The 243,793-nt window shown below is 42.2% G+C and overlaps 2 protein-coding genes across 2 annotated transcripts; one reads left to right on the plus strand and one right to left on the minus strand.

The window, feature by feature from the left end:
- Positions 1–18,170: 18,170 nt before the first annotated feature.
- Positions 18,171–32,449, minus strand: PERP (p53 apoptosis effector related to PMP22; the record flags this gene model as incomplete). Its single annotated transcript, XM_080699881.1, has 3 exons — positions 18,171–18,397; positions 21,322–21,462; positions 32,236–32,449. The coding sequence occupies 3 exons, from the start codon at positions 32,447–32,449 to the stop codon at positions 18,171–18,173; spliced, it is 582 nt and encodes a 193-aa protein (XP_080556007.1).
- A 41,360-nt stretch (positions 32,450–73,809) lies between these two features.
- ARFGEF3 (ARFGEF family member 3) lies at positions 73,810–233,605 on the plus strand (the record flags this gene model as incomplete). Its single annotated transcript, XM_080700543.1, has 34 exons — positions 73,810–73,894; positions 79,531–79,582; positions 114,602–114,683; positions 117,642–117,773; positions 134,516–134,584; positions 141,501–141,623; positions 146,117–146,159; positions 149,271–149,349; positions 157,393–157,497; positions 158,332–158,665; positions 169,611–169,723; positions 170,486–171,396; positions 179,166–179,332; positions 180,566–180,731; positions 184,925–185,032; positions 185,371–185,586; positions 185,736–185,846; positions 188,443–188,593; positions 190,423–190,743; positions 192,819–192,952; positions 193,280–193,425; positions 195,802–195,981; positions 199,099–199,243; positions 202,026–202,148; positions 205,984–206,087; positions 210,677–210,821; positions 212,927–213,055; positions 216,121–216,297; positions 218,193–218,307; positions 219,109–219,211; positions 219,431–219,562; positions 221,784–221,905; positions 230,406–231,624; positions 233,414–233,605. The coding sequence occupies 34 exons, from the start codon at positions 73,810–73,812 to the stop codon at positions 233,603–233,605; spliced, it is 6,534 nt and encodes a 2,177-aa protein (XP_080556669.1).
- Positions 233,606–243,793: the final 10,188 nt, after the last annotated feature.

Here is a 243,793-nt window from a genome sequence, read left to right on the forward strand (position 1 = left end):
GTTGGCCCCAGCACCGGCCTAACCCCTCGGCAGGTTCCGTTCCCGGCCTAGGAGGCCCCAGCACTGGCCATGTCTCACGGCAGGCTCCAATGCTGGCCTCACCTCACGGTAGGCTCCGATGCCGGCCTCGCTGGCCCCAGCACTGGTCTAGCCCTTCGGCAGGTTGTTATCCTGGCCTCGGAGGCCTCAGCACCGGCCTTGCCTCATGGCAGGTTCCAATGCCGGCCTCGCTGGCCCCAGCATCGGCCTCACCCCTCGGCAGGCTCCAATCCCGGCCTCGGAGGCCCCAGTACCGGTCCTGCCTCATGGCAGGCTCCATGCCAGCCTCGCTGACCCCAGCACCGGCCTAAACCCTCAGCAGGCTCCCATCCTGGACTCAAAGGCCCCAGCACCGGCCATGCCTCACGGCAGGCTCCGATGCCTGCCTCTCTGGTCCCAGCATCGGCCTCACCCCTCGGCAGGCTCCAACCCCGGCCTCGGAGGCCCCAGTACTGGCCCTGCCTCATGGCAGGCTCCGATGCCGGCCTTGCTGGCCCCAGCACCGGCCTAACCCCTCGTCCGTCTCTGATACCGGCCTCAGAGGTCCCAGCACCTGCCATGCCTCACGGCAGGCTGCGATGCCGACCTCACTGGCTCCAGCACCGGCCTAACCCCTCAGCAGGCTCTTATCCTGGCCTCGAAGGCCCCAGTATCGGCCTTGCCTCATGGCAGGCTCCAATGCCGGCCTCGCTGGCCCCAGCACCGGCCTAACCCCTCGGCAGGCTCCGATCCCGGCCTTGGAGGCCCCAGCACCGGCCTTGCCTCACGGCAGGATCCGATGACGGCCTCGCTAGCCCCAGCACCAGCCTAACCCTTGGCAGGCTCTTATCCCGGCCTCGGAAGCCCCAGTACCGGCCTTGCCTCACGGCAGGCTCCGATGCCGACCTCACTGGCCCCAGCACCGGCCTAACCCCTCGTCAGGCTCTTATCCTGGCCTCGGAAGCTCCAGCACTGGCCATGCCTCACGGCAGGCTCCGATGCCGGCCTCGCTGGCCCCAGCACCGGCCTAACCCCTCGGCAGGCTCTTATCCTGGCCTCGGAGGCCCCAGTACCGGCCTTGCCTCAAGGCAGGCTCCAATCCCGGCCTTGGAGGCCTCAGCACCGGCCTTGCCTCATGGCAGGCTCTGATGCCGGTCTCACTGGCCCCAGCACCGGCCTAAACCCTCGGCAGGCTCTTATCCTGGCCTCGGAGGCCCCAGTACCGGCCTTGCCTCAAGGCAGGCTCCAATCCTGGCCTCAGAGGCCCCAGTACTAGCCTTGCCTCATGGCAGGCTCCGATGCCGGCCTCGCTGGCCCCAGCACCAGCCTAACCCCTCGGCAGGCTCTTATCCCGGCCTTGGAGGCCCCAGCACCGGCCTTGCCTCACGGCAGGCTCCGATGCCGGCCTTGCTTGCCCCAGCACCAGTCTAACCCTCGGCAGGCTCTTATCCCGGCCTCGGAAGCCCCAGTATCGGCCTTGCCTCATGGCAGGCTCCGATGCTGGCCTCACTGGCCCCAGCACCGGCCTAACCCCTCAGCAGGCTCTTATCCTGACCTCGGAGGCCCCAGTACCGGCCTTGCCTCATGGCAGGCTCTGATGCTGGCCTCGCTGGCCCCAGCACCGGCCTAACCACTCAGCAGGCTCCGGTCCCATCCTCGCTGGCCCCAGCACCGGCCTAACCCCTCAGCAGGTTCTGGACCCGACCTCGGAGGCCCCAGCACAAGCCTTGCCTCATGGCAGGCTCCAATGCCGGCCTCGCTGGCCCCAACATCGGTCAAACCCCTCGGCAGGTTCCAATCCCGGCCATGGAGGCCTCAGTAGTGGCCTTGCCTCACAGCAGCTCCGATGTCGGCCACTGGCCCCGGCGCCCGCCTAACCCCTCAGCAGGTTCCGATCACTGTCTCTGTGGTTATTATTTCAAAGGTTCCAGGTGTAATGTATCAGATCTCTGCCTCCCCCGAATATTGGCCACTGGCATTGCCACTGCCTCCACCGTTTCAAATCCTTCCCAGGCTCTTTTTCCACTCTGAATGTTGTCCAGTGTTCCTAAGTATACGTGATGGTAGCATTCGACATTTGGTGTAATTTCTCCAAAAAAATAAAGTTGGTAGGATCCGGTTTCTGCTTCTCCTGAATACAAGTCTCCACCACCATCGCGGAGAACTCTTTCAACACCGCCTTTCTCCTTGGTCTCTGCTAAACTCTCTCCTTACAGGTAATGTCCGAGATTCTTAACAATATAGAGAAATAGCAGTCCTCTTTCACGGCGAATTTTTCCATAAGTTCCAATGCATTTAGATAAGTTTTATCTGCATCTCCAGTGTCCTGGCATCCATAACGGCTTTCTTACCTCCTCTCCGATATTTTTCTTTATCTTTTTCTGTTCTGGGCCCGGTTTCTCCAGGGGTCTGGCGTGCTACTCGCAGTTTGGCCCGGGGCCTAGAGTCCCGCGACCTGGGCCCCATCTGGCGTGCCCCGCGCGCGACCCCCGCCCAGAACCCAGCGTCTTACTGGGCCTGGTTTCTCTAGGGGTCTGGCGTGCTACACGCAGTTCGGCCCGGGGCCCAGGGTCCCGCGACCTGGGCCCCAGCTGGCGTGCCCCGCCCGCAACCCCTGCCCAGAACCCCAGCACTTGTATTCTATTGGGAATTTATTCATTGAAAGTTTTGCTTTCGGGTTTATCATATATTTATTTCACTGACATTTAAGCATATTGTTTTGTAAATGGTGAGATTCCAGGGTGAGGATTGGGTGCTTTTTTTTTAGGTTTTTATTAAAAATATATATATGGCAGTTATAAAACAGTCCAATGTGGCTTAGTGAACTTGTTCTGTAGAGAAACGAGTTTAACTTGGTATTTTAAAATCTATTTCTCTAAGCTTACATGTGATGTTCAAATGTTATTTTTACGTGTATTTTGCTTTTGGTACAGCCCAAATCTTGGGCTTGTTTTTCATAGTTCCTGATATTTTCAGAAAAAACAAAATAAACTTGTTCCCCCAAAAAAGAAAGAAAGAAACCAAATGATGTAAAATTTGCAGAGAAATTTTAAAATTTAGAGTTTTAAAAAAATATTTCTGTACTACATGGTAAACAAAACACTACCTTCTTAATCCAGCCTCCTTTTAATTTTTATTTTGAAACAAGGACCTGTTAAGTTGCCAAGGCTGGCCTTGAACTTGCAATCTTCAACCTCTCAAGTTGCTGGGATTAAAGGCATGTGCCACCGTGCCCGGCCAATAAAATATTTAAAATTAATGTGTATATATTGTCTTAGACATAATGCTATTGTATACTTAATAGAGTATATAATAGTATAAACATAATTTTTATATGCACCAGGAAACCAAAACATTGGTGTGACTTGCTTAATTGCAATACTCACTTTATTGTAGTAGTCTGGAAGTAAGCTCACAACATATCCGAGGTACGCCTGTAAACCACCCACTTGGAGGCATGTTGGTTGCGTTACGCCCTTCCCTCCCAGAGGGTGCAGGGATTCACCTTGTCCGGATTGAAATCACCTCAGTTTCCCCTCACTGCTTATAGTGCCTCTTGAAGATTGGTGGAATCTGCCACCCCATAATATGCCACTTTGGTGTAAAGTATTTGTAAGGTATTATTTTTAGTTAAAGGTACTTGAAAAACAGCAGGTGTCAGAGGAAATCCCAATCTCCCCTTTTCTTCCTGAAAACAAGAGATTGAAATCTGCCCTGAAAGATGTTCTCCCTGTACCAGAAGAAAAGAAACATTCCACAGTAGGAAGCCAGCGCTGAGAAAATTCAGTGCTGACACTATGGAAACCATTCTGATCTTGCAGTAGCCCCCAACATGGTCCAGCAACTTTTCCATCATTGCCCTTTTTTCTTCAGTCTAGTTCAAGTTTACTTAGGTGTGGTCAGCTCTTTGTATCTTTATTTTCTTAAAAGGCCTCCTGTGTCACACAAATTTACATTAAATTTGTATGGTTCCCATATAATTTTCTCTTATTATTTTAAGTCAATTTCATTCTCTGGCTACATGGGGCCCCTAACTGGGTAGTGGTAAGGTTTGCCTCTTCCATATCCACAAGCCCCATTATCTAAGGACTCAAAGAGTCTTGAGTTATTGACATGAGGTTCTGTGTATTTCCTTACACTGAAGGAGCCAGGGTGCAACAGTGTACAGATGGCCACAGGATCCACTGTCCTTTAAAAACTACACTGCATCTCCCAGAAGCCATCACACTGATAAAACACTAAACAACTTCTTCAGTTCAACTAAGAAACCAGCTCACAGGAAACACCTTTCAAAGCAGGTTCCAGCTCATCTATCATCACTCCTAGCATCTTCTGTGGGGAAAATTGCACTTCCTAGTATAAAGTTTGAGTTCTGAAGAACTAGAGGGCTAGTTCCCCAAGAATGTCAGAAATGCTCCCACCAGAAGATACAGGATTTTCATTGACCCTCTAACCATAGTCCCTCGTCATTTTGGGTTCCTTACTAACAGAAGACCAACAATCAAAGTCAATATACTTGTGGGATTAATTATCACAAAGGAAAATAGTTGGTGATATGAAAGGTTGATTGAAAGCTCATCGACAGCTGCAGCCATGGAGACTATAACTGGTTTCACTGAACTCTCCATTTTTTGTTTTGTTTGGTACTGAAGATTGAACCTGGGAGCATTCTACTTCCAGGCTACACTCCCATCCCTTCCTATTTTTTATTTTAAATTTAGAGACAGAGTCTCATTCATTTGCTGAGGGTCTCACTAAGTTGCTGAGGCTGTCTTCAAATCTGAGATCCTCTTGTCTCAGCCTCCCAAGTACTGGGATTTCAAATGTATGCCACCATGCTGGCTCCCTCTCATTTTTTAAATTCTACTTTAGAGACAATGTCCCACAATTTCACTGAAACATCAATATTAGAGCCTATTCCATGTGGGGCAGAGATGATCTAAGCAAAGCCAGGAGTTGTTGGTGATAGCTGATCATGTTTAAGTCACCCATGTCTCCTGGCCCATGTCTGATTTTGCCTGTAGCTAAGGCAAACAGTTCCTATGCACCCTGAAAAGCTTCTTACCCCAAGAGTCTGTCTTTGCACTTCTTGGCCTGGGAGCTTTACCTGGCATCATGGGAGTTTTCTCAGTCTGCACACAGGACAACCCAGATGAGCTGGATTTAAACTCACATGAGCAAACCTCAACAATGATGCACAGCGGTCATCGGATAAATAACGTTCCCTCTGTTATTCAGCAAGACTGTTTTGCTTCTCCTCAGAAAACCCCCAGCAACACAGCCCCTGTTGCCGACAGCAGAGATCTGACCCGCCTTTTCTCCTATTCTGCTCTACTGATTTCCTTCGTTTGTGTGTCCTGGGGTCACCTCCCAAATAAAATATCTTCCGTAAGTCCTACGGGAACACTTCCTAAACCATTAAAATGGTGTTCTGATGATAACACTTAGGTTAGCGTATTACTAGCCCTGAAATGTGTATAGTAATTTTTAAAGATTCTTGTTTGCCTCTGTATTTCCCAAATGTACTAGTGTGGTGGTTAAGACAATGGACTCTAGAATAAAAGCATCTTGGCTTTATCACAAGGGCATATATATTTACAAGAGATCAATTAAAAGCTTAGCAACAGCTGCAACTATTGAAACTTTAGTTTCACAGACCCTTGTTTTTTAACTGTACTTTAGAGAATGTGGCTCACAAATACGTTGAAATATTAGTGTCCCTCCTCAGTTTGGGGCAGAGGTAATCTAAGCAAAGCAGGAGTGGTTGACTGAAGTAGACAGTCATTCCGATGGCTCAGTTATTTCTTTTCAAAGTCACTAGCTTCTGCAGGCTTCAGGATCCCTAACTTTAAAATGAAAATAATAATGTATTTACCCAATGGATTGGTTAAAGTCAAGCTAAATAAGCCTGGCACATAGCAAGAGAGTCATAAATGGTAGGTATTATTGATATTTTTTATTTGACCATAGAATCCTTTTGAGTAACATTAACATTTGAAGCATGAATAGTATCGGTATATTTTGTTGTTGTTGTTGTTGGTACTGGAGATTGAACCCAGGCATTCTACTTCCAAGCTACACCTCCAGTTCTATTTATTCTTTATTTTGAAACAGGGTCTCACTAAGTAGCTGAGGCTGTGAACTGTGATCCTCCTGTTTAAATCTCCAAGTACTAGGATTACAAGTGTGTGCCACCACGCCAGGCTGGTATTGGTGTCTTTTGGTACACATCCTCCAGGGAAAATTTGATCTTTCATCTTGTACTGAAAATACTAGATCATAATTCTATATGGTGGCTTTTCTTTTTATAGAAATCTTATAGGCATTTGAAGACTTTAAAAGAAGATGGTTCCTATCAGTTAACTCCTGTGAATGGGAAATCTACATTGACGTGCCAGCTTGACACTGACCATAAACCTGTGAAGCTGCTTCAAGGATTACCTTTTGGCCATTTGGGGAACTTCTTTTTTCAGTGTCAGATGGTGTTTCAGGAGAAAGTTGTGTTTTAGAATGTAGATTTTGTCCACCCTGGCCTGCCAGGCCTAACTCAGCCTGTGATGATTCACCCCACAGGTTGAGAGGAAATACTGTACTGCTCTACTACCAAAATAAACCTGGTACTTCAACAGATCCTCTCCCACCCACCACCTGCCAACAGAATGCAGAGCCAAACTACCTTGGCGAGTCACTGGAGGGCTGCCTGTGTTGGATATGCTCTGTTTCCCTATTATTTCCAGAAGAACCCCTGGATTACACAGCTTGATATTCTGAAAATGTCTAAACTTTTCTTAGAACAAAAGACTGTTGAGTAAAAATATGTGAACAAGGCCTGTTGTTTTTGTTTGTTTGTTTGTTTTTGTTTTGGTGGTGGTACTGGGGTTCCAGGAAGCTCTTCTCCCTCCGGGCCACACTCCCAGGCCTTTTTTTATTTATTTGGAAACAGGGTTTCTTAAGCCAGTGCGGCTGGCTTCGAACTTGCGCCATCCTCCTGTCTCCACCTCCCAAGCGCGGGGATTACAAGCGTGTGCCACCACGCCTGGCTTTAAGGCCTGTTTTATACCTAGCTCTTCAGTCCCATGCAGGGTGACTGAGATGACAGGTGGAAGGCTGGACGCAAACTGTCTTCTTGAAGTGGCTTTCCTTTGGCAACTCAGCTTCATCAGGAGGCAAAGTTAGCACCATTACGCAGGAGTGCAAGAGACCACACCCAGGGAGTTTCAGAGAACCCCACCAGGATCACTCAACTAGCCAGGTACAGTTGGAAGCCTTTGGTAGTCTGTGCAGCTGAATTCTGAAGCAGCATTCTAAGTTGAGCAACTTCAGCATAACATTTTTTAAAAAAACATGGCATGGTTTAGCTGGGTGTGTTTGTGCACGCTTGTAATCCCCGCACTTGGGAGGCTGAGACAGGAGGATCGCACAGGTTTGAAGCCAGCCTCAGCTACTTAGTTAGGCTCTCAGCAACTTAATGAGACCCTGTTTCCAAATAAAGTATAATATAGGTTAGGGAGTATAGCCCGGAGGTAGAAAAGCCCCTGGGTTCCATCCCCAGTACCACACACAAAAAGTGGCATGGTTTAATGTAAATTTCTGTGTATTTACAGCATGTATGAATAGAAAAAGGTAAATATCATTTGACTCAGCTTAGAATTTACTTTGGGATGTTTCTGAATGTTGACTTTACCCATCAGAGACATAAATTGGAGAGGGGGAGTGCTCACCCGTGTACTAAGTCCCTGACAGCAAAGATATGAGATGCCTTTCTACCCTCATAGAAGAGACTTTGAGGGAACCAAGTACAGGGTACATGGAGGAGGAGGAGAAGAAGGCTTGTCTGACTTCTCACAACAATCCTTTTTATTCTTGATTCTCACAACAATCATTTTTATTCTTGATTCTCACAACAATCCTTTTTATTCTTGATTCTCACAACAATCATTTTTATTCTTGCCAAAGTTTGTCTTTGAACTGAGGACAGTTCCACTCTGGTGTCTGGGCACCCTATCCCACAGCCAGGGTCTCCTGGTGGGGCAGTGTTCTGTGCATGGGAAACCAGTGCCCTTCCCAGGGTGCTCCTGTGGGAAGCTGCATCAGCCCAAAGGAGGGGTTTCTTTTTCCTAAGTCACAGCACTCAGCAGGAAGATGGTTTCAGAGTGAGGGCCAGGCAGTGCCAGTCCCATTTGGCTAAAACACAGTTCTGAGATTTAAAAAAAAAAAAAAATTGGGGGTCTACCAGGGATTCATTTTTTCATGTTAACGTCTCCAGTCTTATAGCCAAACTTTGATAACCTAAATATCTTCAAAAGAGATTATTACTGCCCTGTGACAAATGCCAGCTTCCTAAATCTACTGCAGTTATCATAAATCATCTACAACTACACTGAAACCACCCATCCCCCCCGTGTGTGTGTGTGTGTGTGTGTGTGTGTGTGTGTGTGTGTGTGTCTTGAGAAAGGTTTAACCCTTTACACTGTTACTTGATTTTAGAAACCAGGTAGGATACCATTATACAAATTTTCACTGGAGTATTTCCATTTAAGAATATCTACTGGGCAAAGCATGGTGGTGCACACTTGTAATCCCAGCATTAGAGACGCAGAAACAGGAAGATGATGGTTCATGGACAGTCTCTGCTACTTAGTGAGGCCCTTTGCAACTCAGTAAGACCATGTTTCAAAATAAATTTAGAAAATAGGGCTGGGGGTATAGCTCAGAGATAGAATGCCCATGCCCATGGTTTCCACCCCCAGTACCGCAAATACATTAAATAAATAAATAAATAAATAAATAAATAAATAGAAAAAAGAATATCCACTGAGTAACCAGAAGAGAAACAGAAAAGCAGAACAGAAAAGCAGGCCGTGCATATGGAACTCGCTTTCAGAGTCTCACTCAGCCATTTACTTTTAGTAATTAAATTCAGGGCTTTCATTTCAAACCTAAGTGTTCATTCTAAAAAGTAACTTAATCAAAAAACAGTTTCTAATGTTTCTAATGGCTGGCTAATTTTCCCATCTTGGAACTGGAAAAACTGGCTGGGCAAGCTATTATACAACCATCTATTATGATTGTTTCATGACTCATTATTGCTAAGATAATCTTACCCCATTTAAATCAACAAGATTCCATTTCTTCACTGGAGAACTATCTTTAAACACACACACGCGCACACACACACACACACACACACACACACACACACACACACACACTTCTGAGTTTCCCTATTTATTTCTTATAATACCAATAAGGGGAGTCAGTTCTTAAGGACAACAGCGAAGCACAGGACACTAGCTGCGGCGCGCCGTCAACATGACTGAACGCGGTCCTCCTGTCTCTTTCCAGCTGTCTTTTCCCACACTTGTGGTATATTATACGCATCTCTGCCAACACCCAGAGTACACACCCAGATACTTACCAGAATTGCAAAATTCACGAACAATGTGCTATACACTGGAACAAGGCTTGCCAAGTCACCCAGGAGTCATCTCAAAAAGCAAAGGCTCGGGCTCAGGCGTGAGTCCCAAGCCCAGCCAGTCTACAGGGATTTTAAAATCTGAACCTCCTTCTACAGAGATCAGATAAAGAAACCTTGTGACCCCTTTTAAAACCCCACAGCAAAAATAATTGTTGTACAAAGAGTAAGGACACGGAAAGATGAAATTGGAACTGAATGTATTCATTCAACCTCACTCCTCCATCTGTTCTTGCCACTAGCTGAGGGTTTGGAAACAGCTCCAGGACAAATTTTCCTGCATATTTATGTGAAATATTCTTGTTTAGAGCTATTACTTTTTGTAGAAATTCAAAGTACTCCAAAAATTTCCAAATCGATTCCTGCTATGGTGTTGCTGACAATACTTTGAATTTCTCTCTCTAGAAAAGAATGAACTACTAGAGGACTATTAAAAATATTTGCTAGCTGGGCATGGTGGTACACACATGTAATCCCAGCGCTTGGGAGGCTGAGACAGGAGGATTGCACAGGTTTGAAGCCAGCCTCAGCTATTGAGTGAGGCTCTTAGCAACTTAGTGAGACCCTGTTTCAAATAAAGTATAAAATAGGTTTAGGAGTATAGCCCAGAGGTAGAAAAGCCCCTGAGTTCCACCCCTAATACTACACACACACACACACACACACACACACAAAAAAAAAAAAAAAATGTTTGCTTGTGGTCAGGCATGGTAGTGCGTGCCTGTAATCCCAGTACTTGGAAGACAGAGACAGGAGGATCTCAGGTTAGAGGTCAGCCTCAGCAATTTAGTGGGCCATCAGCAACTTAGAAAGACCCTTTTTCAAAATAAATAACAAAAAGGGCTGGGGATGTATCTTGGAGGTAGAACACCCCAGTGTGTGCATACGTACACACACACACGCACACACACGCACACACACACACACACATAGATTGCTTGTATACTCCACCTAAAGTCTAGATGTCAGGGGGAGTTCAGTTGAATCTAGAGAGACAGAATCCTTTCCAAATATGATAAGCTCTTCTCATATCTGCTCTAAATTATAATTTGAAGATTGGTAGGGCTGGTTGAAGATTAAATAATAAATTTTTCATTTAAAATATGCTCATAAAGCCAGGCGTGGTGGCGCACGCTTGTAATCCCTGCACTTGGGAGGTGGAGACAGGAGGATCACGCAGGTTCAAAGCCAGCCGCGCTGGCTTAAGAGACCCTGTTTCCAAATAAAAAGTATAAAATAGGTCTGGGAGTGTAGCCTGGAAGTAGAAGGGTTTCTAGGAACCCCAGTACCACCACCAAAAAAAAAAAAAAAAAATGCTCATATTAATAGAAGCATGACTTAGATTTCAGATTAAGCATTTGCATAAAAAATTTAACATGGGGGTTATGCATTCACTTTCTTCTGCTGAGAGTGCTTGGATGAAAAAGTTTAGACCCAATGATGCAAGGAAGTGGAAGGACCCTCCCCCTGTGTCTGCTTCTGAGAAGGAGCCTCCCACAGTATAACCGAAGCCAAAGGATTGTCCATGGTGTAGCTATATCTATGTACTGGATTTTACCTATGTAGTATCCTGTGGTTGGAGTGTGGGTTTTTAGGTAACACATTTCAAAATATTGTATGAATAATAACTAAGACTCAACATTCTACACAGTGCATGGAGGCTATCAATGAAACTATCCTTTAGTTAGGATCATATAATATGCCACTTAAGAAAAGCCAAAAATAAGCCGGGCGTGGTGGCGCACGCTTGTCATTCCAGCATTTGGGAGGCTGAGACCGGAGAATCACGGTTCGTGGACAGTCTCAGGTACTTAGTGAGACCCTATTTCAAAATGAAGGATAAAAAAATAGGGCAGGGGGTGTAGCTCGGAGGTCAAATGCCCCTGGGTTCCATCCCCAGACCCTCAAAAAAAAAAAAAAAAAAAGAAAGAAAGAAGGCCGGGCGTGGTGGAGCACGCTTGTAATCCCCGCGCTTGGGAGGCGGAAGACAGGAGGATCGCGCTGGTTCGAAGTCAGCCGGGCTGGCTTAAGAGACCCTGTCTCAAAAAATATATAAAATAGGTCTGGGAGTATAGCCCAGAGGTAGAAGGGCTTCCAGGAACCCCAGTACCACAAAAAAAAAAAAAACAAGAAAGAAAGAAAGAAGAAAAGAAAAGCTAAAAATAAATATTTCAGAAAGGGGTACTGAGATTTCACTTAAGAAGCACTTTCCAAAAATTCTCCAAATCAAGACTGGACCCTTTAATTTTAACATAGCTCTGATTGGAAAATAGCTTGTGTGTGTAATGTTTACAAAGTAATGACTCACATGGTCCAATCACAGAGAAGTGTTCTGAAAGCAGACATCCAACAATGAAAACTTACTCTAAAACAATGTGAACCGTCTTACTCAAACTCAGTGCAGTGAGGCGCGTAGGTCCTGGAGGTAGTAGATCTTTTAAGTCTCTCTTTTTTCTTTTTCTCATCCATCACCTTCAAACATCCTCCCGACCTCTCCCGGAGAACCATCCCCCAACGTGGCTTGAGCCTTTACGCTTTGGGCCCTTTACCTTCTCCATTTTCTCCGTTACATGATGCCCCAAGCACACCGGCTAGGCAGACTGCTTCTTGGAGAGTGAAGAGACTGGAGAGCCCACACCCACAGGAGGGAGCGTTGCCATGGTGATGATGCTTTGCCACATTCTACTGTGTCAAACTGCCCCAACACCTACTCAATATCACTGCCACTGCTGTCCAACCTTGGGAAAGTTACTCCACCTTCCTGTGTTTCCATTTCTTCTCTCTGAGCAAGGAGAATAACTGAATCCACCTGAGAGGGTCAGGCAAGGTTTCCATGGGTGAATGTATGGGAAGCCCTTACAACAGAGCACGCCGATGAGTCAGCCTGGCCATCAGCTCGGGGTTGTACCTATGGAAAAGCACCTTAGGCCTGTTGTCCCACTCAGTAATTTTGGAGTGGGAGTCAGGCCCGCCCAACTGGTAAATGCCTCACGAAACAGACCTCTAATTTGCGCCCCGGATTTCCACCCTCCTCCTTCCCCTTCCTACACTCTCTCCTGCCAACTCCAAGTGTGGTGCTTTGGAACATTTACCAAGGAGCACAGTTGTGTTGCTTCCCAGCAAACCTGGGTCCGTAGAGGGTCAGGTCAGCTTCCCTGGGCTGTTACCATTGTTACTTTTCTTCATCAATCAGAAATTTGACAAAATCTCTGGTCAACTCATGGGTCCCTCTCCTGGTAATGGATTTATTTCCTCTGATACTTGTTTTCTATTCTGTTGTTTTCTACACTGGTCAGAAGAGCTGTATTTAATAAGTCCCCTCCCCCAGATTGAATCACCCCTGGAGTACAAATAAAGTTGTCCTTGTTTTTCTCAGCTCTAGGGTTACTTATGCTCTTGATAGAGCTGATAGTTGTTTATTTAGTTCTTCAGCCTTAAGAAATATTCTTTGAGCCGGGCGTGGTGGCACACGTTTGTAATCCCAGCATTCAGGAGGCTGAGAGAGGAGGATAGAGGTTCACAGACAGCCTCAGCTACTACTTAATGAGGCCCTTTGCAACTCAGTGAGACACTGTTTCAAAATAAAGAATAAAAAATAGGGCTGGGGGTATAGCTCAGAGGTATAATTAACCTGGGTTCCATCGCTGGTATGCAAAAAAGAAATATTCTTTGATTTTCATTAAAGAAAAAAATTCCATAGTAGTATTAAGATGATTTAAATCATTGTTCTAGTTACAATTTGAAAAGGTACACACGTGTGTGCATGCACACACACAAACACATAAAATAGCTTCACTTAGCCCCTTTTCCTTTCCAAAGGTTTTTTGAGTACATTTTTTGTATGTTTGTTTTTCGTTTTGGTGGTACTGGGGGTGGAACCCAGGGGCTTTCTACCTCCGGGCTATAACCCCAGACCTATTTTTATATTTTATTTGGAAACAGGGTCTCACTAAGTTGCTGAGAGCCTCACTAAGTAGCTGAGGCTGGCTTTGAGCCTGTGCAATCCTCCTGTCTCAGCCTCCCAAGTGGGGGGATTACAAGCATGCACCACCATGCCTGGCTTTTCTAGTACAATTAACAAATAAAAAAGTAAGTATTCTAACTCAGAGAATTTTGAATGAAAAAGGATCATTTGCAATCATATTACAGCTAAGAAGACCAGCAGGGAAATGATCTTCCCAAGCCTGTACAGCTAGCAATAACCAAAGCTGGGATAAGGCTCAAATACATTCTTACAGATCAGCCTAAAAAAAAAACAAGACAAGCTGATTCAGCACTCAAGTTTATTATATTACTTAGCGGGACTTTGTAGCAAAACTCACCTTGCATTATGAAGGCTGTATTGTCCTGTTGCATCTATTCTCTTATAAAAGGGAAAACTGCTAGAGTTTATGGTCAGTCCTGTATTATATAATTTTGGAGCTATAAGTAATTACACTCTGCAACCACCTGTGTGACAACTGAAAGATCTTGACATATTGCTTTTTTGTTACACTCAACAGTAAGTGGCACTTAGCATAGTAATAGTGTCCCTGTGAGGTAATTGTCAGGGAATCAGAATTGCTCATTAAAGGGCAGAGAACCAAAACAACAAGCCAGGCGTGGCGGTGCAGGCTTGTAATCTCAGCATTCGGGAGGCTGAGATGGGAGGATTGAGGTTCGTGGACAGCCTCAGCTACTTAGTGAGGTCCTCTGCAGCTCAGTGAGACCCGGTTTCAAAATCAAGAATAAAAAATAGGGCAGGAGGTGTAGCTTGGAGGTCGAATGCCCCTGTATTCCACCCCCAGACCCGCCAAAAAAACAAAAACAAAAACAAAAACAACCTCAGCTTCACCATGGGAAACCTCATACAACACACTGCTAGTCTTTAAGTGGTTTCTCAAGATTTTTTATTACTTTCTAGAATTCCCTGGAATTTTTCTTCTGTTCATGTCATCAAAGTGTCTGTCCTGGTGGATCTGATCCAACAAAGATCTCTGCACTTGAACAAGGATAAATAAAAATAATTAATAATGATGATGATGATGATAATAATAATAATAATAATAATAATAATAATAATAATGGGACCTTGCAGCAAAGTAATGCCAGGTAGTGTCTTTGTCACAAATGTTTCAGGTTGAAAGGGCTCCATTCTTTCAGCTCATGGATCCCAGGAAGTTGTATTTTTCCTAAGTGTACTCCATTAAGAAAACAGTATGTTATTGACTGAGGAAGGGAAGAAGAAATTTGAATGGAAAAAAAAAAATCAAAGACAAAAAGATAGTAGTGTATTTCAAGAGAAGTTTATGATCTGAGTCATTTTCATGTATAACAGGAAACCAAGTTTCTTAATATCTAAATTCCCATTATCCTCTTGAATTAGTGAGTTAACTGTGCTATTATTTTAGCAGATTGTAGTTTTGTGGAGGGGTGTGTGTGTGTGTGTGTGTGTGTGTGATGCTGATGATCAAATCTAGTTGTCCTACCTCTGACCTACACCTCAGCCCAATTTTTTGTTTTTCTATTTTGAAACAGGGTCTTGCTAAGGTATTGAATGCTGCTGGCTTCAAACCTGTGATCTTCCTGTCTCAGACTCCCAAATACTGGGATTACAAGTGTGGGCCACCACCCCTAGTCAGATGGAAGTTATAACATTGTTAATTACCACCTCAAATTCTCTACAGGTCACAGGATAGTTTTTTTTTTTTTTATGTTTGGTAGAAATAATCGCCCAGATTACATTTCTTTAAATTTATAATGGAACATGCTTGTAATCTCAGTACTTGGGAGGCTGGAAAAGGAGGACCACAAGTCCAAAGCCAGCCTCAGCAACCTAGTGAGACCCTGTTTCCAAATAAGAAATAAAACCAGGCTCAGGTTATAGCCTGGAGGTCAATGCCTCTGGGTTCAATCCCCAGTACCAAAAATAAATAAATAAATAAATAAATAAATAATAAAAATATAATTTATCTCATGTTTTCTGAATGGCATAAAAAGAAAAATTCACTGCCAAGGACCAACTAGCAAAAAACAAAAACAAATAAACAAAAAGCAGTGAGAACTGGGCATGGTGGCTCATGTTTGTAATCCCAGCATTTGGGAGGCTGCCTCAACTACTTGTGAGGCCCTTTGCAACTCAGTGAGACTTTGTTTGCTACTTAGTGAGGCCCTTTTCAACTCAGCGAGATACAGTTTCAAAAAATAAGAATAAGCTGGGTGTAGTGGCACATGCTGTAATCCCTGCAATTGGGAGGCTGAGGCAGGAGGATCACGCAGGTTCAAAGCCAGCCTCGCCTGGTTTAAGAGACCTTGTTTCCAAATAAAATATAATATAGGTCTGGGAGTATAGCCCAGAGGTAGAAGGCCCTTGGGTTTCCATCCCCAGTACCATTAATAATAATAATAATAATAATAATAATAATAATAATAATAATGAATAAAAATAGGGCTGGGGTGTAGTTCAGAGGTAGAATGCCCCTGAGTTCCATCCCCAGGACTGCAAAAAAAAAAAAAAAAGACTAAAAAAGAGGGCTGGGGGTGTAGCTGGGAGGTTGAATGCCCCTCTGCACAGTTACATACAACACAGAAATAAATTAGCAACTGTGGTGGAAAAAGCTCTTGAGTAGAAAGGTGGGAGGAGAAACGAAGTAGAACGACCAATTCCTCCAGTCCCTAAATGGAAGAGGACCCGCCACAAGCAGGAAGCTGTGGACAGAGGAGGAGAGGGATGAGTCTTCAGCTACTCCACACAGATGTTTCCTGGGTGTCAGAACCTACCAGAAGTCTCTTAATCTCTTAATCCCTCTGCTGGGGGACTGCAGAGATACTGATTGATAACTGTGCAGTGGGATATTGTTCATTAAGAAAAAGCTCAGAAGCCAGGTGTGGTGATGCATGCATGCTTGCAATCCCAGTACTTGGGAGGCTGAGACAGGAAGATCGCAGGTTTGAAGCCAGCCTCAACAATTTAGGAAGGGCCTCCACAACTTAGTGAGACTCTGTTTCCAAATAAGAAATAAAATCCATCTGAATCCATCTGAAGGTTTAGCTCAGAGGAAGAATGTCTCTGGGTTCAATCTCCAGTGCCACAAAAAAAAAAAAAAAAGAAAAGAAAGAAAGAAAGAAAAGAAAAAGAAAAAGAAAAAAGAAAGGAAAAAAGAAAGGAAAAGAAAATTGGGGTAGAGGTTGGAGGTAGAATGCCTCTGGGTTCAATCCTCAATAACACACACACACACACACACACACACACACACACACACACACACATCTCAGAGAGTAAAGTATTAGAATTCCACTTATAGTCATTCAAACATGGTCACTGAACCCAAAAAAGGAGCAAGATCCTTAAAACTGAGAAAAACACAACTTTTATCTAATTTCTTACCCACTCAAAAGCATTTTTAAAAATGCCCTTCCCCAGAACAGAAAATTAGCAACAACAACAAAAAGCTCAAAACTAGATACAACATTTGAATACCTGGTTTATTGGGAAAAGTTCAAAATGAGAACTGCCAGTGCTTATACTGCCACTTATAAAATAATAATTTGATATATAAAATGATTTGGTTTTCATTATGTCAGTATAAATGATTAAAAAAATAATGCATCCAATATATATATGTATATATATATATATATGTTCAGAGAAACTGGCATCCCTGAATTCTCATGTTACACATTTTACATTAGGCACTTTAAAGTCTGTTTATCAAGGAAGACCAGGTTCTTAACTATATTTAGGCTTGTGTTACAGTTAAAAATCTATCATTGCTGTGTCTACATGGTTAGAGCCCAGTTAAACCTGACATGATATAGTCACTTCTTCTCCTTCGGTTGTTTTAATGGCACTTTTGAGACATCAGAGATTTCCCCCCCTCATCACACCTATTAATCAGGATGAATTAGACTCAGTCCACCTTTCAATTCCATTTATACTGGTCCTCAACTATGGACACAAAACAATACAGACTTATTAATATAGCATTTTCCCACACCCTAACCCTATAGACTAAAAGAGAAAATTTCATGTTGGCATTTCACTACTTAAAGAGGCTTTTCTACTAAAACCTGCTTCGGCTATGGAAAAAAAATTTTCTATGTGACTCTTCAAGTCAACTTGAAGCTTAACAACAAAAGCAGTTATACAGGGTATTAACCTGAAGTTCTTACAAATTATATGCATTTAGAAAACTGTTTTTCTTCTCTAAATGGCTGAAGACTTGTAAAAAAAATTTTTTTTTGACTTTTATTTCAGAATGTTTGGTCACTGATAATTTCAATCAATAGCTTCCTCCTCTCCTTAGTCCTTAATGGAAGCTGTCAATTTTTTTTTCTACAGGGTAGGGGGACTGGATTGGATTGTTAAATCTTGAAAGACTTTTCAAACTTTTTATCTTAAGTTTTGTGTTCATATTCTTTTACAAACGCAATATAAATTCTACAGATAGAAAGCGATATTGGTGTATCCTAAGTAACTAGCAAAAAGAAACAAGTCTCTTAACTCCACAAAACACATACAAAAGATGAATATCAAATTATAACACTATTTAAGAAACATTATTTTAGCCAAATTATCTTAGCCTTTCCCACTCGTTTAATCATATGAACACTGCCAAAACATGGGTTCCAAGCAGGGACAAGAACATGTCCTCTGGGTCCTTGTAGTGCAGGGCTTCTCTCCGCTCGCCTCCCCACTTCAGGCAGACGTGTAGAAGTACCTGGGCTTGGCTCTGCCCAGCAGGTCGTCTTCGTAGTTGGGGAGGCAGCAGAAGAAGAAGGCACAGCCGATCAGGATGATCGTGGCCGCCCATCCGAAGCCGTAGGCCCAGTTATAGATGTAAGTGACAGCGGGGTTGGCATGAAGATTGAAGGTCTGGGTGTATTTCACAGGGTAGATTACCAGGGAGATTATCTGGAACACAGCTGGAGAGGAGAAATAAATTCCAGGATAAGAATGCAGGAGTGAACGAATACACAGGAACAACAGGTTAACTCCTCTCCCACAAATACCTTCTTTTTTTTTTTTTTTTTTTTTTTTTTTGCAGTACTGGGGATGGAACCCAGGGGCATTCGACTTCTGAGCTACACCCCCAGCCCTATTGTTTATTCTTTATTTTGAAACAGGTTCTCACTGACTTGCAGAGGGCCTCACTATGTAGCTGATCATCCTCAAAGGATGATCCTCCTGTCTTAGCCTCCCAAATGCTGGGATTACAAGCAGCGCCACCACACCCGGCTAATGCCTACCTTTAAATAAGTATTAGGCCAGGCGTGGTGGCGCACCCTTGTAATCCCCACGCTTGGGAGGGGAAGACAGGAGGATAGCACAGGTTCAAAGCCAGTCTCCCTGGCTTAAGAGACCCTGTTTCCAAATAAAAATATAAAAATAGGTCTGGGAGTATAGCCTGGAGGTAGAAGGACTTCCAGGAACCCCAGTACCACCAAAAATATAAATAAATAAATAAATAAATAAATAGTCACATAAATATACTAACAACATGAAATACAGATAGAAAACATAGAATAAAGCTACTGGTACCTTTAAGTAAATAACTCTGAACTACAGTAAAAAGTGCCAAATTGTTTTGTATAATAAAAAGCAAGAGAGTCTCCTGTTTAATCTACGTATTTTCTGTGTACCAAGTACAGTTAATATATCCATTATTAGCAAAAAACACATTTATACATACATATATACATACACACAAATATGCATACACACATGTGCCTCAATATTGATATTCACTTATATACCATTGGGATGTTTATCAGCATTCCAATGACTAAATGAACCCAAGGTAGGATGATTAAAATGGAGGATCACCAGAAAAGCCAGAGAGGGGGTAAAGACTAAACAGAATGGAGAGACAGAGGGTGGGGAAGGACTCCCCAGCCTGAGAAATAGGAAGAATGAAAGAAGGGAGTGATAGAGCTCTTTAGGAACTTATAAAAGAGTGTGGGGGAAACACACACACACACACACACACACACATACACACACACACACACACACACACACACACACACACACACACAAGCCAAGAAGATTTCTAGGCTCTGGTGTAAGAGTCCCATTGTTACAGTTATGATGAATCATATTGACATTTTGAGGGCTTTAAAATAAACTATTGAGTCTACTTTTGTAGTCTTTTCAATAACAGTGCCTACTTTTATAAAGCCACTTTTAATATCACTTATGTACACTGCCATATCAAGCTCATTAAAGCACTATTCTCCAAAGGAGAGAGGGACCAACTGGCTGTGCCTTTGAAATGTATCGGGGAAGGTCTAGTCATCACAACCAACTTCTCTATTATCTTATTATTATTATTATTTTCTTTTTTGGTACTAGAGATGAAACCTAGGGGCATTCTACCTCTGAGCTATACTCCCAGGCCTCAAAACTTGCTGAGGCTGGCCGCAAACCTGTGATCCTCCTGTCTCAGCCTCCCAAGTACTAGGATTACAAGTGTACACCACCAAGCCTGATTGTTAATTTTTCTACCAGCTGTACAGATGTGTCTTCAGAAATTAGTTTCTTTATTCTCTTTTCTTTCTCTCTCTTTTTTTTTTTATTGGTGGGGTTACTGGGACATTCTATCTCCAAGCTATACATACCACCAGCACTATCTTATTTATTTTGAAACAGGGTTTAAGTTGCTAAGGGTCTCACTAAGTTGCTGAGGCTGGCCTCCAAGGGATGATCCTACCATCTCAGTCTCCCAAGTACTGGAATTAAGTGAGTGCCACCGTTCCTGGCTCCTTTTTTTCTCCTCCTCCTCCTCCTCCTCCTCCTCCTCCTCCTCCTCCTCCTCCTCTTCCTCCTCCTCCTCTTCTTCCTTTCTTTCTCTCTCTCTTGAACACTCTCTTTTCCCCTCCTCAGAAAATTCAGTTTTGTATCTGAGTCCAGCTCTGTAGCTGGGTCTTCTTCTTTCGTCAGGTATCTGGCCTAAATTCTTAGTTCTTTTTTTGTGTGTGTGGTACTGAGGGTGAAACCCAGGGGCTTTTCTACCTCCAGGCTATATTCCCAGACCTATTCTATACTTTTATTTGGAAACAGGGCCTCACTAAATTGCTGAGAGCCTCCCTCAATAGCTGAGGCTGGCTTTGAACCTGTGCAATCCTCCTGGCTCAGCCTCCCAAGCGCTGGGATTACAAGCATGCACCTCCACGCCCGACTCAACTTCTTAGCTCTTGTATTCCGCTAATAAAGGTTCACTCTGAGCCCCACTCACCTGCTCAACTAGATTTCTTCACATCACCTGTGTCTGAATCACTGTCCCCTGGCACAGCTCTATGCTCTGGATTCCAGCCCCAGCCCTTTTCTTTCCCACTGCAGAAAACCCTTTCATGAACCACCACAGCACAAGGCCACAAAATTCTTTCAGCATCAGAGACATTCAGGTCCCCTTAGCACAGGGGCCCCAGGAGGCCAAGACTGGGGATCCTTCTAGAGACCAGTGATTTCCAGATCTAATACAGTTCTGCTGCCTTCTGTGTTTGTCAGTGGATGGAGCCACCTAAAGAGAGACAAGGGCATGCAGAGGACAGCCTTGATCCAGGAATGGGGAGCACAGAACACTGTTCAAGGCGCAGGAGGTAAAGAATCCAGATTGGAAAACACCTCTCCCATCACTGCTGCAGAAGTAACACACTCAGAACGTGGGGCCCATTTCTGAGCAACACTCACAATGTTGGGGGGCCTGTTTCTGAGTAACACAATGTGGGGGCCCATTTCTGAGAACAGATCAGCAACTGTAATTTTCAAGCATCTTTCTGGTGGGAGGAATATGAGTCCACTAAAGCCTCTTGAATATAGTAATAAAGAATTGCTGCGCCCATCTTACCAGCCAGGGCCAGGAGGCCCCCGATCACTCGCAGGAACACAAGCATCTGGGGTCCACAGAGGGCGAAGAAGGAGAGGATGAAACAGATGACCAGGATGATGAAGCCACAGAAGAGCATGGCAGCAGCCGCTCTCCCCCATGCTATAAGAAAAAGGAACGACATTCATAAGTCACGCCTGTCAATTAAGTACTGCTTATCAAATATCACTAGGGATTTTTTTCCCCACTAGCTAAATGTGGTTTTTTCTTTGACAATACTTAAGCATCTCCACACTTCAAGATAAGACAAGGCAATCATATGTCAGACATTAATATACTGAGAACCAAGAGTGTTTTTCTCCGCTCAGCTTTTGGGCAGATGTTTTATCTCTCAAATAAAAATTTAGCTTCTTTGAACTATTTCTCATGCAATAAATTTGCCATGTAATTTTTTGTGTGGTACTGAGGATAGAACCCAGGGGCATTCTACCTCCCAGCTATACCCCCAGCTCTATTTTTAATTCTTTATTTTGAAACAAGGTCTCAGAAAGTTGCGAAGAGCCCCACTAAGTAGCTCAGGCTGTTGGAGAACCTGTGATCCTGCTGTCTCAGCCTCCCAAGTACTGGAATTTCAAGACTGGGGCACCATGACCAGCTAAATATAAATTTAAAAAGCTTACCCAAGTTATAAGACAATGTAACCATAGTAAACAGTCTTGATACTGAATAATTTAAATGATAAACCTTTAGAAAATGTTTCAAATATCTTTAGAAGATCTTTGTTTTGTATTAATGTCTGGTTTAAACCAAATATAACCACTGAACATATGTATTTACAACTAGACAGAAATGCTAAATAAAATAATTTAATTATAAAGAAAAAGATACAATTCCATAGCAAGTTTGGTAGCGAATAACCTTTCTAAATTTCTGCCTAAAACTTCATTTCTGAAGTACCCAGAATTTATTGCACAAGAGTTCTTAATTACTAACCATGCCCTCCCACCCCCAAAAAGAAACAAGAGGGCCCTATAGCTCTGTGTCCTGCTCTCCACCAAGGGAGGTCCATGACATACATGCATAATTCCAGCCAACAATTCCTCTCATTTCACCAAAGCGCTGATCTCTAAAATCTTTTCACTTACAACCTCATCTCTAGTGACAAAAAACTAACTTTTCGGGATGTGCATTAGCTCATTGGCCCGTCACAACAGCTTCATAAGGCTCATACTATTCTCATTTCTGGTTTAGAAATGAGAAGATACTCAGGCTTGAGAGTTCAATCAACCTGCCCATAGCTAGTAAGTCATCATTTCCAACCTGTATGGATCCAAAACATAAATTTGTAAAAGATGTAATTTATATACCATAAACATACCCCTTTTAAGTGTTTAATTCCATAGTTTTTGCTATCTTCACAGGGTTGTGCAACTAACATCATCAATAATGAAAGAACTATTCTTATTATCCCCAAATGAAACCTTGTATCCATGAGCAATCACACCTCACTCCCTCTTCCGCCGCTCCTGCAATTGCAGGAAAAATCTTGAGAAAAATCTTTTTCTCTAAAAGGGCTTATTCTGGATGTTTTCCATAAAGGGAACCATAAACTATGTGACCTTTTTGTGACTGGCTTCTTTTACTAAACATGGTCGTTTCTTTTAAACCTTATCTGTGTTATTGCCTGAATCAGTGTTTAATCTTTTAAAATAATATTATATTATGGAAGTATCCCATGTTATGTTAATTATTTTTTTTTAATTTGAAACAGGGTCTGGCTAAGTTGCTAAGGGTATTGCTATGTAGCTAAGGCTGGCCTTGAATCTGCAATCCTTGGCCTCCGAAGTACTGGAATTACAGGTACACACCCCACACCCGCCCCGCGCTATGTTTATACAGTCATTTGTTCTTGGAAGGACTTGTACTCATAACCTACTACTCTTTATTGTATTTGAAAAGGAGACTCTTACTGCCTGTCTCTCTGCTCTGACTTCTACACTCTAACACAGAACAGCTGACAATACCCTCTTAATTCTAGGCCACTTCAGTGGTCAGGGTAAAACAAAGATACAGGCTGGCAGGAAGAGGGAGGACTTTGGAGTCTGCTGCCTGTCATGTACACCCCGCCTCTGCCACCCGTAGCCACCCACCGGCCGCCTCCTGTTAACACAGGCTAATCTGCTTCATTGCAACATTTTTGTGACATGAGTGTGTCTGTGTGAAAATCATCCATTTTCATCCCCCTGACTCACTGCCCAAAAAAGTTCCTCCTCTATTCTTGTAGCTTTTCTCCAGCCCCTCAAGTTTTTGTTTTACTGTATTCGGAAGCTTCTGTGCCTTCCCATAATGATCATCCGCCAGTGATCCAGAACACGTTTATACGGTCACCTCTTCCATATCTCATGACTTAACATGAAACAAACCAGAGCTGAGTTCTCCTGTTCCCTCCCCCAATTTCCACACTGCCTCCAGGGCTTCCTCTAAACATGAACGACGGACACAAAACAGATTATTAGGGGGAAGAAACGCTCTTCCAGGCCTCAGAAATACTGCATTTGGCCACATTCACTCCCTAGTAGAACTGGTCAGAGGGGCTGAAACACTGCATGATTCAGTCCAGTTTTATATTTACAGGCTTTATTAATTCCCTCCAAATCTTCTTGCTTTTTTCATCTGATCAATGAGAGTTGGGGGATAAGATTAACATAGGAATGTTTAAATTTATCATAGAGTAGAGCCCAAATGTGAGCTTTCTAAGTCTCTCACTTTTGCCTTAAGAACATTAAGAAAACTTGGTTTTTTGTTTTTGTTTGTTTTTGTTTTGTTTTTGGTAGTCCTGGAGCTTGAACCCAGGAACATTTTACCTCCGAGCAACACCCCCAGCCCTATTTTTAATTCTTTATTTTGAAACAGGGTCTCACTAAGGTGAGGAAGGCTTCACTAAGTAGCCGAGGCTGGCTGTGATCCTGTGATTCTTTTCTCAATCTCCCAAGTACTGTGATTACAGCCTGTGCCACCACACCAGGCCTAAGAAAACTTCTAGGAGGGAAAGGATTATTTATTCACCAGACCTTCCCAAAGAATAACCCATAGACCATAATGTTACATCAAGCAGTAGTGCTTATTAAAAATAGAGATTACTCTACTTCCCTCCAGCTTTGAGAGATGGAATCTGCATTTTAGTAGTACTGTGATTTGTACACCCATACTAAAGTTCTAGAACAGCTGAAATGAATGATTAAATTTCTTATAGCCGGGCGTGGTGGTGCATGCTTGTAATCCCCGCGCTTGGAAGGCAGAGACAGGATCGCACTGGTTCAGAGCCAGCCTCACTGGCTTAAAAGACCCTGTTTCCTAATAAAAAAAATATATAAAATAGGTCTGGGAGTGTAGCCCAGAGGTAGAAGGGCTTCCAGAAACCCCAGTACCACACACACACACACACAAAATTCTTATAAAATAAATATAGCCTTACCAAAAGGAGCATATAATTTCACTATGTGCCCTCTGTCCATTGCAGTCTCATTTCTATATTTTTGTGATTACTGCCACTATTAACATTAATTAAATAAATCATTAAATTCAAATAAGCAAAAATTAATTTTTTTTCTCTTATGAGTTCACAGGTTTGAGTTATGCAACAAAGGCAACATACCTCTATGTGTCTGCAGAGGAATGCAAACATAAAGAAAACATACTGCATAGCAAATGTGAATTTACAAGAAAAATCATCTAACAAGGAACATACTTTAATAACCAAACTTTTACAATTATAGATTCAGGTTTGAAGAGCCTAGCTAAATAAGTTATGTATAATATTGCTATAAAGAGTAATACGAATTTTGCCTGTTTACTTGAGGAAAATTAAAACAGATTATTGCTATTTTTACTTTCTCCAACATTTTAACTGAAGTATAATTTATGCTTAGTTACAGGTTCTCGGAAGAAATAATAATAATAATAATAATAATAATAATAATAATAATACAGTAAGCAAATTCACCTAACCTTACACGAACAAGCAAACCTATACACAAATGAATCATTTAAAGAATTTTTTCTATTAAATCTGTTCAGTTAACATCTTGCTTATTTAAAATGCTGAGTCTAAAGAAAATCAAGGGGAAAAATGAAGCAACATTTTGTCTTGAGAAAGGCTGCCTTGGTCACGGAACATGTAAAACCTGCTCCTTACTGCACAGAAACACCCACGTTGAATCATTTAACAATCATTTAGACAGAAACCTTGGCATGAGTTTAAAGGTTCTAAAGGATGAATGTCAGACCTCCCCATACAACTCAGGGTGCCTTCCCATGTCAGTGAGTGTTTTGTTCTTAAAATGATGAGATGGAACATCTCGGGTCTGAGCAGGGAACTGGAGCCCCAGTCTGCTAAGAGAACTATGAGTCTCACAAACTCAGAGCCCAGCCATTCTCCATGACATCCATGTTATGAAGCCTTTATCCCAAGTAGATTTGGTCTCACTTAATTACCTAGAAGATGCCTAATACCTATAAATTTATCCAACCCTTGGAAACTATTTATATTTTCTATTATACCGTGATCTAAATTATAGCATATTACCAACCCCAATGGAAAACAATCATTTTTTAAAACTTGTCCTAAGGCTACTTCTTTTGTGTTTAACAGATGGACCCAAGTTCATCAAAGGCAGACTTCATCTTTATTCTGTACACAGGTCTGTCCTTCATTGCTATTTTACACACCAAATTTTACTGCCTTTCCTAATTGTATCCACGTGTGTCCGTGTGTACACGGGGTTGGGGGAGTGAGTCTGCTCATCCTTGTTATTCTCTGAGTTAAGACCACAAGAAGTAAGCAGTACTCTAGGTGAATGGATGACGTTTATTTGTGGGTATTTTTGCTTGTTTTATTTCCTTAAGGAAAGACCAACTTGATATTTCATGTATGTACTCTACATGTGTCTCAAGTTTACTTTGTACGTACTTGAAGAACATTATGTTAAAAAGAAGCCAGCAGCTTTTTAAGTCTATTTTCAAATAAGAGTCATCAAAGGTCCATTTAGATACAACAAGATACCAAATTTTGCTATCTCTTGCAAAGATTCAATATTAAATAAAGAACATAGAAACTATTTAATAGCCCTGATGAAAGTGAGATTTTCCTGAGAAATTTTTTTTTTTTTTTTTTTTTTTTTTTTTTTGCTGGTACTGGGGACACACTCCCAGACCTATTTTATATTTTTATTTGGAAACAGGATCTCTTAAGTCAGCACGGCTGACTTGGAACCTGCGCGATCCTCCTGTCTCTGCCTCCCAAGCGTGAGGATTACAAACGTGTGCCACCACACCTGGCCAAGAAGTTTTTTAAGGTTTTGGTTTTTTTTTTGTTTTTTTTTTTGTTTTTTGCCTGTATTAGGAAATATATCCTGTATCTTTTCCCCAGAAATTACATAGGAAAACATGAGGTTACAAAGCAAATATGGGTAGAAGGAGACTAATAAAAATAACTGATGAGAGAGAGAAAATAAAATAAATAGATACTTTGAGGGTCAAACTAGAAATGATAAACTGAATCCTGGGTGGGAGGAAAGCAATTTAATTGTAAGACAAGAATACTACAATATTTTTAACACTGTTGGTACTATTTTAGAGACTATTTACTAATATATCCCTCAAAGTTACTGTTTCTTGCAAAATTTGCTGCATTCTTCAGGAGTCTTACATGCAGACACAAAACATATACCAAAATGATCTTACCTAGAGATAAATGTAAGCATAGATGCATGCTAGATTCAAAACACTATTTTGCATAATCAGTGAGGAGGTCCTCTACAGTGACTTGGCCAATGCTACCAAAACTCAAAAGTGCCAGGGAGCCCTGCATGGTGGTGCATGCTTGTACTCCCAGCATTTGGGAGGCTGGGACTGGAGGATCACATGGACAGCCTCCACTACTTAGTGAACCCCTTTGCAACTCAATGAGACACTGTTTCAAAAAATATAGAATAAAAATAGGGCTGGGGGTGTAGCTTGGAGGTAGAATGCCCCTAGGCTCCATCCCCAGTACCTCAAAAAAATAAATAGTAATAATAATAGTGCTTGGGGACCTGTTAAAAAATAGATTTTGATTGGTCTGGGACAATGAATGTCCAGTAACCTCCAAATCCTGCTGATGCGGCTGATATGCAACATTTGGAGAAGCAAAAATCCAAAAGGTAACTAAGAGCGTGCCTGCCAAATAAGCCACCATTCTGCAGGAGTTCTGGAAGGCAGTGAAGAAAGGCTCAGCAGAGGAATAGGAGGAGAGCGGTGGGGGTGGAAAGTGAGCAGGGCAGAGCTGGTGTGAGATTCTTCACATACTCCACATTTTCTCCTACAGCTGGAGAAACTGTTGGAGATGACTACTGACCCCCTCGTGTGCTTTACACAACTATCATACTTTACCACTTGACGTCTTCTTTTATGTAATCAATGAATATAGAAGAACCATCCTCTATAAGAAGAGGTGAAACAGGACATTTTACCCCAAGACACGATTATCTAGCAGAGAATCTGGGATCTACCCAAGTAGTTGAGATCTGTCAAGTAGAAGGAAGCTGGAAAGTAGAATTACAGGGAAGCGCATTTCAGCTCAGTTGGTCTAAGACAAATGCTTGTAAACAAAGAGCATCATTTGGAAACGGCATTAAGTTGCCAAACAGAAATGGCTCTCATGTTAATGGCGGAGGGGACTCTGGGGACCACTCGAACCGGGTGTACTTCCATTCCCTCCAGAGTCTAAGAGTCCAGGAGTCTGTGGCTTTACAGGGTGGACACAAGTTGGCTCACTAAAGGGACCGAGGCTCTTCGGGGGTGGTTACTGCTGAGCACAACTAATGTGCAGAAAGCTAGCCTACATCACTGGTTACTTTTAGATTTAAATTATTAAATCAACAAAATGGTCAACCTTTTAATTTGCTGTGTAAGGATGTGAAGAACCACTAAGAGTAATGCATCTACTGGTGCCTGATTTTTTTCTATTATTTATTTACTTATTTATTTATTTATGCTAGGAATTGAACCCTGGAGCATTCTACCTCTGAGCCTCACCTCCAGCCCTGTTTTTTTTTTTTTTTTTTTTTTGGTGGTACTGGGGTTCCTGGAAGCCCTTGTACACCAGGGCTACACTCCCAGACATACATATATATATATATATATATATTTTTTTTTTTTAATTTGGAAACAGTCTCATAAGCCTGCAAGGCTGGCTGCGAACCAGCGCGATCCTCCTGTCTCCGCCTCCCAAGCTTGGGGATCACAAGCGTGCGCCACCACGCCTGGCCCCCTGGTTTGTTTCTTACTCGGAAACAGTCTCTCCGGCTAAGTTGCTGCGGTTACTGTTGAACCTGAGATTCTCCTGTAGCAGCCTCTCAAGCACTGGGGTAACAGCCATGGACCACCACACCCAACTAATGCCTGACTTCAAAAATCCAGAGCAGCGCACGACTTTATCCCAGCACCCTCTCCCCGGAACCACAAGAGCGTAATCTCAAAATGAAGTCAAGTTGAATTTGGCTAATGTCAACTGTTGACTCTGTACTTATTTTTCTCGTTTTCTATGCTTTTAAGAACCAGAGGGTTTGCTGATCTAAAACTATGTCACCTACTAACAAAGGATATTTAGGGACTAGAAAAAAATAAAATTAAAATATTCCATAGAATACTCTGATTCTTTGACTTGTCGAAGAGTGATTTCTGTCAAAACACACTCGATGTTTTCCATGGCACTCAAAGGGTATCTGTGATTAAACGCACGCACACACACACACACACACACGCACACGCGCATGCACACAAACAAGGCTCTGCATTTTTTAGCTCAGCATTCAAGACATTAACTTCTCCATTTTTCTTTCTGGTGCATAAACTCATCTCCACTATTTCTCAACCTGAGAAGCTGGAGCTGGCCCAGGATTTGAAACCCACCTAACGGATGCGTAAAATATTTTCGGATAGATTTGTCCTTCGAACTTGAATGTGCAAGTTTAACTCTGCACACTTTATTGACAGGTGAAACCTGATCATTTCCATCATAAATCTAGATTTTCTTTTCCTCCCTGAGCAATATAAACCAAGACATGCAAACGGGTATCTGTTAAGCTAGGTTTTAGTTTAGTTGACGCTGTCACATAAAAGAAGAGATTCAGAGTATAATTTGGCTCACTCGAAAGAAAAAATGAGATCGGTTCTTCACAAAAACCAATGACGGTGAAGAATAGAATATTTTGCTTTTTACCTTTCTAAGAAATTATTTGCCTTTATAAAAAAAATCTATATTCTTTCATTTTATTGACAGTACTCGTCAGGGATAACCCGTGTCTTTACCACCAACATAAACATATTAACATTATGAATATCACCCAATAAACGAGATGGACAAACACCATAATGAAAAGGCCTGCTTTCTTAATAATTACAATAGCAAATAAAAGGATTTATGTCGGGGCTGGGATGTAGCTCAGTGGCAAAGCACCGGCTTTGTAGGTGTGGCGCTCTGGGTTCGATACCCGGTTCCAAAAAGACAAAAAAAAAAAAAAAAAAAAAAAAAAAGAACCCCTTTAAAAAGATTTATGTCCTAGTACGCATCAAGTTTTGTGCACATTTAATTGTCAATATTGAGATAATTTTAATCAGAGCCATTCATCCGATACCGTGTGATTTATACCTATGTGGGTGTGTGTAAACTGTTTACTGCATTTGAGATAAAGTATGAGCTCATGTAAATATTGTTTTCAGCAGGCTTTACTGAGCTATCTGAAAACTGATAGAGTTCAGAGATGCCTAGATAATGCGTTGAGCTCATAGGAGTGCTCAATTTCTACACCTGGTGGCAAAATTAGCCACCGGGGCATGCAGGGGAGGGCAGCAAGAAGCTTTAGCTCACCTTGGTCTACAGCGGCAGGACCTCTCCGGTGCCTTCCTATCTACCATCTTCTTCCCATAGCCACCCCAGGACGGCCACATCTGCGATTTGATTCTAAGCCTTGAGTAAGAGCCCTGTCTCTCACCTTCTGGCACTCCATTACTTTGCAAGGCCAACAGGAGTAACCCAGTTAAGATGCTAACTCCATGCCGGATGAATGAAAACCTGGTGTGCAGCCTCCCAGAGTTACTAACAGATTTTTCAAGATGCACCTGGAAAACTGAGCTTCCCCGAAAGCCAATTTCTATAGCCAATCAAAACGAACTATACACTGGACAGGTGTTTTCTTAACAGTGAAAAAGTTCATGCTTCAGATTTCTCTTTAATTAAAAAGAAAGACTAGAAACACACCTGATTATTCCCTTCCAAATACAAAGTACTCTGGAGGCTGCAACAGTCACCAGTCACGCCCTAAAAGGTGAGCTCACCTTGCAAGGCAGAGAAACATAAACAGGGCCTTGTGCCTGTTTCCCAAGAAGGCTGTGGCTGCAGCCAGGGCCCTCCAGGCCAGATCATGTCCCAGCAAGAGCTGATCATGGTTCTGCCAGCTTACTTCATATGCAAAGGATTTCTGAGTATTCTCTGGATCTGTATGAGTCTTTGGGGGTGAGGTGTAATTACCAAAGTCTGTTTTAAAAGCTCACAAGCGACCTGTTAAGTCCTCTACGAGAGACTGAGTTTCAATGCATTTTACCTAGAAGACAGAGTTGTATTTTTTCCAAGTAATTAATTCCCTTAAAAAAAAAACTCAGAAGAAACTTGGGATAATATTACAATGCTTGGCAGGCAGAACGTTTGCGTGTGTGGTTCAGAGAAGAAAAATACAAGCTTTAAGGAAGGCGGGAATTCCCTTCTTGATATTTTTATAACCTGCCTACTAGTGACAAGGCTCCTTTTAAGAGACAGTTCATCGTGGGAACTTCCAACTGATTCTACAACAGATAAGCTGTCCCAAGCCACTGGTACACAATGGTTGGAAGCCCGGGGCTGTTTTAGGGAAGGGGTCAACTCAATGGCAATGGCGGATGAAAGAAAAGAAAAAAAAAAAAAACAGTAGTTTTCTGTGTCCATTAAAATTATAAAGCTCAGCTGGTGAGGCCTCATTTGTCACTAAGCTTTTTATTATCTTTACCTATCTCCCCTCCCCCACATTGTTCATCAAGACGGACCCCAGCCATTATTCATATCTACCTTAAGGGAGAGGGGATTTCTCTGGAAAGAAAATGCCCCTTCCTATAAGAAACGACTTCTGTCTGTCAACCAGTCAAGTACTGAGGCTTCCTCCAGGCTGGAAAAGTCCACCCCTCCATCTGCGGGGTCTCCAGTTGGTCAACTCTGCTTCACTTTGCTGGGATAGAAGATGGATTTGCTCTTCAGATATTAAGTCACATTAAAATAAATGAATTTTCAAAGCACAATGCCGTGCCAAAAGGACACTCCCTGGAACAAGAGCTAACAAGAACTCGCTCAACTGGCGAAATACTGCAGGTTCTACTGAAATCAGAACTGGTAAACTTCGAAAAGGCTTTCTTCATTTAAAAAGAAAAGTTTCCTTCACTAAGATCAAGTTAAAAGAATCCACTTATATTAGAGGAGGAATGTTAGATGAAAACTTACATTTTAAACATAAGAATAGAAGAGGAAGAAAAGTGGAGAAAAGTTGGGTACGTCTCCAAGGAAATATACTTTATTATATTTACTCATCTAAACCTTTCCAATGGCTGAAATCTCCTTATGCAGGTAACCAACAAACCCTAGTGAAACCACACGGTTTAAACGAAGGCCATTTTCTTTCGGTTTTGAGCCTGGTTTTGGCTACACAAAGCTGCCTGCATCTGACTCGGGTCAAATGCGAGATTCCTGCGTCCTAAACCTTTCCCGGCCTTTTAAAGCAGCCGGGATCCCAGAAGGCCTAGGGAGGGCCCTTTTAGGCGGGCTGTCCTGGACCGCAGCCCCGAGGGCTTCCTGGAGGCGGCAGCGGCACTCACCGTAGTCCATGAGGCTCTGGCAGCCCTCGTCGTAGGACCCGCTGCCGCCCCCCTCGGAAAAGCATCTCCACCAGAGCGAGGAGGTCTGGGCGTGGGTGCTCGACTGCAGCCAGCCGCGGCCGGCCAGGGCGATGATGTCGAAGGCGATGGCGCTGAGCAGCAGCAGGGGCAGAATCCACCTGCAGCGCTCGCAGGCCAGGCCGCAGCGCAGCATGTCGACGGTCGGTGGCGGCGGAGCGGGGAGCGGCGCGGGGGCTCGGGAGCGGCGGAGAGTGGCCCGCGAGCCCGGGCGCAGCCACAAAAGGGAAGAGGACGCGGCCCCGGGCGGCCCCACCTCGACTCGGTGACTCAGAGCGCCGCCCACACCTGCCGCCGCCCAGGGCGCTGGGCTCGGGCGGGCGCGGCCAGGCGGGCGAGGCGGGGGCCCGGGGTCCGGGCTGGGGGCCCACCCTCCTGCGCCTCCGTCCGCACGCCCCAGCTGCAGAACCCTAAGGCCCGCCCGCGGCGCTCGAGGGTCCGCAGGGTCCCCTATCAGGTCAAGCAGCTGAGAGTTCCGCGGTGCAGAAGCCCCCCTCCCCCCAGGGCTGGACCTGTGCGCCCCCATCCGGGAAGGTGTCCCCGACCCCGCGCGGACACGGCCACCTCCTCCCAGGCTCCGCCTCTGCACCCTCGACCCTTGGCCTCACCCATTCGCAGGGCTGGCCTCCCCCTGGGCAAGTGGCCAGACCCTGCGGAGACCTGGCTTCCCATCCCTGCGGCCACTCGGTCCCCGGGGAGCTCAGCGCCCTGGGTGGTCTGACAGTTATGTGAGTCCTGGATGCGCTGCGTCGGGCCCCCCTCGGTAACGTTGTCGCCCCTGCTCCACCCCATTCGCTTGCACAGATCTCTAGCTATGGAAACACTGCTTTATCTGACCTTTGCAATTTTTGACTCTCAAAGAAAACAAATTGTGTGTGTGTGTGTGTGTGTGTGTGTGTGTGTGTGTGTGTGTGTGTGTGTGCGCGCGCGCGCACATCTAAAATCCCGCCAGTCAGCGTCCCTGCCAGCTTCTCCACAAGTGACGGGAGGATGGGTGGCGCTCGGCGGCCTGGTGCCCGGCAGAGGAGAAACTAGTTTCCCGTGTCTGGCACCACCGTGGCTCTGGGCAAATCGCTTTAAGTCGAGAGGGTCACATCTTACCCAGTATCTCAAACAGTCCCGCATCCCTTATGTTTCCTGTTAATTTACTATTTAAAATGGGATAAGTACTTAGGCCATGGGTGGTGGTGCACGCTTGTAATCCCTGCACTTGGGAGGCTGAGACAGGAGGATCACACAGGTTCAAAGCCAGCCTCAGCTACTCAGTGTGGCTCTCAGCAACTTAGTGAGACCCTGTTTCCAAATAAAATAGAAAATAGGTCTGGGAGTCTAGCCCAGAGGTAGAAAGCCTCTGGGTTTCACCCCCAGGACCAACAATAAAAGAGGGGGGGGAGAAGTACTTAACAGTGTTTAACCTTTGGTCCTCTGTATTTCAATGTGATGTTCTCAAAAGAAACAGAATACCATCATCTTTTGTGGTTGTCTGGCAATGTTTGAGGATAAATAAAACAAACGTAGTGAGAAAGTGTCTGAAAACCATCTATCCTCATAGCCCTTGACTTCAATGCATAAATCAAATTTTACATAAATAAATCCAAGTTCATGTCTTTTCATCAGGGGCTAATATTTTCACTTTTTAAAAATACTATTTTTTTCCCCCCTGCAGCACTGAGGATGGAACCCAGGGGCATTCTATCTCTGAGTTACACCCCAGCCCTATTTTTTACTCTTTATTTTGAAACAGGGTCTTACTGAGTTGCAAAGGGCCTTACCAAATAGCCAAGGTTGTCTGCAAACCAGGATCCTCCTGTCTCACCCTCCCAAATGCTGGGATTACAAGCAGGTGCCGCCACACTTGGCTCAAATACTAAGTATTTTTACCGGATCGGTGGCACCTGCCTGTAATCTCAGTACTTGGGAGCCTGAGACAGGAGGATCACAGGTTCAAGGACAGCCTCGGCAACTTAGACTGTTTCAAAAACAAAACAAAAAACTGAGCATTTTCTCATTTCTTAAATATTTCAGCATGATATAAATGGATGCAATTTTCATCTTTGCCTTTTAGGTAGTTGTCACCCTGATACGGAAATAGTTCCAGAGAATTCCATGACCCTGTATATAAGCCAGCAAACAGGCCTCAGCCACCTGTGTCCTGAGCACAGTCAGAGTGTGGATGAGACCACTACTGGTAAAATTGGTTTGTTTTTTTTTTTTTTTTTTTTTACTTTCAAAGAATAGCACACTGAGATGTGCCAAAGTTAACCTGTTCATGTTGTAGGCTGTGTGGAGAAAATTGTGATATTTATGTTCTGAGGGTTTTCAAAAGTAACAAAAATATTTGCTTACAATGTTTATACATATTTATGAAGAAAAGATGATATTCTTTACTATTTTTTTTCATATTTTGGTACTGGGGATGGAACCCAGGCACGTTCAACCTTTGAGTTACATCCCTAGTCCTTTTTAACATTTTATTTTGAAACAGGATCTTACTAACTCGCTGAGAGACTCACTAAGTTGCTGAGGCTGGTCTTGAACCTGTGATGCTCCTGTCTCTGCCTCCCAAATACTGGGATTACAAGCATGCACCACCATGCCCAGCTAAAAGATCATATTCTTACAAATCAAATAGAATACTGGTTATAAGCAAAGTGGTTTCAGATATGATGAGAGTTTCACTAATGTCCTAATAGCTCGGAATAATTTTAACCTAAATAGAACTACTTTTTCTTATCTTATTATTATCGATTTTTTAAAATTTTCAATGGACTTGGGGAAGAGAAATTATTAATACTGAGTTCAAGGAAAGAAAGCGGCTGTTCAGAGTGTCTGGAAGAGACCACGCTGACTCTGGTTGGATCCCAACAGTAACACTCTTAACATGACCTGGACTGTGGAACCAGGCAGGCCAGGTGAAGGTGCCTTTGCGAGTTAGCTGTGTGGCACTGGGCAAGCCACTTAACTTCTTTGTGCTTTAACTTCCTCATCTGTAAAGTGGATTACATTTGCCCAACAACGTTGCAATGACTATCAAAAATAGCTAATATATTCAAAGTGTTCAGGAGAGTGTGTGCACATAACTTAAAGATTGTTGATGATGCGATGATGGTTTCCACATGTTTCTTGCCTTAAGACTGAAAACGTTGTAATTTTCATGTTCACAAGGAGTAAATTGTATATGTGAATACCAACCGTGAGTCACTCAGGAAGCATAGACAGTCATCTTTCATCATAGCCATATTCATGAAATGATGGATTATAGTGAATGGCAGACAGCTGGCTAGCTCCCCCTGCTGGAAGACATAGGGATTGCAGAGCACTACACAGAAAGGTAAATTAACCCTGAAGACAAAAGTTATTTTCATTAAAAAAATAAAGATGTGTCGGGCCTGGTGGCGCATGCTTGTAATCCCTGCACTTGGGAGGCTGAGACAGGAGGATTGCACAGGTTCAAAGCCAGCCTCAGCTACTTAGTGAGGCTCTCAGCAACTTAGTGAGACCCTGTTTCCAAATAAAATATAAAAAAAATAGGTCTGGGAGTGTAGCCCGGAGGTAGAAAGCCCCTGGGTTCCACCCTCAGTACCACACACAAAAAATAAAGAAAGAAAGAAAGAAAAAGAAGTGATCAAAATGTTCAGAAATCAGTATATATATTTAATATATACATTTTTATGAGTTTGAATGTAGATAATGCACATCTAACTATCATTACAAATATATAGATATAGATATAGATGATATAGATACATATACAGATACAGATATAGATATAGATATATTTTTTGATATTGGGAATTGAACCCATGGGCATTCTATTTCTGAGCTATACTCCCAATCCCCATTTTATTTTTATTTTGAAACAGGCTCTCCCTAAGTTGCAGAGGGCCTCACTAAGTAGCTGAGGCTGTCTGCAAACCTTCAAGCCTCCTGTCTCAGCCTCCCAAGTACTGGGATTACAAGTGTGCACCACCATGCCCGGCTAAAGAAAAATATTTTCTATTTGTAATTTGAAGTTATTATGGTTATAAAAGAAAAGACTATTACAAACAAGCATATATAACTCAAGAAACTTGCGTAGGTTTTTAACCATGCAATATATAGAAAATAATGGTAATAATAATGATGACAGTAACAGCCCACTTTTATTCCCTGGAAGCTTACAGGAGCCAGTGTTTTCCGTCGGCTTATGAGGTGTGTACCACCATCTCCTTCACAAGAATGAGACACAAAGAAGACAGTAACTGGCTCCAGACCACGCGGTCACTCAGGGGCAAAGCCACACTTCAGCCCAGGCGGTTCAACAGCAGAGACAGTGCCTCTGACCTCCATCCCACGCGCAGGAGGTAGGGGAATGATTCAGCCATTTCCTTTCTTCCCTTCTTTTGCCCTCATAAACATCTGACCTAGTACCATTTCTCCCCCAGCCTATGATGAAATGATTCCTACTAATGTTCCTGGTGTATCAGGTAGGAAGGATCTGTAGGCTTTGGCGAGGGCTCCATCACGGCTGTCATGGATAAGGTCCCCTCCACGAGACACGAAGACATTGAGACTGTGGCGAGCACTCCTAGTACCAACCATATGGAAAAGACATAGGTTGTCATTTTTCATATTTAATTTTAGCATCAGGCATGGTGGCGCACGCTTATAATCCCCACCCTTGAAGCCAGCCTCCCTGGCTTAAGAGACACTGTTTCCAAATAAAAATATAAAAATAGGTCTGGGAGTATAGCCCAGAGATACAAAGGCTTCCAGGAACCCCAGTACCACCAAAAAAAAAAAAAAAAAAAAAAAAAAAATTAGCAATACAGCTTGACAGCTACGGACCATTGGGAATCAAGTAATAATAATGTAAACCTGAGTTAGATCCAGCTGATGAAATCCAAGCAATCGAGTGTGCCCTCTATAAATTAACAACGATGGTGGGAAACACCACAGATATCAGCTCGGCTTCCCTGCCCCCATCCGCTCCTTTGACCTAGCAACCCCCAGATCTCAGTAAAGCACTTTCTCAGGGAGCTGTTTCTGCCACCCCCCGCCCCCCCAACTTGGAGAGGACTCCATTATATGTCTGTAAGGCCCTTTGTACCTTCCTTCAAAATGTTTCCCACAAAATGTTAATTACACATTTTCTTTGCTTAATTTTTATCCACTCCACTGTACCTTTAACTCAATGTGGGTGAGGAGGTTCTAAGTTTCCTCTCACACCATTGTGTCCTGGCACATATCAGGGTTTTAGTAAACACTTGCTGAATCAACTTGAGAATGTAGCCTAAAAATAACTCGGCATCTCCGAGCTCTCTTCCTTTAGAAGGTCCAGCTGTTACCTCACCATCCTTCCTCCATCTCGGCAGTTTCCCGGGACTCGCCCCAGAGATGGTCAGGATGCACACTGAGTCTCTCTTTTTTTTTTTGGTGGTGGTACTGGGGTTCCTGGAAGAACCTTCTACCTCCGGGCTACACTCCCAGACCTATTTTATATATTTTTTAAAATTTGGAAACAGGGTCTCCTAAGCCAGCGCGCCTGGCTTCAAACCTGCACCATCCTCCTGTCTCCGCCTCTCATGTGCGGGGATTACAAGGGTGCACCACCACGCCCGACTACACATTGAGTCTCTTGACACCCGATGGAGACTGTTCTTCCTGTCTCCAGGGCTTTCTCCTGCATTTCTTCTTTGGTCAGCTGAGAATCTTCTGCCTTTCGATTTTATGTTTGTCAACTTTTGGCTCTTCTCTGAACAATTTCTAGATTTTAATATTACTCATTGGAAATGGTGCTCAGAAGTAGACCTCGGCTTAGAATGAGGTTTCAGCAGCGAGGGAGAGAGAGGTTTTCCTTTGTCTCTCTTTGATCAGAGGTGACACCTGTAGGACTAGCCAGGTTTTTGTCGATTTCACATGGATAAACATGTGCTTACTAAACCCCCCGAGTTCACCTGTGCTCTTCCTATCGTTCATTGGTGTTTTTCTTTTGATACAGTTGTAATTATCTCTGTTACAGGTCGACATTAGAATCACCATTACATTGGCCTGTAGCTTATCCTCAGCCTTGGCTCTTCTCATTAATACATCAGCTTTTCATTTCAGAGTCTTGCTTTGTGGCAGAAATTTTATACATTGATCAATTCGCAGGCATGGATACCATTATGATTTGCATGGCTCAGCACTCTGCACTTTGGCTCCAGGTAGACAACACTTGATATTAGACAACACCCCCACTGGGGGAACAAAGATTAATATCTGTGAAGCAAAAGTAAGCACAGAAGGTCCTAGAGGGCCTGAGGAGGAGGGAGTTCAGGACTGCAGTGCTGCACGAGCAGAAAGGAGAAGGAGGACTTTCAGGGGTAGAGAGCATCTTGGGTGAAGATCTGGATGTAAGAATAGCTCTAAGCATTTTAAGGTGTTTTGTTTATCTTTTAAGGGAGTGACTTTCCCAGCTCACTTACCATCCCATAGCACAACCCTCTAGATTGTGGAGACTTCGATGTACAGATCTAAGGAAGATAATGCCTTTACCAAGTTACAAAATGTTGGCCAATCAGTTCAGCAACCCGCAATGTAATAAAATTGTGTTTGTGTTGGTATCATCTATGACTTCAATAATAATTTTCACTGCAAAAGTATCACTTGAGTACAAAATAAAAACAAACAGTTTTATGGCAACACCACGTATTTTCTCCAAATTAACATGACTTTAAAATTATACCATTTCCTTCTTTTAGAGAGTTTTTACAGACTTCCAGAGCATTTTGCTTCATGGCAACTATGTACATGTGAAAGGCAACTGCTTCCCTCTGAGGAGTCACGTAGAGAAAAATATGAGAAATTCTACCTTAAAGCAGGTTAAGCCATATACAGTGGTACATGCCTGTAATCCTCAGGCATGGTGGGGGGGGATGAGACAATTATAGGTCCAAGGCCAGCCTTAGCAATTTATTGAGGCCTTGTTTCAAAATATAAAGCAGTAATACAATAAAATAAGGCTGGGATATAGCTTGGCAGTGGAATGACCCTGAGTTCAATACCCAGTACAAAAAAAAAAATTTCAAAATGCCAATGTCAGTATTTTTACGTCTTCATTTTGGGAATATCAATGTAATCAGCATTAATTCCAGTTGACCATTTATATCTGAAAGCCTCACATTCATTTCTACTTCTTAATTAATTAATTAATTTTGTGGTACTGGGGATGGAACCCAGGGGTATTCTACCTCCAAGCTACACCCCAACCCTATTTTTCATTCTTTATTTTGAAACAGAATCTCACTGAATTGTGGAAGGCCTCACTAAGTAGCTGAGGCTGGCTGCAAACCTGTGATCTTTCTGTCTCAGCCTCCTAAATGCTCGAATTTCAAGCATGTGCCACCATGCCTGGCTGCTCTGTTCCTTCTTTTAAAAATATGTATTTTAAATAACAAATACTCGTACATGTTTGCCATCTCTGAGAGGTTGAACCTGATGTCTCAGTCCAACTTTCACTGTCATCTTTCTGGGAATGCTGTTACCAGTGCCTGACACTTTTCCTTGCTGAGATGGTCAGTTGTTTACTCTATCTAATTTGCATGCCACCCCTTCTTTTGTCCTCACCAGCTACTGAAGACAGGGTTCTTGCCATTAGTCTTCCTGGTAGCTAGAAGCTGACCCCTCTCCTATGATTACACCTTCTTGAGCCAAAACAGTGTTTTCTGGATTCTGAGAGCATGATCTAAAAAATTTGTAGAAAAATCTCTCATCTCCTGAAAGCATACTTGAAAATGAAATATTAGTATTTAAATTCCGCAGTTGTTTCTTCAGGATCTGCCACATTTGCTTCAGTTCTTGTTTCACTAGTGAGTGACTTCACCGTGGGACGTGCGCTGAGCAGCCCAGGCCTGTGCAGGGCTCCAATGGGGTCTGTCTCTTCCTTACACCAACTTCAACACTCTTGTGTGTTGGGATTTGGGTATCTTTGCATTTGCAGTTATTGTCACCATTTCCAGTGAATGGATGAAATTCTTGATCTGAAGTCCAGAATTTCCTGGTATCTCACCACCTGTTTAATGGCTTTTAAGAGCAAGAGGTAGAGAAATAATACCTGCCGAGCCCACCCTCTACCCAATCAATTAGCACCACCACCTCCCAACACCCCCACATAAAGGTCCAAGCTCTCACTCAGCATGTGGACCCTCGGGGGACAAGCGACCCCCAAACCATAGCAGTGCTATAGGGTGTTACATCCCAGAGACCGTCAGGACACACCAGCAGTCTAAGTTAGGTTTACTGACATACTGTGCACCATGGGTAACTCCAGAGGTGAGTCAGGGAGGGGGTCCTAGGGGGTTGGCAATAGGCTCAGTGGGGTGATTTGGGTAAGGTTGAAGGAAGTAGGTCTTGTATTCTGCATTACATAATGTCAGAAAGAGCGTCTTTGGTGTATCCATTGTGGTTTGGTTTTTCCTGTGTTCAAATATGACTATGGAGCCATCTTGGTCTTGCCTTATCCTAGCTCAGTTACAGAGTGATTTTGTCTGATGCTGATATTCTGTGAAACTATGACCAGCATTGGATCATCATGGCCCAGCTCCTCTCTCTCTCTCTCTCTCTCTCTCTCTCTCTCTCTCTCTTTCTTCTTCTTCTTCTTCTCTTCTTCTTCTTCTTCTTCTTCTTCTTCTTCTTCTTCTTTCTTTTTTCTTTTTCACTGGCTCTTTATCCATCCTTGACCTTTCTCCTTAATATGCTAATTCTTCTCCACTCCCTTTTCCCTGACCTTGCCCAGTGTTAGAGACTTTGCCTTTATACTCTTCTTCTTCTTTTCTATCCATCTCCCATGTTACATCATTCCCATTCATGATTCCAGCCCCTACTTCCATACTTGCAACTTGCAAATATATATCTTCAATTCACTCCTTTCCTCTCTTCTTCACAATTTTATGTCCAACTCACAGCAAGATGGCAGCACCTGGGTTGTCCCTCAAACACTGGTGCGCCAAACCTCAAGAGCATCCTTGACTCTATCTCACACTCGATGTCACAAAGTTTAACTTGTTTTTAATTGTGGGTCAATTAAAAACTTTGCCACCCATTTTACCTCCCAAATAGTTCTCTTTACTCCATCCCCATCACTCCTACCCTTTACTGCTGTAGCATTCTCTTAAGGGAACAGTCCCCTCCACAAAAGGTTTGGATGAGTGTGAATCAGCCTGACACTCTCCTTTATGCACCCCTCACTGGTTCTCCATGACAGCTAACGTCAAGCCTGAGCATCCTAAACGTGATACACAAATTCCCCATGGTGTGTCTGGTCCTGTCTGTCTTTCCAGCCTCCCTGTCACCCCCTCTTGTCCTATACTCTCCAGTGCTTTGTGTGCCTCACATACGCTGTGCTCATCTTCCATCCTACATCCTTCCTTCCCTGGTGTGCTTTCTTGGCTGGCAAGCTGGAGATTAGAGGCTTTGACCTTGTGGGTCCCCTACCCTCGTCCTTGAATCCTGCAACCTGGGCAGCTGGGCTTATGGATCTTCATTCTATTTCCAATCCTACCTTACTTCTATATCTTAACTCTATGTTTTAATACCTTATTTCTAATCCTAATATGGAAGAAGACTTCTCTAGTTAACTTCTCATACTGGGGGGAAAGTGCTTCTTCCAGCCTACTTTCCAGGACCCCTACAACATGTGCATATGCAACTGTGTGATGCTTCTCAACTTTTAATATGCAACTGATTCACCTGAAAATCTTACAAAAGGCAGATTTTGATCAGGTCTTTATTGATCATGAAATACAGCCTCTCTAACAACCTACCTGAGGATGCTGATGGTGCTGGTCCAGGGACCACATGGGCCAGTAAGGAGGACATAGGCACTGAAGTTAGACAGAGCTTCTCACCTACTGGCTGCAGACAATGCTCGATTCACTAAATGCTGGGGAGGTGCAGTAAGCACACATGTGAAGCACACAGTTCTCTTCTTGCCTTTGTTTCTGCTGTTATTTCTGGTCTGCTTTCTTCCTGCTCCCCTTCCTAGTCACATAGTTACTTCCTACTGATCACTTAAGATCTTCAGACCATATGTCCCTGGAGAAACCTGACCTGGATCCTGGCACAGTCTCCGAGTTCCCACCTCCAATCTCAGGTAACCTTGTGCTCTTCTCCATGGCTCCTAACAGTGCAAGCATGTGCACATATCACTTATCAGATGGTTTTAGAATGCTCCCCACCCCCCAGCAGGGCTTTGCTAAATTGTGGAGGTTGTCTTTGAAACTTCGATCCTCCTGTCTCACCCTCCCAAGTACTGGGATCACTAGCATGCACCACCATACCTGCTGGAAAGTTAATTTTTGTTTTGTTTTTTGTAGTACTGGCAATTGAACCCAGGGGCATTTACCTCTGAGCTACACCCCCAGCTCTTTTTATTTTTTGTTTTCAGACACCACCTTACTGTGTTATAGAGTCTCCCTAAATTGCTGAGGCTGGCCTTAAACCTATAATCCTCCTACGTCAGCCTTCCAAGTACTAGGATTACAGGCTTGCACCACCTGCCCAGATTGTAATGATCTCTTTTATGTCTCCCTTGAACTGTGAGATCTTTGGAGGAAGTAGGCATATCTTACTCATTTCTATATTTTCAGTACTTTTCTAATACTGGTGTCAATTAATTGTTTGATTGAGTATATGAATAGAGAAATGGCTTTGTCCATAGCTGCCTATGAGACTTGGTTTCTCTGGGTTCACTGTATTCAACTGTTTGCTGAGGTGGTTGAAAAATGAACTGTAAAAAAAACAAGCCGGGCGTGGTGGCGCAGGCTTGTAATCCCAGCATTTGTGAGGCTGAGACAAAAGTGGTTCAAGGACAGTCTCAGCTACTACTTAGTGAGGCCCTTTGCAACTCAGTGAGACCCTGTTTTGAAATAAAAAATACAAAACAGGGCTGGGGGTGTAGCTCGGAGGTAGAATGCCCCTGAGTTCCACCCCCAGTACTGAAAAAACAAAACAAGAAAAAGAAAAGAAACTTATGGCTCCAAAATGCTATGAAAGTAATATAAGTGAAAAAAATCTTAGAAATTAAAAAATTATTAAAAACAGTAGATGGCAGTAGAATATTGTATTTTTAGGCATAACCTTAACAAGACATGAAACTAACCCAATACCCACAGAAAACTTAATGGTTACATGGTGTGTGTCTTTAAATGACTCTTTGCTTTAATTAATAATGATTTATCAGTATTAACTGCAATATATTATATTAAACAATTGTAACAAATACAATGTTTCATGTTAATATAAGTTGCTAATAATGAGAACCAAAGCCAAGATTTATGAGCTCTTTCTAGAATCTCTGAAAGTTTTCTAAAAAACTGAACCTTTCCTAAAAAAGCAGTGTATTTTTAAATGCCTCTATATTGCTTGAAAGATTGTTTTTCTCATAGAAAAAAATAAATCATGAAGCTGGCTATCAATCATTTTCCTCATATAAAATTAAATCTGAAAACCCCAATATCAACAATTAATCTTCAAATTTTAAAGCTGCTTTAGGTATTCAAAATTGAAACTATTCTTAACATAAAAATAAGTTCAATTAAATATTTTATTCCACTGTGATTATAAATATATTACCTATTCATTTTAGGGAATGAGGAGATGGTTGAAAGTATCATGAAAAGAAAAACCAGTCACCTAGAAATAATTTATTTTACTTTTAGGAAAAGTGTGTGTGTGTGTGTGTGTGTGTGTGTGTGTGTGTGTGTGTTTCTGGGGACTGAACCCTGAGGCATTCTACCTCTGAGCTAAAACCTTAGACCAATTTTATTTTTTGTTTGGAAACAGGGTCTCTCTAAGTTGGTGGGAGCCTTACTAAGTTGCTGAGACTGGCTTTAAACTCTCAAACCTCCTGTTTCGGCCTCCCAAGTACTGGGATTAGGTTTGTTCCACCATATCCCGCTTTACTTTTACATTTATTTATTTGTTTGTTTATTTATTTATTTATTTATTTATTTATTTATTTATTTTGGTGGTACTAGGGATGGAACCCAGGGGCCTTCTACCTCCGGGCTACACTACCAGACCTATTTTATATTTTATTTGGAAACAGGGTCTCTTAAACCAGCTGGGGCTGGCTTCGAATGTGCACGATCCTCCTGTCTCAGCCTCCCAAGCGGGGATTACAAGTGTGCACCACCACGCCCGGCTTACTTTTACTTTTAAATCAGAGAAAATTGCTGCCCATAATTGCACTGGTCTGTTGCTGTTGTTGTTTTAGATATTTGTCCTCTCTTGGCTTCTGGTAACCTCCCTTACTCCAGTTTCTTCCTCCTTTTGGCAGGTTCCCTAGCATCTGAACTCTAATTGGTGGGGTTCATCAGGGCTTGATCTTAATGTTCTTTTTTCCCCTCCACATTGCTTTAAATACCTTCAACTATTCCCAGTCCTGTAGATACTATCTAAAAGCTTACAAGTTTATTTCCGGTCCAGACATCCCTTCTAAGCTTCAAAGTTGAATGCGTCACATGCATTTCAAATTTAAAACCCCAACTGCACTCTTTCACCCCCAAGTCTATTCTCCTACTCGTTTTTGTCTTCTCCATATTAATAAATGATATTAGAATCCAACAGCATTTTAGGGGCTATCCTCAACCCACTCATCCCACATCCAACCTATCAGGAAACTAGCCTCCACCTACAAAGCTGACCTCTAACCCAGGAAGCTTTGCCAAGTTCCTCGATACCATTCTGCTGTAGCCATGACCCTTCATCCTCCTGAACTAATGTTAGAGCTTCTGATTTTCCACTTCCCGTTCTATAACACCAGAGACATTTAAATATGCAAATCAACTCCCTGCTTCAAAGCCTTCAACAAGGTCTGCAACCCCTGCAGGAGCTGGCAGGCCTAGCCACCCTGCTAGAAGAATTGCTGTGGCTTTTGTCTCCTGCTAACACTCTGACTGTTGTTGTCTTTTTGTTGTTTTTGTTGTGGCTTTCTGTATTTATTTATCTATTTTGGTATTGGGGATTTTCTGTATTTATTTATTATTTATTTATTTATTTTGGTACTGTGGATTGAACTCAGAGCATTCTATCTCCAAGTTATACTCTGGTCCTTTTTCATTTTTTAAATTTTGCAACAGGGTCTCCCTAAGCTGATATTGTTTCTAATGACTGAGAAGCATAAGAAAGAATTAAGAGTGTGTATAATCTCATCATGTACCCAGAGATAAACACAGTTAATATTTTGATACATTTCTTTCTAGTCTTTTATTCTATATGAGTACATACATGTGCATGCACACACATACACAAACATGTATCTGTATTGTATATACTTTTGTTTTTTAAGATTAGGATCAAAATCTAAATATAACTTTGTATTTTACTTTTATCACTTGTTAGGTAGGAATATTTTAAAGTCATTGATACCTATCAATTTCTATTTGCTATCAATAGTATTTAGTTCCTGACTTGTCCTACCCTTTGGTTATTTTCCCTGTTTTGATCTTTATATTTCTGTGTAGTAATATAATAATGCTTATTTACTCACTCACTCACTTACTTACTCACATATTTATTTATTTTGTGGTATTGGGGATTGAATCCAGGGGCATTCTACTTCCAGGCTACACCACCAGTCCCGTTTTATTATTTTTATTTTCTTTTTCTTTTCTTTTTTTTTTTTCTTTTTTTTTTTTTTTTGGTAGTACTGGGGGTGGAACCCAGAGGTTTCTGTCTCTGGGCTATACTCCAGCCCTATTTTATATTTTATTTGGAAACAGGGTCTCACTAAGTTGCTGAAAGCCTCACTAAGTAGCTGAGGCTGGCTTAGAACCTGCGTGATCCTCCTATCTCAGCCTCCCAAGCACAGGGATTACAAATATACACCACCTCACCCAGCTATTATTTTTATTTTCAAATAGGGTCTACTAAATTGCTGAGGGCCTCACTAAGCTGCTGAGGCTGGCTTTGAACCTACAATCCTTCTGTCTCAGCTTCCCAAGTACTGGAATTATAGGTGTGTACCACCATGCCTGGCTAAGAATGCTTATAACATTCATTTCTCCAGGAAACATATATAGAGTTCTCATACACACAAGAACTGTGCCAAGGAATAGTCTAGCACCACAGAACACAAGGCCCTGTAAACCCTGCAGCCACCCAATGCTCAGGGTGTTGGGGAGATGCTGCCGCCAAATGCCGCCAGCGTCGGTGTTGTGTGGTCCTGTTGTAGGGATGTGCCTGCAGTGAGGGGCGGGGGGGGGGGGCGCTTCACTTGTCCCTGGAACTATCAGCAGGATTATCAAAAATGGGAGACAGGGCTGGCTTCAGGCACTTTTGTTCTCTGTGATCCAATTTCAACTAAATTCTGTTTCTCAAACTCCTCCTTGGGACCAGGGTGGCAGCATTATAAAGGGACTCCTTGTCAGCCTTTCAGTGGCTGTGAGCAGCTAACATTTGTTTAAAATTACTGTGTCCCAAAGGAGTCTGCTAATCTACTTCACAAATAATATATCTTTTAAAATTCTCTCTTTAAAATTTTTGGTGCATTTTTAATCATACATCATAATAAAGTGCAGAATGATAGAGCCATACATGCACACGGCACTGGGCCAGCTTCCCCGGTACTCTCCTCTTCCCTTGATCTTTTTAAAGTCTCACATCTAACTACAGGTTAGCCACTGTTAGGCCCATTTTGCTGAAACTGAGCAATTATGTAAATGACCTTAGTCAGTAGGGGGATTCAAATCTCACTCTGCCGGACACAGTGTCCCTGCCACATCCACTCGTCTACACCGATGCTGCAACTGAGTTAAAAGTTGTTCCTCAGGTACACAGAGCATTTGGGACAAACAAGCAAACAGACTTAATGAAGAGTTCCTGTAGACACAAACTGTCTGCACATAATGGTTAAACAGCAACATCACTTCCAACCTTTGGAAGTCATTAGGTCAATAGGGAATGAAACAGTGAGCTCAGACAAGAAACCCAAAAGTCTAATTAGACGCTATCAATGCTAACATTAGCATGTGAGGCTCTAATGCACATATTTTACAATAAAAGTATAAAAATAAAATAACATGATAAAAACAAACGCTGACATGAATTAGTGCCTCAAGGAATATAGCACTATTCTAAGTACATGTTATGTACTGGTTTCTTTCATCTCTGACTCACCCTGTGAGGTAGATATAATTATTATATTTACTTCACAGAGGGGGATATGGGGACACAGATAACTTTAAATAACTTTTTTGATTCTCTCAGCAGTTTGGTGTTAGTGTTGGGATCGGAACCCAGACCAAATTCCTGGCTCAAAGGCCTCAGCATAGACCCACTATTAAAGTTACTAATCATAATAATAACAACAATTAACTCTTAGACAGTAGATCCCATTTATCCCAGGAGGAGATGTTCCAGTGCCTCCGCCGCACACCTCAAACTGCAGATAGCACTGAATCCTATATATACCACGTTTTATCTTACACATACATCCCTATGATAAAGTTTAATGTATAAATTAGATACAGTGAGAGATTGACAATGACCACTAATAAATAGAACAATTAAGACAATATGCTATTATAAAATTGCCAGCATTTCTACTCTTGCATTTGGGGCCCTTATAAAAGACGATCAAGTTTACCCGAACACAAGCACTGAGGTATGGTAACAGTGGATCTAATGACCGTGGGTAGTGTATATAGTAGGACCGCCAGGGACAGAGGGAGGATTGGCATCCTGGGCAGGATGCAGCTCAGCAGAGCAGGATTTCATCTCCCTACGCAGGTGCTTCATGATTGGAAACTCGTGAGCCATTTGTTCCTGGAATCTTGCACTTACTATTTTTAGACCGTGCTTGACTGTGGGTGACAGAAGTCAAGGAAAAGGAAAACGAGGAAAAGAAAAGAGACCACCAAAGGACTCTAGTTTAATCACGCCTTCACTTTTCTTACTCTTTCAACATCTCTGTACAGAAATGAAGAAACTGAGGCAGAGGGAAACTAAGGGACTTTTCCTAGATAATACAACTAGTAGGTGGCAGAACTGGGCCTCGAGCCGAGACATTTAGAGTCTGCATAATGAACTCCTGAAACCTCTAATTTTAGCGTGTGTATTTTAAATTTATTCAAACACATTTTAAATTTGTAGAACATACCCAGTTGTCAGTATATATTTTGAGACTCAGCTTATCTCTCCAAACCAGTTCTACACTCTTGCATTCATTCTCCTCTCTCTCTCTCTCTCTCTCTCTCTCTCTCTCTCTCTCTTTCCATTACAGTATAAAGATGATTATGTGCCACTGAAACTACCACAAAAATGCTGATTATATACCCCAGAGTTATATAGAAAAGCCTCAAAAATTTCCAATAAATATTCAGCTGAGCTCTAAGAGTGTAATTCATGTCCTTAGCACAGGCCGAGGTGGAGCTGCGCTGGACTGAAATAGAACAGATTGTTTCTTGAATAAATTGAAGGCGCCATCAAGGTTTGGGGGGGGGCTTTTTGTATTTAAAATTCACACCTTGCAGTCTGTTTCTGATCATGACATTTTGTCATATTTGGAACATTAGAAATGTGGCGGCGCCTCTCGGTGAGTCTCCTGCCTGCGCAGACGCCCTGTGTGAGGCCGCCTGGGCCCAGCCCTCAGGGACCTCTCAGAGCCAGCTCGGCTTGTCTCTTGCCGCTACCCAGGTCTCCATCATCTTTTTGAAAGGCACCCCCAGCCCCCATGGCAAGGTTTGCACCTCTCTGTATTACTGCAGGACCCCCTTCATCTGCCACACTCTCTATCTCTTGATTTCAGGAAGCAAAACTGCCAAAGAATAAGTTGGTTTGCCATGTTAGTAGAGATGGGGAAGAGAGAAGTAATTTAAAAGATATTAATGTCATGTCATATCTATCACCTCTATTAAAGGAAAAGATGGTGGGCTCCTAAACTTACACAGGAAGCCTGTGCTTGTCCGTGAATTAGACTCATCCTGTCCTCATAGTCTGGGGCAGCTGCCCATGTGGCCCAGAGACCAGTCAGAGCTGAAGTCTGGAGGCTTATTACTTTATTACTGTGCAGGTAGGGCTGGGCATGGTGGCACATGCTCGTAATCCCAGTACTTGGGAGGCTAAGACAGAATTTTTGCACGTTTGAGGCCAGCCTCAGAAACTTACCAAGACTCTGTTTCAAAATAAAAGGGGCTGGGGGTATAGCTTGGAGATAGATAGAGCATCCCTGAGTTCGATCCCCAGTACCAAAAAAAAAAAAAAAAAAAAATAGCTAGGGAATGTAGAAAGAGCTAGGTTGGCTGTTAGAAGTCACAGAGAATGTCAAAAGGAATGCTAAGATATCTTCAAATCCAGATTCATTTTGCTGGAGAGGAACTTGGCAAAATGTGGTCTTATATTGCTGTGACTGTTTTCATTCTTTGGGCTCAAAGGAGGATCTCTTTTATCTAAGTGAGGCGAAAGCTCTGATTCTTCCTCATTCCACTGTGCTGTGCACACTTTTGAGTACACATACACACACAATGTGTGGAATATATCAAAATGCCTTTGCTTTAGGAAACCAATGATAAGTTTCCAATTTGAGAAATGCCCTAGATTTATGAATATGTCGTTTATTGCATTTATAGAAACATTCATTAGTTAGAAACACCCCTGGAGCTAAGGAAAAAAAAATTAAACCATTGAAATTTCAAATGGCAAAACACACAAATTAAGTTTGGTTATTTATTGTGGGAGGATCTGATTTTTACATTTTCAAAGATTTAAATCAATGTTTCTAGCCATGCATGGTGGCACACGCTTACAATCCCAGGATTTGGGAGGCTGAGACAGGACAATCACCGTTCCCAGCCAGCCTCGGCTACTTAGTGAGGCCCTTGCAACTCAGTGAGACACTGTTTCAAAATAAAGAATAAAAAATAGGGCTGGGAGTGTTAGAGGTAGAATGCCCCTGGGTTCCATCCCCAGTACTGCAAAAACAAATAAATAAATAAAATAAATCAGTGTTTCTTTATTTTTTGTTTTATTTTGTTTTGTTTTTGTGGTACTGGAGATGGAGCCCAGGGGCTTTCTACCTCCAGGTTATACTCCCAGCCCTATTTCTTATATTTTATTTGAAAACAGGGTCTCACTAAGTTGCTGAGAGCCTAAGTAGCTAAGGCCAACTTCAACCTGTACAATTCTCCTGTCTCAGCCTCCCAAGTACTGGGACTACAAGTGTGTGCCACCACACCAGGCTCAAATCATTGTGTGTGTGTGTGTGTGTGTGTGTGTGTGTGTGTGTGTGTATAAGTCTATGCATTAGTCAATCTCCTCATTAGCTGGCTTTGTAGCAATTAGAGAGGAATATATATTCCATCTCTGTTTCTTTTGAGTCTAATTTGGGGGCTAGTTCATGAAGAAATATACATAAAAATAAATAGCGTTGCAAACTATTTATGATTGCATGCCCAGTGGAGATACGTTGAGTGGACATTCAGAGAGAATTAGAAAAAAACTTATGTGGTAGGCAGGTGTTATGAACTGGATATTCTCTCCCCATCTTATCTTGAAGCCTAATCCTCAATGTAATGCTAGCAGGAGGTGGGGCCTTTGGACATAACTGGATCATAAGGTGGAGACTTCATGAATGGGATCAGTGTCTTGATAAGAATCATGAGAATCAATTTCTCTCTCTCTCTCTCTCTCTCTCTCTCTCTCTTTCTTTCTCTCTCTCTTTCTTTCTCTCTCTCTCTTTCTCTCTCTTTCTCTCTCTACCTCCCTCCCTCCTATTTGAGAATACAATGAAAAGATGGGCATTAGCAAACCAGAAACATAGACCTGCCGGCATCCAGATCTGTGAGAATAAATGTTGGTTGTTTTGCTTAGTCCCCCATCTATGACACTTCTCTTATAGCAGCCCAAGCTAAGCTAACAGGTGTATTTTTTCCATTGCTGTGAAACAAATTACTACAAACTCAGTGACTTAAAATATCACCCACTTATTGGTCCACAGGTCTATAGGTCGGGGGCGTGTATGGGCGTGGGTGCTCTACTTAGGGAGCTCAGGCTCCCATCTAGAGCCTCGGGCCAGAGCCTGTTTCCAGGCTCATTCAGGTTTTGGCAAATTCCACTTGAGGTTCCTAAGTTCTTGCTGTCTGTGGAGCGGAGCCCTCTCTACTCCTTGACCACATCCATCTTCAAAGCAGCTGCACCATACTGAGTCTCTGTTATACTGAGTCTCTCTGACTTCCTCCTCTGCTGCCAGCTGTAGTGAATATGCTTCTTTTAATGGGCTCATGGAACTTGATTGTGCCCATTCAGATAATCTACCTTTTGCAACATAAGGTAACAAAATCACAGGAGTGATATCTTATCATGTCCAGAGGTCCCACCCACACTTGGAAGGAGGGTTACACAGGGGTAAGGGCTAGCATTCTGCCAGCAAAGCAGTGACCAGTTCATAGAGAAGGAACAAGAGCACATCTTATAGGAAGGGACAGAAGCTAGGCCAACACACGGACTGACAGGTTGGTTCCAGAGAGAGCCGTTTATTCACCCAATAGATGTGCGTGCAGATGTACTGATATCTGGATATTGGGACTCAATAATGAGCAATTGAGACACAGCCCTGGCTTCAGGAAGCTTGGTGAAGAACGTGGCCACAGGCTGAGCTGAGGGAGCTTGCAGCCAGGACACAGCGAGTAGTGTGGAGGACGGAAATAGCTCCTCTAAAGAAGCGACGGTGGACTGTGGAGTAATGTGGTTGAGTTTATAAGACAATGTGTAATATGTAAATCTTGAAGATTTTAGCTACAGATAAAAAGGCCTCTTAGACTGTCAGGATCCAGCAACTTGTACTGGCTGATAATGATGCTTCTTCAGATTCAAAAGAAAAAGAGTGTAAGCAAATGTGCTTAGTATTTGTCATATAATTTCCTTAGGGCACTACAAAAAAAGAGGTCTAGGGTGATTGCCTAATGAAAGCTACCATTTAACAGGCAAATCTACATCTGGTCAGGAGTTGTAGCAAGGAAATCCCTTAGGTTCTCTACACTCCTTCCCAAAACTCTAAGAGACAGATAGTATACCTTTTATATGTCAGATAAGGAAATTGAGGCTTGAAGAGGTTAACAACTTGATCTCACAGAGAGGAATTTGTAGATGGGACTGTGCTCAGGATCTGCTGGGCAAAACCTATGCTCTTTAAATTAAATACCACTGCCTTTTAAGATGATACTCTTAAAAGGATGACATAGGCTTCTTATTCTAATTTTTCAGAATATCTAAAAGTTTGCAAAAAAAAAGGATATGACCTATGTTAGATGCTTTGATGGCATGGTTTATAATTAATTTACTAATCAGAGCATAATGTAAATAACCTTGGGTAAAAAGAACAATTACAATTGAAGAGAATACTAGAGAAAATGTCACTCAAGAAATCTGAGACTTACCATTTTCAAACACCAGAACTAAAGCATTAAAGTGCTTATATATATTAATGGTCATTGAACATTCCCAATAGACTATCTGGAATATTCTGGACCCAAACAAGAGCCACCCTACGATGCATCAGTGCTGGATGGACCCAGGCCAGGCATCTCCTGGGAAAACTGTCATGTACTCAGCTTGCTCTGGTCACCACTGACATTCAAGGGCATTTCTCTGGATGGAGAAGAACTGGAAACCTAGGGGTGAGAGAGAGAGAGAGAAGAAAATGAGAAAGAACAGAGAGTATAGACCAGCCAAAAGGAGAAAGGGGGAGGGGAACAGGTTTCTCACGGTACCGATTAGTAAATGGATGGAAGTGCTTCTCTAAGGTCCAGATGATACCAGCTTCTTCACATGCTGATCACAGACCAAATCTGGCCCTGTCCTGAAGTCTCGACATGATCTCCCAGTATTCCAGATCTCCTTTACCTCTGAGTAATTTTATGAAAACAGAACCAGACTGGGAAGGAGCTGGATTTTTAGTCTTAACTTTGCAACCAATTACACGAATGAGATAAAAAAAATACTGTATCTGTAATTTATTTATCTTGTCTGTAAAATGCAGACACTGAGCTAGCTAACAGTTATAAAAGTGAAAAATGAAGCAAACAGCGAAATCAATTATTTAAGTAATCTTAGCCTGAAACGCACTTTCCCTCCGGACAGCCGGAAGCCATGGCAAACATGTTAGAGGCAATTCCTGGACCTTTTCCAGATAAATGTGGGCATTTACCTCTTTTCCATACATGAATACAGTCAATACAGGACAGAAATTTTGTTGATGAAAAAATTAATTTGATACTTGAAAGTCCTACTCCTGCAGATGGGTAGAGCTGGGATGAGAATGGCCAACGAGGCCAAATACCTGATGTCTCAATATGTAAAGTCAACAAACTAAAAAAAATGTTCTATCCTCCCATCCTGACAAACAACCTGGAGGGCAGGTGTGGATTGGGAAATCCTGGGAATTGGACTCCTAGCCCATCTTCTTCCCTCTGCCTCCTGCTGCCACCTGTCTATACGTCCAGGATCTTGTGCGCACCCGTGTGTCCAGGTGCTAAGTCCTGTCCAAATCCCTGCATCAGCCTCCCCTTGGTCGCCACATGGCCCTTGGGGTGCATAATGGCAGGGCATTTGGACCTTGGAGATTTGCATCAGGCTGGGGCTGATTAGGCAGGGAATTTATGGGACATGGGTACCTAGTGGTTTTGAGAGGACCCATGAAGGTGCTGAATGGCCACATCCCCTTGGTGCCAAGGTTGCCTTGCTTTGTGAGGAGGGCGCAGTTAGCAGCTGGCCAGGTCAGAGAAGAGCCTGAGTCTGTGAAGCTTTGCAACACACACCTAACAGTCCCTTCCCTGAAGATGGGAAATCTTCAACAAGTGCTCTCTGTTTATTTGTGCATCTGAACACCCTTTACACTGGAGACACGGTGTGTCCATGCCCTCTGGCGCCCCACTCACTCAAGATGAATGTCATCTGACAGGGTCAAGACCCACACGCCTGCCGGTGTCCTGCACACCCCGCTCCCCTGCATGAGGGGCAGGGATAATGTTCCTACCTTCCTTCATCTCAAGACGTCTGTTCTGCCACCATCCCTGGATTGTCACTAAATTCTGTCCTGGAAACTTTCCAGGTTTTATTTTATTAATTCAAAACAATATATTTATGTGCCTGAAAAGAGACTGGAAGGATAAATGATATATGTTAAGGGTGGTTGTTTATGAGTAGTAAATTATAGGTTAAATTTCTACTTTTTAACTCATCGATATTTTCTAGATACTCTACAATGAATGAATGAGTGAATGATTATTATTGTTGTTGTTGTTTTACTATACTAGGATTGAATTCAGAGCCTCACACATGCTAGACAAGCACTGATCTATAGTCCCAGCCCTTTAAATTATTTGTTTTCTTTTGAGATGGGGTTGCCCAGGCTGGCCTCAAACTTTTGACCTTCTTGCCTCAGCCTTCCAACTATCTGGGACTACAGGCATAATGCCATCATGCCCAGTAAAATATTGATTTTTTTAAAAAAATTATATAATGTAAGTCATATGATTTCTTCAGAAGATTATTTAGGCATATATAAGAACTAAAGCTCTTCTTTGGTGACAATACTTTTTTTCAAAATTAGTAGACACGTTTCTACCTCATTTTCTTTTATCATGCACCAGAATTCTATAAGTTAACCACAGTTAACCGTTCTCCTATTGATGGATACTTAGGCCGTTATCAGAATTTTGCTATTACAGACAATGCCACAGTAAAGATCTTCTGTTTACTTTTGCAAGTATTTCCTTGGGATAAATCTCCACCAGGGAGATCTTGGGTCAAAGATGGTTATGTGTTTATAACTAATTGACAGCTAGGCTAAGAATATAGCTCAGTGCCTAACTTCCAGGAAGCCCTGGATTCAATCCCCAGTACTTCAAGAAAAAAAGAGGGAGGAAGGAAGGAAGGAAGGAAGGAAGGAAGGAAGGAACGGAGGGAGGGAGGGAGGAGAGAGTGAGAGAAAGGAAGGAAAGAAGAAAGAAAGGGAGAGGAAAAAAAACATCTGATTAACAGAAACAAATTTTTGTAATCCCAGTAGTTGGAGGCTAAGACAGAAGGATTGCAGGTTTGCAGGCAGCCTCAGCTACTTAGTGAGGCCCTCTTCAAGTTAGTGAGAACCTGTTTCAAAATAAAGAATAAAAAAATAGGGCTCCATGCTCAGAGGTAGAATTTCCCTGAGTTCCATTCCCAGTTCTGCAAAAAAATAATAAAAAATAAAAAATTGATTTCCAAAAAAGTGACATCCATTTTCATTCTCACTAATTATGTATATATATTTGTTCTAACAAATATTTGTCAACATTATGTTTTATGATTGTTTTATTTTTGTTCACCTGATAAGTGAAAAATATGATATCTCCTCAATTTGATTTTTGAGTGAGGTAGCACATGTATGTGTGTTGGACATATATTTATATTTCTTAATAATTTTAAACCAAGACCCCCCCTTACAGCACTGAATTCAGGGTTACTGGTGCTCAGAGAGAAAACACAGCAAACAACCTATCATTTTGGAATTTGGTGCCTGAGCACGACCACGTGTGTAGTGCTACCACCAAAAAAAAAAAAAAAATTTCATCCCCCTGCACCTTTGTACAAATGATTTAATATGTCTCAAATGTATGGAGGTAGCAAATGAATAAATAAAGAAACATCTGGCTAGAACCCTAAACAAGCAAGACTCACTTGTGCATAATAAAATCCAAATTCTTTGTCAAAGCCTTGGAGTCTGATGACATGGCCTGGTCGCCTGGCCATTGGTGCTACAGTTCCCCTCCCTCACTGGGCCTCCGTGCTTTCCTCCAGCACATGGGGCACGTCCCTGTCCCAAAGCCTTTGTGCTTGCTGTCCCCCTGGGCTCTGCACTCTTACCCCTTAGGTTTTCATTCATTCCCCATCAAAGCCAGTGGCCCCATCCCTGCTCCCTCCCCACACACTTCCCCCGGTTTACTTCATTGAACACAAGGCTTGCTCTCCAGTGCCCGCTAATGGTCAAAGTGTTACAGCATGGCCCTTGGCATGGGCATTCAAAACACTGTTATCAGGCAGGTTATTGAAAGAGTTCACAGGTTAATCTCCCCAGAGCTGGTCAAGAGCCAGTCCTCCTGAAAATAAGCCTCTCTGTGGAATGTGGGAGGTTTGAAGCTAAGCTGCCAAGTTAACCCTTTACTGTGCAGGAGAAATTACTTTTCTTGTTCATTGCTTCTTGTCAGTCTCAGGCCTTGGAAGATGACCCCATGAAGGTCGAAGACCTTGTCGGTGTTCTCCAGTGATACACACCCAGAAATTGTCCCAGTGCTTGACACATGTGGACACTCAATACATATTTAAGTGAATAAATAAGTGGAACTTTGAATCCTTAAATTAAGTTCCTCTTGCCTCAGCTTCTTATAGGAATTTCATCATGCAAACACAGGTTGGGAGCTTAGAAGAAAGTTTTAGGACGTAACATTTTAATAGAAAAATATTAAATTTTTTCCTCTAAAATTAAATCCCAATTAGCATAGACTTCCAAGCACTGCTTCAAGCAATTTTTAAATTTCATAATTATTTGACTTGGCATAAAAACTCTATCTAAATATGTCAGAAGTTTAAAAAATGATCTTAGCATCAGAATGAATCTCACTTTATTGCAGAGCCTGCCTTTCTCAAATTATCATAATAATTCTACTGTAATATTTCCTGAAATATTTATGAATTCCTTTAACTTCATTTTGATAGCATCTTAATCTTTTGACCTTCTTAATGTGAAAATATATTTTTTTCTAGTATCATAATTTCTTGCAACATATTCCAATGAGTTAAAAAAATCTTTTGATGAATGAAATAAGTCTCTAGTGTAGGGCAATTTTTCTTTTTTGGGAGTGTAGGGGGTGTTTTATGATATCACCTAATGTTTAGTTTGTGCCATCTGCTCTGGCCACTAATTATAAGCGACAGGCAAATAGCTCACAAATATTTTACAGATAAAAATGATTTAAAGCCCTATAGATGCTTCTTTCATTTAAAAATGCTCTTAAGGAGACATTATTATTCATGATTCAGGCACAAGTTATGAAGTGAACTGCTTATACACAATAGAACAATTTGTTTCTGGGCTAAAAATGTCCTAAAGCTAATATGATTCCAGGTTATAGCTCCATTGAAAAGTTGGGAGCATCTTCCACATTAAACAGAATGGAAAGGGAATAATTTAAGGAATGATGCTTACAGCAGGGTTGATAACACAGCAGTAAATAGTTTCAAATGCATTCACTTTGAGCAAATCCCTGCTTCGAGATGAAAGGGATTGTTAGAGACTGTGAGGATATATATGAGCTCTGTAAATTTGCATAAGCAGAAAAATAAAAAATCTGGCTGTCAGAGAAGGAATCCTAATGTGGCCAATTAGTTTAAGCTTTGGCTAAGCCATAGTCTTATAATCACTCTATACTTGTTTAGGCAAGGGACTGCCCCCTACTTTTGGACAAATCACCGCATTGCCCTAGGAAATAAAATACTGATATAGCGGATTCTGTGTTAACCCTATCCTTTGCTAATAATACGAATCACTCTGGTTCTAAATAAAATTATAACTCTCTAAACTTCATGCCTGTATGTTTCTGAGGTGAGTAGTGGGAGAAAGGTTTAAATTATGAATGGTATTCTGGGACAACAGGAAATATCTTGGGGCAAAGCTGGAGATATATATATATATATATATTTTTTTTTTTTTCAAGAACTCCAGTTGATTCTTGCAGTGAGTGAGGGAATTATCTTCTTCGTGTCCTATAGAACTTTGAGGAAGTGTTTTTTACTTGGAGGTGGCTATCTGGTAGGTGTCAGGAAGAGCTTTTCAGGTATAGGGAACAAATGTCCTAGTCACCTGAAACTGGAAGGATTCCCCGAACATAGGATTTTCAATGCTGAAGTGGGGGATGAGTTAGTCACCCTTTCAGAAGAGTTGGGCAAGGTGGCTTTTCTAAGACTTTTAGGAAAGGAAGGGGACAGGAAGAAAAGTCAGAGAAAGAACTAGAAACTATCATAGGAGTGGATTATTATTCCTCCCCCTAGGCATGAAGCTATGTGGGAATTAGCTCCTGGGCTTCATCTTAGAAGGACGTAATTCCTATGTTTACTAAAGCGTAAGGGCTAGGCATGGTCGCGCTCGCCTGTAACCTCAGTACTTGGGAGGCTGAGATTGGAGGACCACAGGTTCTCCTTCAGCCTCAGCAATTTAGCTAGACTCTCAGCAGCCTAGCAAGACCCAGTTTCCAAACAAAAAAATTAAAAAGTTCTGGGGCTGTAGCTCAGAAGTAGAATGCCCCTGGGTTCAATCCTCAGTAGCCCCCACCTCCCAAACAACAAAAACATAGGAATCGAGGCATTTGATGGTCTTGCTTCCCTGACTGGCAACGAAGTTGCCTTCCACTCATTGTCAAACCATCATATTCTTAGCACGAGTCTCAGTGGGTCTGTTGATCACCAGGAGGAGTCTTTAAACAAGGCCCAGTGCTCAGTGGACACCAACTTTCCTTGTCAGCCTCAGCCAGTTGGACATAAACTATAATAGAAGGTCTCTCTCACACAGGTTGTTTCCAAAGCCCTTGCTATCTAGGACAAGCAGCAGAGAAAAGAAGCTTACAGCTTTCTCACTATGGAACCCCCGGGAGTCAGATGCGGGGGTCTGCTGGGCATGCCCGGGCCACTGATAGCCATTCGGCCATTCAGACCCAAGTTGGAGGTACAGTCTGCAATCAGAGAGGTGAGAAGATAAGGGATAGGTATAAAGGGCCAAGATGGTAGAGGTCCCTGGCGAACACCGAGAAGGAAGAGCAGGACTAACTCAGGGCAACTGCAAAGAGTCTTGGGCGCAGGTGCTCACTGCACGCATGCGCCTGAGAAAGATGCTGTTTCCACAGCTCAGGAGGGAGGAGCCGCGCAGCTCCTGCTGGTGCCTGGGTGTTAGCCCGGGAGCACTGCTCTGCGGGGGAGGCTTCTGCTGGGGTGGCAGCCGCTAGGATTGCAGAGGCTGAGGCTTCCACCCAGGCTGGCTGTCAGGTGTCCCTATCTGAAATAGTAAAGGAAGGGTCTCCCAGCACTGAGACTTTACAGCATGTTTATTAGAGATAGAATTTGTTCTGCAAAAAGAAAAGCCTTACAGTTTGAGTTGCCCTATTTCCAAGTGAATCCTTTACCAAAGAAGTAGGACTTCTTAGTATACATAAACACTATATTCCTATTTGCCAAGGATACGTGTGCTTTATTTTGGATTGGAAGGCAGGTTATCTTTGAGTTTTATTTCTAAATACAGTTCTACAGAGTTATACAGTACAAAAATATTTAATATAGACTTGATAATGAGAAAAATACACTTTGAAATAGCATTTTATATTGAAATTAATGTATTTTCAGATAACAAATGTGAAACATGCACATTATATTTTAGATAATTATGATGAAAAATAATTCATAATATCACCACCCAGAAATGGCTATCAGTAACATTTTATTATTTTCCTTCCAGATTTTTTTCTACACATCTCTATACCATAAAGGGACACATGCATATGTTTACTAAAATATCATTGTACTATTTCCATTTCTACATGGCTTTCTGACTTGAGACATATTACGGAGACTGCTATGTTAACAGAGAGACTGACATTACTTAAATTGGATAGCATTGTGCTGTGTGGAGTCACCGCAGGTAGTTGTTTAATCAGTTTTCTGATTAAACATTTGGATCATTGAACATTTTTTGATGTTCTCTGATGATCTGCTTTGACAACATTGCTAAAAATGGAAGTGTGTGTGTGTGTGTGTATGTGTGTGTGTGTGTGTGTGATCCAAGCTGCCTTTCAGAAAGGAAGACTGTTATCAGTTTTATTGATCTTTGACAGTTTGAAAGGGAAAAGGTTCTGTTCTACTTTGTATTTCTTGGATTCTAATGATTTCATTCATTATTATTTATTTATCTGAAAATATTTCTCATGTAATGGCAAGTAAAACACTTTTAGTCCTTACTTCATGGGATTTACATTCTAGTGGACAGCCATTAATCAAAAGATCACAGAGAAATGTAAATTCACCACTGTGATAAGTGCTATCTATGATGGTGAATCATGCATGAGTATATAAACAGAGAATGACATGATTTAGTTGGGATCTTAACTTCCCTGAAAGGATAACGAATGATGTAGGATCTGTATAATCAAGGAAGCAGAGATGAGGGTTAGGTCAGGAGTAAAGAGCATTCTAGGAAGAAGAAACAGCACATGCAAAGGCACTGTGCATGCTCCAGGAGCAGAGAGAATGCTGACATGGATGGTACGCAGCAAGCCAGGGGGAGCCGTAATGGTGCACACACTGTGTCCCTGTGTGCAAGGGACCGGGGTCCCCACACCCAGAGTAGTGCTGTCAGCCAAGGAGCAGCTCACGGAGTGACTCAGCATGGCCCAAGGTCCCTCAGGTGGTGTGGGGTTCATTGCAGCTCTCGCCCTGGGTCCTCTGCCTTCTCACCTGGCTGCAGGTCTGAGGCCTTTGAGATGAGAGACAGGAAGTCCGTTCAGCTTGGTTCTAGATGCCATCACTCCAGAGAGTAAAGGGCTTTTCTCCCAAACACTAAATTATTGAGTCTGTTTCTTAGTTTGCCAACAAAATATGATTCTGTGTTGAAAAGTATACCTGCCTTCAAAAATATTATAAGCGGCTTATTTTTCTCATCATAAATAAAAAAATCCAGGATTCAATACAAAAGGGTAAAATTTATAAGAACATGAAGATAAATGTTCCCAGACATCTGTAGTAGCATAATTGCTCACTGGTCCATTTTTATACATTTTAATAGAAGAACCATTATTTGCCAAGCACCCCGCTAGGTGTTGGACACGTGCCAGAAGAGACATGGGTCCTACCTCTTTAGCTCTTAAGCCCGTTTCACCTGGACATGATGGCTGAGCTGGACAGAAGGCAGCATAGTATGAGCCTCCAAGGCTCTGAGAGTGGGTGTGGTCATCTCTAGGAGGCAAGACAGGGAGGAAGAAGGGCAGGGAGATGGGGTGGGAAAGGAGGGACAGAAGGAGGAAGAGAGAGAAGAGAATAAGGGGAGAGAGAAAGAGGAGAGCTAGAGAGGGCTGGGGTTGAGGAGTGAGATTACTCCAAGGTTTCAAGTTTGGGCAGAGAAGGGCGAGAACCAGAAAAAGAAGACTAATAAAGTATAGTTAGGAAAATAGGAAGGGGCTGGGGGTATAGCTCATGGTAGAGCGCTTGCCTAGTATGCATGAGGTCCTGGCTTCAAAGAAAAAGGGAGAGAGAGAGAGAGAGAGAGAGAGAGAGAGAGAGAGAGAGAGAGAGGAAACAGGTACAACATGTGGTGCACACCTGTAACCCCAGTACTCGGGAGGCTGAGACAAGAGGAATAAAAAAATAAATAAATACAAAGGGTTGGGGGTGTAGCTCAGAGGTCCTGGGAGAGAGAGGGGGGCGTTTACAGAGTGTTAAAATGTAATAGAATGCTTGTCTAACATGTTTAAAGATGAAAGGTCTGGCAAGAAATACGGGCTTGGACGTGTTGGTAGACAGAACCACAGAACAGAGACATCATGAGAAGCCTCCCTTCCCACCGCCTGCCCTCTTTCCATCAAAGCTTGACTATCACCACGTTTAAGAAGCTGATGCACACCAAGTCTTGGTTGGGCATCCTTCTAGAAGCCTCTGTAGGAATCATCCTGTTACTTCACAGCAAAGACTGTATTTCTTTTTATTGTAAATACCAGCTACCAACCCTTGAACAGAAAAGACATTTTTTTGGGGGGGTGGTACTGGGGTTCCTGGAAACGCTTCTACCTCCAGGCTACACTCCCAGATCTATTTTTATATTTTTTTTTTAGTTGGAAACAGAGTCTCTTATGTCAGCAAGGCTGGCTGTGAACCAGCATGATCCTCCTGTCTCGGCCTCCCAAGCACGGGGATTACAAGTGTGCGCCACCACGCCCAGCCAAGAAAAGACATTTTTTTTTTAAAGGTACTTGGTAGCTCCCAGAATTTAAATAGAAAGACTTAGAAAAGCAGGTCAAATTCAAAGGTGGCACTCCCATCGCTAATGAGGGCTACGGAGACCTGCCATTGCATCACAGTGGAATTAATTCTGAACTGTCCCCTGCTCCTTCACTTTATTAATGTCTGCCCCCCAAAATCATACATATAAAAGAGGAGGCATGGCATTTATGTATGGCTCAAAGAATAATAAAGTTAACAACTCTGTAGCAGTCATTTGGAAGCTCTTGAACACTTTTCTGCACACTTCCCTCTGGTTGCCCCTATCTTAGAGGTAATTAAGGTCTCAGGATGGCTTTTTCTTGCTTGTGTCTACAGGCTACCTACAGAATTGTTAGTTTTTCCTAGTTTTGAAGTTTATATAAATGGGCTTGCACTGTGTTCCTCTGTTACATACTTTTGTTGACTATTTCTACATGTTGATGTGAAATCATTGTAGTGTATTCACTTTCACTGATTTATTGTATTGATATGCAGGAACTAATTCATCCTTATTACTGTTAATGAGCTAAAGATTTTCTTTTCCTTCAGTCAACAGTGCTGCTAGTTATATGTATATACACATATTAAAGAATTCATCGAAGGTCTCTATTGAAAGCAGATTTTTTTTATTGGTGCATTGTAGTCATACATCTTAATGCTTAATGGTGTACAAGATAGTAGAGGCATACATGCACACATCACTCACTTAGCCTTTCCCAATTTTCCCCCATCCTCCCTCCTATTCTACCTCCCCATCCTTCTCATGTTTGGCTTAGTAATTGACTTTGATATATTTGTGAATGTACTTTCATGTATATTAGGGCATTCCCTCTTCCCCCACCCGCATCCCTCTCAGTTAGTTAGGTCACTTTATTTACTCATCTATGGTTTTTCCTTCATCTAGAATTCCGCCTATGAACCCTTTTCACCTTGGCTTCCACATATTAGGGAGAACATCTGATTTTTTACCCCTTTTATTTGTGGTATGGGGGATGGAACCCAGGGGGCATTGTACCTATAAGCTACACCCCCAGCCCTATTTCTTATTCTTTATTTTGAAACAGGGTCTCACTGAGTTGTGAAGAACCTCACTAATTAGCTGAGGCTGTCTGCGAACTTCAATCCTCCTATCTCAGCCTCCCGAATGCTGGGATCACAAGCGTGCACCACCACACCCAGCTCTGATTTTTTTTTTACTTTTTGTGACTGACTAATCTCACTTAGCATAATGTGCTCCAGTTTCATCCATTTTCCTGAAAATGACATAACTTTGTTCTTCTACATGGCTGTGTGAAATTCCATTGTGTACATATCCCATAGTTTTGTAATCCATTCATTTGTTGATAGACATCTTGGCTGGATCCATAGTTTGGCAACTGTGAATTGTGGGGCTATGAACATAGATACACATTCATTAGTTTGGTAGTTTGGTTTTCATTCTTTGGGGCAGATACCCAGAAATGGTATTGCTAGATCCGATGATAAATTCCTTCCCATTCTTCTGAGGATCCTTTATACTGTTTTCCAAAGTGGTTGCACTAATTTGCAAGCCCACCAACAATGTTCTAGAGTTCCCACTTCTCCACACCCTCATCAGCATTTGTTGTTGTTTGAGTTTTTAATGATTGCCATTCTAATTGGACTTAGGAGAAGTCTCTAGGTAGTTTTGATTTGCAACTTTCTGATTGCTAATGATGTTGAACATTTTCCCATACATGTATTAGCCATTTGAATTCCTTCATTTGTGAAGTGTCTATTTAGTTCACTTGCCCTTTTTTTTTTTTGTGGTACTGGGGTTCCTGGAAGCCCTTCTACCTCCAGGCTCCACTCCCAGACCTATTTTACATTTTTTTATTTGGAAACAGGGTCTCCTAAGCCAGCGCACACAGCTGGCTCCAAACCAGCGTGATCCTCCTGTCTCCGCCTCCCAAGTGCGGGGATTACAAGCGTGTGCCACCACGCCCGGCTCACTTGCCCATTTTTTTTATTGGGTTATTTGTTTTCTTAGCTGAGTTTCTTGAATCTTCTTTATATTCTAGATATTAGTTCTTTATCAGAAGAGTAGTTGGCAAAAATTTTCTCCAAATTTTGTTGGCTCTCTGTTGATGTTCCCGATGGATTCCTTTGCTATACAGAAGCTCTTCAGTTTAATGCAATCCCATGTGTTGACCTTCCTTTTAATTTATTGTGCCTTTGGGGTCTTGTTGAAAAAGTTTTTACCTGTGCCTATGTGTTGAAGTGTTGGACCTATGCCCTCTTCAAGGAGCTGCAAGGTCTCTAGTCTGATTTCCAAGTCTTTGATCCATCTTGAATGGACTCTTGTGAAGGATGAGAAAGTGGGGTTTATTTTCATTTTTCTGCATGTGGTTAACCAGTTTTGCCAACACCCTTTGTTAAAGAGGCTATCTTTTTTCCAATGTATGTTTTTGGTCCCTTTGTCAAAAATCAATTGGCTGTAAGCATATGAATTAGTTTCTGCGTCTTCTATTTGCTACATTGGTCTATGTTTCTGTTTTTGTACCAATACCATGAAAGCAGAATTTATATGCAATAGAGAATGAGCATGTTTAACCTTATTAGGTAATGGGTAATTCCCCCCCCCAAAAGTGATTGTATTCATTTATACGCTCCCCAGCAGGGATGAGCTTTCCTGTGGCTCCATGGCTACATCAATGCTGAGCGGCATCCAGCTTTATCATTTGTGTCAAGCTGGGAGGTGCAACCAAGCAGCTCTGTGGGATCTGAGTGTTCACATAGCTGTACCAGTGCTCCTCTGTGAGACAACCATCCATGTCTTATATTTTTCCATGGGACTGTCAATCTTTTCTACTTGATTTGAATAGGTTTTTTTTTTTTTTTTCTACACATTGGATAGGAGCCCTTTATCAGCCATATTTTCCAAATATGCTCTCCTGGGTTGGATTATCCTTTGACTTCTTCATGGTGAACTGAATTTCTTTATGTTAATACAGTAAGTAACCATTGTGTTTTCTGATTTTTGTATCTTGTTTAGGAAATCCTTCCTCTGAACTCATAGACTTTTTAAATTTTCATCGAAAGGCTTTAATTTTTTTTTTAACTTTTATAAAGCCTTTATGTACCTGAGGATTTTTTTTGAAGGTGTGAAGTAGGGATCCATCATCTTTATTTTTTATCTCTATATACCTGGCTGCCATAGCATCATTGATTAAATGATGAACCAGTACCCTTCTCCATGGGTCCACAGAGCCCACTCTGTCTATGTTAGATTTCTCTGTGTGTCAGGGTGTGTCTGTTTGTCCTGGATCCTGCACCAGCCCCACATTGCCTTAACTACCATCGCTTGATAATAATTTCTTATTGCTAGTAGGGCGTGTTTCCCTAGCTTGATATTTCATCTTCAGGTAGGGTTTAGCTCTTCTTAACCTTTGCTTTTTCTCCATCTCCTTAGTATTAGGAATTAAGCTCAGGGCCTCGCACATACAAAGTCAGCACTCAACCACTGCGCTGCATTTCCAACTATTTTTATTTTTTATTTTGAGACAAGGTCTTACAAGGTTGCCCAGACCGGCCTGAAACTTGTGACCCTTCTGCCTCAGCCTCCTGAGTAGCTTGGATTACAAGCATGTGTCGCCAGGCCCAGCTGACTTTTGCTTTTTTTTTCAAATAAATTTTAAATCCAGACTTTTGTTTTCAATGCAAAATAAATGAATAATTTGGGGATTTCACTAGAATTGCTCCTTATCCAATGTTTCTCCTTTCTTGACACAAATGAAGTATGTTTTGCCATATACTTAGATAACCTCAAAGTTCTTCAATAAAAACATATTCTGCACAAAGAACCTGAACATCCTTCCTACGTGATTTACTTTATATTATTAAACTTTTTCTGTTGGATAGAAATCAAATTATATTTTATACTGACATTACATCTCAGAATCTTGTTGAACTCCTAATGACAATTTATTATTTTGAATATTCCACATAGATAATTGTATCATCTGTAAATGATAATGGCTTCATTTATTCCTACCCTAATCCTCTCCTTTCTTTCTTGTTTCATTGTGCTTGCCAGGATCTGTAGTGAGTACACTGTTTTTTTTTTTAAAGAAAGAGGTAGGCTGGGTTTGGTGGCATACGCTTGTATTCCCCCCCACACTTGGGAGGCAGAGACAGGAGGATTGTGCAGGTTCTAAGCCAGCCTTGCTGGCTTAAGAGACCCTGTTTCCAAATAAAATATAAAATAGGTCTGGGAGTGTAGCCCGGCCGGTGGTAGAAGAGTTCCATCCACAGTACCACAAAATAAATAAATAAATAAATAAATAAATAAATAAATAAATAAATGAAAGAGGTAGCAGGAGCATTCTTGTATTGGACCTATTTCCCTTTTCTATTTTGGGCATTTGGTGCAGAACTAAAGTCCTATGTGAATGCATTTGATTAGCCAAACTTGTATCACAAGTTTGTAACTGCCCTTGCAACTGCCAAAGAGTAAACAGGAAGAATATGTACTATGCTTTAGCTTCTATGATACAATATAGGGCTCCTTCTTTAACTTTCCAAGGATGCCTCTCAAATTAGAAGGATATTCAGATACTGGACAATGAAAAGTAATTTGTAATTGCCTATAAATTTGCCTTTGTGCACAGTAAGATTCTCCTTAATCAACCTAATTACATGAATAATCATGTGCCTACAGGAGTATTTGTTCTTCCTTTCAAATTGAAACTCTAAGAATACATCTCTCCTCACTGCACAGATATCAGAATTGGAGATTCCCCCAGTTTCAAATCATTGATGAAAGTTCCTACAGACTCTTACAGATTCTTAAAGAAGGTAAACTTTAGACGGGTGTGGTGGCGCACGCTTGTAATCCCCGCGCTTGGCAGGAGGAGACAGGAGGATAGCGCAGGTTCGAAGCCAGCCGCGCTGGTTTAAGAGACCCTGTTTCCAAATAAAAGTATAAAAATAGGTCTGAGAGTGTAGCCCGGAGGTAGAAGGGTTTCCAGGAACCCCAGTACCACCAAAAAAAAAAAAAAAAAAAAAGGAGGTAAACTTTTATTTTCGAAACAAGGTCTCACTAAGTTTCAGGGGATCTCGCTAAATTCCAGAGGCTGGCCTTGAGCCTGCAATTCTCATTACTCAGCCTCCCAAGTATTGGAATTACAGGCCTGTTTTTTTTTAATGGACAAAGAACATAAGTAGAGAAGAAATACTAAAAATAAGATATTGAAAGCCAGGTGTGGTTGTACACGCTTGTAATCCCAGTACTTGGGAGGCTGAGACAGGAGGATTGTGGTTCTCCGACAGCCTCAGCTACTTAGTGAGCCCTTCCCAACTCAGGGAGACCCTGTTTCCAAATAAAGAATAAAATATAGGGCTGGGGGTGTAGCTCAGAGATAGAATGCCTCTGGGTTCAATGCACAGTACCTCAACAAAAAGAAAAAAAGATATTCAGCTTCATCTTTTAAGTTTAGTTATAAACTAAAAGTATAATTGTTTCAACTAATAACTTAGAAAGGGAAAGTATTTTTTATTTAATTATGACACTGAAGAGTGGAAATGCAGGTTGTCATGTGCACTACTGGTAGAAAAAAATGCTTGTGTTCCTGGAGTGAAGACCGACATATGTGGCCAAACCCTAAACTGTGTGTAATTTGTGACTGAGCACTTACGCTTCTAGGAAGGCATTCTATAGGGAAGTAATATAATAACCACAACAATAACCATGTTTATAATGGTACAAACTGTAATCCAACAATATGGGCTGATAAATACAGTATGCCAGAGCAGTTAAAAATATTGTTGTAGACTACTAATAACATTACTATTTGCAATCTGTGTTTTATACGTGGTAAAAGATTATGTCATCCTAAGAATTCTACCAAACCTTCTGAGCTTGAAAATAAGAGTAGTGATAATCATTTAATTTTATTAAGGCAACATTCACTTTTTGATAGGGCTTATTCAAAAACGGCTGAAGTTGATGGTCACTAGTCAAATCCTCCTCCTATGCCACAGAAACAGAGCTGTGGCAGGACCCTGGTGGGCCCAGATAGACGGTCATATGTTGACATGTTCCTGCAACTCTGTCTTCACAGGTGGACATCTGAGAAGAGTTTTGTTTTAGTTTTACTTTTACCTATGAGGCCCAGGTTCCTCTACTCTCTCTTCCTCTTCCTATGAACTCTATGCTGAGGGTCCACATTTGGGTCACACAGATGAGAACAACCCTCTTTGGGATGGTGGAGAAGTAACGTACAAGGTGCATGGACCTTGAATGTTCTCTTGGGACTGCTGAACCAACCTATACGTTGACTCAGGACCTAACTGAGACATGAACTGCTGGGTCTTTGTTGAAGGATATTAGTGTTTGCAGTTAACCAACATGAAGCATTGCATCATACTGGTTGCTAAGAGGATAGTATTAATACATATGAACTCAGGATGGGATCCACATTTTTCTGTTAAAAAAGGAATTTTATTTGGCTCACATTTGGAAGATAGTTTAGCAAAACATTGGCATTTAGAACTGATTGGCTTTATGGGGGAAATAGTATATATTTTAAGATGTTGAAAATATGCAACAGTTATAAAATACATCTTAGTATCTTTTTTTGTAGTCCTGGGAATGGTACTCAGGGGCATTCTACATCTGAGCTGAACCCCCAGCTCTAATTTTTCCTTTTATTTTGAAACAAGGTCTTACATAGTTCCAGAGGACCTCACTAATTCGCTAAGCCCAGCTGTGAACCTGCTATCTTCCTGTCTCAGCCTCCCAAGTACTGGATTAAAAACCTGAGGCCACCTGAGCATAAAATACATTTTAAATGATCACCACAGTTACTAAGTATCCTCAACAGTTTGCAACTCATGAAAAAAACATTATTAGAGAAGATATTTTCATGAAGTAAAATTAAAGGTAGTAGCTAGCTATGTTACAAATCTTCATTGCAAACTTTAATCATTTCCAGAAAAAGGAAATCAAAATATTAAAGAAAAGCATTTTGATTTAAAAATCCATTTGTTTTCCAAAATCCTGACATCATAATTGAGTTACAGTTGATGCCAAAAGAAAACTAATAACTGCCATTTTATTTGAATGCATTATAAATAATTATAAACATACCATTGGGATTAAGATTTAAGAAAAATCCTAATTAGTATTAGTTTATTGCTATCAATATTAGCTTATTGCTATTAACAGTATTTACAACAACTTATTTGTGGGAAACAGAACAAAACTAAACAAAACTAAACAAAACTAAAAATAGGGGGGGAAAAACAGGCATTCAGCTATAAACCATGATGATTGTGCATGTAGCACTGTCCTTATGCCCCCAGCCCAAAATGAGTTACAGAACAGCCAAATGCACCACCTTTAAATATTAAATTATATTTAATATAAATTCTATTATAGTTAACTATAGGGTTTTCTTTCTTTCTTTCTTTCTTTCTTTCTTTCTTTCTTTCTTTCTTTCTTTCTTTCTTTCTTTCTTTCTGTGGTACTGGGGATGGAACCCAGGGATATTCTACCTCCGAACTACAACTACAGTGTCTCACTGAGTTGCAAAGGGCCTCACTAAGTAGCTGAGGCTGTCTGCAAACCACATCCTCCTGTCTTAGCCTCCCAGATGCTGGGATTACTAGTGTGAGCTGCCACATCCAGCTCTCTAGGCTTTGTTGTTTAAAAAAAAAAAACTTTTTTCATTTTTTAATCTATATATGTGTTTATGTGTATATGAGTAGCAATGCAAAGCATGCTTTCCACTTTGAGCTGTGGAAAAATGTCTTCTCCGTCAAAGCCAGCACTTAGTGGGCTGCTTGTCCCTGGGATTCCACCTGCTTTTATTCCACTGCACGTAGGCTCTGCCATGTCCTCCTCCTGGGGCAGGCTTCCCCAGGAGCCTAACTCTTCCCCCCTAGCCCTTAGATCCTTTCCTGACACTGCCCCTGTCCTTTCTGTGGTGGTCAATACTGTTACTTACTTCTATTTCATTCTGTACCTTTAAAAATATAACACCTTTATTTATTCTGTATCTTTCAAAATCTAACACCATTTTTTTACTGTAAAAGTAAAAATGTTTCATGAATAATAAAATCATCCACAGTCCCATTGGAGATCATCACTGTTAATATTTTTGTGTATTTCACATATACACATATGTGTACATATATATTTTACATTTATGTATATATACATCAAATATGTGAATAATAAAAGTGGGATCACTTAGTGTACATAAGCACAGAGCATTTACCAATTCACTTATTTATATGATAGAAGCCACTTTTCATATCATTCAGTATTACTTTCTCGCATTATCTTTTTGGCCATATAGTATGCTGTTTTATGGATGGATCGTGAGTTATCTATTTCCCTGCTGTGGATAGTCTTCAGGACTTTTTTTTTTCTAATTGAAAGAAATTATGATTCTTGTAGAAAAATTTTACTCATTTTCACAATGATTTATTTCCTTAGGAAGAATTCATAGAAAAGGCATTGTTGGACCAGAGCTATGTCTCTGCTCTACAGGTATACAGGAATATAGTCCCCCGTTACAGTCTCACCAGTACTCAAGACACCAGAGGACCCTCTGCCAACTCCTTACTAACAATAGCAATTGAGATAGTATTTCGCCAATCTTACAAACAAATATATCAGCTTAATTTTAAGTTTGTGTTCTTTTGGTTAGGAAGTACTTCACATTTTTGTAGGTTCACACATCATTTTATTTCTTCTGTGAACTGACTTTATATTTATTGCCTATGTTATTTGCTAGAGCATGCATCTATTTTTTTAACTTTGGAAAAACTTTTTTTTGCAAAGCTATTCGAACATAGCTCTGACATTATAAACATTTTCTTAGTTTGTAGGTTAAAATAACTTCATTGCATTCTTAATTATAAGAATAATAAATATTTGAAAGTAGGTTAAAAAATAGAAGTCTACATAAAATAAAAAAATTAAGTCTTCATTTTTCTTCCTTTAATCACCTTCAAGGTGCCATCTGATATTTAATCTTTTATGGCAGAAATCTGAATAGACCTGAATCAGTGTATTTACTTACATTTTCTTCTAAACCTCTTATGGGTTAATATTAAAACCTAACTCTCTAATACATTTGTAATTTATTTTGATATATAGTATTGTTGCGGTGGATATTCTAAAGCACTTGAAACCTGTCTTCAATGATGGTTTCATTGCTGTGTGGATGGTGGGTAAAAGGTCCTTGGAAACTGAGACTGCAAGTTTTGTCTCCTCAGTACCAACAAGGAGCTGTCCAGCATCCCCACCTATGGACACTCCTGTGGCACTCCTCTCCCAGGCTGCCTTCCAGCACCTTGGACTTCTGGGGGCTTCTTCCAGCCTCCTCCATGGGCACTTACACCTCTACCCCTCCTCTGAGGATTAGGGGTCCTCCAACACCCTCACTGGCATCTTGCTGAAACCAAACCTTAGGCATCAACAGTTCTCTCTACTTAATGACATCAAGGGTCTCCTTTCTCTCATAGACCCCCATCCAAAGTTCCTGACCATTAGTAAAACATCCTACAAGTATCTTATTATCATTTCACCTGGCCATGTTCAAAACGAAACTCATCTATTCCTCCTATTCCAACCCATCCTCCCCCTCTCTCCTTTAACTTAGAGAAGGCTCTGTCCTCCCAATTTCCTAAACAAGGAAGTCGGAAGCCATCCTTATGCTCCCATCCCTCCTGCACACAGCCATTAAAACGTGCTGCTTCTAAATGCCTCCTGTATTTTCCTCTATTCCTGTCCCACCTGTAAATGACCAAATGACCTAATTTGTTTCTAGATTGCCTTTGAATGTCCTGTTTCCCTGGCTGCCAGTCTATCTCCTCTCTGAAGTTCATTTTCCTCACCACTACAGCTCGCGCTCTCTCTCTCTCTCTCTCTCTCTCTCTCTCTCTCTCTCTCTCTCTCTCTCCCTCCCTCCCTCCCTCCCTCCCTCCCCCCCCTCCTCTCTCCTCTCTCCTCTCTTTCTCATTACAGGAGAGAATCAGGGACATTCTACCTCTGAGCTACACCCTCAACCCATTTCACTCTTTTATTTTGAAACAGGATCTCACTAAGTTTCAGATGGCCTCACTAAGTTGCTGAGCCTGACAGCTAACCCGGGGGCCTCCTGCCTCAGTCTCCCAAGTACTGGGGTCACAAGCGTGCAGTCAACACACCCGACTCACTGCAGTTGGCTTACAATCTTTCTTGCCCCAATCACAGCCCAATCACAAGACTACTGCTTTCCTCCCCTATTTCTTCCAACACCCACCCCAGGCCTCTCCCAGCCAGCCAAGCTCCCTGAAATACAGGGCGCTTTCAAGATCTGAGGCCTTGGCTCGCATTGCAGCCCAGATTCAACGTCCTCTCATGTTAGATAGATGGGATGGCACCTGTGCGCCCTTTTTTTTTCAGAGGGAAACAGTTCCGCCTAAAAGAGATGGGGAGATTTTGCCAGGTATAGTGGTGCACGCCTGTAGCCCCAGTACTTGGGAAGCTGTGACAGGAGGGTCGCAGGCTTGAGACCAGCCTCTGCAATGTAGCCTACTCTCGGCAACCTAGAGAGACCCTATTTGAAAACAAAAATTTTAAGGGCTAGGGGTATAGCGCGGAGGTAGAGCACGCCTAGGTTCAATCCTCATTAAAAAAAAAAAAAAAGAAAAAAAAAGAAAAGAAAAGAAAAAAAAACCAGGAGGGAGGTGTTTTAGCTTTCAGGACTTGTCTGGGACACAGCTCTCCTTCGCTTGGGAAATAGCACGGCCTTTCGGGACCCAGTTTCCTCTTCCGTGTCTGGGGGGCGTTGGGCCCTCCCCCCACACGCCGGGATGCGGGGCTGACTGCGGGGCTGTAAGCTCCTGCAGGCAGGGACTCCGCGTCTTCACCGCCGGATCGCCGAGTCCGGGAGTGGTCCAGAGAGCTGTTCGCCAGATAGTGATCGCACGAATTTTCAGGTTCGGGGACCGCTGGGTGCGTCTCGCGCGCCGCCTGCCCAGCGCTTGGGGCCGGGGGGACCGGACCGGGGCACCGGGACCCCGCCCGCAGCGGCAGCGTTGGCAGGTGCTGCGAAGCCCGCGCCGAGGCCCCTCCCCGCCCGCCCAGCGGGTCCCGGACATCCGCCTCCACCTTCCCGCGAAGCCTCGGGGGCCAGGCTCGCCAGCGCGGCGGGTCACCGGCCCCGGCCTCCATCCTCCATCCTCCGGTCTCCAGCCTCCATCCTTTATCACCCAGCCTCCAGCCTCCATCCTATAGCCTCCATCCTCCGGGGCCTCCAGCCCCAGCCCCGCCCGTCGCGGGAGCGCACCTGACCGGCGGGGCGGGGCGGCGGGGCTGACGTGGCCGAGCATGGGGCGGCCGTGATTCATCCGCGCCGCGGGATGGGGGCGAGCGCAGCGGCCGCCTAGGCGCCCAGGCCCGGCAGCGGCGGCGGCAGCGTCCCCCGCCCGGCTCCCGCGCGCTCTCCCTGTGGGCGGCCCGGCCCCGGGAAGGTCAAGATGGAAGAGATCCTGAGGAAGCTGCAGAAGGAAGCGTCCGGGAGCAAGTACAAAGCCATCAGGGAGAGCTGCACCTGGGCCCTGGGTAAGCGCGAGCGGGTGGCGGGGAGGGGGGAGGGCGCCGGCACCTGCCCCCGCCGCGACCCTGGGCGAGCATCGCAGGCGGAGGCAGCTCAGGGAGGCTGGTCGCGCAAATGCGAGAGTCGCCCCAGTTGAATGGATGCAGGATGTGAGAATCTTGGTTCGGGCGTGGGCATCCCAGCCGGCTCCACGCTGGTCCCTTCATGTTCTCCTAAACCCGAGTGGAGGACCTATGTCTTTCCGCCCGGGCGCCCCCATCCCCAGGCCCAACACCGTGGACCACCCGTGGCCGAGTCAGGACCCTAGTCGGTGGGAATCCAAGGCCCTGATTTCGAAGCGCCTGCAGGGAATAGGGAAGTTGAACCAACACCCCCTGATCTCAGATGCTGGCCAGGGGAGCCAGGAAGGAAGGCTTGTTTGATTTGATTTTCCTGGTCAGGCCAGCTAGCTAAGTATTAGCTTTCATGCCTATTGAACCTGGAAAATGACGTCCAGGTGGACTTGCTGTGTTACCTCTGCAGTTCTCCTGTGGTCTGCCCTTCAGACAGGTGGGATTTTGATTCTTGAGCTGGGCTTGCGTTGCTATAAGTTCCAGGTGGCACATTTGTGTGGCCCATTCGACTCAGGTTGCCCAACTCAACAGCAAACAGCAGGAGAGAGAGAGAGAGAGAGAGAGAGAGAGAGAGAGAGAGAGAGAGAGAGAGAGAGAGAGGAGAGAAAAAAACACAGAATGACCTATCAGGGAAGGATTTAGGCAATCGTAACAGTCAGGATGGGGATGCAGGGGGAGCAGAGGCGGATTTGGGGTGATACTGATGCCTTTTAAATAGGAAAGGTGGAGAAGAAGCCAGGGCAGTTCTGTGGGGCCTTGCTTTGCCCCCCGCCTGCCTCAGATTCCTCAGTAACCATTCCATTAGAAAACAGAATCACTTGAAATCTAAAGACAGTGGATGCTGGTCATTTTGCGGCGCCTTGTAATGCAGCCTGAAAAGAGCCGGAGAAGTCCAGGCTTCCTACTAAGGTGGGATCCTGCTGGCGTCCTAGGGGCGGTAATATTGAGGTCTTAATTAACATATGTTTGAGTGTGCAGAATCAGAGTGTGGCAATTTTGTTTATTCTGTGCATAGCATCACAAATTGTCTACATTATTGTCTAGGAAGTTCATGTTATACGTGGAACCAGCACTTGACCATTTTCGTTTACCATTAAAGAAAAATCGACCAGATATTGGCGAGCTAACGGCTCTTAAAGCCACAGTACTGTTTTTCGCATTGCTATTGTCATTCAGCGGTGATTCAGAGCTGGATTCCCAAGTGCCTCTAATGAAGGGTCGCAGATGGCTGGGGAGCATAATAAAGCAGGGCCCGACTGCTCTACACACGCCGGCCGTTAGTAGGACTCATTATTATTTTGCTATAAATTAAGTGGATTTAGATAAACAGGGTGGAGGAGGGTAATCCAGTATTTTTGATAAGTTTGAAATTGGATACTCACCATCTTGCCTGTTGGGTTTAACAACATGGAGAAAGCTACCAAGCAAGCCGAGGGCTGAGGGCAGGTGGGTTTTCAGGGTCAAGCCTGGAATCTAGCCTGACTGTAAGAGTAGATGCGGTTTCTTTCCCAGTGATTATTCTGTAATTAGCAAGAGAAGAGGTAAGGGCATGAAATGGTTAACTAACCCGAGCAGAGCAAAGCTTTCATATGTACTTGCAATGAAGGAACTGGGGAGACAGGTCCCAGGTGTGTGGGGGGTGAGGTTCCCAGTGTGAGGGGAGCTGAGGTGAGCTGGAGGGGTTTGGGAGCAGGTTTCACTTGGAGAATGGCCAAGCTATGGCTCCTTTTTGCTTTGCTTATTTATTTAGCAAACATTTCTGTGACCTCCTCTGTAATGGGCAGTAGATACAAGGACACAAGAAGTGCTCCTGGGGAGGAGTTTGTTAGAAGCGCCTGTTGGAAGGAGAACACATCGGAAAGGCAGGCCTGGAGAGGCTTCCGTGTCCTTCCCACCTCGTCCACCTTTAGCTGCCCATCAGCGTGTTTACTATAAAACACTTGTTATCATCACTATTCAAACCCAATAATTTTTTTGTTATTGTTGTTGTTTTTGTTGTTACTGAGATGGAACCCAGGGGTGTTCTACCTCCAAACAACAGCCCCCCAACTCTATTTTTTTTTTTTTTGCTGTACTGGGGATTGAACCAGGGGCATTCTACTTTCAAGCTACACCCTCAGCCCTATTTTTTTTTTTTTATTCCTTATTTTGAAACAGGGTCTCACTGAGTTGCAGAGGGTCTCACTAAGTAGTGGACGCTGTCCACGAACCACGATCCTCCTGTCTCAGCCTCCCAAATGCTGGGATTACAAGCATGAACCACCATGCCCGGCTTACCCCCTCCACCCTATTTTATTTTATTTTATTTTTTGAGGGTTTGAGGATGGAACCAGGGGCATTTCACCTCGAGCTACACCCCATGCCCTATTTTTTATTCTTTAATTTGAAACAGGGTCTCACTAAGTTGCGGGGGGCCTCACTAAGTAGTTGAGGCTGTCGGCAAACCACGATTCTCCAGTCTCAGCCTCCCAAATGCTGGGTTTATTATTTTTACTTTGAAACAGGATCTTACTAAGTTTCTGAGACTGATCTGACCTGTGATCCTCCTACCTCAGCCTTACAATTACTGGGATTACAGGTGTGTACTACCGTGCCCACCTCCCTTGGTACATTTCTGTAGTTTGCCATCATACCTGGTATATCCCCCAAGGTCTTCTCATTTTTAAAAAAATCTTAACTATACTTTCAGCCTGACCACTTCTCTCTATTTCTGCAGCCCGCTACCCAGTCAAAGGTATTTCCTTCCTTGGACCCGCACAGCAGCCTCTTAACTAAATCACTCTAGTTTAGTCCCTTTCAAGCTACTTTCCAAGCAGTGTTACCTTGGAAACCTCAGTTTGATGGGCTGCATGAACACACTGACTAGCATCCCATTAGGATGAAGACCAAATCCTTAGCGCACTCTGGGCGGTCTTGCCTGCCTCGCAGCCTTGCCCTGTACCTTCCACACCCTGCAGTCCCAATTTTAGCCAAACTGACCTTTGTTCAGTAATTTGCATGTGCTGTGCTTCTTCTTAATTTATTAATTATTATCAAACATCTACTATGTGCCACCTGCTATTTTGGCTAATGATATGATAGCACAGTAAGCAAGAGCAGCCTGTCCTGTCTTCTTGGAGTCTGCAGACCCTTGAAGGGATGACAGCCAATCACCAAGATAAAGAGAAATACACAGGACGACTCAGATAGTTGTAAGACCCGATTGAAAACTCTAAGCAATGGAGGGAGATGGGAGGTAAAAAGGGAGTTGCTCTTTGAATCGGGTATTCAGGGAAAGCCTTACTGAAGTTAGGCTGCGTGACAGGGAGACTTCTCGTGGCCTCAGGAAGGAGGGAGGCTGGTGGCTGAGCAAAGGGAGGAAACTAGGAGGTGGGAGGCAGATCATGGTGGTCTTTGGGGGATGCCTAAGGGTTTGTCTTTTATTGAAAATGAGATGAGGATCATTTAGAGCAGAGAACAGGCGTGCCCTCCCTTGGACCTTGACAGGACCTCTTGGACCTCCCTAGGGAGGAGGCTGGGAGCCATCTGGTGAGAGAACCAGAGGGACCACATGAGAGCTGGCGAAGGGATGGGATTCTCAGTGCATTTGACTTTTTATTTTGAAGTCTAGTGTATTTTGAATTTACTCTTCCTTCTACCTGCAATGTCCCTCCTGATCCAATTGGTGATCATCTTCAGTCTCCCCATTCCCCACAGGAAGCCCCGACTCCAGGGTCCACTGCCAGGCCCCCTTCCACCTCTGCTTAATTTCTTGTATTTTCCTTCACAGCACTGACAGCAGTCCAACACCAGACTGTGTAGTCCTCGAAGTCCCCAGCCATGCCTGTCTTAACCTTTGGGTCAGTCCCATTCCCATATTTAATCAGTGCCTCAAGGAAGGGAGCTAGGAACTGTCCCTGATGTCCAAGGACGGCCAGGCTCTGGGTGGCCATCATTTCATGAGCTCTTCACAAGAATCCCCCGAGGTGATGGTGTTGAGAGAACTGCACCTGGGAGAGAAGCAGTGACTTGCCCCATCCCCTGCCTCAGGTAGCATGGAGCAGAAAATGAACTGGTCCTCCTTGCCTTCTCGGCTGGTGCTTCCATGTGCTGCCTCCCTAGTACCGCTCATTCATTCCTGGGTGATCAGGAATTCTTTGTTCTTCGCCGTGGCTTCCACCTTTTTACCCCACGGGTCTGGGGGAGGGGGAGCCTCTGAGACTGCTCAGTGTGGCTGCTGTATGCCTGCCCTTTCTTTTCTCCCCATTCTTCTAGCTCATTCTTAGCATTTGTTGAGCTGGGCACTTTCACTCACCCCAAGCTGGATACCAGCCCATCTCTCTGGAGGAGAGAACCATGCTGATTTGGTGGTTTGCTGTCATTACCTCTCTTTGGCAAGTAGCTCTGACAAGCCCTGGGCTCTGGTCCCTGTCCTGCTGACTGCTAGGCCACACTCAACTCTGAGGCCTTTGAGCTATACCCTGTACCTGTGCCCCTGGGCTTCATTTTCTTGTCATCCCATCTTATCTCCAGCACCAACCTCAGTCTTCTGCCTCCTCCCTGGGCCGGGTCTCCATGGAGCCATTGCCGTGCTGAGCTCATCTTCCTGTTTTGTGGATTAGCTGTCTTTCCTGAGCCCCCTGTTTGCCTCATTGGTTACAGCAGGCCCAGATCCCATGGTGCTTTGCCCTGTAATTTCTGAGTCTCAGGGATGCACTGGGCGTCTCTTGCTCGTTCTGATCTCTTAGCAAGGTGGGCAGGATATATCTCCTTCCCCAAGGAAATAGTTCAAGTTGACATTGCTTGTTGACTTGAAGCAGCAGAGCGAGGAATTAGCACAAACTGGGCTGATCACCTGGAGACAAGGGCTTGAAATAGAACAGGTTTTTTTTTTTTTTTTTGATGGAGAATAATGAACTGTTCATTGTCTCTGCAATTGGAGGCAGCGGTCGTGTGAATAATTCTCGGTGGTAATGGAACATTAGGTTGGACTAATAAGATTTGGGGATGAGCCTCCCAATCAGTATCTGTAACTATAGTGTGACTTTTTAAAGGGTTTGATTTACCGCATCACAAATGTGTGTGAGAATAACCAGATGTTGCCCCAAGGTGTTTTATGAACTTGAAAGTCTTTCACAAATATGTGTTATTTCTAAAGGATATTAAAATGGTATTTTTAAGGAAACCACTTTGGTTTCTCAATTTTGATTGCAAGAATAGAGTATCTTGGTCAGTTATAAGTAGAAGAAATTGGCATTCTGGATCATGTTAGGAGTAGCTTTACTACATGTTCTTTTTTTCTAGAGGGAAATATGTGCTAATTTTAAACTTCCCTTCCCTGATGAGGAGGCAAGGTCCAGGGAACCCTGTGGGACTATCAAGGGAGAAGGGTTTTAAAATAAGGGAGACTTGCATGCAGATAATTGAGAATTGACTTAATTTATAATTATAGGAATATCCAGGGGAAAAGAAACAGTGAAATTCAGGTACAATGGAGACTTTCCATCTTTGAATATGTGGTCATAACTTTGAAATTTTTCCTTTTGCAGAAACCTTGGGTGGTGTGGACACCATTGTTAGGCTCCCTCCCCACGTGCTAAGGTAAGAGATCATCCGTGTAGCAGAAGTATAAACTGTCCACCATGTGTTTTCCTGAAGGCCAAGCAATGTTATTGATTTATAGCATTTTATTAGTTTCCTAATGACTTTTTCATCTCTGATCCAGGATATTACATAAAGTCAATACAGTGGAACCTGGTTCCATTAGCTCCACCTGTCTGTAGAGTGAGTGAAATCAGTCATCCGAGGAACCAGCCACAGAAACCTAGTGGTAAAAAGATCATATTGGCTATTGGTTAAGAGACAGGACCAAAATTTATGTGAGGAACTGTTCAGTGGATTATATCTTCATTGCAAATTAGCAAATGGAGCCCCCTTGGGAGGGAGGCAGCCCTAAACCATGGGGGGGGGATGGATTTAAGCTCTCATCAGCATCCCTGGCTGGGTATCATCTTGCTTGTGGCAACTAGGTAGCCTCCTGTAGTAGCACTGAGATGTGAGCCTACTTCTCAGCCTCTTCACCTCCGTCCACCTCCATCCACCGCCACCTCCATCCACCTCCATCCACCTCTATCCACCTCTGTCTTCACCTCCATCCACCTCCACCCACCTCCATCTACCTTCATCCACTTCCACCTCCATCTACACTATCCACCTCTATCCACCTCCACCTCCATCCACCTCCATCTACCTCTATCCACCTCTGCCTTCACCTTCATCCACCTCTACCCACCACCACCTCCATCCACCTCCACCAATCTCCATCTACCTCTACCCACCTCCACCTCCATCCATCTCCATTCACCTTCATCCACCTCTATTCACCACCACACACCTCCACCAACCTCCATTCACCTCAATCTACCTCCACCTCCATCCACTTCAACCTCCATCTACCTCCACCCACCTCCATCTACCTCCATCTACCTCAACCTCCACTGATCTATATCCATCTCCACCCACCTCCATCCACCTCTACTCACCTCCACCTCCATCCATCTCCATTCACCTCCATCCACCTCCTCCCACCTCCACCCACCTGCACCTCCATACATCTCCATCCACTTCCATCCACCTCTATCCACCTTCACCCACCTCCACCTCCATCCATCTCCACTTCCATACACCTCTGCCTTTTTGCCCCTTATTTCAAGAGAAATGTATGCCTTTTGTGAAAATTTGGAGGGAACAAAAGAAAAACAACAAAAAAGTCATTCATAACCAGTGAAGATAGTTTTGGTTTCTTACATCTTTTCCCCCACACAGATATTTTATGAATTGGTATGAAATTTTATTTGAATCCTTGGCTCATGCTTGTTTTCTTTTTACGCAGTACCAAATGAAGAATGGTTCCTAATGCCGGTGTATGTTCTTAAAATTAAAATATTGCATATACTTCCCTCATATGGCTATAACAACATGTTTTCATCAAGCCTTTTGTCACTAAGCATTTGAACTATTTTATGGTTTTCTTTAAGATTATAAAAATATTGAGCATATAGTCCTTTGTTGAGTATGATTATTATATTGTCAGACTATAATGACTTACAGGCATTTTCTCTTCTTTTCAAATATATTGAACAAGATTTATGGGGTTTTTTTTGTTTTTTTGTTTTTGGTGGTACTGGGGTTCCTGGAAACCCTTCTACCTCCGGGTTACACTCCCAGACCCATTTTTATACTTTTAAAATTTGGAAACAGGGTCTCTTAAGCCAGCGCGGCTGGCTTCGAACCTGCGTGATCCTCCTGTCTCCACCTCCCAAGCGCGGGGATTATAAGCGTGCGCCACCACGCCCGGCTATGTTTCTTTTTTTACAAAAGCCATTCCTTCTATAGTATCTGCTAGAGGTTTATTATTGTAAGGGACTCCCATGCTAATCAAACTGAGTATACTTTAGTATGCATAAAGCTTGCCAATGAACAAAATGTCTAGCAACAACACCTTTGTCTCACAGGGAGCTATTCTCTATAGGGCATCCAAGACCTGCGAAGGCAGGATGGTTTTAGAAGATAGATTTCCTGGTACCTAATTTCAATTAAACAATTTTTTTGTTTTTCATATAGATTTGTTATGGATGCATATTAATTATACGGGATAGTAGGTTTCATTGTGACGTATTTTTACGTGCACATTAAGTACCATTGCTTAAAACTGATATGCTTCAGAATGGATTCTGCCACACTTCTTTTTTCACCTCACCTTTGCTGTTTGATAAATCTGAGGTGCATTGTGCTGGAGTGCACCAGTCCCATTCCACCAACAAAGAACCATGAGAATACAGTGTCCGTGTTGGTAAAGGGAATGAGTATAAGAAGAAGAAACATCTTTATGCATGTTTGGTAATTTTGGTTTCTTGACTTTTACAACATTGAAGGAAGAACTCATCTAGTTATAAGAGGATATAAAAAATATTTTTGATGATGTCTCTTTTTTTTTTTTTGGTGGTACTGGGGTTCCTGGAAACCCTTCTACCTACAGGCTACACTCCCAGACCTATTTTTATAATTTTTTATTTGGAAACAGGGTCTCTTAAGCCAGCGTGTCTGGCTTCGAACCTAAATGATCCTCCTGTCTCCGCCTCCCAAGCGTGGGGATTACAAGCGTGTGTCACTATGCCCGCTGCCCGGCTGTCTCCTTCATTTTACGTGAACATATGTAAACAAGATTTCTTATGGATTGCATCTATGAAAGTGACAAAGAAAAGCTATGCCATTGATTCTAAGCCCTGCCTTATTGTAACGTTGGGTGATATTCATCCGTAAATATATGAGCTAGCTTTAGGAAAAAATAAACAAGCCCTATCCATTTCTTTAGAATGATTTTTCAATAAAATTGTATTGTCTATGTTAACTATATTAATATTCTGATAAATACTTGTTAATGTTCTTTGCATCAATAGTGTGCATGAGTTGTGGTAGCTCGAAGTAGAAATTTTTATAGTTACAGGAAATTTTTTATCAATCACTTTATACATACTTGTTACAGAGAAGTAGAATAGGGAGATTAATAAAAGCCTTCCCAACATTAAGACATGCCACATTGCGAGGAAATCCATGGGGGAAACAGAAAGGAAATATGAGTTCAAGGAGAAAAGGGAAAAGTGAAGCATTTTCACTGTTAGGAACTTTGTTCATTTATTTTGGATGAATGAAAGTTAACTCTCTGTGGCATTTAGATTTTATCAGATACTACTAAAGAATGATATGTTTTAGTTTAAGAGTTTAATAGTTCAACTATGCCAGAATTGTAGCCTTTGCAATGAAAACTAAATAAGAAATCTAAATGTTAAAATATGTGAAAAATAGAATTTAAAAAATTTTATGACTATTTGAGGGAAAAAAAGTTCAATAACCACTGCTTTAAAGGTTGTTTCCTAGTCCAACTAATCCAGTGTATTTAGCCTGACAGCAGGGCGTTCTGTGGTTCTGGGTATGTGATAGAAGGTCTGTCTCCACGATGAGGGCAGCAGTGATGATGGAACCAATAGGGACCCTGGTTCTCTGGTTGCAGTGGTCATCAAAAAGCAACTAGTGTGAGTGAGTGTGTGTGTGTGTGTGTGTGTGTGTGTGTGTGTGTAGGCAAATGAATCAGAGACAATAATGGGTCTGAGGACATATGTTTGGTGCTCTTTTTAGCCATTTAGATTTACTTTATTCAGTGGTATTGAGCTTTACCCCAAATAGAACCAGATAGTCATCTTGTATACCCATAGGAAATGGTCACAAAATTGGTGGGAAGGTTCAAGATAAAAGACTATAAATTAACACACACACACACACACATACACACACATATGTGTATATACAATATATAAAGACACATGTATGTATGTATGTCATTATATGTATATATCTTTATATATGTGTTATATGTCTATATGTTTGCATGTAGCACAAATATATGTGTATGTGTATATACTGTTACCATTATTGGAAATATTATTCAGAGTATTTATCTGAATAAATTACAAAGACCTGATGACATCATCCTTATATACAGAAGGATGTGCATTTTTGTATTTCAGATGCACAATGAGATCTATCAGTACGGGAGATTCAGTATATGTATGAGAGTCAGCAGATGTCTCATCTCAAAGGCCTTTTATTCTGAAGGAGGAAATAAAGACCAACAAAACTGGACAACACTGTTATTAAATATATTGTAGACTTTTATATGTATAAGGAGGTTTTAAATTTGACTGGGATTCACAATAGTGGGAGCCTCTCAAAACCTCTCTTAGAATTTTTAATTAGAGCAAAAAGGAGCTATAGGATCAATCCTAGTGTGCCTCGCTATTTCAGTTGTCATTAGGGAAGGGACACAATGAGCAGATCAACGGTGCAGGGCTTCCCCTTGTCTCCACCCCTGTTGTGAGTCACTCCTCCTCAATCTATTGCCTCATCTGCCAGGCGCCAGCCCGAGAGCTCTGCCTCTATTAAGTCATTATGCTTAACGTGGCACCCTTCTCTTTGAGCATCTGCTCCGAGATGTCTAGGCACTAAATGTGTGTCTGCTCATGACAGAGAACTTGATGTTATTTTTCTTCAATAATACATAGCAGAGAAACCAAGTATATAAGCTATTTCTTGCCTTCTGATTTTATATTCAGATTTAGTTTTTCATATTTAGTTTCTTTTGTATCAATTGGCTGGAAGTAATGATTTGCAGATTTTCTTATTCTCATTTGTTTTGGAAAAGTTTATGGGGGAAACCCTCAAAATCTCAAGTCTCTTATGCATAGACTCTGTATTATTAAGTATCTTTGTGACTGCCCAGGGTGGGGCCCTTTATTTCCTTTGCCATTATTCTCTCCCTTTTGCTGTTTCTTTCTAAGCTTGTTCCAGTTCCCTTTATTTAAAAATAAATAAATCAGTAAATAACAAAGGCTCATACCCATCATTCTCCTAAAGTTACAGCCCTGTTTGCCCAACCTCATAGGTAAGTTTGGATTGTTATCTGCATTTGTCTTTACATCCTTATCTTTTAGAGCCTTTTCAGCTCTTCTGTGTCCATGCCTACTATTTCAAGGATCCTACTTTCCCTACGGTTATGAACAAATGTTTTTTTTTTTAATTTCAAGGTCATTTAATAAAAATTTTTGTTATGAAGCACTTATGGAAGAGAACATGCATAATGTGCATGCAGAGTTTAGGGGATAATAAAATGAACACTGATGCCCTTACCACGTTTGATGTTATTACACTTTATAATTTTTGCCAGTCTAGTGGATGTGAATGGTGACATTTGCAATTCTCTGAGTCTTAAAGAGGCTCACCATCTTTTCATATGCTTCTAAAAATAGTTTTGCTATTGATTGATTAATTTCATGTTAAATATATGACCATTCTGATAAATAGTTACTAACATTGCTTTGGCCAGTTGTGTATATTAGTAATGGTAGCTCAAATCAGAAGAATACTGAACCCTTTAGAGATCTAGGCTATATTATCCTTCCATTTTTTTTTTGTAATTGATCGCTCTAAGGGCTTTTACAAAACTAAGTGCAAATGTCATGTGAATGATTTGAATGACTGGCAACTGGTGAATGCACAGAGCATTCTAGGGGAGAATCCCACTTTAAGATATCTTATATGGAATTCAGGAGGGAGTAGGAGACATTGCTCATTGTGTACCAGACTCTTTGGCTGAGCAAATGTCCACTCTTGCTAAAGATGTGGACAGAGGTGCTAGCAACTGGGGTAGGAATTCATGCACAGTGTCCAGTGAGATTCAAAGTCAGGGATGGATGGCCGGGCGTGGTGGCGCACGCTTGTAATCCCCGCGCTTGGGAGGCGGAGACAGGAGGATCGCGCAGGTTCGAAGCTAGCCACGCTGGCGTAAGAGACCCTGTTTTAAAAATATAAAAAATAGGTCTGGGATTGTAGCCCGGAGGTAGAAGGGCTTCCAGGAACCCCAGTACCACCAAAAAAAAAAAAAAAAAAAAACAAAGTCAGGGATGGAGAAAGACCCGGGAATCTGCTGTGTCTACCACTTCCTGGCTTTGGGAGTAGATGGTGTGAAAGTTTTCCATGTCCCTGGCCTTGGTCTTGCTTTCGGGTGAGTTTTAAAAATCCTTCTCTTCCTTGCTATCTTTGCTTGTTTCCTTCTTCCTGAACTGCAGGGTCTTCTATGAGTCCTCACCAGGTTAAATAAAACCTATCAGAGGGCTACTGTGGTATTCCTATGCAGCAGGCCACGCACAGCCTGGGCTCTGCCCTAGACCAGGGTCACCATCTTCATGTCCTTCTTGTTTTATAAGCCAAAGTCAACTCAGGATTTTTCTAATAGTGACAGACTTGGTAAAATCCCTCTGCCCAAATCAAACTACCACTCATAACCACCAACTTCATTATGGTTCACCACTAGTTTCTCTTTTTCTTTCTTTCATTTTATCTTCCTTTTTGCCGATACTTCTTACTCATCTTATTCATCACTGAATCTTATTCATTACTAATTGTTCTAATAAGAACAATTAGTAGCTCTTAGTCTGGTCAGTCTGCTATAACAAAATACCATAGACTGGGTAACATTTTTTTTTAACAGTTATCAGACTGGTTTATTATAAAGTTTAGCAAAGCATTTTATATAATGCCTGATTCGTTGTTCTGAAAAAAAAAACCAAAAACATAATTATTGCTTGTTTTTCTTCTACTTTGTGCTACTGTAAAAGAAGGGAGAAAAATTATTATAATAAATAAAACCAGAAGCTGGGCGTGGTGGTGCATACTTGTAATCGCAGTACTTGGGAGGCTGAGATAGGTGGATGATGGTTTGTGGCCAGCCTCAGCTATTTAGTGGGTGAGGCCTTCTGCAACTTAGTGAGACCCTGTTCCAAAATACAGAATAAAAAAAAAATAGGGCTGGGGGATGTAGCTTGGAGGTAGAATGCTTGGGTTCCATCACCAGTACCACAATAAACAAACAAACAAACAAACTGGAGATATAATAGAAAAATAATTCTAGGTGAGAAATATAAGGAGCAACAGAATTATTAAATAGTTTAAATATAAGCTTCTTTTAAAAAGTTTGTCTTATTTCTTAAAAATTGCACCAAAAATATAGTAGCAGAATCCAATTTAAGATGTTTGTGCAGTAACTGTTCAGTCATCTATTATGGAACAATCATTGAACTGGTCCAGGTCTGAAGGGATCTGATAGCATGGGACATTGCTGGGAAGAGAGCCACAGTGTCCCTACATAGCTTCCCACAGAGATGCCATCAGCCCATCACTGCCCATCATTGCTGTAGTTGGCACAGAAGGATGTTCACTGACTCTCCAGTAAACTGCGTTACAGCCTTGGCTGGTAACGGCGGCCTCCTCCTCATCCGTCCACTCAGTGCTTTCATTGATAACTGGCAGTTGGTGCATGAGCCAACATCTGTGGCTTATCCTTTGCCCTGCTAGTCTCTCTTCTAGTTCAGCCCTCTGTCCTCTCCAGCGGATTGGAGACTGCAAAGCTGGACACCCTAACAGAGCTCTATGTAAATCCAGAAATGGGGGCTTCATCCCATGCCAAGGCCCAGATCTCAGGCCTCCACAGCCTGGGATGCCATGGTACAGCTGGTGGGCTGGGGTACAGCCCCTTCACCCCTGCCAGATGTCTAAAGGGACCAGCGTTAGAGTGAGGTGAATGAGGTAGAGTTGTGCAGTCAAAGGCCTGGCCGTATCTTTACTTAAATATTTTATAGTTTTTCATGGATTTTTTTTGCATTAGCTTTGATTTTTTAAATAGGACATTAAAATATTTCTTTGTTACTGAGCTTTACAATGTTCCTGTCAACTGTGTGCCAAGGCCAGGACCGCCTCCCCTGGGCCAGCCCTTTACTCCCACCTGACGGGAGGATCCTACATGTCCTGGGGTTACCTCACAAGGTGAAATACAGCATATTTGCCGTGGATCCTCTTTTTTCCATGTGCCAAACTTGATACCCAAACCACAGGTTGCGAAGGGTTTGGTGAGTAATCCTGTGCTCTCCCTTTATGCAGGGCATAAAATATTAGCGGGACATGTTCTGGGTTGTGTTCTTCATCAGGACTGTCCATGTGTGCCTCATGCAGTCCTCCTCCTCCTCCTCCTCCTCCTCTTCCTCCTCCTCCTTGTCCTCCTGCTGTCGAAGATCCATGCTCTACTCCACATAGTTCTACTGCGCAGCTTTTCTACCACACTGGCAGTTGCTCGAGGGCTCAGTTCTCAGGCCCTTTCTGCAAGGAGCACATCTCTACACATTATTCCTCTTTGTGTGTCTGGCTCAAGGTCCTATAAGTATCGGTGGAATGTAACTGCCTCTCTAAACTGGGCATGGTGGCACATACTCGTAATCTCAATACTTGGAAAATTGAGGCAGGGGGATTGCAGATTTGAGGCCAGTATATAGTAAGTTAGCAAGTCCTTGTTTCAAAATAAATTTTAAAAACTGCGAGTTTAGCTCAGTGATAGAGGCCTAGTGGGTTCAATACTCAGTGCCATAAAAAAATGCGAGGAGTGGAGGGAGGGAAGGAAGGGAGGAAGCTACCCCTCCAAATTTTGCACTATACACCCCAGCGATCTCGTCTGTTTTCTCATTTCCTGGAATCTTAGGAAATAGTATTTGAAGGAATCTGGTCCAGAATGGACTATCAGCTTTGATCAAAGAAGATCTAATATTTTACTAACGGAAAGGGCAGGTCTGAAAGAGTAGATCCAGGAGCCCATTCTCCAATTCATTGACCTCAACTAGTCTAGATTTAAAGCCCTGGCCTTCTACTCAAGCCCTGACTAGCCTAATGTGTGTGAGTATCAGATCAGGAGTCATATGTGAGTTGGGGTGGTTATTATGAGTTTTCTGACCAATACTTCATGCCAACAAATGCTAAATATATAAAAATTTCACTTCTCATTAGATTTCCATAAAAAATCCTCACCCACCTGGAAGAGGCATGCTGCCTACCCCTCCTCCTACCCCACCCTGAATTTAACTTCAGGCCATCAAGGGACTCATGCTACCCATGCAAAGGCAGCCATTGGCAGCAGACCCGTGTTGGCATTGCCCACTCAGTGCTGCGTTGGGGACCTTCCAGTGACTCTTCTGACAGCAGCCCAGCTGCCATTTTTCTTACCTTCTCTGTGATTCTTCAGAGTCAGACTCAGCTAAATTACTTCCTCTTGCCAGTTATACTTTCTAGGAGACTCCCAAAGCCTTGTCCCCACTGGTCTTTGTGTGGGCCCCTGCCTTGTTTCTACCTCCACCTTCCAAGCCTGCCCCAGGCCTCTCCTTCACTGTGCCTGCCTGGTCCCTTCCTCCAGCCCCATGTTCACCATCCCTGCCTGCTTGGCATGGGACCTCCTGGGCTTGCATGCAGGAAGAAGAGCACTCGTCAGCATTTGTGCTCTGAGGGAACCACTCCTAATGGCTTCCCATTCTTCACATGGCTTTATTTTAATTGCGTCCATGCTGCATTGATCCATTTTAGTGCTTTAGTTCTGAGCGACTTCTGCAGGATGGGAAAGTGTTTCAAATTGATCGAAGAAACATCTGCATCAACTGAGAAGGACTGTATGTAATTTAAAGTGATGGAGACAGCAAATACTTTAATAGCTGTCTGGGGGAGGCAGCCTCAGCCTCACCAGGGTTGTTTCTATCTTTACTATGTCATGGGGAAGCACCTCTTACTACCGCCCACTGGGGAGAGGAGGAAGCAAAGGATGCTGAGTAGGATTCCCGTCCATGTCTTGCTAAATGAGCAGAGGATATGAGTGTATATGCAGGGCAGGTGCCCCTGAGGCTTCTGCATTTTGCAGGTGGATGCAAATAGCTATGCTTCTGGCTAGACACTCACTTTGACATCTCATCTCTTTCCACTCTTTGGTGACCCATACAAATGTTAGTAAGTTTTGCCTCTGTTGAGCCAAGCTTGGTTGAGCCTCCCTGGTTTTGCACAGGGCAAGGGGTTAGGGAGAGAGTGGGGAAGGAGCTATAAGATACTTTGGTTGGTCTAAGCCTGGCTCATTTTCAGTTCTGGAGAATTCTTGATTTCTGCAGCTATGAAAGATAACACAAGGGAAACGTGGCCTGCCTTGCTGGGGCTCGGTGGGACCTTTGCACACAGTGAGGCTAGTCCTGGAGAAGATTGAAACTGTCCCAGCTCCCTGAGAGCAGTCTGTCCTAAACAGATAAGCAGAATGACATTTCACTGTTACCCACAAAAACAAGGTGCAAAAAGCAAACGGAAGGGGGTGTGATATTTAGAAATAGGAGTTGTTCCTGAAATCTATATAAGTAGGGAACCCTGAAGGACTCATTTCTTCTTTTCCTTTTTCTACTGTTTTAGAAGACAGAGTATTCCCATCACTTCTAGCATAGTTTAAGTGGCAATACTATTCCCTAACTTACAGGCAGCTTCTTCTGTGTGTTATCTGCCAGCCTGTAAACCAATCCTAATGGTTCCCCCTTCTATTGCCTTTGATAAGGAAGACCTACAATTAGCTCTCGATTATAAAGCTTCTTGTTAATAGCCTGAACCTAAAAGCACTTTTTAAGTGAAGCAGTGATTGCTGAAGGAAAAAGTGATCACTTAGAGGAGATGAGAATAAGCCACCCAAGCTAAGAGGTATTGGCCTGGAGGGATGCTTTCGGATCAGAGCAAGATATTAATTCAGAAAATAACCCATGGTTATTCTCTTCTTGTGACAAACAGCGGATGTGTTTACGATGGCTTCAAAGGAAGCATTAGAAGGATGCATAACTCCATTTTGAAAAAGTACAACCCACCAATGGTTGATTTTGTTTCTTAGGCCTTTTGCTCCTTTTGAATGAAATAAGGTTGGGATTTTTGCTATGCGGGCTCTTCTTTGCATGGCTTTTATAATTAAATTGATTTGTACAGACAAGTTGGGCCTAAATTCTTGCTTTAACCTCAAAGGATGCTTCTGATAAATTGTAATATTGATGAGTTATAAAAGTGGGTCCCAAGCAATGGGCAGAGACCTGAGCGCAGTGATTCAATGCTGTCAGCAGTCCAGTGGGTGTCTGAATTTCTTCACCCCCACCCCAAGACTTTTCTTGTATGGAAAGCCTGATGCAAAGACTAGCGTCAAGTTTTGTTTCCTGTGAAACTTTTTATTATTAAACACTCTATATTTCATTTTCTTGCATTTTTAAACTATTGCATATTCAGGGAGAGTTAAATGATACATAAATCAGTAGGATTCTGTAAGTACACAATGTCCTGATGCATCTCTTTCAGTGGAGTCCAGGACATTTGCTACAGATCTCCTTACCTAGAATGCAGGACTCTGTGTCAATGACACTTCTCAACATCCTTAATAGCCTTACAATTCATCTTCCCATATACATTTGGGACATACAAGAATACATTTTTAGAGCCTTTACTGTGGTGTCAGGGACTCCCCTCCGTGCTGTGTGTCCTGATCTCATGTAATCCTGACAGCTGTCCTGTGAGGAGGACACTGAGTCCTAGCCGGGGTCTGTGGCTGGCCAGGCTCCCTGAGCCAGCCCACAGCACAGGCAAGACATCTGCATACCAGAGCTCACTTCCTTCATCCACAACGGGGTAGTCCCTCTCTTGTTATTTGATTTAGCACACAAGCCTATTTTTTCTTATTTGCAATTTTGGGGAAGAACTAGGATCTATAAAATTCAGATTTGTAGCTAAGTTATTTGATGAAGCACTGTTACTGAAAACAAGAAAAAAAAGCTCTTGGAAAATCTGTTCTATTTCACCACTGCTCATGATAGCAACTTACTAATGAAGGGATACACATTGAAGTACCTTGTATGGAAACAACTCCAAATGTAATTTCCAAGGAGCCAGAGCTTTTAAAAGAGGGGGTGTCCTGTGTTCAGACTGAGGGGCGAGTCATGAATTATTAGCACCATTGAGATTAGCATGTACATGTGGCTTTGCCAGGAAATGACCTAAATTGCCTTTTCCTCTTTGTAAGGCAGGGGAAACCTTCATAAAAAAAAAAAAAAAAAAAAAAAAAAAAAAGAACCTCTGGTCTGGAATTGATGCCAATACCCACTGGGGAAGGCTGAGTAATTATGCAATTAAATAACTAACCCTTACCTCTCCCAGCTTCTGTGGACTTGACTGAGGGAAGAGGCTTGGCAGCAATTAACAAGGCTTCATCAGGAGGGTTAACATGAGCAACCCTGCAGATTTACTGAGAAAGGATTGAACGAAGGGCTCATTTTTAGGTCATAGCTAAAGGAATGCATTAGAATAGATCATATATTGAGCTGGGGCAGACTTGAGTTTTTCAATCAAATGAAGTCCAGTGGGAACTGCTATATTTAAAAGATTATTTTCCAGACAGGTGTGGTGGCACACACCTGTGATCCCAGCTACTTAGGAGGCTGAGGTAAGAGCATTGTAGCTTTGAGGCTAGCCTGAGTGACTTAGCAAGACCCTGTCTTGAAATAAAAATAAAAAGGACTGCAAGCCCACACCCCCTGTCTCCATTGCTTGCATTCCATTATAAGCTTCGTTTTATTTTTCTGTATTTACCAGCTGGGAGAAAATGCTTCACACACAAAAGGGTACTTGTATGCAGATTTCAGAGGCTCTGATGGGGAGGGAGGAAGCCAGGAAACTGTCCAGTGTGCGAGGCTGTGGCAGTAGCATAGCCCGGGATGGGATGGGGCTGAGCGGCGAGGACTCCCAGGATGGAGTGGGCTCAGGGGCTATTACACTTACCTCCAGCATTTTAGCTCCTGCTGGAGAATAAAGCTGGACCTGGAAGACAAGCCCAGTGACAGGACAATTGCTGAAAATGGGGAGAGAAGCCTTCAGTGTTTCAGAGATAGTGAAAATATACATGTAAAGTCAACGGGATATTTGATTAAGAAAGAGAAGAACTATTAGTTGAAGTCCTGTGTGCCTGGCCTGCAACGCTGAGGATGCCTGGTGGGTGTTTGCTCAAGATTATTGCCTGGCTGCTCTGCCTGTCCACATCTCTATTGAGCGCTCTGGGCTCCAGGGGTGGGGTCTGCGGTAGGAAGGCGGGGTTGGAGTGTGTGGGTTGAATTGGGCTTTGGTGGGGGAGCAGTCAGTAGTTGAGGGTGAGTGTCCTGTTCTTGGAGTCAGAGCCAAAGAAGCGACACTGCATGCTGGCAGCTCCATGCAGATCAGGACACACTGTCCTGTAACGGAGTGAGAAGGAGCCGTGGTTCTCAGCTAGTTTAGAAAAATTAGGCAGAACTGTACTGCTGTAAGCTTAAGCAATTTTTATTATTACAGAGGTAGAAAGAAGGGACAGAATAATAAAGCACCACATCAGAGGGACATGGTGGAATGCCTTGAAAATAAGATTTTTTTTAACATAGAACAGTTTTTATAATGATTCATTTCCTCCCATCTTGCTTAACCAATAGTCTTTCTGTCTGTTCCTGACCTGACTAGGTGTGGGCCCACAGATTATCTCAGGTGTAAGCCTTTGGGTATGATTATGAGGATAGATAGTTTTTCTATGTGCTCCTGATGTAAGTGTGGGGCCTAGTATAAGCCTTTTGATATGATTATGAGGATTCACTAGCTCCCATCCTGCTTGACCAAAGCCTTTTTATCTCTATCTGCTAGAAGTTATTTATTATGTAAATTTGTCTTTAAAATATCAAGGCCCTGGGCTACAACTCTTTTGTGTAATTGGTAATTGCCTGAGTGCCTGCCTATGCAGCACCTAGGCCCTGATTACTTTTTACATTATGAAACTAATACCAAAGCAATTTTCCAATACCCACACATTCCCCATCATGTCCCTGCAGGAGCACACTGCCTGCTGAGGAGGTGAGCAGGTCCTCACAGGGCACGAGGCCTGTGCTGGCTCTTCCATGAGCAACCACTGGGACCTTGAGCAATTGCTTTGCCTGTTAGCTTCTGTAAGTAGAGGTAGAAATTGAAAGACATTGGGGTGCCTCTGTTTCCCCAGTGTGACTAGTGTAGCCTAGAGAGATCTCACGGCAGGCCATGGAGGTGGACTCGGCCTCCTCTGAGAGGGCTCAGCTTGCATCCACACTGGTCTGTCCAGAAGGGTCCTGTGTGCCCCTCCACCCCAGGCGGGAGAGTAGCCTCCACCCCAGGGCTTGCCTCAGGGCCTTCTTACAGCCATGGATCAGGTAGTGCTTCTCAAACCTTTGTTCTCAATACCCTGAATGCATTTTAAAATCATCAAGGACCCCAAAAGGCTCTAAAAAAAGAGGGTTGGATTATATCTATTTACCATATTAGGAATTAAAGCAAATTTTATAAAACTATTAATCCATTAAAATGTCAATAGTAAAATGACTACATGACATGTAGAAATGACTACATGACATGTAGAAAATAACTACTTTTATACTTGTGTCATTGCCATAGCTGTGAAACTGGTGTGTACTCTCCCCACAGACAACATACCCCCTGTGAAGATCACGTATGCTCTCAGCAAGACCGCACTTTGCAGAGTGCAAACACACAGAAGTGAAAGGCCACCCTGCTAAATGGGCGTACTGTATTCTGTCCGTTTGCAACATTTTAGAGAACAGGGATCCCAGAAACAAAGGGGCTGATAAGAATCTGGATTTAAGTGGCATTCCTTCCTATTCCTAAGAATCAAATCGGTCCGCGGGAATTGTGAAGCCAATGTCAGGAGCAGTCAAGAGCTAATGCCTGAGGCTCCTGAAGTTTGCCAGAATAAATTCTGGTGGCTGAAATAAGGGAACTATGATGGAGTGCTGTTCTTGCTTTCATTTGCAGACGTGGGGTTCTGAGCCGGCCCTCCTGGCCTCAGTCTGTGTTGAGGAACAGAGACACTAGTGAAGATAGCACATTTCCAGTAGTATCACAATGCATAGCTGCCTATAGATCATGGCTTGGTTTTTAACCAGAAGATGTGCAGGGCTTTTCTTGATGTATAGGGCAGTTGTGGGTGTTCGTATATTCTCTAGGCCTTCCATCGCTTTCCTTTAGAGCAAAAACTATTGCTTGCCTACCCAACATCAAGCCACCCCTACTCCCAGCAGCACCCACTGGGTATGGAGCCTGCCTTTATTTTATCAGCCTATATCTTCAGGTTGGCTTTCTGGTTCCCCCTACACTGCTTTCCAGTGTGGCCACACACTTGCCCTGGTTCAGAAGGCAAGAGGGATGCTTTCTCAATCTTGTGGAGGTCAAGCTTATTCTATCTGTGAGAATAATCCCATTCAAATGCTGTGTAGCTATGAGGGGAAGCAACCTGGAGATAAAGCTGATTCAGGAAAGAGAGGAACCTGGATTTTCCACTGTGTCATGGATACACTGATTAACCACAACCTGGGTCCCGCCTGCGTTCTTGTTTAAGATGGGTGGGGAGTTGGATTTTCTGTTACTTGCAGTTGAAAGCAGCCTCACTTATATGCCCTCCCTAAAGGAATCCACGGGACCTAGGAACCCAGAGAGGGAAAGATAGCCCAGGCAAATGTGACAGCCAGGAATGACCTGAGGAGCTAGTGGTAGGGTCCTTTTTCTTTTTTTTTTTTTTTTTTTTTTTTTTTGGTGGTACTGGGGTTCCTGGAAGCCCTTCTACCTCCGGGCTACACTCCCAGACCTATTTTTACATTTTTATTTGGAAACAGGGTCTCCTAAGCCAGCGCGGGCGGCTGGCTTCGAACCTGCGTGATCCTCCTGTCTCTGCCTCCCAAGCGCGGGGATTACAAGCGTGCGCCACCACGCCCGGCTGTAGGGTCCTTTTTCATGTGCCTCGCTACCTGTGCCACTTTGTTTTTATTTCTTCTGTGGGATAAAGAGTTGAGGTCCTAAATTAAGTGGTACCACTGGTGAAAACAGGGAAGAGAACTGAGAAATCTGTGGCATCTACAAGGCACAAGGCTTAGAGAAGGAGCCATGGCATTCTCTCCCATGCCCTGGGCTATGTATTACACATAGCCCTGTTCTGCCTCCATAAATACCTGATTACCTGTGTCCTCTCCCAGCTGGACTCTAAACTCATCGTTCCTATCCCCGTAGGGCATCATTCTCTCCTATTAATTTCACTAGTGTCCTTATATGCACTGTCTTATTAAATTTCACAATAAGTACAATCAACATTAATATAATCTGTACTTTAATAAGAACATTGAGACTTGAGTGGCAAAAATCACTTGCTTAAGACCCCCATAGCTCATATATGATTAACAGATGTTCAAATACAGGTGTGACTTGAAAACTGTTCTTTAATATATTCTGTGTTTTCAATGTATATATGTTCAATATATGTCATTTAGTGATGCTAGTATAAGAAATATTGTTCATATCTATTTTCTAATTTCCTCTTGGGAAATGTATTGGGACAGAAAGCATATATGTAATTACTTGAGCATTGGCTTTTTTAAGACCTTATTGGAGTCTATCAGTTGTGAATACATTCAGTTGTAAGTAATAGTAAGCCTAATCAACAGTTGTTTCAATGAAACGAGGCATATTTTCTTCACATAACGGGCAGTCTGGAGGCTGTCAGCACTGTTATCTCCAGCATTCTCTTGGCCTTCCATTATGTTTGATTCTACACGCCACAGCATGGCTGTTGCAGCTCCCGATTTCACATCCCTATCTAAGACAGAAAGAAGGCAAACAGGCAAAAGGCAATAAGGTAGTGCCAACAAAACAGGTCGGGTCTTTTTAGGAAAGCAAAAGTTTTCCAGAGCTGCAAGGAAGGAAGGCTGGAAAGTAGGAAACAGGATTATTGGGAAAGGCTTAGACCAATCCCCATCTATCACTTGGGGCTGACCACACTATAATTGCACAAAACAGTGTTGGAATCTAGTCACGACTGAGAAGGCTGCCAGCGCTGCTAGCCATGCATTTGAAAGCAGAGGCTGTTAGAAGTTGAAGAGGTGGTAGAGGTATCTCATTCGGCTGAAGAAACATCTGAGACGTACTGGAAGAAACACAGGCGTCAGAGCCGGAACAAAAGAAGAGACTCATTTCCATAGACGCTTCTCACTGCTCACCCCTCCTATTTCTGTAAAGTGTTTGCCCTCAAAGCTTCCCATATCTCCTGCTCAGGATAGAAACTAAGCTCCTGAGAAAGCCAAGTAATGTGCCAGGATTATGCTCTGGGTTGGTCAGCCAGAGCTAAAACATGGATCTCCTAGAGTTGGGCCAGAGTTCTTTGACAGATCCCGGTGCCTCTTGGGATGCCATGGCCTTCCTTAGCACTGTCTCATTAACATCAGAGCTGAGAGGCTGCGTGCTCAGACACCTGGCTTTCAGTGGGGTAGCCCCGCTGCCTTGCCACCCAGGGTATTGGTTCATTAGTGTTCTTATATGCATTGTGTCCCTGGGGCAGAGGGATGCCACCTGGTGTGGCTGTGAAGAGTGGCAAGGTGTGGATGCTGCATAAACTTGAGTGTGAAGGTATATTTCCCAGGCCACTTTGGCCTTGTCTTTATGTGGCAGGTCTCCCAGTCATCTGGATCCTGCTGGGCGTGTTCTTGCCTTCTGAGGCTGGAACAATGAGTGCCTGCTCGGTGCCTTCCGACACAGTGGAAGAAACACCATGGACCAGCTCAGCCTCCCCCCATGTCGGGTTACCCTGGTAACTAGGCATCACGTAGCGGTGGAGTGATTCTGATGTGTTCGGTTACTTTCTGTATTCCTCCCCTTGGTCTTAGGCTGAAAAATGAGCAGAGGCCTTTTTATTTTCAATCTTGTAGGAGAGACACCTTTCTTTCACTAAAGATATTTACACAGTAAGATTTTGCCCATAAGATAATGATAGCAGAATAAAAATTGTAGTGTTTAAAATTCTTGAATACTAAATACATTTATTGAGAGGTTTCCCTTTCTTCTGGGTGAACATCTTCACCAGCCTTGGGGGTCTTAGCTTGTTTTCACTGATGCTGCAGGCATCCTTAGGGTACTTCTCCAAACCTACATGTCTCTATTTGTGCCTAGATCTTTCATAGCCATGCCTGCTGGGAAGGAGGGGTCTGAACATTGAGGATAGCAAAGTCAGGTGGACTTACTTCCCCTCCTTGGTAAGGAGGGTGTCACAGCCCTGGGGTAGAGTCCAAGCCCAAACCGGCCAGCCTCTGCAGTTCTGGTTTTGAGCACTACTCTGGGGTTGTTGTAGGGCAATTTTTACTATCTCGCTTTTACTGCTGTCTAGTCTTTAATCATTGCACTAAGAGAGCCGTCCGCTACTGGGTTTTCTCTGGTGTGTAAAGAAAAAAACGATACTGTGCATATTTGTTTTCTAAGCAGCAGGTCTCATTTAGAAAGGTCATGCCGCCCTACAGGATATTACCCTGGGTGGAGTAAACAGCTCCGTGCTGCCGGGGCATCACCAGGAACACAGTCGTCTTCCGGGTGATTGTGTGTAGGCAGTTTCGAATGGGTGCAAGGGAGGTGTCCAAACACAATGCTCCAACCTTAAGACTAAATTTAGCCTGAGAAATGGTCCTGTGTTCATATCAGATAGCCAGGCCACAGGCTACTTATTTGGCAGGGTCATGTAGATCTTATTCAGCTGGTCTTACAGGCCTGAAGGAGGAAGTATAGCAGTATAGCATGTGATGTATTTAAAGCAGGCAGCTAATGAGGAATCGTCAACCTTTCTGGCTCCCACCCAAGACCTATTTTTAAAAAGTGCTTGCCCTGCATAATCTGTTGAGATATTCAGTAGTTGAAACACCACAGATTTCTGCTGAGAAAAGTTGCTGTTTATGGGAAAATAAAATTTTACGTTATTGTTCTCCTTCTGATGTTTCTTGCCAAAATGGATTACTTAATGGGCCTTATCTCTAAAAATGGATGGCTGGAAAGGATTTTCCGAGTTCTATGGAGAAAGAACTATAGAGCTGTGAACAAACAACAGAAACTGACTCAAAATGTAAAATGGTTTCAGTTTGGCCTATAATATAAAGCACACTGGTTTTAAATTATTTAGAAATTAAGATACTATATACACAAATGTCACTCTTGTGCAAAGGGAGTAATGTTGTCAGGTTGAATACTAAGTATGTTCTCATTACAGAAAATTCAAAAGTCTAAACCAGTTATTGACACACAGTGTCCCTTGCATTACGGGAAAGGGCTTAGCCCATCCGTACTTTATAGGTGAGAATGAGGTTTGGAGAGGGAACTGTTAGTACTAGCTGGTAGGCTATAAATGCCGATCCTTGACTGTTGAATGCAAAAACTTCATCAGCAGAGATAGAGTCTTAATATTTGTTTTCTTCTGGGTGTATATAAGGAAAATGGGAAGAAATTATGCTATGTAATATTTCATACCTTGCAGGTTTACCTTAGTATTATATCAAAAACATTTTCTAATGTTGTTAAGGATTGGGGGGGTAGTACTGGGGATCAAACCTGGGGGATTTCTAGCTATGTGCTACACCCCAACCCCTTTTTATGGTTTATTTTGAAACCATAAATTGCTGAGGCTGTACTCCAACCTGCGAACTTTCTGTCTCAGCCTCCCAAATAGTGGGATTACAGACATGCAGAATATACCTGGCTAAGGAGTCTTTAAAACTATTTTTTAAAGGCTGATTGTAATGATGCACTCCTATAATCCCAACTACTTGGGAGGTTGAGGCAGGAGGATCACAGGTTTGAAGGTAACCTCGGCAACTTAGTAACACCCTGTCTCAAAATTTAAAAAGGGCTGCAGATGTAGCTCAGAGGTAGAATACTCCTGGATTAATTCCTTGGTACTGAAAAAATAAAAATCTCACACTTTAAGGACCATTAAAATCTCATCAAATTAATGTACCATGGGGGAAATCATTTTAATATTTCCTTCATTATAGCAACAATTTCAACGACTTGTCAGAGTTGGCATAAAACACTAGGTAACTCCTCCTCATGGAAGATATGGTCTGTTTTTAGATCTAGAATGCCATTGTGATGTTAAGTAAGAAAATCATTCACTTGCTTAGTAGATTTCACAAGGCCCTTCATCATCACTAGCTGATTGTAACTGAGGAAGGTTCACACCGTCCACCCCCATAGCAATTCCATGCCATTCCTAACCACCTTCCCAGCCAGCCACCATACCCTGTGGCATAGAGTGGGGGAGACAGTAACCTTCCAGGAAGAGCCTAGGGAATGTTAGTAGGGACAAGCAGAGGCATGAAGAAGGTGACATTTGTAAGTATGGGTAGGTGGTTGTGTAAAATGAGAATATGTGTAGTTCAACAGCACTGAGATGTGTTTGATGGGGGATTGTTTTTCTTGAATGGTACATTTGATCTCAGCTCCAGGGATGAAGCTTCAAGGCTCTTTCCTTGGCCTTTTCATGTGTTTAAACTGTTCTGATACTTATCTAGATCCCCTGGAAATCAAAGATTTAATGCTGAAAGTTTTATTGCTGGAGGTGAGAAGTCAGTTAAAGAGTAGTGGATACAATTTTTCTGCTTTCTGGACCTGTGGGCCTACCCATTTTATAGCAGAGTGCGCTGCTCAGATAGAAGCAGTCCTCTGTCGTGCTTGGAGAAGTGGGGATTATTGTGTTGGGTTGTTTGGCTGAGAACGTAAGATATCTGGAAGATTTTTTTATGACACTGGATAATTTTCAGGTTTACCCATGCTCATTTCTGTGCTGTGGGTGTCTTTGCCTTCAAATTTCACTTTTGGTTTCTTAGGATGGGGAGAAAACATATTGCTATGGAAGGGTATGGGCTTTTGTGTCCCATAATCCCTAGATTTGATTCTGGACTTACTCATTTACCAGTTCCACCCAGGGGTCTGTGACTCTGGGAGCTTCCGTGAAAAATGGACATGGTAATGCCCATGGTTGCAGGTTTTCTGAGGATTAAATGTGATAACACATCAAGAAAGTTCCTTGCTCACGGCCACCACCTCTTCCTCCAGAGCAGTGATCAGAATGTTCCTGGGTTTTCCCAATCTTTAAGAGCAGGGCTGTGCTGCTAGCTATACCTGATGCTGTAGAGTACAGAGGTAAGTAGTCAAGTTACGTACCATCTCTGAGCCTGTTAGCTCCTTGGTAATATGGAGGTAGCTTCCTATCACGTAGTGTGGTAAGTTCCAGCTGAAACGAGATAGTGTATGCCGAGTGAGAGTGCCTGCACGGAGTGGCCATCAGTGACTGGTGCGACACCATCGCTAAACGGACTGGCACGTTCTGAGCGCAGCCTCCTCTGACTTCCTTTTGGTGGCCTCCTTTCTTCTGGCTGGGAGGTTGCGCAGAGCGGCCCCCCTTCCACTCTGCCTTGTACTTTTACTGGAAAGTTTCATCCATTTCCAAAGAGTCAGTTGCCACTTGGAGAACTTCTGAGTTCTATATTCTAAGTATTTCCCAAGCTCCAAACCCACATATCCAATTGTTTACCCATCAGCACTTGATGCCCAAAGGAGCCTTGAACTCCAAATGATGATAGAATTCCTATCATGCCGCTTGCTTCCTCTGAGCACCTCCCGGGGGCCCTCTCCGCCCCATCGCATGCCATCTCTGGGTTCTGTTCTCTTCTTTCCATTCGTGTCCATAGAGCACACTGGAGGCTTTTCTTCAGGCTTTCCTTCTGCTGGTTAATCATTATGACAACAAAACTATAATGACAAGGTAACTGTGGCGATGAGAAAAAGCACCCTGGCAATCACTTGTCGAGCGTGCTTAATGTGCTAGGTATTACCAGAGCTCCTTAAGACTCGAGTGATGTGGAGCCCTGCCCTGGGCCCTCCTTGCTTTCCTCGGGGTCAGGAGGGTTCCCACCTGAAGCCTGCCCTGCTCTCAGATCACACTCTGAGTACTTGAGACTTCAGAATTCCCTACTCAGGTATATCGGTCCTCTTCCCAGAAACTGCCTGTGTGCCTCTGACCCATTTCTGTCCTTCAGAAGGTAGACGGAGCCATAAGTATGTGTGTCCCTGGGCCTGAGGGCCGGGAAGGGGCAGCTCTTTGCAGGGGTTGTGGAGTGAGGTTGGCCTGCAAGCCGATGCGTCCATATCTGTGCCCATGAGCCCCTTTGTGGGGCGGAACAGAGCCACAGTGTATAGAAAGGGGATGAGGCGGGGCGTTCGGGAATAGCATTTAACTAACATAGCTCCTTATTTAAGCATTGTAAACACTTTTTGAGATAATTTTGTTCCATAGTTTTAGATTAAAAAAAAGTAAGAAGAGGTGAGATAGTGCACAGGTTATAAATAGCAGAGCCTTTGACCCAGATTAGCTTCATCATGTATGTATGTATGTATGTATGTATGTATGTATGTATTTTGCAGTACAAAGGATTGACTCAGGGGCATTCTATCTCCAAGCTATACCCCCAGCCCTATTTTTTATTCTTTTATTTGAAATAGGGTCTCACTAAGTTGCAGAGGGCCTCACAAGTAGCTGAGGCTGGCTTCAAACCTGTGATCCTCCTGTCTCAGCCTCCCAAGCACTAGGATCACAAGCGTGCGCCACCACGTCTGGCCCAGATTAGTTTTATTCAATTTTTTTCTACAATATTTTACTTTCTATTTATTCTCTACACTGTAGCTAGAGTTCCATTTGTTTAAAAAAATCTGACATCATATTATTCTCTTAATTAAAAATCCTCTATTAGCTCCTAAGTTTGAGCGGGCTCACAGCCAGTGTCTCTGGCATGGCGCACAGGACCCTTCAAACCCTGGCTCACGTTTACTTTGTCAGATTCAGTATCGCCAGTCTTCCCACTGTGACTTCTCCATCTGGTCACAATGGGACTTCGGCTGTTCCCTGAACACACTTTGTACCTTTGCACTTACAGCCTTGGCGGCTGGGAACGTCCTTTTGCTCTACTTTATGTATCTGACCAAATCTCATTCTGTCCCGTCCAGCACAAGGCCAAAGCACTAGTACCTTAGCTATAAAAAGATTTATATTTTTTCAGGATCTGCCTCATCTCATCACCCTTTTATAGTGCATTATGCATGTGAACGAGTGCTCACCACCTCCTGCTCATTTGGCTTATTATGACTCCCTACCGTATGGGTACCACGTGGAAATGAATTTTGTGTCATAATCATTGTTACAGCGTAACATTTAATGTATGACCTCAGCATATCGTATGCTAAATAAATATTAAGGAAAAAGTCTATTTTTTTTTTTTTTTGTGGTACCAGGGATGGAACCCAGGGGCATTGTACCTCTGAGCTACACCCTCAGCCCTATTTTTTTTTTTTTTGTCTTTTTTGTTTTTTGAAACAGGTCTCACTGAGTTGTGAAGGGCCTCACTAAGTAGCTGAGGCTGTCTGCAAACTGCGATCCTCTGGACTCCGTCCACTTCCTGAATGCCGGGATAACAAGCATGTGCCACCACCCCCAGCGAAAAAAATCTGTTTCTAAAAATCTTCTTACAAATGGATTATCAGTTGCTTAGAGACAGCAATTTTTATATCAAAACTGGAAACTTCTCTTTCTCTTCTTCTTTTTCTTGGTGCTAGGGATTGAACTCAGGACCTACAGCATGCTAAGGCTGAGTTCTACCACTGAGCTATACCCCGAGCCCCAGAAATTTCTATTTCATAGAAAAATGTACATTTCAGCCTACCACTTTGCTGTCAGACATCTAATATGTAAGCAGTGACATAAAGTCACAATTTTTATCAGTGATTAATTTTGCTTCTAAGTTACCTGTTTTTGTTGTATAGACTTTTCTGAAAGACATGTGTACCATAGTGTTTCCCGTTACCAAGGAGTAGCTGCCAGACATGGTAGCTCACACCTGTAACACCAATACTTGGGAGGCTGAGACAAGAGGATTGCCAAGTTCAAGACCAACCTCAACAACTTAGCAAGATTCTCAGCAACCTAGCGAGACCCTGTTTGGGGTCTAAAAATAGGACTGGAGGTATAACTCAGAGGCCCCTGGATCAATCCCCAGGGCCACACACACACTCAAAAAAATAAATAAATAAAGGAGCTACACACTTGTATAAAGATATCAGCATATAGAAAGTTCATTGTATTTTTTCCAGCTGATTTTTTTTTCTTCCCTAAGATCTGAGTATTTGAGTCACAAATCTTTTTGTTGTTTTTTTTTTTCTGCTTGCCATTCCAGGGCAGAGGGCTGCTGCCCTCCTGCTGGAGATTCTGGGCTGAGCCCTCACTCTCCATTGCCAGCTGGAGTGTTTTCATCATAAAAAAAAATCATTAAGTAACAAAATGCATGCAGTTCCACCATCCAAGGCAGGGCAAAAGAATTTTCATAGGCTTGCTGCATGCTGTTAGCATTTTCACGCTCCAAGCCTGCAACTTTGATAGTAGGCTAACATGCCACCCAAGGAAGCGAGATTGAATGAAGTATACTGCTTTTGCATTGTAGATATGCCTAAGGGGACTGCACTTTAGGGTCATAAGCACAGCTAGCTTTCGTTGAAAAGAAGGAATTCGGTAAGCTTAAGAAAAACGTGAAGAATTTTCTTTAGAGGGGAGAGCAAGGGAAACTATTCCAAGAATATGGCCCAGTCTTTGATAAAGTGAGGAGAGTGGTAAAGAGAGAAAGTGCACCTACAGGAAGCTCAGGAGGGGTTTTATGGAGGCCAGAGAGGGGAAACACAGCATTTGGAGTTCCAAGCAAAGGCCGTGTATGAAAGATGGAGTATGTTTGCATATGCAGGATGGGGCTAACTTTATTACTTTATAACCTTTTCCCTATTTCTAAAGACATGATCAGTCCTCCACATCCATGGGCCACATCTGTGGCTCCAACCAACTTTGATATTTATTTATTTATTTATTTATTTATTTATTTATTTATGGTACTGGAGATGGAACCCAGAGGCCTTCTACCCCTGGGCTATACTCCTAGACTTATTTTATATTTTATTTTGAAATAGTGTCTCACTAAGTACCTGAGGCTGGCTTGGAACCTGCACAATCCTCCTGTCTCAGCCTCCCAAGTGCTGGGATTACAAGCATGTGCCACCACACCCGGCCAACCAACTCTCTTTTTAAAAAAAATCTTTTTAAATTGCATCTTTACTGAACATATATAGACTTTTTTTCTTCTGTCATTATTCAGTACAGTTTTAACAACCATTAACTTAGCGTTTCCATTGTATGAAGTATAATAAGTAATCTGGAGATGATTTAAAATATACAAAGGATATATAGAGACAAATGCAAGTACTGTGCCATTTTTACATAAGACACTTGAGCATCCAGAGATTTTGGTATCCAAGGAAAGTTTTGGAACCAACCCCAAGTTGGAAGGATGACTGTAATATGCTTTATTCCTGAAATCTTGAAAATGTAGAAGTATAGAAATATTAAACCCAAATCATCTCTGTTCCCCCAAAATAGAAATACATCTGAAGGTATCTGGGGGGATTTTTCCCAGTTTCTTTCCCTCCCTCCTCTGCCCACTCTGTTTGTGTATGTAATTTTTTTTTTATCCAAGAGTGGGAGCATGGCCTGGTATCCATTCTACATTGTATTTTCATTTTTTGCATGTAACATTTTCAAAGCATTTTACTGGGTTAATAAAAACTTCAGAGTATTTGTTACTGCCTATTATTCCATTCCACAGATGCCCTATGATTCATTTAACCTTATTCATGTGATAAATAAAACTACAGTAAAAAATCTTTGCCTATAAAGCTTTGCTCCATGATTATTTTCTTAGCAAAGGTTCCTAAAAGAAGAAATCCCGGGTCAAAGCATATTAATATTTTCAAGCTCTTGATGTGTATTGACAAGTTGCTTTCTGTGAAAATCTTAAAGAGCAAAAACCTTCCATGGTGTCACAGGATGTGGTTCTCTGAGGAGTTGTTAATGTGTTGGTAGAGACTGGAGCCGTTTACAGTGTTTCACAGCGGGAAGTTTAACAGTCAATGAGAAGATGACTGGGGGGGCTAATGTGAGGATGGATTGACAGGGACGGAAAGAAAGGGGTTCTGGATCCAAGATTTTTTTTTACCTGCTTTCTATGTGTAAAAGCTTAACCCGGTGCTTGGAACGTGATTGGCAGATGTCAGTCATTCCAGCTGTGTGTTGTGGAGGAACAGCAGCTCCAGGCCCAGCACCTGTGCTAACTCTTGTCCAGAAGGGATTCCCTTCTTCCTCTCGATTCCCTCATCAATAAATGCCAGTAATACTTGTCCCTCTTTATTGGGTTGTTGGGAAAGTTATAAAATGAGATAATGTATACATAAAATGTAGAATGCATGCTGTGTTATGGTCTCACTCTTGAATTAATACACACACATACAGAGTAAGTGGAGGAGGGCAGGCAAGAGACTGGAGCAAATGCCCTCAAACACCTCCAGAATGTTCTTTCTTGTTCTCTTTCTTTTTCCTTCTTTTCTTCCTTTCTTTCTTTTCCCTACTCCTTCCCTCCCTTTCTTCCTTTCTTTTTTCGTACTGAGGATTGAACCCAGGGACGTTCGTTGCCGAGACTGGTCTTAAAACTGCGGATCCTCCTGTCTCAGGCTCCCAAGTACTGGAACCACAGGCAGGCGTGCGCCACCACAGCCCTCTCTGGAATGTATTTTTGGTTTAGGGAGACAGGAGTGATTTTGATTTTAATACTGTGTATTTCTGAGCAAGTTCTTCCTTAGCACAGTGCCTGCATGTTGAAGGCTTTAAAAATGAGACTTCTGTGACATCAGTTGCAACCATCCCTTGAGTCAGGAATCCTACGGTTGAAAGCGACAGAATGCTTGACCCAGAAAAGAAGTCCAGCAGGTGGCCAACACAAGTGCCGCGCCTGATGGATGGAGAGGCCGGCGTACTTGCTCTGCTTTGCCTTCAGCCAAGCCTTCAGCCGCCTCGTTGTCTTACCTCTACTGGTTGTTAGAAGGTGAATTTACAATTGCCTCTGTCTTGAACAGGAACTGTCTGTTTTCCCTTTGTTGATAGTCAATGCTAAATATAGCGCCTGGCACTTAATGTACACTAAGTACTTGTAGAAGTGAATTCTGAACCAACTTCTCTTTAGATTAATATGGACTTTATGTCACCTTTCTCCCCTGGAAATGATCAAGAAAAACTTTAGTATTATCTTCCTGTTATATAGAATTTATATCTTATGATGAAAGTATTAATAATAATAATCCTCAATTTCAGGTGAAAATACTAAGCCATTACCCCATTGTTAATTTTTTTCCAAAATGGACAAAAAATTCACCTGTAATATTTAATACTTTAATTTGCAATACTGGGGATGGAACCCAGGGGCGTTCTACCTCTGAGCTACACCCCTGCCCTATTTTTTTATTCTTTATTTTAAAACAGGGTCTCACTGAGTTGCAGAGGACCTCACTAAGTAGCTGAAGCTGCCCATGAACCATGATCCTCCTGTCTCAGCCTCCCAAATGCTGGGATTACAAGTGTGTGCCACCACACCTGGCTTTATACAATGTTTGTTTGTTTGTTCATGGGCAGGATCAGCTACATAGTGCAGCCCTCTGCAACTTAGTGAGACCTTGGTTCAAAATGAAGACAGGAGAATTGCAGTTAGAGGACAGCCTCAGCTACTGAGTGAGGCCCTCTGCAACTCTGTGAGACCCTGTTTCAAAATAAAGAATAAAAAATAGAGCTAGGGATGTAGCTCATAGGTAGAATGTTCCTGGGTTCCATCTCCAACACTGAAAAAACAAAACAAACAAACAACAACAACAAAAAAAGAAGAACAGAGCCTAGTATGGTGGTGCATGCTTATAATCCCAGCATTATGGAGGCTGAGACAGGAGGATCGCAGTTTGCGGGAAGCCTCAGCTACTTAGTGAGGCTCTTTGCAACTCAGTGAGACCCTGTTTCAAAACAATAAAGTATAAAAAATATGGTTGGGGTGTAGCTCAGATGTAGAGTACCCCTGGGTTCCATCTCCAGTACCACAAAAAAGAAAAAAAAATAGATACATCAAATAGCAAAGATAAGCATATAATATTAAAAATTCTTAAGATTATTGATAGTTACTTGCCTACAGCTTTTATTTATTTGTTTGTTTAGTCATTCATTCATTTATTCATTTTTGTGGTACTGGGGATTGAACCTGGGTCATTCTACCTCTGAGCTACATTCCTAGCCCTGTATTGTTTTTTACTTTATAATAAGGTCTCACTAAGTCGCAGAGGACCTGGTTCAAGTACTGAGGCTGGCTGCAAACCTGAGATCCTCCTATCTCAGCTTTCTAAGTTCTTGGATTATAGGCATGCATCACCACACCTGGATTGTCCATTATTTTTTATAAAAGGAAATCTAGACAGAACCACAAGTGGAAGAAAATGAGTTCCCACTTAGTATTTTGTATCTGTGTGTACTATACATATATACTATACAATTAGGAAAAGAAAATTTTGTGAGCATTTTGTGAAGAACCAAGGCTTAGGGGCTTTAAAAATTATTTCATCAGAGCTGGGCGTGGTGGAGCACACTTGTAATCCCAGTGCTTGGGAGGCTGAGACAGGAGGATTGCACAGGTTTGAAGCCAGCCTCAGCTACTTAGTGAGGCTTTCAGCAACTTAGTGAGACCCTGTTTCCAAATAAAGTATAAAATATGGCTGGGAATATAGCCTGGAGGTAGAAAAGACCCTGGGTTCCACCCCTCAGTACCACATACACACAAAAAAAATTCATCAGATTTTGCAAATATACTCTAGAGTTATTATATAAAAATTGATACAAATAGAAAGTATATATATATATATATATATATATATATATATGAATGGAGATCCCTCAAGCTAGTATCTAAAAATGCCTACTGTCAGTCTTTAGCTAAGCTCTTTCTTAGATATTATCTTAATGACTTCCAGTGCTATTGTACGCTTTGAATTTTTTCTGTACACATATAAGCCTTTTTATAAATAGTAATATATAATAAAAGTTATATCCTCAGGTATAATATGAACATAACAACATCATATTATTTAGGACTCTCTTTCCCAAATTGAATTATATAAAATTGCCAATATTCGACCCATTCTGACTTGCAAAAATGACAATTTCATGTGTTCAACTTAATAAAAGCAGTAGAAATAAAATAATTATAATAGAAATCTTGAAAGCTTGCAGAAAAAATAGAATATGTATTTTTCCCAGGTATTTTCCTAAGGTCTAAACAGTTCTTTGAAAGCAAATCTAATATTTTTTTTGAAATAGAAAAGGATCAACTCTGGTAAAAAAAAAATAATTTCATTAAACTGAAAATGAAAATAGAAATAAATGGGGCCGGGCGTGGTGGCACACGCTTGTAATCCCCGTGCTTGGGAGGCGGAGACAGGAGGATCGCGCAGGTTCGAAGCCAGCCGCGCTGGTGTAAGAGACCCTGTTTCAAAAATGTAAAATGGGTCTGGGAGTGTAGCCCGGAGGTAGAAGGGCTTCCAGGAACCCCAGTACCACCAAAAAAAAAAAAAAAAAAAGAAAATAGAAATAAATGGAAATATTTTTACTACACTCTAATAAAGTAAAGAACAAATTTGGTTGCACTTGGATCTGACAAAAGCTGTATCAATTAAAATTACTAATGTTAGTACAAACTATTTCAACCATCCACATTCACAAACATAAATAATAATATCCTGAGTATCACAGCAGGGGGGTGAAAAATCTTTTGTACTCAAATTAGAAAAGGTCATGGGGACCAGAAAAGGGGTGGTTGTGACTTGACCCAGCATCTGGGTCTTTTTTCTCCTTTATTCAAATTGCCTGTACCTTCTCTTAATGCCACACTGTCAAATAGAACACATCAGTTCATGAATTGTGCCTCAAAACGAGACAGTTTGTATTGCCTGTTTGATGCCCATTCTCGCTTCTAATCTCGTGGACATTTGAGTTGCTGTGTTTTAGTAGAGTTTCATCTGCCGCCCTTGATGGAGCTGTCTACTGGCATGAGCATGTGGTGTAAGCTTGAGGACATGAGTTTGATAAGTGTATGATCTGCATCTGTATCACAACTGTTACCTACAAACTTGGGCAGGAAACCTAATTTCTCTTGGTTTTAGTTTTGTTGACAAATCTTGTCTTAGTCCATTTTCTGTTGCTATAACAGAATGCCTAAGACTGGATAATTTATAAAGAAAGGAGGTTTATTTTGGCTCATAGCTCTTAGTGAGGGCCTCGTGCTGCTTCCAGCATGGCAGAAAAGCACAAAGGGGCCGCTGGGCCTCTGCAGATGACAGGGCACAGGTAGAACTTGCTTCATCATAATTCACTCTTACCGTAACTAACCAGTCCCCAAAGAGCAAGAACTGACTCTTGAGAGATGGCATTAACTCACTTGGTGGGACTCTGGCCCCATGATCCACTTACTTTCGACCAGGCCCCCCTTTCCCACACTGTTCCTTTGGAGACCAAACCTCAACATGAGTTTTGATGAGAACAAACCATGTCCAAATCTCTACCTTCAAAAGTTATAATTAAGTAAAATGCGTAAGTATGAGTGGGCGTAGCATAGTACTGAGCACGTACAGTCCACTGATTTCTACCAGAGCCATGATTATTATGTATTGATATCAGATGGTGATTCAATAAATGGCTCAGCTCATAGAATCCTAGAATTGCAGAGTATAAGCCAATCTCGCAAATATGCAGTATCTTCCTCTCCTCCCACCCAGTGCATCAAAGAATAATCAGCCTAACATTCAGGAATACCCTTGGTTTTAATTAAAGTTCATATTTGTACTGAAGTTAGAATTATTGCTAAATTTTAACTCTTTCCCTATTCATTATTTTAATTTTTATTTTTATGGTACTGAGAATTAAATCCAGATGCATTCTACCTTTGAGCTACACCCTTACACCAATGTGTGTGTGTGTGTGTGTGTGTGTGTGTGTTACTGGGGGTGGAACCCAGGGGCTTTCTACCTCTGGGCTATACTCCCAGCCCTATTTTATACTTTATTTGGAAACAGCGTCTCACTAAGTTGCTGAGAGCCTCATTAAGTAGCTGAAGCTGGCTTTGAACCAAAGCGATCCTCCTGTCTCAACCTCCCAAGCACTGGGATTACAAGCATGCGCCACTACACCCAGCTCCCTTAGCCCAGTTTTATTTCTTATTTGGAATCAGGGTCTTGCTAGGTTGATAAGAGTACCACTACTTGTTGAGGCTGCCCTTGAACCTGCAATCCTCCTGTCTCAATCTCCCAAGTACTGAGGTTACAGGTGTCCACCACCACTCCTGTTCATCTATTTTCATTTCCTTTTATCCTTGATTATCTTCCCACCCAATAAAGCTGGTCTGTGAACTGTGACAGCACACTCAGGAAAGCAGTCAGTCTCCTTGACATGCTCAGACACAGTGTCACAGAATGTCTTCCTCATGCATATGCAGTGCAGTTAATTATTCTTCTTTAGGAAATAAAGGCATGTCAGGACATGAAACCAGGGGCCGCTGCCTTTATTTAATTAGGCACCAATGGATTTGCACGTGCCTGTGCATTAATTAAAAAAAAACATTAAATGTAGTGGAGTGTTGGTTTTCCACATGCCCTTTTCCCACTGGGGCAATATCTAGAAAGATCATGAGATGATTTATTCCTATATAGTATGTGTGAAGGGGACTGTGTGCCAGGTTGCATCTCTATTATAAATCTCATCCTGAGACCTAATTAGCAGGCCTATTCTTCTCTTCCATTAAAATCACTTTTAAAAAATGAAGGCAGAAAGTTTTATCACTGGGCAGACGAAGAAATGGATTATGCCCCATGAATGTCCTTCATCTCATGTGTTCCTTCCTGATGGGAGTCTGGATATGCAGGGTTGGGGGGAGGGGAGAGAGGCCTTGGGTAATGAGGACCGTTCGTCATACCCTTCTTTTGGAAGTGATTTCTTTGCCCAGGACTAAATTTAATATTACTTCAAGGCCATCCTAGCGGATCCGTAAATGCAGCCAACCAGGGAACACAGTTAGCCCTGACATTTCTGTCATGTTGGGCAGAGATGTTTTTCCCTAAGGGCATGGACTTTTAAATGGAGATCCATGTGGATTTGCTGTCTGGGGGCCCATGAGTCCCCAAGAAATGACATGTGCTTTCCTCTAGGAAGGTGTTTTGCCAGATTATTTTTTTGCATGTCCATAATCTAAATATGGTTAAGAAGAAACATAACAGTTATTCTAGTTGTGCTCTGAATTTTTGAGACCAAAAGAGTTTGGGAGGAACTTGGTTTGTGTATCGGATGGATTTAGATTTTAATCATTTCCAATACGTTTTGGCTACATGGCTTGGAGTAGCCACTAACACTTCTTTGAACTCATATGTTTTCAAATGTGAGACAATGTAGGAATGTTAGGGCTGTAATGACAGATAACCTAAATACGGAAGCAGTAGGTGCTTATTTTCTCTTTTCTCTTTCGTTCCGTGAATCCAAATTAAAGTAGGCACCTGCTCTGTCTTGTTTCTTGGTAGATCTTCCAAGCACCCAGCATGGTACATGGCACAGAGTAGGCCCTCAAATGTTGCTCAAATGGAAGATTGGATGGATGGAGTGCCTTTGTTCAGTTCCCAGAGGAAGTCTATGTCTATAGCAACACTTCCTCAAAGCATTTCTTTTCCAAGATAAACCTTGGTGCTCTAACTGATTTTGTTAAAAACCTCTCATAGCCCCAAGTCTTGGGTAAAATCTTTCTAGATACACAAAAAGATTAGATCTGTGTATTTTATGCTGAGAATCATGATCTGTGATAGGCACTTTGTCTATACTAGGTATGGGCAGACTACAGCCTTTAAGCCAAATTTGCCCTTTTGCCTGTTTTTGTAAGTGATGTTTTATTAGAACATAGCCTTGATCATTAGTCAACTTATTGTCCATAGCTGTTTCTGTGCCTCAGCAGAGCTAAATAGTTAGGACAGAGACCATGTAAATGGCACAGCCTAAAATATATATCAGCTGGCATTTACAAAAAGGGTTTGCCAACCCTGATATGTACTCTCTGAAGGGCTCTCTTACTACAGCCCTTCAGGTTTGGCCTTAAGATGTCATTTTTGTGGGTAGGAGGGCTAAGACCCACCAGAATTAAGTGTCTAGGTTGAGATTGCACCACTTCTAAGTGGTTAAGGTTTGATTTTAGGTCTGTATAATTCCACGGCCCATGGGCTTTTCACTAAACTGACTCCCTTCAACTCATCCCAAACCTAGTTGCATCTATCAGTCCTGCCTGGTGACCATGGCTAGCCTGGGGAATGGCCCAGTGAAGTGGCTAGAGTCACAGTGCAACCTGGCAGTCCTGGCATTTGCCAGCACTCTGTCTCAGGTCAGCGCTATCAGTCATGTGATGACAATGTCAAATGAGGATTTCAGGGACCACTACTGCAGGTGGCAGGGACATACAGATGTTTGGCGGTTTCTGCACAAGCATGCTGTTGCTTTCCAAAGGCCAGGAGGCTGAGCATTCCCCAAAGGGTCCTTGTTGCTGCTGAAGTTGGCCTCCGCCCTTGTCACATGCCCTTGGTGTTTAATACTTAATCCTTGTGCATTTCAGCCTATCACTACTTAGTAGATTTCCCCTGCTCTGGATATTCAACTGTGGGAGTTCAGACATCTGGGCTTGCTCCTTGATACTATGCCCTGGCTGGAAGATCTGACTCTATATTAGAGATGAATAGTCTTTTGCACTGAATTAATCCTGATGGAAATGAGATTGTTCTGAATGTTTCCAGGTGAAGTCCTGGGCCCGTTTTGCGAGGACTCCACTTGCCTGCTTTTCCTACTTCTCACTTGACTTTCGTCCCTTCAGTTTTTCCCCCCAAGCGTATCAACTGGTTATGATGGAATAAAAGAAACAAAACTGGAAAACTCAGCTCTCCCTACTCTAATTGCACAGCAGTGTTTGCCTGGTAACTGTGACAAGCTGGCAATAATAATGACAGTGGCCAAGTTAGAGCCACCAATGGGAAGTAACACAAGTAACTTATCCATCTGTCAGAGGATGTAGCTAATGAAAAATGGCTGTGATGTTAACCAGTGGTCATATAAAAATGGACATTGGGTTGGTGAGGGAAGGAGGATTTGGAGGGCAGGTGTTCTTCCTGATAGTGTTGGCAGGTCAGGCTTTGTGGCTGGTGTTAGGAAGTGACCATGTCTCTCACTTCATCTGTTGGGAGCTGCTGATGGAAAATTTCAGGGAAAAAAATTCCTGCAGCAGAGCAGCAGGGTGGGCAGGAGGGATCAGTGCTCTAATTAACTTTCCCTTTCTTTGTGTTCTACAACAATGACCCTTATTTCTCCAAAGATGAATCCCAGCTTCTAACCCTGTGGCTTTCACACTACCCAAAGTCAATTTATCCTTTGGTTTCTGCTGAAATTATAAACAGATAAAAATGGGGCCCCTTTGGTTTATTGCAGGTAGAGGGAAAATGAAGTAACATTTCATTTGTTGTGCCAGTGGAACTCCATGGGGAAATAATGGGGTTGATTAAAATTCTTCGCCTACTGTTTAATTATTTAGAGTGAATGCTTCTCACAAAAAGATATGTTTATCTTTGCAGCTCATTTGGCTTATTCCTAACATACTTTAATGCCACAATTTTGTTTTAAGCTTTAAAGTATCCTAGTATCTCTCCATGTTTATTTGGGGTTTGGTTTTTGCCTCTCACTGGCCATCGTTGTTGATACCAATTGTATTTCTGTCATGGAAATGTGTTCATTGTGAACCGAAATCAGATCAGAGAAAAATTTAAAATTATAAAGTGTTTGTTGAATTCTTTGAGTTGGGGAGGAATTGGCAAATTAATGGAATTTTACTTTTTAGTTGAGTTGATGTGGGTAGCAAAGGACTAGTGAGCAAGGCACAGAAATCCATATGCACAGTGCTATCTGCAGCCATTCATCGCAGGTGCAGTGGGTGCGGGTGGCGTATTAAACTGGGAACGGCAAAGCACATTCATGGACCTGCTGTGTATTAATTAGTGTACCATATACTAATTACTGGCAGTAATTATATTTGCTCTTCCTGTCGCTGTGGTAAGAAGCCCAGTTCCTGATATGCTGTAATTTCTGCACAGCTTTTTTTTGCTGAGTTTTTTAAGTCCTTGTACATTTGTACTGTCGGTTATATCATGTTCTCATCTATATGTGTGGCAGTGTTTGGGGGTGGGTGTACATAAGGCTTATGTCGCTTGATTGCCAGCTTTACTGAGCTCACATGTTGTCCTTATTTCTGTATTTGCCAGGGAGAAATGCCTGCTGCCTCTCCAGTTGGCTTTGGAATCCAAGAATGTGAAGCTGGCCCAACATGCTTTGGCAGGGATGCAGGTATGGCTTTGACTCAATGCAATCTGGTGATAGAAATTGACAGGCTTCTTTGGCATTGAAAGAGAAAATGGTTAACATTTTAAATACCAGTCACTTGAGGATCCAGACAAAAATTTGATTGAGCTAAAAAACAGCCATGGATGATTACAGGATTTTTAAAATATATATATATACACCAGAATTTCTCTGGGCACAGCACTGTTTGGTGTCGCCTTTATAGCCAAGCATTGACTCATGGGGACCCACCTAAGCCCATACAGACTGAAATATTTTTTGTGTAGTCCAACTTTTAGGAGAGCAAGAGATTCCAAGAAAGACCCCAAGTTCATACCAACTCAAATCATTTGTACATTCAACATCTATAGTTCAGCGTAATGAGCATAGATGGTAACTGGAAAGATTTTGTTTTGTTATTTATCCAATGGTTAGATTGGTGCATGGATGAATGTATTTTGTTTCTAGAGCAAGACTGGGAAGAAAAAAAGAATTTGGTTTAATAAGAAAAGCCAGGTTTCCTAAACACGTTTCTTTCTCTGAACATTTGGGTTTTTACCAAACATAATGGGTCTAACTCCAACAATGAAAGCAGGATGACTGTAAAAATACATCGACTTTCTAAGGTAGTTTGGTTTCTTAGAGGCCAGCACCATGAAGATCAAGCCTGCAGGGGTTTGTGGCTGTACACCGGTGGCACTTCTCCATCTCTTTCCATGTCATTAAAGACAATCTCATAGTTAGCTTTTGAAGTTCAGAGAAGTCCCTAATATCTTTAAAGAGTTAAAATACATGAAAGAGTAAGAAAACAGATCTTTTTACACCCCCCTCCTCCATGGTCTGGAATTAGATGATTTTTATGGAAATATGCAATAGATTTTAAATTTCTGAGCATTTACAAGAATGTTATTAGAAACCTTTTGCTTTCCTCCAAGGTGGGGTTTGTTTTACCTGCCAATTTGTTCCCTCTTCTCTAGTTTCATATAGGCTTTAATTTTCCCATTTTCTCTCCCTCTCCCCCCCTCTTTTTAATCCTGGAACATTCTAAGTTGCCATACCATGTTTTCAAGGGCTGACTTAACTGTGTGAACTTCAGTGACTTGATGGGTTGGAAATCTTCCTTTCTTTTACTCTATTTCCCTTTTGCCTACCACCTGGTAACTTCAGGCATGTTTCAGTTTCCCAGTCTTTATTATTGTCTCAGTCAACATTCTCACTACTATAATCCAAAACAATTGGCCACACAATTTAGAGGAAGATTTATTTGCTGACAGTTTCTTGGACATTCTGGGTTCAGTCTATGTGAGGCCGGGGTCTATGGATCTCAGGGTGTGATGGGGGAAAACAGAGAGAGGAAGAGAGCAAAGCTCTGCTCTCACAGTATGGAGGCAGGAGCAGAGAGAGAGGGAGAGAGGGAGAGAGGGGGAGAGAGAGGGAGAGAGAGGGAGAGAAAGAGAGAGAGAGAGAGAGAGAGAGAGAGAGAGAGAGAGAGAGAGCAAGCAAAGGGATTCAAAGACACAATCAGCCTCACCCCACTGGCCTAAGTTACTGCTACCCTGTAAACCATCACAATGGATTTATACACTCATGAGATTATAGCCCTCATGACTCCATTACAGCAATTCTGACATTAATATGTGAGCTCTTCTGTGGACATTCTGTATCTAACAATTACTTTACTTAAAACAGCTTCATATATAAACTTTAACTCTGGGCTGCCCCAAGTATACTACCAGTATGCTGGGGGGGGGGTCCCTTTTGAAAGAATTAGGCACAATGTCAGGGAGTCTTAGTAAGAAGCCTGGAAGTACTTGTTCTGGAAGTACTAGCTCTACAGTGGTGTGAAGGAAGGAGGGACTCATCCCACTAAGAATCCAAACTCTAAAAGTTTCTCACTAACTACAACTGTAATCTATGTCAGAAAAGAACAAAATAGGCAGGGATAAATGTAAAGTTATACCGGGGTCTCAAAAAGATCCACTGTACCAGTTCAGAATGAGGGATGACAGATTAATCATAGCCCTTGTGAGTGAGAATTAGGGGTTTCAGGGTGAGTCAGTAGAGAATGTGTCGTGACTACCAGCTAAGCTCTTTTGACCTGAGAATATGACTCAGGTATCAGGTGGCCTGATACTTAAGCATAAGTACTACATTCACTTCCGGGGTCACATTCTGATCAGGAGAGCATAGAGAACCCTTGAAGAAGGCTGAGGAGGCTTAGTATAGAGAAGAAAAGACTTGGGGTCACTTGATGTCTCACTTCACATATTCTAGGTGTTTAGGCCATGTAGCCCCAGGGAAAGAGGAGAGAGTAGAGTAATGGACTGGTGGGCTTTGTACAACCTGAGGGAGCATTTTATGAAAAAAGGAAGAGTTTCCCTGAAATAGCAGAGGGCTATCCTGTGAGGAAGACTCCTGGGAGCCCTCATGCAATTGAACGCTGTCTGTTTTAGGTTTCAGCAAGATTGTTTTTGAATGGGATACATATTAAGGCTTATGGACTCATGAATAGCCCCTGGATAAATGACAGCTCACATTAAAAAGCGAAAATACAAATACTTGATAAATGGACTCTCTCTCTTCAACACCTTCCCCCTGCGTGACAAAGATATACCAAGAATATGTACACATGTGGATGAGCATTGTGTGGGGCTAGGTTTTTCTTGGCACGTTCACCCTTCATCCTCATCCCTTGAATAACCTATAAGGCAGGCATGCTGGAATTTCAGTTGTTGGAATTTAGAATGAATTATCTAGAGTCAAAAAAAAGTCTGCCAAAAACCATTTCTCCAAGGTTGGATGGCTTTTTCTTTTTAATGTTATGTACCATGAATTCTTTCCTAATGGCTTCTGGCTCCACACCTCCTGAGTAAGAAAAATGATCATCAGTACATAATGAGATACAGTAGAACAAGGCAGCCAGGGAGAGCCCCTCGGTGATCACTGCCTTGTATCTCTTTACAGAAGCTTCTGTCAGAAGAGAGGTTCGTATCCATGGAAACAGACTCTGATGAAAAGCAGCTGCTCAATCAGATCCTGAATGCCGTGAAAGTGACGCCTTCGCTCAATGAGGACCTGCAGGTGGAAGTGATGAAGGTTGGTTTACGTGGCTGCCGTGCGCATCCCGGGGACGGGAGCTCGTTCTCACCCCAGCACTTACTGCTGCCTCGGGATGGCCTCTGTGTTGTGTTCATTCTTCATCTGGACTAGATGTTTATTATCCTTGCTGATAGTCCCTCCAAATTACCTTGATCGTTTAACAGCAAAAAGGCACAATTTCAATAAATCTGGAAGATATTTAACCTGATTGCACATATCAAATGTGATTAGGAAGCGAATTTATCACCTTTTAAGAGAATGTCTGTCCCAGCTTGGAGTCAGTCTTATCTTTCTGGGTATTCTGCCTGCCTGTAAATGTTACAATGGAGCAAAAGCCTGGTCATCTTGACCTGTGCTGAGATTTTAACATGTCTTGCTCTTTGGGCTTTAAATTTTTCCATTCAGAGACTGCAGTCATGCCATTTCTTTAAAGCCCTGGGCCTAACCCTACCCTGCTGGTGGTAGGGGGCAGAGCAGTTGATGGAGAAGGGGAGGGCCTAGACTCTGAAGGCAGCCTCCCTGGCCTGGAGTCCTCCTTCCTCCATTCCTTGCAGGACAGAGTCCTTCGCAGCTCTTTATCTTGATTTCTTCACCCATAAAACGAGGAAAAGAAAATATTATCAACTACCAATAGGGTTGTTTTGAGGATGAATTAAGGTGCATTCATAAAGACCTCTGCATGGTGGGTGCCGGGCACAAGGCAACTGCTTTGGAAGTGTTCTCTATTCCTGCTGCTGCCCCTGCCACCTGCTGCTCTTGAGTCTTATCTCTCAAGTTATCTATCTATGCAGGTCTCTCAAGTGAGTCTTGGACATAGTAAATACTGAGAGCCATGAGCTGGCTGAAATGTTTTATATGTTATTTATCTGTTTTAGTTTTACCTTCTTTGGTACTAGGGATTGAACCCAGGAGTATTTTACCTACAAACTATACCCTAGCCTTTATTTTTTTATTTAATTTGAAATAGGTTCTTGCTAAGTTGCTGAGTCTGGCCCCAAGCCTGGGATCCTCCTGCCCCAGCCTCCCAATTATTAGAAATACAGGCATGCACTACTGTACCCAGCTACCTAGCTAGCTGATTTAGTATTTGAATGGGAGCTAGCTGATTTTTCACATCTTTCTTATCTTTTACTCTCTTTTCCTTTGACACATTCTCAGCCTCTGTGTGCTGTGCACTCACAGGGAGCAGGGGTCACCAACTCCGGATTCCCTTGCCTTCTCCACTAGCTCGGGGCCACACTGGGAGAGGCCAGGCCAGCCGCCTCGCCAACCACCACTGTGACGGTCAGGTTGAGTCTTCCAAGTCTTTCTTCCCCTATGAGGTCTCCGCACCCTGGAGGGTGAGCCTTGGTGACCCACCAAGAGGCACGCCTCACAGACCCCAGGTTGTTCTGAAGTCCTCCCAAGAAGAGTTTCCAGTAGAATGCAGGAATTTGTATTAAAACTGAAAACGGGAAAGTACAGATTGTTTTAGGAGCTGAGGAGTAACAGAATGTTTAATAACTATGTCAACAGCAACACCTGTTTTGAGAGCTTGTGTTTGTTTTCTGACTCCATCCCTAGCGGGATGGACAGCTTGACACATGTTAACCTCACCAGAAACTGTGGAGAGTCTGTCTTAATGATCTGCCTAATGGTGCCCTAATAGATCACGGTACTTTAGTTAATGTCTAGGAGTAAAATCAGACATTGTCAGAAAAAAAGAAGGAAAGAAAAACAATGATTTGGATGTCCGTTCTTTACAATTAGACTTCCCAAATCTAGTTCAAAGGCCCTGAAGTACATGAGTCTTTGCTACATGCTGTTATTCTTAATTAAATATTGGAATTAGGGGGAAATATTTCCACTCACAACAAACCTAGCCTTAAGCTATTTTTGGTATGGTGTTTCTGTTTAAAACAAACATTTTAAACCAAGTTGCTAAAACACTAGTGATGAAATAGCTGTATTTTGGGGTAGTGTTATTAGCGTGAAATAAAATGCTGGAGAAGGGCGTCTGTGACAGATTACAGGTAAAAGCTTCATTCTCAGCTTCTAGTTCTGATATTAAAAATACTAATTTGGATATAAATATTGATCTAAATTATAGACTATTTGGATTAAGTAATAAAATTCCTCTATGCATAAGGAATTTCTATGCTACCTCTGTAGCACTCTTCAGAAACTCACACCCCTTTACCTTATGGTCCTGTATACTGGTAATGACCCAAGTAAAAATCCTTAGCTAAGTCCTTGTTTTACTAAAATCACTACTGAATTCAAATGCTTTTACAACCCATTTTCCCAAAGAGGGAAGAGAGAATTGGATGAGTCCTCAGTGGAAAAATTTGATTTCTATTATATAGGTAGGATATGAAGGATATATTGAGTCTTTTTTTTTCTGTACAACACTTTGTGGTTATTTATTTATTTAAACTAGGTATCTCCTATAGAAATTATCTAATAATGTTATATGAATATTTCGTAGATACAGAAGTGTTTTAAAATAAGATATTGTAGGCACTTTTAAATGTTGGTTAGCATACCATTCGAGAGGGATAAAGTCACGTTAGGCAATTTTAGTTCATGTCGTTCAACGCCAACATAGTTCATTTTAATAACGAATCCTTAGTGTTATCTTTTAAAAGCTGTATCATGCATTTTATTTACATATTGCTGCTAGTGTTTGTAAACATGATAAATTCAATAAGGCGATACTGTTAAGAATCTGTAGCCGTTGTAGTAAATTCCTGCAGAGATATGGTTGCCTCTTTTGAAGATTTCCCCAAAATTAAACAGAAACTAGCTAATAATGAAACCCAAGATTCTGGTGGAATTATTCTCACTTAAGAAGAATGTCCGAGACTTTCGAAAGAAAGAAAGAAAGAAAGAAAGAAAGAAAGAAAGAAAGAAAGAAAGAGTCAACGATCTTCACTTCTGACAAATTAAATAGGAATGAGGTTAAATCACTTAAGTAGGAACTATTCGACATGTTTTTACTATTAAACAGGAAGGGGAGAAAGGGAACTTTGATTTATTAAAATGGTCCTGGTATCCAAATAAAAATTTTATAGCTCGAGCAAATAAACTGTCAGAACGGTAGAGAATCAGAAAGAAGGTTTGACGGAAGTTAAATTACCTACAAAATGGATTCATAGACAGTAGGGGGCTATTTAAGGTTTAGGTTAAATACTTGTCTGCTTTGGTAACATTTTCCCCTGGTATGTGCCATTTCCAGAAATGCCGTGTAGACTTTATAGGCGCCATGGACTTATTGACATCCCTGACTGTAGCAATTAGGACTTTCTTTCCTTCTTTCTAATGGATAACCTTTAGTGAGGTTATTAACTGATACAGCTAGCTGAGCTTTCAAAGGCTGTAAGAAATTATGGCTGGCCTTCTGTCTCTGCAAGCAAGAGATGAACATCCTATCTCGGGAGGGCAGGCTGGCTTTGGTGATAAGGAAGGATATGATACCAGACCTGAGAAAGCATTTGATGAGTGTTCTCTTATTGGCTGTCTTATTTTATGCACATCTGTAGATAACAGAAGTGAATATTGGTGGAGTGCTTTACAATTTTCAAAGGAGAAATAACAGGGGCTGATTATTTAACATTTATTGCGCATCACACAAGCACTTTACATTCATACCAAGGTCACAGAAGTGGGAAATGACGGGCCCAGTATTTGAACCATATTTCAGCCTAAAGGGAAATCTGTGCTCTAAAACAGTGGGGTTCCTCACCTGATAAGACTATCCTGAAAGACCTGTAGGTGATAATTACTACTCCCACTGTATAGATGATCACATAGAAAATTGAAGTCACAGGCCAATGAAGGGCAAAACTAGCAGCATCTCAGAGTCCTGTGTATTTTATGTGTCCTCACAGGATAATAATATTCCCTCACTAATTCTATGAGCTAGATTTAAATATGAAGAAAGAATCAAAGTCTCTTTTCCATAAAACTAGTCAGTTGCTATTGGTTTGTGTAACCGAGTTGCAAACAGGGAGAGAGAATGTCATCTACTGTTGAGGGATTTTTATATGACACAAACCTAGCAAATGTCTATAGAAACCCAAAGGCAAGGAATCATGGGCAAGTTTACTATCTGAGTGGCTGGCAGCCCTAAGCCCAGCATGTCCACCAGCACTATAGTTACACCTTGGTTGGAGGTTAAAAAACAGGTCACATGAATGGACGTGTGTGTGTGTGTGTGTGTGTGTGTGTGTGTGTGTGTGTGTAGTACTGAGGATGGAAGCCAGGGGCATTCTACCTCCGAGCTACACCCCCGGCCTAATTTATTTTTTATTTTTTATTTTGAAACAGGGTCTCACTAAGTTGTGGAGGGCCTCAGTAAGTAGCTGAGACTGGCCACGAACACGCGATCCTCCTGTCTCAGTCTCCCAAGTATTGGGATTACAAGCATGTGCCACCATGCCTGGCTAGATGGACCATTTTCATTTTCTATTTTAATTTCGTATTTGCATTGCTGGGATAGAACCCAAGGCCTTGTGTAAACAAGGCTAGGCAAGCACTCTGCCACTGAGCTATACTCCCATCCCTGAAGGACCATTTTTAAGTCTCTTTTCAGTAATGTTTTAATAACAATCTTACATTGGGGGATTTATTCAAATGGTTAATTTTGATATTCTAAACTCTGGCTTTATGTAAAGAGTGATCATTAGTTAGCTTTGAGAGTAAAATAACTAGTTTGTTTTGCTTTCTCATATGACAGAGAAATGAAATTCCTCATTAGCCTAAAGCCATTGAGACCCTTTAGAAGATTTGCAGCAGTCTCTAGCATTAAGGGAAAATCCAAAGTTTGATGAAAAATATATAACTCCTTAATGTACTATTGTTGGAGGTTGATCTAACAAGCTTGCAAGCATGTGTTTGTGCAAAAAATACAGAGACGTGTCTAAAATATGTGATTCTATGAAGTAATTTTAGACAGCCCTCCTTCTTGTTGTTTGGGTTGAGTGAGATCATCTTTTTCTACTTTACACACATGGATATATTCTAAGTTGCCCCCGCCATGAGAATGACTGCCTTAGGCAGGTGATAAAAATATGTGAAAAGAAGAGGAAAACATTGAAAATTTAGAGCTATTTTCCTTTAAATAGTTTATGTATTATTTTTGAGATAAGATTTTATATTGGCCATTAATTTTTTAAGTGCAACCATATGTAGGTACTGTGCCATTTGAACACATTTTAAAATCGCTAGACCATCTGTTTTAAGACTTCTTCCAAAAAATAAGATCTTGAGCTAAGCGAGTGTAAACACAGAGGCCCTGAGTTCTTACTGTGGATATTTTAGGTTTTCTAGAGTGGAGAGCTCCTTCTGTGTTTTGTTTTTTTTTAACCATTTATGCATCAACACTTGATTGCTTCTTGTGTTCCAGGCTCTGTACTGGACACAGATGATCCTGCAGTAAGGAAAATGAAAACCAAAACCAAACAAAAACGTGATCTTTCTTTGGAAGTAGTGATGGAGACCGAAATCAATGAAACGTGTCAATGTGCATAAACTGATAAGTGCGATGTCAAAATAATCTAGGGACTAGAAGAGCATTTTTAACAGGGCCTGCCAGAGGGCAGATAACAAGGAAACCTAGAGGCTCTTCTGAAGATGTGATATTTATTTATTTATTTATTTATTTATTTATTTATTTGGTACTGAGACATTCTACCCCTATCCCAATTTTATTTTGATTTGGAAACAAGGTCTCGCTAGCTGGCCCAGAGGCTCCCTGAGTTACTGAGGCTGGCTTGGAACCTGCAATCCTCCTGTTACAGCCTCCCAAATACTGGGATTACAGGTGTGGGCCACCACGCCCAGCAAAACATGATCTTTAAGGTGAAAAAGATGTAAAGCTAAGTCATAGCCAGACAGGCAAGGAGCGCTACAGTGGAGAGAGAGAAGAAAGGATTGCAGTATTAGGATGCCTTTCAGTGAAAACAAGGCAGATTTTTTTTATTTATTTATTTATTTTTTTTGGTACTGGGGATGGAACACTTCTACCTCCAGGCTACACTCCCAGACCTATTTTTTTTTTAATATTTTATTTGGAAACAGAGTCTCTTAAGCCAGCAAGCCTGGCTTCGAACCCGCGTGATCCTCCTGTCTCTGCCTCCCAAGCGCGGGGATTACAAGCGTGCACCGCCACGCCCAGCAGCAAGGCAGATTTTTATTTCACTTTCACATAAATCTAGATCAGTACTGGCCGAGCCATGTTATTAGAAACCTTCATTTCTCGGGTAGTGTTTCTCTAGCTGATAGTCTACAGTGCTCCCCATCCACAGCCAAGGCATCTGCATTTCAGCCAATCACGAGGAGGAAGGGAAAGGAGAACACTTTCTGCTCCTATCCAGTTGGCCAGAGCTCAGTCATATGTTGACCCTTAGTTGTAGGGAAGGCTGGGAAGTGTAGTTTTTAGCTCAGGCAGCCAGGCACTCAGAGTTCTGTTCTTGTGAAAGAAGGCAGCAATGCTGAGAGATAGCTGGCAGTTGGCCATGGCACTTATCACATGAGAATTTTAGTTTGGTTTGTTTTCCCCCAGCCAGAGGCAGCTGGCATACTGTCCCCTTTGCCACCTCTGCTCTTTTTTTTTTATTGCACTTTTCTCAGGGGGAAAGGATGATGTGTTCTGATGGTTATGAGGTTAGTGAAGGCTGGTGGACTCCCTGCGGTGGCCCATTTGGGGAAATGACGCATTGTGATCTCTCCAGCTGGTTACTTCAAAACTTTGATTCAGGCTTGACTAGAAAATGTCACTAGTTAGTAAGTGAATAGTGATATACTGTTAATATTGTTTGTCTCCCTTCGGTGCCCAGTGGAGCAGCTGGCACGTGGCTTACCAACTGCTCACTAATTTAGTTACTGACTAATGGAGAATAGCAGGACACCCTGGTAGTTTTCAGTGACCCATCAGGATAAACAACAAGCCAAAGAAAATAGATCGTGATTAGAGATAATGATTTGTGAGTTCAAAAATGAGAAAGATCAACATGGGTTTGTATTCAAGAATGGAAGTAACCTCCTATATCATCGAATCCTTTTTATGAGTCTATTAAAGCTGGTTTTGTTTGGGGGTTGGCTTAATGTCATTGGAACAGATTGGCTTTTTTTTGTGTGTGTGTGGGGGGGGGGTCTGGGGATGGAACCCAGGGGCATTCGACCTCTGAGCTATACCCTCTGCCCTATTTTTTTAATTATTCTTTATTTTGAAACACAGTCTCACTAAGTTGCTGAGGGTCTCACTAAGTAACTGGGGCTGGCTGCGAACCATGATCCTCCGGTCTCAGCCTCCTGAATGCTGGGATTACAAGCGTGTGCCACTATACCCAGGTTAGATTTGCTTTTTTTTTGACAATTTAGATTTTTTCTAGAAAAGTTTTGTAATGGGCATAGGAGTTGATCTGTATAGTTTTAGATAGATGATAAGATAATGTTCCAGACCTAACTGAGCTAACTGTACCACCAGTGTGAACGATATGACTTCTGGAAAATGGTGAAGCATAATGAGACAGCTGACACCTCTCCTGCAGGTCAGTGTTCATTGAGGAACTCTAAGTGGCCAGGTGTGTCTCCAGAGTGGACAATGCCACAGGGTCACTGTCCTACGAAGAAACCACTGGACTATGTTGTCTTTTAGACTTCTTGGTACTTTTTCCTATTTTTGAAATATTTGGTAGCAGAGCGTTAGGAACATAGCTTCTGGGGGTTAAAATATCGCTGATATTGGAAAGTTACTTTAGTTGTCTGTGTTGTCATTTTTCTGATCTGCAAAATGTGGATAGTATTGATCCATATCTTTTAGGGTTGCCATGAGTCTTAAATGAGCTAAAAAATCAAAGAAGTACTTAGAACAGTGCATGGCACGAGGTCATTATTAGCTTCCATTTTTGTTCTACTAATTAGAGAAGAATATATGTGGCATAATGAGAGAAAGAGCACCTTTGAACTCACTTAGATTCAGAATTAGAGCAATAGAAATATTGTTTAATGAGGTTCTTCTAAATCTCTTTTTTCATCTATAGCCCCCTTTATAAAACATAAATATGTATTTATATATATGTCTCAATATATACTTCTGATTCCTAAAGAAGGACCTAATGTTTATTACTTACTAATGAATTATAGCCCTCAAGCTTAAAAGAAAATTTAAAATTATTATGTATCAGTTATCCACTTATGTATATATATGATCCTAACGATTAGCTCTGATTCCATATTCTACCGAAAATACCTCACTATTTAGCTGACCTGATAAGTTTCTCTTCTGTCCTATTAGATAAAGTTTCTATGATTTGGATATCTTAAAAGAGCTTTGTAATCATTAAACATTTCGCGTGTGAAGAATGAGGTTGGCTCTGGCCCTTTAAAAACTGTAAAGGGGCTTCACTGGTTGTGTGCATAAGTATCAAATCTAAAAGTATCACCAAGAGCCCCATGTTTGTGTGAGCAGAGACAATTTGAAATGACACTCCCATTCTGGGGAGTCGGGGGGTGGGTGAGAGAAAGCCATCAATACAATTTGAATTCTTAAAATGCAGCTGAGAGATTAAATAAAAAGAAGCTTGTTACAGATTGAACTAGGGAAAAACCTGACTTACTGAACTTCTAAATTTTTTTTAGTTGTTATTTCTGTTGGTTTGCTCAGTGTTGGTCAATTTTCTGTCACTGTGACAAAATAACTGAGAAAACCGACTAATAAGGAAGAAACATATATTTGAGTCCATGGTTTCTATCTATAGTTGACAGGCTCTGTCACTTTGGGGTCTATGATGATGCAAAACATCATGGCCGGGAACCAACGCTGCTTACCTCATTGCAGCTGAGAAATAGAGAAGGGGGCCAGGTTCCCAATATGCTCTTCAAGGCCACAGCCAGGTGAATGTGATTTCTTGTAACTAGGCCCCGCCTCCTAAAGTTTCTGCCATTTCCCAACAGCACCACAGACTGGTGACTAAGGTTTCAAATGAGCCTTTAGGGGACATATAAAATCCAAACTATAACATTTAGTGATATGTTTTTATTACCTTAGAATATTAACTACATGGGATTATAAATAAAACACTGAAAAACAAGTGTTTATAATCTAGTAGGAGAGAGATAAGAGGATGAAGGACATAGTTATAGTACTTCAACCTTCGTATCTGTAGATGCAATCAATCATGAATTGAAAATGTTTAGGAAAAAATATTGCATCTATGCAGAACATACAGACATTTTCTCATTCCATAAGCAATATAGTATACCAACTATTTACATAGCATTCATATTTATTAGATATTATAAGTAATCTAGAGATGATTTAAAGTATCTGAGAATCTGTGGGTAGGTCATATGCAAATACTATACTATTTTATATAAAGAACTTAAGCAAAGGTTATGATATCTGCCTGAGGTCCTGGAACTGATTCCCTTTGGATACTGAAGCACAACTATATGTATTTGTGATGTTTAGAAAATAAAATTAAGGATTGAAGCTTGGGGGAAATGTTGGTTCTAAAAAAATTAATTTGTGAGGATTCTAGCTAGAGGTAATATTTGTAAGGGTTTGTTGAGAGAGACATTCAGAAGAAAAAGAAAATAGAAATAGAAACTTTTTATCTGCTCAAGTGAATCAGCTAAGTTTATTATAATTAGTATTTGAATATTTTCCCACAAATATTACTTGTACAGAATTTCCTAGAATTAGATGCTAAGGGCCTATATGATGAATATCAATAACTTTTATTTTTCATTCCGGGAATTAAACCCCAGAGACTTTCTACCTCTGAGCTACATTCCCAGACCTTTTTATTTTGAAATAGGGTCTTGCTAAATTGATGAATCTGGTATGGAACCTGCGATCCTACTGTTTCAGCCTCCCATTTTTGGAATTATAGGCATGAACCACCACACCTGGCTATCAGTAATTTATTACTAGGGGCAACAGGCAAAGCCAAAAATGAACCTGAGACAGGACCATAACCCAGTAAGTAATTTGAACTGTTTTCCAGATTGGGTGTTCTGAAGTCTTAGCAAAATCTGCTATTGACTGGGAAAAAAATCTCTTAGTTAAGCCATTTTCCAGAATGTGAGCAAGCTGAGCCTAAAAGTGACTTGTGTAAGGACCTGCCACCTCAGCCTAAGTCAGGTTAAGTCATCAGTGGTAGAAGTTTCATGAGGTGAAACAATGGTCCATTTTCTTCCATCAGAATGAAGAACGGGGATGGAACTCAGCCACCTGCCGCTCACTCCCATTTGAGATCTCTGGAGCAGTGGAGATTCATGGCTCCCCCACTACCCTCCAGAAGTTCTGGATTCTCGTTCTGCAGGGTCACGTTGCAGAGGCTCTCAGCTCTACTAACACGGGCACATGGCCTTAAACAGCGGTTCTCTACTGGGAGCCAGTGTGTCCTGCAGAGGACAATATCAATGTCTGGAGATATTTTGGTTTTCACAAGTGGTGGGCAGAGGGGATAGCACTGCATCTATGTGGGATAAGGACAGATGCTGCTAAGTACCCTAAAATGCACAAGTCCACAAGCACCCTCTGCCCCTTCCAACACACAAAAAGAATTACTCGACACAGAATGCCAACGGTGCTAAGGTTGATTCAGGCGTGGTACGCACACCTGTAATCCCAGTACTTGGGAGGCTGAAACAGGAGGATTACAAGTTCAAAGCCAGTCTCAGCAATTTGATGAAGCTCTCAGCAACTGGGCAAGCTCCTGTTTCCAAGTAAAAATTAAATAGGGCTGGAGTTGTAGCTCAGAGATAGAGAAATCTTGACATAAATAATAAAAATAGCTGGTCATTGTGGCACACACTTGTAATCCCAGCATTTGGGAGGCTGAGACAGGAGGATCATGGTTCATGGACAGCCTCAGCTACTTAGTGAAGCCGTTTGTAGCTCAGTGAGATCCTGTTTCAAAATAAAGAATAAAAAATAGGGCTGGGGGTGTAGCTCAGAGGTAGAATGCCCCCCAGTACTGCAAATAAAAATAAGAAATGTAATTATTTTTGGCACCTACCTTTTCAGTTTAAAATAAGGAAATGTCCTCAAGAAATTGTGTATTTTCTTTGCAACTTTCTTGCCTCTTTCACTCTAAAGATAGATGTTCTGCCATTGTGCTGTCTTCTGAGGACAGAGGTTGCTTTGTATTTTGTGCATGGACCAGGAGGGAAAGAATCTCTCTGATGGGTGAGATGCGCTTTTAGTCATTTAGACTCCAGAAGGCCGCAAGTGTGGAAGTTGGGTGCTTCCTACATCCAATAGAAAGCCATGTGGTGCTCTGATAATCCTGTGCTCGTCACTGAATTTTCTGCCCTTGTCCTTGCCAACTTAGAGTAAAATAATAACTGGAGTGTTTCTAAAGAGAAGGAGTTATGCAGTGATTTTTTTAGTTTTATGAGGTCTCAAGCCAGTGTACATGAGAAGCCCAAAGGAAACGTGAGTTAAGTGACAAAGCTACATTCTCGGCCAGGGCCGGTGCTGGGATGAGCAGTGCACCCGGAGGAGCTCCTGGTGCACGGCTGTGGACCAGTTCACGTTCTGTCGTGTTCTGCTTCCCCTTGTTACTTTCTTGAGCTCTAGTTTATTTTGTTTGGTTTATTTTCTAAATAACATCTGGTATTTTGGAAAATGAAACCACTATCACTCCAAGAAGCACTTGTGCATTAACTAAGATAATTTTAAGAATTTAAAAGAAGAATAATTTCTTATGCATTCGATGTGCCCCCAGGTCTCTTCAGTGCCTCACAGGTAGACTGCCTCCCCGGATCAGCTCGCTTTTTGATGGGACTCTTACCTTCTTCCCTGGGTTTACTTTATTAATTACATGTGTCACAGCATGTTAAATATAAAGGCCTGTGGAAGGATGAGTACAGTGCTACAACTCACGCATTATGAGTTAGGGACTGACACACCTTTTCAGGGTATAGAGCATTTCCCCAGGCACTCCCCAGTTCATTGTAACTGACTGAAATCACTTTTTTTTATGACTGTCTTTACATCAGGTGTTAACTGCAAGCTCAGGGATTGTGTTGTTTGGCTCAAGACTGTATGCTTGTGTTAATTTTTAACCATTATCTGAAAAAATAATGGAGCAAAACTACTTAAAGGAGGAAAGATTTATTTTGGCTCATAGGTTTGGAGACTTTTCTCTGAAGTTGGTGGGCATTATCTGCTTTGGGGATGAGACATTGTGGTACAAGGGAGAAGCAAAGGAAGGCTGCTCACCTCATGGTAGACAGGGAGCAGACTGAGAGAGAAGGAGGGAGGGGGAAGAGAAGAAGGGTCAGGGACATATCTAGTTCCCAAGGCCACACCCCAGCCCCCAGTGACCTACTTTCTTTACCTAGTCCCCCCATCACCTCCAATAATGCCATCAAATTATGACTCCATCAATAAAATAATCCATCAATGCGATTAGAGCCCTCTCTCCTGCCAAATGGGTTCTGATCCATGGGCAAAATGTAGCCACTCTCAGACATTTAAAAGCACAAGACAATTTACTATGAGAAAATAATCAAGACACAAGAAAATCCCACTTTACTGTGTGAAATCAGTAATATCAAAGACATCTCGAGGAAATAATTCTCTGCACCCGAGGTAGTGGTAACAATATCAAATAAAAGCACAGAAAAATCCAGTATCAAGAAAGGGAAAATGAGCTGAGTGTGGTGGTACATACTTGTAATCCCGGCATTTGGAAAGCTGAGACTGGAGGATCATGATTCATAGGCAGCCTCAGCTACTTAGGCCCTTTGCAACTCAGTAAGACCCTGTTGCAAAATAAAGAATGAAAAATAGAGCTAGGCGTGTAGGTCAGAGTTAGAATGCCCCTGGATTCCTTCTCCAGTACTGAAAAAACAAAAACAAAAAAAAAAAAAAAAAAAAAAAAAAGGAAGGAAGGAAGGAAAAGAAAAGAAAAGAAATAAAGTGAGCCAGTCATGGTGGTACTTGGGAGACTAAGACAGGAGGACCACAGGTTTGAGGCAAAGGACATGTCATAAGCAGAGGGGAGAAAGTAGAAAAGTAGAGGCCACAGAAGATTCTAGAAAGGTAGGCAGAACTTTATCACTTGTGCCCAATTTTTGGAAGAAATCAGTTTCACTCTCTCTTTTCTGATTTAATGCATCTCCTCTCCTCCTCCTCCTCCTCCTCCTCCGCCCCCCCCCATCAAGCCTAGGGTTTATAGATACATTTTCAACCGGGGGTTGCTTCTTGGACATAATAACTTACTATTCAATTCTTGGATTAAAAAAAATGACTTGTGTGCTGGGGATGTGGCTCAGTGGTAGAACACCTGCTTAGCATGCACGAGTCCTTGAGTTCGATCTCCAGCAGCACACACACACACACACACACACACACACACACACCCCTTGAGACTTTTCATAGCCGTTACAATGCTCTTCCCCTTTCTATAGAAGACTTCTCCCTGTCTCCTCCTCGCTCCTCTCTGGCGGCAGTACCCACCAGCTAGATCACAAAATGCTATTTGTCACTCAAATTCCTGCTGTTCGGGGTAGTTTAGTCAATATGTTTTAATGACCCTGGGAAAGCTATATTTTTAAGGGACTTGCCCTCAATATTTATGTGCTCCTATTTTCCTCGGAGCCACCATGCTCAGAATATTAATCCAGCATCTGGGCTTGCTCATTATACAACGGAAGGCAGACACTTTAGTTTTCTACTGTCCTACACTCTGTGTTTTAATCCAGCGGGTTAACGCTTGCTAGGCATTGGGAGCATTCATTGTCTCTCCATTTATCATTTTTGATCCGTCCTTGCCGTCTGCTGCATCCTCCTGGCTAGACACTCTGCCCAGTATGTGCCTTGTGAGGCACGGGCAGGGGGCATGGACACCATCCGCCCTGTAATTAAAACCTGCTGTGCTTTCCACACAACAAACCGTGCAAGCTTAAGGGGCTGGCTTCCTTACTGTGCTTCGCTGCATTTTGCTATTTGTTGATTTTGGTTTTTTCAGATAGCTCAGTGAGTCCTTTGAGTATTGGTAGCCAGACATTAGGAAGAATGCCTTCCTTCAAAGCTCTTTTGTACCTGGTCAGCATTGGCTGGGGGTGGTGAGGAGTCCTTGGCATCCCGTGTGCTGTGGCTGGAGGCGTCCCTCTGATTGGCTGGGCTTCCAGACCACCCCAAGAGCACCCTGCGTCCCCGAGACTCTTAATTACCAAATGCTACCAACTTAACGCCCTCACCCAGACTTCCCCATAGGTACCGCACCTACGTCTCCAGCCACCGCTGCAAAAATGCCCCTCTTACTCACAGCAAACTGGGTCAGACTTTAAAATCTTCTTTCTAAATCCGTTTTGTGCACCTCGTATGAACATGGAGAGGCGGAAGTAGAAGCAACCAGCAGTCCTGTAACATTAATAATTAACCAGCTCACACAAATATTTGCCGTCGTTATCTTATTGTAAAGTGTTGCCAGTTCCCAGCCTTTATCATCAGTACTTTAAAAACCAGGAGTCCAGATGGACCAAGTGGCCTCTGCAGATCACCCACTGCCACCGCCACCAGCCATTCCCTCATAGCTTTCTGCTGCCTGGCATGAAACATGCCATTAAAAAAAATAACAATAAGAGAAGTTGTGCGATGTAGCAAAACCTTAAAGTAAGAAAGCATCAGATGGCGTGCCCTGGGTCTTCCAGAGGCGCAGAAAATGCCCAAATCTAACAAGTAGAGAGTAAACAAATCAACATGCAATTTATGAGACTAATGCATGCTTTGAAGTCACACAAAACACAAGATTTAACAGGCTGCTTTAGAAGGGTGATCAGGGAGGCCTCTTTGAAGGGGTGTGTTCTTATTTGAAGCCTGAAAAGAAACCTATGAGATGAGCCACAGAGGAGAAAGCCCAGGACTGGGGTTTCAGGCAAAGATGGAACCTCTGTCCAAGTCCAGATTAGGTCCTGGTGACCCACTCTCCCCAGATTTCATCTTTCCTTGCCTACCAAACCCCAACTCTTAAAGATCATCATTAAACAAAAGAAGCCCATTTCCCGTAAGTCCACAGAGCTGTTGCTTTCCCATTGAGTTTCTCTTGGCCACTGTGGCCCTGAGTTGATTTTTATCTGGTGTCAACTCTTGAATATAAGGCACCTTACAGATCAAGACCACTGAGAGTGGACCTGTAATTAACTTATCTAACCTGCTGACTCAAATTGGCAGAGATATCTTTTCTTACTTCTTTACTTGCAAATGTATTTTCACTGTGTCTGGGGCTTGCCTAGCTTGCAGCTAGGGCTGAGGGGCCTGGGAGGTTTCATTCTGCATGAGACAGTTGCACTTGCTAGTGTGCTGATCAGTGTACATTCTGTATTAGGTAATTTGCTAATCTTCAACGAGGTCATGCATTGAGCCAGGTGAGAAGAATCTTAGGACGGCTGGCACCGGCTGTCAACACTGCAGGCCAGGGATGGTTGTTGGACTTGGGATCAAGGAGCAGAGGCCAGCACTTGAATGTCTGTCTTCTCCAGCAAGAGAAGTCAGGAGCTGAATGGAGAGGGGGAGTCTGAGCTCCTACCTACAAACTTAGAAGCAATCCTTAAATGTCATGGGTTTTATTGATTTGTTCTCTAATGGCTCTGTCAAGTAGAAAGCAAAATTTTTAATGGTCCTTAAGGATCTTGCCAATTTCATTGACCCATTACCTATATATCTTGGGGAATGAAGGAAAATTTGAACAAGAAAATAAGAAAATTCTATGCAGCGTTCCAGGGGAAAATTATAGGAGAGGAAAAGAGAGCAGCATAAAGAATTTCCTGATCCTGTGTGGATTTGGGAAGGAGATCGGAGTGGGAAATTACAGTGACATTTGAGTCTAGGAACAGTCTTGCCTAGTTGTTCAGCCCATGGAATCTGGTTACCCAGGTTAAAATCTGGGTCAACAACGTGTTACCTGTGTGGTTTTAGGCAACCTATTTAGTTATTCTGAGTTTCCATTTTTTTTGTCAGTTAGACAGGGTCAATCATAATAATACATATTTAAGATCTCAGTCTAGATAATTCATGTGACACTGGGCCTGATCACTTTTTTAGTTACTGCTACTATTATTTTTTTTTTTTTTACTCTGATTGTTACTGGGCAGACCTCCTGAAATTGTTAAGGAGTGTTATATCTTTTTTATATACTTTTTTGGTGAGTGTTTATACATCATAGTGAGATTCAAAGCGGTACCGCCATACATACATACATCACTTGATGTATTTCCCTCTGCATTCCTACCCCCAGAAGAGTGCCATTCTGGCCAGACTTGAAATGGTCCTTCTCATGGGGAGGGTTTACAGCTTTTAAGTTTAATGTCAAGTCTCTCTTTTATTAAGCAATGTACGGGCACCAGTTGGAGAGCAGTAGATGGGACCGGAAGAAGCCTTAGACACAGCAAAGGAATCCTAAGGCCAGGACTACACAAACATTTGACCTGTGAAACAAATGTTCATTTCTAGCGCTCGTTCTCTCTCTCTCTCTCTCTCTCTCTCTCTCTCTCTCTCTCTCTCTCTCTCTCTCTCTCTCCCTCCCTCCCCCCCCCCGGTGGCAGGCCCCCAGCCCTATTTTATTTTATTTTGAAACAGGACCTCACTAAGCTGCTGAGGCTGGCCGAGAACCTGTGATGATCCTCCTGTTTCAGCCTCCCAAGTACTGGGATTCCAGGTGTGCGCCACGGCAGCCAGCATCATTTCTCTCTGTGTAACGGCTGTCTCTCCTCCTTTCCTCCCCTCCTGTGTGCTCCAGGTTTTACTCTGCATCACCTACACCCCGACGTTTGACCTGAACGGAAGCGCCGTGCTCAAGATCGCAGAGGTGAGCGCTGCTCGTGTTTTCGCCCCAGCTCTCAGCCGCTTCTCTCTCACTCCGATGAACAACAGGGTGGAGCTGAGCCCAGCAGTGGGCTGAGCCCCTCTCTGCTCCCTGTGGGGAATTTCTGGTGGTGATTGCTCTGTCGGCAGCATGCCACGTGGCCCACCGTCACTGCGCATGAGCCCATGTGTCTTAGTGTTCTCAAGCCTTGGCTTGGCACAACTTGAGGCTTCAGCCATGGAAATAACAGTACTGGGTCCACCTGTGCTGCTACACCTAGGCCTAGTGCTTTCTCAGTCTCTTTTCACTAATATTCGTTGCAAAACATTTGGTTTTTATAAAACTGAGTAGGAGATTTAGGGAGATGTTTATTAATCCAGTCCTATCGCCGTCTCCTGAACCCTGACACCTGCATTTTGTCTCTGTCATTGAAAAGGCTTCTTTTCCATCTGTGTTATAGAAAAGTCACAGGTGTCTTCCAGCACACCCAAGAACGTGTCCAACAGGAATCTTGGCTTTTTGGCTTCTCAAATGTTTGGCCTATACCTTTGACTTTTTGTTTTTGTTTTTTTGTGGTACTGGGAATGGAACCCGGGGGCATTGTACCTCTGAGCTACACCCCCCAGCCCTATTTTTTAGTCTTTTTATTTTTGAAACAAGGTCTCACTGAATTGGGAAGGGCTTTGCTACATAGCTGAGGCTGTCCACAAACCACCATTCTCTGGTCTCAGCGTCCCGAATGCTGGGATTACAAGCATGTGCCACCACACTTGGCGTGCATTTGACGTTTAGAAACATCATTTCGAAGCAGAATCGTACTATGCTTAGAATAATATTCCTTCTATATCTTGAAAAGAATATCTTATCAAGAGATTCTGGCATAAACACATATTCAGACCACAAAGATCAATGGTTTACTAAATTCTGAAATCAGAGAGAAAAGGAAAGACTAATGACCAGCACTCAGAGATAGTATTTGTATTAGCAAAAACATGTGGGTTTTTTGTGGTATTGTGTGGTATTAAAGAGTTAAATTAAGAGGAAATAATTCTCAAGCATGTAGAAAATTTATGCGTCTATCAAAAAGACAGCAGATCAGATGACCTCTTACTACACTGTTAAATCAATTCCCAAATATGTAGCTATAGAGATAAACATGCACTCTTTTCAGAACATTTATATGGATTAATCTAAGCCATGATACAAACTCTTTACCAAGATGAACTTGGAAAGATACAAGGAGTGGTCTTACTGTTTGTAGGCTTGCTTGTAACAGAACAATGTAGTTTCCGAATATAGCCAGAAGCAGGGGCAGCAAGTCAGAGGCTTGTTAGCCCTTTGCCATTGGAAGGAAGTCAGGGGAGATGCTGTCTGTCACTACCCCGCCACTGCCTGGGATGGAGCCCAGGAGGCAGACAACAAGCGGTGTGGGAACCTTGAGAGAGGAGGGCTGCCAGGAAACTCCATGTTGCCCCTGGAGAGGAGGAGGAAGTTCCCTTGGTTTTCCTCCCAGAAACCAGCTCATGAAAGAGCATCTGAGTGATTTAAAACACCCTATTCCTGAACGGCGGACACACCCTGCCATTGGTCAACACAAGTGAGGGTTCACGGAGAGTACCTGGAAGTCAGACCAAGAATCAGCAAGCCTGTCTAGAGAGGATGAATCCTCAAAACACAGTGGTCTCTACCCAGACTGGAAATGGAAAAAGCACAACACAAAAGGCAAAACCTTAGCCCGAGGCGAACAGAAAGATGAAAGCACTCAAGCACGGTGATTAAAAAAAAAAAAAAAAAAAAAAGAACAGGCCTGGAGCCTCACTGTGTAGTGTGAATTTTCTGCCCATTTTGCCCCGGCCACCTCTCTGGACCTCATGTTCTCTGTCTGTGAAGAAAACAACCAGTACACCCACGTCCGTGTGCGCGTACCAACTAGACACAAAAAATACAATCCATGTAAAAAGCTATTAGTGCTCATCCAGCTGCACAAGAAATATTAAATGTATGCAATTGTCTTATTTGAAATAGTAAAACAATTTTTTTTTTTAAATCTTAAGACAGACCATTAACTCCCCCAGACATGGTCACTGTTCTTTCTCATTCTGGTATATGTTGATGATTTCTCAAGGATAGTGTTTAACCAGGAGCCTGTTGATCAGGAAATGAAATGTGTACTTACGTATGAAAAATGAGGCAATTTCCCCAAGGTGCTGCTGGAACTATAAAAGGATCATTAGGCTCTCAAAATGTAAATACGAAGGCAGCCTTCATTTGCATATCTAACTTGAACTTGCTTAATTATCTGCATTTATGAAAGTTTTCCAGAAGCACACCTTCTAAATTATAGGAAGAATGAAAAAATATTGTCACATTTTTTTGTGTGTGTGGTACTGGGAGGCATTCTACCTCCAAGCTACACTCCTAGTCCTATTTTGTTTTAATTTCGAAACAGGGTCTCACTAGGTTGATGAGAGTCTATTTGCTGAGGCTGGCCTTGAAACTGCGATCTCAGTCTCCCAAGTACTAGAATTATAGGCATGTGCCACCACACCTGGCTCAAATGTTTAACTTGACAAATACAAAATATCCAGCAAGTATTTCTGTTCATTTCTATGAAGAAACTTTACTAAGACTCCATATGGATACATAGTCCTTATCTTCATTGAAAAAGAGTCAAAGATTCTCTTAGCATTATGCTCAGATTAGCAGATGTACTGAGTTTTTCAGAAAGAATCACCTTGATAGAGAAAAAGTCGTGGATATAGCACTGCCAAAGTCAGGGGATAAAGAAAAAGATCAAGTCATAGCCCAAAGCTCTCTGAAGGTAATTTGAAGATGGTTAATGATATTGTCATTGGAAAAAACATGGGGTATATCTTCACGCCTGCTGGAGACTCCTCTTTGGGATTCCTCAAGGCAGAAAGCCCAGTCTGTGAAAGTGTGCTTGCTGGCTTGATCTTACTGACTCCTGGAAACTTCTAGTCTTTGATTCTGTAGCATGCTGTTAGGTTCAGGCAAAATCTGTCAAAAAACCCCCATGTTTTCTCACCATAAGTTATTTTTCATCGCCATACATTTTTTTTTCCATCTGGAAATATACTACCTCTTCTTTTTATATGGAACTTATGACTCATTATTAGGCACTGTTTTGGTACAACAATGGCACTAACCCCATTTAGGTAGAAAAAATAAGGTGAAAATTTGGTTGAACCAAATGAAGGTCCTAAGTATTTTGCAAAGCTAGTCAAATTTCTCTTGAGGCATCTTCTTTAAAATTTGTGCTTAATTTGGCCAATATATATTGACTATCAACTGTGTTCCACTATGCTATTTCACGTTCAATGATTCAGTGATTCTACCGCAGGGTTAACCTAGTACTGTTATTTATCAGCTCACTTACCCATGATGTAAAACGTTCATTGCCTGTGGATGCCTGCAGACTTGTGGCTTATTTGTTCTTTTTCCTTCTGCTTTGTTTTGCTTCATTAACCATTTGTTTTTGCTCTCAGTTGTGTTTAGCATGTCATAAAGCTGGATCTCCACAAATGCATAAAATGATCAAAATGTCCATTATCACCCTCCTCACTGCCCTGTGTCTTCGCGCGTTCCCTGGCAATCAGGAGCCTGTGGCTCATCAGAAGGTATTTCACCTGGCTTTTCCTGCTTAGGCTGAGGTGCCTGCATTTTTCAGTTGTTAATTCTGCATTGCGAAAGCAAAGGGCAGGGGGAAGGATACAGTGCTGGGGAGACTAAAAGAAGAGACCAGGAGCTCTTCTTCAGCAACTCAGCCTGACCTTGGACTTGGCATTTTCTCAGCTTCTCTTAGCCAGTGTCCTCATCGCAGCACTGCCCTGAAGTAGAGGAAGGAAAACGTTCATGGAGTAAAAAAATGTTTGGTTGAACTCAGTGAGACCCTCTTAGAATAGAAAATTGGTCTGTGAGTGTCACTCGAAGGTAGAAAGCCCCCTGGGTTCCATCCCCAGTACCTGGGGGGGAAAAAAAAAGACTTTGGTTTTGGCCAGCCATGGTGGTGCATGCCTGCAATCCCAGTTCTTGAGAGAGTGAAATGAGAAGATTGCAGGTTTAAGACCAGCCTCAGCAATTTAGCAAGACTCATTGACCTGGCAAGACCCTGTTTCAAAACAAAACATTAAAAAAGTGTTGGAGGTGTAGCTCAGAGGTAGAATGCCTCTGGGTTCAGTCCCCAGTAACACACACACACACACACACACACACACACACACACACACACACACAATCATACTATCTTTGATCTTGAATACAGCCTTTGGTGTAAAATGGAAGCCCTACTACAAGTTTTAAAACTTTTTCTTTAGAAGGTTAAGAATCACTGATAAAGCATTTGTCCCTGAGTTCCCAGAGACAGTATTCGCATCAAATACATGGTAACCTTTATATCTAACAGACCACCCTCCTATCATATTCAGCATACATATTCTCAGGTTTGGCAGAATGAGTTTATTAGGTTAATATTTTTTCTTCAAGCTGTTAAACATGTTCCCTCTGTCTCTTAATACAGTATTTTCTGCAAAAAGTCATATCCAATCTTCTTCCTATGGTATTAGCATCTAAAAACAGTGGTGACATTAAAAGTCAAAAGAATATGTTTGGTATTTGCAAAGTTCTTGTCAGTTTATAACACTAGATATAAAATCCCATTTCCTGTGAATGCTTTCTTTCATGGGTCCAGAGTGACCGATTTTGTTTTTGAAGGGAGACTGCCTAGTGAGTAAGGCTCAGTATTCAAGAAAAGTCATATTAAGTGTGTAGGTGAGCTCTCAAAATAGCTGCACTTCATCTTTGGTGCTTTTAAGGCTAAAAATTCCCCCTTAAATTTATGTCAGTACTTAAAGATCTTAAAGATCACAGTCACTAAGGTTTCCTAGAAAAAAAAAACTTAAGCTATAAAGAAAACTGTCAACTGATGAGGAAGAAATAGTACTAGTGTGCCTAGTCGTGGAGAATGCGGTCTTGCCCAAGTGTACTCATTAAGAAGCATTTTTCAGGTTTTTAAATCATTTCATCACCTGCCAAAGCAAAAGCCTTTTGAGATCAAAATACTTTTTTCTAAGTTTGTATAAACTAGTGTTCCTTCAAATTCATTGTAATTCATAATCATTTGAGAAACTAAAATTAAAATTTTATTGACCTCAATGGATTTGTGAAAAATAAATTTTGTAGCTTACTTATAATTTTAACTATAAAATAATCTTCCAGTCAACCAACTTTGAAATAAAGTGTTGTTTCAGATGTCCCTATGAAATATTAACATACTCTATAGGTGATAAATTAAACTTTAAAAATATATTTGCTCTTTGGGGTTAAGAGTGTAGCCCAGTGTTACAGCTCTTACCTAAGATGCATAAGGCCCTGGCACCAAAAGAAAAAATGTTTCTTTTTACCTAGTTAATTTTACAGAAAAGATTGCTATAGAGAACTTGACAGAAAACTCCCATGACCTGGACAGTAGCAGCAGCAAGATTAACAGTTGGTTCCTCTTTCATCTCAGTTATCAATCATTAAATTAAAATTTACATTTAAGTGAGAACCTCTATTTTTATTATAGGTAATCTTGGACCTATTCCTACAAAAATAATTTAGGTACATTAAATCACTTTAACTTTTGTTGAATTTAAATGATAAATGTTTAATAGAAAAAGTAGGCAAACTTAAAGTGTGCATCAAGTGTCATACCTTGCAGCTTCAAGAATTAAAGGGAATAAAACCTAGAAAATCATGACAGCATTATAATTATTAAATAAGGGTTTTTGTGGTACTAGGGATTGAACTCCAAGCTACGTCCCCAGCCCTATTTATTATTCTTCATTTTGAAACAGGGTCTCACCAAGTTGCAGAGGGCCTCACTAAGTAGCTGAGGCTGGCCACAAACTTGTGATCCTCCTGTTTAAGTCTCCTAAGTTCTGGAATTATAAGCATGTGCTACCATGCCCAGCTCAAATAAGGTATTTTTTAAAAATTGAGATTTCTGCCTCACTAGCCACCAGAAAGTCTTTTTAGGTTCACCTAGACATTCAGACTCACAAGACCCCAAGAGGCCACACCTGGCATTGTGTCCACTCAGCAAGACGCAGGACAGGAAACAGAAGCAGGTGCTGTCAGGCATATGTCTTCCACAGTAAAGACCCGGATCCCTGGGCTCTCAGCATAGTTGCAGGAGACTGAGAGCCATCTGGTGAGAGCAGAGTCCCTTGGCTTTGGAGCCCCGGGTCCCATTGGAGAACCAATATTTCTGAAACAACTCTATGAGCAGAGCTTGCAGAGTTCTCTTGGAGAATGTGACCAATTACAAGAGATGTCACATCCACGGAAGCTCAAACCTGTGGCTTCCCTCGGGTATTTAGAGTTGATGTGTGGTTCTCCCAACTTAGATGTAGCTTCATAATCAGGAAACTTTTTTAACTATAAGCTATTCCACCTTTATCTTTTGTCCAGAAGAACACAGCTAGAGGTCAAACTCATTTATAGTGCAGGAGAATGGGTTTCAGTAACCAGATACTCACACTTTATAACCCATAAATTGATAAATTATGTTCTATTGTGCATGAAGGGAAGCTCTTCCTGATTAATTTATAGCTGTCTGAACTGGTTCCAGATAGAATTATCTGGCTTAGGTAAAACTCACTAATTTGCATTCCCCTAGGAAATTCCAAACAATAAGAATTTAAGAGTGGTAATCCTTAGGGAGTATTACTTTTCCTTTATGCTTAAAAGCAAATTTCCAGAGATGTTTTTAATTCTTTATTTTCCTTAATGACTAGTCCAAAATCAAGCTGAGTTTCTGCTCAAGAAGGATTCCATATTCTCTCTGGTCGAGACTGGAGAATGTTGACAATGAGCTGCAGTCTGGAGCGCGTGTGTTGCTGTGTTCTTTCTTTTCCAGGTGTGCATTGAGACTTACACATGCAGCTGCCACCAGCGGAGCATAAACACTGCCGTGCGTGCGACGCTCAGCCAGATGTTGAGTGACTTGACCTTGCAGTTACGGCAGCTGCAGGAGAACACGGTGAGCCTGCTCCCGCGCACCGTGGCCTCCGGGGAGTCTGTGTGTGACTGTGTGCCCTGCGCCCCACCCAGGGGCCTCCTGGAAATACTAGGAAGGGCAGGCATGTGTGTTTTGAAAGAACATTCATTTATATAAATTAAGCTCATTAGAATTTGCCTGTGGCACCCCCAAAGCTTTGAGAGTGGATTATGCTTATGGTTTTTATTATTGTTTAGTCGTTGCTTTAAAATGTACTTGTCTTAGTCAATTTTTTAAAACTGTGTGTGTGTGTGTGTGCCTGCGTGTGTGTGTGTGTGCCTGCATGTATGTGTGCGTGTGTGTGTGTGTGTGTGTGTGTGTGTGTTTTCCTAGAGACTGAACTCAGAAGTAATCTACTTCTGAGCTTTATCTTCAGCTCTATTTTATTTTATTTTATTTTTTTATTTTTGCGGTAGTGGGGAATTATAGAATCCAGGGGCATTCTACCTCCAAGCTACACCCCCAGCCCTGTTTTTTATTCTTTATTTTGAAACTGGGTCTCACTGAGTTGCAGAGGGCCTCACTAAGTAGCCAAGGCTGTCTGTGAACCACGATCCTCCTGTCTTAGCCTCCCAAATGCTGGGATGATAAGTGTGCACCCCCACACCCAGCTTCCTATTTTACTTTTTATTTTGAAACAAGTTCTCACTAAGTTGTGGTGGGTCTCACTAAGTTGTGGAGGCTGGTCTCAAACCTGCGATCCCCCTTGTCTCAGCCTCCCAGTACTGAGATTATAGATATATGCCACCATGCCTGGCTAAAAATTTCTCATCTTGAACATTTTTATTAGAGAATATTGTGATAGCTTAATTTATTAAAGAATATTATGAGTGTGGCTCAACTGTTCAATTCCCAGTACACCTCCTCCAAAAGGAATATTATGATAGTACATTTAAATTAAGAACAATACATAGCAGTTATCGCTTGCATGAGGTTTGGTGTTTTCTCTGTTAACTCAAAGATTATGGCAGGAGGTTCCCTTACTGCTGGGGCCACTGGGGCAAAGCTGAGCTTGACTCTTTGTTATCAAAGCCTACTCAAGCTTTCTGCTTTACATTTAAACAGGTTGTCTACAATGAGTTTCTAGGAAAAAAAATATAAATGTAATTGGCTTCTTATATATACTATTTTCTGGAAATGTCATTGAGAGCATGATTCCTCTTAAAAATGGGTATTTTGAGCCAGGTGTGGTAATGTAATCACGGTACTTGGGATTGAGACAGGAGGATCACAGTTTCAAGGCAGCTTTAGCATGGTAGCAGGACTCCTAGGGAGATCCTGTTTCAAAACAAAACAAAAAAGGGCTGAGGGTGTAGCTCAGAAGTTGAATTGCCCCTGGGTTTAATCCATACTAGCAAAAAAAAGAAGGGGGGTGTTTTGTTTTTAAAATCTGGTTCTGTTATAAATTGAATTAAAATTCTTATAAAATCTGCAAGAGGTGTTCTGAACTTACCTTAGTCATTTTGTAAATTGGATAATTGCAGTTGTGGTCCACATAGTCATGTTTGACTATAATCACTTCTCGTTTTTAATTCAACTAATTTTCAATATTTAGAAAATCATGTAGTTAAGGGGGAATCTTAGAGATTATTGTCAAATCCTTTTATTTCTCATTTTACCATTGAGAAGATGAATCCCAAAAATGAAATTAAAATATAAAATTAATATGCTTATCATTGAAAGAGCTAGAAAAAAGTCCCCGGCCTCCTGACTGGCTCCTAATCCACATTCCCGGTTCATCTGTGTTCTGGCAGCCAGTGTTAAAAAAGAATCTGAATCTGAAAAATTATTAATTTATTTTCTTTTGTGTTTGCTATATCCAAAGCCCAAGTTCCTGTTAATAATTATTTTAACCTGAAATTTTTATTACTTTAGCTTTCCCTGCTAAAAATTATTTATGCCAACATTTTGAATATGAAAGATGTATAAATTTTAGTTTGCAAAAATTCTCTAAATATTAAACACATTAGAAGAAAAAGCATTTTATATGAAAATATATCAATATATTGAGAATTTTTCTGTTGCTATACAGCCATATTCCATCCTTCTTAAATAGCAACATAATAAATTCTCTAATATTAGCAATATCTTAATGTTTTGAAACAAGTTTAAATGAACCTCTGTGGTTTCAAAGTGCTTTCGATTATATCAGTTTATTTAATATTGTTTTTAAAGTCAAGTAGGAGAGAACAGTCGCTTGCCATATAATGACATTTCAGTCAATGACAGACCACATGTATATATACCATATAGAATGTATGTGTGAATATAGCCTAGAGCTGTAGTACACTGTACTATATAGGTATGTGCAAGTGCACGCTATGAAATTTGCAGTGACAAGAATCACTTAACAAATTTCTCAGAAGGTATTCACATCTTTAACATATGACTGTATTAGGGTTTTTTGTTTTTAAGTATTTTATTTTTAATTTATTTATTAGTATTTTCATTGGTACATTGTATTCATACATCATAATGGTATAAAAAAGAACTTGTATAGCCATACATGCACGCATCACCCAGTTAGCCTCTCCCCAACCCCCATCCCCTTCCCTCCCCATCCTTCCTTCCCACGCTTGGCTTAGTGGTTGACTTCAGTATGTTTGTTTAAGTACATCCTGTGCTTTAGAGTTTCCTTTTAAGTCAATACAACTTTTTGGCTCTTGACACTCTACCAGAAGAATGGTAACATGTGTAGTTTGGGAAGTCTAATGATACTGTAGAGGTTATTTGTCTCCATTTTAGGTATTAGCCTTTGGTTCTGCTCATCACTGACAACATCTGGTCTCACCCCAACCAAAGGCAATATCCCAAATTAGGAGGAAAATTAGTGTTTCCTGTTACTTCCTTTCTATTACTCATACAAGTGCTGGGAGATATAATTCCATATCCCAGAAAATGCAGTTCTCAGGATGCTACTATCTGAGCATTTGTGATGTCTAGTAGACTCAGAGTTAAGTTTCACCACTCAAAAATGAGATGTTCTTCAAGTTATTCAGAAGTGATCTATAGGGACAGTGAGCTTTGCTCTAAAAAGGCTCTATGTTCTCCTGGGTGACATGCAGAATTACATAGGAATTATGTGCATATTTTATAGCCTGCCCCATCACTGTAAAACACTACATGCCACCTCAGTAGAAAGAAAACTAATACTATAGAATGCAAAAGCATTAATGTAAGTACATCTTCAACCAAATGTCTATCTCTACCTCCAGAATGAATTACAATTTTGATTTTGTATCCTCAGAAATTCTGAGTTATTATCTAGCTTTATTACTGAATTAGTTAGATAACCCAAATCATTAAATTGTTAAGTTGTTGATTTCAAAAAGCAAAATTGCCACTTTTGTGGGACTCTTCTACTCTGAAATATAATTCAGACATGTTTTTCAGAAAATATTGTTCTAACCTTGTGTGCTGAGCTGCAGAACTGACATAACACTTTACAAAAACTGCTGTGGAAGCAGCTGAGCTTGCAAATTAATGAATGCAGAAAGTAGAACTGTGGCCCTCTAACAAGGTTTTTAAAAACCAGCACCATGGGATGATTTACATGTCTAATAGTTGATTGGCATGAAACATGCTTTCTCATTATGTCCCAGTTAAAAGAAGCGGGGAGACTGGAGTGCCTCCTGTTCTCAGCTCAGTAGTCATGGGGTTATTTCTGTGATGGGAAGAAAATCTTATTATATGTAAGCACCTTTCCCTTTCTATTTTCTGTGTGCTGTCTTTGCCCTAATAGTCCTGAATCTACTTAGCAATAGCCAAGAATGGCTGGTCTGACAGTCAGAAGTTATTATGCTCCCCCATTAAATAGAATATGGTGCTTCTGAGCTTGGCCATCTTTGGACCTGTATTTTGAAGTTCATCTCTATTTCTTAGACCAAACAGAGTGCAGTCTATGACGTTGGGGTAAATTACTGTCTGTACAAAGATGAGCTCACCCCTTTACGCAGGCATTACCCCAAGTCATAGCTCAGTGACCTGGAACCATAATGTACCCCATGGGGCTTAAACTTTTGGGAAGCACGTGAACTCTTAAATGAGGTAATGTTTTTTCTTTATTTGAGGTACTAGGAATAGAATCCAGGGGCATTCTACCTCCAAGCCACACCCCCAGCCCCATTTTTTATTCTTTATTTTGAAACAAGGCCTCACTAGGTTGCAGAAGGCCTCACTAAGTAGCTGAGGCTGTCCATAAACCTGTGATCCTCCGGTCTCAGGTTCCCGAGTACTGCGATTACAACCATGAGCCACCACGCCTGGCTCTAATGAGTTATTCTGAGGACTGGTAAGCTCATGTCTGAACATCGTATTCTGTTTCATAATGGCAGTGGCAAGTGCAGTGCCTTCAAGAGCAGGACGGTGTGCTGGGGGAGGCAGCTGAGCCCAGACCGCTCAGGATGCCGTGTTGTCAAGAGTCAGGATTTTTCTTGCCTAAATCTCCTAATTATCTTGTGTGTCTCCCTCACTAGATCATTGAAAACCCAGATGTCCCACAGGAATTCGGGAGTCAAGGTACTGGATTTTTACTAGTTGGGTTTAAGAAGTGGGTGTGAGAAGGCCTACCGTGTGCTTGGTGTGGGTGCAAAGCTTAGCTGAGGGCTCACCCGGGAGGTTCTGCTCAGCTTTGCCTCAGGTGGTTTTATTTAATGATCTGCTGTCTTCCTTCTGTTTCTCACTCACTGTGCCAACTCCAGCTCTTCTGTTCCAACGATATGAAGGACATTAACTCTTCTTGTACATCCTGTTTGGAGGCTTTTTTCCCCTTCAGTCTCCATGAAACCATGTATAATTGCTAACATAAGAATCAGGCAAAGGTTATACAAACCTGATTGACGTACAGTGCTACTACACCAGAATTATGTTTGTCTGATAACAACTTCTGGACACGAGCAGCGGACGAGTCATCTTACAGGGGAGTCATGCAGACAGCCAGGTCCAGGTTGCAGATGAAATCAAGGGCAGGAACTTTCATTCTGGCTCACACAAAAAAAGAAAAGAAAAAATCCAGGCATACATATGATTGACAATTTAATTTTTAAAAACAGCTTTGTTAGTTGTTGTTTTTTTTGGGGGGGGGTGTTGTTGATTTTTTTTTTTTTTTTGGTGCTGGTCTCTGAGCTATAAGCACCAGCCTTTTTAATTTTTTTTTTTTGAAACAGGGTCTCACTAAATTGCTGAGGTTGACCTCCACCAATCTGCAATCCTCCTGTCTCAGCCTCCCAAATACTGGTATTATAGGTGTGTGCCACCGCACCTGCTTGATGGTATTATTTTTCTAAAGATATATGAAAAATTTAAGTCATCTGATTAAAAATTAAAATATATACTGGGTATGGTGACACATACTTGTAATCCCAGCATTTGGGAAGCTGAGACAGGAGGACCATTTTTCGCAGATAGCCTCAGCTACTTAGTGAGGCCCTCTGCAACTCAGTGAGACCCTGATTCAAAATAAAGAATAATAAAAAATAGGGATGAGAGTGTAGCTCGGAGGTAGAATGCCCCTGGGTTCCATCCCCAGCACCACAAAGTAAATAAATTAATTAATTAAAATTAAAATTAAAATATTGACTTTATTTAAGACTTTCCTCAATAACAAAAAATATTAGAAAATGTATTTTGCTTCTATTTTTTATCACTTAAAAATAGGGAGAAGGGGTTGGGGGTAGGGAGAAAATGAAAAAGAGAGGGAATTAAAGAGAGAGAAAAACAGATGAACAGCCACAATTAGGAGAGAAAGAAGAAATGGAGGAGTGAGAAAAGAGATGCTCTCAGCCACTTGCTCTGGAGCACAGCTGGAGTGGACCGTTGCCGTCCCATCTTGCCATGTTCTTGGGCCGCACTTCGGGAAGTGAGAAAGTGTTGCTGAATCCTTTCTGCTTTTGAAGCTCTGAGTGGTGTGCTCGAAGCTTCTCCTCCTGTCCTTTCCTCTCTCTTTGGCTATTGTGTTCTCCTGAAGGCTTCACATTCATGTAGGATGATTTCATAAGCTAAAAGGAAAGTCAAAATTATTTTTGTCAAGGATGCATCTCTAAAAGATTTTTGGTAAAGAATGGATGGAGGGCCTCATCTGCAGTTTATCTAAAATTGAGTTTCAGGACTATTTAGGCATCTTATTTTAAGCTCTGTTTTATCATCACACTATTTGATTCCTCAGTTTCTTCTCTGCATTTGAGACCTTAAATTCTGAGGACTGGCCATTGCTTGCTCTTTTTACTCCCTCCTTCAACTCTATTTTTCTTTCTTACACTCTTCCCTAGTTTTTTTTCCCCTCCATCTTTGTTAACCTCATGACCATCCATTTACACATTCATCAGAAATTTAGCAACACTGGTACAGATTATCACAGGTTTTTATTGTAGAAAACAATAGCTTCCATGTATTATTTAACTTGACTTAACAATCCTGGAATATTGGTACAGTTTGTCTCATTTGTTAAAGAAAAGTCAAAGCTTGTCAAATTCACCCCATCAGCAAGTTGTGGGCCTGTAGTTGAATGGATTCCAAATTCCAGCCTTGACTCCACAGTGTTCTAGTGCTTAGGATTCTAGGTCCTGGAAATTAAAACATGTTTAAAGGGAAAAAATGTTTTTTGACATTGTCTGTTGCTCCATTATCAACAAAGACCATGTGCCCTGAAAATACTGGGCAAACATTGCAGGTGAAGACAGTGGCTAAATTACCTTGCCCTTTGCCTGGTTTCTTTATCTTATAAACCTGCATTTTTTCCATGCTGCTACATTTGATCTCTCTGGGAAAATCTACCCATAAGATCCAGAAATTCAAGAGGTCAGAATAAGACATACACAGATGGCCTTCTGGCTTACACATCAACAAAACTATTGTTATTTGTATTGTTTCTTAAATTCACCAAATCTATGGACTGAGTAGTGCATACCTGTAGTCCCAGACAGGAGTACTGGGAGGCAGAAATAGGAGGATCACAGGTTCAAGTCCAGCCTCTGCAATTCAGCAAGGCCCTTAGCAGCTTAGTTATGATACTTTTTTTTTATCAAAATAAAAATTAAAATAGGGCTGAGAGTATAGTTCAGAGGTAGAACACCCAGTACTCCTCAGCACACACACACACACATAGACACACACACACACACACACACACACACTCACCACCAAATTCTCCTTTCATTGAGTGTGAATTTTTTTATAATAAGATACAACCATCTATATTTGGGGATTTTGCTTTAGAAAAGAATGGTTTTATTTAATTCTTTCCTGTGATTGTTTTGGTGGCCTGAGGGAGGTGCTGTGTCTGAAAATCATCATCATCATCTCAGTCCTGAAAAACATCCAAAGTAGGGGCAAACTCAGCAAAGCTAGAATGGAAGGAAGGAGAGGCAGAAGGATGAGGTTGCTGAATGGAGGAGCTACATCCGCATATGTGTAAAAGTGTGAATATAGCATGGTTAACCTGGACACTCATTGTTGGGAGGGGGAAGAGGAAAGGAGGAGGAGAGGGCACCAAGCGCAGTCTAAATGTATACCATTTTCAATATGTTCCACATATAAATACAATAAAATATGAAAAAACTCAGAAGCTGAACAGGACGGTGCCGCCAGCGCCCTCTGCTGGTGTCTAACGCTGTGACCTCCTCTGTTTTGAAGGGTTGACAGTGGAGGCCCTCTGCGATGATGTCGTCTCTGTCCTCACCGTCCTGTGTGAGAAGCTACAAGCCTCCATAAAGTAAGTCTCTTGCCGCCCATGCTCTTTCCCACTGATAGTCTATTTCTGAAATAACTTCTGTCTACAGCATCACTTAAAATTATAGATTTTAGGGAGAATAGTTCCCTCCCACTGATATATGCCTGTCATTCCTGAAAAATAGATTCAGAAACCCGGGGCAATCCCAAGCTGCAAAATACCATAGTAAAAGATATAATTTTCTGAAGCAAAAGTAGGAAAACAATACCTTTCAAAGAAGAGTTAATTCTTCAAGCATGGAGCTAAGGGGGAAATGTAGGGCTAAGAGCTAGCTGATGAGTGGCTGGTGCTAATTTGGCGTGGCCCTGTGCAGGGCTGCAAATGACTCTTTTCATCCGAGTATGCTGTGCTTTCCTCCTCTGCTAAAGGACAGGGTTAAACCATGTGCATTTTTCTCTGCTCCTTCTAACATTATCATCACCTATGCCAGTGAGATCTCACATACCTGGCGTTAAGAAGTACAATTCTTTTACAAGCTTTCATTCCTTATACACCGGTTTAATCAATGTTAGTTCATTTAAGTTATGTCTTCAACCCTCCATGCAGTAAGTTAAGGAGACAACTTCTGCAACCAGGGTAAAGCCAGACCTCAAAACAGGCAGACTTTCTGAGATGAGATAAAGCGTCTCCCCCAGCTATTATACAGCAACTGCAAAATTCTACCATGAGATAAGATTCTAAAGTGGCCTTTGAATTACAGAAGTGTGTTAAACTACCATTCACTGCTAACTAGGACACTTGATAATTCAGAAAACATTTGTTTGTAGAAATTTATTTATTTATTATGGTATTGAGGATTGAATCCAGGGTTGTTTTACCCCTGAAATATACCCCCCAGCCCTATTTTATTTACTTTTTATTTTGAAACAGGGTTTGACTAAGTTGTGGAGGGTCTCACTAAGTTGCTATGGCTGGCTGAGAACCTATACTCCTCCTGTCTCAGCCTCCCAAGCACTGGGATTACAAACCCAGCTCTGGAATTTTAAATACAATAATTGTGGGAGAAATGACCTAGTTGCAGATACTAATGAGGTCTTCTTATTTTGCAGGAAACATTGCAGAAGCTTGTTTTTGTTGTTGTTTTCTTTTAATCTTTTTAGAAATCTGGGATTATTTTTAAGCTAAGTTTAGAAGTCCTCTTAAAAGTAGTTGCCAGATGGTTTCTGTATCAGTTTATCCATTCTTCCTCTAAATCACCTGCATAGGTCAATCAAATGAAACTTTCTCTGTATCAAGCAATGAAAGGTCAAATGCATAAAGATAGAGAATAAAATAGTCATTGCAGGTTTGTGGGATGAGAAATGGGGCAAGTAGCAAATATATAGGATAAATAAGTGGAAAAAATCTAATGTGCATCGCGACAACTTTAGTTACCAATAGGACATGGTATGCAGGATGTTTGCTAAATAGGTAGATTTTAGCCAGTCTTATCACAGTAGGGGAAAAAATGGGTAACCATGTAAGATGTTGGATATGTTAATTTGTTTTACAGCAGAACCAGTTTGCTATATATGCCGGTGTATGTATGTATGTATGTATGTATGTTTACACACACACACACACACACACACACACATACATATAACACCATGTATGCAAATAAATGGAGAGTTCTATTTCATGCACATAGTATAAACCAAAAAGAAATCGCACTTCTTCCCCACACCACCCTCCAATTTCTCTCATCCCCAAATCCTAGGACTGGAGGTCTGGGCAGCTCCCCCCACTCTGAGGGACAAGTTCAGCAGCAGGTGGGGTAAGGAGAGCCCCCTGCTCTGCCCTGCTCAGGTCTCTACCTTTCCTGGTCGCATAGAGTTGGAGCAGTAGCACTGGCATTCAGATTCCCATCCTAACCTGAGGACTCCAGTGTCGACCTCAAATGAGCCTACCTGTAAAGCCCCCATGCCTCCTGGTTTTCTGGGACAGTTTCAGTTTTGTTTGTTGTCTAATAATTATAATCATCTTCCTTCTCTCTCAACAGCATCCTGGTTTGGATAGGCTCTGTATTCAATCATTCCTCAGTGGCCAGTGCCAGTGCTAACTTCCCTTCAGCCCTGTCCAGTTTCTCTCCATCACAGCAGAGCCACCTGTTACATCAGAACTGGGATTTGTTTTGAATGGCACGCTTTCTCATAAGACCCAATCAAAAGTGGTGTTTAGTCTCTATTGGCTCAACTACATTGTCTTTATTGGGTTAGCTAGGTTAGAATCCTTTTTCTGCTCCAAACTAGCTCTTGGCTTTGAGCAAAGATCTCAACCACCCTAAGAATACTTATTCTATAAAACAAATAATACATTATTTAGTGTATATAATATTAGGAGCATAAAATATGTTAAGCTGGGCATGGTGGTGCATGCTTGTAATCCCAGTACTTGGTAGGCCAAGATAGGAGAAACCAGGTTCCAGGCCAGCCTCAGCTACTTAGAGAGGCCCTTCACAACTTAGTGAGATACTGTTTCAAAATAAAGAATAAAAAAAGTCAGGCTGGGGGTGTAGATTGGAGGTAGACTGCCCCTGGGTTCAATCCCTAGTACCACAAAAATTAGGGTTTTAATAAGAGAAAATATACTTAAAAGATAGTCAATGCCCACCAACCAATGATTCCCAGGGATGCTAATTATAAGAGTTGGGTTTATTGGCTTTTTAGCCAGATGTTGGTGACACACACCTATAATACCACTACTTGGGAGGCTGAGACAGGAGGATCACAGGTTCCAAGCTAGCCTCAGCAATTTAGTGAGGCCCTCAGCAACTATAGAGATACCCTGTTTAAAAATAAAAAATAAAATAGGGCTGGAGTGTAGCTCAGAAGTAGAAAGCCCCTGTGTTCAATCCACAGTATGGGGCGGGGGGGGGGAGGAAGAGGAAGAGAAGGAGGAGGAGGAGGAGGAAAAAGAGGAGGAGGAGGAGGAGGAGGAGGAGGAGGAGGAGGAGGAGGAGGAGGAGGAGGAGAAGGTCGAGGAGGAACAGGAAGGGAGGAGGAGGAGGAAAGAGTTAGTCTTACTGACTTTTTACAGTGAGAGCCTATACACTATGGGAAACTGCAAAAAGGTATTTGAAAGGATCATTATAGGAATAGGATTTGAGCTTGAGTTAACTGAGAGTTTTGTTTAAGGATTGGGTGGTGTCGGAAAGTGGGGTCAATTTAGCATTGGGGCACCGTGTGTGTGTGTGTGTGTGTGTGTGTGTGTGTGTGTGTGTGTGTGTTACTGAGGACTGAATCATGGGTGCTCTACCACTGAGCTATACCACTAGCCCTTTTTATTTTAAAACAGAGTTTTGCTAAGTTACTGAGATTGGCTTCAAATTATTAATCCTCCTGTCTTAGCCTCCCAAGTACTGGTATTACAGGTGTGCAGCCTTAATTTCTATGCAATACATGAGAGGATGAGATGGGAGCTAGGCTTGTCAGTGGGGAAGAAGCCAGCACTATTTCCAGGGTGGGGAACACTGAGTCATTTTGTGGTTGTGTAGAAGTCCTCTGGTTCAGGCCTCGCTGTCAATGGCCTTGTTCATCATGTGCGGGCAGAATTCTCGTCTGATGCTGATGTTCTCTGGCACTGTTCCTATTAATCAAGAGCCATCGCAGTCAGAGGGCAGCAGCTAGGTAGATGCCAGCTGTCAAGGATGCTTTTCCCCATCCCAGGTCTTAGCATCGTCAACAAATGCAACAAAGACCACTGAACTTCCAAAAATGTAAAGACTGTGGTCACTACTTCATAGGCAAAGGAAAATAGACAAGTATTTTTTCTAATAGTTTTATAAGGGAAACGTCTGAAGTCTTTAAGTGGAGGAGGCTCATGGTGATTATGCTGATTAATAATGAAATCCTAGCCATCAGGATGTCAGATGGATCCCGTAGGTCTATGACTAGTAGGATTAAGATGCACCACTGTAAACCATCGTGGTGGCATATGCTTGTAATCCCAGCATTTGGGAGGCAGAGACAGAAGGACTGCAGTTCACAGACAGCCTCAGCTACTTAGTGAGGGCCTTTGCAACTCAGTGCGACCTTGTTTCAAAATAAAGAATAAAAATAGGGCTGGGGGTGTCACTCGGATAAGGCCCCGGGCTTCCATCCCCAGCACTGAAGGAAAAAAAAAAAAAAGATGCACCACTGTTTGTTGGTTGGAAAAGAATCTTCAACTAGGTATTGTTAGTTCCTGGCATTAAGTTCATGGTTCTTTAAACCTAGCTGACTTCAGGGACACACCTTCCCAAAATGGAAGGCAACAGATAACTGCAATTACCCAGAACAGTCCAAGGTTATAGGCATATTGTAATTATTACAGTTTCAAATTTGACGTCTTCAGGGAAGTATTGCTGTAAGTAGGGTTTTTTTTTTTTTAACTGCAAAGTACCTGGCATGTAGCAAATATTTGATATATTTGTGTCCTAAATTGGCTTGTTTGCTTTCAGAATTTTTGGTGCACATTCTACTTTATGATGCAGTTAGGCACACTGAGCATCTTATGGTAAATTTTGGACTATTGTTTGCTAGAAAAATGCATCATAAGCCGGGCGTGGTAGCTCATGCTTGTTACCCAGCATTCAGGAGGCAGAGACAGGAGGATCACAGTTTGCAGACAGCCTCAGCTACTTAGTGAGGCCCTTTGCAACTCAGTGAGACTGTTTCAAAATAAAGAGTAAAAAATAGGGCCGAGGGTGGCACTTGGAGGTAGAATACCCCTGGGTTTCATCCCCAGTACCGCCAGAAACAGAAAAATGCATCATATAAACATACATTGCACATGTGTATGTGTGTATATGCTGGCATGTACACATACCCACATTAGAGACCAAAGGTTATAGATTTGTATCCATCACTAAAAAACATTTTTTAGCCCCATGACTTGAGGACAGGCTTTAAGTGGGACAATAATCCACGTGGCACATGTATTATTTTTCCGGGGGATGTCATGTAACACTGGATCAAAGATGGCTTCAGGCACACCACTTGAAGAGCTTAATGGTTTCAGCAGGACTCTCATCTTCTTGCTGGGTTGTTCAGTGCAGTTCTCCTCATCATAATCTGCCTCTGGAGCTGTGTGTTTTGTTTGATTTGGGCCTTTCCCAGCCTGAATCCCTTCCCTCACCATGTGTGCAGCGGGGAGTGTTGGGCACGGTGCACAGCACAGCTGTGATGAAGCCTCAGTCCTCTGGTCAGGTTGTGCCCCCGCCCCTGGCTCCTCAAACCCGGTGTTCTGGTCTTTCTTCTTGCTGAATATTTACACCTATACTTCCTTCTCATTTTACTACCTCAATTCCTTTATTTCTGTTATCAGAACTTGATGCCCCCTTCTAAATAGGTTCTTCCTCTGAAGCCTCATGAAAACCAGTGCTTCTCTGCAACAGCCATTTCCAACATCAGTGCCCAGACACTTTTCTGGACTTCGGCCTGTTAGGACAGTGTATGTATAATACTCTCTGACTCCTGGGAGGATTCAGATAATATATAAAGATTCACAGCCAGCTCATTGCAGGCCTTGGAGATGTGACATTAATAAAGTTCTATCTTAGGCAAGTCATGATACATGATCTTGCTTAAATCCAAGAATTTTTGGAAGGATATTAGTCATTCTCTACCTGTCACCCGCCCCCTCTCCCAGCCTCCTCCTCCTTATTGTACAGAACACATCCAGGAATCTATACCAGAGCAGGCTTGGAATCAGTGGGGCCAGCCTGACATATCCTGTAGAAATTCTTTCTGGATCTTTCTAAGAAAAAGCCCCTCCTATATGATTTTACAGAGAGTCATGTTAAGTTATTCTATAAGGCACTTCCCTGCCAGTGTTTGGTCTGTGCTTTATCTATCTAATCCCATAAGAATAAAGAATGTGCTGTTTCAGGGCAGGGAGTCTGTCTTGTTCAGAAGCATCGGGAGGCCTGGAGGAGAGGGAGCTAGGAATGTGAGGCCCTTACCAGCCCACAAACTGATCATTTCTTGTCTTTCTTACTCTTTTCTCAACTATCAGCTTTTCTTGACAAAGAGTAACCATTTTTTGTGGCGACTCAGCTTTGCCCATGTCTCTTCTTCCCTCAGAGTGTGTGGTAGGGCACATCCAAACAGAAGTACTATTCTCTTTTCCAGATGAATCTTCATCTGGAAGACTTCATCTGGAGTTTTCATTATTTTAATCTATTAACAGTTTTTTGGACAAAGGAGAATTTTTTTTAGAATATGGGTGAGTTAAGGGGATATATACTATCTCTGTCTTCTATTAGTCTTTGATTTAGTTGGGTCTTATAACCTTTCTAAAACATAAAAACTTTCTTTTTTCTTTCTTTTTTTTTTTTTTTTTTTTTTCCTAGGCCATAGGCAGGAACTTGTAGCTTGCCAACAAGTTTTAGAGCATAATGTCAGTTTTGGAGTATTTAGTGTAACATATTCAAATGAGACACACACACACACACACACACACACACACACACACACAGTCTTTTAGTTACGTAATCTCTCTCTACTTGGCAGATGGAAAGGCGTAACCTTCTGGGCCTTGGGGCGGCCAGCGTTTCCCCTTCCCATCCCTCTCAGTCTCTAGTTTGCCTGCTGAGAACCTGGCTTTCTCTTCTCTCCGCTTCTCCTGGAGTTGTTGGAGCCTGAGAACACTGTCCTTCCTCTTGGCATGTGCTTCAAAAGAAGCACAATCAAAATTCCTTTTAATGGCAGATGTCCCCTTTTTTTAAATATTCTACCCCATAAAAGACTCCTGCCAGAGTTATCTTAGAAGGAAATATGTTTTTAGTAAAGGTATCCTTGAAAATTAACTTTTTCATACTCCTACCTGTCTTTCTGAGGTTTCAGTACTTCCTAGTGAGTGAGCTGGAGAGAAAGCGTAGCTTGGATTTGTAAGAATGTGCTTCCCGTAAGGCTGTTTTCTTTGTGTGAGTATATTGAGAAAACCATGAGTAATAGTTTTTTGAGAAAAATATTTTTCCATTAAAAACTCATGTTTTCTAAATAAATTACAAAACAGGTCAACTGCAAATAAGTAAAATATTGACCAATTAAAAGATAATGTGGTAAAGGATTTATTGAGTGGTTTAGACAATTAAGCATTAAAAATTAACATTTCTCGCATAAACCTAGATTTTTAGTTAATATATAGCATTTGCTCATAAGTTGTAGCAAATGTACTAATGTAATAATAACAGGATAAACCTAAACCACACATGAGGGGTAGGTAGAATATAACTGTTTTGTTCATTGTTTTTCTGTAAGTCTACCAAAAGCTTTTCTGTAAAGTATAGTTTACTAATTTTAAAAATCAGCCTGACTCTATTACTTTGCTAGAGTTGCCATAAAAAAGTACCAAAATCTGGACACCTTAAACAGCAGAAATGTATTTTCTCACAGTTCTGGAGGCTGCAAATTCAAGATCCAGGTGACGGCAGGGCTGTGAGGAAGGGAGCTGCCCCAGGCATTGCTCCTTGACCCGTGGATATCATCTTCTCCCAAGTCTCCTCACATTGCCATCTCTCTGTAGCCATGTCTCGTTGCCCACATTTTCATGGGTTTAAAGAGACCAGTCATATTATTTTAAGGCTATGCTAACAAACTCACCTTAACTCACCTACTTTTGTAAAGACCATTTTTCAAATAAAATCCTGTTCAGAGCCAGGTGTCATGGCGCACGCTCATAATCCCAGTCCTTGGGAGGCTGGGACAGGAGGATCGCAGGTTGGAGGACAGCTTCAGCAAATAATGATACTCTCATCAATGTAGTGAGACCCTGTTTCAAAGTAATAATAAAATAGAGCTGGGGGTGTAGCTTGGAGGTAGAATGCCCCTGGGTTCAATCCCTAGTGCCATCCACAAAAAAATCTCTCATCAGAGTACTGGGGGTTAGGACCTGGACCTGTGAAGTTGGGGGGGCACGGTTTACTGTTCAACTCATAACACTAATGACCCCCCCAGTTAGACTTTGGCAATGGCTGACACCTTTCCAAGAGTTTTGTGACAGCGCCGGCCTTTGATTTGCCTGTATTTCACCTGCATTCGCACACTGGTTGTTCCCCCACAGTGACAGCCAGCAGCTGCAGCTTCTCTACCTGGAGTGTGTCCTGTCCATGCTCAGCAGCTTCTCGCCCTCCATGCAGCTGCACAGGGGCTTCACGGACCTCATCTGGTGAGCCCCCATGCCTATCACCCCCACGCCAGCCCGGGGCACCTCAGCCGTCTTCTGCCTCTTTCACCATGCCTGTGACCTAGCAGGAGTTCATCCACGCACAAATGTCTTAGAAGAAAAATGGGGGAATCTCTTTGTTTACGTGCATCCACCCAAATCCAGAGAAAAACATGATAATAAAGCTATGCAATAAAAATATGTTTCCACGGCCCTTGGCATTTTCTTTAGGATCATGAAGATGGGAACCAAAATTGTGTTGGTTCAATTTGTTCTAAAAGCATATCAATGATTCAGAAACTCATACAGGGGCACGAGACATTGACTGTACCCTTAGCCCCATCCTGGCACATGTTCCAGCTCCACCTGAAGCCTGAGCAGCTACTCCTGATCAGAGACTTGTGCGGTCACAGCCCCACAGGCAGCCAGATGGTTTCTCTGGGTACCTGGGCTGACTGATGGGAAGAAGTTGGTCGATGTCCTTGTAGGATTTGAAATGACCTATTTTTGTTAGTTGTACAATACATGGAGCTTTTTAACAAAACCTTTTAGCATTTTGAACCTGTCTCTCACATACGATGGTTTCTTAATGCCTCTCTTGATATTTTCCTTAGTTAACCTTAGCTTAAGATATTAGGACAAATATTCTGTGGACATGCCCCAAAGGGACAGGGAGACTTGGAAAACGAGAGTAGAACGTGGCCAGATAAAAGGGCCACGAGGAGCCCAGCTCTTCCTGGGCATTTATGTGACCTCTGTTAATTGCCTTCAGGATAGAGCTCACATTTTGTCACTTGGCTTCTAGTGAAACTTATTTTTCTTCTGATCTTTTCCCAGGAAAAACCTCTGCCCTGCTCTCATTGTGATCCTGGGGAATCCCATTCATGACAAAACCATCACCTCTGCCCACAGCAGCAGTGCCGGCGCGAGCACCGAGTCAGACTCTGCCTCCCCAGGCGTCTCTGACCATGGCCGGGGCTCGGGATGCTCGTGCACGGCACCAGCCCTCAGCGGGCCCGTGGCTCGCACCATCTACTACCTCGCGGCCGAGCTCGTCCGGCTGGTGGGGTCAGTGGAGTCCATGAAGCCTGTGCTCCAGTCCCTCTATCACCGTGTGCTGCTGTATCCTCCACCCCAGCATCGTGTGGAAGCCATCAAGATCATGAAAGAGGTAGGACATGAGGAAGAATGCCACCGTGTTTGCAGTGAGGTCTCGGCAGCGTCTCGCACCCAGGGTGCACTCAGAGTGTTTGCTAAACGCTCACTGAGACGTCACTGCAACCACGAAGACTCCAGTAATAAATGGTCGCTATGAAGGGGGGAGGAGAGAAGGGGATAGAGGATAGGATAGAGATTGTGTTTGGGGAGCCCAGTGAGGAAGGGTTGATAATTTTCAGTGGTGCAAAGCCACTTGATAATTAGCTACTTGTTTGTTAAAACTTTATTAGATGTGCGCCTGACTGGGCTCTAGGCTGAGATTTTGTTCTGTTAGCTTATATGTTGTTTGTGCAAATATATGTGTATTCACAATTGCCAAAATCATATTTCAAAATGATTTTACTTTTTTGTGTGTATATGGTACCAGGGGTAGAACCCAGGGGCTTTTCTAGCTCCAGGCTATACTACCAGACCTATTTTATACTTTATTTGGAAACAGGGTCTAAGTTGCTGAGAGCCTCACTAAGTAGCTGAGGCTGGCTTCGAACCTGTGCAATCCTCCTGTCTCAGCCTCCCAAGCCCTGGGATTACAAGCCTGTGCCACCATGCCCTGCTCCAACATGATTTTAGACACAGGTTGTATATTCTCCATAAAAAGCGCTTTACTAATCTCTTTTTACTAAAAAGAATTCCTTTGCCCAGTTCTTTCTTAAGGTTCACTTCTTCCAAACATCATGACCCCATTGAGAACAGAAAGGTTGACTGGTAATGATTTCATGGGTTTGAGGAAGAATTACAGTTATTTTGAAGGTACTTTGAAAATGGATTCTCCCAAGGAAAGAAAATGATACTAATAAAATGTTTAGCTTTTATTTATTTATTTTATTTATTTATTTATTTATTTATTTATTTATTTATTGGCAGTACTAGGGATGGAACCTAGGGGCATTCTACCTCTGAGCTATGCCCCTAGCCCTACAGTTTTAATATTTTTATTTTATTTTATTTTATTTTTTGGTGGTACTGGGGATGGAACCCTTCAATCTCCGGCCTACACTCCCAGACCTATTTTATATTTTATTTGGAAACAGGGTCTCTTAAGCCAGAGACGCTGGCTTCGAACCTAGGTAATCTTCCTGTCTCTGCCTCCCAAGCACTGGGATTACAAGCTTGCGCCACCACGCCTGGCTGTATTTTCATTTTTTGAAACAGGGTCTCACTGAGTTGTGAAGGGCCTCACTAAGTAGCTGAGGTTGTTCACAAACTGTGATCCTCTGGTCTCTGCCTCCCAAATGCTAGGATTACAAGCATGTGTTACCATGCCCGGCTAAAATGTTTAGAATTTTTGTTTTTGTAAACTTGTTCATAAAAGTCAAGTTGCAGTTTCTTAGAGTACCAACACCCCAGGAATCAGTGTAACAAAATCTCTTCCAGACATTTCATTCATTTTAAGTAATATTTTCTTTCAAATAATTTTAGAAAGTTAATCTACTTAAAAACCCAAACGCTTCGTGGGTAACAAACCGTTGAAACCCTTGAGCTGGTGTGAACGCTGTGCTCCTGGATTGAGGATTCCTTGCAGAATGCACAGGTGAATCTGCATCGTAAGATTCTTAGGCGCCTCCTTCAGCCCGCCCAGCGCTCGTCCAGTTCCCAGCCTTGGTTCTCCACCGAGCTTTCTCTTGTGCATGGCAGGGCAGCACATTTGTGACAGATCGACTTCTGAAGGTAGTAGGGGCTGGAGACACAGTAATGGCACAACCTATGAGCATTTTATTGTCACACTCTCCAAACAGCGACGGTCCCTTCATCGTACTGCCGTGGCTGAAACCAAAGAGCAAAAAGCGAAATTCGAATTGCTTCTCTAAATCCTTTAAGTGAGACTTGACTGTGATGAATGATGCAAAGTTCTGACCCAGCCTTTCTAGAAATGAAGGAGGGACCCAGATTTAGTTGCTGGTTAAAAACATCTCTGAGCGCATAGTAATAATCAACATCTTTCTCTTTCCTACTCTGCCAGACACATCCCACGTTTACCTTTGATGTTCATAACAGTTTTGTGAGCTTGTATGTCAGCTTGCTGTTACCCATAGCGCTGTTGCTTCTCCCCTCCAGCGCTTCAGGTGGTGGAGATCAGAAGGCCAGCTTTAGAAAAAGACCACCACTGGGAGGACATCAAGCTTTGTGAGACTAGACCACTTGATTCCTCACCCAGACAGGAGGGCCCTCTGCCCGGGACCTGCCTGCCTCCTTAAGTCTGCAGCTCACGCTGGGCATGGGATGCATGCATCCCTGAAATCCCAGTGCTTAGGAGGCTGAGACAGAATGGTCACAGGTTCAAGGACTGTCTCGGCAACTTAGACTCTCAGTAACCTAAGGAGACTGTTTCAAAGCAAAAAATAAAAATGTTGGTAGGAGATCCTGAGGATGTAGCTTGGAGGTAGAACACCCCTGGGTTCAGTCCCCAGTACAAAAAAAAAAAAAAAAAAGTCTGCAGCTTGGAGGAGCTGGAGTGGGTGTCCTCTGACCTCTAGCTAGGCGGTTTTTGTTTTGTTTTGTTTTGTTTTTTTCAGAAAGAGAAAAGAAGAGAGGGCTGGAGTCTCACGCCTAGCTCATTCTCACAAACTTACATTCAAGTCTAGGGGAGAAAAAGGGATTTTTCTGTCCCACAAAGAAACAAAGGCTTTAAGAGGACAAACATTTTGCCCAAGGATGTAAAGAAAAAAAGCTCAGAGCCGATCTCTCTGAACCACTGCGCCTGCCTCCGCTCACCCTCCCATTGCCCAAGACCAGCTCCGCCAATTCAGGGTTCTCCAAGGTGGTGGTGAGGAGTCGGCGACTCGTGGGAATGAGAAGCAGCCTTTGACGGAGGCGTGACTCTGCCATACAGAGTCGATGCTTTATTTTTATATGCTTTTACATGGAAATATTTGATATTAGCAACTTTTGTCAAAACATATCCTCAATACACCTGGATATAAACAGCTTTTAGCAAAACATGTTTTCGGTACACCTAGGTACATTTTGCATTTTATCTGGAACAATTCAACCTGCCCCAATGAGTTCATCTTCCAATACCGTGGTTGAAAAAACCACCCAAAATTATCCAAATTAACATCATACAAATCATTCTGGTTACCTAGCCACAAAGACAATTTTATTCTAATTATTAACCTAACTAACAATGGAGCTCTGCAAAGCATGTTCAAACCTAAGGCTAAATCGAAAGTACAGAAAACAAGGGGCTTTTCCATTAGAAGGAACACTTTTTTTTTTTTTTTTTTTTTTTTGGTGGTACTGGGGTTCCTGGAAACCCTTCTACCTCCGGGTTACACTCCCAGACCTATTTTAGGTCTCCGCCTCCCAAGCACGGAGATTACAAGCGTGTGCCACCATGCCCGGCCACAAAGATTTTAAGAGATGTTTAAGGGGCACAAAACATTTTACTTTTATATTTTATATTTTAAAATACTAAGTGTACTATTTATTTTCTTGAATTCTTATGATCTTTGGTCAGAAACACCAAAATGAGGAGGCTCTGCCTAGCTGATCTCTCTGTCATACATAATAAACTTCTTTTTTTGTGTGTGGGGTATTTGGGGATGAAACCCAGGGGCATTTGACCTCTGAGCTACACTCCCTGCCTTATTTTGTATTCTTTATTTTGAAACAGGGTCTCACTAAGTTGCAGAGGGCCTCACTAAGTAGCTGAGGCTGTCTGCGAACCACGATCCTCCAGTCTCAGCCTCCCAAATGCTGGGATTACAAGCATGCGCCACCACACCCGGCTACACAGAATAAACTTTAACTAAACATATCTGTAACTACTAAATGCCAAACTTACTGTTTCTACTTCTAAAATTAGCTGCTAATTTTATCTGTTATTTTTGACCACTAGGTATTTTACTAATTAATTCTGACCCAACCACCAAATCCATACTAAACTTATTCTATTTCTCTAACATACAATGTCTACATCTAATTTTCTACAATACCTATTAAGTTATTTGCCAAGAGAACTGTTTTGCTTTAGTGAGCAGGCACCAAGGAGGTCCCTGCCTGCTCAACCCTCTGTAGGAATGGCAGAGTCCTGACATCAAGCCATTTTCCAGTAATATTAACTCTGTGCTTTCCAATCATGTACAGGAAAGTGGAGGATGGTTGGAGGTGGAAAAGTATTCTGATTAGCGCTAGCCCCCTGAGGGGGATACTGCAGTCAACCCCCTAACTTTTTTTGTAGGTCTAGGGGTGGAACTCAGGGGCATTCGACCTCTGAGCTACATCCCTGCCCTATTTTTTTTATTCTTTATTTTGAAACAGGGTCCTACTAAGTTGCAGATGGCCTCTCTAAGTAGCTGAGGCTGTCTGCGAACCGCGATCCTCTAGTCTCACCCTCCCGAATGCTGAGATTACAAGCATGCGCCACCACGCCCGGCTTAGACCCCCTAACTTATTTTTTTTTTTTTGTGGTACTGGGGTTCCTGGAAGCCCTTCTACCTCGGGGCTACACTCCCAGACCTATTTTATATTTTTGAAACAGGGTCTCTTACACCAGCGCGGCTGGCTTCGAACCTGCGCTATCCTCCTGTCTCTGCCTCCCAAGCGCGGGGATTACAAGGGTGCGCCACCACGCCCGGCAAGGACCCCCTAACTTATAAGCAACATACGGAGGGCCTTTCGCAGTAGGTATAATTTGTCTAAAGTTAACTTATCCTTTAATGGCTAAAACCTTAAGTGACTTAGGTGTTGTAAGCAGAGGAGCAAAGAGCTCTTTTCTATGTAGCTCCTTGAAAGTTCTCCCGTGGTCATATTCTTCTTAGTGCTATTTCCGGCACAAATCTTAGGGCATTTTCCAGTCATATTCACATCAATTTTCAGATTATTACAAAACAGCAATCTCCACTCAAAATTTCATTACTATTATCATTATTATAACTAAAATCACAAGGGATAATGGTTTCAGTTTTGCCAGAGTCTTCCAGCCCTGCGGAATTCTCTTCCCAGCTGCGACCCTGTTATACAGCAGGAATGGCGCCGCCTCCGCCATCACGTGTCTCTGAACCTGCCCCTCACGTGACCACACAGGCATATATTTTTTAATTTTATTCTAGCAGACCCTTTTCTGGCACAGGTACAGCTACGCGTTTCTCAAGCCCGAGTAAAGGTCAGGGTTCAGACCCCTCTCTGCCTCTGATCGCCAAGTGACAGTAGGTCAGTCATTTAACTCTGAATTTACGTTTTTCTCATCTGTGCATCAGAATCTTTTAAAGCTTGCAAGTTCCAAATGCAATAAGTTTGCGTAAGCACTCTGTACACATAGAGTGCCAAAGAAATCTTGACATAAATTGCTACTATAAGGAAGAGGGGAGTTAGCCATAGAGACGCAGAAAGGAGCCGGTCAGCTCTGCCCCACCCCCTCCCTCCTGCCTGCCCGCCTGTTCTATTTATTCTACTGACCTAAGTTTCTAAGTCACCAGTGCGAACAGTTCTGCACCTCTCACCTCTCAACCAGACTGTCATAACACTGAATTCCCATCCAATGGCATCCTTTGGGTAGTTGGTAAACTGTGGACAATAGTAACAATTAGAAAAACACCGAAACCAGGCGTGGTGGCACACACTTGTAATCCCAGCATTTGGGAGGCTGAGACCAGAGGATCACGGTTGGTGAACAGCCTCAGCTACTTAGTGAGGTCCTTCACAACTCAGTGAGACCCTGTTTCAAAATAAAGAATTTAAAAAAAAAATGGGCAGGGGGTGTAGCTCGGAGGTCAAATGCCTCTGGGTTCCATCTCCAGACCGAAAGAAAGAAAAAGAAAGAAAGAAAGAAAGAAAGAAAGAAAGAAAGAAAGAAAGAAAGAAAGAAAGAAAGAAAGAAAGAAAGAAGAGGAGAGGAGGAGAGGAGAAAGAAAGGAAGGAAGGAAGGAAGGAAGAAAGAAAGAGAAAAGAAAAACACTGAAGACTGGATTAAAATTAAAATCTTCCCAAGATAAGTGCTCAAACCAGTTTAAGGCAGTATTATGTGTCCCATTTTCCAGGAGGGGAAGCTGAGGCTCTGGAGAGGGGACTCATTTGTTTAGAGTCCCATCCCTTGTGAGCCTTCAGGCTCAGATGTGAACCCAGGTGTTGTAAATACAGCTGCTGCTTTGCTCTCAAGACTGTCCTCCTTCACTCTCTGCCTCCACAGGCAGAAGATCTTGCTCTTCTGTGGACTCCATCCTCCACTGGGCAATCGACTGTATGTTCCACCACACTGATTTCTTCACAATAAGATGCCAAACAAGCCTCTTGTTTCCTCAAGCATATTTTTCTATCTATTGCTTTCCTGTGTTTCCCCCTTGTATTAAATACTATGACACTTGAATCAGACTATGAGTCAAATATGTTGTGACTGAATGAATTGACAGCTAGATCAGAGATAAAATATCTGCAAAAGGGACAGTTTATAAAAGCAGCAACCACTTTTCTTTTCCCTCAAAATGGTCAGACGTTGGAGCTTTTGCTGCCCAAGGCACAGCTATTTTCTATCTGAATGCTAAGTAAATATTGTCAGCCTCCCATTTTCTGGGTTCCACATCTGAGGATTTAAACAACCGTGGTTCAAAAATAGTTGGAAAAAAGTATGTCTGCGCTAAAAATTGTATCTTGTTCTTATTCGCTAAACAATATAGAATAAAAACTATTTATATTGCATCTATATTATATTATTACAAATAATCTTAGGTGATTTAAAGTTGACTTTAGAGTGTAGTGTGGATTATATGCAAATACTATGCCATTTATTTTTATTTTTATTTTTATTTTTTATTGGTGCATTATACTATGCCATTTTATGTAAAGCACCTAAGTAGCCTCAGATTTTGCTATTCACGGTGGGGGGGGGGTCCAGAAACGAATTCCCTGAAGATACTAGTAGTGCATATAGGGTATGTCGGTACTGAATGTATTTTAAGTAACTTCTTTACTGCAAAAGAAATTAGCCTTGTTTTTCCCTCTTACAGATTTTCTCATTTCCCAGATAATTTTGCAGAGGTGAGGCTAAAATTAGACACTGAGCCTGAGTAGAATGTCCAGCCACTGCCCCAAGGAGCCCAGTAGATAAATTGGGGTCAGGTTGTTCTGAAAAGCAGTGCTTCCACTTTAGATGACAAAGCCCATAATTTGTCTAATTTGGTAACCTAGATACCAAAATATGCAGGGTCCATGCGCACCAAGAAAACCACTCAGCACCCAGATGTTTGCTAACCTTTGGGGTTTGATGCTTGGCTTGGCCTTTCTCTGTTCTCATTCTAGCGTGTTGCTCTGCCCTGTGCATTATGTGCCTGTTGGTCAAGGACATACAGGACGCCGTGTTTTTTCCAAAGTACATTTTCTTTTCTCTTTCTGCTTCCCCCAAAGTATCAGTTATGAAAAAGCACACCTCGCTACCTTGTGTCGCCACTGGGGCTGGCTTTTAGAGTCCCTAGTCTTCATCAGGCAGGACACACACCCATTGATCCTGTGCCCCCCATGCCCACCTGCAGAACCTGAGATTCAAAGGGTCTCGCCCTTCCTAGAGTATTTGCTGATTGTTCTGCAGAAGCTCAGTGGCTTCATGATCCACTCCTTTCCAGATATGGAAGCAATTTACAAACACAGGATTAATATGAATGTGAGAATTGTGAGATATTTTTAATTTACTCCTGATAAAGTTGGCTTTGAGAATGTGGTGGGATCCCAAAAGGAACGGGTTTCCAATTCTCAGCCCTGGGCGTGGAGGTGCAGTTCAGTGACAGAGTGTTGCTTAGCATGCACAAGACTCTGGGGTCAATCCCGCTTAAAGACCTATGTAAGAAAACACTGTTTGAGCACACCAACAAGAATTAGCAAACAGCTGCTTAGTTTGTGGGCTTCCAATTCAGTGTCTGACCCGAGTCACCATCAAGAGCAGGCTGTTCCTAGTTCTCGAAAGGATGCAATTTAATGTAGTCCTAAGAAAGAAGGAAATCCTATCACTGGTGACAACGTGGATAAATGTAGAATATATTGTGTTAAGGGAAAGAAGCCAGGCATAAAGACAACTGCCACATGATCATTTATATGTGAAGTCTAAAAATTTTGAACTCATAGAAGCAAAGAGTAGAAGGGTGGGGGAAAGAGGATTGGTGGTTGGGGGGATGCTGGTCACGGAGCAAAGTTTCAGTTAGAATGAATAAGTTCTTTGAAGCTACTATACAGCATAGACTGTAGTTGTAATGATGTATCATATTTTAAAAATTGGTATAACAGTAGAGATAGATAGATAGATACATGTATATTTTGTAGTACTGGAGTACTGGGGGTGGAACCAGAGGCTTTCTTCCACCAGGATATACTCCCAGACCTATTTTATACTTTATTTGGTAACAGGGTCTCACTGAGTTGCTGAGAACCTCACTAAGTAGCTGAGGCTGGCTTCAAACCTGCACGATCCTCATGTCTCAGCCTCCCAAGCGTGGGGATTACAAGCGTGCGCCACCACGCCCAGCAGCTGACAGTAGATTTTAAGTATCCTCACCACAAGAGATAAATATACGAGGTACTATATATGTTAATTAACTCCATTGAGCCATTCCATAATATATACATATTAAAACATCATGTTGTACATGATAAATGTATATGGTTTTATGTGTCAGTGAAAAATGGTATTGAAATTATTTAAAAGGGCAAATATATAAAATCAATAAAGTATTAAACAATGAAAATGCAAAGAAAATTGAAAAATTTATATCAAGAGCAAAAATATAGAAGTTCAGGACAGGTACAAATAAAAAGAAAAAAGAGTGAATGCAAAAATGTATCAAACTATAGATGTCACAAGCATTCAAGAAATTAAAGAGGGTGCTAAGGCAATTCTAGGTTATATTATTTACCTAACACAGCTTTTAAAAAGTTGGCTAAAAGAGAAATTAAGGGCCTGAATAGTCCAATTATCATTAAATAAAATGAGTCAATAGCTTATATCTTCTCATTAAATATATACATATATATATGTATATATAATATATATGTATGTATATTATATACATACATACATACATACATACATACATACATACATACATACTGGGCTAGGCCCAGTGGCACATGCCTCTAATCCCAGTATGTGGGAGGCTGAGATGGGAGGATTTCAAGTTCAAGACCAGCACATGGTAACTTAGCAAGACCCTATTTCAAAATAAAAACAGGGCTGAGGTTTTTACCTCAAAGGTAGGACACTCCTGAGTCCAAACCCCAGCATCACACAGACCCCATGCAACTTGAGAAATAAATCATACCAAGGATTCAGTGAATCAGTAATTCCAACATTTTACAAGCTTTTCTAGGTGACAGAAAGGAGAAATACTTCTCAGTCCACTCATTAATCTAGCTAAACTTGAAGACAATAAGACAAAGAGAGACCAGGAGAGGGACGTTACAACCAAATCTCACAAGAGTACGGTTCTGTGCTACAATAGTTTTTTAAACAATCCACAGAATTTTCTTCATCTGATCCAGCCCTGACTCATATGAATTGTATATGAGGAAGAATACCTACATTAGTTTTATTAAGATTTTACAGTTCCATTTAGTTTCATGAAAGTTTGTAATTAGCATCCCTAATCCAAAATCCAAAATGAAAACTGTTCTGAGTACTAATATTGTCATAGTAGAAAATTCTACACCATGAAACTTTGTTTCATGCAATGAATTTATTTAAAAAAATACACATTTTAACGCCGGGCGTGGTGGCGCACGCTTGTAATCCCCGCACTTGGGAGGCGGAGACAGGAGGATCGCGCAGGTTCGAAGCCAGCCGTGCAGGCGTAAGAGACCCTGTTTCAAAAATATAAAATAGGTCTGGGAGCGTAGCCCGGAGGTAGAAGGGCTTCCAGGAACCCCAGTACCACCAAAAAATAAAAAAATAAAAAATAAAAAAAATAAAAATAAAAAAATAATCAAAGAATAGACTTTTTAAAAATATCTCTCTATCAATAACAATGGCTCTTAAACAAGCAAACATACTCATGATCGCAGAATGTGGGTTTCTTATGACCTACTGGCCATGTGAAGGAGGAGGACACGTCCTCTTCAGTTAACTTGTCTGGGCCAAATTGTTAGAAATATGTCCAAGAAGTGATTTCATTAAAAAAAATAATAAATAAAAAATAAAAATAAAAATAAAAAAATACACATTTTACTAGCTGGGTGTGGTGGCGCACGCTTGTAATCCCAATACTTGGAAGGCTGAGACAGGAGGATTGTGCAGGTTCAAAGCCAGCCTCAGCTACTTAGTAAGGCTCTCACTAAGTAGTACCCAGCAACTTAGTGAGACCCTGTTTCCAAATAAAATATAAAAATAGGTCTGGGGTATAGCCCAGAGGTAGAAGGCCCCTGGGTTCCTTCTAACAAACAAACAAACAAACAAACAAACAAACATTGTATAAAGCCAGGTGTGGTGGCACACACTTGTAATCCCAGCATTTGGGAGGCTGAGACAAGAGGATCATGGTTCATGGACAGCTTCAGCTACTTAATGAGGCCCTTTGCAATTCAGTGAGACCCTGTTTCAAAATAAAGAACAAAAAATAAGTGTGGGAGTGTAGCTCAGAGGTAGAATGCCCCTGGGTTCCATCCCCAGTACCACACACACACAAAAAATGTATAAAATTATCTTTGGGCTATATGTATAAGGTATATATGAAACATAAATGAGTCTAGTATTTAGACATGGGTCCCATCCCCAAGATAATCTCATTATATAATGCAAATAAAAATCTGAAATCAGAATCACTTCTGGTTCCAAGCATTTCAGATAAGGGAAACAAGAAACCTGTAATTGTGTTTTTCCTTATACCATACCACCTCATTGGAGAAAGTACAGTTTTATTTGATCTCAGGATTTTAAAACTTTGGGTTTTTTGTAATACTCTGTTATTTTCCCCTTTTTTCTAAAGATACTTGGGAGCCCACAACGTCTCTGTGACTTGGCTGGACCCAGCTCTACTGAACCAGAATCCAGGAAAAGATCAATGTCAAAAAGAAAATCCCACTTGGATCTTCTCAAACTGTATGATACATTCCCTTTTAGGCTTATATTGCTTGGTAAAGGTTGCTTCTCTGAATACTTTTCATTGTTTCCACATTCCTGAAATTCTTATGAATCTACATTAAATGAAATGTACATATTTTATAATCTGCCCATAAACCAGATGAGAAGACTTATCTCAATTTATCATAATCATACAATTTTCCATATATTTATACTGACTTAAGACCAAACACAAAAAAATGAAATATCCAGAAATTATTCATTAGAGTCATTTTAGGGAAGAAGTTTTTTTTTTTTTTTACAATATTATAGCTATGGCATTTCTTGATATGTAAACTCCTAGAAATATAAATATTATATGATTGGTAATAGTTGTATTGACATGCATCTGTCCAGACCTGTGCTTATTTCTAGAGGAAGGCCCACATGATCATGTAGCCATTGTGGGTTTTTTTTCTGTTTGATAAACAGATGAATATAAAAGTGAGATCAGTGCCTATCCTGGGGAAAATTATAAATTTCCTTGAGAATTTTTTCATGTACCCAGATAAGTGTGTCAGTTAAGAGTGTGATTCAAGGTGGGCCACTTTACCTGGAGTTTTTCCCAGGCCAAGTATATTTGTTTCGTTTATTTATGGCCCAGACTATTTGATTTAATGGACACTAGACTATTTCCCTTGGATACCGTAAGTTTCTCCAGGCTGGCCATTCTTGTTCATTTGAGGGCCTTTTTCTCTCTTTCTCACATGGGTACCACTTCCTCTCCCGGATGCTGCTCAGCATCATGGATGGCATGACCGAGGCGTGCCTCAAAGGTGGCATCGAAGCCTGCTACGCAGCTGTGTCCTGCGTCTGTGCCTTGCTGGGGGCCCTGGACGAGCTCAGCCAGGGCAAGGGCCTGAGCGAGGGTCAGGTCCAGCTGCTGCTCCTACGCCTGGAAGAGCTGAGGGATGGGGCCGAGTCCAGCCGGGACTCCATGGAGATCAATGAGGCTGACTTCCGCTGGCAGCGGCGGGTGCTGTCCTCTGAGCACACACCGTGGGAGCTGGGGAATGAAAGGAGCCCTGACATCAGCATCAGCGTCACCACGGACACGGGCCAGACCACCTTGGAGGGAGAGCTGGGTCAGACGACACCTGAGGACCACTCAGAGAACCACAAGAACGGGCTCAAGTCGCCGGCCATCCAGGACGGCAAGGAGACGCTAAGCAGAGTGTCCGAACCCGAGGCAGTGGACCAGCCGGATGTGGTCCAGAGAAGCCACATGGTTGCATACCCTGACATCACTAACTTCCTATCCGTTGACAGCAGGGTGAGGTCCTATGGATCCAGGTACAGCGAGAGCAACTTCAGCATAGATGACCAGGACCTATCGAGGACAGAATTTGACTCCTGCGACCAGTATTCCATGGCAGCTGAAAAGGATTCGGGCCGGTCCGACGTGTCGGACATCGGGTCTGACAACTGTTCACTGGCTGATGAAGAGCAGAACCCAAGCAGTGGCCTGGGCCACCGGTCCTTTCGAACAGCTGCTCTGTCCCTCAACCTGCTGAAGAACCAGGAGGAGGACCAGCACAGTGCCAGGCTGTTTGTGCAGTCCCTGGAAGGCCTCCTGCCTCGGCTCCTCGCACTCTCCAGCGTGGAAGAGGTGGACTCGGCCCTCCAGAACTTCGCCTCCACCTTCTGCTCAGGTTGGTAGACAATTTTTTGGCTGCATAGGTTGCGAGGATACTCCTAGCAATTTACCTGCACTAATAATGGCCGCCCTGGGTATATATTGTGCTCAAAGTGTATGAATGAGTCTTGGGGTTTCCTCTGTTTAAAGAGAGCCAAGGGACATAAGATTTAAAGTTGAAGGTCTTTTCATGGATAGAAGCGGGTGGCAGCTAAGGCTGCTCTGACCAGCGTGGTGTCCCTAGTGCCAGGTAAAAGCCCAGCAAACATGGCTGGCCCAGAGCATAGCTGTGTCAGAGAATAGCACAGCCACTGGTCCTGGTAATGATGTCCTGCATTCAAGAAACAGTAAAATGGAGCCGGGCGTGGTGGTGCATGCTTGTAATCACAGCACTTGGGAGGCTGAGACCTGAGGATCACAGTTCACGAACAGCCTCAGCTACGTAGTGAGGCCCTTTGCAACTCAGTGAGACCTTGTTTCAAAATAAAGAATTTAAAAATAAGGCTGGAGGTTTAGCTCCAAGGTAGAATGCCCCTGGGTTTCATCCCCAGTACTGCAAAAATAAAAATAAAAAATCACTAGGATGTTCCGTGCACCCTATAAGGGTTTTACATAGATGAATTCATTTAATGCTCATAACAACCCCAAAAGGCAGCACAACTACTGTCCCTATTTTACAGAGCAGAAGACTGAGACGTGGGAGGTCAGTAGTCAGTCATACAAGGTGGACAGCGAGGACGTGCTGATGTCAGGATATGAGCCTTGGTAGCCCGTATCCAAAAACCAAGCCCTGAATCATTACATGCTACCCCTGCCTGGTGGGTAGAGAGAGCACACGAGTACACAGATAGCAAGAGGCGGGGAGAGAGAGAGTGTGAGAGAGGCGGATTTTGTAAACTGCTTTCCACTTAATATTTTGTTAGCATGCTCCCTGTGCCTTAGATACTCTGAAGACACGGTTTGCGATGCCTCCATAGTACTTACATCTGTTAAATCACCAGTGTTCTTCATGTCTCCTTCAGGTGGACTCCTAAGTTTTCTCCACATGTTCCTCCTCTTGGCTTTTTTATTATTTAGGAAATGCTGTTCAAGAACACAAGAGTTGATTTGCCCTGTAAAAAAAAAAAAAGTGGTTAAAAAGTGTAGTCTAGAAAGGTGTGATGGTGATACAAGTCCTGACAGACACGGGGGCTCCTGGGAATCTCTACTAAGGGAATGGAAGCTCAGAGATACATGCATAAATGTTAAAACATTATTTAACAGCAAAAAAAAAAAATTAGAAATAACCAAAATGCCCCCAAATGAGGGAAAGGCTAAGTGAGTATAGCATTATGTCACCATTTAAAGTGATGTTTCTGAGTAATAATGACTAATATGGAAAATGATCAAAATGTAATTTTTAAAGCCGGGTGTGATGGCGCACGCTTGTAATCCCAGCATTCAGGAGGCTGAGACCAAAGGATCGTGGTTCGCGGACAGCCTCAGCTGCTTAGTGAGGCCTTCTGCAACTCAGTGAGACCCTGTTTTGAAATAAAGAATAAAAAACAGGGCAGGTGTATAGCTCGGAGGTAGAATGCCCCTGGGTTCCATCCCCAGGCCCACAAAAAAATAATAATAATAATAATGTGATTTTTAGTGAAGGAAACGCTTCCATTGATGTGTACATACATGAAATTATCAGGGCCAATCTCAATATCAAGTATGGGGAAGGGAGGGAGGAGGGAGGAAAAGAGGGAGAAGCTCACCAAGTGCTGTGTGCATGTCTCTATCACTCTGAACTACATCATGATTGAGACTATAATGTACCAATAAATGTATATGAAAAGACTGACATTAAAATGTTAATGACATTCATCTCAGAATGCTATAATTACAGATTAATTTTACTTCCTTCTGGGTACATTTTTCCAAATTTCTAAAAATAATTTTTTATAACTTCTATCAAAAAACAAAGCAGTAATGTCACATAAAAGTTAGAACTAAGCCGGGCGTGGTGGCGCAGGCTTGTAATCCCCGCGCTTGGGAGGCGGAGGCAGGAGGATCACGCTGGTTTGAAGCCAGCCGCACTGGCATAAGAGACCCTGTTTCCAAATAAAATATAAAATAGGTCTGGGAGTGTAACCTGGAGATAGAAGGGTTTCCAGGAACTCCAGTACCACACACAAAAAAAAGTTAGAACTATAAGCAGGATGTGGTGGCATCCGCTTGTAATCCCAGTACTTGGGAGGCTGAGACAGGTGGATCACAGGTTTGCCGCCAGCCTCATCTACTTAGTAAGGCCCTTTGCAACTTAAAATGAGACTGTTACAAAATAAAAATTAAAAAAAATAGGGCTGCCAGGGTAGCTTGGAGGTAAAAGGCCTCTGGGTTCAATCCCCAATACTGAAAAAAAAAAAAAAAATAGAACTATAGACTTAAATGTCTTACTAGGCAAAGTTATATAATTTTATCATGAAGACTTAGAAAGTTGGTAATGCCCCTTTAGCGTCGCTGAGAGTGGGTGGAAGAATATTTTTGTGCGCAGTTGGTAGAGGCAAAAAATAGTTCACGTGGAACTATTTGGAAGATATTTTGTCCATAGCTACTAAATTTTATATATGCTTTTAGGACTTTTAGGACTTTATCCCACAAGTACACATGCTCAATATAATTTCATCATTTCAGCTTTTCTCATAAATTGAAATAACATAAATGTCCAACAAAAGAGTGTTAATTCTACAGATCACAATGCGATCATGCAGTGGTATATGCAGTCACTAAAAAAGGGAGCATCTAAATTACATTTTGATGTGCGAGGACAGTGCACCAATAAAAGCATATTTAACAAAAAATGAGACAGATCTGTGAGTGCCACACCAAGAGATGTCTAAGGGAGACTGTTAGACTGTATCTCATGAGCGGAGTCTGACCTTATTTGTGATACTGTTTCCATCACACAAGGAGGTGAGTCCTGCCTGGAGGGGACCACTGAGGCTTTGAGAAGCAGGACTATTGTTCTTATTTTGTTGTATCCTATGGTATTGTAAAGTGTTTTCCATTAAATATTTAACATTGATTTTAAAAGAAATGTCATATTATCTTGGCATGGAAGAGACTTTTAAAAGTCTTTTGGCTTATTTTGTATTCATCATTCACTGACAAGCAATCAAGCAGGTGACCCCTCCTTCTGTTCTTGACAGTAAAGAACACCTGGAGAGAGCATGAATGTAGAGGCTGAAACCCAGGGAATACACTACCAAAGTCCAATATACTACAGGTCGCAGTTCCTTTAGTTTGTCACTCAAATGAACAGCGTGTCAGTGAGACCAGTCAGGAGGACGAATGGAAAACAGATGATCCCCTCACAGCATTAGAAGCCAATATAGCACAGCATAATATAGCAAAAAAAAACTGGAGTTGGGCCCAAAAGGTCTTTGCCAATTCCTAGCTGTATAACTTGGGACAAATGGCTTCTGAGGTACTTTCCTTGCTATCAGCAAGAAACTTTGGGCAAGATCAGATGAAAAAAATGCATGAGGAGAAACTGATTCTAGGAAATAGACATTATCTAATTATTCTTTCCATTGCTCTTAATATTACCAAGTGAAATATATCTGGTAAGGAAAGAAAATGGTTGTTTTCCTTAAGTAGATAGAATATATCTATTTTTGTTTTTTAATAAATTTGCTAGCTCTTCATAATTGAAAAAAATTAACCTGCAGATTTAGGCCAATGCCAACAGTTTGCTCCTAACAAGTTTAGCAAATTATTCCAGAATTAGGTATACCAGCAGCAGTGCCTCCGGAGTTTGGTCATACCTCTCCTAATGACTGGGTTCTCCATGTCAGCAGGCACACTAGTTGTCTTGCTCCCTTTCAGCATCTGAGCATGTGCTCATTTTCAAAACCTGTTCCAAGATATATGACTGTTGGTTTCAGATTATTTAAAGAAATCACAATTGATGTCTAGGATCAAAGTCACTTATAGATTCCCCTGTCCCGCCTTATTCATAGACACAAACATATCTTTAATCTATGATCCCAGGTCATTAAATGCTCAACTCTGAATTCTGCTTTCCGTGTTACCACTGGAAGAGATGGCTTTTAGGTCCTCTGTCTGTCTCCTCTAGAGAGCTGGAACCAACCCCACTGGGACCTTCGGCGTGCTGGCGGCTCCCCTGGACCACCAGGGCTGAGATACACTGCCCATGTCCTGAGCAAGGATGTAATTTTTAGGTTCCACTCTCGACCTGACCCTCCTTCGAAAAATGCACAGTCTCTTAAGATAGCAGCTGGGTGAAATGGAAGGGTAGGAGACAAAGACAGCTGAGGTTGATTAATGGAGGAGGTACATCCGAATACGTGTAAAAATATGAATGTAGCACGGTTAACCTGGACACTTATTGTTGGGAGGGGCAGAAGTGTGGAGGGGGGAGGGGGCACCAAGCACAGTCTAAATGTATGCCAATTTCAATATGATCCACACAAAAATAAATAAATTAATTAAAGAAAAGATAGCAGCTGGGTTTGACAGCACTCTCTCACCCAGCACTGTCTACTGTGCTACAGTGGTTATATTAAAATTTTACATTTGTATAAATGTATATAAATACCTTATATGTAAATATATATGTGAATTACAGGTTATAAATTATATAGTTTATAAATACGTATGTATGTATATATGTAGTGTGTGTATGTGTGTGTTTGTGTCCTCCCACCATAAAATGTTGACACCATTCTCCAATACAGTGAAGATCTTGAATATTTTTCAACTTCAAAAGCTTGCTCTAGTCATATCTTCTTACTGGAACATTAATTATCAAAGTCACAGGGCTCTAAGGAAGCATTCTAGTTACAAATTTGTATTTCTCCCATATTTGACTATTAATCTTGGGAAAGGTTTATATTTCACATATTTATATGGTTTATATTTCATATATATATAAGTATATGAAAACATAAATTTATATTTTTGGTTTGGTGTACTGGGGATTGAACCCAGGGACGTTCTACTTCCAAACTACACCTATTTATTTATTTATTTATTTATTGTACTGAGGGTGGAATCCAGGGGCTTTCTACCTCTGAGATATTTTATATTTCCCAGACCTATTTTATATTTCATTTGGAAACAGAGTCTCACTAAGTTCCTGAGAGCCTCACTAAGTAGCTGAGGCTGGTTTCAAACCCGTGTGATCCTCCTGTCTCAGCCTCCCAAGCGCGGGGATTACAACCATGCCTGGCAAACTACACCTATTTTATTTTTCTTATCTCTTTATTTTTACTTTAGTATTTATTTACTTTATTTCAAAACTAAGTTGCTAAGGGCCTCACTAATTTTCCCGGGCTATTCTCAACCCTGCGATTTTCCTGTGTTAGCCTCCTAAATCCTGGGATTACAGGCCTGTGCTTCCATGCTGGGCTGAGGCATATTTTCAGTAAAAGGATCATTTCAGACATATCTGAAGAATATATGGGCACATGTAATTTGCATGCACATATTTAGGATGGACTGTTTCCCACACATCCCCAAACCCAGGCCTCAGCATTTGCAGGAGCGCATAGTGCTAACATCATACCAATGCAGAGCAGCTGAGTGATCACAGGGGGTACCACGTGTTGCCCCACGCTCTCTGTGAAGCTGTCAACACAGCACCAACCCTGGCTCAATCTTTAGATAATTAGATGTGGCTGTTTGCTTGTATGTGTTTGCATTTAATTTTAGACAAGCCCGAGGAGCTGTTCAAAAATTTTTTAAAACCCTATTAAATATCAAATAATATTTTATATAATTTTTCAGGAAAAAACAGTAGGAAGCAAACTAATAGCAAATATGTTTTGGGTTTTTTTTGTTGTTGTTGTTTGGTTTTTTTCTTTCTTTTTTTTTTTTTTTTTGGTGGTACTGGGGGTGGAACCCAGAGGCTTTCTACCTCTGGGCTACACTCCCATACCTATTTTATACTTTATTTGGAAACAGGGTCTCACTAAGTTGCTGATAGCCTCACTAAGTAGCTGACACTGGCTTCGAATCTGTGTGATCCTCCTGTCTCAGCCTCCCAAGCGCGGGGATTACAAGTGTGCGCCACCACACCCGGCTCAAATATATGTTTTTAAGCCTCTTTGTTCCTTCATTTGTAAAAATAGTTTGAGATAAAATCCACACACTATAGCTTACCATTTAAAGTGCCTAATTAAAGCCGGGCGTGGTGGTGCACGCTTGTAATCCCCGCGCTTGGGAGGCAGAGACAGGAGGATCACGCAGGTTCGAAGCCAGCCGCACGCGCTGGCTTAGGAGACCCTGTTTCCAAAGAAAAATGTAAAAATAGGTCTGGGAGTGTAGCCCAGAGGTAGAAGGGCTTCCAGGAACCCCAGTACCACCAAAAAAAAAAGCCTAATTAAATAGATTTTTATATATTATACTATCGTTTCAACTCTGATAAAATATATAACATAAAAGTTGATATTTCAAGCATCCTAAGTGTATAATTTAGTAGTAGTAATTGCATTCCCATTATCATACAGCCATTGCTATTTGAAGACTTTTCTGTCACCGCAGATAGAAACTCCCTTCCCCCAGTGCTTGGTGATCTCCATCTAAGCTGCTTTCTGTCTCTTTGAATTTATCTAGATGTGTCCTCTAAGTGGATTCTACACATTCATCACTTTCTGCATGGCTTATTTCGCTCAACATGTTTTCAAGGTTCATCTATGTTGTAGCAGGTAGCAGAACTCCCATTCCTTTTTGTGGCTGAATAATATTCCATTTTATGCATATGGAAGATTTTGTTTATCCATTTGTCCATTTCTAGACACTTGAGTTGTTATGCCTTTTGGCTCTTGTGAGTAAGGCTGCAGTGAATATCAGTATAAGTGTCTCTTCAAATTCCTGCTTTTCTTTCTTTGGAGAATATTTCTTTCTTTGGGGAATATCGCTAGGAGTGGAATGGCTGGGCCATATGGTACTTCTAGATCTAGCTATTTGAGGAGGATTATTGCTTTTTGAAAGTTTGTTTTTAAGAGTAATTGCCCCGATTACCTTACATGAATAATTGCATCTAGTTCTTTGGGCAAGTTTGTCCATTCATTCTTATTCAGTCGCTCAGCTGAGGGTCTGTTACATGCCAGGTACTGGAGATTCTGTAGCAAACAAAGCTAGCCAACTCCTATCCTTTTATTGATCTTACCCAATAGTGGTGCTAGGAGACATTGGACAAATAAATGTTAATATAAGGCTGTGTAGGATAAATGCCAATAGGGCAATTAAAAAAAAAAAACCTTAGGGTAAGGAAGCAGAGCTGTGTGGGCGTGGGGGAATGCTGTTAGATGGAACAGCAAGAGATCTCTGAAAAGCTGGTGCTTGAGCTGAGACCTGAGAGAATCGTAGGAGCAGGTCATCTAGCGATTATGGGATGGCCATTCTGGGAGGTGGCGCAAATAATGCCAAGGCCTGAGGCCTGGCAGCTGAGGGGTGAGAAGGAGATTTTAGTTTACTGCCACGAGAAGCCACTGGAAAGTTGGATTGAGCCGGGAACCGTGCAGTCGGTTATTCATCCTGTTTGTACAAGGTGAGAGAGGCTTACATGATTTCACCTGAGTGTCGCTGCTAAGTAGCAGGTGGAGATCCTCTCCTGTCCCATGTTCTTCCCCACACACTGCAGCGTGTTTCTGCCCTGTCCACATCCAGGATGGCTGTGGCTGCTGTGCAGTGCTGACTCCATCACTAGGATGGGCTGGGGGCTCATCAGACAGCCATCCTGCCAGGCACATTGTCTGCAGCCCCGCTGGTCTCTTGTCTCCCCCTTAGGCATGATGCACTTCCCCGGCATTGACGAGAACAGCAGCCTGAGCTTCCAGATGCTGATGAATGCAGACAGTCTCTACACAGCAGCGCACTGCGCCCTGCTCCTCAACTTGAAGCTGTCCCACGGCGACTACTACAGGAAGCGGCCGGCCCTGGCACCCGGCATGATGGTGAGTGCGCGGCCCCCCATTGGCTACTCCAGGGGCACGCCCTGGCCTCCTATTAGCTACTCCTTGAGCACACCCTTGCCTCCCATTGGCTACTCCAAGGGCACACTCTGGCCTCCCATTGGCTACTCCAAGGGCACACTCTGGCCTCCTATTGGATACTCCAACTGCACACTCCGGCCTCCCATTGGCTACTCCAAGGGCACACACTGGCCTCCCAGTCACACTGCCGAGCTTCGCTTCCCTGAGAGGAACAGCACGGTGTGTCAACTCTTCCACACCACACCGCCCAGCAATGGTCTTGCCTGTGGTGTAAAGTGCTGGTGTGGTCAGCACACTGGTGTGCAGTTTGCACAGTGCTTTGGGCTGCATATCTATGTGCTGACGACAGGGAAGAACCCCAGTGCAGGTTGATGGCCTGGTCATTTCATCTAGCGCCGTGTGTGCGTAAACCTGTTCCGAAACACATCGCTAACACGTTTAGTGAGATCAGAAGATGGGCAGAGAATGTGCTGAAAATGATATACTGTTGCTAAAACTTTTCTTTATATTCCAAACCGCATCTCCTCATGAGCCAGGGCGAGAGCTAGGGCTCTCCAACATCCATAATTGGGCATCTCCTGTAGGGGTGGACTGCGAAGGACGGTGACTGATAACCTGCACAAGCCACCCCCTGGTGTCTTCTAATTGTTTGTGAGCCGAATTCTATGAATCTGTATGTGGGAATCAACCATCATTTGTTTAACAAATTATGAATCACCAAGGGGAAACCATTACTTCCTGAGTATCTGTCAAGTCTCTTTGGAGAAGCGCATGTTCCTTTGAGGGCGGGGTGGAGGGTGCCCTCCATCTCTGCTACTGCGGGGCAGGGAGAAGAGGAAGCTGTCAAAGATAGCCTTGCAGTTTCCAGCCCTCCCAGCCCACAGGAGTATGGATATAAAATGTCATCCTTCATTAGAGTATCTGTCAAAAGATGTCAAATATGGAAGGAACTTCATGAGGTTTGGGGCTTCTCCATCTCAACTTTTCCCCCACCTTGCTACTTTCCACCCTCAAAAATAAATAAATAAATAAAAATAAAAAAATAAATCCCTGATCCTGTGATTCAGTGAGAGAGGGTGATGTGAGGAGACAGAGCTGGGTTGGGGGGGGGGGGTGCTGTTCCCTCTCAGGGGTCCTGTTTGAGCTTGTGCTTGTTCTAACTTCCTCTCTCTCTCTCTCTCTCTCTCTCTGCAGAAAGAGTTCATGAAGCAGGTGCAGACCAGCGGGGTGCTGATGGTCTTCTCCCAGGCCTGGATCGAGGAGCTGTACCACCAGGTGCTCAACAGAAACATGCTGGGGGAAGCCGGCTACTGGGGCAGCCCGGAGGACAACAGCCTTCCCCTCATCACCATGTTAACTGGTCAGTGTTGGTGGCGCCATCCAACGCTGTGTGGTGCTCTACAGTGTGGGGAGACTCACATTTCAAAGTCTCTTTCTCATAGGCAATTATGGTTTCCAGTAGACTTTAAAATAGCACGCACAGAGCTTCCCTGTCTGTCGGTGACGGCTCAGGAAAGCATCTTGAATGACCCTCACAAGCACCTTTTGCCCTTTATCCAGGGGGAGCCTGGAAAACTCAGTGTGGTTCACTAGACAAGGACTAACTTAGCACCCCCATCTGTTGGTGTAAATTGTAGGCCTCTTCTGTGAATACATAGTACTTTCTGAGCACAAGGCCCAGAATGTCTCCTGGAAGCACTCATGTGCTAATAGAGGCCCTCTGCCATCCGGTGTGCCTGGGATTCGACCAAGAATGTGAAACCACTGACTTTAAACTTGGCCTGTTCCCGTTTCCTTCCTTCCCAGCTATACCAGAATTAAAAATAATAACGAAGACTTGCTCACCCAGCATGTTTGTCTTCACTATCCAGTTTTGAATATCCTGTTCAACTGCTGGAAATCTCACACAACAGTATTGAAAACAGTACGCAGTACCATTGCCACGCAGTTTTTATTTGTGCATTTGTTTATTTGGTTTTTCATGACTTGGTCAAGATGTCAGATAAAGATCAGAAAGTGATCAAAAGTTTGAGCCGTTCATCAGACCCCTTGGTTCTGATACAGAGGACCTAGCCCTGCACCAGACATCCCAGCCCTCTCTGTAGTGTCCCATCTCCTCACACAACTCAGCGCGGCTGTGCCTGGCGGGAGCAGGATGGGCTGGTTAGGACAGACCAGCAGGGAGGTGCATCTCTTGGGCAAAGGATATGTCATACTGCCTGTGGTTGGTACTGGGAGTTCTTTTTGCTTGTTTAGCTGCTTGCTGTTTTTGTACTGGGAATTGAACGCAAGGCCTTTCTACCTCTGAGCTCCACCCCAGGCTCTTTTGATTTTTTTTATTTTGAAACAGGATCTCACTAAGTGGCTGAAGTTTTTGCCAAGTTGCTAAGGCTGGTCTTAAACCTGTGATCCTCCTGTCTTACCCTCCTAAGTATTATGATTCTTAATTCCTTAGTGGAAAGTTCTTATAAAGATGACAGGTTTTACTACTGGTAGGAGAAACCCAACAGTGAGGAATATGGGACAAGGCTGTATTGAAGAACCAGGTAGGACATCAAGGTATACAATGATGTCCATTCCCATGAGGCAGGGCCCTGGTCATTGTCTGGCATTTGAAGTTTTGTTTTCAGAATAAGGAAAGAATTGGGGAAGCAGGGCTGGGTTCCAAGCCTTGGGGATCAGGGTCACTGGACAGGACCAATTTGTATTTTGTTAAATCATGATAACATCCATACTCATTTGAAAAAATAACAATTTATATACGTTAAGGATATTTATTGCATTTACTTAGGAGTAATGCTTGGTTCAGTTTGCTTCACAAGCTCCCTTTGGGAGGGATTGAAAGTGCTGCCGGAGCTTATGAGTGCCTCGGTTGGATCTTCAGCATGCCAGCTCCATTTCTGCAATTTTCCAATATCATAGTTTCTGCCAGATAAACCTCTATAAAGCTCTTACCTGCAGCTTAATAAAAAGTCTATTTAGCAGACATAAAATTAATAACAGACTACTCAAGAGTTGTTGTATTCATCAGTCATCGCCATTAACCAGCCCTCTCTTTTCTAAAGGAACAGCAAGCTCATTGCTACATCCAGAGGAAAGTTATTTAACTTTAGATTAATGATAGGAAAATATAGTCTTTTAATTAAGAATTTGACAAAATAAGGTTTTCTGAATCTTCACAGCATCTTCCAGATATGAGGTGTCAAGCGCATTTCAGCAGGAGTGAACCTAAGATTTGGGCACTTCTAGCTCATTCTTTCACTGTGTACAAGGAGAAGCAGTGGCAGTCAGAGTCACCAACACGATCCCAACCCGCCATTTCTGGTGACTCATCACAGCGTTCTCAGACCTGTGGAGTCTCAGTGCTGAAAATTTGTCTTCCTTGAATTCGTCAGTGCTTTTACCTAGCACATAGGAAAGAAACACTAACTCAGAATGACAATTTCTGGGAAATGTCATTAGGCCTTTCCATTAAAAGTCAAATTCATTTCAGAGAAATTGGCCTGTTTTTGCATTCATCTATCATCTATCTCTCTATCTTCTATCTGTCTTCTAATGTGCTGTCTGGAAGTCTTCAGCCTCCTTAAAAGTCTTCTAAGAATCAAAGATGCTATGAGGCAATGTTTAAATACCATGCAAAGACACCAGGTGTGGCGGCGCACGCTTGTAATCCCTGTGCTTGGAAGGCGGAGACAGGAGGATCTCACAGGTTCGAAGCCAGTCGTGCTGGCTTAAGAGACCCTGTTTCCAAAAATAAAATAGGTCTGGGAGTGTAGCCCAAAGGTAGAAGGGCTTCCAGGAACCACAGTACCACCAAAATAAATAAATAAATAAATAAATAAATAAATAAATAAATACCATGCAAAGAACACAATTTCTGGGAAATGTCATTAGGCCTTTCCACTAAAAGTCAAATTCATTTAATAGACATTGGCCTGGCCCATCCTATTGGGACAAGGCTGAAGTCCTAAACTCAGAATAAATATGTGCTGCCCTCCCTTCTTACGCCCTCCTCACATTGCATGCAGCTGGATTAGTTGCATCCAAGCATGTATGCTTCAGATCTGTACTCACTTCTCCAGTGGCTGAGGAAATTGGTGCTCAGAGAATGGAGCACTTGGCCCAGGCCTGAATTCAGAGCCACTACTGAATCCCAGCCTGTCGACGCCAAGGTAGTCTTCTCCTATCAGAATGTTAACGAGTGGTTTGCTGAGCTGATTCTGCAGGAGAGTCTCTTTTGTTTTTTTAACAATTTCAACAAGGAAGTTTAGGATCCCATTATTGAACTGGAGTGTATGATATCATGGAAAGAAAGTCTGAGTGGGAGCTGGAACATGAATAAGTCTGGTTCCTTCCTTTACCATCCTTATCCTCTTGGGTGATTTAACTTCTTTTAATATTTGTGTCTTCTGTGAAATGGAGAGAATAGGGCTGGGGTGTAGCTCAGTGGTAGAGCATTTGCCTAGTATGCACGAGGCCTAGGTTTTATTCCTGGTATTGCCAACATGATAATAGAAATAATAATAAATGATGAGACTTATTTTTTAAAAGTGAGAAGAATAATCCCAACCCTGCCTACCTACTTTTATGTGTATGTACCAGGGGAGGGGTGCTGGGGATTGAACCCAGGGGCATTATACCTCTGAGCTACACCCCCAGCCCTTTTTCATTTTTTATTTTGAAGCAGGGTCTCATTAGTTTGCTAAGAGTCTTGCTATATTGCTGAAGCTGTCCTCAAACATGCGATCCTCCTATCTCAGCCTCCCAAGTACTGGGATTACTGGCTTGCACTACCGCACCTAGCTTCAAAAGTAATGATGATGGTAATAATGAACAATGATATTTATATTTTAAAAGTGAGAATATCAGTGCCAACCCTGCCTAACTACTTTGAGTTGTTTGGACAATCAAATAAACAAAATGTTACGTGAAAATTTGAAAATTGTGAGGTATTATTATCAATGTATTATTATTATATTTGATGACTATCTGACCAAAGAGGCTTATTCTCTTCTTAATTTTGATGAAGAAATTGAAAAAATTCCTTGTTATTTTAGGGTAAAAAATTTTTTTAAAAACCTGTGCATATAAAATTTGGGATAATACCATGAATATTTAAAGATCAGAATACTTTAAATGAATATATTTTCTAACAACATAAATGGTAGAATTTAGCTTTAGCTTTTCAAATACAAAACACACAACAATATAACAAAAGAATGCTTTGACAAGGAAAAAATGAACTAACTGAATATAAGAAAATTCATAATTCTTTTTCTTTTCTGTGTGTGTGTGTGTGTGTGTGTGTGTGTGTGTGTGTGTGTGGTACTGGGGATGGAACCCAGGGGCTTTCTACCTCTAAGCTATACTCCTAGCCCTATTTTTTATTCTTTATGTTGAAACAGGGTCTCACTGAGTTGCTGATAAAAGTTGCTATGTACTTGGTACATAACAGATACAGTTGATGTTTGTTGAAGTAAAATGAATGTTTAGGAAGTAAGTAAAGATCTTGCTTAGGAAGCAAGTAAAGATCTTGCTTTGTCTCTGTGACAGATATCGATGGCTTAGAGAGCAGTGCTATTGGTGGCCAGCTGATGGCCTCGGCCTCCACGGAGTCCCCTTTCACCCAGAGCAGGCGAATCGATGATGCCACCATAGCAGGTAAGGACATGGGTCTAGAGTGTGTGAATATTTATAAACTGCGTGGCACCTGTGGCCCAACACTTATATTATCTAGCAACATAAGCGAACATTACATTATTATGTAGCAACATAAATGTAACTGCTGGAAGTTAACCCTCCTCCAGCTGATGATCTGACATTCATTATTTATAAGCACAGAGAGAAACCCAACCCAACACTGTCCATTAAGTTAGACTTTCCATCAGAGCCCTGCATGCAGCTCAGTGTCGCTAATTCGATGGCCAGAGAACCCCCAGCCTTTCTCCGTCGGGCTGTCTCTGTCTCTGGAAGGTGACTCTTATCTTTTCCCATTGTAGGCGTGGCATTTGCTCGCTACATTCTGGTTGGCTGCTGGAAGAACTTGATCGACACTCTCTCAACTTCCCTGACCGGCCGCATGGCGGGGAGCTCCAAAGGACTGGCCTTCATTCTGGGAGCTGAGGGCATCAAAGAACAGAACCAAAAGGAGCGAGATGCCATCTGCATGAGCCTGGATGGGCTGCGGAAAGCCGCGCGGCTGAGCTGTGCGCTAGGTACCAGCAGGCGGGGTCCCAGCCCCTGCCTGAGGGCATCCCTGCAGAACGCACTGGGCACCAGGAAGGAAGTCGGGGAGCAGGGGTCTGCTGGGTGAAAGGCTGCAGAATATTCTCAGTTAAGGGGTAGCTGTTTGTTTCTTCCAAAGGGGTTGCTGCTAACTGCGCATCAGCCCTTGCCCAGATGGCGGCTGCCTCCTGTGTCCAGGAAGAAAAAGAGGAGCGGGAAGCCCAAGAACCCGGTGACGCCATAGCACAAGGTAACAGCCAAGGGCCAGAACCACGTGGCGCCCTGGCAGTGGTGTCCTGTGCGCCCACCTAGATGAGCAGTTCAAGCCTGTGTCATCTGTGGCCACTGGTGCTCCTTGGGGATGCACATTGGAAGGGCCCTCAGGTTTAGTGGGGAAGGCGATTGGTCAACTGTCTGAAGAGCAAAATCAAACAGGCAGAGGCCATTCATGAGCAGGGAGCAGGAAGGTTTTATTCTTGTCAGAGAAAAACCTGAGCTCCGTGGGCTCAGGAAAGAGTTGACTTAAACTTGTTGAATCATTTAGTGATTTCAATGCTAATGATTGTGTAGACCTAAGGGAAGAGAATGACCTTCCTCAGAGCAACGAAGAGCAAAGGCAGGCAGCAAGCCGGAGGGGAAACACACACTTGGCCGGACTTACGCCGGCACCATCGGCCAGATGTGTGAAACGGCTAGCCACAGAAATGCTTTGCATTTCTGGCCGAGAAAGGCAGTTGTAGATCAGAGTTCCTCAAAGGTGAATAATACTTAGAGGTCCATTTGAAAGCAAAGCAACTTTCACATATCCTCAGTTTTAATTTAAAAAAAAAAGGATTGTACAATTTTACTTAAGTCCTGTACAGTCATGAACTACATAGAAATCCCTACGTTTTCCGTTCTTAAAAAGGCCAAAAAACCAAAAGCCAAAATATTTTAAGCTTGTGTCATATTTATGAGACAGTGATATTTTGCTAAATGTCGTTTTGCCCTTTATAACAGGAATATGGTTCTGAGTCCTTTAAAGGCAGCTGCTGTTCTTTTCAGTTCTGGATCACTTATCCCACCAGAACCAGTGCCATGAGACACTTGTTTAAGGAGAACACTGTTTTCTTTTCTTTTTTCTTTTTCTTTTCTTTTTTTTCTTTTTTTTTCTTTGTGGTACTGGGGGTGAAACCCAGGGGCTTTTCTACCTCCAAGCTATACTCCCAGACATACATACATACATACATACATATATATATACATATATATATATATATGTATATATATATATAGTGTGTGTGTGTGTGTGTGTGTGTGTGTGTGTGGTACTGGGGTTCCTGGAAGCCCTTCTACCTCCGGGCTACACTCCCAGACCCATTTTTACATTTTTATTTGGAAACAGGGTCTCCTAAGCCAGCGCGCGCGGCTGGCTTCAAACCTGCGTGATCCTCCTGTCTCTGCCTCCCAAGCGCGGGGATTACAAGCGTGCGCCACCACACCTGGCTTATTTTATATTTTATTTGAAAACAGGGTCTCACTAAATTGCTGAGAGCCTCACTAAGTAGCTGAGGCCGGCTTCGAACCTGTGTGATCCTCCTGTCTCAGCCTCTGAAGCAGGAGGATTAGAAATGTGTGCCACCACGCCCAGCGAGAACACTGTTTTCATTTGGCCTTTCCTTGGCATTTTATGTAACTGGTATCCTACGTCAATTTCTGCATTTGTGGTCCTTAGTCATCTATAATAATAATAATTCTTATTTATAGTACGGGGAATCAAACCCCTCTATGCATGCCAGGCATGGTGGCACACGCTTGTAATCACCACACTTGGGAGACAGAGACAGGAGGATCGTGCAGGTTCGAAGCCAGTCGTGCTAGCTTAAGAGACCCTGTTTCCAAATAAAAATATAAAAAGTAGGTCTGGGAGTGTAGCCCAGAGGTAGAAGGGCTTCCAGGAACCCCAGTACCACCAAAACAAACAAACAAACAAACAAAAAACACCCTCTAAGCTACATCTCAAGCATTATTATTATTATATTGTTGTTGTTGTTGTTGTTGTTATTATTATTATTATTATTATTTTGTGTTACTAGAGTAGGATTGAACCCAGGGGCATTCTAACTCTGAGCTACATGTCCAACTCTATTTTTTATTCTTTATTTTGAAACACGGTCTCACTAAGTTGTGGGGGGCCTCGCTAAGTAACTGAGTCTGGCCACAAACCTGTGATCTTCCTGTCTCAGCCTCCCAAGTACTGGAATTACAAGCCTGCACCACCACCATGCCCAGCTTATCATGATAATAATACTTCTAAAAATAGAGTCTTTTGAGCTCTCAAATACAAATGTAAGCTCCAGCAGTTAGATGATATGATTTTCAGTTATTAAGAAGTCACCCTGGGGCTCAAAAGGTACAAACATAGTCTTAGAGATGAACATCATAATAAAAGCACAAATTAAAAAATCCAAGAGAGAATTATGAACCTCTAGGAATTCCTCTACATTACCAATCTGAGTATAGGGGGCGTGCATCTGGACACAGTGGTTGAGCTGGAGTAGGCACATGAGGCCCATCTACACTGCCATGCCGGCACAGCACCCATGGGTGAGCTGGGCAGAACTGGGCCTACCAGCTCAGGAACCGTCAGAGCCACAGAGTTGGGGGCACAGTTCCCGTGGGGCCTGCCTTCTGGGTGGTTTGCATGATGAACCCTGGGGCCCTGCCAGGGAGGGGCTTGCTGCCAGCGAAGTCTTGCGTTTCCCCTTCACCCTTGCATGATGACACGTTCTTTCCTTTTCATCCCTTCTCTCCCTTTCTGTCTCCTGCACTCGGACCATTATTTTAATAATGTCTCTCTGGCACAGTGAAACTGAAAGTGGAGCAGAAACTGGAGCAGATGGGGAAGGCGCAGGGGGTGTGGCTGCACACAGCCCACGTCTTGTGCATGGATGCCATCCTCAGCGTAGGCCTGGAGATGGGAAGCCACAACCCGGACTGCTGGCCACACGTGTTCAGGTGCATGGCGGGTCCTCACGCCCACCCACCCCGCCCCCCAGAGCACCCACCTGCCTTGGGAAGCGTGGGGGGAGGGGCCAGGGGAGGGTCTGCCAGCCCTGGAATAGATTGCATGAGTTTCCATACCCTACAAATGAGAGGTAAAAGGAGAAAACCAGAACAGAAGCGCCACTGAATGTGTGTTTTGGAGAACAGCGGCGGAACTGGATTGAGGGGATTAAGATTTATCTTTTAACATCGTCAGGAGGGACAGCTGTGGTATGCGAGAAAAGAGAAACCAATTCCTGAAGTACAGACTGAAGAAGATTGGGTAGATTAAGTGAATACTGTACAAATCTAAAAGCTGGGCGTGTGTCAGCAACATAACATTGCCATGTGTTTATCAATGTCCTCTTTAAAGAAAAAAACTTTAGAAAGAATGCATGGTTCCTCGAAGTGCCTAGTTTAAAATGCCTACTTTAGCTGAACAAAAAAGAAAACTTAATAACACTTCTCAAAGGCAGGCCAAAAATTTGACTGTAAGTTCTATAACATGACATGAAAAGAAACTCCCAATCAGTTACATAGTGCACAGCGCCTGAAAGATGAAGGCAAAGGAAAAGTCAGGGTCCTAGACCTACAACCAAGACAGAAAGCACGTCTCACCGAGCGCTGGCATCACGGGACAGGTGTCCAGCAGTACCTCGTTCCTCTCTGCAGCACAGGCCCTCGGTTGCACACCACACATAGTTGGGGCAGATCAACCAAGGGGCAGAAGCAGCAATATAATAGCCCTGAACTCCAGCCAGATCCAGGTTCAATCTGACATCAAAGCAAATAAAGCCACAGTGTTTGTTGAGTTTCAGAGAGAAGCACGTAGAACATTCAAAGATTGAGACACCAACCGACCTGGGAGGAGAGGCCAGAGGGCCAGGACAAATAGCCCGGTGCAAAATGGATTTCAGAATGGAGTCTAGTGGGCTGCTCTTCACGACTCCTACAGGGGGAAAGGCTTAAATGGCATCAAGAAATATGTATGGGATCAAAGAAATCCCCTGATTATAGAACATCAGAGTGATTATACAGGGTGCCCCTCCAGACACTGGATTGTTCTGGGATAAAGTATCTCTAATGGAGCATCTTAGCCCCAAGTTTGACTGGGAACAGGCACTTTGGAAGTTGGCAGTCACACATGCGGTGACTTTCCTCTGGGTTTGCTGTGTTAGGGGACCACCCTCAGCCCCTGTACTCCACCTAACATGAGGTGTATGGAGCTGATCAGGACCAGGCAGGACTTGGCTGGGCAGAACCCCATAGTGGTGAGCGGACCGTTTCATCATTGCCCGCTCACTCTAGGATCCACAGTAAGGAAACACTTCCCAGCTCCTAACCAGAGCACTAAATAGAGGGAAGGGGGTCCCCTAGAGAAACTAGCTCAGATAGCCAGAGTCCAGATATGCCAGTTATCTGGACAGGTAGAAGTGAGTGAGCTGGCTTTTTTGCCCACCTTTCTCCCAGCATAGATTGAAGGCTGAGAAAATCAGAGGGACCCTCATGCATTTCAAGGCTGTGTGGTCTAACTAAAAAAGTGTGTGTGTGTGTGTGTGTGTGTGTGTGTGTGTGTGTGTGTCTGTGTGTGTTTATGTGTGTGTGTGTGTGTGTGTGTGTGTGTGTAGGTAGGTAGGAAGGAAATGGGAGGGAAGGGCAGGCTGGCTGTGGCAGGAGGGAAGGGGAAAGCGGGATGGATTGCAGAGCTGGTGACATTCGCTTTGCACCTTGCTGTGGGGTGGGCGTTGGATGGCCAGGCTGAGCTTCAGTGTCTAACAGCTGCTGTCTGTGACTCTCCGCAGGGTGTGTGAGTACGTGGGCACGCTGGAGCACACCCACTTCAGCGACGGAGCTGCACAACCCCCTCTGGCCATCAGCCAGCCCCACAAGGCGTCTGCGGGCTCTGGACTCCTTGGGGACCTGGAATGTGAGGGCTCCTCCCAGGAGCAGAGCCGGGAACAGGGGCCCTCCCTGAGCGTGGCTCCCATGGCCCAGGCCCTCTCCATCCAAGAGCTGGTCCGGGAAGGCAGCCGGGGCCGGGCCTCCGACTTCCGGGGTGGCAGTCTCATGAGCGGGAGCAGTGCAGCCAAGGTGGTGCTCAGCCTGTCCACCCAGGCTGACAGGTGTGTGCCCCAGAAATGTCCAGCGCCTTTAGTGAAGCCCACACCCATCTGTCTGGTCTCAGATCAGCTCAGGGACAAGTTGATTTGTTAGGTAGTCATTTAAACTTCTTTTGGTCTTTAAGATTAATTATCTCCTACCATGCCTATACTTAGAACAAAACCCTTTTTAATAACCAAGCCTTCCAAGATGAAGCAGGCCACCTACAGTTAAAGTCTGTGCTGATTGTCATCTTGAGCAGCTTTACCTCCCCGGGGCCTGGTTTTCTCATTGCTTTAAAAGAAAAAAAAAGAAAAAAAAAAAGAAAAAAGACTATTTTTAAAAGTAACTTTCACACATGGAAGTTTTGAGGTTAAATTAATTAGTATACTTACAGACCCTAGAATGGAGCTTGATAAATAGTAAAAAATCTACTGCTTTTATGAGTCTTGCTATTGACAGAATCCTACACCCAGGCATATGTGTTGCTGATTGATGCCCAAGAACCATGTAAAGCTGAAGAGGGAAAAACAACAGTTGCTGTAACTGTTTGGTGACACTTTGATACAGAAAGTGCTTTGATCACCAGTCACACATGGTACCAGCTCACCTGACTCTGCAGCATGTGGTTGGCATGCCCCGGGCTTCCCTGCACTGTGAAGTTTTAAAGAGTACAGACAGGGAGGTGCCTGGGCACTGGGCAGAGGATTCCCTAGGCTGGGGCTCAAACAACCCTGAAGTCCTGGCTTTGACACTGACCAGCTTTCTCGTTATGCCTAGAAAAAGACTTGCACTGAGATTCAGTTTCTCCACTAACTCATGCAATACGCTTGTGTGTAAACCAGTATAGAAATCCCATTTTCCTGTGTATCCAACAAGTGTTTTGGACTCTAAAGCAATAGGCAGGTGTCAAGTGAGGTACAAGATGTACCACTATTTTCTTACCAGGAGAGAGGGGAAAATGATTAATGACACCCAAAAGCCAAAAAGCCAAATGTTACCAAAGCTGAAATTACAAATTAGCTAGAAAAATTTATTGGTTTTAGTAATTCTCAAATGCTTAATCTACTAATTCCCATCTTAAAACTTGATGTGTCTCATTTTACTCCTTCATAAAATATAAAATAGGTCTGGGAGTGTAGCCCGGAAGTAGATGGCCCTTGGGTTCCATCCCCAGTACCACCAAAATAATATTAATAATAAATAAATAGAAATAAAGGACTAGGACTTAATTTCTATTAGCCACACCTTCCCTGAAGCAGACCCTGCTCTCTGGTGTCCCAGGGCTCAGGGGACAGGACGACCCAAGAGCAAGGGCAGTCTGGCTTGCCTCTTGACTCATTGTGGTCACACGAAACTAATATTTGGTCTTTATGCTCCTCATTCTGGCAACACTGGGGTCTTCCTCTTTCCTAAATCCCTTTGCTGAAAATGCCTATGCCTAGCTAAGTAGAAAACAAAGTGAACCCACAAGGAGGCCCATTATATTATATGAGGAAACATCATGTGTGTGTGTCCTTGCACACACATATGTGCGTGCACACACATAGAAAATAAAGCCCAAGGCCTTAATGGATGCTAAGCACATGTTCTACCGCTGAGCTACATCCCCAGCCCACAGAGACATTCTTTCTTCCAACAGATACCTAAGCTTCTATAAGGTTCATGGCTCTGGGTATTGTGGGGGGAATGTCTTATAGGATCTGGTCTTAACTGTTTTTTTACATCTTCTTCAACACCAACTCCAGCATTATACACATTAATTATAGACAAACAGAAGCCTCTTGGTTAATTTACTGGGTTTTTAAATATAGATAATTTATGACTTTGAAGCTCATTCTGAAGTTTCCACCCATAATTACTTAATTACCTTGAGAATACAAAGATTTAAAAAAATGCTTTGTGCCCTTTGGATAAAAATCCCACAGAAAACAGAAATGTGTGCACAATAGTAATAGATACAATAATACCATACATTTATCTACAGTGTTTTGCCTATATTTTCATTAAGCACATCAATGAAATTACTATGATCATTCTGCCACCAAGACCTTGCTGAATTGTTTGCAAGGAACAAATGTCCTCTGTTTGCACGCAGGCTGTTTGAAGATGCCACGGACAAGTTGAACCTGATGGCTCTGGGAGGTTTCCTCTACCAGCTGAAGAAGGCGTCGCAGTCGCAGCTGTTCCATTCCGTCACGGACACAGTCGATTACTGTCTGGCAATGCCAGGTAACTCCTCTGAAGGAATGGTGCCGAGAGGTGGGCAGGATTCATCCCAGGGCTCTGAAGCCAGCAGCACATCTGAATGTTCGGGTCCACATTCCTTGGGGCGTAGCCACCCCAGTGGAGTGCAAGTGAGGCTCTGGCCTTGTCCAGGGAGCCACCATGACTTTTTTGAATGGAAGGCTGCTTCCCCTGTGTTTATTAATAAGCTCATGTAGAATAATCCTACTGGCCCCCAGAACAGCACCTTGATTTCAGTGTCTCTGTGCTTGCATAGTTCAGACTGGTTTTGAATTTGGGCTTTCTGGCTTTCCTGGTCTTGCCTTCCTATAGGAGAAGTGAAATCCACCCAGGACCGAAAAAGCGCCCTCCACCTGTTCCGCCTGGGGGATGCCATGCTGAGGATCGTGCGGAGCAAAGCGCGGCCCCTGCTGCACGTGCTGCGCTGCTGGGGCCTCGTGGCCCCGCACCTGGTGGAGGTGAGTCTGGAGGTGGGGAGTAGGTGTGCAAAGGATAGCGTAGCTGCAGGGCAGTGAGGGAGTTCCCAGCCCGCTACCAAACATCATCCTTCTGGAATTTCAGCCCCAGGCAATGAATGAACCACCCCAGGGGACAGTGCCACCCTGGTCTCACTGTGACCCTGTTTCCTACAATAAGACTCTTCGAGTCACCTTGCATAGCCAATTTTTTTATTCTTTATGATTAGCTATCAACCCGAGCCTGAAGCTAAGACAAGAAGAGGTTGCTAATATCTTCATTTTTTTTTCTTTTAGTACTGAGGATTATACCCAGGGGCATTCTACTTCCAAGCTACATCCCCAGCCTTATTTATTTTTTATTCTTCATTTTGAAACAGGGTCTCACTGAGTTGCAAAGGTCCTCACTAAGTAGCCGAGGCTGTCTGTGAACCACGATCCTCCTGTCTCAGCCTCCCGAATGCCAGGATTACAAGCATGCGCCACCACACCCGGCTGTATCTTTACTTTTATACATAAATCTAACAACATCTTCAGTTCCTGCCTCTCTGTCTTTTCTAATAACTTACTGACTCAGAATGGCGTCTTTTCAGGGAAACCATATGTCCTAGATTTTCTAATAAAATTAATATTAAGAAAACACTTTTAGTATCCAAAGGAAAGTAGGTTGTGGAATAAATTTTATGACAACTCTAAGTATCTTTTTTTGTCAGGTCTGGAGATGGAACCCAGGGGCATTTGACCTCCGAGCTACACCTGCTGCCTTATTTTTTATTTTTTATTTTGAAACAGGGCCTCACTAAGTAGCTGAGGCTTTCTGCGAACTGTGATCCTCCCTCCTGAATGCTGGGATTACAAGCATGTGCCACCATGCCCAACTTCTAAGCATCTTTGATTTTTTATTTTATATTTTACAGGTGCATTTTTATTATACACAATGGTAGGATTCATGCACATAACACAATTTGACCGACTTCATTCCCCAGTACCTCCCGTTTCCTTCCTCTCCTCTGCTGGCCTCCCTTCTATTTTAATGAGATACCATTTTAACTTTTTTCTCTCTAGCTTCTCTAAGCTTCTCCATGACTGACTGCTTCAGAGTTGGCAGGGAAGCATGTCCCCCCAATGTACAGTAATAACTCTCCTTCATAGTCTTTTAGCACTTGCCTGGTAAAGGCATATTTTATAATAAAGAAATGTTTTGGAGAGCCAGGCGTGGTGGTGCACGCTTGTAATCCCAGCATTCAGGAGGCTGAGACCGGAGGATCGTGGTTCGCAGACAGCCTCAGCTACTTAGTGAGGCCCTCTGCAACTCAGTGAGACCCTGTTTCAAAATAAAGAATAAAAAATAGGTCGGAGGGTATAGCTCGGAGGTCAAATGCCCCCGGGCATCCCCAGTACTGCAAATTATATATATGAACTTAATTCCTAACCTAAGAATATTCTAGAAGGGTAAATAAGTAGAAACTATCAAATGAATCAAGGCGAAAAAATGTCAGTTAATCTATTGCACTTTAATAAATCACCTCCCAACCCTAGTGTTTCAAAGAGCCACTTACTTAGCTCCTGATTCTGTGGTTCAGAAATCTGAGCAAGGCTCATCTGCAGTGTTCTGGTCTGGGCCAGGCTTGGCTGATGTCAGCTGGACTTTCCTGTGCCTCTGTGGTCGGCTGGTACACAGACTGGGGCCAGCTGGCTCATGATGGCCTTAGCTGTGAAGGCTGGATACACAGGTCTCTCTGTGCATGGTGTCTCATGCAGACCGGCCTCCAAAAGACCAGCCCCTGCTCTTCCCAGGGCAGACTTAGGATTCCCGGGAGCAGCAAAAGAACAAACTGCACATCACAAGTATTTTTTTAATTCTCTACATACATAATGTTCACTGTCGTGCCACTGGCTAAAGAAAGCTCCATGCCCATGCTCAGGGTCAGTGTGGGAGAGGGCCACTAAAGGGCACAGATACAAGGGGATATTGTAACTGGCCCAGCTCACTCAGGGGCAGATCACTCCCCTGATCTTCGGATGTTTGGGGCTCAGCTAAGCAAAAGGCCAGGAGCAGCTCCTGGACTAGGCTCTGGTGTTTTTAGAAAGGTCATGTTCAATCAACGAAGAGAACTGTCATGTTGCAGAAAAAGAAGTGACTAGAAACCAGCTTTTCCAGAAACAGTAAAGTGCAATTAGAGTTATGTCCGATCAGGTGATTACATTTTTTTTAAGTACAATTTGGTATACAGTTCATCTATATACTAAAATTCTTTTAACTTTTGATATTAGCAGGACTGCAATGGTGGAGTGAGGTGGGGGTATTGGGGAGGCCTCACAACCCACATTCTCTGTGCCTGTTGGCTACTGGTGGCTGCTTCCTCTTGCCCTGTGCAGGCTGCCTGCCATAAGGAAAGACACGTGTCTCAGAAGGCCGTTTCCTTCATCCACGACATCCTGACAGAGGTCCTCACCAACTGGAACGAGCCGCCTCATTTTCACTTCAACGAAGCGCTCTTCCGACCTTTTGAGCGTATTATGCAGCTGGAGTTGTGTGATGATGATGTCCAAGATCAGGTCAGTGTGTCGCCACGGTGTCCTGCATCTTCATCACCAGTGACACATTGGCAGGGACCATCCCAGGAGCTTGGTGTACAGCATCTTCCTGGTAATCTTACACTGAGTCGGCGACAATGACAGGCTCAGGAGCTTGGCCAAGGATACCTCGTAGTGATTGATGGGACTGGATTTTAGAGCCAGACATTCTGGTTATCCTGGTCCATCCTCTTACATCTAGGCTATCTCCAACTCTCCTCTCTGCTGGGAGGCAAACAGAAAAGAAGCCAGCTGCAGACACACATTTATCTCACACAGTAGTCAGATAGGAACACAGACAACCCCTTCCTCTGAAGTTCACTAAAAATACTGAATAAAGGTTTTTAATTTTTTTTAATACAATGGTGTACTGGAAAGAAAATAAGAAATACTGAAGTGCCTTAAAGTAAATGTCAGTGGGAACCCTAGCTGTCTAGCTAGCTTTATTGAGCAGAGGAAGGAGTTTTTAAATCACATTCCTGAGGGCCCACGGACAAGACAGACCTCACTGTAAACCTCATAAAGCTGGTATTCACTCAGGCCAAGGATGAATTAAAAATGAACTCAAGTGCCACCCTCCCTACAGATGTGATCAACCTGCTTCTGACATTGGCTTAGAGTGGGAGATTTTTTAAATAAATAAATAGCTCTCCAGGATTGAAAAACTACAAGCTGGCCCTTTTCTGGGATCCGTGTAGGAAACCACAACATAACAGGAGTCTTAGAAACTTAATCTTGATTTGCAGTTGTAATGCTTGTATTCAGGGGAAAAAAAGAATCATTAGGAATTACCCAAACAAAAACAATAATAAAAATATATACATGCATAAGGAAGAACAGTGAGAGGTCCCATCACCTTTAGTCTCAAGCTCCGTTGGCAAAAAAAAGAATAGTTTCACCAATGTGGGAGTAATTGGGAAAATCAGCTTTTCTGCTTCCAGGACACCCTCAGTTTAGAGAGGAATGGAATATAACCATTGACTTGTCAAAAAATGCGGTGAGTTTACAAGAAGAAGAACAGGGAATCCTGCCACTAGCTAGCCCACAGCTGCAGTGAGTTATAACCTAGTGAAAAATATAGCATGAGGACAGAGAGGACCAACACCCTACAGAGTGGGAGAAAATATTGCAAACCAGACATGTCACACGGGATTAGTATCTAGAATATACAAGGAGCTCAAAACACTCAATAGCAAATAAACAGACTTCAGTAGATATTTCCCAAAAGAAGACACACAGATGGTTAACAGATATGTGAGAAGCTCGACATCGCTAATTATTAAATAAATATAAATTCAAGTCAAAACCACAATGAGAGAGTACCTCACTCTAATAAAAAAGGTTATTATCAAAAAGACTAAAAATAAATTATCACAAGGAGGTTGAAAAAAGAAAACTCCTGCACAACTGTTAGTAGTAATGTAAATTAGTACAGAAACTGAAAAACAGCATGTAGTTACCTCAAAAATGAATGAAGCCAGTACGTGGAAAAGACATCTGCACTACCATGTTTATTGCAGAGACACATATTTTAACAATAGCCAAGCAGTGGAAACAACACAAATATCCATCAGCGGACAAATGGGTAAATGGGAAATGTTGAACATCTATCCAATAGAATACTATCCAGCCACAAGAAAGTAATATCTTGTCATTTGCAACAACATGGATGAAACTGGAGATCATTATGTTAAGTGAAGTTAAATCAGGTGCACATAGACAGGTGCCATATACTCTCACTTTTATGTGGAATAAAAGAAATGAAATGATCTCATAGAAGTTCAGGATAGAATGGTGATTCCCAGAGGCTAGAGAGAGTAGGAAGAAGAGAGGGAGAGTTGACGAATGGATACTAAGTTATAGACAGGAATAGGAAGTTCTGGTATGCTGGTGCTCAGTAGGATGACTAGGACCAGGAAAGCGTGACGCATACTCTGGGGGTGGGGGCAGTAAACAGAAACTGATGTAGAGTGCCCCCCGTGTTGGATTTGGGAGACAGAGACTTCAAAATAGCCTTTATAAATATCAAAGAATAATATTATTTCAGTGACTCAAAAATAGAGAGTTCGGCCAGGCGTGGTGGCGCACGCTTATAATCCCCGCGCTTGGGAGGCGGGGACAGGAGGATCGCGCAAGTTTGAAGCCAGCCTCATTGGCTTAAGAGATCTTGTTTTCAAATTAAAAATATAAAACTAGGTCTGGGAATATAGCCCAGAGGTAGAAAGGTTCCATCCCCAGTACCACCAAAAAAAAAGGGAGAGAGAGAGAAAGAGTTCAGTAGAAAAAATGGAAATTATGAAAATACAAATTCCAGAGATAAAAAAGGACAATAAAATGAAGTGAAAAATTAGCTAGATGAGCTTACCAGAAGGATTTGACCTGGCCAAAAAAAAAAAAAAAAATCAGGCAGCTCAAAATAAAGATTAACAGGAACCATCCATTCAGAAACTTAGAGGAATTAGTTGACCATAAATAAATAAGTCCTTGGAAGCACTGCAGGCCTGTGGGAGAGCATCAAGCACACAAGCACACATGTAATGAGAGTCCCAGGCAGAGAGAAGAAATATAAAGGAGTGAAAAACTATATTTAAGGAAATAATGAAATCCAATGAGAATCAACATAGATAACTAGAATAGACCATTTTACCAAACTGTCCCAAGACAATGGCAAAACCTTGAAAGCTGTAAGAGAAAGACATTAATCCCCACAAAAGAGTGACGTTAGAATTCATCGCTGACTTACCCAGAACAAAGGGCTAAAACACAATGTGATGACATATATAAAGTGAAAAAAAATCTGTCAGTACCTAAAGATTACTAACAACACAATAATAAAAGAGGGTGAAAAAATATCCCCAATTTAAAGACAGCCAACTAGCTACAGCTGACTCATCGCAAATAATTTCCTCAGTGATTTCAGTGATTAGTGAACGCAAGTTCACACAGTATGGGTTTCTTGAGAAGATTTTTGAGTGACCCTGCCTGGGCCCTGGTTTTTCTCTTTGCCTAAAATCCACTCAGAAATAGGGGCAGAGAAGGACACCGCAGTTCCAGAAACCCTCCTACTTCTGTTAAGTGCCACCCCCTTGCCTTCGCCAGGTGGTCACGTCCATCGGTGAGCTGGTCGAAGTGTGTTCCACGCAGATCCAGTCAGGGTGGAGGCCCTTGTTCAGTGCCCTGGAAACGGTGCACAGCGGGGACAAGTCCGAGGTGAAGGAGTACCTGGTTGGCGACTACTCCATGGGTAAGAATGCTGGGGCAAGTCTTGCTGTGAAGCCTTCATTCTTTATGCCAAGTTTTGTGTTATCAAAAGAAATTGAACAAGAAGAAAGACTGGCTTCAGCCATGTTTTACCAGTAGAAAATAATGTGTAGTAAAGACCAAGGGTCTGAGTCCCATGAGCAGGCAGAGAGCCATGACCCTCATCAAACCCTGCTCTTAATGAAAAGCGAACTAAGGACTTCTTTGGGGCCACTGTCCATTGCTGGGTATAGTTCCTTTTTAAGATCCAAAAGAGAAGTTTTACAGGTTGGGCATTCACAAATAGAAAACTTTATGGCTGGGTATGGTGGTACTTGCATGTAATTCTAGTACTTGAGAGGCTGAGACAGGAGAATCACAGGTCTAAGGCTGTTTCAAAATAAAAAATAAAGTTGAACGTGGTGGTGCACACTTATAATCCCAGTACTTGGAAGGCTGAGACAGGAGGATCGCAGGTTTGTGGACAGCCTCAGCTACTTAGTGAGGCCTTCTGCAACTTAGTGAGACCCTGTTTCAAAATAAATAATTTTTAAAATGGGGCTGGGGATGTAGCTCAGTGGTAGAATGCCCCTGGGTTCAATCCCCAGTTACTGCAAAAATAAATAAATAAATAAAATTATATATATATATATATATATATATATGTTGAGGGTGTAGCTTAGAGGTAAAATGTCCCAGGGTTAATTCCACAGTACAAAAAAGAGAAAGAAAGAAGAAAGAAAGAAAGAAAGAAAGAAAGAAAGAAAGAAAGAAAGAAAGAAAACCTAACCAGACATGGTGGTGCACGCCTGTGATCCTAGTGGTGCTTGGACTAGTAAAATAGGATGATCCCAGTTTCAAAGTCAACCTCTGCAACTTAGCAAGGCCCTTAGCAACTTAAAGATACCCTGTTCCCAAATAAAAAGTAAAATAGAGCTAGGTATGTAGCTTGCGGGCAGGATATAGATGCCCCTGGGTTCAAATCCCAGCCCCACAAAACAAACAAAATTGAAAAAGAAAAGAAAATAGAAAACCTGAAATGCCCCAAACTTCAAAACATTTTTAGCATTTCACAGTATTTTAGATCCAACTTTTCAGAGTAGGGATGCTCAATCAGTAATGCCTGCAAATATTTTCCAACTTGAAAAACTTTGAAATTTGAAACAAGTCTGGTCCCAATATTTAATATAAGGGACACTCAAACACTATCTATGTTCTAGTAAAAACAGAAAAGTGTTTTAACACAGAAGAGTAAGCATTAGGGAGATCAAGTCAACTAGAAACAAATGAGCATGCCCAGGTCCCAGGGGTGTGGTATCAGGGGTCCCGAGGCCACCCTACACTCAGACACCAGAAGGACTCATGGCACTCAGAATGCACTTATGGTAATATTTATTACGGCAAATATAGGGTGGACACAGTCAGGTTGTGTGGGAAAAGACAGCTAGGATGGAGGAGCCCATGTGGGGGCTCCCTGTGTTCTCACCCCGCCCCATCGAGGGTCACACAGAGTGCATCCTTCCCCAGCAGTGAGACTGCGGCAGAGTGTTTGTAGTATTTCTGCCCCAGGAAGCCTATTAGAGATCCAGCTGGAAGGTGGTCAGATAGGGACCCTCTGCCAAGCATATACCCAAATTCCAGAGAAAGGAAAACAGAGCCGGGCGTGGTGGCACATGCTTGTAATCCCAGCTTTTGGGAGGCTGAGACAGGAGGATCCAGGTTCATGGACAGCTTCAGTTACTACTTAGTGAGACTCTATGCAACTCAGTGAGACCCCGTTTTTTAAATTTATTTATTTATTTATTTATTTATTTATTTATTTATTTTTGCGGGTCTGGGGATGGAAACCAGGGGCATTCGACCTCCAAGCTACACCCCCTGCCCTAATTTTTATTCTTTATTTTGAAACAGGGTCTCACTAAATTGTGGAGGGCCTCACTAAGTAGCTGAGGTTGTCCATGAACTGCGATCCTCCAGTCTCAGCCTCCCGAATACTGGGATTACAGCATGCGCCACCATGTCTGGCTGAGACCCCGTTTTAAAATAAAGAATAAAAAATAGGGCTGGGGGGTGTAGCTCAGAAGTAGAATAACCCTGGGTGTCATTCCCAGTACTGAAGAAAGAAAGAAGAAAGAAAGAAAGAAAGAAAGAAAGAAAGAAAGAAAGAAAGAAAGAAAGAAAGAAAGAAAGAAAGAAGAAAGAAAGGAAAAGGAAAGAAAAAGAAAAGAAAAGAAAGGAAAGCAGGTGTTCAGCATAAACCATCTTCTCTGTTTAGGCAGCAGCCTAGGCATCTCGAACCACCTATGAGTTCACTGTTGCCTAGGAATATTCTAGAACTGAATTCCCAGACTGTCTTATAAGCAGGCTTTTCTGAGGCCAGCAGTCCGGGGTCCTCTATTTGAACTCTTTTCTGCCCAGGGATGAATAACGCAGAGTTTATCAAGGAGGGCCTTCTCTCTTGCTTGTGGATATTCTTCCGTCTTCTTTGCAGGAGTGTTCCAGAGCCCACAGGCCCCACTGCCCTGTACACTGCCCATTGCTGCAGCCCTGTTCCTCTAGTTTTGCCCTCGTCTCCCCACCCAGCTCTCTCCACAGCCTCCCTGCAGCTGTCCACAGGGGAAGCCAAGCAGGACAGCAGGCACCGTGGCCAAGCCAGGTGTGCGGCCAAGAGGCTCAGGCGTCTCTCCACTAGACCTTTACGAGCCCCTTGGGAGTTTCTGGGAGCATGATCAACCTGACAGGTTGAAAACTGCCTTTCTTAAAACTCTGCCGTCTTCTTCCCGTAGGAAAAGGCCAGGCTCCAGTGTTCGATGTGTTTGAAGCTTTCCTCAATACCGACAACATTCAGGTCTTTGCTAATGCAGCCACTAATTACATCATGTGCCTTATGAAGTTTGTGAAAGGACTGGGTAAGTAGAATCCCCCTTTCATGCCCCAAAGCCACTGGAGACCCTTACTAGGGCGGCTTCTTATGGGAGGGCCTGGAGACAGGGCCCACAGACCACCAGAGCTGGACAGAAGCAAATGGCATTGTCTCATGTACTCAGAAGCAGAAAGCTTACTGAGAACGCAGCTTGGGTTTGTCCAGTTTCAATTTACTCTTTTTTTTTTTTTTTACATTCATGGAATATCTTATAATACAGTATATTCTCAATCTATACAATTATTTTATACCAGCTTTTTTCAATCTTAAAAATTTTAATAATATCTTTAATAATTGCCTGGTGTAAAAGGAACTATCCTTCTCAGGCTGGGCATGGTGGCCCCTGATTATGATCCCAGCACTTGGGAGGCTGAGAGGCTGAGACAGGAGGATTGCCATTTTCGGCCAGCCTCAGCTACTTAGTGAGACCCTTTGCAAGTGAGTGAGACCCTGTTTAAAAATAAAGAATATTGATTAATGGAGGAGCTACATTCGAATATGTGTAAATGTATGAATGTAGCATGGTTAACCTGGACACTCATTGTTAGGAGAGGGAAGAGGAAGTGGGGGGGCACCAAGCACAGTCTGAATATATGCCATTTTCAAGATGTTCCACATAAAAATAAAAAATAAACATTCCAGTTTGCCAAGAACAGAAATAAATATTAGATTTTAAAATTAAAAAAAAAATAGGGCTGGAGATGTGGAGGTGTAGCTCGGAGGTAGAATGCCCCTGGGTTCCATCCCCAATACCACACACACACACACACACACACACACACTCCTACCCATCTTAATGTCAAACAATTGGCAATGTGAGTTTGATATTTCAGTCCCTAAGAAAAAGAGACCCTCTTTTTGTTATGCCTCTCCCAGCCTTATTAATTATAAAATAAATTTTGAATGTGTAGACATTCCCCCCCCTTTAAGGCCTAGTACATTTCAAAAACTATCTAGTTGATTTTTTTTTTTTTTGCTTAATTAGGGAATATTTAACAGCATAAAGTCTTGCATGGATTTAAAAAAAAAAAAGAATGTGTAGGGAAGGTTTTTAAGCCTCATAGTTGTACGATCCCATGTGATATTGGAAACTACCCTGACAGGCACCTGTCCCTATTTGTAGGGACAAGAAGCTATAAGCTGAGAGATCAGTGCTGTGGTAATTTGAAAGAGGGTAGAGACAGGGAAATGGTCTCCAGCAGTATTCTAAAGGGAGCTGCAGGGCCTAGGACTACTCAGATGTGGGGCCTGAGATGGGAAACTGGGGGTGACTCTCTGACTCCAAGTGTCTCACGAGGACCCAAGTTACCCAGAGTTAAGATAACTAAGGAGATCAGGTTGGGTGTGGAGGAAAGTGTCTCAGTCTGTTCAAACTGCCTTATGCTGGGTAATTTATAAATAACAGAAATATATTTTCCCTAATGCTGGAGCCTGGAGAGTCTAAGATCAAGGCACCAGGAGACTGGGTGTCTTATGAGGGCTCTGTCTGCTTCCCAGTTGACGCTTCCTGCTGTGTCCTCATGCACAGAGGGGAAGGCCGCTCTGGGGCCTCTTTGTGAAGGGCACTAACTCCGTTCACCTTCTAACAGCTTTACCTTGGTGACTAAGCTTCAACACATGAAGGGGGGGCAAAAATACTCAGACCATACCAGAGAAGAAAAGCAACTTATTCTCCTTTGGATATTTATTTTATTTTATTTTATTTTATTTTGTACTGGGGGTGGAACACGGGGACTTTCTACCTCTGAGCTATACTCTCAGGCCTATTTTTTATATTTTATTTGGAAACAGGGTCTCACTAAGTTGCTGAGAGCCTCACTAAGAGCTGAGACTGGCTTCAAACCTGTGCCATCCTCCTGTCTCAGCCTCCCAAGCGCTGGGATTACAAGCGTGCACCACCACGCCCGGCTCCTTTGGATATTTAGACATGTTGAGTTTCTGTGAAATCCTCAGATGGAAATGCGTGCTAGAAATTTGAGATTGTGTCTTAGAAGTTAGGGAGTGGGAAGAAAGATATCAGATCATCAATGTGCATGTGAAGGTTATTTAACACCTTCTATTTTGCTCTGTGAATTATAAACTAGGGTCATTTGTATGGGGCTGGGGTCAGTGAGAAAGGCAGAGCCCGCGTACGACCATGCTGCCTGTGTAGTGCCCAGCGGTATGGAGCATCATTAGCATAACTTGGATGCATAACACACATCACAAGATTGGCCTACCCACTGTAAGGAATAGGAAAGAAAATTATTTTATTTTTAATTTCCACCTGCCTATTTTAACATGAACTTGATCTGGTTTCTGGGGTTTGTTGTTGTTGTTTCTTTGTTTTGGTACTGGGGATTGAACCCAAGGGTGTTCTACCTCCAAGCTATACTCACAGAACTTTTTATTTTGAAACGGTCTTGCTAAGTTGCTCAGGCTGACCTCAAACCTTTGATCTTCCTGTCTCAGCCTCCCAAGTATTGGAATCACAGTTGTGCACCACCACTCCCAGCTTCTGTTTTTATATTGTAAGGTATCTTATGTAATGGAGGGGCTGGAAAACTATGCCCCTTAGGCCAAATATGATCTACTGACAGGTTTTTATAAATAAATTTTATTGGGAGATGGGTTGGGAGTCATGTAATCCCAGTATTTGGGAGTCGGAGGCAAGAGGATTAGAGGTTCGAAGCCTCAGGAATTTAGTGAGGCCTTCCACAACTTAGTGAGAACCCTGTTTCAAAAATAAAAAATAAAATAGGGCTGAGTATAGCTTGGAGGTAGAACACCTCTAGGTTCAATCCTTGGTGAAAGAAGAAAGGAAGGGAGGGAGGGGAAGAAAGGGAGGGAAAGAAGAAGGAAGGAAGGAAGGAAGGAAGGAAGGAAGGAAGGAAGGAAGGAAGGAAGGAAGGAAGGAAGGAAAAATTTTACTGGATCGCAGCCCTGCTCATTTGTCCATGACTACCTTTGTGCTGAAAGAGAGTTGAGAAGGTGCAGTACAGACAGTATGACCTGCAAAGCTATAGGTATTCACTGCCCATTTCCTTACAAAGAGATGACCAACCCTGAATCTAAAATGTAGATTTTTTTTATGAGAAACATGCCTCATTGCTTCTTAATTTTAACTAATGCCTAGTAATTGTGTCTATTTACCCATGGGGAGGGTGCTAGTTGCTACAATTATAGACAATTAGAAACAATTAGAGTGTTGTTGAATTATTTTATTAGAAGTATAGAAATAGATTCATTATATGAGAAGAAAAATTATAATTCTCAATTATTACTTACCTATAGGAGGTCTAGATGCCCTTCTACAAATATGTTGAATCTCTACATATGTACAAAAAATATAATTCACTTATAGCTAATTAAGTCGTCTTTATCCCCAAACCCCAGATGTTTGGGCTCTTCCCAGGGTCCTCATTTATCACTATCATTTAGTGTCACACAGTAGCAGTAAAAGATATTCTTTTCCAAGCAGTGGCTGAGCGCTTCATTGCAGCCTGGCACCGGGCTTCCATCCAAGACCACCCTCCATCACCAAAGCCTCAAAAGTCGCACCATATGAGATCCAGACCCAGAGAAGTGAATTACAGCATGCCCACATAGAGAAGCATCGTCTGGCCACTGAAAGAACTTGGGTGGACTGCGGAGAAAATGTTCATTGTTGGGGGGAAAATAGCTTGGGAGGACTCTTTTCAGGATTGTGCAATTTGGTGTTCTCCTTTTCTCATCTCTGTTTTGCAGACTGTCTGGTGAAATGATTGAGCAGGTCTTTTATTATAAGGGGGAAAACAAGAGTGATTTATTTTGTCTGTCGCTTGTCTTCCCCGCTGCCCTAGGGGAGGTGGACTGTAAAGAGATCGGAGACTGTGTCCCAGGAACAGGAGCCACGTCCACAGACCTGTGTCTCCCTGCCCTGGAGTACCTCAGGCGCTGTTCTCAGGTATGGGGAGAGGGGAGCACAGGCCCCAGGACCTGCCCAGAGCGTGTGCACAAAACATGAGCAAGGATCTTCTGCCAAAGCCCAGGAGAAATCCTGAGGCTCAGGCTTAGAGTATACATTTTTCTCTCTACCTTTTCCATGAAAAATAACAAACAATGATAACATGCTAGTACACACAATTAGATCCCGAGATCTCTGAAACTTCTTATTCCACCCAAACACATCAACTGCCATGTTCTCTGTTTGCATCAGCCCATAGGGGCAGGGGTGAGGAGGCCACGGGAAATCTTCCTGATGGCATTAAAAACCAGAGGGAGGGAAGATGGCGACCGAGAAAAGCGGGGCTTAAGAGCTCCGCTAACAACAAATCTCCATTACTACAAAATCAGCGCCTTTCAAAGCCAGAAAACAACATCACCAGGAAAACAAAAAAAATCACCAGGCTCCAGAGAGAAAGCGGACTGAGAACAGAGCCACAGAGGAGATCCTCACGCCCGAGGAAGCGGCTTCACGCCCGAGGACGCGGCAGCAGCCATACTGCCGGCAGCACCGGCGAGTTCACGGGACGGCCACAACAAGCCGAGGGGAGCCGCTGCGGAACAGCCAGGCGGGATTTCTCGGCGCAGGAAGCATCTAAAGCTCGCAGTGGCTGAGCTCAGCACACGCTGCAGGGATTCAGAGTGGAAATCAAAACCAAGAAAAAAAAACGCCAGCCCCACAGCCGAGGGCGTAGCAGCGGCGCCATATTGTCACCGGCGGCAGCAGCAGAGAATTCACCGAATCCAGTACAGCTACATCTGCGTACTCAAGAACAGTGAGTCAAATTGCGGGCTCCAGAGGAGAAATCCCAGTACTGTACTCACTGGGACTTGACCCAGCGGGAGAGGGGCGGTGGCAGTGATATCACACCATAGGAGAACATGCAACCAGGCACCCCCCACAGTCTAAAGCAGCCTCTATCGACTCTCTGGGTCGGAGACTCTGTGATACAACCCAGTAAAGGAGTAGTGGGGTCTGAGATAATACAGACTCGAGATCCAGAGCACCTTAAGTGAAGTCATAGTGACCCAAGGGAAGAACCCAGAGAAGGCACAAACTTCCGAAATCATGGGAAAGAGGAATAATACTGGAGCAATCAATGCTTACAACCCCACAACATCAGAAGTCGATAAAACAGAAAATCAGAGATTTCTAGAAGATCAAATCAGGAAAATAACTGTAGAAATAATAGAGGTGCTTCGAAAAGAACTCAGAGAGAGCCAAAAAGAGATAAAGGATGCAATTAATGAAGTAAAGGCCTCAATTCAAAGCAAGAACAACCGATTAGAACACATGGAGAACAGAATCTCGCTCTTAGAAGATAATCATTCCAAAAATGAACACATAGTTTCTAATCTAGAAAAAAATATCCGACAGCAGGAATCTGATATTGAAGAAATATGGGCCCATTTTAAGAGAGCTAACCTAAGAATAATTGGAATAGAGGAGGGAAAAGAAAGTGAAACCAAAGGGATCAACAATCTCTTCAAGGAAGTAATAGCAGAAAATTTTCCAGACATAGAGCAAGAGGTCGATACGCAGGTCCAGGAAACTTATAGAACTCCCTTTAGACAGGATCGGAGAAGAGGATCCCCACGCCACATAATTGTCAAAATGACCAATGTGGAAGCCAAGCAGAGAATCTTAAAGGCAACAAAAGCAAAGGGCCAAGTGACATTCAGAGGCAAACCAATTAGAATCACTCCAGACTTCCCAAACCAAGTTATGAGAGCCAGAAGGGCTTGGAGTAACATATTCCCAATTTTGAAAGAAAACAACTTCCAGCCAAAAATTTCCTACCCAGCAAAACTTTCTATCAAATTAGATGGAGAAATAAGAAGCTTCCATGACAAACAGAAACTGAAGGAATTTATGTCTTCAAAACCAGCACTAGAGAAAATACTTAAAGAGATTAACTACAAAGAAGAAATAGATAACACACATCAGAACTAGAGAAACAAGATTTTCCATCCAACAGACAACTAAGATTGGTTATCTGTGGAGATTCATTATTTATGTTAGTCTTTTACCTATCTCTAAAGGGTATTGTTTGCCTTTATTGTTTGTTAATTTTTAGGATTTCTAGTTGGAATATTAATATACCTTCAGATATAGCATTTGGAAATATTTTATCCCATTCTATTAGTAACTGTTAACTCTGTTTACATTGTCTTTGGATATACAATATGTTTTTTATTTTTTTAGGGAGTTTGTATACTCTTCTGTTGCCTGTGCCATTGAAATCATAACCAAGAAATCACTGCCAATTTCAATGTTGTGAGGTTTTATAACCCAGATTTTCTCCTAAAAGTTTATAGTCTTAAGATTTATATTTAGGTCTTTTATCTATTTTGAGTTAATATTTGTATATGGGATTAGGTAAGGGTCCAATTTTATTCTTTTCCATGTAATTATTATTTTTCAATAATATTTAGTTAAAAGATTATTATTCCCACCACCAAATGTTCGTGGAAACCTTGTCAAAAATAACTTGACAATATAGGGAAGAATTTAGCTCTAGGCTTTTATTTAACTCCAATGGTTTATATATCTGCCTTTAGAATAGTACTACACTGTTTCAATTATTGTAGCTTTATATGGTTTGAAATCAGAAAATATACATCTTCTAGCTTTGTTCTTTTTCAAGATCGTTGTGGGTATCTAGAGTCCATATTCCATATTAGGATAGTTTTTTTTCTGAAAAATAAATATATAAATATATGATAGTTTCACCTAAAAAATAGAAAAAAAATATTCTCTGGTAAGAAAGAAAGCAAAGAGAAATATTGAAATGTTATCTTTAGGTCATCAAAAGCTTGGTATCAGACAAATGAAACTGTTATGTGAGATTATCATTTTTAATTTTTGATAAATTGCTATAATACTAGATGTCAATCACTAAGCCAAGCATGGGAGGGAGGGATGGGGAGAGAATGGGGTGGGGATCGGGTGGGGGCTGACTGGGCAATGTGTGCATGTATGTCTACAAAAGTATGTATCCCACTATGATGTATGAATACAGTGCACCAATTAAAAAAATAAAAATAAAAAAAAATAAAAAAAAACAGAGGGAGGAAAAAAGTAAAGAGGAATGTATTTGATTAAGGTCTGGTAAATGCCAGGCGTGGTGGTGCACGCTCATAACCTCAGTACTCAGAAGGCTGAGACAAGAGGATCACAGGTTCGTGACTTACTTAGTGAGGTCCTCTCCAACTTAATGAGACCCTGTTTCAAAATAAAGTATAAAAAATAGGGTTGGGGGTAACTTGGAGATAGAGTGCCCCTGGTTTCGATCTCCAGTACCACAACAATAAATAAATAAAAATAAAAGATCTGGTAAAGAGATCCAATAAAACAGTGCACATCAGAGTGGACAGTAACCCTCACTGTTGCCTCAAATACCAGGCAGGCAAGATGGCGCCCCTGCTCTGCACCATCTCCTCGGGCTCCAGTGACAGCCCTCTCAGTGGTTTTCCTCCCGTCTTCTCAGGTTGTGTCCTGGGTTTTTTTGGGCTGTCTACCTGTCAGTGGTAACATAGAGTCCCTGGCTTTAGAAAGGATAAATGCCTTGACTTCCCCCAGCCTTCTTCCCCAGACCCCACCTGACGGAGCTCCAGGCCCCCTTCCACCCTGAGATCCTCCCCTCTCACCCATGGGGCTCCGGCCATGCTGACTTTCCGCCCCTCAGATGCCCACACTCATGACTGCCAGGGCCACTGCTGCCCCAGGCATCGCCCGGACCTTCCTCCCTTGTCTAGCACCCCTTGTCTTGCAGATATGCTCAGAAACACCCACCACAGAGAAACCAGGGCCACAGCACCTGCCCTTCCTGCCCACAGTCCCCACACACCCTGGTCACTCTTTCTTAAATTACCTCTTTAATTTTTTCCTGTATGTCAGACATTGCAGTTCATGAGTGTGTGTGTGTGTGTGTGTGTGTGTGTGTGTGTAAAGGTTATGGTCTGTAAGACCCACGAGGACAGACATTTTGTGTCTCACAGCTGTTTCCCAGTGTGAGCACAGTTGCACAGTTCTAATTGGTGAAGCTCTAGGACCCTGAGGGCTGGGCTCTAGCAGCGAGGGGAAGAATGAGCCCAGCCCTGAGACCTTCATCTCACCCACCTTGCCTCCTCCATCTCCCAAGTTGTTCTCATCCCTCTCTCTCCTCAGAGGTCAGGTCAGGGAAGGGGAAGCCAATGGAGTCTCCTCTCTATCTACTCTTCTTGGGGATACCAGAGGCAGACATTCTTGACATGCCTATAGTTCCCTTGGTAGCTTTATAAATGTTTAGAAATTCACATCATTAAGAGACCAACATTTTTCCCACTACACTTTGGTGGCTATTGAATGCTAGTCCATCTGCTCCATGGAGTAAATGATTCATATATATCCCAATCACAAACAACTAACTCTTACATGTTAGGAGCCTTTCTAGTTTCCTATGTCCCCTTTATTGCTAGTGTGTTAATTTTATTGTTCTTTAACATCCAGAGTGCTACTTTTTTTCCCCCTAATATATAATTGCGGTGTTTGGGTTTGCTCTGATATAGCTCTTGGCCAAAATCTACAAAATGCCCTTGAAGCCAATATTCCTCAGTGGGCGGCTTGCCAGCCTGTCTCGAAGGATTCAGGAGCAGTCAGCAAGCAGCGAGGATGGCATCGAATCCTTCCTGTCTGAATTTGATGATGACACCGGTACGTTAATTGATCAAACCAAACCAGATGTTTTGCTATATTCATAGTCCCAGAGGCTTAAGCCATAAGTTAAGTATCTTACAGTTCATAAGAATAACCCTCTTTTTTTATTTTTTATAATTATATCAGAACAAGTTTACCTAAAGTTGCCATGGGATTTCCAAAAACAGTCTTTAAAATCAATGCCGCCAAACCCATGCTTTTTAGATGCAAATTTGCAAATTAAACTAAATATAGTTTCAAGTTCTGAATTCTCTTGAATTTAGCAAATTGGAACAAAGTTACATTAGTGTATTGGTAATTAAATTGGCTAGTAATCGTCTTTAATCGTTTTTAGGAAACACAATCATTATGTAATTACTTCCTGTAGGACATTTGGTTCGAGATTAGGGAAAATCAGCATCACTGAAGACAGAATTTATTCAGTGACTGGTGAAGCTGAAGCCTCAGGAAAAGAATAGTTTTAAAGAATTTGTTTCAAATTAGGTCCCACACAATCTCCTGTGAATCTGAGTTCAATCAAGTGACTTTGGATAATTTTTAGGTGAATTAACTCATATTAATGACACCTGCTGTCTTCTGTCTCCGAAGACCCTGTCCTGTTCCATGTCTAGAAATGGAAATGATTTCCTTAAAAGTAAATAGGCCTACTTTCTAGAAGTAGGTTGTTTCACATGCTTGCAAAATGGCTTTTCAGGGGAGGTTTTTTGTTTTAATTTATTTATGTTTTTACCTTGTTGCTACAAATTTATTTAGGGAGGCAGAAAAATTATAGTTGTTGATAGAGACTAGAAATTGTAAAAGCAAAACAAATGAATAGTAAAACTTCACTCAGGTTAGTTAAGAGGAAGAACTATTAGAAAGAATAAATAATATAGAGAGAACAATTAAAAATTGGAAATTGGCTAGATGTTGCTTAATGGAGTTTTCATTTGATGGTTATGTACAAATAATTTTTACTTAGCATTTGAACCTACAAACCATGTAATTACAAATATAAACTAATTCTGTATGCCTATAATATATCTTTAAGACATTTATACAAGCTTATGTGTTATCATGAGCATTCCCTCTCCCATTTGGGGAAATCATTAGTCCATTTTTTTTTCTCCTAGGAGATCTATCTTTCTATGAATAAAATTCTGCCAAGCACCTGTCTAAAGTTTCTTACCTTATTACTTCAATGACTAAAATTATAACTACATAGGAAACATAGATTATAGAAAATAAAGTCAAAGTTTTAAGTTAGCATTAAAAACTCAACAATTCTCAGCATTGATATATTCTCAGATATTATTTATCTGGATTCTAAAGGTGCATAATTACTCCCCCCACACACCCACACATGGAAAATTCAAACGTATGTAAAACTAGATAGCATATACAAAATATATATTTATATAGAATGTACCAATGAACATAATGGTGTCAACTCTTTCAGTTGGTAAATCTCAGGTCGTATATTTCCTTCTCTCTCTCTCTCTCTCTCTCTCTCTCTCTCTCTCTCTCTCTCTCTCTCTCTCCCCCTTCATATTATTTAAGGAAAAACCCAAGATAGAGCATTTTATCAGTAAATGTTTCAGTAGGTGTTCTTTAAAGGTAATGTAGGGGAGAGAGAAGTCCCTTCTACTTCTCCTTTAGTTCTCAGTGGGTTTTTTGTTATTTGGGGACTGGATATAACAATCCAACCATTGTAAGAACTGGTTAACCAAAAACAATCCCATCAAAGCTGCATTAATTTACCTGAGAGAGGGAAGTACAAGAAATGAGCAAAGCCTGTTGCTTGTATACGTCCCAAACAACACACAGTAAATTTGTGAAGGCATAACAAGGCAAATGGACCTCTGAGCTAAGGTGGTTAATTTTAGGGATGTTTCTAAGAGATACATGGGGAGAATAAAAAAGAATCTGAGTGTTTTTCCCCCATTGACTTTGAAAGACTATGTAAATCATAATCCATCCATGCATAGAGGCAGTGAGGGCTAGCAACCTGGGTGATACCTCATATCCAGTGTACCTGTCTACATTCAGTTTTCAGTTGGCTCTTGCGCTGATTCTTCCTGATGTGTGCTGGACTGCATAGAGTTCTACCTTTTGGTTTCCAGGTCTGATAGACGTTTGGATCATCCTGTTGGAGCAGCTAACAGCTGCCGTGTCCAATTGTCCACGTCAGCATCAACCGCCGACCTTGGATTTACTCTTTGAGCTGTTGAGAGATGTTACCAAAACGCCTGGTAAATATGTCTGTGTTTGATTTGGGTGGCAGGTGTGAGGGGAGGTACTTTTTATATAACTTTTTTTTAGAGAGGTGTTTCTGTGGGTGCCTATCTGATTTCCCTGTTGCCTAGACTTAACGCAAAGCTTGATGCCTAGCAGGTGTGCAGTAAGTATTTGTTGAATGCTGTGATGCAGTGATGTATGAGATATGTCCCCTGCGTTTATATTTCTTCCTACCAGTTCATTTGCCACAGTTATGTGATGGTCAGTCAGTTGGTGTGTCGGAGCTCAGTAATCAGGCCAAGCCTGTGGTGTCCACCTCTCCATAAGGAAGTGGGCTCTACTGTGTTGTATGATCATAGCCTTCCTCCTTGGCCAGATCTGGTGGTACACGCTCTGCGTTCACTGGGGCTCCTGCAGACATAAACAAACCACTCACAAAATACGTGGTAGTCAGAGAGCAGAATGCTGTTTGTAGAGAGATCATAGGTGATCAGATTTAGAAAAGAAAAAAAAGATAGTGATTACCTAGTACAGTTCCCTGACTATATAGGGCAAAAAAGGGCCCTTTGAAATATATTTCTTATTCTGAATTCATTAAGCTTAGCACATATATTTCTTTGGGGAGATTTGACAATGCAAACAGTTCAGATAATCCTATGTTCATATAGGAAGTTATCAATATCCACGTTAATATTATATATGGGGTGGGGGAGTGGAAGGGACCAGAGGGAAGGATGCAACAAGTGCTGTGTGTGTTGATGGTTTTTCTGTCACTCTGAGCCTCGCCATGATGTATCATTACAGTGTACCAATTAAAAAATATATGTTGCTATAGAAATTTTAGTTTTTACTAACAGAATCAGAGCCCTAGATGAAAACACTAGTTAGCTATCATGAAAAGAAAAGGGCTATCTTGACCATTATGAAGAACTGATATGTTGATTCTGTTTCAAAATCTATTATTGCAAAGTTTATACTGAAACTTTAAGAAAAAAAGCAAAACACTATAGCTACTCTCACATGTTAAAAAGTTAAAAGCCAGCCGGGCATGGTGACGCATGCTTGTAATCCCCGCGCTTGGGAGGCAGAGACAGGAGAATTGCATAGGTTCGAAGCCAGCCACACTGGCTTAGGAGACCCTGTTCCCAAATAAAAATGTAAAAAATAGGTCTGGGAGTGTAACCCAGAGGTAGAAGGGCTTCCAGGAACCCCAGTACCACCAAAAAAAAGTTAAAAGCCTTCTATTGAATAAAAAGCAAGTATTTATAAAATTAGTTATATGTTACTATTTCCAAATGCGTCTCACTGGTAATTATATTAATTACCAGTAAATGTGTATAAAAGTACTTAACCCAGTAATTCTACTAGGACTCCATCATCTAAGAGAATTTACAGTAATGAAGACAAAATTGTATATATGTTTGTTGAAATATCTTGAAAATTAAAAAAAGAAAATCTTAAATGGGAAACAGCCAAGTGAATTATAGTAAAAAATATAGTCTGTAGAGATTATATTAATATTTATGAATAATGTTTAATGACATGATAATTTATAAGGAATTTCATTAAAGTTTATATACTATGGAGTATATGAACTTTATGAAATTGTATGCACTTATGAATACACATATACACATTCACATGTACCAATAAACTATTACAAATGTATAAAAATGTGATTATCCATAGGTGAGTTTTTTTCTTCTTTACAATTTCACATAATTTTCATGTTTATCATAAAATCAGAATTCTAAAATATATTAATATTTACATATGAAAGAACAAAAATTTTTCATATAATATTATCTATAAAGCAAAACATTAGAAACATCTCAAATGTCTGTCACCAAAGGAATGGGAAAACAAATTTGTATACACATACATTGGAAGTGATACACGGCAATAAAAGCTAGGAATATATCAATCTGATGATCAAATGTGCAGGCCAAGGTTTATATTTTCTCATTTATGTAAATGTGTTTTGTAAAACTTCAAGCCAGCATGGTGGCAGGAACCTGTAGTCCAGCTACTTAGGAGGTCAGAGCAGAAGGATGGCATGAACCCTGAAGTCCAGGGCCAGCCTGGGCAATATAGCAGGACTCTGTCTTTTGAAAAACTAAGTGAAAAAAACTCAAGTAAGGTGTGGTAGTGCACGCCTGTAATCCCAATACTTGGGAGCCTGAGACAGGAGAATCAAGGACAGCCTCGGCAATTTAGATTCTCAGTAACCTAGTGAGACCCTGTTTATAAAAATAATAAAATAGGGGTGGGATGTCCATAGGCTCAATTCCCAGTACAAATAAATAAATAAATGAATTTATACAATATTTTCTTTGTACACATATACATAGCTCTCTGTTTACATTTGGGGGCTAGAAGTTGATCAAGGGATATTTTAGATTCATTGATATTTGAATTTTTTATTGGTGCATTATAGCCTCACATCATAATGTGAATCGTGTTGACAATGGCATATATTCACACAATACTTGGTGCCCTCCTCCCCCGTTTCCCCATTTCCCTCCCTCCTGATACTGAGTGTCCAGGTTAACAGTGTTAGATTCACATCACAGAGTCTCATGTGGCTTTTCCATTAATGAACCTCAGCCTTCTTCCTCCTCTACCCTTCCTGGCTTTGCTGAGGTTTCCCCTCCATTTTCTGGAGTATCCCCAATACTCCCTAGTTTGAGCATATTAGAGAAAACATATATCCCTTCTCTTTTTGTGCTTGGCTAATCTTGCTTAACATAATGTTCTCCAGGTCTTTCCATCTTCTTACTAATGACAATTTTGTTCTTTATTGCTGAGTAGAATTCCATTGTGTGTATTTCCCATAATTTTGAGATATTTGAATTTTTATGAGTATATCCATATATTAATTGCATAACAAAAATCATGCCAAAACAAATAAGAAACATTGCCACTGATATTCTCTATTCAGTGTAAGATTTTCCTCCTGTACCTTCTCAGAGAAGTTAAGAAGATGGGGAGATCTTCCAAAAGAGACCCACAGTGCCAAGCTGTGGCACAGACTGTCCCTCTTGAGAAATCGATTCTTATCCTGACCTTTCTTTTTCAGGACCAGGATTTGGAATCTATGCAGTTGTTCACCTTCTTCTTCCTGTGATGTCCCTTTGGCTTGTTCGTAGCCATAAAGACCATTCCTACTGGGACGCAGCCTCTGCTAACTTCAAGCACGCCATTGGTCTGTCGTGTGAGCTGGTGGTGGAGCACATTCAGAGCTTTCTGCACTCAGGTAGCTACGGTGCCAGTGTGGGTCATTCCGGGCTTCGCTGTGGTGGGTTCTATTTTTTGTCCCACATAATTATATATCACCAGGTGTGCCTAGTGAACACCTAGGACAGATACCTTTGACCTGGGAACTATTCAGACAGAATTCCATAGCCAATGCCAACCTTCTAATGTCATCAAAGGGAAAATCAGTACCCATGCCTCCTCTACAGAATTATCAAACTGAATACACTAAATACCTGGGTAGTTGAAAAGAAAACACCTAATAGCAGGCCTAGAATTTCTGTGCATTAGGAAAAGGGAAGCAAGTATATACTAACCTCTAAAAAGGAATAAATATTGCTTTAGCTTGGAGTGGAGAAGGAATGTATCCTGTCGTCCTACCTTATCTGAACAGGCTCAGTGTAAGAGGTAGCATTTTATTCAATTGTAATAAGGTTAGTAAGAAGTTGCTTAATAGGTTAGGAATAAAGGTTTTTATATCTGTGGCACTTTTCAAAGATGTGGAAGTCGAGGTGGAGAGCGTGTTAAAGTCAGCAGCTGGAGAAGGACCAAGAGGTGGGGAAAAGACATCAGCTCTCATACCAGTGGAGCCACGTGTGTGCAGTGTAGAGTCTTGCTCATGGTCTGCCATGGGAAGATCTAGGAGGTTTGGGAGCAGAAACCTGACTGCTGGTCATGGAGGTTATAAAAGGAGAAGAACATACGCAAATATTAGGAATGAACATCTCCTTGCTGGAGAACATAAATTAAGAACACTGACCTTGAAGGAAAGTCGAAATGCAGAGAAATTGTCTCTGCCAAGTTTGGTGAGGGCAGTTTGCCTTACAAAATAAGAATACTAATAAAGAAAGAAAGCAATCAGGTTTTTCACACACAGGTGGTAACTGTATCCTTTGGGAAAATGTGAAAATTTATTTTTTTATGTGGAACATATTGAAAATGGCATACATTCAGACTGTGCTTGGTACTTTCCCCTCCTGTTTTGCCTTCCCCCCTCCCAACAATGAGTGTCCAGGTTAACCATGCTGTATTTATATTTTTACACAAATTCGGATGTAGCTCCTCCATTATCAACCTCAGCCTTCTTCCTCTCCTATCCTTCCATTCCAGCTTTAGTGAGGTTTCTCCTCCATTGTCTGGAGTCCCTCTGGTAATGTACTTGGCCCGGTCATTGCTTTGCACAGGTTGGGCCCTGGAGAATCCTACTAAAAATTGCTCCTTGGCATCTCAAGAAACTTGAGGAAAGCTGGGCATGGTGGTGCACATCTGTAATCCCAGCATTTGGGAGGTTGAGACCAGAGAATCACAGTTCCAAGACAGCCTCAGCTACTTAGTGAGGCTCTGCGCAAATGTGATTTTTGGAAGTCTTATTTCCTTTGGTCTAAGAATAGTTTGCAGATGGAAGCGAGATTGACAAGGTCCAAGATATGGTAGGACTAGAGCTATTATTATTTGTTTTCCAAGAGCACTCAATTCAATTTAATTTGGCTATCAGCAGTAGGAAAAATGTGTTTTAATTTTCCATTTTAAAAAAGAACTTAAATTTTTGCCAATTAATATTTAAGCTATAAAATACTTTTTATTCTGCTCAAGTAGATGAATTATTATATGCTTAACTTTGAAATACGTCTACCAATACATAAGAGTGAACCACATAGTTCATCTTGCTTTACCTAGGTATGAGTGAAACAAGCTAAAATTGAGTAAAACTCTAAGAATAAAATGTTGTTTTACTAGAGTTTGGGGGATATTACCATTTTTTCTCATTGTTCTATTTCCTCGTCCCACACATTTATATATCTTTCTAGCAGACTTTCCTATATGTTTATAGATGTACAGTTCCGTCTATCTCTTTACACTAGAGTTGCAAAAATCTTCTTCCACGTCTTCCCGTAGACATCAGGTATGAGAGCATGATCAACACCATGCTGAAGGACCTCTTTGAGTTGCTGGTGGCGTGTGTGGCCAAGCCCACGGAAACCATCTCCAGAGTAGGCTGTTCCTGCATTAGGTGAGAAAAAGCCTCCCTGGCTCTCCACAAAGTTGTGGAGCTTTTATTTATGAGACTCAAGGAAATTAAATTATATTTGCGGTAGCAACCCACTTTTTGGATTGCTTTTTGTAAGTAAAAGTGACCTTTGTAAGGAAAAATGACTCTGCTAATAAGTCTTCATTTGTGTATTCAGTCAGCAAACACTTACTGTGCAAGGCACTTTATGAGCCTCCCCAGTGCACAGAATGTGTTGTGAATTAAGATCCCTGCCCTCAGGGAACTTATCACCTATTCAAAAGGAGTAACAAAGAGAGGGTTACATGGAAAATGACAATAATGAGGCGCAACTGATGAATGCCAACGTTGGGAGGCTTGGAGTGGCTCAGTCCATGAGAGCGCTGTGGTAGTGGTCAGATCCTCTGAAGCAAATAAGGCTTCCACAGGCAGGGACCTGCACAGCAGAACAAAATGAACAAATGCACGGAGATAAGAATAAGTGACAATAAGATTTCTGTTTTATGTGTTTACTGTTTGTAAAGAAGTTGTAGAAAAAGGGGTTAGAATGGAAAAATAAATACAGAAGACATGCAGTCTTGCATACAAGTGTTTTTAAATACTGGCCTATGTATATTAGGGATCTATTGGAATTTCTGTATTGAAAGGACCTAGGTAATAGTAGAATGCCAGGTGGATGGAAAGCAAGAGTGGGTGCACACAGGGAGACTTGCAAGGTGACTACAGAATAGATCTATGACTGAGTCCCATAAGAGCAACGAAGTACATGGATCCAAGGCTTCTTTTCCTTGTTTCTTTCGGCAGGTACGTCCTGGTGACGGCGGGCCCCGTGTTCACCGAGGAGATGTGGCGCCTTGCCTGCTGTGCCCTGCAAGATGCCTTCTCCGCCACGCTCAAGCCAGTGAAGGTAACTGCTGGGGAGAGGGAGCCCAGTGATTCTCTCCTTCCTTGATCCCTGATTCCTCACCGTTTGGGGCCCCCAATTCTGCTCCTGAACTCTGACAGAGGGAGAGAAAGAAGTTCTTGGTCAGCACTTTGCCCCAGGCACAAGGACAGCATCAGATCACACACTGAACCTGGCGCTGTGGACCAGGACACTGAATAAACGCCTGCCTTTGCTCCCTAGGACCTGCTGGGCTGCTTCCACAGCGGCACAGAGAGCTTCAGCGGGGAAGGCTGCCAGGTGCGGGTGGCCGCCCCCTCCTCCTCCCCCAGTGCCGAGGCAGAGTACTGGCGCATCCGGGCCATGGCCCAGCAGGTAAGGTGGGCTCCAGATGCAAGTTGGGATCCCTTCCTGAGGCCCTGCACCACCCAACTGCCTTTCCCTCTCCTAAGGACGCACGCTTCCAGCCCTGGCCTTTTGCCAGCCCCACTCTTCCCCAGGAATGACCGTGGCCCAGTCAACAACCTTACCTTCACGCACTGTACCCCCGATTACCAGTGTAAGGCATTCAGACACTTTCCTGTTGTCAGCTGAGAAGTTTCCTGGCCAGGTCTGGCTTCTGCAGGGCTTCCCCAACCACGCTCAGGTAGTGAGACAAGAACCTTCTTTTATCTGTTTTTCACACTGTCTGCCAAGCGCATGCACAATACCCTGGTTCCTGGTGGTTCTGCTGAGTCTGAAGGGAGGGATCACATCTCCCTGAAACGTCCATGGCCAGTCTACAGAAGATGGGATGGAAGAAATATTAAGACTGTACTGAAGGCCACTTCCAACAAAGCATCTGTGAGTGGCTGCAAAAATCAATCTGGCTTGGAACTGTAATGAAGAAACCCAGAGAGTGGTCCCCCAGAGGGACAGCTTCTCTAGCAGGGAAGCTGACAGTGGACTAAAGGATTCTCACACATGCAGACAGTAGTCTCCTCAACCACATCCAACCATATGGCAAGATTATGAACCTGTCAGCCAATGGAACCCTCTTCTGATCTAGGTGGAGAAGAAGAGCAAAGAATCATTTCACTTCCTAATATTCTTTTCTTCCTCAGTCCCAAACCTTACTTCGAAATTCACTCTTAAAATAGTTTAGTGTTCAGGCCAGGCATGGTGGTGCATGCTGTAATCCCAGTGCTTGTGAGACTGAGACAGGAGGATCACAGGTTAATGGCCAGCCTCAGCAACCTGTGAGATTCTGTTTCAAAATAAAACGGGTTGAGCCGGGCGCGGTGGCGCACGCTTGTAATCCCCGCACTTGGGAGGCTGAGACAGGAGGATCACACAGGTTCGAAGCCAGCCTCAGCTACTTAGTAAGGCTCTCAGCAACATAGTGAGACCCTGTTTCCAAATAAAAATATAAAATAGGTCTGGGAGTATAGCCTGGAGGTAGAAAGCCCCTGGGTTCTGCCCCCAGCACCACCAAATAAATAAATAAATAAAATAAAACGGGTTGAAGCTGGGTGTGGTGGTGCACGCTTGTAATCCTACCACTTGGGAGGCTGAGACAGGAGGATCGCACAGGTTCACAGCCAGCCTGAGCTACTTAGTATTTTGATAATCTGGTTATTCTGACAAGATTTGGAAATATGTGTCCCTAACAATAGTGTACTACTTCCAAAGGTATTTTGACTCATAAAAAATAAAATTATTCAGATCAGAGATTTGACATTTTTGGCCAATTCTGCCATTGTCTAGTGGAGCAACTTAGCCACAATGAGAGTCCTAATTGATTTCTGATCCCTGTGTTGTATATAAAATGGTATCAAATAGATGTGAAATTCAGAGATGATCTACAAATATGGCCTCTTTTTATTTACTTTTAATTAATATTAAATGTCAGTACTTGCTGTTTGGAGTGTAAGGAATTGTTATGTGGTAGAAGTAGTTACCTTCTTAGTATTAGTGTCAATATCCAACAATCCAACATTTATTATTTACTCTGTTCTAACACTTTGCATATGCAATACACATATATCAGTTTGTTCAGGTCAATAAATTTAACAGGTAGGAAACCATTATCATCGTGTGTGTGTGTGTGTGTGTGTGTGTGTGTGTGTGTGTATGTGGTACTAGGGGATTGAACCCAGAGGCATTTTATCTCTGAGCTACAACCCCAGACCCCTTTTGGGGTTTATTTTGTGTGTGTGTGTGTGTGTGTGTGTGTGTGTGTGTGTGTGTGTGTGTGTTACTGGGGATGGAGCCAGGGCATCCTACTTCTGAGCTACACCCCTAGCCCTAGTTTTTTATTCTTTTTTTTTTTTTTTTTGAAGCAGAGTCTCACTGAGTTGCAAAGAGCCTCACTAAGTAGCTGAGGCTGTCCGCAAACCGCCATCCTCCTGTCTCAGCCTCCCAAATGCTGGGATTACAAGCGTGCACCACCATGCCCAGCTTTGGTTTTCATTTTGAAACAGGGTCTCACTAAATTGTAGAGGGCCATTTTTATTTTCTAAGTGAGAAAATGGGTGGAAAATGAACAACAACAGTCCCTGGTGGGGATGGGGCAGGGACGTGGAGCTCTGAGCTGTACTTCTGTGCACCCTTGCAGGTATTTATGTTGGATACCCAGTGCTCTCCAAAGACGCCCAACAACTTTGATCATGCTCAGTCCTGCCAGCTCATCATCGAGCTGCCCCCGGATGAGAAGCCAAATGGGCACACCAAGAAAAGGTGAGTGGCTGACCATAGCCAAAAAAAGTGAGTGGTTGCCGGGCATGGTGGCACACCCTTGTAATCCCCACGCTTGAGAGGCAGACAGGAGGATCGCGCAGGTTTGAAGCCAGCCGCGCACGTGCTGGCTTAGGAGACCCTGTTTTCAAATAAAAATATAAAAATAGGTCTGGGAGTGTAGCCCGGAGGTAGAAGGGCTTCCAGGAACCCCAGTACCACAAAAAAAAAAAAAAAAAGTGAGTGGCTGACCATATAACACAGAGGACGTGAGTGACTAGGGGAGCGCGTGTCCATTCCCCCTTCGTGCTTATTTTAATCCATTTCAGCCTAGAATGCCTAAAACATCTGTCAAGCCATTCAGCAAAGGTTTTCTTAAAAGTGATTCCCTTTTTAACCAGACTTCCCAGATTTCATATGTATTCGTTTGTTCAAGTTGCCACAACAAACGCCCCCCCGGCAGAGCCTCCTTTGCTCAAGCCCTGGAGGCTGGGGTCAGATATCGAGGCCTCTCGGGTCTGTCTGTTCCTAGCCTCTCCTTTGGCTTGTTAGATGATCGCCTTTTCTTGTGGTCCTTTCTCTGTGTGTTTCTGTGTCCAGATTTTCTCTTCTTGTAAAGATGCCAGTCACATTGGATTAGTATCCACACTAATGACCTTAGCTTGACTTCATTCCCTCCTTAAAGCCTATTCTCCAAATATGGTCACATCCTGAAAAAACTAGGGAGGACAACTTCAAAGGGTTTATTTGGAGGATCACAGACCAACTCCTGACATCATACCGGCTTTTTGGGTTTTGCAGAAGTAGGGATTGAACTCAGGGGCATTCTACCTTGGAGCTATGCTTCTAAGCCCTTTTTATTTTTTGTTTTGAAACAGGATATCTCTGGGTTGCATAGTCTTGCTATATTCCTGAAGCTGGCCTCAAATTCATGATCCTCTTGTCTCAACTTTCCAAGTACTGAGATTATAGGCTTGTATCGCCATGCCTGTCTACATCATACATGTTAATCTCTTTGTGTGTGCGTGTGAAAGAGATACTGAGGACTGAACGCAGGGGCATTATACCCCTGAGCTATATCCCCAGCCCTTTTTGTTTTGAAATAGGGTCTAAGTTACCTATTTGCCAAGTTGCTGAAGGTCTCATTTAGTTACTGAGGCTGGCTTTGAAATTGTGACCCTCCTGTCTCAGCCTCCCAAATACTGGAATTATAGGCATGCACCACTACACTTAGCCATGTTCATCGTGTGTGTGTGTGTGTGTGTGTGTGTGTGTGTGTGTGTGTGTGTGTGGTACTGGGGATTGAATTTAGAGGCATTCTACCTCTGAGCTCCACCCCCCTACCTTCGATTTTTTTTATTCTTTATTTTGAAACAGGGCCTCAGTAAGTCACAGAGGGCCTCACAAGTAGCTGAGGCTGGCCACAAACCTGTGATTCTCCTGTCTAAGCCTCTCAAGAAGGGGGATTACAAGCGTGTTCCACCACACCCAGCTTAATCTTTTCAAATAAATAAATTATTGGCCAAGCATGGGGGCGTATACCCATAGTCTCAGCTACTTGGGGTTTTGAGGCAAGAAATCACTTGAGCCCAGGAATTCAAAATCAGCCTGGGCAAGATAATAAGACCCTGTTGCTTAAAATAACAAGATTGTTTCAGTGAGAAATACATAAAATTCTCCATGGGTAATACTGCTGTCAGAAGACAAAAGATCTATATCCCACCAACAGAAGCTTACTGTTTTTAAATATTATCATATTTTAAATACTATCTTTCTGCCTAACACATATTCTTCCTAGAGTTTGAGATATAAGCAGTGCTTGACATCTCCCATCCCAACCCTGAGATATAATCATGGTAATGGTATTTGAGCACTGCATAAGGTACGGTGAATAGATATTTCCACTAGCATTTTACCCACAAGGACCCATTCGGAGAGGCTGAGTTACGTATCCAAGGACACACATCTGCAAAGTGGGAGAGCCGGAATCAAAGCCAGGTCTGGCTGAGCACGAGACCTCTGCCCTGTACCGCTGTGGGGAGAAAGTTGGAGCAATGAACTGAATGTTTGTGTCCCTCCAAACTCACGTTTAATCATCATAGTTTTAGGAAGTGGGATCTTCAGGAGGAAATTAAGTCATGAGAGTGGAGTTTCCATGAATGGGATTAGGGCCATTAAAAGAAGAGGCACGTGAACTGCCCAAGTTCCACCATGCGTGCACGCAGTAGGAGGTCAGCAGTGTGCAGCTGACAGAGCCCTCACCAGAATCCAGCTGTGCTGGCCCCTGACCTCAAACCTCCAGCCCCCAAGACTGTGGGAAATCAATGGCTTTGTGTATAAGCTACTCAGTCTATGGTGTTTAGTTAGAGCAACCTGAGCTAAGGTGGTTGCTATCATTCAGTACCCTGGGGGATTTGTCCAACAGTTAGCCGGTAAATATCACAATTTGGTTCATACAATTATTTGGGTAAAATTTCTAGGTGATTTCTTCAGTCGGGTGTTTGGTACATATAAAAGAATATTCAGGGTGTGGTGACACAGGAGGATCACAGGTTCATGGTTAGCCTTAGCTGTTTGGGCCCCCCACAACTTTGTGAGACCCTGTTTCTAAAAAAAGAAGAAAATAAGGCTGGAGGTGTAGCTCAGAGGTAAAATAATATCCCTGAGTTCAATCCCCAGCATGAGAGAGAGAGAGAGAGAGAGAGAGAGAGAGAGAGAGAGAGAGAGAGAGAGAGAGAGAATGAGAATGAATGAGAATGAGAGAGAGAATATATGAATATTCAAAAGTTATGAAGCAGTTGGGGATAGCGGCGCACGCTTGAAATCCCAGCATTTGGGAGGCTGAGACAGAAGGATCGCGGTTCACGGACAGCCTCAGCTACTTAGTGAAGCCCTTTGCAACTCAGTGAGACCCTGTTTCAAAGTAGAGAATAAAAAACATAGGACTGGGGGTGTAGCTTGGAGATGCTGCGTTCCATCCACAGCACCGCAAAAAAAAAAAAAAAAAAAAAAAGTTATGAAGAATGAATTAAAACTAAAATAACTCAGACCTGCCACCCAATTTCAGAAATAGAATTTCAACAATATCTCATGTGTTCTTCCTAAATTGTAGTCTCTGACTCCTTTACCTGTCAGCCCCCAGTTTTTAATTGATCATTAAATTCATCTGCTTAAATTAATTTAAATTGATCAGCACTTGGGAGGCTGAGACAAGATCTCAGATTCAAGGCCAGCCACCATTTGATCGTTTGTGTCTATTTTCTATATCAAAGATTGTGTGTTCCTTTCACAGTTAAAAAACTATGATCTATTTTGAAGCTTTATTTATTTTTCTCTTATCTTTGCCTTTTTATTTCTGGTTCCTATTCAGCCAATTATTATTTTTTTCTTTTTCTTGCAGTACTGGGGCTCGAACCCAGGGGCATTGTACCTCCGAGCTATAGACCCAGTCCTATTTTTTATTCTTTATTTTGAAACGGTCTCACTAAGCTGCAGAGAGCCTCACTAAGTAGCTGAGGCTGGCCGAGAGCCTGTATCCTCCTGTCTCAGCCTCCTAAGTACTGGGATTGTAAGCGTGCACTACCACGCCCGACTCAGTCAGTTATTCTTGCTGAGGAATTTTTAAAGTAAAAGTAGAAAAATAGATCCAGGCATGGTGGTGCCTGCCTATAATCCTAATACTTGGGAGGCTAAGACAGGAGAATCAGAGATTTGAGACCAGCCTCAGCAACTTACCATGACCTTAAGCAACTTAGTGAGACTGTTGGAAATAAAATATAAAAAGAGCTGGGGGCATAATCTCTGAGGAAGAATGCCCCAGAATTAAAACCCTAGTGCCAAAAAAGAAAGTAGGAAAATAGAAAAAGGAAAAAATGGCCTGAATTAAAATTATAAGCAAAACACACAGAAACCATAATAACCTAATATTCTTCTTATGTTATTGGGTTAAAATCTTTTTGCAGTGTGTGTGTGTGTGTGTGTGTGTGTGTGTTTCTGGGGATGGAACCCAGGGGCTTTCTACTTCTGGGCTACACTCCCAGATTAATTTTATATTTTATTTGGAAACAGGGTCTCACTAAGTTGCTGAGAGCCTCACTAAGTAGCTGAGGCTGGCTTCGAACCTGCACGATCCTTCTCTCTCAGCCTTCCAAGTACTGGGATTACAAGCGTGCGCCACCACACCCAGCTAGTAAAATGTCTTTATAAAAGTTAAGATTTTAAAATATATCAAAATATATTTTAAATCTACGTGGCACTTTTAATAAGCAATTATGTATTCCCTGTAGTTGAGTAAAACAAGAAAACTTTATTAAATTCCTTAGCTAATTTTTTGACCACTGAGCCAAAAGATATCCCATAAAGAGACAATTCTTAATTTAGCATATGACATAGTGGAAGATGAATTTGACCTAAGAAAATATTGTTACATGCTGACCAGGTGTAGTGTGTGTGTGTGTGTGTGTGTGTGTGTGTGTGTGTGTGTGTGTGTGTGTGTTTTACTGGGGATTGAACCCAGAGGCATTCTACCTCTAAACTATACCCTCAACCCTATTTAATTCTTTTATTTTAAAACAGCCTCACTAAATTGCTGAGGCTGACCTTGAACCTATAATCCTTCCATCTCAGCCTCCCAAGTATTGATTATAAGCTTTTGCCACCACACCCAGCTGGTCAGGTGTATTCTTAAAAGTCTATGTTGAAATTGCCTATAGGAAAAAAGACCTAACCTAAAACCAAATTATAGCATTTAATTAAAGATATATCTACTTCTTCCTAAAAGCTTTGACATTAATAGCCCAAGCTTTACACAATACATATAATCTTAATTAGAGCTTTAACATGTACTTTAAACTGTGAATCTGTTTATCTGTTTATCTCTGATACCAACATGAGCATGTTTTAAGTCAAACAGTTGTTAGACAATTAACTTTCAATTATCCAATCTGGAGTATGGCTTTACTGTGTACTTTGCATCAGAAGCAGGTATGTGGTGTGCAGTCCCCTTAAAAGTAGGCTGAGAAAAAAATGAAACCCTTGGTTTCAACATATTGGAAAGCATGTTGAAATAGCTGGGTAAAACAAATTGGAAAGCTACTTGATTTTGTTTGAGATCTTTGTCTCCTGTCAGATAAATAACCAAGAGTTGCCTATGTATAAAGTTATTTCACTTTATTCTTGTCTTCTTGAAATTTTTTTTTGTGTGTGTGTGTGGTACTGGGGGTGGAACCCAGGTGCTTTTCTACCTCCGGGCTATACTCCCAGGCCTATTTTATACTTTATTTGGAAACAGGGTCTCATTAAGTTCCTGAGACTCTCACTAAGTAGCTGAGGCTGGCTTTGAACCTGTGCGATGCTCCTGTCTCAGCCTCCCAAGCACTGGGATTACAACCGTGAGCCACCATGCCCAGCTTTTTCTTCCTTTTTTTTTTTTTTTTTTTTTTTAATACTGGGGATTAAACCCAGGTGAATTCTACAACCAAAGTACATTCCCTACCCTTTTTCTTTTTTTCTTTCTTTTTTTAAATACCTTTATTTGTGCATTGTAAACTCACATCATTATGTAGTTCAGAGTGAGGGGGACAAGTATACACAGTACTTGGCAAGCTTCTCTCCCTTCTTCCCTGCCTCCTTGTGCTTGTTGCTGGGGCATTTAGCCTGAACTTAAAGGGGATTTTCTGTCCTCTTTTTACATGCAGAGTAAGCCAATAAAACATCAAAGAGCAGATCTTGTTTGGCAAAGCTCCTGTATAATTTAGATATGGCTCCGCCTTCCCTGAGCCTTTGCTGGGAAAGGGCTTGCCACTTCTTGGGAAGGAATAGAAAGCACGCTGTGGGCTGAGGATTTCCCACCTCAGAAGGCTGGTGTAACTCAGCCCCCTCTGGTGGTGCCTGCTATTGTGTGGATCCGGCTTCAGGGGAGCAGGGCTACCTGCCAGAGCCCTTCCCAAGGAGAACATTTCCTCCAGGGAGTGGGCTTCCTGGGCAGCCTGCACTAGAACGGGTCTGCTGTTGTTACTCAGTTGGTTATGGAATTATTGGATGCTACTGCTCTCACCAGACAATTTCTTAAGAACCTGGGACGAGAAGGATAAAAGATTCTACCCCATCCTTTAAACACTTTACTGTGCAGGAGGGGTGATCAACATTTCAACAGAGTTCTGTGATAAATGGACGATTTCCCTTCTTAGTTAGAGTTCTATACATGTGGACTTGAAGCACTAAACCAAATTGGTAGCTTTTGAACCCTCTTCTTTAGAAGAATGCATGTTCAGGTTTCTTAATAGCTTGTAAGTAACTTACCAAAGTTACTAAGTAGGAGCTGGGGAGAGGAGAGAATGAGGAGTTTTTGTGTAATGAGTCTATTTTGGTTGATGAAAAAGTTCTAGAAATAGTAGCAATGGTTGGACAACTTTGTGAATATACTTAACAACTCTGAATTGTAGTAATGTTATGTTATATAGTTTTTGTCCTGAAAGTTATTTAAATGACTTATTTTTAAAGTGACTGGTTCTGAATGACAGGTCTTTACTACTCTTCATTGAGAACAACATGCTTTTCCTCAGTGATAACTGAATACAGGGTAAAGTCGACATTTAGATTTGTGGAAGTATTTTTTTTTCTGCTAGGTAAGCTTTTATGCTAGTTATAAAAATAATTTTAAACCCGGCATGGTGGTACATGTCTTTAATCCCAGCACTTGGGAAACTGAGACAGGAGGACCGTAGGTTCAAAACTAGTAAGGCTCTCATCAACTTAGTGAGACCCTATTTCCAAATTAAAAAAATAAAATAGGGCTGGAGGTATACTCAGAGGTAGACTGCCCCTGGGTTCAATCCTTGGTACCAAAATAACAACAACAATAATAATAATTTTAAATTTAAAGGTCATAAAATAAAACAAAAAATAGTAACATAATGGCTAGACCTTTTAAATCAATATTAAACAAGAGTGGTCATAATTTTATAATAATCTGGTTATGGGAATTTGTTGGCAATTTAATGGCATAAGCTATTTTCACAAAATTCTGAGTGCAATGAAAAGAACATGAAACCACAAACTCAAAACCACATTGGTGAATTAAAGTGTTTGGTAAATGTAATATCTGGAATTGAGATTCTTTTCTTAGTAAAAGAATTAGCCAAACAAAAGAGGCTGAATCACCAAGCATTTGAGCACCTACCTCTAAAGCTACTTTGTCTGGGCTCTACCCTGATTGGGAAATAGCAGGAAGTTGTCATAGGCGACTTGCATCTGTTAGTTAAGCCAGCTGCCCTGCCCTGATGTCTAAGGAGGATTGGCTGCTCCCACCTCCCACCTCAGGGATGCCTCAAGTCCCAGGGCCATGATGCCAGGCAGGGAATCCATGTGTAAGTCAATGTTGCTTTCTCATCTAGGTTTGCTCTAGAAGGCTATGGATGACATTGTCGGTTTGTTTCCTAACTTTGCATTGCTGGCCCCATAATACCAATAGCATTAAAACTCCAATGTTGGGCTTTCTCCTCTTGTACATGCTGGAAACATTGATAGGTATGAACCTAAAACATTAAAATTTAATACTGGAAAACTGGTTTGGTACCAAAGACAAACTTCAGTAGGATTTCAGAAAACTTTGGCTTTAAGAAAAAAGGGCAAGCCGGGCTTGGTAGTGCACACTTGTAATCCCAGCATTCGGGAGGCTAAGACTGAAGGATCATGGTTCGCAGACAGCCTCGGCTACTTAATGAGGCCCTCTGAAACTTAGTGAGACCCTGAACCAAAATAAAGAATACAAAATAGGGCAGGGGGTATAGCTCAGAGGTTGAAGGGCTCTGGGTTAAGAATGAATGAAAGAAAGAAAGAAAGAAAGAAAGAAAGAAAGAAAGAAAGAAAGAAAGAAAGAAAGAGGGAGGAAAGGAGGGAAAAGAAGGACAAACCAGGTATTAAAGTACACACCTGTTATCCCAGTACTTGGGAGCCTAAGACAGGATGATTACAGGTTCAAGGCTAGCTTTAGCAACTTAGCGAGACATTGTCTCAAAATAAAAATTAAAATAGGCCTAGGCATATAGCTCAGGGGTTGAATGCCTCTGGGTTCAGACCAGGGCAAAATAAATAAATAAAAAGGTCAGTAGGTAGGGAAAAGGCCATTTAAAATTGATAGAACTCAGAATTTATTAGATGTGTTATTATTTATAGCTATGAAATCAAAGAAAGTATGTCATATCCCATAATTATACTTTTTAAAATTTTTATAAAACTGTTGTATTTGTTTTCTGAAGCTTGATGATAATTGTTAGTTTCAGTATCATGACTTAAATTCTAGAGCTCCTAGATTTCAGAAAGTGTCATAAATTCCACTAGTCATGATTAAAATGGAAGTTTACCCTTTTTAAGAAAGACACGGGGATGCAGGTGGCTAGTTGTTCATCCCTCAGGTGGCATTCCAAAATCGGTAACATCTGCACTGCTTTGAAATAAGCAAAGGCAGAAAGCCACTAATCAGACCTTTTCTTTTCCCTTGAAGTGTGTCTTTTCGGGAAATCGTGGTGAGCTTGCTGTCACATCAAGTGTTGCTCCAGAACCTGTATGACATCCTGCTAGAAGAGTTTGTCAAGGGCCCTTCTCCTGGAGAGGAGAAGACGGTCCCAGTGCCTGACACCAAGCTGGCCGGCTTCCTCAGATACATCTCCATGCAGAACCTGGCGGTCATATTCGACCTACTCCTGGACTCCTACAGGACAGCACGAGAGTTTGACACCAGCCCGGGGCTCAAGTGTCTGCTGAAGAAAGTGTCTGGCATCGGGGGCGCCGCCAATCTCTACCGCCAGTCCGCCATGAGCTTCAACATCTATTTCCACGCGCTGGTGTGTGCTGTTCTCACCAACCAGGAAACCATCACTGCAGAGCAGGTGAAGAAGGTCCTTTTCGAGGACGACGAGAGAAGCACGGATTCTTCCCAGCAGTGTTCATCGGAAGATGAGGACATATTTGAGGAGACGGCCCAGGTCAGCCCCCCAAGAGGCAAGGAGAAGAGGCAGTGGAGGGCACGGATGCCCTCGCTCAGCGTCCAGCCGGTCAGCAACGCCGACTGGGCGTGGCTGGTCAAGAGGCTGCACAAGCTGTGTATGGAGCTGTGCAATAACTACATCCAGATGCACCTGGACCTGGAGAGCAGCTTGGAGGAGCCGCCAGTCTTCAGGAACGACCCGTTCTTCATCCTTCCCTCCTTTCAGTCCGAGTCGTCCACTCCATCGACGGGAGGCTTCTCCGGCAAAGACACGCCTTCCGAGGATGACCGAAGCCAGCTCCGGGAGCATCTGGGAGAGCCTCTGAGCCTGAGGGGAACCGGTGGGGACATGCTGCTGCCCCCCAGCCCCAAGGTAGAAAAGAAGGATCCCAGCCGGAAGAAAGAGTGGTGGGAGAATGCAGGGAACAAAATCTACACCATGGCAGCCGACAAAACGATTGCAAAGCTGATGACTGAATACAAAAAGAGGAAGCAGCAGCACAACCTGCCCACGTTTCCCAAGGAGGCTAAAGTGGATAAGAAAGGGGAGCCACTGGGTCCCCGGGGACAGGACTCCCCGATGCTCCAGCGGCCCCAGCACCTGATGGACCAAGGGCAAATGCGCCATTCCTTCAGTGCCGGCCCCGAGCTGCTGCGACAGGAGAAGAGGCCCCGCTCGGGCTCCACCGGGAGCACCCTCAGTGTCTCCGTGAGAGATGCGGAAGCACAGATACAGGTACGAGGATGCAGGAGAGAGGTTGGGTATCAAATACCAGATGTGTCCCCCTTGGAGGGCATGCATTTATTCCAACATCTAATAGAAATCAGTAGGGGAATATAAGCCAATTTACTTCCAAAGCGAGGAGACTGCTGAACCCAGGGTGTAGGGTCTGCCTGTATCTATTCATCACTGTGAAATCAAAATTGTATTCTCAGATAATTTCAGAAAGATTTTCAATGTTATAACTCATATTATGGGTAATATATGAATATATATATTTCACTTGTATAAATAAAATGAAGCTAAAAGTTATAAAAGTACAGGGTGTGCTGACTCACACCTGTAATCGCAGTACTTAAGAGGCTGAGACAGGAGGATCGCAGGTATAAGGACAGGCTTGCAATGTAATGATGTTCTTCATAGCCTAGCAAGACCCTGTTTCAAACAAAAAATAAAAAGGATTGGGAGTGTAGCTCAGAGGTAGAATATCTCCGAGTTCAATCCCCAGTACTACACACACACACACACACACACACACACACACACACACACACAAAGCTTATAAAAGTAATTTAAGTGGCATTAAGTCATTTTTATTTGAAGATAGCACTGAAAAAATTCTAGAGTTCTGAAGTATTCTATAAAAGAAAAGAGAAACGTAGATATTATCTTGTGGTTATGCTAATGAACTGTTTTCACCTCCAGTTTTTCTAACCCATCCTGAGCACATAAAATTCTCATTCTTCAGGGGTCTTTGTGTGTACCCAGTCCTTCATGTATTTAATATGCATAATTCTATGGCACATCACAAAAGAGCCTGAGAGGAAAACAGTTTTGGTGCTGTTTTGTTCAGTTCAAGAAGAAATTAGATGGAAAAAAGATTTATCTAGAAAAGGTTCTTTAAAAATAATCTCAATGCATGTATTAAATTATAAATTCCTGTTTCAGGTATAATGTATTAGACCTGGGACCCTGGGTTCTATGAACTTAGACAATAATGTATTCTTAGAATAAACATAAGTTTGGACTTAGCATGAATCTTACAAGACACCTTATTGTCCTGAAATATCTTGAAAATGAAATAAACTTCATAATATAGAATGTATAAAAATCATCCTAGATCTTTTTAAGTATCCAGTGACAGTGAGATGTATGGTTTATTCTTGAGCAAATGACATTCTTTTAAGTCATATTTCTTAACTGTTTTTCATGGCTTTGGTTTTTCTTAATAATTTTTAAAGTTATCCTTAATTAGGACAGAACTATTCCAAGTAATCTAGGTAGTTAAAGACTACTGATTAAAAATATCATATGTCAGCCAGGTGTGGTGGCGCACGCTTGTAATCCCCGCACTTGGGAGGCTGAGACAGGAGGATCGCACGGGTTCGAAGCCAGCCTCAGCTACTTAGTGAGGCTCTCCGCAACTTAGTGAGACCCTGTTTCCAAATAAAATTTAAAAAAGGTCTGGGAGTATAGCCCAGAGGTAGAAAGCCTCCGGGTTCCACCCCCAGTACCACCAAAATAAATAAATAAATAAATAAAAATAAAAATATCATATGTCCTGTGGAATTTCATTATTAAAAAAGAAGAAACTTTTTAACATAGGAAATAAATAAGATTTTTTAGTTTTAAAAGAATGAAAAGATCCTTCTATTTGTAACATTAAAATCATAATTCATTATAGGTACATTAAATTATTAAATAATTTGTTTTAGCTAAAGTCTGAGAAAACTCTATACAGATTGGCAGGGTTTAACCTGTCTGCCAAATGAAACCAATAATTCTCTTAAATCCTTTCTCTTAGGCATGGACCAACATGGTGCTAACAGTTCTCAATCAGATTCAGATCCTCCCAGACCAGACCTTCACTGCCCTCCAGCCAGCCGTGTTCCCGTGCATCAGCCAGTTGACCTGTCACGTGACTGACATCAGAGTTCGCCAAGCAGTGAGAGAATGGCTGGGCAGAGTGGGCCGAGTCTATGACATCATTGTGTAGAAGACTCAGATTCCATCCCCGAGGAGATACCATAGTGAGGGTTGCAGTCGGCCTGCCAATCCAACTGATAGCATCTGTCCCACCACCAGCCCCACTGAAACTAGGTCTCAGAGAACAATGTTCCCTAATGTAAAAAAGCCTTTTCAACTGTTCCCTCACTAATCAGCCTGGGCTATTCTGGACCTCAAGGTGGTGCCCAGATGATCCTCTGATTTTGCACATTATTACAGAAGAGTCTACATTCCTTGATACATTTCTAAACCTTTAGGTTTGTTTCCAATAGCTTTTGCTTGCAATGTTGTCCACAAACAGGTCCTTTTTTCCAAGGACCACTCCTTTGAAAACACTATATAGATCCATTTGATCCGTCATTTGGAAAATCAATGCAGTTCCTAAGAAAATATCTGCTGGTAAGTCAAGCTGATACATGAACACTCAGATACCTAGTAGCAGACATTATTAAGTGGAAGAAATTTATATTGTGACTGTGGGTTTGGCTGGGAAGAAGATAGCTACAAAAATATATTTTTCAGTGTCAAAATCAAGAAAGAGATGACTTATGCTATAAAATATTCCAGAACATTTCAACATTACTCTTTAAGTTGTTAAGATCTTTCAGGTTAATATTCACCAACTTCCCTATGTAAGGTACTATTGTGCCTTTATTTCTCTATTTCTAAAGGAAGAAAGCTCTTTCCTAGCAGGGTGTTGTCTGTGGCTCCGCAGCCTTTAACAGAAATCACCAAGTGGCACTGGCCAGTGCATGTACTGTCATGAGACTGGCCAGCTACCCTGCCTGTCCCATGAGTCTTTGCTTCTGCTCCCAAGGCAGAAAAGGAAAGAAAAAATGGTGCCTTAGTCTTTTGTTGCACAGACATTTCTATGCCCCACAATGATCTGAACGTAAGGTACAACACTCAGTTTTTAAGAGAAGGAAATCCTAAAATGCAACTCATTTTCTATCGGTACTCTTGGAGGAAAGGAACTCCGAGTCCTCCACCAGTGAGCAGACTTCTCAGGGAAGGGGCAGGGAGTGTGGGGTAGGGAGACAGCTGGAGGGGTGGGAAATGGGGTTATGATGAAGTCCTTTTTAATCTTAAAATAGGAAACAATGATCATGAAATCATGGTCTCAGGCAAGTTAGTAGTCTCAGAAGAAAATAAAACTAGAGAAGGGGATATGGTGAAGTTTAGAAAATAAAATTTTTCTATTTAAAATGTTTCTCTTCTCTAGAAAGTGAATTTATCCTACATTTAAGATCTTTTTACTTAGACCAATATTTTAAGTTAATATTTCTTTTCCTAAGCATTATTAGAAAATGAATTTGAATGCTTTATCTCTTTTTTCTATGCTGGGAATTAATCCCAGGACCTCATACATGCTAACCACACATTCTACCACTGTATTACACCCCCAGCCCTTACAACAGTATATTTTATATTTTTACATTATAATAATGATGAAAATTTCTCATTAATACCCACTTATATACATTATAGAGAGTAGCATTAGTCACCACATCCATGGTAATTTCCCAACATATGTAATCATATGTCATCCTTTAAAAATAAAACATCAGTCTGGGCATGTGATGGCCCATGCCTCTAATACCAGTACCTGGGAGGCTGAGACAGGAGGATCACAGGTTCATGACCAGCCTCAGGCACTCAGCAAGACCCTGTTTCAATTTTTTTTTTTTTTAATGAAATAGGCTTGGGGAAATAGCTCAAAGTGTAACTGCATGGGCTTAATCCTTAGTACCAATAAAAATCAAAAATAAAACATCAGTTCTTCAGTACCAAAAAATGTTAAATGTTTGGACTGAACTTTATCCAGTGATGGTACTCCCAAGCGTTGCCCTCCTTGGTAATGATGTGGCTATTTCCGAGGTTAAGAGCAAGGCAAGGTTCTCTGGCTTATTTGGATGGTCACAAAGAAAACCTGGTTGTTTCTGTACTCCATCTAAAGATTGCCACAGAGTCTAAAGGACATTTTTCTAGCTCCACAAAACATTCTCTTTGCTTTCAGTTCTTACTGGACAAGTAATTCAAGTTTAGGAACCTATCAACTATTTGTTCTTAATAAACAATGAATTATTGGGATAGCAATAAGCTATATTCTCCCCATAATTTTTGAATTTTTATACTTTGTAAATGGGATTGAAAGTTAGATGGAGGGGCCGGGATGTAGCTCAGTGGCAAAGAACCTGCTCTGCAGGATGTAGCTCTGGGTTTGATCCCCGGTTCTAAAAAGACAAAAAAAAAAAGACCCCCTAAAAGTTAGGTGGAAATTTTTCCCCCAGTAAAAGCAGCTCACTAGGGTTATTCTGATTCTTTTTATAGCTTCTCTGAGGTTATAAGTACTCTGCAATTTGCTGGGGGGAAAAGCTGCGGTAAAACAGAATAATAAGCCAGACTCAGTGGTGTATACTTGTAATTACAGTGCTTGGGAAGCTGAGAAAAGAGGATCACAAGTTCAAGTCCAGCTTGGACAACTTAGCAAGACCCCATCTCAAAATTTAAAAATGTAAAAAGGGTTGGGGATGTATCTTAGGGATAGAGCATCCCTAGATCCATTCCCCAATGAGTGTGTGCGCGCGCGCGCGCACACACACACACACACACACACACAATTAGAGTACTTACAAAATGTTTACATGTAACAACTTTTCATAAGGTATAGAAACTTAAAGGAAGCCAGTCTCAGTGTATGGATGTCATGTCTCAAATTGTGCTAGTTAATCATTTAGAAATCAGAATTCATTCTTCCACAGAAGATGAGATCCAAGGCTAGCTCATGAAAATAAGAGTCCCTCAAACTATATCCAAACCCTGTTCCTAACCAGCACAATTATGGGTCCCAAGGGGGAAAATAAAGAAGATACCACGTTCTTTTCTTAGAATTGTCTAAGAGGTTTTGGGGTATCTTCCCCTCCTCTTGTAAATACCCCATTTCTAATCCACATCGTGTGTGTGTGTGGGGGGGGGGTACTGGGGTTCCTGGAAGCCCTTCCACCTCCGGGCTACACTCCCAGACTTATTTTACATTTTTTTTATTTGGAAACGGTCTCCTAAGCCAGCACGCGTGGCTGGCTTCGAACCTGCGTGATCCTCCTGTCTCCGCCTCCCAAACGCAGGGATTACAAGCGTGCGCCACCACGCCCGGCCAATCCACATCATTTTTAAGTCCACCTCCATGCCTAATGTACTTGATTTCCAGAGCTGTCTGCCATCAGATTTCAACCAGAAAAGTAGCCAAGTATAGCAGTGCTTTCTAAGGGTATCTACAGTTTTCAAAAAAGACATTGTCTGATGCAAAGTAATCTCTAACAAGTAGGCCTTTGGTTGACTCTTCCAGCCAGTGGAGAAGAAAGGGCAGTACTTAGAACCACTTGGTAGACACTGCTCCTTCCAAGCCAGCCCGCCCCTCCTACCCTTCCTGCTGTCTCCCTAGTATTAGTTTCTGCCATGTCCCCTCTCTTCCTCCACTCCCTCCCACAGTCCCTGAAAGTGCCAGATATTTTTCTCCTCACAATCACTTTATAGGCAGCAGAAAGATCCAGGTGAAGGCAGCCTTTTGAAGTTAAAAACAGGGATTAACATTGTATATACAAGTCTAAGCAGAACAAGATTCCACACACTGCATTTGGGTGTCTGGACTTACTCCCAAAAGAGTATTGCTGAGGTCGATATATTTCTTCTCTCTCTTTCTCCCTCTCTCTCTCTCTCTCTCTCTCTCTCTCTCTCTCTCTCTCTCTCTCTCTCTCTCCCTCTCTCTCTCCCTCCCTCCCTCCCTCCCTCCCTCCCTCTCCCTCCCTCCCTCCCTCCCTCCCTCCTTCCTTCCCCCCCTCCCTCCCCCCCCTCTCTCTCCTTTCCTTCTATTTTGATTAAGTATGATCCATGAAACAAGTATCTGGAGAAGTTCAAGTATAAGAGAAGCCTTGACTAGACAGCCCAGCCAAGTGCCCGCTCTCTTTGCCAGAGTTCTCCCTGACATTAAAAAGGACAGTAGTGTTGATGGGGAAGGCTAGTAAATTCTTCACAGAACCTCACCTCCCTCCTGCACCTCCCAATCAACTCCCTCCACCTCAGTACCAGGGCTTGAACACAGAGGTGCTCTGACACTGAGCTGTATCCCTAGCCCTTTTCATGTTTTTAATTTGAGGCAGGGTTTTGCTAAGTTACCAAGGATGCCCTGGAATTTATGACCCTCCCACTGGCTCCACTCATATTTTTCTCTTTCTTTTTTTCTTCTTTTTCTTTTGCAGTGCTAGGGATCAAACCCAGGGCCTCATACATGCTAGGCAAGCACTCCATGATCAACACTTAAAGATGTTTAGGCTGCCTCTACCTCTCTCCCCTGATTACACTTCAGCCTTCTCCATAGATATAGAACTGGAATACCCCTTTTACCTTTCTTTTTTTTTCTTTTTTACTATTGACCAATAAGAACCCAGGCAGATACTAACATACATAACAGATCAAATTGTTTTAAATCAAACATGATAAAAATGTTAATATAATTTAAACATAACTTTGACTTGAGATATCCTGGTAGGATGACCACTGGGCTTTCAGTAGCTGGCTTGTACAGTCAGTAGAGAGTTCTGTAGCCTTAGCTGTAGGACGGTCATATGGTGACCTGACAGATGTCCTTGCCTTCCCCAATGCATCGCAATACTGCTCAGACAGGAAAGGTTTCTTCCTCAGAAAGGAAAAATCCATCAGTGTCAGTCCCATCAAGCTAAACAGAATGGAGACTTTTGTTCAGAGCTGATAGCAACATCAAGAGGTGATAGACAAGGAGGAGGGGACTGGGTTGAGGGTCACTATGAAAGGGGCCCTTCACCTACACTATCACATCTAGTTCTTACCATGGCCTCATACTTTAGGTTGTGGTTGATAGACCACATAAAACATTACAGATTGTGTTTTTATCATTCTTTCAGATGAGAACACAGATCTAGAGAGGTTCAGAGATTTGCCCATGTTAAGAAGTAAAAGGCAATGTTAGTTGCAAAGGAAGCATTGCTGAACCATGGTCTCTCCCAACACTGCTCTCTAGCTGTGCATAGAAACCTTTCTAGTGTAAAATAGAGAAGTCTCAAGGAATTGGGCAGTTAAAAATACTTAATATCCCAGATCCATCTGAGATGTTATGGAGATTTTTTAAATAAGATTTTTTAAATGTGTTTATTTAAAGATCATATACAATACATGATCTTTACATTTCAGTGTTTAAAATAAATAAAATCAAATTTTAAACTTTACTCTTCAGGCAAACCGTCAATGTTAGAAAACTCACAAAGTTAGGCAGAAATGATAGAGTGCTACTATTCATGGCATGCATAACTTGCAAAACTTCTCCGATGCCGTTTAACCAGCTCAGAATAAAGTGCTGTGTAGCCAGCAGTGCCTCTTCACCTGCTTCTCTAGGAAGTGCCACATCTGTAGGTCATCATCAAAGTTTGGGGGTATGTAAAATAAACCATTCTTCAAAACATACCTTCCCTAAAGAGGAAGCAAGTGATTGGATAAGATTATTTAAAAATCCAGGTATCAAGGGCATCTGGACAGCACCCACAGCAACCATGTACCATAAGACCTCAATATTCCTACTTGTTCTACAGACAAGGAAACAGTCAGAAACTCTTGTGTCCTGCAGGAAGCTGAGGAAAAATTTCACATGTGCTTAGATACCACTTAGGTGAGCCCAATAGGATCTAGTGAGGCCTTACAGAAGCAAGAGGACATTTCTGAGCACTTTTTATCGAAAATACAAGCTTATTATTGGGAAAGATTCATAAAATTGATAAATTGTTTCATTTTTGGTTATGCATTCTCAAGATAAAGATTCTCCTTATTTACTCATGGGGCAGTCTCAAAAACATATGTCTATTTGTTTCTTTGTTTCGCGAGATCCCCTTCCTCACTCGGTAGTGTTTGTATTTGATGTATAAGTAACTAATAACTTCATTAAAATTTTTGAAGTAGAACGCCATCTAAATTTCCAAAACACAAAAATACTACTTTAGGGAAGACAGACAAAAAAAATTTTTTTTCCTGGGATCATCTTGGAGAAACACAGTTGAGAATGATCTTCAACTTCCTTATCAACTTATAGCACCACTTATAAATTGAAGAAAAGCCACTATAAATCCTATAAATCCTTTGCTATATCTTTGTATAATAATACACGAAGGTCCCAGGAAGAAGGAACTGGCCGACAATTGTGCTAAACTGCTGGTGGACTTCATCCAGCTACTCTCTTGCCACTCTTTTCAACCACAAGAATTGTACATTCTGTTAGTTCCTGTTCTAGTGGTTTAACCAGTGGTTGTTCTAGTTTCTTTTGTCTTAAAAACAGTGGTTCTCAACCTTTAGCACACATCAGAATCACTTGGGGGGCGGGGGTTAAAACGCAGATTGCAGTCAGGTATGGTGACACATGTCTGTAATCCTAGTACTTGGGAGGCTGAGATAGGAGTGTAACAGGTTCAAAGCCAGGCTTGGCAACTTATTGAGACCCAGATTTAAAAATAAAAAGTACTGGAGGTATAGCTCAGTTGTAGAGTACCTCTGGATTCACACACACACACATCTCTCTCTCTCTCTCTCTCTCTCTCTCTCTCTCTCTCTCTCTCTCTCTCTCTCTCTCTCTCTCTCCTCTTCTGTCTGCTGGGCCCACGCCCAGTGTTTCTAGTTCAATAGATCTGATAACTTACATTTCTAACAAGTTCCTAGGTGAGGAGGCCAATGCTACTGTTCTGGGAACCACTCTTTAAGAACCATTGCCATGAAAAATATTTCCAACTCCTACCTTTAAGATCAGCCTGACTTATCAAGCACTAGAGAAAACTTAAACCCTGGGGAAGACAACTTGGGGTTTATCATTCCTGTTCAGACTTCTAAGTGTCTGGTTTTAGTATAACAATTGTTTTTTCACACTAGAAGATAATGAATGTATAAGTTCTATGGAACCGTGAGACAATTCTAAAACTCTCGTCCTTGTATTTTAGTAATGTTGGTTCTGTGAATGATAGTTTGCTTCACGTTGACCCCTTGACTTGTACCGCAGGTGATTTTAGAATGAAGTATGTAGTGTCTGCATTGCTTTCCACATAGTTATGCTGACATGTGTCCATCCTGGATCCCTTACAGCCTTGGCTCCTGGCTTAGACAGATTTTTGAGTAGTTGCTTGCTTGTCACTTTTACTTTGAAATATCAGTGTTCAGAGATAATATGACATGACTCACCTTCATCTTCATTTAATTGTCTGGTATAAATTAGTATCTTAATTTTATATATATGTATATCTGTAAAGGATCTACCAAATGGCTTCATGGAAATTTTCAAAATGAACCAGCTCCCTTTTGAGTGGTAGGTACTCATGTTTTGACTTTTCAGGAAGTATGTGTTTGTGCACATATCTGAACAATGCACACCATATTCCTTATCATATCCCAAATGATGGGAACAGCATAAAAGTGAATCAGTGTGCTTTGGGAATATGATAAAACCATGTTAACCCAAATATACATAAGGCCTTAGTTTACCTCTTAACTCTATTCAATTAGTTAGCTTTAGAAATTCTTTTTCCATTAGAAACAAAGACCAATGAGGGAATGATTTTTAAAAAATGAAGTACCTTAAAATAATCATCCATTTATAAACTATATTATACATAATTATTGATTTAATAAAATTTCTCTAAAGACTCCTATTTAACAAATACCCTGATATTATTTAAATGAATTTATACTGTTGTAGGTAGAGAAAGTAATATTAGTGAGTATTAGTGAGAGTATTAGTGAGATCAGAAAGCATATTAGAGTAGTAGTGTTATCAAGAATTCAAGTCCTTCTGTGGGTAGAAATAATTGAAAAGTTTTTTTATTTCCTTTTCTGTTTTCCACAATCTTTTTCAAGCTATGCATTTAGCTTTTGTTAACAATAACAGATTTTAAAAATTGCATTGAAAATAAATTATTTCTAGAGATTGATTTTTTAAACTGCTTTACCAACTGGTGCCAAAAACAGAAGGGTGGAATCTAGAAGCCAATCTTTTGAACTAACATGTAAGATGTCAAGCTTTCTTTCAGAGTTAGAAAGGCATAAGGCCCTGATACCAGGAGCCACCGGTGACCATCCATGGCTACCTCATGATTTTGTGCAAGCTGCTTGGTATTGCTCCCTCCCCTGCCCCTTCTTTAATCTGGTTCTTGTTGGAAGTGCTTCTCTCCACTACAAATGGGTTTCCTAATAACTACTCAAAATTGAACAAAATAAAATACTTTTTCTAGTTTTTATTTCACTTCAGTTGAAAGTATGTTGTAGAATAACCAGGTTCAGCAGGGCAGGGCAGGAGGAGGTGCCTAGAAGAAAAAGTTATTGCCCTTTCTTGGTCTGTTTGTGTTGAGGAAGCGAAAAATAAGATACTAATCATGCCAAAAGACTATTATTCAAGACAGTTTTCTTGCTTTCATAAGGGGAATAAACAAGTAAATTGCATGATAAACAGTTCCCCTGCTCCCATCTCCCATTCTAGGTCAATCCAACGGGTGGTGTGGGTTCTTTTACCCCTTCTTGTATTATACCAAAGAATCAACTTATTTTCATTAAAAATTATAAATAAATGAAGCTTGGTATAGCCATAATAATTTGAGTCAATGTACCATTTTACCTGTCTGTCCTTGCAACCCATTCACCAGGAGCCTTGAGGCATTCTGTTAACTCTAAAGGCCTTGTCAAAAAAAAGTGTCATTTTTGTTTTGCATCCTTATTTGGTCACAGTAACATAAAAAAAAAACTGAGAACTACCCTCCTTTGTATGTTGATAGAACTATTTGGTTTCCTATAATCTGTTCGTTGTTTACCAGGTCCCTGTAAGCAAGCTTGTGAGTGTATTTTGTGTACATTTTATCTAAGGTGAAAAATGAAAATTCTAAAGAGAAAAATATTTTAAAAGATATTGTATTTATGTTGCTTGTGTTGTAGAATAAAGATTCAAATGCATTTAAAAGTCCAAAATGTGAAAGTTTCTTTTACTGAATAAGTATATCACAATAATTGTGTAAATAGCATGTTTTACAGAATTGTACCATAAAGAACTAGGATTTTTTCCCATGGCATTTTATAACTCTAGATGTAAAAGGGCTGTTCTAATCCTACAAGACAGAGATAACACCATTAGCCATTTGGTATATGCCTCAAAAGCAAATTTGCAAAGCATATACCTTTGTCTATTCCCCCTTTTTCAAAGAGGGCTTTTTACAATATTGTTTTTTGGGTGTGTGTGTGTGTGTATGTATGTATGTATATGTTACAGGGGATGGAACCTTGGGGTATTCTACCTCTAAGATATACCCGCAGCCTTATTTGGTGGGGGGAGTGGTACTGGGGTGGAACCCAGAGGCTTTCCTACCTCCGGGGTATACTCCCAGACCTATTTTATACTTTATTTGGAAACAGGGTCTAAGTAAGTTGCAGAGGACCTCACTAAGTTGCTGAGGCTTGTCTTGAACCTGTGATCCTCCTGTCTCAGCTTTCCAAGGACTGGTACTACAATCGTGTACCACCATTCCCGGCTTGTTTTCATTTTTTATAAGAACAGACATCAAATCATATTATCAGTAGATACTGTAGTTCATTCATTTCTTTAAAACTACAGCATTATAGCCAGGTGTGGTGGTGCACGCTTGTAATCGCAGCATTTGGGAGGCTAAGACCGGAGGATCACGGTTCGCATACAGCCTCAGCTACTTAGTGAGGCCCTCTGCAACTTAGTGAGACCCTGTTTCAAAATAAAGAATAAAAAATAGGGCAGGGCGTGTAACTCCGTGGTCGAATGCCCCTGGGTTCCATCCCCAGACCCGAAAAAACAACAACAACAACAACAAAAATACAGCATTACCGTTTTTGTTCATATACAACTAAATCCCTCAATTAGTAAAAGTATTCTTTTAATTAAAAAGAAAAACATAGAAAACATAGCCACTTTTCATGATCTTACTTTTAAGACTATTTAAGAAGTTTGTGATGGTATTAGCCTAAGAATCACCATATTGGCCATAGAAGGATAAAAGACATATAAATGCCATAGAAAAAGAATCTGTGCCTGTGACCTTAACTCTCAATTCTGTCATTTTATTGCATATTTTGTTCATCTCCTAGATGCACCAGTAAGACT

The sequence above is a fragment of the Muscardinus avellanarius genome (assembly GCF_963383645.1).
Source record: "Muscardinus avellanarius genome assembly, chromosome: 8".
Classification (NCBI taxonomy): Eukaryota; Metazoa; Chordata; class Mammalia; order Rodentia; family Gliridae; genus Muscardinus; species Muscardinus avellanarius.